We start from the raw sequence: 280,000 nt of genomic DNA on the forward strand, positions 1-280,000 counted from the left end.
TCAGGGGTCAGTCTCCCCCAGCGAGTCAGGTCTGTCAGGCTGCTGCCTTGTGTTACACTGTTTCAGGGGTCAGTCTCCCCCAGCGAGTCAGGTCTGTCAGGCTGCTGCCTTGTGTTACAGTGTTTCAGGGGTCAGTCTCCCCCAGCGAGTCAGGTCTGTCAGGCTGCTGCCTTGTGTTACACTGTTTCAGGGGTCAGTCTCCCCCAGCGAGTCAGGTCTGTCGGGCTGCTGCCTTGTGTTACAGTGTTTCAGGGGTCAGTCTCCCCCAGCGAGTCAGGTCTGTCAGGCTGCTGCCTTGTGTTACACTGTTTCAGGGGTCAGTCTCCCCCAGCGAGTCAGGTCTGTCAGGCTGCTGCCTTGTGTTACAGTGTTTCAGGGGTCAGTCTCCCCCAGCGAGTCAGGTCTGTCAGGCTGCTGCCTTGTGTTACACTGTTTCAGGGGTCAGTCTCCCCCAGCGAGTCAGGTCTGTCAGGCTGCTGCCTTGTGTTACAGTGTTTCAGGGGTCAGTCTCCCCCAGCGAGTCAGGTCTGTCAGGCTGCTGCCTTGTGTTACAGTGTTTCAGGGGTCAGTCTCCCCCAGCGAGTCAGGTCTGTCAGGCTGCTGCCTTGTGTTACACTGTTTCAGGGGTCAGTCTCCCCCAGCGAGTCAGGTCTGTCAGGCTGCTGCCTTGTGTTACAGTGTTTCAGGGGTCAGTCTCCCCCAGCGAGTCAGGTCTGTCAGGCTGCTGCCTTGTGTTACACTGTTTCAGGGGTCAGTCTCCCCCAGCGAGTCAGGTCTGTCAGGCTGCTGCCTTGTGTTACAGTGTTTCAGGGGTCAGTCTCCCCCAGCGAGTCAGGTCTGTCAGGCTGCTGCCTTGTGTTACAGTGTTTCAGGGGTCGGTCTCCCCCAGCGAGTCAGGTCTGTCAGGCTGCTGCCTTGTGTTACAGTGTTTCAGGGGTCGGTCTCCCCCAGCGAGTCAGGTCTGTCAGGCTGCTGCCTTGTGTTACACTGTTTAAGGGGTCGGTCTCCCCCAGCGAGTCAGGTCTGTCAGGCTGCTGCCTTGTGTTACACTGTTTCAGGGGTCGGTCTCCCCCAGCGAGTCAGGTCTGTCAGGCTGCTGCCTTGTGTTACAGTGTTTCAGGGGTCAGTCTCCCCCAGCGAGTCAGGTCTGTCAGGCTGTTGCCTTGTGTTACAGTGTTTCAGGGGTCAGTCTCCCCCAGAGAGTCAGGTCTGTCAGGCTGCTGCCTTGTGTTACACTGTTTCAGGGGTCAGTCTCCCCCAGCGAGTCAGGTCTGTCAGGCTGTTGCCTTGTGTTACAGTGTTTCAGGGGTCAGTCTCCCCCAGCGAGTCAGGTCTGTCAGGCTGCTGCCTTGTGTTACACTGTTTAAGGGGTCAGTCTCCCCCAGCGAGTCAGGTCTGTCAGGCTGCTGCCTTGTGTTACACTGTTTCAGGGGTCAGTCTCCCCCAGCGAGTCAGGTCTGTCAGGCTGCCGCCTTGTGTTACACTGTTTCAGGGGTCGGTCTCCCCCAGCGAGTAAGGTCTGTCAGGCTGCTGCCTTGTGTTACAGTGTTTCAGGGGTCGGTCTCCCCCAGCGAGTCAGGTCTGTCAGGCTGCTGCCTTGTGTTACACTGTTTCAGGGGTCGGTCTCCCCCAGCGAGTAAGGTCTGTCAGGCTGCTGCCTTGTGTTACAGTGTTTCAGGGGTCAGTCTCCCCCAGCGAGTCAGGTCTGTCAGGCTGCTGCCTTGTGTTACACTGTTTCAGGGGTCAGTCTCCCCCAGCGAGTCAGGTCTGTCAGGCTGCTGCCTTGTGTTACACTGTTTCAGGGGTCAGTCTCCCCCAGCGAGTCAGGTCTGTCAGGCTGCTGCCTTGTGTTACACTGTTTCAGGGGTCGGTCTCCCCCAGCGAGTCAGGTCTGTCAGGCTGCTGCCTTGTGTTACACTGTTTCAGGGGTCAGTCTCCCCCAGCGAGTCAGGTCTGTCAGGCTGCTGCCTTGTGTTACACTGTTTCAGGGGTCAGTCTCCCCCAGCGAGTAAGGTCTGTCAGGCTGTTGCCTTGTGTTACAGTGTTTCAGGGGTCAGTCTCCCCCAGCGAGTAAGGTCTGTCAGGCTGTTGCCTTGTGTTACACTGTTTCAGGGGTCAGTCACCCCCAGTGAGTCAGGTCTGTCAGGCTGTTGCCTTGTGTTACAGTGTTTCAGGGGTCAGTCTCCCCCAGCGAGTAAGGTCTGTCAGGCTGTTGCCTTGTGTTACAGTGTTTCAGGGGTCAGTCTCCCCCAGCGAGTAAGGTCTGTCAGGCTGCTGCCTTGTGTTACACTGTTTCAGGGGTCAGTCACCCCCAGTGAGTCAGGTCTGTCAGGCTGTTGCCTTGTGTTACAGTGTTTCAGGGGTCAGTCTCCCCCAGCGAGTCAGGTCTGTCAGGCTGCTGCCTTGTGTTACACTGTTTCAGGGGTCAGTCTCCCCCAGCGAGTCAGGTCTGTCAGGCTGCTGCCTTGTGTTACAGTGTTTCAGGGGTCAGTCTCCCCCAGCGAGTCAGGTCTGTCGGGCTGTTGCCTTGTGTTACAGTGTTTCAGGGGTCAGTCTCCCCCAGCGAGTCAGGCCTGTCAGGCTGCTGCCTTGTGTTACACTGTTTCAGGGGTCAGTCTCCCCCAGCGAGTCAGGTCTGTCAGGCTGCTGCCTTGTGTTACACTGTTTCAGGGGTCAGTCTCCCCCAGCGAGTCAGGTCTGTCAGGCTGTTGCCTTGTGTTACAGTGTTTCAGGGGTCAGTCTCCCCCAGCGAGTCAGGTCTGTCAGGCTGTTGCCTTGTGTTACAGTGTTTCAGGGGTCAGTCTCCCCCAGTGAGTCAGGTCTGTCAGGCTGCTGCCTTGTGTTACATTGTTTCAGGGGTCAGTCTCCCCCAGCGAGTCAGGTCTGTCGGGCTGCTGCCTTGTGTTACACTGTTTCAGGGGTCGGTCTCCCCCAGCGAGTCAGGTCTGTCAGGCTGCTGCCTTGTGTTACAGTGTTTCAGGGGTCGGTCTCCCCCAGCAAGTCAGGTCTGTCAGGCTGCTGCCTTGTGTTACAGTGTTTCAGGGGTCGGTCTCCCCCAGCAAGTCAGGTCTGTCAGGCTGCTGCCTTGTGTTACAGTGTTTCAGGGGTCAGTCTCCCCCAGCGAGTCAGGTCTGTCAGGCTGCTCCTTGTGTTACACTGTTTCAGGGGTCGGTCTCCCCCAGCGAGTCAGGTCTGTCAGGCTGCTGCCTTGTGTTACAGTGTTTCAGGGGTCAGTCTCCCCCAGCGAGTCAGGTCTGTCAGGCTGTTGCCTTGTGTTACAGTGTTTCAGGGGTCGGTCTCCCCCAGCAAGTCAGGTCTGTCAGGCTGCTGCCTTGTGTTACAGTGTTTCAGGGGTCGGTCTCCCCCAGCAAGTCAGGTCTGTCAGGCTGCTCCTTGTGTTACACTGTTTCAGGGGTCGGTCTCCCCCAGCAAGTCAGGTCTGTCAGGCTGCTGCCTTGTGTTACACTGTTTCAGGGGTCAGTCTCCCCCAGCGAGTCAGGTCTGTCAGGCTGCTGCCTTGTGTTACACTGTTTCAGGGGTCGGTCTCCCCCAGCGAGTCAGGTCTGTCAGGCTGCTGCCTTGTGTTACACTGTTTCAGGGGTCGGTCTCCCCCAGCGAGTCAGGTCTGTCAGGCTGCTGCCTTGTGTTACACTGTTTCAGGGGTCGGTCTCCCCCAGCGAGTCAGGTCTGTCAGGCTGCTGCCTTGTGTTACACTGTTTCAGGGGTCAGTCTCCCCCAGCGAGTCAGGTCTGTCAGGCTGCTGCCTTGTGTTACACTGTTTCAGGGGTCAGTCTCCCCCAGCGAGTCAGGTCTGTCAGGCTGCTGCCTTGTGTTACACTGTTTCAGGGGTCAGTCTCCCCCAGCGAGTCAGGTCTGTCAGGCTGCTGCCTTGTGTTACACTGTTTCAGGGGTCGGTCTCCCCCAGCGAGTCAGGTCTGTCAGGCTGCTGCCTTGTGTTACACTGTTTCAGGGGTCGGTCTCCCCCAGCGAGTCAGGTCTGTCAGGCTGCTGCCTTGTGTTACACTGTTTCAGGGGTCGGTCTCCCCCAGCGAGTCAGGTCTGTCAGGCTGCTGCCTTGTGTTACACTGTTTCAGGGGTCGGTCTCCCCCAGCGAGTCAGGTCTGTCAGGCTGCTGCCTTGTGTTACACTGTTTCAGGGGTCGGTCTCCCCCAGCGAGTCAGGTCTGTCAGGCTGCTGCCTTGTGTTACACTGTTTCAGGGGTCAGTCTCCCCCAGCGAGTCAGGTCTGTCAGGCTGCTGCCTTGTGTTACAGTGTTTCAGGGGTCAGTCTCCCCCAGCGAGTCAGGTCTGTCAGGCTGTTGCCTTGTGTTACAGTGTTTCAGGGGTCAGTCTCCCCCAGCGAGTCAGGTCTGTCAGGCTGCTGCCTTGTGTTACAGTGTTTCAGGGGTCAGTCTCCCCCAGCGAGTCAGGTCTGTCAGGCTGCTGCCTTGTGTTACAGTGTTTCAGGGGTCAGTCTCCCCCAGCGAGTCAGGTCTGTCAGGCTGCTGCCTTGTGTTACAGTGTTTCAGGGGTCAGTCTCCCCCAGCGAGTCAGGTCTGTCAGGCTGCTGCCTTGTGTTACAGTGTTTCAGGGGTCAGTCTCCCCCAGCGAGTCAGGTCTGTCAGGCTGTTGCCTTGTGTTACAGTGTTTCAGGGGTCAGTCTCCCCCAGCGAGTCAGGTCTGTCAGGCTGTTGCCTTGTGTTACAGTGTTTCAGGGGTCAGTCTCCCCCAGCGAGTCAGGTCTGTCAGGCTGCTGCCTTGTGTTACACTGTTTCAGGGGTCAGTCTCCCCCAGCGAGTCAGGTCTGTCAGGCTGTTGCCTTGTGTTACACTGTTTCAGGGGTCGGTCTCCCCCAGCGAGTAAGGTCTGTCAGGCTGCTGCCTTGTGTTACAGTGTTTCAGGGGTCAGTCACCCCCAGCGAGTCAGGTCTGTCAGGCTGTTGCCTTGTGTTACACTGTTTCAGGGGTCGGTCTCCCCCAGCGAGTAAGGTCTGTCAGGCTGCTGCCTTGTGTTACAGTGTTTCAGGGGTCAGTCACCCCCAGCGAGTCAGGTCTGTCAGGCTGCTGCCTTGTGTTACACTGTTTCAGGGGTCGGTCTCCCCCAGCGAGTCAGGTCTGTCAGGCTGCTGCCTTGTGTTACACTGTTTCAGGGGTCAGTCACCCCCAGTGAGTCAGGTCTGTCAGGCTGCTGCCTTGTGTTACACTGTTTCAGGGGTCAGTCTCCCCCAGCGAGTAAGGTCTGTCAGGCTGTTGCCTTGTGTTACAGTGTTTCAGGGGTCAGTCTCCCCCAGCGAGTCAGGTCTGTCAGGCTGTTGCCTTGTGTTACAGTGTTTCAGGGGTCAGTCTCCCCCAGCGAGTAAGGTCTGTCAGGCTGTTGCCTTGTGTTACAGTGTTTCAGGGGTCAGTCTCCCCCAGCGAGTCAGGTCTGTCAGGCTGCTGCCTTGTGTTACAGTGTTTCAGGGGTCAGTCTCCCCCAGCGAGTCAGGTCTGTCGGGCTGCTGCCCTGTGTTACACTGTTTCAGGGGTCAGTCTCCCCCAGCGAGTCAGGTCTGTCAGGCTGCTGCCTTGTGTTACAGTGTTTCAGGGGTCAGTCTCCCCCAGCGAGTCAGGCCTGTCAGGCTGCTGCCTTGTGTTACACTGTTTCAGGGGTCAGTCTCCCCCAGCGAGTCAGGTCTGTCAGGCTGCTGCCTTGTGTTACACTGTTTCAGGGGTCAGTCTCCCCCAGCGAGTCAGGTCTGTCAGGCTGTTGCCTTGTGTTACAGTGTTTCAGGGGTCAGTCCCCCTCAGCGAGTCATGTCTGTCGGGCTGCTGCCTTGTGTTACAGTGTTTCAGGGGTCAGTCTCCCCCAGCGAGTCAGGTCTGTCAGGCTGCTGCCTTGTGTTACAGTGTTTCAGGGGTCAGTCTCCCCCAGCGAGTCAGGTCTGTCAGGCTGCTGCCTTGTGTTACATTGTTTCAGGGGTCAGTCTCCCCCAGCGAGTCAGGTCTGTCGGGCTGCTGCCTTGTGTTACACTGTTTCAGGGGTCGGTCTCCCCCAGCAAGTCAGGTCTGTCAGGCTGCTGCCTTGTGTTACAGTGTTTCAGGGGTCAGTCTCCTCCAGCAAGTCAGGCCTGTCAGGCTGCTGCCTTGTGTTACACTGTTTCAGGGGTCAGTCTCCCCCAGCGAGTCAGGTCTGTCAGGCTGCTGCCTTGTGTTACACTGTTTCAGGGGTCAGTCTCCCCCAGCGAGTCAGGTCTGTCAGGCTGTTGCCTTGTGTTACAGTGTTTCAGGGGTCAGTCCCCCTCAGCGAGTCATGTCTGTCGGGCTGCTGCCTTGTGTTACAGTGTTTCAGGGGTCAGTCTCCCCCAGCGAGTCAGGTCTGTCAGGCTGCTGCCTTGTGTTACAGTGTTTCAGGGGTCAGTCTCCCCCAGCGAGTCAGGTCTGTCAGGCTGCTGCCTTGTGTTACATTGTTTCAGGGGTCAGTCTCCCCCAGCGAGTCAGGTCTGTCGGGCTGCTGCCTTGTGTTACACTGTTTCAGGGGTCGGTCTCCCCCAGCAAGTCAGGTCTGTCAGGCTGCTCCTTGTGTTACACTGTTTCAGGGGTCGGTCTCCCCCAGCGAGTCAGGTCTGTCAGGCTGCTGCCTTGTGTTACAGTGTTTCAGGGGTCTGTCAGGCTGCTGCCTTGTGTTACAGTGTTTCAGGGGTCAGTCTCCCCCAGCGAGTCAGGTCTGTCAGGCTGTTGCCTTGTGTTACAGTGTTTCAGGGGTCAGTCTCCCCCAGCGAGTCAGGTCTGTCAGGCTGTTGCCTTGTGTTACACTGTTTCAGGGGTCAGTCTCCCCCAGCGAGTCAGGTCTGTCAGGCTGCTGCCTTGTGTTACACTGTTTCAGGGGTCAGTCTCCCCCAGCGAGTCAGGTCTGTCAGGCTGCTGCCTTGTGTTACACTGTTTCAGGGGTCAGTCTCCCCCAGCGAGTCAGGTCTGTCAGGCTGCTCCTTGTGTTACAGTATTTCAGGGGTCAGTCTCCCCCAGCGAGTCAGGTCTGTCAGGCTGCTGCCTTGTGTTACACTGTTTCAGGGGTCAGTCTCCCCCAGCGAGTCAGGTCTGTCAGGCTGCTGCCTTGTGTTACAGTGTTTCAGGGGTCAGTCTCCCCCAGCGAGTCAGGTCTGTCAGGCTGCTGCCTTGTGTTACAGTGTTTCAGGGGTCTGTCAGGCTGCTGGGGTAATGTTTAGCAACATGCTGTGTGTGTGGAGGGGTAAATAACTTTACAGCTGGGAGCCAATGAGGGCCACTGGAAGGCTGAAATTAGTGTCACTCATCATAAGTCCCAATTGTGCTTTTAAGCCCAAGTGGGTGACAGTAGATCATAGGGAGGTCCAGGAACATTGCTCCGTGTTGTCTCCAACCCCCAAAACCTTCAGTCATTGCCCTTTGTGGATATATTTCAATTGGCCAAACTCAAGCTGATTGGTTCATACAACTCTACACAACTCTATGCTTATTGAATCCCCTGTGGGAGAATTATGAAACAGTCGTCCAAAGCTGATGAACCCAACTGGAGGATCTGCAGCTCCTCTTCCTCCTCTGCGGAGCACTGGCCTTCAGTACGAGCCGGCAGAAGACTATCGGACCTGCCCAATGACGAGCCAATCCGTATCCATGGAATGTGGAGATCAGGATCATCCAGGCAGGATAAATGTACATGGGGGTAAGACCCCCCTATCTTGTCTCTCCCCTGAGTAAAGAGCCCCCGGGGGATGAACTGAAAGGCAGAGGAGCCTCGGAGACACCCCGGCTGATACACAGCTCTGAAGCTCAGTTGGGGGCGGGGTTATCGCCCTCGTTTACCTTGTTAATTAAGTGACAACTGATCAGACGATGGGGGAAGCGAGAGAGAGAGAGACAACATGGATTCCCCTTCAACAGCCAACCGAGGCGTCGACGTCTCCTTGAACCCAACTCATTAACCAATTATTGATGTTTGTGAGCGAGACGGAGGCTACTGGAGAGAGCGCGTCCCGGAGACGGACACGTTGGGGCGGCGGAACAGACAGGCCGACTGAACCTCCCAAACACTCATGAAAGATTCAAAGGCGCCACTTGTTAAATTTAATTGGGAGAAACCTGATTCACTGTCTCGCCGCGCGGCTTCTTGGCTTTTAGTTAAGGAGTCGAGTGACAAGACTGTGTGTGTTTATTCGGTTCCTATTAGCCTCCGCTCTCCCCCTGCCCCCCCCCCCCGGCCCCCATTCAATTTTCAATGGCCTCTTCCTGAATAATTCAGCGCATTATCTGGTGCAGTCACCTGGCCGCCATGTCGTTACTTATCCCTGTGTGTCGGCTCCTCTGGTTCCTCTGCTTTCAGCTTCACTCAAAATGGCGGCTCTACAGCTGCCCAACCGATAAAATAGTGCGACATCATCCCGATCATTTCCCTACCATGGCGATTGGTCGTTTAGTCGATCGGACAGGTTAGAAAATTCCGGTCGGAGATATCCCTGGGGGGTCTGTAATGAGGTCTCTATAAAAATATATCGCATATATGTGCCATTGGGTAATCCTAAATAGGAAACTGCCATTTTAGGTACTAAGCCCCGCCCCCTGGGATCATAGGAGTCACAGTGCACACAAACACGCCAAGGCACACATACATGCTAGGCCCCATCAGCCAATGAATGGGCAGAGTTCTGCCTTTTGCTCCCACACTACTTCCTGTTACAGTTAGAGCTGCATCACTTCCTGTCAGCTGATCTCTGAGGGAGCACACAGCCCATCACTAAATGGCGGCTCAAGGGAAAGGATGTAAAAGGGCAATATTTACTGATATATATATTCCAGTTTGGGGAGATTCTTTAATAGGTCCCTTTATATGATATAAACTGTCTGTTACTCCCACACTACTTCCTGTTCCTGTATTACTTCCTGTCAGCTGATCTCTGAGGGAGCACACAGCCCATCACAAAATGGCGGCTCAAGGGAAAGGATGGAAAAGGGCAATATTTACTGATATATATATTCCAGTTTGGGGAGATTCTTTAATAGGCCCCTTAACATAATATAAACTGTCTGTTACTCCCACACTACTTCCTGTTACGGTTGGAGCTGCATCACTTCCTGTCAGCTGATCGGTGGAACCTGCCGAGGAACGTGAGGGAAGGAGTTCGGGGGGTTAATGCTCGGCTTGCCCACGTTGCGCTGAAGGAGGAATATAACTGCAGAAAAGGACAAGTAAATATTTTTACAGATTCAGTACATAATTATGTTTTTATCATTCACTGCATTTAACACAGACGTAAAACTGTGAAAATGAATTTATTTTGCTTTTACTGAACTGAATCCTGACCCAGATCCGGATAGAGGGGCTGTAGTCTGTATATTGAACCTCCTGTATCAGCCCTATAACAGTAATGAGCCAGGCCTGTATAGCAGCCCCCTATCCTGGGTCTCAGGCCGTCATTTGTGGGTCAGGGACACTGCACATGCTCAGTGGGCTCTGGGCTGCTGCTGAGAAGCACACTGGCACAGACCCTATCTGATCCCCCCATTGTAAGCAGCAGTCCTGCCCTGCTTTATGGCTGAGATTCTAGCTATCTGTATAACAGAGCATTCTGTCACAGTGGCACAGATCCTATCTGATCCCCCCATTGTAAGCAGCAGTCCTGCCCTGCTTTATGGCTGAGATTCTAGCTATCTGTATAACAGAGCATTCTGTCACAGTGGCACAGATCCTATCTGATCCCCCCCATTGTAAGCAGCAGTCCTGCCCTGCTTTATGGCTGAGATTCTAGCTATCTGTATAACAGAGCATTCTGTCACAGTGGCACAGATCCTATCTGATCCCCCCCATTGTAAGCAGCAGTCCTGCCCTGCTTTATGGCTGAGATTCTAGCTATCTGTATAACAGAGCATTCTGTCACAGTGGCACAGATCCTATCTGATCCCCCCATTGTAAGCAGCAGTCCTGCCCTGCTTTATGGCTGAGATTCTAGCTATCTGTATAACAGAGCATTCTGTCACAGTGGCACAGATCCTATCTGATCCCCCCCATTGTAAGCAGCAGTCCTGCCCTGCTTTATGGCTGAGATTCTAGCTATCTGTATAACAGAGCATTCTGTCACAGTGGCACAGATCCTATCTGATCCCCCCCCATTGTAAGCAGCAGTCCTGCCCTGCTTTATGGCTGAGATTCTAGCTATCTGTATAACAGAGCATTCTGTCACAGTGGCACAGATCCTATCTGATCCCCCCCATTGTAAGCAGCAGTCCTGCCCTGCTTTATGGCTGAGATTCTAGCTATCTGTATAACAGAGCATTCTGTCACAGTGGCACAGATCCTATCTGATCCCCCCATTGTAAGCAGCAGTCCTGCCCTGCTTTATGGCTGAGATTCTAGCTGTCTGTATAACAGAGCATTCTGTCACAGTGGCACAGATCCTATCTGATCCCCCCCCCCCCCCATTGTAAGCAGCAGTCCTGCCCTGCTTTATGGCTGAGATTCTAGCTATCTGTATAACAGAGCATTCTGTCACAGTGGCACAGATCCTATCTGATCCCCCCATTGTAAGCAGCAGTCCTGCCCTGCTTTATGGCTGAGATTCTAGCTATCTGTATAACAGAGCATTCTGTCACAGTGGCACAGATCCTATCTGATCCCCCCCATTGTAAGCAGCAGTCCTGCCCTGCTTTATGGCTGAGATTCTAGCTATCTGTATAACAGAGCATTCTGTCACAGTGGCACAGATCCTATCTGATCCCCCCCATTGTAAGCAGCAGTCCTGCCCTGCTTTATGGCTGAGATTCTAGCTATCTGTATAACAGAGCATTCTGTCACAGTGGCACAGATCCTATCTGATCCCCCCCCCCCCCATTGTAAGCAGCAGTCCTGCCCTGCTTTATGGCTGAGATTCTAGCTATCTGTATAACAGAGCATTCTGTCACAGTGGCACAGATCCTATCTGATCCCCCCATTGTAAGCAGCAGTCCTGCCCTGCTTTATGGCTGAGATTCTAGCTATCTGTATAACAGAGCATTCTGTCACAGTGGCACAGATCCTATCTGATCCCCCCCATTGTAAGCAGCAGTCCTGCCCTGCTTTATGGCTGAGATTCTAGCTATCTGTATAACAGAGCATTCTGTCACAGTGGCACAGATCCTATCTGATCCCCCCCATTGTAAGCAGCAGTCCTGCCCTGCTTTATGGCTGAGATTCTAGCTATCTGTATAACAGAGCATTCTGTCACAGTGGCACAGATCCTATCTGATCCCCCCATTGTAAGCAGCAGTCCTGCCCTGCTTTATGGCTGAGATTCTAGCTGTCTGTATAACAGAGCATTCTGTCACAGTGGCACAGATCCTATCTGATCCCCCCCCCCCCCCATTGTAAGCAGCAGTCCTGCCCTGCTTTATGGCTGAGATTCTAGCTATCTGTATAACAGAGCATTCTGTCACAGTGGCACAGATCCTATCTGATCCCCCCATTGTAAGCAGCAGTCCTGCCCTGCTTTATGGCTGAGATTCTAGCTATCTGTATAACAGAGCATTCTGTCACAGTGGCACAGATCCTATCTGATCCCCCCATTGTAAGCAGCAGTCCTGCCCTGCTTTATGGCTGAGATTCTAGCTATCTGTATAACAGAGCATTCTGTCACAGTGGCACAGATCCTATCTGATCCCCCCATTGTAAGCAGCAGTCCTGCCCTGCTTTATGGCTGAGATTCTAGCTATCTGTATAACAGAGCATTCTGTCACAGTGGCACAGATCCTATCTGATCCCCCCATTGTAAGCAGCAGTCCTGCCCTGCTTTATGGCTGAGATTCTAGCTATCTGTATAACAGAGCATTCTGTCACAGTGGCACAGATCCTATCTGATCCCCATAGGAAGAGGGTGTGTCTGATAGAGCTCGTCCATGTCTGGAGCAAGCCCAGGCCCTGCTAGGGCTGGTAGAGCTCCTCGCAAATCTGAGGCCCAGGCTTTGGGGCCTAGCCCATGTGCTGAAATTTCAAGGCCAAAACTAAGGTCATCTTCGCTGGGAACCCCTAGATCTACTAGGAGGAGGAACAGCAGCGACAGTGATATGGAGGTAGAGAAAACTGTGCAAGAGGCCAGAAAACTAAAGCAAAAGAATGTACAGGTTGCAAGAGATCAGGAAGTTGGGCTTCGGCGTGGAGCAGCTTGTGAAGGATTTTCTTCCTCTGAAGGTCCCCCCTCCACCCCTTCAACAACCCCCAAACCAAAAGGAAAGCAAAATGAGAAGGCAAAGCAAACACCAAAGAAACCTGTGAGTACTAAACCCCAGAAACAGCAGGGGCAGCCAGCAATGCCTGCAGGTACAGCTAAGGCTGTGGAGGCTGGAGTGAGTGCAGCCGAAGATGCGGCTGAACTGCACAGAGCACCGTCAGATGGTACCAGAACGCGAGCAGCAAAGACGCCCGGCAGTCCTTCCGTTCCAGACTTGGTGCCAAACCCAATATCTGCAGAGTCTGAGGAGGGAGCCTGTCAGGTTTTGGGCCACAAGGGTGAACAAACTGCTGGTAAGAACTTACCTTCTTCTGCAGAGGAACCGCTAGTGTCCAACATGGTGCCCGCTGGCAAAGCTGAAGCTGAGAGTCCCATCAGTGCTGGCAGGGGCACTGGCACCGCAGAGGTAAATACAGCAGGGAATAGCCATGAAAGCAAGCAGTCAGCAGCACTCCACAAGCAGCTAAAGCAGGCAGGTGCTGAAGGGGTTAACAACACAGGTGCAAGTCGTCTAGGTGAGCAGGCAGCTCAGGTGCAAAAGCCTCATACTGTGAAGCAGCACATTCACATGGCAGCAAGTGAAGGGGAATCGTCTGCTATGGATACAGAGGGGGAGAGCCGGTTTGAAGGGGAAGTAAAGAGCACAAGCAGGAAAAAAAATAAAAATCAGCCCATAACAGCAGAAAGAGTTGCGGAAGCTCTAAATGAATTAGCAGCTCTTCAGAATGAGAAAAAGAAGTTGCAACTGTCTATTAAATGTCTTGTTAACTTATTTGCCGTGTCTGATGAGAAACACAAAGTGGCTACAAAGCAAAAGAAAGATGCATTGTGTAGAGAACTGTCTGATGTGGAATCCAGGATACAGACATTATTTCAGGAAGTCGGGCCATGGAAGGAAGTGTATCAGAACAAACAGAGATTCGACGCAATGCAGCCTTCCTACCAAGCCACACGCAGGAGGTACAATGTACAGACTGTCAGGCACTCAAGCACCTCAAACAGTGCCGCCAGCTCAGAGAGTGACACGGAATTCACCAAACCTTTGCCTCCCCGGAGACAGAGGGGAAAGGAGAAAGTGAACTGGCAAAATATGGCTTTCAGTGAGAAGGAGCTGGAAGAGCAGGAGAGAAAAAAGCAGGAGCAAAAAAGTTTCAAAGTGAATGTCCCGCAAGTCACCGCAGACGTCGAAGCAACCTATGCGATTGGGTCTGACCAAGACTTCCCAGCATTGCCCACAGCAGAGGGAAAGAGCCCAGCGAGCCCACCAGCACCGCCCAAGCCCAGTCCCTGGGAGAATCCTTGTGAGCCAGAAGGGGAACCATCTACTCGCAGCAACATGGAAGTACCTTCTGTTCCTCAGGGGGTGGTGCAAGTACCTGTGGTGGTGCAAGTACCTGTGGTGGGGCAAGTACCTGTGGGGGTGCAAGTACCTGTGGTGGGGCAAGTACCTGTGGGGGTGCAAGTACCTGTGGGGGTGACTGAGGAACATGGAGAGAGTGAGGTGCAGAGTGAGTCTGTGGGGGAAGTGAATGCTGAGTGTGATGGACAAGTGGCAGTCACACAAAGGGTTAATGTTGGAAGGCCAATCAGGGAGGCAGAGCAAGGGACACAGAATGGAGGCAGATCAGAGGCTGGTCAGCGCCCAGACAGGAGTGGAGCTCAGCAGGGACAGGGAGCCCAGGTAGAGGTGGAGACAATACAGGCAGGGGGTGAGACTATAGCGGTAAATCCCTCACAGTTTTGGGAAAGGAGGAGACTCTTTGCCACCCCAGATTTTTCAGATAATGAGCCCTTCAGAAGGAAGAACTGGGTGAAAATCAAATGGGATGGTAACAAGGATGAGGCCCCCCCCAGGAAATTTATTGTAAAGAACCTCCTGTTAGATGGTATGGGCTTTACTCCCGGAGACCTCTCCGCTGTCATGGCTCAATCAAGCATCGAATTTGATGTTACCTTTAATCTCCCTGATGCTCTGGATCATTTCTGGCGCATTTACAATATACAGAGTAGGGCGGGTCACCAGAACTGGGATAAGTTAGTAGTTATTCCTATGACAAGGCCCCAGACGAAGAACATTACGGTAATAATGAAAAACGATGCTGTCCCACAGGAAGACATCCTCATGTGGTTAAGGCGCCAGTGCACGGTCTTAACACCCTTAGTAAAAGCTTTCGATGAGGATGGAGTTTGGGCAGGGGTCTGGAAAACGCAGGTAAAACTAAACATGTCGGGCAATGTGCCGCAACACCTGCCCAACTCATTCTTCCTAGGGAGGGAGCGAGGTGTGTGCTTCTATGTGGGACAGCCTCGGAAATGTTTCAAATGTGGGGCAGGTGACCATCTGGCCAAGTCATGTGAGGTCCTTAGGTGCGCCCTTTGTAATGCGGTAGGTCACGAGGCGGAGAGCTGTAACCGCATACGGTGCAACCTATGCAATCGAATGGGCCATATGCATAGGAAGTGTCCCGAGGCCTATCACAACGTAGTGAAACTATTTCCGGAGATAGACAGGGAAATGAGGAGGGAAATGGTGCAACCGCAGGAAGGAGACACGGGACAGGAAGGAGCAGAGGTTCAGGGGCCGCAAGAGGAGGTGGTGTCTAAAAGATCTATGACTAAGGGTCCCAAACATGACAGAAGGAAGGAGAAAAGGCCAGACAGAGAGGTGAAAAGGAACCCTAACAATACAGGGAGGAAAGATAATGAAGGTTGGGAGTTTCAGAAAAGTAAAACAAAAAATAAAAACAAAAGAAATGCTGACCTGTTAGACCCAGGGGAGAGTAGCTCAGGGGTCTGTTCTTTCTCACTCAGCACTAAGAACAAGTTTTCGGTGCTGGAGGAGGAGCCGGACAGCTGGGGCGACAGGGCAGAAAGAGAGGAGGAGTTAGAGAGGATGCGCAGGGAGGAAGAAAGAGAACAGGAGCAGATGGAAATCCAACTTGCATCACAAAAGAGAGGTAGGGAAACCGAGGATCAGCCAGTAAGGAAGAAAGGTGTGGGGGGGGCAGTAACTGGAGATCCGGGTGGTGGTACAGTTGGCCTTGAGGATGATGTGCAGGTCCAATCAGGTCCTCAGGTGAAACGATTTGGAGAGGCTACAGGTCAGCAGGCAAAGAAGGCAAATTTGTCAATCAGGGTTCATGATGGCGCAAACTCAAATTAGAATCCTGTCATCCAATGTCTGTAGCATTAAATCTGAGCGGGCGAGGTTCTTGGCTTATGAGAATCTCTCCCGCTCAGATGCGGAGGTGTTTTTCCTTCAGGAGACCCGACTCGCTACTAGGGCGGATCTGAGAAAGGCAAAGGCTGACTGGCGACATGGGCCTTCCTTCTGGTCCATTGCGGAGGAGCCATGTGGCGGAGTAGGGATACTGTTTCGAGGTGGCCTCGATATTAAAGTGCATCGTCTCCTTGAGATCCAGGTGGGGCGTTGTTTACTACTAGATGTTACATTAAATGGCAGGCGATTTCGCCTTATAAACGTCTATGGGCCGCAGTCTATGGCAGGCAGGAGGGCTTTGCTGAGTGAGATCAGGCCCTTTCTGCACACGTCGCTCCCGGTCGTCTTTGCTGGTGACTTTAACCAGGTCCTCAGGCCAGAGGATCGTTCCGGAAGGATAGGGAAATCTGAGAGCTATTTTTTAAATATGCTTATTCAGCAGGCAGGACTGGTCGATGTCGCTACCTGGGGCGGCCGGAGAGCGGCGCATACTTACAGGTGTGCAAATAGGAGCAGCCGTCTGGACATGGCTTTTGTCAGGGCAGGTGAGGAGTTCACTAATGTTAGGGAGGTGGCGACCGAGTACTCTGACCATCTGACTCTTTCCTTTACAGTGGGGGTCTCCTCTATTCCAGCGAGTGGTAGGGGTCTCTGGCGCCTTAGTGCAGATTCCTTGGAGGGCGAGTCAGTAGGGAAGTCTTTTGGGGCTCTCCTTCAGCACCAGCTTGGGAGAATAGACTTTTACAACTCTGTGTCATCATGGTGGGAAGATGCCAAATGCTCATTCCGGACTTTCTTCCGTAAGCTATCTGTACGCAGGGAGGGTAACAAGTATAAGAAGTACCTGACTCTTTTAACGAAGTTGGAGTCCTCTATTTCGGATGGGGTGGAGGGGTCAAAAATTACCCGGCTGAAAGCCCAGATCAGAGAATGTCAGTATAGCCGCTACAAATCTCTTGTGCAGGAAAGGGATTATGGGAGTTTTCACTCTCCGGACCCCTTTTTAAACTGCCGGGAGAATGTTGGGCGGAAGCTTATCACCGGTCTGATCGACCCCGAGGGTGAGTTACAGACATCCAGGGAGGGCATCCTTGGGGTTGTGAAAGACTTTTACGGTTCTCTGTTCCGGGCCAAGGCTTTGGATAAGGGGAGGACTTCATCCTTCCTGGAGGCAACCCCAGGGCCTGATGTGACCAATTTGGACTTTGAGCCTTTGACAGCTGAGATCACGGAGGATGAGGTCAAAGCTGCCATCGACTGCCTTGCTAAAAAGAAGGCTCCAGGACCCGACGGCCTTACAGCCGAATTTTATAAGAAATTTAAAGACCAGCTGGCTCCGGTTCTCGTAGAGGTCTTTAGAGACTGCCTGGAAGGGGGTATCTTGCCCCCCTCTATGAGAGAATCCTCCTTGATCTTGCTGTCAAAAGGTAAGGATCCGCAGCGGGTTGAGAACTGGAGGCCGATTGCCCTTCTCAACACTGATAGGAAGCTTCTCGCACGGATACTTTTTACTAGACTGATTTTGTTTTCAGGCACTTTATTATCTCCTGTCCAGTCCTGCACGGTGAAAGGGCGGAGCATATTCGAGGCGATCCTTACTATAAGGGAAGCCTTGGAACTATGCAAAGTCCAAAACATTGGGTGCTACTTCCTGTCTCTGGACCAGGCTAAGGCCTTTGATCGAGTGGATCATGAGTATCTGTGGGCCGTTTTGGCAAAGTACGGCATCCCGGGAACATTCATTAGGTGGCTATCAGCTTTGTACAAAGGGGCTGTAAGCTTTCCACTTATCAATGGGTGGCGAGGTGAGAACTTTGAGGTCGGGGCCGGGGTGAGACAGGGGTGCCCTTTAAGCCCTTTGCTGTATGTTTTTGCGATCGATCCTTTTTTAAGGCGTTTGCAGGCGGGTGGAATAAAGGGTCTCTCTGTTCCCTGTAGCCAGCCCCTCAGGTCAGTAGCCTACGCGGATGATGTCACGGTGGCAGTCTCTTGTCCGGAGGATGTGGGAGTGCTGTCCGAGACCATCAGAAGTTATTCAGAGGCCTCCGGGTCTCTGGTCAACATGGATAAGTCTCAAGCTTTTTGGTCATTAGACGAGGAGCCGGCTTTTCCGCTCCGGGAATTCTCAGTTGCCCCAACTCAGATTAGAATCCTGGGGATCAAGTTTGGGAAGGGAGATGACTGTAGGCAAAACTGGGAAGAGAAGTTGGATGCCGGGAATGCTAAAGTACAGCGATGGAAGCAGTGGAGGCTGTCCTACAGTGAAAGGGTGAAGCTTGTGAAGACTTACCTGGTCCCTATCTTTTTGTTTGTTTCCTATGTGTATCCGCTGCCTGAAGCTCTCTATGCTCGGATCCACAGTCTGTTCTTCCAGTTAATCTGGGGGAGCAGGCTGAATCCAGTAAAAAGGGGTGTCACTTACCTGCAGAGGAAAGAGGGAGGGTTGGGCATGTTATGTCCAGTGGCTTTCTTTGGCTCCATCTTCCTAAAGTCTAACTTTGGGTGCCTGGGCCAAAGAACTGATTCCCTGTGGGAATGTTGCGTCAGGCGTTGGGTATTGCCTCTGGTAGGAGATTGGGTGCTTGGCGGTAGCGTGAAGAAAGTCCGGGTGCGTGGTTGTCGTCTCCCAACGCATTTACAGTTGGGGTTGAAGCTCCTGAGGAAGTGGGATGTTGGAATTGGGGAACTGGGTTCTGTCCCGAGGAAACAGATCTATCAGAGGATCCTAGCGACCTATTTCATTGTCCCTTTGGCCTTGAAGGACTGCGTGGGGGACATTCTTTCCCAGAGCCTCCGGTGGCTCAATGACAGAAGGGTGCCTTCTAGGTACTTTGATCTAAACTGGCTCGCCCTTCAGGGAAAGCTTTTTGTGCGGGGCAATCTGCGCTACTTGAATATTGCGGACAGGAATTGCCCGTGGGGCTGTCCTGGTGATGAGACCCAGGAACATTTTTTGGTGGATTGTCCCGTAGCAAAAATTGTACAGTGTCAGCTGGCAGAGGCCCTCAAAGTGCCATATATCAAGAGACTTTCCTATGCAGATGCGGCTTATGGCGTTTTGTCCGTCCAACACCCCCTGGATAGAGGAACGGTGTACATGATTATATCAGTGATGAGGTACCACCTATGGCAATCCCGCTGTAGGAGATCTTTTAGCCAGGAGGATGTTGTTATTGACCTTATAGTGAAGTCTGTGGTGGTCGACTTGGGTTTCCTGAGGGAAAGGGAGCTAAAACAGAGCTGCTCAAACGCATCAAAATGGAGGTGCATAACCCTGTAGCCTGGTTACTGTATTGCCTGACGATAGTGAGTGTAACAGCTGATCCTGTCTTCCTTTTGCCTCTTAAGATCAGTCATGGGAACCATGTTCAATGGGGAAGTGACCAACACTGTACCACCACCAGTAGGAGCTTATCAGCTAGCCGAACTTTAGACTTTGTGGCCGGGTGTGTGATGGTGGAGGGTGGGGAGGGAATGATCTTTTCATGGACAAAGGGAGGACTTTGCCGGTATCTGATTCTTGGGAGGGAATTATGGACAGAGGAAGGACTCTGGGAGGGTTTGGTGTGTGGTGATGGGAAATTTCATTTAAGAGCTGTGGCATGGCAAGCCTAACTCACTGGTGGTGATGCTGGTCTGAAATGATCGGAATATTTAGGTTTGTTTTGATTTGAATGTATTTATTATAAATTGTTAAGTTTTCACTAAATAAAAAATTCCTATCTGATCCCCCCCCCCCCCATTGTAAGCAGCAGTCCTGCCCTGCTTTATGGCTGAGATTCTAGCTATCTGTATAACAGAGCATTCTGTCACAGTGGCACAGATCCTATCTGATCCCCCCATTGTAAGCAGCAGTCCTGCCCTGCTTTATGGCTGAGATTCTAGCTATCTGTATAACAGAGCATTCTGTCACAGTGGCACAGATCCTATCTGATCCCCCCCATTGTAAGCAGCAGTCCTGCCCTGCTTTATGGCTGAGATTCTAGCTATCTGTATAACAGAGCATTCTGTCACAGTGGCACAGATCCTATCTGATCCCCCCCATTGTAAGCAGCAGTCCTGCCCTGCTTTATGGCTGAGATTCTAGCTATCTGTATAACAGAGCATTCTGTCACAGTGGCACAGATCCTATCTGATCCCCCCCCCCCCCATTGTAAGCAGCAGTCCTGCCCTGCTTTATGGCTGAGATTCTAGCTATCTGTATAACAGAGCATTCTGTCACAGTGGCACAGATCCTATCTGATCCCCCCATTGTAAGCAGCAGTCCTGCCCTGCTTTATGGCTGAGATTCTAGCTATCTGTATAACAGAGCATTCTGTCACAGTGGCACAGATCCTATCTGATCCCCCCCATTGTAAGCAGCAGTCCTGCCCTGCTTTATGGCTGAGATTCTAGCTATCTGTATAACAGAGCATTCTGTCACAGTGGCACAGATCCTATCTGATCCCCCCCATTGTAAGCAGCAGTCCTGCCCTGCTTTATGGCTGAGATTCTAGCTATCTGTATAACAGAGCATTCTGTCACAGTGGCACAGATCCTATCTGATCCCCCCATTGTAAGCAGCAGTCCTGCCCTGCTTTATGGCTGAGATTCTAGCTGTCTGTATAACAGAGCATTCTGTCACAGTGGCACAGATCCTATCTGATCCCCCCCCCCCCCCATTGTAAGCAGCAGTCCTGCCCTGCTTTATGGCTGAGATTCTAGCTATCTGTATAACAGAGCATTCTGTCACAGTGGCACAGATCCTATCTGATCCCCCCATTGTAAGCAGCAGTCCTGCCCTGCTTTATGGCTGAGATTCTAGCTATCTGTATAACAGAGCATTCTGTCACAGTGGCACAGATCCTATCTGATCCCCCCATTGTAAGCAGCAGTCCTGCCCTGCTTTATGGCTGAGATTCTAGCTATCTGTATAACAGAGCATTCTGTCACAGTGGCACAGATCCTATCTGATCCCCCCATTGTAAGCAGCAGTCCTGCCCTGCTTTATGGCTGAGATTCTAGCTATCTGTATAACAGAGCATTCTGTCACAGTGGCACAGATCCTATCTGATCCCCCCATTGTAAGCAGCAGTCCTGCCCTGCTTTATGGCTGAGATTCTAGCTATCTGTATAACAGAGCATTCTGTCACAGTGGCACAGATCCTATCTGATCCCCCCCATTGTAAGCAGCAGTCCTGCCCTGCTTTATGGCTGAGATTCTAGCTATCTGTATAACAGAGCATTCTGTCACAGTGGCACAGATCCTATCTGATCCCCCCCATTGTAAGCAGCAGTCCTGCCCTGCTTTATGGCTGAGATTCTAGCTATCTGTATAACAGAGCATTCTGTCACAGTGGCACAGATCCTATCTGATCCCCCCCCCCCCATTGTAAGCAGCAGTCCTGCCCTGCTTTATGGCTGAGATTCTAGCTATCTGTATAACAGAGCATTCTGTCACAGTGGCACAGATCCTATCTGATCCCCCCATTGTAAGCAGCAGTCCTGCCCTGCTTTATGGCTGAGATTCTAGCTATCTGTATAACAGAGCATTCTGTCACAGTGGCACAGATCCTATCTGATCCCCCCCATTGTAAGCAGCAGTCCTGCCCTGCTTTATGGCTGAGATTCTAGCTATCTGTATAACAGAGCATTCTGTCACAGTGGCACAGATCCTGATCCCCAAGTAAAAGAAGATCTAAACTCAGTTGTTATAACATATATATTTTTATTTAAATGGAACAGAAAACCACACAAAGTAATTATGTACATAAAAGCGGGTATATCAGGATGACAGGTACTTGCTATATATGACGAGGAGTCATGTTATTACCATACATGTCTGTGTAGCATGTCCCTGAGGTATAGGCCGTACATACATTAAATATAAATATCTTTATTGGATACTGAGCTGTTAGATTACAGGGGACTCTCCATGGAATTGTTCCAGACCCAGTAGTGGAACCAATCTCCTTCCCACAATGCAGCGGGGCAGCCCTATCAGCCAGGGAAACAGAGTTTTTAGAATTTAAATTCAGTTCGGTATTTGATTTTTTTCGGGGTTCGGCCGGATGTGCCAAGTGCTTTTATACAGGTCATGTGACAGGAATGACATCACTAAGCTCCGATTATAACAATATCATTTACTGTTTGGCCCCATAGGGAAATGACCCAACAGATGTAAGATAATTTGTATATATCACTGGTCGGGCTCTGTGAGGTACAGGATGGAGCCGACCAATAGGAACAGGAATGGGATTCATTATGGGGATGGATGATCTGAGATAAAACAGCTTATAAAGTAAAGTCACTGTAACTGGGGCATTTTATATGGAATATCAGTGTAATGCACATATATATATATATATATACACTCAGCTACACAGCACTGTGTGTAATTAACTTATTTTTCTTAATACAGTGACAAGGGAACATCAGTCATACTGAAGGAAAGGGAGTTTCACCATCAGCATAGGAAGGGGTTCCTTACTGTAAGGGCAGTCAGGTTATGGATTCCCTACCAAGAGAGGGGGAATGAGTGATACATTGGGGGTGGGGAGGAAAGGGGATCTCACCATCAGCATAGGAAGGGGTTCCTTACTGTAAGGGCAGTCAGGTTATGGGGTTCCCTACCAAGAGAGGGGGGTGAGTGATTCATTGGGGGTGGGGAGGAAAGGGGATCTCACCATCAGCATAGGAAGGGGTTCCTTACTGTAAGGGCAGTCAGGTTATGGGGTTCCCTACCCAGAGAGGGGGAATGAGTGATACATTGGGGGTGGGGAGGTAAGGGGATCTCACCATCAGCATGGGAAGGGGTTCCTTACTGTTAGGGCAGTCAGGTTATGGGATTCCCTACCAAGAGAGGGGGGTGAGTGATTCATTGGGGGTGGGGAGGAAAGGGGATCTCACCATCAGCATAGGAAGGGGTTCCTTACTGTAAGGGCAGTCAGGTTATGGGATTCCCTACCAAGAGAGGGGGAATGAGTGATACATTGGGGGTGGGGAGGAAAGGGGATCTCACCATCAGCATAGGAAGGGGTTCCTTACTGTAAGGGCAGTCAGGTTATGGGGTTCCCTACCCAGAGAGGGGGAATGAGTGATACATTGGGGGTGGGGAGGTAAGGGGATCTCACCATCAGCATGGGAAGGGGTTCCTTACTGTAAGGGCAGTCAGGTTATGGGATTCCCTACCAAGAGAGGGAGAATGAGTGATACATTGGGGGTGGGGAGGAAAGGGGATCTCACCATCAGCATAGGAAGGGGTTCCTTACTGTAAGGGCAGTCAGGTTATGGGGTTCCCTACCAAGAGAGGGGGGTGAGTGATTCATTGGGGGTGGGGAGGAAAGGGGATCTCACCATCAGCATAGGAAGGGGTTCCTTACTGTAAGGGCAGTCAGGTTATGGGGTTCCCTACCAAGAGAGGGGGAATGAGTGATTCATTGGGGGTGGGGAGGAAAGGAGATCTCACCATCAGCATAGGAAGGGGTTCCTTACTGTAAGGGCAGTCAGGTTATGGGATTAAAGGCACAATAAAGAGACTGCGCGTGCCGGGCCGGTATCTCTCGGTTGTGCCACAGATCCGTAGCCCCCCTGCCCCCCCCCTCGCTGACGCACAGGTTTCGCCCCTCTCTCACTTTAGCGCCACGTTGGATGAGTTTTCGCGCCCGTAATCACTCGGCACGGTGGGCTCGTGGCTAATTGACAGTCGGCAGCTGCGCGGTGTCTCGGGGAATTACAGGGGGTGACAGACTGCCGACAGCAAATGACTTTGTCTCAGACGAGTCGGAAATGTGCGGTTTTTATATTTTTCTGCTGTTTTCTTTCCTCTTCTTTTCAGTTTTTTTTCTTTCCGTATTGTTTTTCCGCCATCCGAGAGCCAAACCCCCTGATTATCTGAGTTACACACTGGGCTGGATCGTTATTCCGGAACCTTCTCTGCGGCACAGCCCAGCGCTCTCTCATGTTCAGTACAAACCGTCGGGAGTCGGAACTGACGGCACTGAGGCTCCGTATTGTGTCTCCGCTGCAAAATGGGAATTTATCTTTGTCTCTTATTCCTGGGAATTAGCTGAGCTGCCTCTCTGCCCTCCAGGGGGGCAATTAGACTGCAGCTGGGTATTTAGAGTGTCTCCCCGTAGTGACAATCTGGCGGTTCCTGCCCCCCCAGACTGGCAGCTCTAAACAAGAAACAGTCGGTTAAGTTACTCTGTAAGCCCCCAAAATCCTAAATAATGAAAGCAAAAAGTCACCATGGCGGCCATAGCTCCCACTCAGGGACCAAAGAGGAGGAGCTGCTTGGAAAGTGGGCAGGGTTTTGGATGGATGTGGGTGTGGCTTGAACAGCTTGGGGGCAAGGCTAAAAATGTCCTGGTCCCTGTCCTTTATGGGATTTAAATTAACTTTATGTAGAGAACAATAATCTGAGATGTTTTGCTCTTTGTCTTCATCGTTTGTCATTTTGCTTTTTGTGCAGCAGCTCTCCTGTTTGGTATTTCAGCAGCAGTCTGGTTGCTAGGGTTCAACTTTACCTAGCAACCAGGCAGCAGTTTGAAAGCGAGACAGGAATATGAATAGGGGAGGGGCTGAATAGAAAGATAAGGAATAAAAAGTAACAATAACAATAAAACTGGAGCCTCACAGAGCAATAGGGTTTGGCTGCCGGGGTCAGTGACCCCCATTTGGAAGCTGCACCCCCCAGTCAGTTGTGTGTTGAGGCTGGGGGGGTGCCCGGTGATGCCCCCTGTGCCTGAGGTACCAAGCGGCAGGGAGAGCAGCAGAACAGCAACAAACATCTCCGGATTTATTTCCCAAACTCAGCTCTTTTGTGTTCCCCCCCCGGGACCCCCAGGCCTGACAACTGCTGATCCTGAGTAACTGCCGCCTGCTTGATGGGCTCCGATTAATGGAAGGAGACAATTCCTTTGCCAGAAGTACTGGGAGGCGGGGAACAGAGCAACTACTCCTGGCCCAGTTGGCTTGCAAGGTGGGGGGGGCTCTGCTATGAGACGGGAATGGGGGAAAGTGTTGGAAGGGTTACTGCCTGCCCTGCTCTCATTTCCCTACAGAAATAGGGGTTGGTAGCACTAGGTAGGTACCTAATATATAGGGACAGAGACAGGGGAAAGTGTTGGAAGGGTTACTGCCTGCCCTGCTCTCATTTCCCTACAGAAATAGGGGTTGGTAGCACTAGGTAGGTACCTAATATATAGGGGCAGAGACAGGGGAAAGTGTTGGAAGGGTTACTGCCTGCCCTGCTCTCATTTCCCTACAGAAATAGGGGTTGGTAGCACTAGGTAGGTACCTAATATATAGGGGCAGAGACAGGGGAAAGTGTTGGAAGGGTTACTGCCTGCCCTGCTCTCATTTCCCTACAGAAATAGGGGTTGGTAGCACTAGGTAGGTACCTAATATATAGGGGCAGAGACAGGGGAAAGTGTTGGAAGGGTTACTGCCTGCCCTGCTCTCATTTCCCTACAGAAATAGGGGTTGGTAGCACTAGGTAGGTACCTAATATATAGGGGCAGAGACAGGGGAAAGTGTTGGAAGGGTTACTGCCTGCCCTGCTCTCATTTCCCTACAGAAATAGGGGTTGGTAGCACTAGGTAGGTACCTAATATATAGGGGCAGAGACAGGGGAAAGTGTTGGAAGGGTTACTGCCTGCCCTGCTCTCAGTTCCCTACAGAAATAGGGGTTGGTAGCACTAGGTAGGTACCTAATATACTAATTACTGTATATAGAACTGTATATAAGGGAGAGGTCCAGGCAGAACCATATTTGGATCTATCAGTCCGGTGCCTGTGAGGATCTGTTGTTGCCTGTATCCCAGCTGTTCCGAATGAGCTCCCCACAGCGCCCTCTACAGCTCAAACAGCGCAGTGCGGAGTGAATCCAAAGCTCGGTATCAGTGAGAGGAAAATGATTGATTTTAGTTCCAACATCTGAGACCCCCCAAACAGCAGGGTTCAAATGTTACTTTGACTGAACTACAACTCCCAACATTCTTTGGGAGTTCTTTTGGGAAAGTTTACAATAAAGTATTTATTTAGTAATTAGCTAATTACTTGGTTATTCAGCCCCTGCCGTATGGAAGCCCTGAGAGGTACAAAACAATTGGTCTTGTTGGCTAGGGCTACATTATGGCTCCCCCAACAGATCTTTCTAGCCCCCCATCATTGGCCCAGGGGCCAGATCATTGCTAGCAGCATAGATAGCAGCTCCCAGTAGGTATCAGAATAGCACTCAATAGTAAGAAATCCAAGTCCGGCTTGGGACTCCTCCAGTTACATGGGAGTAGGAGAAACAATAGGTTAGCTGAAAGCAGTTCTGATGTGTAGCACTGGCTGAAAGCTCAGACTCAGGCACAAGGCACTGAGATGGCGCCTACACACCAATATTACAGCTACAAATACAGTTGTTGGTACAAGAATAAAAGGTTAAATGGCAGAGGGAATTATTTGCTGTGTAACAGGGTCACTTAGGGATAAACAGCCCCATAAATATCATGGCAGGGTCCCTTTAAGGTTTCATGTGTAACATGAAGTGACGTCACAATGAGCGTCGGGGTTTGGTACAAATATATTCCCGACAACATAAGGGCAGGGTTTGTTATTCTGAACTGGAACTGAATACACACACACAGGTATATATATATATATATACACACACAGAATAAAGGGGCGGAGCTGTTAGTGTGAGTGCCACCCAGCTTTCTCTGCATTCTCACTGCCGACTGTAGTGCATTCCTAGGGAGAAAAAGGGGTTAAAATAAGCTGGAATTGGGGGTATTTCTGGTTAACAGTGGTTCCTCTGTGATTGGCTCCCACAGAGGGGCGTCCCGTTTAGCCATACCCTTCACTCATATACTATTTTAACCCCTACGAGCCCAAAGCAAGAAGAGGATTTAATGGCTGCAGGTGTCACTATATTTATATATAAGGGATTTATTTGGTTCTGCCAAAATCTATCATTCAGGAGAGGAGGGAGGGGATAGGGTTAACCAGTTATCGGCGGCCTCCCAGCTTTCCGGGAGTCGTGGCTAGTGGGCAGGGGAGAATGGGTTAAATACTGGTACTTAGATAATATAATAAGTACATCAAATATTTCTGTTTTGTCTCATTATCCCACAGGCACAAAGTGGCCCCCTCACTGGGTAACATAACAGCAGGTTTGCAGCTTAGGGGCCAATATTGGGCAACGGAACCAACTCCAGAGATTACCCAGTAACAGAGTGGCAAACATATTGGGCAGGGAATATATTGTGGGGCAGGGGGTACAGGGGCAGGGGGTACAGAGGCAGGGGGTACAGGGGCAGGGGGTACAGGAGGTACAGGGGCAGGGGGTACAGGGGGTACAGGGGCAGGGGGTACAGTTGGTACAGGGGCAGGGGGTACAGGAGGTACAGGGGCAGGGGGTACAGGAGGTACAGGGGCAGGGGGTACAGGAGGTACAGGGGCAGGGGGTACAGGAGGTACAGGGGCAGGGGGTACAGGGGGTACAGGGGCAGGGGGTACAGTTGGTACAGGGGCAGGGGGTACAGGGGCAGGGGGTACAGGAGGTACAGGGGCAGGGGGTACAGGGGGTACAGGGGCAGGGGGTACAGGGGCAGGGGGTACAGTTGGTACAGGGGCAGGGGGTACAGTTGGTACAGGGGCAGGGGGTAGGGGGGGTACAGGGGCAGGGGGTACAGTTGGTACAGTTGGTACAGGGGCAGGGGGTACAGTTGGTACAGGAGCAGGGGGTACAGTTGGTACAGGGGCAGGGGGTACAGTTGGTACAGGGGCAGGGGGTACGGGGTACAGGGGCAGGGGGTACAGTTGGTACAGGGTCAGGGGGTACAGGGGCAGGGGGTACAGTTGGTACAGGGGCAGGGGTATCAGTACCAGAGGTGCCACATTCCCCAGGGGGAGGGGTTACTGTGAGTGACAGTTGGAAGCTGAGGAATGTTCTGCCCCCGGCTGCACTTTATTGGCAGGCAGGGAATTCTACCCATGTTGCCCCATCCACTCGTCCGTTCCCTGGCATTGATAGGGTTAAACCAGCACCAACCAATGTCTCACAATGTAACGCATGCTGCACCTCAGGGCCCACCGTAACGTATGGGTGCCAGCTAGTAGGGTGCCAGCTAGTAGGGTGCCAGGATTAACCCCTTCTAACCTAGAAACCACTGTGTGACTGAACCAACTCCTACACCTTTAGAAAGGATGGAATACAATGTATACCCGTCTGTACGGGCCGTACACTCAGCATACGGCTATTAACCCCTTACAGTCAGAATGCACTTCATTCACCTCTGTATATTCCATTTATTCTGTGTTTGAGGATTAACCCCTTCTAACCTAGAAACCACTGTGTGACTGAACCAACTCCTACACCTTTAGAAAGGATGGAATTCAATATATACCCGTCTGTAGGGGCCATACACTCAGCATACGGCTATTAACCCCTTACAGTCAGAATGCACTTCATTCACCTCTGTATATTCCATTTATTCTGTGTTTGAGGATTAACCCCTTCTGAGCTAGAAAGAACAGAATTTACTGTATAAATGTCTGTATAGAAAATATATATTCTGTGCTGGAGAATTAACCCCTTCTGAGCTAGAAAGCAGTGTAACCCCCCTGAGTGACTGAATTAACTCTTTCAAATTTATAAAGGGTGGAATTCAACACATCTGTACGGGCCACGGATTTGGCTTAAAGCAATTAACCCCTTCAGATCTAGAAAGGATCAAAATTCACATCATCTCTGTATAAACCATTTATTCGTTTGTGTTTGAGATTTAACCCCTTCTGAGCTAGAAAGAACGGAATTTACTGTATAAATGTCTGTATAGAGAATACATATTCTGTGTTTGAGAATTAACCCCTTCTGATCTAGAAAGAATGGGATTTACTGTATAAATGTCTGTATAGAGAATACATATTCTGTGTTTGAGAATTAACCCCTTCTGATCTAGAAAGAACGGGATTTACTGTATAAATGTCTGTATAGAGAATACATATTCTGTGTTTGAGAATTAACCCCTTCTGATCTAGAAAGCAGTGTAATTCCTACAGATTTATAAAGGGTGGAATTCAGTACTAAACGTCTGTACGGGCCGCAGATTCAGCTTTTAAGGAAATTAACCCCAAATCTAGAAAGGATCAAAATTCACTTCATTCATCTCTGTATAAACCATATATTCTGTGTTTGAGAATTAACCCCTTCTGAGCTAGAAAGAACACATTTTACTGTATAAACGTCTGTATAGAGAATATATATTCTGTGTTTGAGAATTAACCCCTTCTGATCTAGAAAGAATGGATGTTACTGAATCAATGTCTGCATAGAGAATATATATTCTGTGTGTAAGGTTTAACCCCTTCTGATCTATAAAGAATGGAATTTACTGTATCAATGTCTGCATAGAGAATATATGTTCTGTGTTTGAGAATTAACCCCTTCTGAGCTAGAAAGAACATATTTTACTGTATAAATGTCTGTATAGAGAATGCATATTCTGTGGTTGAGAATTAACCCCTTCTGATCTAGAAAGAACATATTTTACTGTATAAATGTCTGTATAGAGAATGCATATTCTGTGGTTGAGAATTAACCCCTTCTGTGCTAGAAAGAACATATTTTACTGTATAAATGTCTGTATAGAGAATGCATATTCTGTGGTTGAGAATTAACCCCTTCTGAGCTAGAAAGAACATATTTTACTGTATAAATGTCTGTATAGAGAATGCATATTCTGTGGTTGAGAATTAACCCCTTCTGTGCTAAAAAGAATGGAATTTACTGTATAAATACCTGTTTAGAGAATTTTATGTGTTTGAGAATTAACCCCTTCTGAGCTAAAAAGAATGGAATTTACTGTATAAATACCTGTTTAGAGAATTTTATGTGTTTGAGAATTAACCCCTTCTGATCTAGAATGCAGCGGAATATATATATATATATATGTTTGTATAGACAATTTCCCCTGGAATTCCCTCTAGCCTACGTGTGTAAAAACTCTTTGTATGTACGGATTTTAAACTTTTCTTCATTCTTAAAAACTGGTCAGAATAAATGCAAGAAATGACGAATTTTGGCGCAAAATTCTGCGTAGCCCGTGTTTTCCGAACCAAAACATTAACCCCTTCTTACCTAAAGCCTTTTCATGACTATGTCTCGGTGCAGAGAATACACGTTGTGGTGAGAATTTTACCCGTTCCGCCTGTAGAATAGAAACGGAGTTTGGCCCATATCTCTCTCCATGGGGCACATGTTTGGGGGTAGAAGAGTTAACCCCTTTATATCTATAGCAGGGGGCATTCTTTCTGTTTTATTGCCCACACCCCAACTGCACCAATAAGGTGATTTTGTTTCCTGTATATATAAAATAAAATAAAGGCTCATTTACTGGGCAGATGCCAATGGGCCCCCCGCGAGCCGCTGCCCAATGGGCCCCACTGCCCAACACGCAGACACAAGTCGGGCAACATTTACAGCTTGTGGGTTATTAGAACCCGCGGCTGAGGGGCAAATCTTTCCCTTTCCAGGTTAATAAAGGGCTCAGAAGGCGGAATTGGCTGGCGGCGGCGGGACGCGGAGAGTATGAGCTGACTGTGCTGGAACATTCCGCGTATCCCCATTGCGCACGGAGATAATTATTCACAAAGGGAGAATTCTGCCACCGGAGCGCAGGGCGGAATCTACAACTTTGCCTTTAATCAGCACATTTCCACTTCCACAACTAAAGGCAAATGACAAAAATAATAATAAAAAAAAAACAAACTCATTGGAAGAAGAAGGAATCAATTAACCCCTTAATCTCCCTCCAGGGCCCTGGGCATGTTTCTCGCTGACAATATTCTGCTCTGCCAGCGGGGGGCACGTTGGCAGCCGCGGGTACTGCCGGGGCAATGGGGGAACATGCCAGGCTCAATTGTGGCGTCGGGCAAATAGTAGTGTTTATGTGTAATAACATTATTATTGGCATTAACCCTTTCCAGTACTACCGGCAGCACCTCAGATTGAGCAGAAATGTTCTTAAAAACAAATATTTCAAAAAAAAAATATTGGGGAATAAAACATTTCCCAGTAGTTGGACTTACAGGCGTCGGGTTTGGGGGTGCAGAAATCAGCCCCACTGAGCGGCCCCCCAACACTCACAGGCCCCAACATTATAAATGTAAGAAACCATCACATTTGTGTGGATCCCGATAGAACGTTATATAGTAGAGTGTAAGCTCTTTTGGGTAGGGCCCATTCCCACACCCTGTGTCTCAACCCTTTCTCCTTGTAGATTGTAAGCTCTTTTGGGCAGGGCTCCCTTCCCCTCCTGTATCGGTTACTGATTGCTTTATATGTTACTCCTTGTAGAGTGTAAGCTCTTTTGGGCAGGGCTCCCTTCCCCTCCTGTATCGGTTACTGATTGCTTTATATGTTACTCCTTGTAGAGTGTAAGCTCTTTTGGGCAGGGCTCCCTTCCCCTCCTGTATCGGTTACTGATTGCTTTATATGTTACTCCTTGTAGAGTGTAAGCTCTTTGGGCAGGGCTCTCTTCACCTCTTGTATCGGGTACTGATTGCTTTATATGTTACTCCTTGTAGAGTGTAAGCTCTTTTGGGCAGGGCTCTCTTCACCTCCTGTATCGGTTATTGGTTGCTTTATATGTTACTCCTTGTAGAGTGTAAGCTCTTTTGGGCAGGGCTCTCTTCACCTCTTGTATCGGGTACTGATTGCTTTATATGTTACTCCTTGTAGAGTGTAAGCTCTTTTGGGCAGGGCTCCCTTCCCCTCTTGTATCGGTTACTGATTGCTTTATATGTTACTCTGTATGCCCAATGTATGTAACCCACTTATTGTACAGCGCTGCGGGATATGTTGGCGCTTTATAAATAAATGTTAATAATAATAATAATAACCCAGCCCATTATCTCTATATAAACCTACACATCCCCCCGTAGCGCCGTAGGGACCCCCTGTCAGACTGTAATGGGGAAAACAGTAGAAAAAATATTTGCAAAGTACAGACTATTGGAAGATTCTGCCCAAAAGACGCACGGTCAATATCCTGCAGCAAGGAATTATGGGAACTGTTATGCTAATGTGTCCCAATGGTTCCCTATGGCAGCGGCAGTATGGCAGCTACGCAGCGCCTTAAGGTTTAGTACGTTATAGAATGGCCAATTCTAAGCAACTTTTCCATTGGTCTTCATTATTTATTTTGCATAGATTTTGAATTATTTCCCTTCTGCCTCTTTGCAGCTTTCAAATGGGGGTCACTGACCCCGGCAGCCAAACCCTATTGCTCTGTGAGGCTCCAGTTTTATTCTTATTGTTACTTTTTATTCCTTATCTTTCTAGTCAGTCCCCTCCCCTATTCATATTCCTGTCTCTCATTCAAACCACTGCCTGGTTGCTAAGGTATTTGGAGCCCTAGCAACAGGATAACTGACCCCGGCAGCCAAACCCTATTGCTCTGTGAGGCTCCAGTTTTATTGTTACTTTTTATTCCTTATCTTTCTATTCAGCTCCCCCCCCCCATTCATATACCTGTCTCTCATTCAAACCACTCCCTGGTCACTAAGGTAACTTGGACCCTAGCAACCAGATAGCTGCTGCAACACCAAACTGCAGAGCTGCTGAACACAAACGTAAATAACTAAAAAAACTACAAATAATAAAAAATGAAGACCAATTGCAAATTGTCTCAGAATAGCGCTCTCTACATTGATAGAAACAATCGGGAAACTTGACTCAATCCCAAAGCAAAGGGGGGACAACAAGGGGTGCATAGTGCTGCCTATGGGCTACATTATAGGGGGGTCTGTTCCCAAATCTGGGAATAAAATTGAATGAAAATAACATTTCAGCCCTTCCCCCAAGCTGAGGGCAGCTGAATACCCCTCTGGGGGCAACACGGGGGCAATATCCGAAGCTGGAGCCAAAAGTTGCCCTTTGGGGGCCCCGGCCCAGTGGGACCCCGTAGAACAACTGCTGGATTCTTTACAAAGAGAATAAGATGTAGAAACGTAATGGGGTGCTGATCCACTGAGAAGCTTCCGTGACCCCCAAAGTCCCTTTGTTTAGAGAAAGAACAAATCCCCGGCTCTTGATATTGGGTTATTGGCCCAAAGCGCTGGTTCTGTCTGTCACAGAGAGATGTCGGTACCGGAACGGCTCTGGGCTCTGTTACTCCTACAACTAAATGTCAGTTTGTGTTTATGGATCTGGGGAACCTTCTACAGAAAGATCTTTTGGGCCCCTGATCCATAACCTTCATTTCCCTGATAAATCTGTATTAATACATTGGGCCGGCGCCGCTTCCAACTAAAGGAAGAAACTTGGCAACTGAAGCGCAACCTGCGAATGAAATGTCCCCTCTGCGCCCACAAAGCTGCCGGCCTCTGGGGAACCTCTGCGCCATATACAGGTATGGGATCCGTTATCCAGAAAGCTTCAAATTACAGAAAGCCTTTCTCCCATAGACTCCATTATAATTGAATAATTCTGATTTTTTAAAATTATTTTCCTTTTTCTCTGTAATAATAAAACAGTACCTGTACTTGATCCCAACTAAGATATAATTACCCCTTATTGGGGGCAGAACAGCCCTATTGGGTTTATTTAATGGTTAAATGATTCCCTTTTCTCTGTAATAATAAAACAGTACCTGTACTTGATCCCAACTAAGATATAATTACCCCTTATTGGGGCAGAACAGCCCTATTGGGTTTATTTCATGGTTAAATGATTCCCTTTTCTCTGTAATAATAAAACAGTACCTGTACTTGATCCCAACTAAGATATAATTACCCCTTATTGGGGCAGAACAGCCCTATTGGGTTTATTTCATGGTTAAATGATTCCCTTTTCTCTGTAATAATAAAACAGTACCTGTACTTGATCCCAACTAAGATATAATTACCCCTTATTGGGGGCAGAACAGCCCTATTGGGTTTATTTCATGGTTAAATGATTCCCTTTTCTCTGTAATAATAAAACAGTACCTGTACTTGATCCCAACTAAGATATAATTACCCCTTATTGGGGGCAGAACAGCCCTATTGGGTTTATTTAATGGTTAAATGATTCCCTTTTCTCTGTAATAATAAAACAGTACCTGTACTTGATCCCAACTAAGATATAATTACCCCTTATTGGGGGCAGAACAGCCCTATTGGGTTTATTTCATGGTTAAATGATTCCCTTTTCTCTGTAATAATAAAACAGTACCTGTACTTGATCCCAACTAAGATATAATTAATCCTTATTGGATGTAAAATAATCCAATTGAGTTTAATTCATGTTTTATTGTTTTTTAGCAGACTTAAGATATGGAGATCCAAATTACGGAAAGACCCCTTATCCGTAATATGGTCACGACCATTCTGGATAACGGGTGCTATACCAGTACACATTTTAATAGATATTATATATAAAATAAAGACAATTTACGCTGCCCCACGGTATTAGAATAACTGGGATTTTAAATAAATAATTGCCCCCTGGTACCCGTGGGGCATCTGTGCTTTTACTTTCAGTGCATTGGGGTCACATGGGCGTCTCCCCGGGTCACATGGGTCACAGGAGGGCAGAGATTGGCCCCCATGGACGAGGAATAAGCACAAATACAATCAGCATAGAACTTTCCCTACATTTTTCTGGATTTTACACCATTCCAATAAAACATAACCCCCCCCAGGCCGTTCCCATTGGGCGACGGAGGATCCGACGGGGGCAATTGGCGATTTCTAGAGCTGCGACTCCTGATGCCGTTCGGCATTTCCCTACCAACGGGATGAAATATAAAATATACAGAATTAGAATTAAATAAATTTTTATTCTTTAACTGAACTTTAAAACTTATATATAAGAAAAGGAACAATGGGGTTATTTCTATGGAATGTTAATCCTTGGGAATGAGCGTTGGGGGTTATTACAGGGCGGATAAACGCGTCGGATCCCGGATTTCGCTGGATTCTCTATATAAATATTTCCGTATGTAAATAAATAACAGACTGACCCGGCGTTGGTTCCGCCCCCCCCCCCACGGAACTGCGGCCGCTTTGCCCCCGGGCACCATATTGTCAGTAAAAGGCCAATAATGTTCCCATATCCCCCTGGGGGGGGGGGCTCAATAAAAGCAGTGGGGGCTCCTTAGCAGCCGGAGGTACTTACCCCTGTCAGCACTTACAGACCCCCCCACGCCGCCACTTATGGCCGGTTTGTGCCGCACAATCGCTGTTTGTTCTTTAACTGAATTCCCTCAAATTATTTCCCCTAAATCTGTCAGGGAAAAGCTTCCTCGGGGGCGACATTAGGCTGCGATAGAGCGAGTCCCGCAACTGCCACTTTAACCCTTTCCTCTCACTCCCTCCCCAGCCGTTATTCCCCATACAGATCCCTGGGGGGGGGGGGCAGAATATTCCAGAAATTATTTTCATGCTAAAGGGAACCGAGTTTTTGTTTTAATAAAATGAGTTTGAATTTTTATTCCTAGATATTTAATTTTAATAGTGCCGCAAATGTTCCAGTTGCACTACATCCCCAGTAATATCCCGTCATCTAGAACTTCCCATTTGGAACCAAAACCTTGGTAGCAATTGTGTACCTAGAACGCCACGGGCAATTTCTGATACAGATATGGGACCTGTTACCCAGAATGCTCAGGACCTGAGGTTTTCCGGATAAGAGGTCTTTCTGTAATTTAGATCTCAATATCTTAAGTCTGCTAAAAATCATTTAACCATGAAATAAACCCAATAGGGCTGTTCTGCCCCAATAAGGGGTAATTATATCTTAGTTGGGATCAAGTACAGGTACTGTTTTATTATTACAGAGAAAAGGGAATCATTTAACCATTAAATAAACCCAATAGGGCTGTTCTGCCCCAATAAGGGGTAATTATATCTTAGTTGGGATCAAGTACAGGTACTGTTTTATTATTACAGAGAAAAGGGAATCAATTAACCATGAAATAAACCCAATAGGGCTGTTCTGCCCCCAATAAGGGGTAATTATATCTTAGTTGGGATCAAGTACAGGTACTGTTTTATTATTACAGAGAAAAAGGAATCATTTAACCATGAAATAAACCCAATAGGGCTGTTCTGCCCCAATAAGGGGTAATTATATCTTAGTTGGGATCAAGTACAGGTACTGTTTTATTATTACAGAGAAAAGGGAATCATTTAACCATGAAATAAACCCAATAGGGCTGTTCTGCCCCCAATAAGGGGTAATTATATCTTAGTTGGGATCAAGTACAAGTTTTATTATTACAGAGAAAAGGGAATCATGTTAAAAATTAGAATTATTGGATTATAATGGAGTCTATGGAAGATGCTCTTTCAGTAATTCAGAACTTTCTGGATAATGTATAAAACTCGCCTTAAATGGTTAAAAAGAGCAAATTCGTGAGAAACCCAGAGCAAAATAAAAGTACTTTTCATACTTATCCCAATAAAGCACTGAAACTACACAGTAAAACCCCCATTAGAACAGATCAATTCATAGACTGAACCTTCAATAAAATATACAAATAATTCAACAATAATCACAATAATATAGAAATAACAGATGCCCCGAGCTTTTCCCTTCAGAACTGCATCCCACGTACAGTTCCAATGGCTTTTATATAAAAGGGAGCAGAAAGGCATTTGGCATCTGAACGGTTAATGGAACTGTATTCAATTACAAGCAAAAAACAAAATATCTATCTGTTTGTAACGAAAGGATTAAATGAATCGGCCGAGACTTGTTGCTCTGCAGCCTGGAAGCTAAGGGGTTAAAGCGGTTGAACCGAGGGCAGAAGGGGAGATCGCTTTACTGTAAATGACAAACGCCGGGCGAGCGGGGTAACTACTGTGCAAATCTTTCAGCTTTTTCCCTGATTTGGTTCGTTAACCCCCGAAACTGACCCTGTCCCCATTGAGATAGAAATTAACCCCCCGTTTCCCTGCGGGGAATTAGGAAACAATTAGTTCCCCGGAGCAGAAACGAATGGACTGAAGCGGCTGAATCCCCAGTCCCCACGCTGCTTCGTTAGCCATCGCTGCTTCGTTAGCAAAACCCCCGACAACTGGACACAAAACCCGACACAAAATAAAGGGCAAGTTGGCCAAATGAATTTTTTTACGGGGAGAGAATTTGATGCGTTTCTCCCCAAACAGAAATCTCTGGGACCCCGGTGTCTCTCACCCGCACAGACGCTCTAATGGCTCGTTAGCCCTCTCGCAGCTCCGTCTGTAAAACACTCGTTATATGTAACAATTCCACTGACACAGAGTCCCTGGGAACGTTCCTACACAATATTATTATTATTATTATAACCTACACCCGGGCGGGGGCCACACACCTAACGAACATTTCAGTGCCGATAACGAGACCCCGATCCGCTCAATAAAACAATTAATAATTACATTTTCTCATATCTTTATACCCCAGTATTGTTATTATTAAACCAACTCCCCCCCCCCCCCCCGTAATCCTGTGACCCAAACAATTAATTACAACCCTAAATATAAAGTGTAATTAAACCCCTAACGAACGCAGCGGCGCCGAGGGAAAAGCAAAGAGAGAGACTTTGTTAAAATGTACAAATCCCAATATATTGTTTCATGTTTCATTTCAATCTCAAATTAAAACGGATTTAATAGAAATAAAAGAACTTTGTGCCCGACGGAGTCTCGTTGCTAAAGGGCAAGTAACACGGAAACGCAGACTCCGACATTTCCTAGAAATTCCGTGGAACCCAAACGAGCTCCAAATTCTCCTTTTCCCTTTTTTGATGGATTTTTTTCATTTCTGAGAAATCCGATTTCACTTTTGAAACTGAGAGAAATTGAGAGAATTAGAGAAAGTGCTAATTTCCAGCCTCCCGATTGGCTCCCTCGCCCCAGCGATCGTTAGCTCCCTCGCCCCATCGATTCTCCTATTATTTCTGGGGGTTTTTCCGGGACATAAAAGCGGCCGTTTTGCAAATTGATTTTTATTGGCTTTTTTTGCAGAAATATTTGTACATCAGCATTAGAATTTAAATAACATTTGTTTCCCGCGGGTAAAGTCATAAATAAGTGGTGCATAGAGTAAAAGGCAGCCCAATAATTTCATTAATATATTACTATGTGACCCCCCCCTGATCCATTCCGGGGGGGGGGGGCCCTGTTAGAATGTACGATTCTTACCCAACAACGTAACAGCATAGATCTCTTTAAATCTCTATAAAACAAGGAGGGTGGATCCGGCTGATTCCTTTATATAGTGCATTAAGTTTTTCTGCTCATCAACATTAATTTAAATAGGATTTGCATGCGATTTACATACAAACTTCGTTAAGACTTCTCGTTAATTTTTTTTTTTTTTATGTCTTTAAATCACCAAGCAAAATAGAGGCTCAGAAATAAGAAATGAACTAAACGCTACAGTTCTATGTACAAGTGGACACCTTAAATAATAATAATAATAATAATTATATCTGTTTCTCTGGCTCAGGTTCTGTTTAAATAATAATAAGAGACAAGGGGGGGGGGGGGGGGGGGGGGGGCAGAGGAGAAAGTAAAAGTGACAGTCGTCCCTTGGTGACATTGGAAGTCCTTGGATATCAGTGAGAAAGTCCTAATCTCCGGCCGCACAAAGTGGCAGCTCATATGCCCAGTCCGGGGGGGGGGGGGGGGGGTAATTAAGACTCTGCAGTGTTCAAGTCACTTTACAAGATGCACAATCAACTTTTGTTATTTTACAGCAGAAACCAAAAAAAAAAAAAAATTAAATAAAGAAAAAATTGGGGAGCAAAAAAAAACAAAAACAAAAAAAAGGGGGGGGGGGGGGTAAATGCCGACCATGCGTTGTAGTTAAGGTAGAAAAAGTACTTTGGATTTCCGTACATGACCCGCATGCAGGGTTCTCTCTAAAAACGTCTCAAAGTGAGTGCCGAGAGCGGCGCCGGACTGGGGGGGGGGGCCACAAAACCTCACACCGGAGGGGGGGGCCCCCAGTCTCCATCCTTCTGGCATTATTTATACTCCCCCGTATTATGTTCTCATATAGAAATGAGGAATGACCGTGGTTATAACAAGGAAAATGGCGCCCCCCACTGACACCTGGGCCCACCGGGAGTTTTCCTGGGATCCCGGGGGGGGGGTCCGACACCGGTGCCGTTGGTCGGGGGGTTTGACCCAGTCCCGGAGACACGCTCTTCTTGAATGTAAGGGTATCGGGGGGGTCTCGCTAGCGTCTCCTTGTATTGCTATGCTGTCTCTCGGGGGGGCTCCTTCCATTGCTCCCATGGAGATCTCGCCAATAATTAAGACTTTATTTTCCTTATTAATATATGGCTCAATAAGCAGTCCATCTAACTGGGGGTACAGGGGGGGGGCGCTGACCCACCCCCAAAAGCCTATGTACAAGTCTGTGTAAGGGCTGAAGGGCGTCTTTATTAAGAGCTTAAGAAAGTTCTGGAAATTCTTTTAAATTAAATAAAGAAAAAGTCACATTTTGTTTCCCCCCCCCAGTCCCAATAAGATGGTGAATGGGTTAAATGCAATGGGGGAGGGGGGGGTAACGGTTTGGGGGAGAATGCGGACGTTATGGTAACAATGGCGGAAGTTTTACCTCTATGTACAGGAGATTGCCAGTTCTGTTACTGGGGTTGGGCGGGTGGGGGGGAAAGAGGTCTGAGAGCAAAGCGCCAGATTTCACATGAAGAAGTCGGCATTGGCTTTGCCAGGATTGGCCTGGGGGGGCGACTCCCTGGTGGTAAAACTCCTGCTGGCCAGTTTCTCATACTTGTCTTTGTACAGATCCCGCTCCTTGGCCAGACGGGACACCTCTTGCTTCAGCTGCTCCACTTGGCTCTGGAGCTGACACTTCTCCGTCTCCAGGATGTGCCGCTGCTGGACCCGTTTGTACCGGCACGACTGGGCATAGCCCCTGTTCTTCAAGGTCCGTCTCTTCTGCTTCAGGCGTATTACCTCCTCTTTGCTGAAGCCCCTCAGCTGGCGGTTGAGCTCCCGCACAGACATGCTGACCAGCTGCTCGTCGGAGAAGCGATCTTCCAACCTGAGGTGATGGTTGTGATGGTGGTGGTGATGGTGGACCTGGTGGTGGTGCCCCGACGGCGCCATCTCATCCCCCGGGTACTGCTGCCCCCTGAAGCCGTCATAGCCCTGGTGGTGGTGATGGTGGTGGTGGGGGTTCCCAATCAAAGCCTCCACGGCATCTTCCGGGGTGAGGTTGAGGGCTTCGGGGTTGATGTGGTGCTGGTAGTTAGACATCCAGTACAGATCCTCCAGTTGGGGCTTGTTGGCGGCGTTGGGGTTGCTGGGGTTGACGCCGGATTGCGCCCCAGGGCTGGGGGCACAGAAGCTGGGGGAGGAAGGCACGGAAGAGCAAGGGGTGCTGATAGGCGTGGAAGACAAGGAACCGGGGGGCAGGCGGTGGCAGAATCTCTCGGCTTCTGGGGGCTCCTTCTTCACCTCGAATTTCATCAAATCGAAGTCGTTGACATACTCGATGGCGAGCGGGCTGTTGGGCAACTCTGCGCTCATAGCCAGATCAGAGGCCATCTCCGTCCATATAAGAGCTGTCACTGTCACTGGTGCAATTTAGTAGCTCCACGCCCCCCTCTGCACTCGGCAACAGCAGCAACCAGATTCTGCCCCACTCGCTCCTCTGGGCTCAGGGGCCGGGGGGGGGGGACTGGGGGCTCCAATGAAGTCCTGCCGGGAGTAGTCTGAGCAGGGACCGGCGCAGCGGCAGAGATGGGACACAAGCTCAGTCTGTATTGGTGGAGCAAGAAGGGGAGGGATGGTCCCAGCTGAGTCCGGCACAAGTCTGGCCAAGAGGGGCTGCAGCAGCTGCGGTTCCACCGGCTTCTCTTTGCAAAGTCAAGATCAAGTAGGCAAGAGGTTCTGCAGCAGCTGAGTCCTGCAGGGGGGCCAAAGCACAGGGGGGCTGCAGGGGGGCCGGCTCAGGAGGTGCTGCAGCAGCTGATCCCCGCAGGAGTAGTGAGTGCAGGGAGAGGGTCGGGCAGGGCTGGGCGCATCACTTCCCCGCACCTAGAGGCTCCGGGCTGCGACTCTCCAGCCGCTACTGACGGGCTCAATGGAGCTCTCTGCCCTTTAACGAGGCAACGTGCCTGGCCACGCCCAGCTAGGTGTGGGGACCCCGGGCCGGGCCAATCACAAGCCCCGATTGCGGGCTCCTATTTACATATCGCAAGAGAGGGGCTGCCAATCTCCCGCAGGAGCAGCTGGAAGGAAGGAGAACGGCGCGGCGCCCTCTAGCGGCCCAGTGTGGGTACTGCAGCCTGACAGGTGAGCGGCGCAATGTTACAGGTGTCATACGGGGTAGCGATTGGCTGTCACCCCGATATATATAGCCCCGCCCCTTTATATACCCTCCGCCCCAATATATACCCCCACCCCAATATATATACCCCCACCCCAATATATATACACACACCCCCTGCCCCAATATATATATACACCCCCCGCCCCAATATATATATACACACCCCCCGCCCCAATATATATATACACACCCCCCGCCCCAATATATATATATATACCCCCGCCCCAATATATATATATATACACCCCACCCCAATATATATATATACACCCCCCGCCCCAATATATATATATATACCCCCCGCCCCAATATATATATATATATACACCCCACCCCAATATATATATATACACCCCCCGCCCCAATATATATATATATATACACCCCCGGCCCCAATATATATATATATACCCCCCCTGCCCCAATATATATATACACCCCCTGCCCCAATATATATATATATATATACCCCCCGCCCCAATATATATATATATACCCCCCCGGCCCCAATATATATATATACACCCCCGCCCCAATATATATATACACCCCCCACCCCAATATATATATACACCCCCCGCCCCAATATATATATATATACACCCCCGCCCCAATATATATATATATACCCCCCCGGCCCCAATATATATATATACACCCCCGCCCCAATATATATATACACCCCCCACCCCAATATATATATACACCCCCCGCCCCAATATATATATATATACCCCCTGCCCCAATATATATATATATACACCCCCACCCCAATATATATATATATATATACACCCCCCGCCCCAATATATATATATATATATACCCCCCTGCCCCAATATATATATATATATATACCCCCCCTGTCCCAATATATATATATATACCCCCCCTGCCCCAATATCTATATATATACACCCCCCGCCCCAATATATATATATATATATATATATACCCCCCCGCCCCAATATATATATATATATATATATATACACCCCCTGCCCCAATATATATATATATATACCCCCCCTGCCCCAATATATATATACACACCCTGCCCCAATATATATATATATATATATATATATATATATATATATATATATATATATATATATATATATATATATATATATATATATATATATATATATATATATATATACCCCCCCTGCCCCAATATATATATATACACCCCCGCCCCAATATATATATATATATATATATATACCCCCCCGCCCCAATATATATATATATACACCCCCCGCCCCAATATATATATATATATATATACACCCCCGCCCCAATATATATATACACCCCGCGCCCCAATATATATATATACCCCCCCGGCCCCAATATATATATACACCCCGCGCCCCGATATATATATACACCCCCCGCCCCAATATATATATACCCCCCCTGCCCCAATATATATATACACCCCCGCCCCAATATATATATACCCCCCTTCCCCAATATATATATATATATATATATATATACCCCCCCTGCCCCAATATATATATACACCCCCCGCCCCAATATATATATACACCCCCTGCCCCAATATATATATATATATACACCCCCTGCCCCAATATATATATATATATATATACCCCCCCTGCCCCAATATATATATATATATATATATATATATATATATATATACACCCCCCGCCCCAATATATAAATTATATATACCCCCCGCCCCAATATATATATATACACCCCCCGCCCCAATATATATATATATACCCCCGGCCCCAATATATATATATACACCCCCGCCCCAATATATATATATACCCCCCCCTGCCCCAATATATATATATACACCCCCGCCCCAATATATATATATATACCCCCCCGGCCCCAATATATATATATATACACCCCCCCCGCCCAATATATATATATATACACCCCCGCCCCAATATATATATATATATACACCCCCCGCCCCAAGTAATGCTACAGGTGTGTAAATGACAATGTATAATTGAACCCACTTCTAATGTTACATGTGCCCGGGGTCACAAGGTATCCAACCCAATGTACCCCCCCCCCCGCCTTATATCCTATAACCCCAATGTACCCCCCCGCCTTATATCCCTATAACCCCAATGTACCCCCCCGCCTTATATCCCTATAACCCCAATGTACCCCCCCGCCTTATATCCCTATAACCCCAATGTACCCCCCCGCCTTATATCCCTATAACCCCAATGTACCCCCCCGCCTTATATCCCTATAACCCCAATGTACCCCCCCGCCTTATATCCCTATAACCCCAATGTACCCCCCCCGCCTTATATCCCTATAACCCCAATGTACCCCCCCGCCTTATATCCTATAACCCCAATGTACCCCCCCGCCTTATATCCCTATAACCCCAATGTACCCCCCCGCCTTATATCCCTATAACCCCAATGTACCCCCCCGCCTTATATCCCTATAACCCCAATGTACCCCCCCCGCCTTATATCCCTATAACCCCAATGTACCCCCCCCGCCTTATATCCCTATAACCCCAATGTACCCCCCCGCCTTATATCCCTATAACCCCAATGTACCCCCCCGCCTTATATCCCTATAACCCCAATGTACCCCCCCGCCTTATATCCCTATAACCCCAATGTACCCCCCCGCCTTATATCCCTTTAACCCCAATGTACCCCCCCGCCTTATATCCCTATAACCCCAATGTACCCCCCCCGCCTTATATCTCTATAACCCCAATGTACCCCCCCGCCTTATATCCCTATAACCCCAATGTACCCCCCCGCCTTATATCCCTTTAACCCCAATGTACCCCCCCGCCTTATATCCCTATAACCCCAATGAACCCCCCCCGCCTTATATCTCTATAACCCCAATGTACCCCCCGCCTTATATCCCTATAACCCCAATGTACCCCCCCGCCTTATATCCCTATAACCCCAATGTACCCCCCCGCCTTATATCCCTATAAACCCCAATGTACCCCCCCGCCTTATATCCCTATAACCCCAATGTACCCCCCCGCCTTATATCCCTTTAACCCCAATGTACCCCCCCCGCCTTATATCCCTATAACCCCAATGTACCCCCCCGCCTATATCTCTATAACCCCAATGTACCCCCCCGCCTTATATCCCTATAACCCCAATGTACCCCCCCGCCTTATATCCCTTTAACCCCAATGTACCCCCCCGCCTTATATCCTATAACCCCAATGAACCCCCCCGCCTTATATCTCTATAACCCCAATGTACCCCCCCGCCTTATATCCCTATAACCCCAATGTTACCCCCCGCCTTATATCCCTATAACCCCAATGTACCCCCCCGCCTTATATCCCTATAACCCCAATGTACCCCCCCGCCTATATCCCTATAACCCCAATGTACCCCCCCGCCTTATATCCCTATAACCCCAATGTACCCCCCCGCCTTATATCCCTATAACCCCAATGTACCCCCCCGCCTTATATCCCTATAACCCCAATGTACCCCCCCGCCTTATATCCCTATAACCCCAATGTACCCCCCCCGCCTTATATCCCTATAACCCCAATGTACCCCCCCGCCTTATATCCCTATAACCCCAATGTACCCCCCCCGCCTTATATCCCTATAACCCCAATGTACCCCCCCCGCCTTATATCCCTATAACCCCAATGTACCCCCCCGCCTTATATCCCTATAACCCCAATGTACCCCCCCGCCTTATATCCCTATAACCCCAATGTACCCCCCGCCTTATATCCCTATAACCCCAATGTACCCCCCCTGCCTTATATCCCTATAACCCCAATGTACCCCCCCGCCTTATATCCCTATAACCCCAATGTACCCCCTCACATTACAGGGGCTTAGAAAAGTGGAAGGGAGAAGGGGCAGTAACACCATTGGTTCTGGCCCAACGATTATGAACCAATCACTAAGGGTCAAAATCACCTCGGCTGTAAATATGATAATGACCCAGTATATCCCCAACCCTGTTATACAGCTTATTGTGTGCCCAGAACATTCCTTCTCTGTATATTTGTATTTATACATATGGGTAGGGGGTGCCATAGTGTTTCCCTTAGACAGTACAGTATGGGGGTACAGCTTATTGTGTGCCCAGAACATTCCCTCTCTGTATATTTGTATTTATACATATGGGTAGGGGGTGCCATAGTGTTTCCCTTAGACAGTACAGTATGGGGGTACAGCTTATTGTGTGCCCAGAACATTCCTTCTCTGTATATTTGTATTTATACATATGGGTAGGGGGTGCCATAGTGTTTCCCTTAGACAGTACAGTATGGGGGTACAGCTTATTGTGTGCCCAGAACATTCCTTCTCTGTATATTTGTATTTATACATATGGGTAGGGGGTGCCATAGTGTTTCCCTTAGACAGTACAGTATGGGGGTACAGCTTATTGTGTGCCCAGAACATTCCTTCTCTGTATATTTGTATTTATACATATGGGTAGGGGGTGCCATAGTGTTTCCCTTAGACAGTACAGTATGGGGGTACAGCTTATTGTGTGCCCAGAACATTCCTTCTCTGTATATTTGTATTTATACATATGGGTAGGGGGTGCCATAGTGTTTCCCTTAGACAGTACAGTATGGGGGTACAGCTTATTGTGTGCCCAGAACATTCCTTCTCTGTATATTTGTATTTATACATATGGGTAGGGGGTGCCATAGTGTTTCCCTTAGACAGTACAGTATGGGGGTACAGCTTATTGTGTGCCCAGAACATTCCTTCTCTGTATATTTGTATTTATACATATGGGTAGGGGGTGCCATAGTGTTTCCCTTAGACAGTACAGTATGGGGTACAGCTTATTGTGTGCCCAGAACATTCCTTCTCTGTATATTTGTATTTATACATATGGGTAGGAGGTGCCATAGTGTTTCCCTTAGACAGTACAGTATGGGGGTACAGCTTATTGTGTGCCCAGAACATTCCATCTACTCCCTGCAACCCACTCAGGCTCCTCCTACTCTCTTCTCCCCATGTTCCCTCCATCTCACTCTTCTCTCTCACAGCCCCCCCATCTAATGCGTTTTTCCATCTCACCAGGTCTAGACTGGGTTCAAGACAAGCCCTGAATTTTAAAGGGAAAGTAAAGTCATTTATAATGAGAGGAGACTGTTCCCTGTACACGTGGGTGGGGGGGGTATCAGCAGATAAAGGGGCCCCACAGCCCGGGGAGCCCCAGGGTTTCCGCAGAGAATCACTTACTGCAACGTTGCTTCATTCTCCCCAGGAATGTACCTAAATGTAAAAAATTATGTGTTTATTTGGGCTGAAATTGCTTAATTTGGTTTAGTCGTCTTTGCTGGGTTATTCAATACCCGGGACTTCTACCTCTTTGCCCTTCTCAGGTGGAACAAGTAGGGATGAATTGGTGCTGCCATACTGATAAATGGCAGAATATCTCCCTAGCAACAGTGCAATATTCTCATAACTCCGCCTTCTTACTGAGTCCCATGTATTTTAGGCTCTCTCTGTAATATTAATGTCCCCAAGGCAAATTGTCACCAGTCCCAAAGCGATTTTGTTATTGATGAACCTGATTGGCCGGTCAGTTTCCAGCCCAAATAGCCCAATCCTGGGTGATTTCAGTGTTGTTCACCCCCATCCGTTGGCTATTGATATGTCCGTACATGCTGGGAGCCCCCCCCCAGTGCCATATTGGGTAACAAAGAGTTAAGCAACACTTTTAGGGATTTTATCACCTTTAAATTTATATTGGAGTTATTTCTATCCCCTCTCATTATAAATGGCTTTACTTTCCCTTTAAATTAAGAAAACATTTAAATCGGGGAGAATAGAAACAAGCAAACTTGGTTTTGGGGGTCACACACAGAAATGTAAGTGCCCCAATGAGTGTCATTAATTGCCCCCCCCACCCCCCCTGGGGGACCCCGAGAGTCAGTAAATAGACAAATGGGCCTATTTATAGCGCTGGGCGTTACGGGGCTTGTGTGTCGCTGTTATGCAATTGGCCCCGGGGGGTAATGGAGCCGCAGGGGGTTAAAGCAAGAGGGACCTATTTTAGTTGTGTGTGAGGGTGGGGTCATGTGATTTGGGTGCTGTTAGGGTTGGGTTACCCATGAGTACTTCTCTCCCACATATACATACAAACCTGCAGCACCAAAGCCTCTATTATAGCCAATTCCAATAGTAGGGAGAGATGGTGCCTATAGTAGCAGTGGGGGGATAATAGCCTCTGGGAAGGGACTGGGGCTGTGGGATAGCAGGTATAGTAGGGAGAGATGGTGCCTATAGTAGCAGTGGGGGGATAATAGCCTCTGGGAAGGGACTGGGGCTGTGGGATAGCAGGTATAGTAGGGAGAGATGGTGCCTATAGTAGCAAGTGGGGGATAATAGCCTCTGGGAAGGGACTGGGGCTGTGGGATAGCAGGTATAGTAGGAGAGATGGTGCCTATAGTAGCAGTGGGGGGATAATAGCCTCTGGGAAGGGACTGGGGCTGTGGCGATAGCAGGTATAGTAGGGAGAGATGGTGCCTATAGTAGCAGTGGGGGATAATAGCCTCTGGGAAGGGACTGGGCTGTGGGATAGCAGGTATAGTAGGGAGAGATGGTGCCTATAGTAGCAGTGAGGGGGATAATAGCCTCTGGGAAGGGACTGGGGCTGTGGGATAGCAGGTATAGTAGGGAGAGATGGTGCCTATAGTAGCAGTGGGGGGATAATAGCCTCTGGGAAGGGACTGGGGCTGTGGGGATAGCAGGTATAGTAGGGAGAGATGGTGCCTATAGTAGCAGTGGGGGGATAATAGCCTCTGGGAAGGGACTGGGGCTGTGGGATAGCAGGTAGTAGGGGGAGATTGGGCCTTAGTAGCAGTGGGGGGATAATAGCCTCTGGGAAGGGACTGGGCTGTGGATAGCAGGTATAGTAGGAGAGATGGTGCCTATAGTAGCAGTGGGGGGATAATAGCCTCTGGGAAGGGACTGGGGCTGTGTGATAGCAGGTATAGTAGGGAGAGATGGTGCCTATAGTAGCAGTGGGGGGATAATAGCCTCTGGGGAGGGACTGGGGCTGTGGGATAGCAGGTATAGTAGGGAGAGATTGGGGCCTATAGTAGCAGTGGGGGGATAATAGCCTCTGGGAAGGGACTGGGGCTGTGGGATAGCAGTATAGTAGGGAGAGATGGTGCCTATAGTAACAGTGGGGGATAATAGCCTCTGGGAAGGGACTGGGCTTGGGGGATAGCAGGTATAGTAGGGAGAGATGGGGCCTATAGTAGCAGTGGGGGGATAATTAGGCCTCTGGAAGGGACTGGGGCTGTGGGATAGCAGGTTATAGTAGGGGAGAGATGGTGCCTATAGTAGCAGTGGGGGGATAATAGCCTCTGGGAAGGACTGGGGCTGTGGGATAGCAGGTATAGTAGGAGAGATGGTGCCTATAGTAGCAGTGGGGGGGATAATAGCCTCTGGGAAGGACTGGGCTGTGGGATAGCAGGTATAGTAGGAGAGATGGTGCCTATAGTAACAGTGGGGGATAATAGCCTCTGGGAAGGACTGGGGGCAGTGGGGATAGCAGGTATAGTAGGGAGAGATGGGGCCTATAGTAGCAGGGGGGGATAATAGCCTCTGGGAAGGGACTGGGGCTGTGGGATAGCAGTATAGTAGGGAGAGATGGTGCCTATAGTAACAGTGGGGGGATAATAGCCTCTGGGAAGGGACTGGGGCTGTGGGATAGCAGGTATAGTAGGGAGAGATGGGGCCTATAGTAGCAGTGGGGGGGATAATAGCCTCTGGAAGGGACTGGGGCTGTGGGATAGCAGTATAGTAGGGAGAGATGGTGCCTATAGTAGCAGTGGGGGATAATAGCCTCTGGGAAGGGACTGGGGCTGTGGGATAGCAGGTATAGTAGGGAGAGATGGTTGCCTATAGTAGCAGTGGGGGATAATAGGCCTCTGGGAAGGGGACTGGGGCTGTGGGATAGCAGGTATAGTAGGGAGAGATGGTGCCTATAGTAGCAGTGGGGGGGATAATAGCCTCTGGGAAGGGACTGGGGCTGTGGGATAGCAGGTATAGTAGGGAGAGATGGTGCCTATAGTAGCAGTGGGGGGATAATAGCCTCTGGGAAGGGACTGGGGCTGTGGGATAGCAGGTATAGTAGGGAGAGATGGTGCCTATAGTAGCAGTGGGGGATAATAGCCTCTGGGAAGGGACTGGGGCTGTGGGATAGCAGGTATAGTAGGGAGAGATGGTGCCTATAGTAGCAGTGGGGGGATAATAGCCTCTGGGAAGGGACTGGGGCTGTGGGATAGCAGGTATAGTAGGGAGAGATGGTGCCTATAGTAGCAGTGGGGGGATAATAGCCTCTGGGAAGGGACTGGGGCTGTTATTATCCATCCAATCAGAGGCTAAGACAGATACCTATCAAGGTCTGTTATGTCAGCAACTTCTGGTCAGGTTTCCATGGGTGGAGCACATCACGTAGAAGATGTTGTCTTGTCTCTATCTCATAAACATTTTTTGGGAGAAGGGGCCTCTTCTTTAATAAGAGCACCTACTGCACATGTAAGTGTTCCCGGGGGGGGGGTCCCATTGTTTGGTAACACTGTACCTCATCCAAATAAGGTGAGAGAAGAGCCCCCAGAATCCCCTCATTCATTAAAACTTTAACTACTGCTAATAAGGTAAAGGAGAAGTTCTTGATGAATCTTAAAGAGGCTTCACACCGTGTATATAGGGTAGAGGTGGAAACCCAAGGTGCTCCCTTGTTCAGTCAGACTCAATTCCCACCCCTGCATGTAGGGTGAGAAGAGGGCTTTGGAGGAGGCTTTTGTTCTATTATGCTCCATTCCATGCACATACGTAGGGTGCCAGAAGAATCTCCAAGGAGAACCCTAATATGACTTCACTTACTGAACATCATCCATGGAGGGTGAGAAAGGTGCCTCTGAGGACGTTCCCTCATTCAGTAACTGCTCCTCAACACATGGCGTGGGAGGCTTCACTATCTGAGCAGAACTTGAGTCCCGATAAGCCCTTTTCCTCACTTGGGCTCCACAGGGTGACGGTATCTTGGGGTGAGATAGGGGTTCTGCAGGAAGCCATGTTGATTAACCATTAGCAGCAAAGGGTGAGGCTGTAAAAATATTGTTTTTAGGGTGAAAGGGCCAAACAAACCTAGTGTTGCACTTAAGATGCCATCAGAGTCCCATCAGACTTGGCAGTTGGGAAACAACAGGCAGGAGACATCATTAGAGATAGTCCTATTTATTAGGCTCATGTTGATGGGGAATACTTCCCCTTTAAATCCCTATCTGGCTCATATTAAAACAGGTATAGTCTGTCCCATGATGGTTCCTCCAATCCTCTTTGGTTCCCCCATTCCAGAACTTCTCCTCATCTCATGGTGGGACCCATTAAACCATCTCTAATGCCTTCCTCTCTCTCTCATCCTCTCAATAACGCCCAGGCCGGAGAGGAGCCGGGGGGGGGGGGCGGGGGGATAAAGTGATTGACATTGCGTATAATGGGACATGACAGGTCTGGGAAGAAGTGGCCACCGGAACAAGTACTAGAAGGACTTCTCCTCTTCCCGTCAGGTAGAGCGTAGGGAACCCGAGCCGGCAGTTGGGTTTTATTTGCATGTAAAGCGGCTCATTAGCGGCCCTTCCAGAATTAGACCAAACACTCCATACAGACGAGGGGAGGGGGGGCACCATACAGACGAGGGGAGGGGGGGCGCCATACAGACGAGGGGAGGGGGGCGCAGAAACAAAGTTGTGAGGCTGGTATTTCAGGAGGTTGGAGATCGGCCAAACATGTAAATGAGTGAAGAGACAGTTCATGAAGAGTTCACCATCTGTAGGAACTCTGACACCCGGCAAAGTGCCCCCTCGTCACCCAAAGGTAATTCATTCCTGTCCGTAGGGCCCCGGCCGGAATATTGCGAGAGGAACAGAGGTGCCTTAGTGGGGGCGCCCGGCCCCGGTCTTCATTTGGCTCCCAATCTTCCCTTGATCCAAATCTCAGCCCTCCCACAATGGAGAATGTCCCTAGAGAGGGAGGGATGGATTGCAAGCTTATGGGCAAGAAGTTGTTGGGCCCCACATCCAGAACCTTAAGGGGAGCCTCCAACTACAAAACCGTTAGGGTCCGTTTGCACCAATGTATTGTTATAGCACATGTGTAAGGCCCCTCCCAGGGGTTGGGTTCAACTACTGTACAGATGGGGCCTCCAGTCAGGATTATTGCGTGTTGTCTTCTACTGGATTCCTTACGGATTTTGGCTTTGCCTCTTATTTACCAGAAACACCATTTATTTATACATCAGCCTATTACTGTAGCGCTGCCCAATCCTTCAGGAATTCTCATTGTAGCATCAGGCTCCAAGCGGAACTGCTTCATGGAGTTCTAAAACCTACAAACGGAAAATGTCTCCAGACTGTCAGAGAAAAATGGAGACAGTAGGACAAGATGGAGACAGTAGGGCAATATGGAAACAGCAGGGCAAGATGGAGACAGTAGGGCAAGATGAAGACAGTATGACAAGATGGAAACAGTAGGACAAGGTGGAGACAGTAGGGCAAGATGGAGACAGTTGGGCAAGATGGGTACAGTAGGACAAGGTGGAGACAGTAGGGCAAGATGGAGACAGTAGGACAAGATGGAGACAATAGGACAGTATGGAGATAGTAGGACAAGATGGAGACAGTAGGGCAAGAAAGAGACAGTAGGACAAGATGGAGACAGTAGGACAAGATGGAGACAATAGGACAGTATGGAGATAGTAGGACAAGATGGAGACAGTAGGACAAGATGGAGACAATAGGACAATATGGAGATAGTAGGACAAGATGGAGACAATAGGACAGTATGGAGATAGTAGGACAAGATGGAGACAATAGGACAAGATGGAGACAGTAGGACAAGATGGAGACAATAGGACAATATGGAGATAGTAGGACAAGATGGAGACAGTAGGACAAGATGGAGACAGTAGGACAATATGGAGACAATAGGACAATATGGGGATAGTAGGACAAGATGGAGACAATAGGACAAGATGGAGACAGTAGGGCAAGATGGAGACAGTAGGACAAGATGGAGACAATAGGACAGTATGGAGATAGTAGGACAAGATGGAGACAGTAGGACAAGATGGAGACAGTAGGGCAAGAAGGAGACAGTAGGACAAGATGGAGACAGTAGGACAAGATGGAGACAATAGGACAGTATGGAGATAGTAGGACAAGATGGAGACAGTAGGGCAAGAAGGAGACAGTAGGACAAGATGGAGACAGTAGGGCAAGATGGAGACAGTAGGGCAAGATGGAGACAATAGGACAGTATTACATTACATTACATTAACATTTATTTATAAAGCGCCAACATACCCCGCAGCGCTGTACAATAAGTGGGTTTCATACATTGGACATACAGAGTAACATATAAAGCAATCAGTAACCGATACAGGAGGGGAAGGGAGCCCTGCCCAAAAGAGCTTACAATCTACAAGGAGAAAGGGTTGAGACACAAAGTGTGGGTATGGAGATAGTAGGACAATATGGAGACAATAGGACAATATGGAGATAGTAGGACAAGATGGAGACAGTAGGACAAGATGGAGAGAGTAGGACAAGATGGAGACAGTAGGACAAGATGGAGAGAGTAGGACAATATGGAGACAATAGGACAATATGGAGACAATAGGACAATATGGAGATAGTAGGACAAGATGGAGACAGTAGGACAATATGGAGACAATAGGACAATATGGAGATAGTAGGACAAGATGGAGACAGTAGGACAAGATGGAGAGAGTAGGACAATATGGAGACAGTAGGACAAGATGGAGACAGTAGGGCAAGATGGAGACAATAGGACAGTATTACATTACATTACATTAACATTTATTTATAAAGCGCCAACATACCCCGCAGCGCTGTACAATAAGTGGGTTTCATACATTGGACATACAGAGTAACATATAAAGCAATCAGTAACCGATACAGGAGGGGAAGGGAGCCCTGCCCAAAAGAGCTTACAATCTACAAGGAGAAAGGGTTGAGACACAAAGTGTGGGTATGGAGATAGTAGGACAATATGGAGACAATAGGACAATATGGAGATAGTAGGACAAGATGGAGACAGTAGGACAAGATGGAGAGAGTAGGACAAGATGGAGACAGTAGGACAAGATGGAGAGAGTAGGACAATATGGAGACAATAGGACAATATGGAGACAATAGGACAATATGGAGATAGTAGGACAAGATGGAGACAGTAGGACAATATGGAGACAATAGGACAATATGGAGATAGTAGGACAAGATGGAGACAGTAGGACAAGATGGAGAGAGTAGGACAATATGGAGACAATAGGACAATATGGAGATAGTAGGACAATATGGAGACAATAGGACAAGATGGAGACAGTAGGACAAGATGGAGACAGTAGGGCAAGAAGGAGACAGTAGGACAAGACGGAGACAGTAGGACAAGATGGAGACAATAGGACAGTATGGAGATAGGACAAGATGGAGACAGTAGGACAAGATGGAGACAGTAGGACAATATGGAGACAATAGGACAATATGGAGATAGTAGGACAAGATGGAGACAATAGGACAAGATGGAGAGAGTAGGACAAGATGGAGACAATAGGACAAGATGGAGACAGTAGGACAAGATGGAGACAATAGGACAATATGGAGATAGTAGGACAAGATGGAGACAGTAGGACAAGATGGAGAGAGTAGGACAATATGGAGACAATAGGACAATATGGAGATAGTAGGACAAGATGGAGACAATAGGACAAGATGGAGACAGTAGGGCAAGATGGAGACAATAGGACAATATGGAGACAGTAGGGCAAGATGGAGACAATAGGACAAGATGGAAAAAGTAGGACAAGATGGAGACAGTAGGACAATATGAAGACAACAGGACAAGATGGACACAGTAGGACAAGATGAAGACAGTAGGGCAATATGGAAATAGTAGGACAAGATGGAGACAGTAGGACAAGATGGAGACAGTAGGGCAAGATGGAGACAGTAGCACAAGACGGAGACAGTAGGACAAGATGGAGACAATAGGACAGTATGGAGATAGTAGGACAAGATGGAGACAGTAGGACAAGATGGAGACAGTAGGACAATATGGAGACAATAGGACAATATGGAGATAGTAGAACAGGATGGAGACAATAGGACAGTATGGAGACAATAGGACAAGATGGAGACAATAGGACAAGATGGAGACAGTAGGGCCAGAAGGAGACAGTAGGACAATATGGAGATAGTAGGACAAGATGGAGACAGTAGGACAAGATGGAGACAATAGGACAATATGGAGACAATAGGACAATATGGAGACAGTAGGACAAGATGGAGACAATAGGACAAGATGGAGACAGTAGGGCAAGATGGAGACAATAGGACAATATGGAGACAGTAGGGCAAGATGGAGACAATAGGACAAGATGGAAAAAGTAGGACAAGATGGAGACAGTAGGACAATATGAAGACAACAGGACAAGATGGACACAGTAGGACAAGATGAAGACAGTAGGGCAATATGGAAATAGTAGGACAAGATGGAGACAGTAGGACAAGATGGAGACAGTAGGGCAAGATGGAGACAACAGGACAAGATGGACACAGTAGGACAAGATGGAGACAGTAGGGCAATATGGAAACAGTAGGGCAATATGGAAACAGTAGGACAATATGGAGACAGTAGGACAAGATGGATACAGTAGAACAATATGGAGACAGTAGAACAAGATGGAGACAGTAGAACAATATGGAGACAGTAGGACAAGATGGAGACAGTAGAACAATATGGAGACAGTAGAACAATATGGAGACAGTAGGACAAGACGGAGACAGTAGGGCAAGATGGAGACAGTAGAACAATATGGAGACAGTAGGGCAAGATGGAAACAGTAGGACAATATGGAGACAGTAGGACAAGTTGGAGACAGTAGAACAATATGGAGACAGTAGGGCAAGATGGAAACAGTAGGACAATATGGAGACAGTAGGACAAGGTGGAGACAGTAGGACAAGATGGAGACAAAAGGGAAAGATGGAGACAGTAGGACAAGAGGGAGACAGTAGGGAAAGATGGAGACAGTAGGGAAAGATGGAGACAGTAGGACAAGATGGAGACAGTAGGACAAGATGGAGACAGTAGAACAATATGGAGACAGTAGGGCAAGATGGAAACAGTAGGACAATATGGAGACAGTAGGACAAGATGGAGACAGTAGGGAAAGATGGAGACAGTAGGACAAGATGGAGACAGTAGGGAAAGATGGAGACAGTAGGTAAAGATGGAGACAGTAGGACAAGATGGGGACAGTAGGGCAAGATGGAGACAGTAGGACAAGTTGGAGACAGTAGAACAAGTTGGAGACAGTAGGGCAAGTTGTAGACAGTAGGACAAGATGGACAAGATGGGGACAGTAGGGCAAGATGGAGACAGTAGGACAAGTTGGAGACAGTAGAACAAGATGGAGACAGTAGGGAAAGATGGACACAGTAGGACAAGATGGGGACAGTAGGGCAACATGGAGACAGTAGGGCAACATGGAGACAGTAGGGCAAGAGGGAGATAGTAGGGCAAGATGGAGATGTGGTGCCCAACCAGTCTGTTGTTTTTCATCTGTTGTTAAAGTTCCAGAAAGGCCACAGGCTGGGCAGATAAAGTGTAATGTCCTGCAATATTTGGGTTGAGGCCCCTGTTTAAAGTGCATAGTTAGACCAACCTGTGGTTCTTGATGGGCCTCCACCTCCAGTCATGAGCCTCCAAAACCAGACTTAATATCAGTATCTACATCACACTAATGGGTCATTTCAAGTTTGAATTTGCCTTTCTCCCCGCGGCTGGCAGGGAACTGATTTGGGGCCACAACAAGACCCAAGGCAGCCGGCAGACTGGATAGGAGCACGGACTCACCTAGGGGCAAATGTGCCTGTAAGTGTCCCACCGGCAAAGCCCCGAGAAGCTCTTACAAGGGGAAGTAAAGTAAGTGTGAGTTACGGCTGATTTGTTCTGGAGTGTAAGGGGATCCGGCCGGAGGGGGGCTACTGAGGGGCTTTTAATAACACACGTTCCAAGCTCACAGCTGCCGGGAGGGTAATTAATTATCTTCGGCCTCGAAATAGGGGCCAGAAGGGAACGAGCCATGGAGCCCGGGGCTGAACTGATCTACTGGCCACCTGGACTCACTTCTCCTCTCATAGGGAATGTTCCTGGGGGTGATGTACAAACCAACCACCACCTGGGGGTGATGTACAAACCAACCTCCGCCTGGGGGTGATGTACAAACCAACCTCCGCCTGGGGGTGATGTACAAACCAACCACTACCTGGGGGTGATGTACAAACCAACCTCCGCCTGGGGGTGATGTACAAACCAACCTCCGCCTGGGGGTGATGTACAAACCAACCTCCGCCTGGGGGTGATGTACAAACCAACCTCCGCCTGGGGGTGATGTACAAACCAACCTCCGCCTGGGGGTGATGTACAAACCAACCTCCGCCTGGGGGTGATGTACAAACCAACCTCCGCCTGGGGGTGATGTACAAACCAACCTCCGCCTGGGGGTGATGTACAAACCAACCTCCGCCTGGGGGTGATGTACAAACCAACCTCCGCCTGGGGGTGATGTACAAACCAACCTCCGCCTGGGGGTGATGTACAAACCAACCACCGCCTGGGGGTGATGTACAAACCAACCTCCGCCTGGGGGTGATGTACAAACCAACCTCCGCCTGGGGGTGATGAACAAACCAACCACCGCCTGGGGGTGATGTACAAACCAACCTCCGCCTGGGGGTGATGAACAAACCAACCTCCGCCTGGGGGTGATGTACAAACCAACCACCACCTGGGGGTGATGAACAAACCAACCTCCGCCTGGGGGTGATGTACAAACCAACCTCCGCCTGGGGGTGATGTACAAACCAACCTCCGCCTGGGGGTGATGTACAAACCAACCTCCGCCTGGGGGTGATGTACAAACCAACCTCCGCCTGGGGGTGATGTACAAACCAACCACAACATTTTTGTGGCTACAAATGGGTTTTTATTGTTGCCTCTCTGCCCTGTGACCCAATGTGCAGTTGCCCCCCTTGGACCCCCCCATAGGGGTTGGAACAGGCTTGGGGGGGCACTGACCAATCGCAGGAGCCGCAGTGCGGGGGCTCAGGACAAGCTGGATGTTCATCTCCAAGTTCTCAGTGTTATTTGCCCCCCCCCCTCGGTTGCTGCCCCCCCTGCCCCTATGTGTCTATATGTGAGTGAATGATGTGAGTGCTGTGCCCTCTCGCAGCCTCCAACTGGTTATGTCACTCCAGCCCCCCCCCCACAGAGAGTGAAACTGAAGGCGGGGGGGGGGCACGCTGTTATGGACCCTCCTTCCTTCTACATTTCACTTCAGCCTCCAGCGGGTCCCAGCCAGGGGCAATGGCAGCCGGGGAATGCAGCCTAAATTTAACTGCCAGCCGGGCCCCTCTCCCTGCCGACTATCACACTCCCTCCTGCGCTCTAATCCTTTAATGTCTCATTTCCATGCCCGGGGGCAGCTGTTTGGGGCACTCAGGGAATGCTGTTGGCACTGGGGCCTGGGAGAGAGGTAGCCCTGTGGCCACCCATAGCCGCCCTGTTGCCTCCCCATAGCTGCCCCGTGGCCTCCCCGTAGCCGCCATGTTGCCTCCCATAGGATGGGCACAACCTCATTGGCTGGGGATGGGCACAACCTCATTGACTGGGGATTGGCACAATCTCATTGGCTGGGGATGGGCACAACCTCATTGACTGGGGATAGGCACCTCATCACCAAGGGATGGGCACAACCTCCTCAGTAAGGGATGGGCGCAACCTCCTCAGTAAGGGGACGGGCGCAACCTCCTCAGTAAGGGGCGGGCGCAACCTCCTCAGTAAGGGGCGGGCGCAACCTCCTCAGTAAGGGGCGGGCGCAACCTCCTCAGTAAGGGGCGGGCGCAACCTCCTCAGTAAGGGGCGGGCGCAACCTCCTCAGTAAGGGGCGGGCGCAACCTCCTCAGTAAGGGACGGGCGCAACCTCCTCAGTAAGGGACGGCGCAACCTCCTCAGTAAGGGACGGGCGCAACCTCCTCAGTAAGGGACGGGCGCAACCTCCTCAGTAAGGACGGGCGCAACCTCCTCAGTAAGGGACGGGCGCAACCTCCTCAGTAAGGGACGGGCGCAACCTCCTCAGTAAGGGACGGGCGCAACCTCCTCAGTAAGGGACGGGCGCAAACTCCTCAGTAAGGGACGGGCGCAACCTCCTCAGTAAGGGGGCGGGCGCAACCTCCTCAGTAAGGGCGGGCGCAAACCTCCTCAGTAAGGGACGGGCGCAACCTCCTCAGTAAGGGACGGGCGCAACCTCCTCAGTAAGGGCGGGCGCAACCTCCTCAGTAAGGGCGGGCGCAACCTCCTCAGTAAGGGACGGGCGCAACCTCCTCAGTAAGGGACGGGCGCACCTCCTCAGTAAGGGACGGGCGCAACCTCCTCAGTAAGGGACGGGCGCAAACCTCCTCAGTAAGGGACGGGCGCAACCTCCTCAGTAAGGGACGGGCGGCAACCTCCTGCAGTAAGGGACGGGCGCAACCTCCTCAGTAAGGGACGGGCGCAACCTCCTCAGTAAGGGACGGGCGGCAACCTCCTCAGTAAGGGACGGGCGCAACCTCCTCAGTAAGGGACGGGCGCAACCTCCTCAGTAAGGGACGGGCGCAACCTCCTCAGTAAGGGGTGGGCGCAACCTCCTCAGTAAGGGGGTGGGCGCAACCTCCTCAGTAAGGGGTGGGCGCAACCTCCTCAGTAAGGGACGGGCGCAACCTCCTCAGTAAGGGGCGGGCGCAACCTCCTCAGTAAGGGGTGGGGCGCAACCTCCTCAGTAAGGGGTGGCGCAACCTGCCTCAGTAAGGGATGGGCGCAACCTCCTCAGTAAGGGGTGGGCGCAACCTCCTCAGTAAGGGACGGGCGCAACCTCCTCAGTAAGGGACGGGCGCAACCTCTCAGTAAGGGGCGGGCGCAACCTCCTCAGTAAGGGACGGGCGGCAACCCTCCTCAGTAAGGGACGGGCGCAAACCTCCTCAGTAAGGGGTGGGCGCAACCTCCTCAGTAAGGGGTGGGCGCAACCTCCTCAGTAAGGGGTGGGCGCAACCTCCTCAGTAAGGGGTGGGCGCAACTCCTCAGTAAGGGATGGGCGCAACCTCCTCAGTAAGGGATGGGCGCAACCTCCTCAGTAAGGGGTGGGCGCAACCTCCTCAGTAAGGGACGGGCGCAACCTCCTCAGTAAGGGACGGGCGCAACCTCCTCAGTAAGGGACGGGCGCAACCTCCTCAGTAAGGGACGGGCGGCAACGCTCCTCAGTAAGGGACGGGCGCAACCTCCTCAGTAAGGGACGGGCGCAACCTCCTCAGTAAGGGACGGGCGCAACCTCCTCAGTAAGGGACGGGCGCAACCTCCTCAGTAAGGGACGGGCGCAACTCCTCAGTAAGGGGCGGCGCGCAACCTCCTCAGTAAGGGGCGGGCGCAACCTCCTCAGTAAGGGGCGGGCGCAACCTCCTCAGTAAGGGGCGGGCGCAACCTCCCTCGTAAGGCGGGCGCAACCTCCTCAGTAAGGGGTGGGCGCAACTCCCTCAGTAAGGGGTGGGCGCCCAACCCTCCTCAGTAAGGACGTGGGCGCAACCTCCTCAGTAAGCGACGGGCGCAACCTTCCTCAGTAAGGGACGGGCGCAACCTCCTCAGTAAGGGACGGGCGCAACCTCCTCAGTAAGGGACGGGCGCAACTCCTCAGTAAGGGACGGGCGCAACCTCCTCAGTAAGGGACGGGCGCAACCTCCTCAGTAAGGGACGGGCGCAACCTCCTCAGTAAGGGACGGGGCCGCAACCTCTCAGTAAGGGACGGGCGCAACCTCCTCAGTAAGGGAACGGGCGCAACCTCCTCAGTAAGGGACGGGCGCAACCTCCTCAGTAAGGGATGGGCGCAACCTCCTCAGTAAGGGGTGGGCGCAACCTCCTCAGTAAGGGGGGGCGCAACCTCCTCAGAAGGGGGGCGCAACCTCCTCAGTAAGGGGTGGGCGCAACCTCCTCAGTAAGGGGTGGGCGCAACCTCCTCAGTAAGGGACGGGCGCAACCTCCTCAGTAAGGGACGGGCGCAACCTCCTCAGTAAGGGGTGGGCGCAACCTCCTCAGTAAGGGACGGGCGCAACCTCCTCAGTAAGGGACGGGCGCAACCTCCTCAGTAAGGGACGGGCGCAACCTCCTCAGTAAGGGACGGGCGCAACCTCCTCAGTAAGGGACGGGCGCAACCTCCTCAGTAAGGGACGGGCGCAACCTCCTCAGTAAGGGGCGGGCGCAACCTCCTCAGTAAGGGACGGGCGCAACCTCCTCAGTAAGGGACGGGCGCAACCTCCTCAGTAAGGGACGGGCGCAACCTCCTCAGTAAGGGGTGGGCGCAACCTCCTCAGTAAGGGGTGGGCGCAACCTCCTCAGTAAGGGGTGGGCGCAACCTCCTCAGTAAGGGACGGGCGCAACCTCCTCAGTAAGGGACGGGCGCAACCTCCTCAGTAAGGGACGGGCGCAACCTCCTCAGTAAGGGACGGGCGCAACCTCCTCAGTAAGGGACGGGCGCAACCTCCTCAGTAAGGGACGGGCGCAACCTCCTCAGTAAGGGGCGGGCGCAACCTCCTCAGTAAGGGGCGGGCGCAACCTCCTCAGTAAGGGGTGGGCACAACCTCCTCAGTACGGGATGGGCACAACCTTGTGACTGTGTATTTCTGCCCCTACCTGCACACACAGTACTTGCCCCAGGACAGACACAAAGGGCAAGTAGAAGGGATTAGTGGGCCGGCCATTGATTGGGTGATTTTGCCGAGAAGCGGATATCATAACGAAGCGGTTGCAGCGAGAGCCAATCAATAGGGAGATGAACTCGTTTCCTCCTACAGATCAATTAAACGGGCTCCAAAGCGTAAAACCAATTTGGCTTTATTGGGGGGGGGGGGGGGGGAGCCGATTGGTTCTTATTTATACCCCTTTCAGCAACCCTTTAACCCTTTCCTTGACAGTCACTGGGTCCTGGGGCATCACGTTGCTAGGCAACACGTAACCCTGCAACAGGAAATCTATATTGCTGCCCCCCTATAACTGCCCTGCCAGCAACGCAGCCTTGGTAAGGAAAGGGTTAAACTGCTGGGTATCATTTCTTGGCTCCTGTCATTCTGCCCTTGTGACCCAGTGACTCCCAGTGCAACCAGCAGCCCCCCCCCCCACTTGGTACTGAAGCCCCCCCTGTGAAAAGGGATATTAGGGGCTCACAAGGTATAACCCCCCCATCCCCATGTGACTCATTCAGTCCAATACTATTCTAGGGGGATCACACAGTCCATCGGGCAGCCCGGCAGTCAGTGGGTTAAAGCTCACCTCCACATTGGTTTTCAGTATAAAGTACACAATGCAGGGCTGGCAGTGCGCATATATCTTTAAAAAATTAACCCTTTGTTTTCAAGTTTGTAATTTAGATGATTATCTGGGTGTTAGGGTCCCACTTACCTTTTCTGGTATATGTGGGGTTAATGCAACACTCTAAATCCATTTTCTGTAGTGATCTTACCAACATGTCTGGGGTTATTGATTCACCCTGAAACCATTTCTGTAGTGATCTTACAGACATGTCTGGGGTAAAGCTCGGGATCCATTGTCTGAAATGATCTTAGTGGCATGTCTGGGGTTATTGTTATGCCCCGATTACATTTCTGTAGTAACCTTGCTGTCATATTTGGGGTTAATGCAATGCTCTGAATCCATCTCCTGCAATAACCTTGTTGACATGTCTGGGGTTATTATATTCTGAATACATTTCTCTAGTAACCGGCCATATTTGGGGTCAATGCAATGTTCCAAATCCATTTTCTGCAGTGATCTTTGTGGCCTGGCTGGGGTTTTCCTTCACCCTAAACCCATTTTTGTAGTGATCTTACTGACATGTCTGAGGTTAATGCTCTGAATCTATTTTCTGCTGTGATTTTATTGGCCCCTGGGATAAATGCTGTGATTCCATTCTCCATAGTGACCTGACTGGCAGCTCCGGGTTGGGCAGTGCCCATTGCAGCTACTGTAGCCAAAGAGAAGGGTGGCAAGGGCAACATGACCCGGGCACGGCCCCCTTCGTTAGGCCCCAGGATTCACATTCACTTTAGCCCCCACCCCCCGTATTAATGGGAGGGCCCTGGCCCCAATCTCTTCCCCTCCGGGAGTGAATAGTGAGATCCGGCTAAACTAATGCCCCCCGTATCATGGGATAAAGGAATGATGCCCGGGGGTAAAGCGTCACCACAAAGGGGGCAACTTGGCGTTGTGCTTTCCCCTATTGATCCTCCTGGGGTCAGTGTGGGATACCCCCCCACTCACACTCCCTGCCCCCCCATAGGCAATTCCTGGGGTCAGTGTGGGATACCCCCCCAGTCACACTCCCTGCCCCCCCCATAGGCAATTCCTGGGGTCAGTGTGGGATACCCCCCCAGTCACACTCCATGCCCCCCCCATAGGCAATTCCTGGGGTCAGTGTGGGATACCCCCCCGAGTCACACTCCCTGCCCCCCCATAGGCAATTCCTGGGGTCAGTGTGGGATTCCCCCCCGAGTCACACTCCCTGCCCCCCCATAGGCAATTCCTGGGGTCAGTGTGGGATTCCCCCCCGAGTCACACTCCCTGCCCCCCCATAGGCAGATTGTTTAATACTAATGCCCCTTTACCCCCGGTGCAAGTGAATGCCTGACCCTGACAGACGCGTGCGTCACGGCTTGGCCCCCCGCCAGAGCAGGAACAGGACAGGCTATTTGTGCAGCTGATTTATTAGCCCCCCCAGTTTGGCACCTCGGGGCTATTTATGACAGTTCCCTTTAAGCCCATTTGTAAGGAGATTAAACTTCCCATCGATCCGGCAACTCCCTGTCCCCCCGGCTCCTCCATAGCAACAGATCTGTTGGCAGAGTAAAAAAGCACAAAAGTAACATTTCTATTGTCTGTGGGTCTGGCACTGAGGGCTCTGCCGGCCGCTAATCATGTGATACCATAAAACTATGGCACATAGGGATCCCCCTGTACTAAGCACAATTCAGCAGGAACAGCCCCCTAAGTTTGCTCATAGCCTGTACAGAGAGATACCATAAAACTATGGCACATAGCTGTTCCCCTGTACTAAGCACAATTCAGCAGGAACAGCCCCCTAAGTTTGCTCATAGCCTGTACAGAGAGATACCATAAAACTATGGCACATAGGGATTCCCCTGTACTAAGCACAATTCAGCAGGAACAGCCCCCTAAGTTTGCTCATAGCCTGTACAGAGAGATACCATAAAACTATGGCACATAGGGATTCCCCTGTACTAAGCACAATTCAGCAGGAACAGCCCCCTAAGTTTGCCCATAGCCTGTACCTGTACCTGCTAAATACCTGTACAGTGATGGGCATTCGGCTCAGGGTGGGATGCTGGGAGTTGTAGTTTCACACCATGGGATATACCAGGGCAGCTGTGGGTAAGAGCAATTACAGGCTCAGTAGCGGTCGGATTGGCACCCTGCTGCTTTATGGGCACATAAAGGCTACTGACGGCCTGACAATTGGCCCCGGGAGAACAATTTGGCCCCATCCCCCCATTAAAGAGCCCCGCCGGCCCCCGCTCACTCGGCACTAAGGCAGCCAATGGGGACGCAGCTGAGAGCGAGGGGATTAATACATTGGGTATTGGACGCATTTCCCTCTTTAATTTGCAGCAATTGGCAGTTTTTCTGCTTCTCTTTCATTCCTTTCCCTAATCCCCCAGCCTGGCGCTGCCCGTAACTCCCAGCAACCCTGCCAACGGGCCTCCGTAACCCCTTACATGCCGCAGGGTTCCCTAATCCCCCAGCCTGGCGCTGCCCGTAACTCCCAGCAACCCTGCCAACTCCCTGCCAATGGGCCTCCGTAACCCCTTACATGCCGCAGGGTTCCCTAATCCCCCAGCCTGGCGCTGCCCGTAACTCCCAGCAACCCTGCCAACTCCCTGCCAATGGGCCTCCGTAACCCCTTACATGCCGCAGGGTTCCCTAATCCCCCAGCCTGGCGCTGCCCGTAACTCCCAGTAACCCTGCCAACTCCCTGCCAATGGGCCTCCGTAACCCCTTACATGCCGCAGGGTTCCCTAATCCCCCAGCCTGGCGCTGCCCGTAACTCCCAGCAACCCTGCCAACTCCCTGCCAACGGGCCTCCGTAACCCCTTACATGCCGCAGGGTTCCCTAATCCCCCAGCCTGGCGCTGCCAGTAACTCCCAGCAACCCTGCCAACTCCCTGCCAACGGGCCTCCGTAACCCCTTACATGCCGCAGGGTTCCCTAATCCTGAGACTCCCAACACCTGCATGGATCCAACAATATGGCAACTCCCACCTGAGAGAAAGGGCAGAAAGGGAAGGGGGGATTATGGGGGGGGGGGGGCAGGAAAGAAGTGGGGGGGGGAGTAACACAAAATACACATGAGAACAGTTCATATTTGTTAAAATCACTTTGGGAACATTGTATTTTATTGGGGATTAAAAGAATCACAAACTGGGGCAAATAAAAACTCCTTATATACTTTTCTACGATGGGGCCCTTGGCTCTTACCCCAATGGGGCCCGGTACCAACCTGAAGGTGTAAATGCAAATGATGAGATGGGCATTGCTAGGGGCACCCAATATGTTTCACCCATAAAGTGCCATGTCCTTTGCCCCCTGTTCAACTTACCTCCTGGGTGTGTCTGATGTGGCCCCTCCCTTTGCCTTGGATACCAGTGACCCCCCGGCACCACAATGGCTAAATGAAGGCAGAATTGGGGGGTGGGGGTATAATTAATGAGCATTAAGCGGGGCCTTTACTTGCTCTTTAAAGGGGGGGGGGCATCAGTTGCATAGATCTGAGTATGGGCCCTGCTCTTTCTATAGGGCCAAACTCTAGGGGGCACTAATGTAATGGGGTCTTTAAGAGTCACAGCTGGGGGGTAAGTGGCCAGTCATAAGGTAGAATCTGTGCCCATTGTCCCCCCGGTGTGTCCCTGCCAGACTAGCACCCTATCCCTTGCCCAAACTTTAACACCCCCCAAACAAAAGGGTTCAAGCAAATAAAATGCACCCTGGGGGGCAAACCCCTAACTATTGGGCACAAAACTCATAAACAGCAAAAGCTCATTATACACAGAAACCATAAATTAAATTAATATGAATTATTAAATAGGCATCTGCCAGGCAAACTGCCCTGCTTGGCGGAGACCATGTGATGAACTGCTTTATCTGGCAGAGACCATGTGATGAACTGCTTTATCTGGCGGAGACCATGTGATGAACTGCTTTATCTGGCAGAGACCATGTGATGAACTGCTTTATCTGGCAGAGACCATGTGATGAACTGCTTTATCTGGCAGAGACCATGTGATGAACTGCTTTATCTGGCAGAGACCATGTGATGAACTGCTTTATCTGGCGGAGACCATACTAAACCCAACATGGACAAAGCATGTTCCGTGCCCACAGCACATCCATGACGTGTGCCTTCTGTGGTGACTCCTGATTTCCTGAGAGTTTGGCACACAGGTAGATCTCACCCTCTGATTGGAGGAGGCCAGGGTGCCACGGGCAGACAGTCCGGTTCACAGTCGAGGTTTGATCTGCAGCCGTTTGCCTGTGTGAGAGACAGACAGACAGAGAGAGAGAGAGGGGGGGGGGGGGCATTAGACTGGCATCGCTGAGACAGTATCTGACTTACACAAAATGAGCCCCTTTGGGCACCAATGGGCACGGGGATCAGGAGTGGGCCGGACCAGTCCATACTCCTCCGTGGTTATTGCCCTGTGTTGCTATGGTATCTGGGCTCTGCGGGTACACAGGCGGGGCAATGCGGGGCAGTTAGAGGATGCTGGGATTGGTAGTTCCAGGGCTGGAGTGGCACAGTTAGGTACAGACTGCCCATACTGGTGCCCGGCAGGGTTAATACACTCAGTACTGGAAGGTGGCAGATAGGGTTACAGGGGGTGAGCCCGCTGGGCACTAACTGCGCAACTTGCCCCGGGATCACATACTGAGAAGCGCCTGATTTACACCCGTGTAACTGTGCCGTCACATCGCGGATTGTCACCTTAAATATAGTCCCTCTACTCACCTTACTTATCCCTTACTCATTCCCCGTACCCCCGGCCCCCCCGTAACAGCCACACTGCCACATAGGGAACCTACTGAACTACATTTCCCAGCAGTCCTTGGCTGTCTGTGGCTCCTGGGAAATGTAGGCAACATGGACTTGCTTGGGCTTATGTTTAACTCTGCACAAAGCAGCACATAGTGGTCTCTCTGGCTCTGACCAGTTAACAGAGGGGGGTTCTGTGTATAGCCCCGGGGGGGGGGTTCTGTGTATAGCCCCCGGGGGGGGGGTTCTGTGTATAGCCCCGGGGGGGGGGGGGGTTTCAGTCTATAGCCCCAGGGGGGGGGTTCTGTGTATAGCCCCCGGGGGGGGGGTTCTGTGTATAGCCCCCGGGGGGGGGGGTTCTGTGTATAGCCCCAGGGGGGGGTTCTGTGTATAGCCCCAGGGGGGGGGTTCTGTGTATAGCCCCGGGGGGGGGGGTTCTGTGTATAGCCCCAGGGGGGGGGGGTTCTGTGTATAGCCCCCGGGGGGGGGTTCTGTGTATAGCCCCGGGGGCGGGTTCTGTGTATAGCCCTGGGGGGGGGGAGGGTTCTGTCTATAGCCCCCGGGGGGGGTTCTTTGTATAGCCCCAGGGGGGGGGGTTCTGTGTATAGCCCCAGGGGGGTGGGTTCTGTGTATAGCCCTGGGGGGGGGGGAGGGTTCTGTCTATAGCCCCCGGGGGGGGTTCTTTGTATAGCCCCGGGGGGGGGGGGTTCTGTGTATAGCCCCAGAGGGGGGGGTTCTGCACGTATCCCCAGAGGGGGTTGGTCCATTAGGATATTGATAGAGGGGCTACGGTATAACCCACCCAAAGCAGCAGAAAACCCAATAAGAATGGGGTGCAACTTGGATCTGTCAAGTTCTATCATCCAATGAGCAGCTGGGACCCCAGGGGCAGAAGCTCCAATCAGCTGAAGGGATACAAATCCCTGTAACAGGGCCAGCCTATAGGAATACGGGGCACCCATACGGGTGGCTCAGGGACACACAGCAGCTACTGACCAATGCCCCTGCCCAACTAATGCCCATTAATGGCCCAGCCTGAGGCATTATGGGGGGCTCTCAGACATCACTTGGCTACACAGGGGCCCACAGGAACAGTACCGGGGCCGGTTATGGAAGCTCTAAGCCAAGAACCAGCAGCACCGACCCATATCCCATAATGCACGTGTGAGTGGGACGAGGGTTGGCACTTGTGCCGCGCTCCCTGGCCCCCCGCCAGCCTCTATTTACTTTGCATTATGCATGGGGGATCAGCCTGAAAGCCCCCAGCCCACCGCTCTGCCAGGGGAGGGAGCGATCACTGCGATAGTGAAAAGCCCCTTAATGACTTAATGGGGGGGGGTATCGGGGGGGTATTGGGTAAGGGGAATGCCCTGCTCACCCCCCAGCCTTAGTTTTACTGCAGTTGGGCAACTGATTAAATACCAAAGGGGCCCCTAACGTGAATGGGAGAAAGGAAAGGGGGTGGATACAGGGGAGAGCCTCCCAGCAGGGGTGGTGGGATTAATACAGGGAAGGGAATGAGTTTATAATCCCTGCTTTACAAATAAATAGTAAATAAACTGTATTAATGCCAGGCTGATGCCCAGCAGAAGGGTTAAAGCGAGGCCTATTGTGTGGCACAGTGTGGCTCTGGCACGGCGCCCGCCCCGGTTCCGCCGTATGGAACTGCCTCCAGTCACACACAGTGGGGGCCCCTATCAGCGCGTCGGTATCGCAGTGGGGGGCCGCGGGCTGTAACTCACGGAGCCAATTACAGGAACCGATTAAAGCTACAGACGTTCCTCAGTGTGAGCGAGCTTGGGCCCCCCACACCCAGCGCCCCATGGGGCAACATGGCCGACACTGGCACATCCATGGGCACCGGGGCACTTTCCGGTATGAGAGGGAACAGGCAGACGGGGGCATTGTAGGAGCCGCTATTTTCTGCTGAGCGAATAATTGCCCCTTTCCCATAGGCCTTAAGGCTGCGACTCCTGGGGGCTGGGAATCCAATACAGAGATTACAGGGGTATTAGGGGCCCCCACAGTCTATGGAGCAAAAAGAAGCAAGGGCAACAATTCCCAGCATTTTATTTACCCCTTTATATAATAATGCCCCATAATAATGCACCCATGCCAACAGAAGCACTGGAGGGGGGGGGGGGGGCAGGGAGAAGCATAAATGGGGGAGATGGGGGAGAAGCAGAGGAGAGGGGGCAGAAGCAGGGGGGAGAGGGGGAGAAGCAGGAATGGCGCAGAAGCAGGGGAGAGAGGGGGAGAAGCAGGAATGGGGCAGAAGCAGGGGAGAGAGGGGGAGAAGCAGGAATGGGGCAGAAGCAGGGGAGAGAGGGGTAGAAGCAGGAATGGGGCAGAAGCAGGGGAGAGAGGGGAGAAGCAGGAATGGGGCAGAAAGCAGGGGAGAGAGGGGGAGAAGCAGGAATGGGGCAGAAGCAGGGGAGAGAGGGGGAGAAGCAGGAATGGGGCAGAAGCAGGGGAGAGAGGGGGGAGAAGCAGGAATGGGGCAGAAGCAGGGGAGAGAGGGGGAGAAGCAGGAATGGGGCAGAAGCAGGGGAGAGAGGGGGGAGAAGCAGGAATGGGGCAGAAGCAGGGGAGAGAGGGGGAGAAGCAGGAATGGGGCAGAAGCAGGGGAGAGAGGGGGAGAAGCAGGAATGGGGCAGAAGCAGGGGAGAGAGGGGGAGAAGCAGGGGAGAGAAGGCAGGGCAGAAGGGGAGCAGCAGAGGGAAGTGAGTGCTGATATTGGGCAGAGACACAGAGGTTGGAGAGTCTCTCTCGCTGCTGAGGTCTCGCAGTCTGACCTATTTCTCATAAGAACAAATGCCCGACACAGCCGACACAGCTGGCACCCCTCTCACCCCTCTCACCTCCCCTCGGCACCCTGTCAGGCCACCCTCTGACTTCTCGCAGCCCTTTCACACGCTCTCTGCACCCTGGCGCTGTCTCAGCAACACGAGCGCTGAGTGGCGAGGGGCTGCGCGTAGGTGCCACAGAGCTCACACTTCCTTTGCCCCTCCGTCCCGCCATACTAAGCACAACCCATGGGGCCACATCTGCTCTTTAGCAACGATAAAAATTTAAAGGGCAACTCCACCCATTTATTATTTTTTTTTTACAATAAAAGGAAATACAATTCTCCGCAACTTTTGAATTTTTCATGGTTTTGGGGGAAAAAGCTCATTATAGAAAGGGCCCCATGCTTCCCTATGGCAGCGCTGTTACTATTCATCTTCAATCTGACTTTTGCTAAGGAAATAAATCCCTAGCAACCACACAGCTCAACCCCTAAGCCTCTCAAAAAAAAAACAAGTCATTCATTCAAAATCCACAAAATATAAAAAAGACCAATTGCAAATAGTCTAAATCACACTGAATATAACGTTTAAGGTGAACTACCCCCTCGCTGCTGAGGGTCGGAATGACCAGGCCCAGACTGAGATACACAATTGGGGCTAGTGTATTAAAATGCCAGGCCCAGACAGCCCCCCCAATAAATAGTGACTATGGCACCTTACAGCCCCCCCTGGCATTCCCAGTACCCAGAGGCACAAACAGCCCCCCCCCAGCCCAATAAATAGTGACTGTCTGTGGCACCTTACAGCCCCCCTGGCATTCCCAGTACCCATAGGCACAAACAGCCCCCCCAGCCCAATAAATAGTGACCGTCTGTGGCACCTTACAGCCCCCCTGGCATTCCCAGTACCCATAGGCACAAACAGCCCCCCCCCCAGCCCAATAAATAGTGACTGTCTGTGGCACCTTACAGCCCCCCTGGCATTCCCAGTACCCAGAGGCACAAACAGCCCCCCCAGCCCAATAAATAGTGACTGTCTGTGGCACCTTACAGCCCCCCCCGGCATTCCCAGTACCCAGAGGCACAAACAGCCCCCCCAGCCCAATAAATAGTGACTGTCTGTGGCACCTTACAGCCCCCCTGGCATTCCCAGTACCCATAGGCACAAACAGCCCCCCCAGCCCAATAAATAGTGACCGTCTGTGGCACCTTACAGCCCCCCTGGCATTCCCAGTACCCATAGGCACAAACAGCCCCCCAGCCCAATAAATAGTGACTGTCTGTGGCACCTTACAGCCCCCCCTGGCATTCCCAGTACCCAGAGGCACAAACAGCCCCCCCCCCCAGCCCAATAAATAGTGACTGTCTGTGGCACCTTACAGCCCCCCCGGCATTCCCAGTACACAGAGGCACAAACAGCCCCCCCAGCCCAATAAATAGTGACTGACTGTGGCACCTTACAGCCCCCCCGGCATTCCCAGTACCCAGAGGCACAAACAGCCCCCCCCCCCCAGCCCAATAAATAGTGAGTGTCTGTGGCACCTTACAGCCCCCCTGGCATTCCCAGTACCCAGAGGCACAAACAGCGCCCCCCCAGCCCAATAAATAGTGACTGTCTGTGGCACCTTACAGCCCCCCCTGGCATTCCCAGTACCCAGAGGCACAAACAGCCCCCCCAGCCCAATAAATAGTGACTGTCTGTGGCACCTTACAGCCCCCTGGCATTCCCAGTACCCAGAGGCACAAACAGCCCCCCCAGCCCAATAAATAGTGACTGTCTGTGGCACCTTACAGCCCCCTGGCATTCCCAGTACCCAGAGGCACAAACAGCCCCCCCAGCCCAATAAATAGTGACTGTCTGTGGCACCTTACAGCCCCCCTGGCATTCCCAGTACCCAGAGGCACAAACAGCCCCCCCAGCCCAATAAATAGTGACTGTCTGTGGCACCTTACAGCCCCCCTGGCATTCCCAGTACCCAGAGGCACAAACAGCCCCCCCAGCCCAATAAATAGTGACTGTCTGTGGCACCTTACAGACCCCCTGGCATTCCCAGTACCCAGAGGCACAAACAGCCCCCCCAGCCCAATAAATAGTGACTGTCTGTGGCACCTTACAGCCCCCTGGCATTCCCAGTACCCAGAGGCACAAACAGCCCCCCCAGCCCAATAAATAGTGACTGTCTGTGGCACCTTACAGCCCCCCTGGCATTCCCAGTACCCAGAGGCACAAACAGCCCCCCCAGCCCAATAAATAGTGACTGTCTGTGGCACCTTACAGCCCCCCTGGCATTCCCAGTACCCAGAGGCACAAACAGCCCCCCCCCCAGCCCAATAAATAGTGACTGTCTGTGGCACCTTACAGCCCCCCTGGCATTCCCAGTACCCAGAGACACAAACAGCCCCCCCAGCCCAATAAATAGTGACTGTCTGTGGCACCTTACAGCCCCCCTGGCATTCCCAGTACCCAGAGGCACAAACAGCCCCCCCAATAAATAGTGACTATGGCACCTTACAGCAGCCCCGTTGGCCTTTGCCAGAAGCCACAGATTGCCAGTCCATGCCTGGGCATTGCACCTGTAGGAGCAGAATCTCAGTGCAACCCCCGGCCCAGCTCCCAAGGAGTTAAACAAGTTACTCCCACTGTTCCCTCTAAGCTGTGCGCGTGTGCGCGCGCACACGACTTTCCGAACCCGCGCACACAAATTAAAATAGCGCGCACAAAAATAAAATTTTTGCCTAAAATGATTTTTGCCTTTGGAAATAACTCTCCTAGGTCTCCCGCCCTCGTTACCCCGGCAACAGGTACTTCTGGCTCCTGTCCGGTGCAATGTGTAGAGTGTCCGTGCGTACCTGCGCGCGTACTTGCCCACGGACGGACGTCTGGGGGGGGGTGCGCGCAAGGAGCACGTTCAGCACCGGACAGGAGCCAGAAGTACCTGTTGCCGGGGTAACGAGGGCGGTAGACCGAGGAGACGTCTGAGTTATTTCCAAAGGCATTGCGCTGTGGGAAATGCTGGATGGCACGTCATGAGGACCAGGTAGGTGTATACAAGTATGTACAGCACAGTTACACTGCCATCCCAGCTAACATGGAGATTCTGCTTTGGTAGTGCTGGCTCAGCAGCAAACAAATCAATGGGGGATTAATAACTTTGGCATCAGGCTTCATTTTTACCAGCCAGGGGGCAACCGTAGTTGGAGATGTGGCATAGGCACACAATGTATAGTGAAGGTCCTTCACTGAAGGAATGCTAGGTGAGGGTAAGGTTGGGGGAAAGACAAAGTCCTGTCCTGATTTCTAAATGTGTAAATCCTTATAGGCAGTTTTCGCCCCAGCGAATTTTCATTTCAGAATGATCAATTTGCAGAATTAGCAAAATTGATGGACATTGGTGCCACATTCTTAGCTTCGAGTGCAGATTGTGAGCGTGGTTTTAGTTTAATGAACAATCTGAAAACGAAGCAAAGGAACCGTTTACAGTTAGAACATTTGGAAATGCTGATGCGTATTAAGAGTAACCTTCAAAATGGAGGCACGATAGATCTTGACAGAATTTATTCAGACTGGATAAATATGAAAGATCGCAGAGAAAAACTAAATTACTCTTAGTTTCGAAATGCTACCTATAAAATATAATTACACGTTATTAATAGGTATAGCATTTAACAATGAAACTTGTTTGAATAAACAGTGTTATTGATAACTGAAATAACATCGTGTTTTTGTAACTTGATTTAGACAAACTGAAAGACCTGCGCAAAAATGCCCATAACTGAACTCCAACAAACATTCTGTAGCGCACAAAAATTTAATCTTGCTTTAAAATGCGCACGGATGATATTTTTTGCGCACACAGCCTATAAAAAATTAGAGGGAACGTTGGTTACTCCCCCGCTCAAGTACAGACTGGAGAAGACAAAAACAAGAAGTGCTGCCCCACCAAAAGGCAATCATTTGAGCGTGCTCAGTGGAGCCGTTAAAGACGCGTGTTCCATTAACGTTACGGCTGTGAAATATGGCGATAAAATGACGGCCGTATGGTGGCAGATTTGCAGCCGGCCGCGTTGCTAGGGCTTAATACACACTCCGGCGCGCGCAGAGCTGTAAAGTGTTTACTGAGAGGATCGTTTGCGGCAATAAAATCCTCTTCTTCCTCCCAAACAAGGCTGAGCGGAGCCATTTGCGAGGCCCAGAACGCTCATCGGACGAGAGAGGAACAGCTGTTGGCGCCGCGAGTCTGCAGCCATCTTCCCGAGCAAATTAACTGAAATGGGTGCTTCCTAATTAAATTAGCACTCGAATGAAATGCTCCGCATTGGTGCGCTTGGCTGGCACTGCAGCGGGGGGTACGGCGAGCCCACCCGGCCCATTTAACTGGGAGCTAAAATATGGAACAGGACCTGTAACGGGGGGTGGGGGGGACTGGGGGGCTATTAATGTCTCCTTCCACTTTATAACAATATGTTCCGTGCTATTCAGAGACTGTCTGGCAGGGAAAGGGTTACGCTGCTTCCCCCCTCACTGGCCTTCAGGCTGGGCCCCCTTAGCCCATAACAAGGTTACAGATATATAGAAACATTGGGGTAACAGTCACCCCACTATAGTTCCAGGGGTACCCAGGGCACAAATACCCACTCACCCCAAATCCCCCCCTAACTGGCCTTCAGGCTGGGCCCCCTTAGCCCATAACAAGGTTACAGATATATAGAAACATTGGGGTAACAGTCACCCCGCTATAGTTCCAGGGGTACCCAGGGCATAAATAAGCACTCACCCCAAATCCCTCCCTAACTGGCCTTCAGGCTGGGCCCCCTTAGCCCATAACAAGGTTACAGATATATAGAAACATTGGGGTAACAGTCACCCCGCTATAGTTCCAGGGGGACCCAGTGTACAAATAAGCACACACCCCAAATCACCCCCTAACTGGCCTTCAGGCTGGGCCCCCTTAGCCCATAACAAGGTTACAGATATATAGAAACATTGGGGTAACAGTCACCCCGCTATAGTTCCAGGGGTACCCAGGGCACAAATAAGCACTCACCCCAAATCCCCCCCTAACTGGCCTTCAGGCTGGGCCCCCTTAGCCCATAACAAGGTTACAGATATATAGAAACATTGGGGTAACAGTCACCCTGCTATAGTTCCAGGGGTACCCAGGGCACAAATAAGCACTCACCCCAAATCCCCCCCTAACTGGCCTTCAGGCTGGGCCCCCTTAGCCCATAACAAGGTTACAGATATATAGAAACATTGGGGTAACAGTCACCCTGCTATAGTTCCAGGGGTACCCAGGGCACAAATAAGCACTCACCCCAAATCCCCCCCTAACTGGCCTTCAGGCTGGGCCCCCTTAGCCCATAACAAGGTTACAGATATATAGAAACATTGGGGTAACAGTCACCCTGCTATAGTTCCAGGGGTACCCAGGGCACAAATAAGCACTCACCCCAAATCCCCCCCTAACTGGCCTTCAGGCTGGGCCCCCTTAGCCCATAACAAGGTTACAGATATATAGAAACATTGGGGTAACAGTCACCCCGCTATAGTTCCAGGGGTACCCAGGGCACAAATAAGCACTCACCCCAAATCCCCCCCTAACTGGCCTTCAGGCTGGGCCCCCTTAGCCCATAACAAGGTTACAGATATATAGAAACATTGGGGTAACAGTCACCCCGCTATAGTTCCAGGGGTACCCAGGGCACAAATAAGCACTCACCCCAAATCCCCCCCTAACTGGCCTTCAGGCTGGGCCCCCTTAGCCCATAACAAGGTTACAGATATATAGAAACATTGGGGTAACAGTCACCCTGCTATAGTTCCAGGGGTACCCAGGGCACAAATAAGCACTCACCCCAAATCCCCCCCTAACTGGCCTTCAGGCTGGGCCCCCTTAGCCCATAACAAGGTTACAGATATATAGAAACATTGGGGTAACAGTCACCCTGCTATAGTTCCAGGGGTACCCAGGGCACAAATAAGCACTCACCCCAAATCCCCCCCTAACTGGCCTTCAGGCTGGGCCCCCTTAGCCCATAACAAGGTTACAGATATATAGAAACATTGGGGTAACAGTCACCCTGCTATAGTTCCAGGGGTACCCAGGGTACAAATAAGCACTCACCCCAAATCCCCCCCTAACTGGCCTTCAGGCTGGGCCCCCTTAGCCCATAACAAGGTTACAGATATATAGAAACATTGGGGTAACAGTCACCCCGCTATAGTTCCAGGGGTACCCAGGGCACAAATAAGCACTCACCCCAAATCCCCCCCTAACTGGCCTTCAGGCTGGGCCCCCTTAGCCCATAACAAGGTTACAGATATATAGAAACATTGGGGTAACAGTCACCCCGCTATAGTTCCAGGGGTACCCAGGGCACAAATAAGCACTCACCCCAAATCCCCCCCTAACTGGCCTTCAGGCTGGGCCCCCTTAGCCCATAACAAGGATACCCAACCGGGATGGTTAGATTTCCGCTAATGAGGAATTAGACTAATTAGACTCCCTGCAGTGCCGCCCTCGTTCTGCTGAACAATCACAGGAGAGGGGAATAAGCTGTGCCAATACAGGATGGGGGCTCTAAATCTAAATATCCTATTTTTAAAAACTGAAATGTGGGGATATTTGCTAATAATTGAAACCAAATGTGGAAATTGATTAATGTGCCCATATACAGGCAGATCTGGTTGCCCAGAACAAGTTTTAAGCCTAGAGATAATATTGGCAGTACCTGCATGGAGATGTCATTAATCACTGAAATTCCACCCTGATACTGACCTGCAGCCTTGTGCCTTTATATGGGGGGCACAGAACCCCTCAGTGACTGCTAATATCCTTATCATTTACAGTAGGGGGTACATTATCCCTTATAATACATGAGTGATACTCAGAGTTCCCTGTATAACTCAGCCTGCAGCCTTGTGCCTTTATATGGGGGGCACAGAACCCCTCAGTGACTGCTAATATCCTTATCATTTACAGTAGGGGGTACATTATCCCTTATAATACATGAGTGATACTCAGAGTTCCCTGTATAACTCAGCCTGCAGCCTTGTGCCTTTATATGGGGGGCACAGAACCCCTCAGTGACTGCTAATATCCTTATCATTTACAGTAGGGGGTACATTATCCCTTATAATACATGAGTGATACTCAGAGTTCCCTGTATAACTCAGCCTGCAGCCTTGTGCCTTTATATGGGGGGCACAGAACCCCTCAGTGACTGCTAATATCCTTATCATTTACAGTAGGGGGTACAGTATCCCTTATAATACATGAGTGATACTCAGAGTTCCCTGTATAACTCAGCCTGCAGCCTTGTGCCTTTATATGGGGGGCACAGAACCCCTCAGTGACTGCTAATATCCTTATCATTTACAGTAGGGGGTACAGTATCCCTTATAATACATGAGTGATACTCAGAGTTCCCTGTATAACTCAGCCTGCAGCCTGGTGCCTTTATATGGGGGGCACAGAACCCCTCAGTGACTGCTAATATCCTTATCATTTACAGTAGGGGGTACATTATCCCTTATAATACATGAGTGATACTCAGAGTTCCCTGTATAACTCAGCCTGCAGCCTTGTGCCTTTATATGGGGGGCACAGAACCCCTCAGTGACTGCTAATATCCTTATCATTTACAGTAGGGGGTACATTATCCCTTATAATACATGAGTGATACTCAGAGTTCCCTGTATAACTCAGCCTGCAGCCTTGTGCCTTTATATGGGGGGCACAGAACCCCTCAGTGACTGCTAATATCCTTATCATTTACAGTAGGGGGTACATTATCCCTTATAATACAGTAGCTGCAGATAGAGTAGGGAAGCAGAGGGGGTCGGACGCTGTTGGTGCAACCGTTCTGCAGTCCCCGCTGGATCGGGACAGGCTGGGGGCCTATTATTATACACACATTATTGCAAATACAGGGAAATGCCAACGTTCCAATCAAGTGCTCGATAGCAAATGAATAAGAGATGCAGAAGTCCCTGCGATCGCATTACAAATGCCCCTCAGTTATTGCAATTGCAGCTGACCCCTCACCCCGCTAATAGGATTCCCTCGGCTGGGATGCTAATACAGGCCATTACCCGGGGGGGCCTCCGCGTGGGTATTTGTGGCTAAGGGACTCTTACCTGGATTAACATGGCTAATTGTGCATTAGGGAGCCTGGCATTTACATTGCAAAGTGGCAGTAATGCAGCCGGGGGATAAGCGCAATGGGGAGAAAGTGATGCGGAAGCAGCTCCTATGGATCCTGCGTGCATGGTAATGCGGGGGCGCAGGGGGGGGGCCTGGCGCACACCCAATCCATAGGGGGCTCTCTCTGGAGCTGCCCAGGGACACAGGCCCAGACCCACATACCCGGGCACAGAGTGGCATGTGCCCACGGGGAGCTTTGTTCCCTGCTGCTATGCACCAATCAGATGCTTCCAACACCCAGACTCACGCCTAATCATTTACTCGCCCCCCCTTTTGTCTCTCTGCCCCCCATGTTGGCCCCACAGGGGGGTATAAGGCTGCAGTACAATAAGAGGCTCACAGCTGGGTATTGCTGCCATACTGCCCCCCCATCACGGGGGAATGGAACGTGCGTAGGGCTGGCTCAGTGTGGAGCTATTATGGGGTGCCAGGCTGGGATTGGGGTGCCAGGGGTCCTATTGCAAATAAAGGTGTGGTTTACTTTCAGTATGTTATAGAATGGCCTATTCTTAGCAGCTCTTCAATTGGTCTTCATTATTTATTTGTTATAGTTTTTGAATTATTTGCCTTCTTCTTCTGACTCTTTCCAGCTTGAAATGGGGGTCACTGACCCCGGCAGCCAAACCCTATTGCTCTGTGAGGCTCCAGTTTTATTGTTATTGTCACTTTTTATTCCTTATCTTTCTATTCAGCCCCTCCCCTATTCATATACCAGTCTCTCATTCAAACCATTCCTTAGTCACTAAGGTAACTGGGACCCTAGCAACCATATAGCTGCTGAAACTCCAAACTGCAGAGCTGCTGAAATGAAAATGAAATAACTAAAATCTACCAATAATAAAAAATGAAGACCAATTGCAAATTGTCTCAGAATACCTCTCTCTACATCCTACTAAACGCTAACTGAGAAGAGAACATGCCCTTAAATGTGGGTTTTTGGGGCCCCCCGGGGATGGGGCCCATCTGGCCGCTTACCACAAACAAGTCGGCGCAGAAGGAAAACACCCCGATGCCCCCCCTGTAACTGAGGGGCTTTGTGTTCCCTCCCATAGAATTTAGGAGTCCCCTCACACCGAGGGCAACGCCGCCATTACTCGGAGATACTCGCCGCGCTGCGCGTCCCACAGCAACGAACCGTCAATAATTTATCAGTCAGACATATGGTTGGCAACTAAACCGCGAGTGTGAGCCCCCATGTGGGAGCCGCGCGCGCCCCCCCCCCTCCCGGGGTAACGTCAGGGCAAAGAAGTTAAAGTTAGAGGTGAACTCCAAAGTCTTCTGTCTGATTCCCGTCAGCACAAAGCACTCAGGCCTGTAACGGCAGCTGTTACCCACCGGCGCGTGGTATACGCTCAGGATATACCCCAAACCCCTCTATGTCTGGCTTAACAGCACCTTCTTATAAAGGAGTTTGCCCTTCATCCCTTTATATGGTCATGGAACCCCTCGTTGACTTCTAATATCCTTATCATTTTCACTAGGGGGTACATTATCCCTTATAATACATGAGTGATACCCAGAGTTCCCTGTATAACTCAGCCTGCAGCCTTGTGCCTTTATATGGGGGGCACAGAACCCCTCAGTGACTGCTAATATCCTTATCATTTACAGTAGGGGGTACATTATCCCTTATAATACATGAGTGATACCCAGAGTTCCCTGTATAACTCAGCCTGCAGCCTTGTGCCTTTATATGGGGGGCACAGAACCCCTCAGTGACTGCTAATATCCTTATCATTTACAGTAGGGGGTACATTATCCCTTATAATACATGAGTGATACCCAGAGTTCCCTGTATAACTCAGCCTGCAGCCTTGTGCCTTTATATGGGGGGCACAGAACCCCTCAGTGACTGCTAATATCCTTATCATTTACAGTAGGGGGTACATTATCCCTTATAATACATGAGTGATACCCAGAGTTCCCTGTATAACTCAGCCTGCAGCCTTGTGCCTTTATATGGGGGGCACAGAACCCCTCAGTGACTGCTAATATCCTTATCATTTACAGTAGGGGGTACATTATCCCTTATAATACATGAGTGATACTCAGAGTTCCCTGTATAACTCAGCCTGCAGCCTTGTGCCTTTATATGGGCACAGAACCCCTCAGTGACTGCTAATATCCTTATCATTTACAGTAGGGGGTACATTATCCCTTATAATACATGAGTGATACTCAGAGTTCCCTGTATAACTCAGCCTGCAGCCTTGTGCCTTTATATGGGGGGCACAGAACCCCTCAGTGACTGCTAATATCCTTATCATTTACAGTAGGGGGTACATTATCCCTTATAATACATGAGTGATACTCAGAGTTCCCTGTATAACTCAGCCTGCAGCCTTGTGCCTTTATATGGGGGGCACAGAACCCCTCAGTGACTGCTAATATCCTTATCATTTACAGTAGGGGGTACATTATCCCTTATAATACATGAGTGATACTCAGAGTTCCCTGTATAACTCAGCCTGCAGCCTTGTGCCTTTATATGGGCACAGAACCCCTCAGTGACTGCTAATATCCTTATCATTTACAGTAGGGGGTACATTATCCCTTATAATACATGAGTGATACTCAGAGTTCCCTGTATAACTCAGCCTGCAGCCTTGTGCCTTTATATGGGGGGCACAGAACCCCTCAGTGACTGCTAATATCCTTATCATTTACAGTAGGGGGTACATTACCCCTTATAATGTATGATACTTCCTGTATAAACACAGTAACATTACTTTGCTGGTGTAGATTGTATTGATGGAGCTTTAGTTTCCCTATGTGGGGGCAATACTGTAAGAAGCCCTAAGGGAATTACCCGAGTCGTCAGTTGTTGCCCCCTTGGCAGGTCCCTGTGAGGTGTCGCCGGTGGGAGTCAGGGAGCAGTTCAGGGAGATGAAGGCGGGGAGGGTCTGCATTCTGCTTCTGCCCAAGTCTTCATCAGACGCAGTGTCGGTGGAACCAATAGCACTTGCCCTGTAAGTGAGGGGGTAATTGTTACCTGGCACAATAACTGTTATCCAGGATTCAGTGTCTCCCTATTATACATTAAGGAATAAACACAATATGAGCTTTGGGCGGCACAAGGATTGCCGGGGCCCCGGTACTTACCCTGCAGACTGCCCCTGCCTGCCGCCGGGCCGGGGCCACTCGCTCTGGGCCACATTCTCTGGCCGTTTCTTCCTTTGGCGATGCTGCAGTTTGCACTTGGCACCGTTTGGGCACTTCCCATCCCTGGCGTAATCCGGGCACTGCAGGGTGTGCTTCTTCTTGCACTGCGGGTTAGAAATAAAACCTACGTGAGTGGTTCTGTACTGGCCCATAAACTGAATGGGCACTGCCCAAACAAAGGCTTCTAGGCTGCCTGTAATATGCCCCACGCACATTAACGGGGCGGTTCACCTTCAAGCTGTTAGTATGTCATAGATTGGCCAGTTCTAAGCAACCTTTCAATTGGTCTTTATTATCTATTTTTTTTTTTTTAAGTTTGTGAGTTATGTGCCTTCTTTCTTCAACTTTCAAATGGGGGTCACTGACCCCGGCAGCCAAACCCTATTGCTCTGTGAGGCTCCAGTTTTATTGTTATTGTTATTTTTATTCCTTATTTTTCTATTTGGTCCGGTCTTATTAATATATCAGTCTCTTATTCAAAACCAATCCCTGGTTGCCAAGGCAATTTGGACCCTAGCAACCTGATAGCTGCTGAAATTTCAAACTGGAGAGCTGTTGAACAAAAAGAGAAATCATTATAGAACTACACATAATAAAAAAGGAAGACCAATTGCAAATTGTCTCAGAATATCACTCGCTACATTGAACTAAAAGTGAACTCAATGTAGAACCTGGGCTGACCCTCTTTCTTTAAAGTGTTCTAGGTGCCAACAGGTGGGACAGGTACCAATTACTGAGTGGGGGTCTGGCAGTGATTGCCCCTCGCTCCCAGGGTACCAACGCTGACTGCCACCCTGTATGTGCGTGCCTTGGCGCTGCTGCCAGCGAGGGTGTAACAGGAGAGCAAACAGCCGGCTGCAATGAAGGACAATCCCGCGCGCTTGTGTCGGGTTCCTAATGGTTTCTGCACACACACGCCGGCCCCTCGCTGCCCCCTGCAGGCCATGACATCACCCCAAAGGATGTTGTCACATACTAAGGATGTCACAAGAGTATCCCTTGGCCCAGCACCCCGGCCCGGGCAGCAGAACATATTTCATCCGTGGCGCTAGTCCTTATTTAAGATTCACCTACAACTGCTCCGAATCATTTGTTTTTACTGCCTGGGATGAGGCCCATTTACCTCTGCGCCACACCTGTGCGCTCATTACTATTTCTACCCAATGACATCTTCCCATACATCCCCAATATCCATTTCCCCTGCTCACTCACTCCATTCACTGCTCCTTACATCTACTCAAAGCTCTCTTAGCAAATAAGTCATTAAGGGGTTAACAAGCGCCATCATTTTTTACCGAGAGTCACGGGTTGGTCGGTACTGAGTAATATGGAGCTATGGATAGGGCGGCACTGAGTAAAATAGAGGCACAGGTTGGGTGGCACTGAGTAACACAGAGCTACAGGTTGGGGGGCACTGAGTAACACAGAGCTACAGGTTGGGCGGCACTGAGTAACACAGAGCCACAGGTTGGGCGGCACTGAGTAACACAGAGCTACAGGTTGGGCGGCACTGAGTAATACGGAGCCACAGGTTGGGTGGCACTGAGTAACACAGAGCTACAGGTTGGGCGGCACTGAGTAATACGGAGCCACAGGTTGGGTGGCACTGAGTAACACAGAGCCACAGGTTGGGCGGCACTGAGTAACACAGAGCCACAGGTTGGGCGGCACTGAGTAACACAGAGCTACAGGTTGGGCGGCACTGAGTAACACGGAGCCACAGGTTGGGTGGCACTGAGTAACACAGAGCCACAGGTTGGGCGGCACTGAGTAACACAGAGCCACAGGTTGGGCGGCACTGAGTAATACGGAGCCACAGGTTGGGCGGCACTGAGTAACACAGAGCCACAGGTTGGGCGGCACTGAGTAATACGGAGCCACAGGTTGGGTGGCACTGAGTAACACAGAGCTACAGGTTGGGCGGCACTGAGTAATACGGAGCCACAGGTTGGGTGGCACTGAGTAACACAGAGCCACAGGTTGGGCGGCACTGAGTAACACAGAGCCACAGGTTGGGCGGCACTGAGTAACACAGAGCTACAGGTTGGGCGGCACTGAGTAACACGGAGCCACAGGTTGGGTGGCACTGAGTAACACAGAGCCACAGGTTGGGCGGCACTGAGTAACACAGAGCCACAGGTTGGGCGGCACTGAGTAATACGGAGCCACAGGTTGGGCGGCACTGAGTAACACAGAGCCACAGGTTGGGCGGCACTGAGTAACACGGAGGCACAGGTTGGGCGGCACTGAGTAACAGAGTCACAGGTTGGGCGGCACTGAGTAACAAAGAGCCACAGGTTGGGTGGCACTGAGTAACATAGAGGCACAGGTTGGGCAGCACTGAGTAACACAGAGCCACAGGTTGGGCGGCACTGAGTAACACAGAGCCACAGGTTGGGCGGCACTGAGTAACACAGAGCCACAGGTTGGGCGGCACTGAGTAACACGGAGGCACAGGTTGGGCGGCACTTAGTAACATAGAGGCACAGGTTGGGCAGCACTGAGTAACATAGAGCCACAGGTTGGGCGGCACTGAGTAACACGGAGGCACAGGTTGGGCGGCACTGAGTAACATGGAGGCACAGGTTGGGCGGCACTGAGTAACACGGAGGCACAGGTTGGGCGGCACTGAGTAACACAGAGCCACAGGTTGGGCGGCACTGAGTAACACGGAGGCACAGGTTGGGCGGCACTGAGGAATACGGAGCCACAGCTTAGGCAGCACTGAGTAATATGGAGCCACAGGTTGGGCGGCTCTGAGTAACACAGAGCCACAGGTTGGGCGGCACTGAGTAACACAGAGCCACAGGTTGGGCGGCACTGAGTGACACGGAGCCACAGGTTGGGCGGCACTGAGTAACACAGAGTCACAGGTTGGGCAGCACTGAGTAACACAGAGCCACAGGTTGGGCGGCACTGAGTAACACAGAGCCACAGGTTGGGCGGCACTGAGTAACACGGAGGCACAGGTTGGGCGGCACTGAGTAACACGGAGGCACAGGTTGGGCGGCACTGAGTAACACGGAGGCACAGGTTGGGCGGCACTGAGTGACATAGAGCCACAGGTTGGGAGGCACTGAGTGACATAGAGCCACAGGTTGGGCGGCACTGAGTGACATAGAGCCACAGGTTGGGCGGCACTGAGTGACATAGAGCCACAGGTTGGGTGGCACTGAGTAACATAGAGCCACAGGTTGGGCGGCACTGAGTGACACAGAGCCACAGGTTGGGCGGCACTGAGTAACATAGAGCCACAGGTTGGGTGGCACTGAGTGACATAGAGCCACAGGTTGGGCGGCACTGAGTGACATAGAGCCACAGGTTGGGTGGCACTGAGTAACATAGAGCCACAGGTTGGGCGGCACTGAGTGACACAGAGCCACAGGTTGGGCGGCACTGAGTGACATAGAGCCACAGGTTGGGTGGCACTGAGTAACATAGAGCCACAGGTTGGGCGGCACTGAGTGACACAGAGCCACAGGTTGGGCGGCATTGAGTAACATAGAGCCACAGGTTGGGTGGCACTGAGTGACATAGAGCCACAGGTTGGGCGGCACTGAGTGACATAGAGCCACAGGTTGGGTGGCACTGAGTAACATAGAGCCACAGGTTGGGCGGCACTGAGTGACACAGAGCCACAGGTTGGGCGGCACTGAGTAACATAGAGCCACAGGTTGGGCGGCACTGAGTAACATAGAGCCACAGGTTGGGCGGCACTGAGTGACACAGAGCCACAGGTTGGGCGGCATTGAGTAACATAGAGCCACAGGTTGGGTGGCACTGAGTGACATAGAGCCACAGGTTGGGCGGCACTGAGTGACATAGAGCCACAGGTTGGGTGGCACTGAGTAACATAGAGCCACAGGTTGGGCGGCACTGAGTGACACAGAGCCACAGGTTGGGCGGCACTGAGTAACATAGAGCCACAGGTTGGGCGGCACTGAGTAACACAGAGCCACAGGTTGGGCGGCACTGAGTGACACAGAGCCACAGGTTGGGCGGCATTGAGTAACATAGAGCCACAGGTTGGGTGGCACTGAGTGACATAGAGCCACAGGTTGGGCGGCACTGAGTGACATAGAGCCACAGGTTGGGTGGCACTGAGTAACATAGAGCCACAGGTTGGGCGGCACTGAGTGACACAGAGCCACAGGTTGGGCGGCACTGAGTAACATAGAGCCACAGGTTGGGCGGCACTGAGTAACATAGAGCCACAGGTTGGGTGGCACTGAGTGACATAGAGCCACAGGTTGGGCGGCACTGAGTAACACGGAGGCACAGGTTGGGCGGCACTGAGTAACATAGAGCCACAGGTTGGGTGGCACTGAGTGACATAGAGCCACAGGTTGGGCGGCACTGAGTGACACTCCGGGTGCAGTGTAGTTGGGTTTTTGGAGGCCAAACCATAGGGAACAGGGAAAGGCATTGAACAATAAGGAGGTTTCCCCTCTGACTGATCGTTTCTAATTAGAGCGAAATCTTTCTGCTTAGTCAGTGGCACCGGCGCCAAAGGTGCTGGGGAGCTGCCAGCCCCCCCCCTTATTCCTTCCCGGCCAACAACACGGCCACAGAAAGCAAGAAATCGGCCAAAAGGGTCAATTCCAAACAGCTCGGCAAGAACCAGTCCCGCCGGTCTAACAAACCTGCCCAGCAGAGCATCCCTGTAACAACAGTCCCCGCCCACATGTTCTGCTGGGCCGGCTCTGGGCGGAGTCACTTCTGCAGTGAGGCAACATGGCCCCCGATTAACCATTCAGATCAGGTACAATTTTACTGCAATTTGTCAGTTTTTACGAAGTACAAGGAGTGGCATCTGGGAGCTGGGAGTTGTAGTTCTGCACCAACCGGATCCAAAACAGTTGCAAGTTCCTGTGTTAAACTTGAAAGTGTGACCTTTGGCTCCGGCCTTGCTCCCTGGGACACCCTGCCCCCCCCATGGCTCCAGAGACCACCCAAGGTGCCCGTTTTACTACAAGAAAGGGCGCCGGGTTCATCTGTCTTACTCCACTCAAGTGGGGGTTAAAATAACAGAGGGAAATATCCAGTTCCTGTTGGTGATGGATGTGCCGACGCCTTGGGAGCAGCACCTTGGCCTTAGCCTTGCCCACTCACGGTGTGGGCACACATTGGCCGGCCAACTTCAGCTCCTTATGGCAGGCACCTTTACTCTAGGTCAGAATCTCATAGCAACCAATCAGCAGGTAGTATTGAAGGGATCTACAGGGGCCAGCAACCTGGTGGGAGGAGACTGCTACAATGCGCCATTATCTGATTTTCAAACCTGCCCCATAGATATATCTGCCTGATATTTGGGCCAATATGGTACTGAAGTAATCCGGTCGGCAGTTTTTATTGGGCCACCAATGGCCAGCTTTAGGCATCTAATGCAGAAGGAATTATTACAGCAAACGTCCAATTGGTTAACTGCACACAGTATAATGAAAACACACAACTGATTGGTTCCTATGGGTTAATGGACAAGTCCAGCTGGAGAACTGGTTCCCCCAATTAGTACACTGGAAACAGACATCTGTTTGGTTGCTACGGGTTACAAGACTTTGTATTCTCATTTTGCAGATGTTAGAAGAGCAGTTGGGGGGGGTTATTTTTATTAGTGGAGTGAAATGTGTTTGTGGCTCAGCACTTATTAACCCCCAAGTGGTGGGGGCAGGATTGGCGACACTGAGCACCCAGTTGATAACCCTGCGGCTGTAGGTACGGGAGCCCCCCCATCCCCTTTCACATGTCGGTCACAAACACATAAATGATTTCATGAAAATGACAGATTTCTGTAAGACCAATCAGCGTGGGTCAGACTGGGGCAGTCGTGCAGGAGCGGCCCATTACTCATATTCCGTGCCACCTCCCAAGGAAATGGATTATTATTAACCTGTCTCTATAGCCCCCCGAGGCACTCGAGAGGTTAATAGGAGTCGCGGGGTGCCGGGTCCCATGGGGCCCCATGCTGGGGAAGGGGCAGGTATAGGTTATTCCAACCTGTGTTTGTGTTGATAGCAGAGGGGATGTAGGGCAGCCCCGGCCTGGCACAACAGGGTAACTGGCAGCAACCTGCCCCCCCCCCCTGCCCTGCACATGTCAGTTAAGGTGAAAGCAGGAGGGGCCCAAGCGCACTAGTTGGGGGGCTGTGTAAGTGAGGAGGGTGTCATTCCCTAGGGTCACCCGATGCCTCCCACCTGTCAGGGGCAACTAATTATAAGCACGGTGGGAGCCCGGCCAATCAGCAGGTTAAATTGTAAGAAAAGGAGAAGGGTTTGGCCAAGAGACAAGAGCAGGATGGAATCTTCCCAGGGCCCCCGAGAGGGGAGGATGGAGGAAACCATTAACCCTCGCAGCAGAGAAAGCTGCCTTGTATACATATATATAGCTTGGCACATACACTGAAATCCAACCTACTGCCCTACAGGGGGCGCTGCGCAGCAGAACCCATCAACTGGCTCTCAGGGAATGCTGGGAGTGCAACAACCACTGCAGCCACTTGGCTACCCCAATGCACACAGTGGCACCAGGAGACAGTCTGAAACCATTTTTTTTCGTCTGGTTTCTGAAATTGTGGTTGCCAAGGTAAGGTAGCCTAGCAACCAAATATTTGTTTGAATTTTAGATTAGATTACTAATCTAAACTTAACTCCCCCTTTACATTTCTCACTGGTATCTTCCGCCGCAATAAATCTGGGGCACAAATGAGATGGGGGCGCTGTTCTGCTGCAGCCCTATGGAAAGTGCCTGTTGGCTCAAAGTGGTGGTAAGTGGTACTACAGCTAATAGCACAAAGTTCTATGGGGCGGGACTACAAAATGGCAGCCGTGCTGTACTTATAACACACACAGGCAGGCTGATAGGGGGCAGATATTTAGTACCCCCGTGGGTGGGCCCCTCCTGCGGATGCCAGAGGTATAATGAACACAATTAACATGACATTCTCCTGTGGCACAACATGGATTCCGTGCAGCTGCCAGGCCCCCCGGCCGAGCTCTCCCATCAGTCACTACAGGCAGCTGAATATTCAGGCTCAGGTTACCAAGTTCCTATTAGGGGTGCACTGGGGGGGCCCGTGGCACTGGGGGGGTCCGTGGCACTGTACAGAAAATAACCATTATCTGACAAACCGTTTGTATTTCATGCAGTGACTGTAAGGGGGCCGGGCTGAGCTCTCACTGAGAATTCTGGGAAATATGTGCCCCTCTGGTGCCTATGAGCATTCTGGGTAGAGGAAGCCAGGCTATAGGCAAACACTAAAGCATTCTGGGTAGTGGAAGTCAGGCTATAGGCAAACACTAAAGCATTCTGGGTAGTGGAAGTCAGGCTATAGGCAAACACTAAAGCATTCTGGGTAGAGGAAGTCAGGCTATAGGCAAACACTAAAGCATTCTGGGTAGTGGAAGTCACGCTATAGGCAAACACTAAAGCATTCTGGGTAGAGGAAGTCAGGCTATAGGCAAACACTAAAGCATTCTGGGTAGTGGAAGTCAGGCTATAGGCAAACACTAAAGCATTCTGGGTAGAGGAAGTCAGGCTATAGGCAAACACTAAAGGATTCTGGGTAGTGGAAGTCAGGCTATAGGCAAACACTAAAGCATTCTGGGTAGAGGAAGTCAGGCTACAGGCAAACACTAAAGCATTCTGGGTAGTGGAAGTCACGCTATAGGCAAACACTAAAGCATTCTGGGTAGTGGAAGTCAGGCTATAGGCAAACACTAAAGCATTCTGGGTAGAGGAAGTCAGGCTATAGGCAAACACTAAAGCATTCTGGGTAGTGGAAGTCAGGCTATAGGCAAACACTAAAGCATTCTGGGTAGTGGAAGTCACGCTATAGGCAAACACTAAAGCATTCTGGGTAGAGGAAGTCAGGCTATAGGCAAACACTAAAGCATTCTGGGTAGTGGAAGTCACGCTATAGGCAAACACTAAAGCATTCTGGGTAGAGGAAGTCAGGCTATAGGCAAACACTAAAGCATTCTGGGTAGTGGAAGCCACGCTATAGGCAAACACTAAAGCATTCTGGGTAGTGGAAGCCAGGCTATAGGCAAACACTAAAGCATTCTGGGTAGTGGAAGCCACGCTATAGGCAAACACTAAAGCATTCTGGGTAGAGGAAGTCAGGCTATAGGCAAACACTAAAGCATTCTGGGTAGAGGAAGTCAGGCTATAGGCAAACACTAAAGCATTCTGGGTAGTGGAAGTCAGGCTATAGGCAAACACTAAAGCATTCTGGGTAGTGGAAGTCACGCTATAGGCAAACACTAAAGCATTCTGGGTAGAGGAAGTCAGGCTATAGGCAAACACTAAAGCATTCTGGGTAGTGGAAGTCAGGCTATAGGCAAACACTAAAGCATTCTGGGTAGTGGAAGTCACGCTATAGGCAAACACTAAAGCATTCTGGGTAGAGGAAGTCAGGCTATAGGCAAACACTAAAGCATTCTGGGTAGTGGAAGTCACGCTATAGGCAAACACTAAAGCATTCTGGGTAGAGGAAGTCAGGCTATAGGCAAACACTAAAGCATTCTGGGTAGTGGAAGCCAGGCTATAGGCAAACACTAAAGCATTCTGGGTAGAGGAAGTCAGGCTATAGGCAAACACTAAAGCATTCTGGGTAGTGGAAGCCAGGCTATAGGCAAACACTAAAGCATTCTGGGTAGAGGAAGTCAGGCTATAGGCAAACACTAAAGCATTCTGGGTAGTGGAAGCCACGCTATAGGCAAACACTAAAGCATTCTGGGTAGTGGAAGCCACGCGGGGCAGACCAGAGGGAAATCCTTTATATTCTGGGTGAGACCAAACCAGCACCGGATTATTTATATTTAAGTGCTGGTTCCTGGGGGTAAATTCACAAATAATACTTTTCTGTGAGACTGACAGATATATTAATAATTTGTACTAAAAACCTGAGAGAAATGTTCATGAACTCTTTCCTCTTGAGTTAGAATTAGAAACGCTTTCTCCCTTACGAGTGCAGGAGAGCGCCCCCGTATCCCTTACAAGTGCAGGAGAGCGCCCCCGTATCCCTTACAAGTGCAGGAGAGCGCCCCTGTATCCCTTACAAGTGGAGGAGAGCGCCCCCGTATCCCTTACAGGTGCAGGAGAGCGCCCCCGTATCCCTTACAGGTGCAGGAGAGCGCCCCCGTATCCCTTACAGGTGCAGGAGAGCGTCCCCGTATCCCTTACAAGTGCAGGAGAGCGCCCCCGTATCCCTTACAAGTGCAGGAGAGCGCCCCCGTATCCCTTACAAGTGCAGGAGAGCGCCCCCGTATCCCTTACAAGTGCAGGAGAGCGCCCCTGTATCCCTTACAAGTGCAGGAGAGCGCCCCTGTATCCCTTACAAGTGCAGGAGAGCGCCCCCGTATCCCTTACAAGTGCAGGAGAGCGCCCCCGTATCCCTTACAGGTGCAGGAGAGCGCCCCTGTATCCCTTACAAGTGCAGGAGAGCGCCCCCGTATCCCTTACAAGTGCAGGAGAGCACCCCTGTATCCCTTACAAGTGCAGGAGAGCGCCCCTGTATCCCTTACAAGTGCAGGAGAGCGCCCCTGTATCCCTTACAAGTGCAGGAGAGCGCCCCCGTATCCCTTACAAGTGCAGGAGAGCGCCCCCGTATCCCTTACAAGTGCAGGAGAGCGCCCCCGTATCCCTTACAAGTGCAGGAGAGCGCCCCCGTATCCCTTACAGGTGCAGGAGAGCGCCCCCGTATCCCTTACAGGTGCAGGAGAGCGCCCCCGTATCCCTTACAAGTGCAGGAGAGCGCCCCCGTATCCCTTACAAGTGCAGGAGAGCGCCCCCGTATCCCTTACAAGTGCAGGAGAGCGCCCCCGTATCCCTTACAAGTGCAGGAGAGCACCCCCGTATCCCTTACAAGTGCAGGAGAGCGCCCCCGTCTCCCTTACAAGTGCAGGAGAGCGTCCCCCGTCTCCCTTACAAGTGCAGGAGAGCGCCCCCGTCTCCCTTACAAGTGCAGGAGAGCGCCCCCGTCTCCCTTACAAGTGCAGGAGAGCGCCCCCGTCTCCCTTACAAGTGCAGGAGAGCGCCCCCGTATCCCTTACAAGTGCAGGAGAGCGCCCCCGTATCCCTTACAAGTGCAGGAGAGCGCCCCCGTATCCCTTACAAGTGCAGGAGAGCGCCCCTGTCTCCCTTACAAGTGCAGGAGAGCGCCCCTGTATCCCTTACAAGTGCAGGAGAGCGCCCCCGTCTCCCTTACAAGTGCAGGAGAGCGCCCCCGTCTCCCTTACAAGTGCAGGAGAGCGCCCCCGTCTCCCTTACAAGTGCAGGAGAGCGCCCCCGTCTCCCTTACAAGTGCAGGAGAGCGCCCCCGTCTCCCTTACAAGTGCAGGAGAGCGCCCCCGTCTCCCTTACAAGTGCAGGAGAGCGCCCCCGTCTCCCTTACAAGTGCAGGAGAGCGCCCCTGTCTCCCTTTATCATTAATACGTCCCCCTGCATTTCAGCCCCACTTCCTCAACAGAGCTGCCATTTTGGATAACCCCTAGTGTGCCTCACTACTGCCCTCTTGTGGTGCACTCATATTGTAAGGAGGACCTTGGCCTTTTATATGCAGAAGGGGCAGCACCTTGTAAAAGCTTAGGACACGCCCATCATGAAATAAAAAATCCAGTGGGTGTGGGAGAAGTACTGCTCTGAGGAGCACAGGGGGCGGGGCTAGTTACACAGAGGCAAAATGACAGGATCATAACATCGTGTGGTCATGGGCTGTGCTTGCCACTGCCTTCCATTTTTTTTCATTTAATTTTTAATTAAATTTATTTATTTTTTTAATTTAAAAATCATTATTTAGTAGCCATAATGTACAACTACAGGAAGATCCCTTATCCAGAAGATCCCAGGTCCCCAGCCTTGTGGATACCTGTATAAACAACCCACCCACAGCCCTTACACAGGGAACCCTGGCGCAAACTTAGAAGCAGGTATTTAATTATATGCAAAATGATTACAATTATTAAGGAAGCCCCTAACGAGGCAATAAGGCCCGCCTCCCTAACAAGCGCTGCTTTATGAGGCTCGCTACTCGGCGAGATGCTGCCGCCAACTCTCCGGGGCCCATTTCACCGCTGCCTTGGAAATAAATAAGAAAAAAAAAAAACCCACCCAGGAAAGGCCTGACCTCAGCGCTTTTGCCAATTATTTGGGAGAACAGGGTTAACCCTTTGTGGGGCCGGCGCGCTTCCATTGCTGGGAATCTGTCTCTGTCAGCAGTCTGGCCGCACACACAATTACATGCTGCAATCCATCACGCCAACAAGAAAGCTTCGGTGACACGCCGCAAAAGCCACTCGCTAAGCACTTTCCCTAATAGAATAAATATTCTAAATATCTCTTTTATATTTTCATGTAAATTGAAATATTCTCCTGTAATTGCGTGTGATGCTCGGGACGCTCGGCACTATCCCGCAACCGCCGCGCAGTCTGGGAGCTCGGCGCGGAACCCCCAAGGCAGAGGTGCCAGGGAGTAACCATGTTGGCCCCATTTCCACGCAGGCTTCCATTGGTGGTGCTCAGGGCACAGTCGGGCACTGACCGATTAATCACTCGGCCATAGGGATAGCATTTTACTAAAGGCTACTGATATGTAGCATGGCAGCTCCCGTGTCTATATGTGTATATATATATATATATATATAATTTCCATATTATATATAATCTCCCTACTGTAAATTATATCCTTATAAACAATTAGTGATGTCAACAGTTATAATGGGAGCTTAGTGATGTAATTTCTGTCACATGACTCATGAAACTTGTCTATTATAATAAATAAAGTGCCCCCTGTCGTAAAATATGAGGATATTAGAAGTTACCTTGGAGTTCAATGACCTGTATAAAAACATACGGCCTTTGGCCTCGTACCTTTATATGGTCATGGAACTCCTTGGGGACTTATAATATCCCTATATGTTACAATAGGGGGTACTTTATTCACTATATATTATAAGGAACTCCTCGGGGACTTATAATATCCCTATATGTTACAATAGGGGGTACTTTATTCACTATATATTATAAGGAACTCCTCGGGGGCTTATAATATCCCTATATGTTACAATAGGGGGCACTTTATTCACTATATATTATAAGGAACTCCTCGGTGGCTTATAATATCCCTATATGTTACAATAGGGGGCACTTTATTCACTATATATTATAAGGAACCCCTCGGTGGCTTATAATATCCCTATATGTTACAATAGGGGGCACTTTATTCACTATATATTATAAGGAACTCCTCGGGGACTTATAATATCCCTATATGTTACAATAGGGGGCACTTTATTCACTATATATTATAAGGAACCCCTCGGGGACTTATAATATCCCTATGTTACAATAGGGGGCACTTTATTCACTATATATTATAAGGAACTCCTCGGGGGCTTATAATATCCCTATATGTTACAATAGGGGGTACTTTATTCACTATATATTTTAAGGAACCCCTCTGGGACTTATAATATCCCTATATGTTACAATAGGGGGTACTTTATTCACTATATATTATAAGGAACCCCTCGGTGGCTTATAATATCCCTATATCTTACAATAGGGGGCACTTTATTCACTATATATTATAAGGAACTCCTCGGGGACTTATAATATCCCTATATGTTACAATAGGGGGCACTTTATTCACTATATATTATAAGGAACTCCTCGGGGGCTTATAATATCCCTATATGTTACAATAGGGGGCACTTTATTTAGTGCTGGGCGGTATGACCAAAAATTTATATCACGGTATTTTTTTTATTATATCGGTATCACGGTATTTGACGGTATTTTTTTTTCCCCATGCATGATTAGGTGACCACCCCAAACACCCCCCCCAACCCCAAACACCCCCCCCCCAACCCCAAACACCCCCCCATCCAACCCCAAACACCCCCCCATCCAACCCCAAACACCCCCCCATCCCCTTCACATAAATAAACCTTACGAGCCAGGCAGCCGCAAGCACCCCCGACAGCTCACAGAGCCTCCTGGTAATTTTTCTTACTATTTCCGGGTTGCACGCATGACATCAGCGCGCACAACCCGGAAATAGTAAGAAAAATTGCCAGGTGGCGCCCACACCGGTATGCCGGTAAGTTAAAATTTTTTATCATTTTTTAAAAAAAAAAAACGGTGTTCGGTATATACCGGTATACCGCCCAGCACTAACTTTATTCACTATATATTATAAGGAACTCCTCGGGGGCTTATAATATCCCTATATGTTACAATAGGGGGCACTTTATTCACTATATATTATAAGGAACTCCTCGGTGGCTTATAATATCCCTATATGTTACAATAGGGGGCACTTTATTCACTATATATTATAAGGAACCCCTTGGGGGCTTATAATATCCCTATATGTTACAATAGGGGGCACTTTATTCACTATATATTATAAGGAACTCCTTGGGGACTCATAATATCCCTATATGTTACAATAGGGGGCACTTTATTCACTATATATTATAAGGAACCCCTTGGGGGCTTATAATATCCCTATATGTTACAATAGGGGGTACTTTATTCACTATATATTATAAGGAACCCCTCGGGGGCTTATAATATCCCTATATGTTACAATAGGGGGCACTTTATTCACTATATATTATAAGGAACTCCTCGGGGGCTTATAATATCCCTATATGTTACAATAGGGGGTACTTTATTCACTATATATTATAAGGAACTCCTCGGGGGCTTATAATATCCCTATATGTTACAATAGGGGTACTTTATTCACTATATATTATAAGGAACCCCTCGGGGACTTATAATATCCCTATATGTTACAATAGGGGGCACTTTATTCACTATATAATTATCTACACACATTACATATAGCACATCCTGCCTACTTTCCCCATATCTAATAAATAACAAATCCTATGGGTGCCAATATCAGACAGTTTAATGCCAAGTCTTTGGGCTACTCCTAAATGAAAATGTTCCCGATTTCCCATGATCCTAATCGGAAGGGCTGGCAATATGAAAGGGCACTCAGATGAAGTTCCAGATGATATTAAGGAACAGATCAGGAAGAGAGCACAACACAATATCTAAGGGTATGTGTGTGCCAATGGGCACAGTTGGCTCAATTATCAGGAAGTGGAAAATACAACATCAGCCCAAGTAGACGCTGCCCGGCGTGGCACAGAAGCAGCTTCACACACGGGCACTGTGCCAAGGCATGTCCAAAGTTTGCCAAAATACATGATGACACACATTCAAGAGGAAACACAAATAAGATTTTTATTCCCCGGGCAACGACTTGCCCATAGCGTCCGCCTCCTGGCACAGACCACTCAGTTGGTGCCCCCTCCTCAGCTGAAAGTAACCTTAGGCGCAGGAATAAAGTGTAAGCCTTTCTACTGGCACTCAGTACACAGGGAAACCTTAATATGCCCCCTTAGTGGGCAGTGAGACCCTGCCTGCCTTTCTGTTGCCCATTACAGTGGGCACTACAGCTTTATTATGGAGTATATATGCCACCTTAGTGGGCAGTGAGACCCTACCTGCCCTTCTGTTGGCAGTTACAGTGGGCACTACAGCTTTATTATGGAGTATATATGCCACCTTAGTGGGCAGTGAGACCCTGCCTGCCCTTCTGTTGGCCGTTACAGTGGGCACTACAGCTTTATTATGGAGTATATATGCCCCCTTAGTGGGCAGTGAGACCCTGCCTGCCTTTCTGTTGGCAGTTACAGTGGGCACTACAGCTTTATTATGGAGTATATATGCCACCTTAGTGGGCAGTGAGACCCTGCCTGCCTTTCTGTTGGCAGTTACAGTGGGCACTACAGCTTTATTATGGAGTATATATGCCACCTTAGTGGGCAGTGAGACCCTGCCTGCCTTTCTGTTGGCAGTTACAGTGGGCACTACAGCTTTATTATGGAGTATATATGCCACCTTAGTGGGCAGTGAGACCCTGCCTGCCCTTCTGTTGGCCGTTACAGTGGGCACTACAGCTTTATTATGGAGTATATATGCCACCTTAGTGGGCAGTGAGACCCTGCCTGCCTTTCTGTTGGCAGTTACAGTGGGCACTACAGCTTTATTATGGAGTATATATGCCACCTTAGTGGGCAGTGAGACCCTGCCTGCCTTTCTGTTGCCCATTACAGTGGGCACTACAGCTTTATTATGGAGTATATATGCCCCCTTAGTGGGCAGTGAGACCCTGCCTGCCCTTCTGTTGGCAGTTACAGTGGGCACTACAGCTTTATTATGGAGTATATATGCCACCTTAGTGGGCAGTGAGACCCTACCTGCCCTTCTGTTGGCAGTTACAGTGGGCACTACAGCTTTATTATGGAGTATATATGCCACCTTAGTGGGCAGTGAGACCCTACCTGCCTTTATGTTGGCAGTTACAGTGGGCACTACAGCTTTATTATGGAGTATATATGCCACCTTAGTGGGCAGTGAGACCCTGCCTGCCTTTCTGTTGGCAGTTACAGTGGGCACTACAGCTTTATTATGGAGTATATATGCCACCTTAGTGGGCAGTGAGACCCTGCCTGCCTTACTCACTCACCTTGGCCCCCAGGGGGCAGTAGCCCTTGAGGAAGTCCTTGCAGATTTCGGCCTTTCGGGAGACATAGACGTGGCTGTAAGGGCAGTCGTTATTGTGGCAGATTCCTTTCAGGAAGTAGGAGCACACTGGCATCTGCGGGGAGAAGGGCACAGCGGGTGAGAAAATAATATCCGATCAGTCAGAATAGAAATGGATCTGTGCTTATAGCTGGGGGGAAATAACTGCCCCTGTGGCACCCAATGGATCAGCCGGGGGCAATTGGGTTGCACCATGTAGAGCCTAAATCTGCTCTAGAACCTCTAGCACTGACAGACACAGACAGGGCCATACATCTCCCAACTGTTTGTTGGTCCCCCCCCCCAGTCTCCGGGGCCCTTTCCCATGATGCACAGCGCAGGTAGGGAGTAAGTAGAATGGCAGTTCGTTAGTGAATATGATAATGGGCTTTCTCACAGCATAATGAGCCACAGACTGTAATTGTGCGGGTAACGAGGGGACCTGTCGCCGTGTGATACTGAATCAGCGTCTCCGAGGGGGGGTAGCAACCCACCTGTCACCTCTCTCACCACTAAGTGCGGCACATATGGCAACACCGTAAGAAAAAGTCACACTTTGGGCTCATACGTTCACTGAGCCCCTCAATGTCCCAGCACCCCCAGAGCTCTCTCATACAGCCCCCCACACTCTCTTCATCATCAGAGACCAATCAGTCATTAACATCAAGCACCTAATTGGAATCATCGGAGGCAAGTGATGGGGTTAATTAAAATTGAATAGTAAGCTGCCCCATTTGTGCCCCACGTACGTGTGTATGTGTATCTTACAGTCTCCATTGGGCCAATCAAGGCAACATTAGAGGCAATCGGCCCCACCAGCCTCGGTTTATAGCCCCCCGCACTCTCCTCATTGCCACAGTAAATGAGAGTGCAGTAAAGGTGTCTCTCGGAGAGGAAGGAATTGATGAGAGCGCAATCATCTCTCCAACAGCCTCTCTCTGTGTAACAATCAGTCGCTAATAAACTCATAAAGCAGCAGAGGGATTTCTGGCCGACACATCTGTCTCTGGAGCCATAAAGCTGCCAGCCCCGCGGCTTTCACCTTGTAGGGGAGATAATCACCCACCCAGGGAGCTGTCCTACCCCTGTATAGGGCAAATCTACCAGCCAAGCCCACCCCTGTATAGGGCAAATCTACCAGCCAAGCCAACCCCTGTATAGGGCCAAGCTACCAGCCAAGCCCACCCCTGTATAGGGCAAATCTACCAGTCAGGCCCACCCCTGTATAGGGCCAAGCTACCAGTCAAGCCCACCCCTGTATAGGGCCAAGCTACCAGTCAAGCCCACCCCTGTATAGGGCCAAGTTACCAGTCAAGCCCACCCCTGTATAGGGCCAAGTTACCAGTCAAGCCCACCCCTGTATAGGGCCAAGTTACCAGTCAAGCCCACCCCTGTATAGGGCCAAGTTACCAGTCAAGCCCACCCCTGTATAGGGCCAAGTTACCAGTCAAGCCCACCCCTGTATAGGGCCAAGTTACCAGTCAAGCCCACCCCTGTATAGGGCAAATCTACCAGTCAGGCCCACCCCTGTATAGGGCCAAGTTACCAGTCAAGCCCACCCCTGTATAGGGCAAATCTACCAGCCAAGCCCACCCCTGTATAGGGCAAATCTACCAGTCAAGCCCACCCCTGTATAGGGCAAATCTACCAGTCAGGCCCACCCCTGTATAGGGCCAAGCTACCAGTCAGGCCCACCCCTGTATAGGGCCAAGCTACCAGTCAAGCCCACCCCTGTATAGGGCCAAGCTACCAGTCAGGCCCACCCCTGTATAGGGCCAAGTTACCAGTCAAGCCCACCCCTGTATAGGGCCAAGCTACCAGTCAAGTCCACCCCTGTATAGGGCCAAATTACCAGTCAGGCCCACCCCTGTATAGGGCCAAGCTACCAGTCAAGTCCACCCCTGTATAGGGCCAAGTTACCAGTCAGGCCCACCCCTGTATAGGGCCAAGCTACCAGTCAAGCGCACCCCTGTATAGGGCCAAGTTACCAGTCAAGCCCACCCCTGCATAGGGCAAAGCTACCAGTCAAGCCCACCCCTGTATAGGGCAAATCTACCAGTCAAGCCCACCCCTGTATAGGGCCAAGCTACCAGCCAAGCCCACCCCTGTATAGGGCAAATCTACCAGTCAAGCCCACCCCTGTATAGGGCCAAGCTACCAGCCAAGCCCACCCCTGTATAGGGCAAATCTACCAGTCAAGCCCACCCCTGTATAGGGCAAATCTACCAGTCAAGCCCACCCCTGTATAGGGCCAAGCTACCAGCCAAGCCCACCCCTGTATAGGGCAAATCTACCAGCCAAGCCCACCCCTGTATAGGGCAAATCTACCAGTCAGGCCCACCCCTGTATAGGGCCAAGCTACCAGTCAGGCCCACCCCTGTATAGGGCCAAGCTACCAGTCAAGCCCACCCCTGTATAGGGCCAAGTTACCAGTCAAGCCCACCCCTGCATAGGGCAAAGCTACCAGTCAAGCCCACCCCTGTATAGGGCAAATCTACCAGTCAAGCCCACCCCTGTATAGGGCCAAGCTACCAGTCAAGCGCACCCCTGTATAAGGCCAAGCTACCAGTCAAGCGCACCCCTGTATAAGGCCAAGCTACCAGTCAAGCGCACCCCTGTATAAGGCCAAGCTACCAGTCAAGCCCACCCCTGTATAAGGCCAAGCTACCAGTCAAGCGCACCCCTGTATAAGGCCAAGCTACCAGTCAAGCCCACCCCTGTATAGGGCCAAGCTACCAGTCAAGCCCACCCCTGTATAGGGCCAAGCTACCAGTCAAGCCCACCCCTGTATAGGGCCAAGCTACCAGTCAAGCCCACCCCTGTATAGGGCAAATCTACCAGTCAAGCCCACCCCTGTATAAGGCCAAGCTACCAGTCAAGCGCACCCCTGTATAAGGCCAAGCTACCAATCAAGCCCACCCCTGTATAAGGCCAAGCTACCAATCAAGCCCACCCCTGTAAAGGGCCAAGCTACCAGTCAAGCCCACCCCTGTATAGGGCAAATCTACCAGTCAAGCCCACCCCTGTAAAGGGCCAAGCTAGCCTATGGGGAGCCCCCCAGCAGTAAGGGGCAGAGTAGTGCTGGTGTATAATGCAGAGTAGTACAAACACCAGATCGCCCAGGGGGGAGCGTTTAGGCGGCGCGGGCGCCCAACTAATGAACCCAAAAGCCGCCGAACGTTTCCAAATTGCTCAGCGCAGACTCCTCTCTTTCCTTATTTTTATTAGGGGGAAAAATGCTGATTCTTTAGAAGTCCCTGAAGGGGAAAAGCTGTTGTAGCAGCAGCGGGAGAGGCAGCCCGAGAGCCGGAGCCCCGTCCCACGTCCCATTTACAGTGCTCAGTAAATTCTCCCGTACAGCAAGTTCAGCCCCGGCCTCAGACTAAACTCGGCCGCATTAAAATTAATAGCAGCCGGAGAAGTCGCCCGCAGCACAAATGAGCCTTATCTCTTTCCCAGCTGTAACCGATGTCTCTATTATATCAAATTATCTCCTGGGGGGAAAGAGCCGCTCAGTAATAATCCTTTATTCCTGCGAAGGGAAAGCGCCGCTGATTGTGGCAGTTTTACTCACACGCAGAAGGGGCCCCAAGAGCTGACAATCTAGGGCACGGAGAAAGCAGCTCTGCCCATTTTAAATCCGGTCTGTGTGCCATCTGTCCGGCCCATTTACTTCCCTGCCCCGGGGTACGGGGGCGCCAATAGTACCTTGGTGTTTTGTGTCGCCCAATCAATGAATAGCTCCGGGGGCTGCTGTCAAAATACTTAAAATCGCTCCCTGATGGGAATGGCAGTCTCCTGGTACTGGGGGTGCGGTCACGTGTCGGCGACTGTCGTTGGATGCGCAGCAGTCAGTGTTTCACGTGAGATGCACCCAAGATTGGCTTTATACCAATGGGGAGTAATTATATGGGTTAGTCCCCCCACCCATGGGGTGGGGGGACTGAGCAGGGCAATGAGCAGGCTGCCAATCTGTGGGTACTGGGAATGCCGGGGGGGCTGTAAGGTACCACAGTCACTATTTATTGGGCTGGGGGGGGCTGTTTGGGCACCTTACAGCCCCCCTGGCATTCCCAGGTCTGTGGCACCTTACAGCCCCCCCTGGTATTCCCAGTACCCAGAGGCACAAACAGCCCCCCCAGCCCAATAAATAGTGACTGTCTGTGGCACCTTACAGCCCCCCTGGTATTCCCAGTACCCAGAGGCACAAACAGCCCCCCCAGCCCAATAAATAGTGACTGTCTGTGGCACCTTACAGCCCCCCTGGCATTCCCAGTACCCAGAGGCACAAACAGCCCCCCCCAGCCCAATAAATAGTGACTGTCTGTGGCACCTTACAGCCCCCCTGGCATTCCCAGTACCCAGAGGCACAAACAGCCCCCCCCAGCCCAATAAATAGTGACTGTCTGTGGCACCTTACAGCCCCCCTGGCAATCCCAGTACCCAGAGGCACAAACAGCCCCCCCCCCCAGCCCAATAAATAGTGACTGTCTGTGGCACCTTACAGCCCCCCTGGCAATCCCAGTACCCAGAGGCACAAACAGCCCCCCCCCCCAGCCCAATAAATAGTGACTGTCTGTGGCACCTTACAGCCCCCCTGGCATTCCCAGTACCCAGAGGCACAAACAGCCCCCCAGCCCAATAAATAGTGACTGTCTGTGGCACCTTACAGCCCCCCTGGCATTCCCAGTACCCAGAGGCACAAACAGCCCCCCCAGCCCAATAAATAGTGACTGTCTGTGGCACCTTACAGCCCCCCTGGCATTCCCAGTACCCAGAGGCACAAACAGCCCCCCCCAGCCCAATAAATAGTGACTGTCTGTGGCACCTTACAGCCCCCCTGGCATTCCCAATACCCAGAGGCACAAACAGCCCCCCCCAGCCCAATAAATAGTGACTGTCTGTGGCACCTTACAGCCCCCCTGGCATTCCCAGTACCCAGAGGCACAAACAGCCCCCCCAGCCCAATAAATAGTGACTGTCTGTGGCACCTTACAGCCCCCCTGGCATTCCCAGTACCCAGAGGCACAAACAGCCCCCCCCCCCAGCCCAATAAATAGTGACTGTCTGTGGCACCTTACAGACCCCCGTAGGTGACCTCGTACCCCGTGGGCGAGTGCACCTGTTTGCTTTGTACCAAAAATGTTGGGGGTTGTAGTTGAACAACATGGGGGGGGGGCAGCCAGCAGCCATCTGTGAATATGACATTTGCCCCCCCTAATGTTAGAATCAGTTTATTTGCCCCCAGTGGGTCTCGGTGGCCGGCACTTTGGGCGCCCGGTGTAACTTGTAGTCGCTCGATACGATGAAATGAAATAAATACCTTACATGCCGTTCCGACCCATTTCTACATTGGGGGGGGCTCGACATTGGGATAAATACAGAACTATAGTAAGGATATTGTCTTCCAGCTGGGAGTAGGGGCCACAACAAGAGGATCTGATTCCCCCCCCCGGCCCTGCTCCGCTGGCTCCTCTCCTGTCTCCTTCCCTTGTCATCGCCGTGATAAATGGGATTTTGATGACTTCAACTGGAAATCAAGCGGGTTAAGTTGTAGCCGCCAGTGCGGGACACCCCCGCCGCCTCTGCTCGCAACTCCCCGCAGCAATAAATCATGACAGGCGGCGATTTCGAGAGCGTAGCCCCTTCCAGGGACAAGGGGAAGTTACGAGAGTCATTTATTCAACCGGTGAATTGCCCGTGACATCTGGTTAAATAAGGATTAGGCAGGCACCTAGCCGTGTACCAGCACATGCTTACTGTATGTGGAAGGGAGACTGGGGGGGCCTAATGGCAACAATGGCCCCCTTAAGACCCAAAAGGCATCTTGTCACAATAAATATCAGTCTGAAGGGCTCAATGGCTATTTTCAATGCTTTTTCTACAGTGATTATAGTGGCATGTCTGTGTTTAATGTGCTGGTTATCCATTTCCTATAGTAATTATACTCTCATAGCAGGGGTTAAAATGCCCGCTATCTGCCTTATTTAGCGATTATACTGGTTGGTCTTGGGTTAAATTGTCCGTTAGCTATTTTATTTAGTGATTATACTTGTTTATCTGGGGGTAGTATGCAGATTATCTATTATCTGTAGTAATTATACTGGCACACCTCGGGTTAATATGCTGATTGTTCATTTGCTATAGTAATTATATTGGCACGTCTGGGGTTAAAATGCCTCTTATCTATTTTATTTAGTGATTATACTTGTTTATCGGGGGGTAGTATGCAGATTATCTATTATCTGTAGTAATTATACTGGCACGTCTGGGGTTAATATTCTCATTGTCCATTTGCTGTAGTAATTATACTGGCAAGTCTGGGGTTAAAATGCCCGTTATCGATTTTATTTAGTGATTATACTTATACATTTATTTAGTGATGATCATCATTATCTATTTTATTTTTGGGGTTAATATTCTCCAAATCCGTTTGCTGTAGTTATTATACTGGCATGTCTGGGGTATGTTTTGGTAAAATGGGGGTGGTATTTAGGGATGCATGTAGCCAAAAATTTTTCAAAGAACAGCACATGGCAGATTTTTATGATTCATAATCTCTACTTAGACAGCCCCCCTAATTATACAATTATATAAATTGTAAGTGACTTTATGGACTTTGCCAATAAACTGATTTCCTACAAACTTGGCCCCTAGTAACTGTATCCAGTCTAGAAAAACAGGTTGATTTTGCTTGATGACTTTGCCCCCACTTGGCTGCCCGTGCCCTTGGGTTCTGCTCTGCCATTAGGAAAACCCTGTCACTGGGGTCCAGCCAATCAAGGGAATGCCAACAGCCTGTCACCATTAGCCCCAGTGAGCTTACAATCTAAGGTCCCTATCCCATTCCCATCAGCCCCTGCCCCAGTGAGCTTACAATCTAAGGTCCCTATCCCATTCCCATCAGTCCCTGCCCCAGTGAGCTTACAATCTAAGGTCCCTATCACATTCCCATCAGTCCCTGCCCCAGTGAGCTTACAATCTAAGGTCCCTATCCCATTCCCATCAGTCCCTGCCCCAGTGAGCTTACAATCTAAGGTCCCTATCTCATTCCCATCAGTCCCTGCCCCAGTGAGCTTACAATCTAAGGTCCCTATCACATTCCCATCAGTCCCTGCCCCAGTGAGCTTACAATCTAAGGTCCCTATCCCATTCCCATCAGTCCCTGCCCCAGTGAGCTTACAATCTAAGGTCCCTATCCCATTCCCATCAGTCCCTGCCCCAGTGAGCTTACAATCTAAGGTCCCTATCACATTCCCATCAGTCCCTGCCCCAGTGAGCTTACAATCTAAGGTCCCTATCACATTCCCATCAGTCCCTGCCCCAGTGAGCTTACAATCTAAGGTCCCTATCACATTCCCATCAGCCCCTGCCCCAGTGAGCTTACAACCTAAGGTCCCTATCACATTCCCATCAGCCCCTGTCCCAGTGAGCTTACAATCTAAGGTCCCTATCACATTCCCATCAGTCCCTGCCCCAGTGAGCTTACAATCTAAGGTCCCTATCCCATTCCCATCAGCCCCTGCCCCAGTGGAGCTTACAATCTAAGGTCCCTATCACATTCCCATCAGCCCCTGCCCCAGCGAGCTTACAATCTAAGGTCCCTATCACATTCCCATCAGCCCCTGCCCCAGCGAGCTTACAATCTAATGTCCCTATCACATTCCCATCAGCCCCTGCCCCAGTGAGCTTACAATCTAAGGTCCCTATCACATTCCCATCAGCCCCTGCCCCAGTGGAGCTTACAATCTAAGGTCCCTATCACATTCCCATCAGCCCCTGCCCCAGCGAGCTTACAATCTAAGGTCCCTATCACATTCCCATCAGCCCCTGCCCCAGCGAGCTTACAATCTAATGTCCCTATCACATTCCCATCAGCCCCTGCCCCAGTGAGCTTACAATCTAAGGTCCCTATCACATTCCCATCAGCCCCCTGCCCCAGTGAGCTTACAATCTAAGGTCCCTATCACATTCCCATCAGCCCCTGCCCCAGCGAGCTTACAATCTAAGGTCCCTATCACATTCCCATCAGCCCCTGCCCCAGCGAGCTTACAATCTAATGTCCCTATCACATTCCCATCAGCCCCTGCCCCAGTGAGCTTACAATCTAAGGTCCCTATCACATTCCCATCAGCCCCTGCCCCAGCGAGCTTACAATCTAAGGTCCCTACCTCATTCACACACGCTATGGGCAACTTAGTCAGAAGATTACCAGTACAAGAGTGCAACACAATCACAATGAAAAAAGGCACAGGTATGGGACCCGTTATCCGGAAACCCATTATCCAGAAAGTTCCGAATTACGGAAAAGCCGTCTTTACTGATAGAATTTACTAGCACCATGGAGGCTCACCTTATCTTTGGAAACTTTATGAGAAAAAGGGCAAGTCCCGTCCGTCTTCTTACAGGTCCCGCGGAGAAACCTATTGGGCGAAACAGGAATTTCAGGGATCGGGTCTCTTTTGGTTGCAGAGGGAGAACTTTAGAAGATCTCGTGGGCCCACCGGCTACAATGCTACTTCTAAAACAAACAGTAGCTGTGGAAAAAGTAGCTGCTACTAGTAGCCCAGTGTGTCTTCACCCTTAGAGAAAAGACACACGGGGCTACTTAGTAGCAACTACTTGTCACGGCTACTAAACCCCAGAAAACCCCCTGCCATAGACAGTACTGAGAATTTCCTCTGCTAAAACACACATAGAGACAATTATCAGTAAATGATCAGCATTGTCTGTTTCTGTAGCCGCAACATGTAGCTGCTACTAGTAGCCCAGTGTGTACTCACAATTAGAGTGAAGACGCATGGAGCTACTTAGTAGCAGCTACTTGTCATGGCTACTAAACGCCAGAATATGCCTGCAGTGAAGCATTACCGTTGATCTTGCCCAGGGCAACCAATCAGCAATTAGATTTCAAAAGTTAGAAAATCCAAGCGAAGCATCTGATTGGCTGCTACGAGCAACATCACCTTTTTCTTTCTTTTACATTTAAACTGCTCAGTGTTTTGATATAATGAACATTACCTGGTGCATACGGCGACCTTCTCGGGGTCGTGGATGAACGGGCAGTTCTGGCCGCGGTTGCACTTGCCGAAGCGGTTATAGTACATGCAGTATTCCTTCTTCTCCTTCTTGTGCTTGGCCTGGCGGATGATGGCCAGACTGCGCTGGACGGCACGGCTGCAGAGTACGGAGAACGGGAAAGGGTTAATTCCTTGTAGGGTTTCATCTCTACGTTTAAGCTCAGAAAAGGCGGCCTTACACGGGCAGATTTAAGCTGACAATTTGAGTCCTTCAGACCCATTGGGCAGCTTACTTGCGGCCCGGCCTCTATCTGGCTAGACATTGGGCAAGTTTGATTTTCCCGTTGGGGTCGCATTGGCTCATTGATGTGATCCCCAGTCCCATGGCTCCTACGGCCATCATTGTAATTTGATAGTTTGGCCCTAGGGCCGAATCCTAAAATCACATGACTTTTTGTTTATCATGTGGTTGTCTTTAACCCTTCTTTAGCCTAATGTACATATTCAAACTAGGATTCGTATTCAGTTCGGTATTCGGTCGAATCTCTTGCGAAGGATTTGGGGTCAGGCCCGATCCTACAATAGTGGATTCAGTGCATCTTATTGTACAGCGCTGTGGAATATGTTGGCGCTTTATAAATAAATGTTAATAATAATCTCTAGCTCAGTCTAGAATATTTAATTGATGCATTTGGCCAATCACATTCACATATTCAGATGGCCGAGTGTGTAAGATACAATGATGCTTTGGTTTGGCTACAGACCTTGCGATGTACCGACTGGGAGTTGTTGTCCGGCTGGGGTATAAGGATCCGGGGCTCGTGCTGCTCAAATCCAGGCTTCCTGCACAAAGAGACAGACAGGGTGAAGTTCAGCACAGAGACAAGCCCGAGGCAGACACTTTGCCCATCAATGCCTGAGATCACCAGGCCCTGCTATAGGCAGCCGATTATCGGGGGCAATACATTTGGCGTAGTCGGCAGGACGGGAGGCTCTTCAAGTAGAACCCCAAAAGCTTTACTACCTGTGAGCGCCGCCCTGGTGAGCATACCCACGTTCAATAGAGTAAAAGCGCCAGCAGTGCACCGGGCAAAAGGCTGCGGGGGGGCATTCGATTGCAGTGGCCAGTCGAGAAACTGAGCGGTAGCAAGTTGATCACTGTGATTGGACGCAGTTGTGTTTCCATTGGGTTGACATCTGCTTGTAACCAATAGGTATTGGCTGAGTATATTATTTCACTGTGTATATATATATATATATATAATATAGAGTTTGGTCATTTCCCTAAGGGACCAAACTGTAAATTATATCCTTATGAAAAGTCACATGGTATATGGTTTGTCCCTGAGGAAGAGAACTCTTTCTATTATATTTTTGTTTTTTGACCTGCACCAAGGGCATTTGGACTTGTATAGGGTGTGCTCCTCCCTGTATACTATATATATATATATATATCTTGTAGATTGTAAGCTCTTTTGGGCAGGGCCCTCTTCACCTCTTGTATCGGTAACTGATTGCTTTATATGTTACTCTGTATGTCCAATGTATGTAACCCACTTATTGTACAGCGCCGCGGAATATGTTGGCGCTTTATAAATAAATGTTAATGTAATGTAATATATATATATATATATCCAAATGGTGTCCGCACTCCAAGGCTCAATATTCTGCGGGGTGCATAGCCAAAATGATGTATATACAGAAAATAATAATCATCCGTGGCCAGCACACCCTTCAATGCTTTATCAAAAATTTATTGAAAATATATTGTTAACAATTTATTTTCAATACATTTTTGATAAAGTATTGAAGGGTGTGCTGGCCACGGATGATTATTATTTTCTGTATATACATCATTTGGCTATGCACCCCGCAGAATATATATATATATATATATATATATATATATATAAACATGTTGTCAAATATAAGGATATTAGAAGTCACCTCGAGTTCCATGACCTGTATAAAAGCACAAGGCCTTTGTGGTAATATCCTTATATTCTACAACAGGGGGCACTTTATTCACTATACATATATACAGTGTGTGTGTTCTGGATAAAAGACGGAAAGGAAAAGGTTATGGAATGACTGATCAGAGCCGGGTATGTATAGGGAAACCACAGAGAGGAAAATAAGCGATAAATCAAACGGCGCTTCTGGCAGAGGTGACAGCACAACGTGAGCTCCAGGTGGTGCCAATGTGTCGGTGCCACTCACCTGCCAGTCTCGCCGTGTCACGGGCTGAGTGAGTTATATTTGATAGTGTGTCTCTGGCCTCTCCCCTCGCTGGAGCTGTCACTCGCCCGGTTGGTGACGAGGCTGGCCCATCTGCTGTGTGTTTGGGTAAGGCGATGGCGCGCAGGCAGAGCAGGAAGGAGCTCGGCAATGGCCGTCACCTGTCTGCCTGTCAAATGTCATCGGCGCCGGGAGAGCAGCGAGCCATGGCAACATCTGTGCGCTGACAGGCAGCTCGGTGTGGGCACCGCACATCGCACATTACAGCGCGGCAACGGCAGGCCGAGGGGCACCCCTAACTGAAATTAGCAGCACTTAGTGTTGTCTCAGCATCGGCCTCCCTGGGGGTGTCTGGCACAAACCACTATGTGTATGCTAGCCGGGCTGGGGTGCCTCAACCAGCACTCACCCTGGCACACGGGCAGCACCCTGGCACACAGGCAGCACCCTGGCACACCGGCAGCACCCTGGCACACAGGCAGCACCCTGGCACACCGGCAGCACCCTGGCACACCGACAGCACCCTGGCACACAGACAGCACCCTGGCACACAGACAGCACCCTGGCACACAGACAGCACCCTGGCACACCAGCAGCACCCTGGAACGCAGAGAGCACCCTGGCACGCAGACAGCACCCTGGCACGCAGACAGCACCCTGGCACGCAGACAGCACCCTGGCACACCAGCAGCACCCTGGCACACAGACAGCACCCTGGCACACAGACAGCACCCTGGCACACAGACAGCACCCTGGCACACAGACAGCACCCTGGCACACCAGCAGCACCCTGGCACACAGACAGCACCCTGGCACACAGACAGCACCCTGGCACACAGACAGCACCCTGGCACACAGACAGCACCCTGGCACACAGACAGCACCCTGGCACACAGACAGCACCCTGGCACACCAGCAGCACCCTGGAACGCAGAGAGCACCCTGGCACGCAGACAGCACCCTGGCACGCAGACAGCACCCTGGCACGCAGACAGCACCCTGGCACGCAGACAGCACCCTGGCACACCAGCAGCACCCTGGCACGCAGACAGCACCCTGGCACGCAGACAGCACCCTGGCACACCAGCAGCACCCTGGCACACAGACAGCACCCTGGCACACAGACAGCACCCTGGCACACAGACAGCACCCTGGAACACCAGCAGCACCCTGGCACACAGACAGCACCCTGGCACACAGACAGCACCCTGGCACACAGACAGCACCCTGGCACACAGACAATACTTAGGCCTGCCTGGGGCACTTTTTGGTTGAAAGCAAAGCAACGTGTTTGATCCCTGGGTGCAAAACCGGGAGGAGGGGGCAGGGTGCCAAGGGAACCGGGAGGAGAGGGCAGGGTGCCAAGGGAACCGGGAGGAGAGGGCAGGGTGCCAAGGGAACCGGGAGGAGAGGGCAGTTTGCCAATGAAATTGGGAGGAAAGGGCAGTGGGCCAAGGGAACTGGGAGGAGAGGGCAGTGGGCCAAGGGAACCGGGAGGAGAGGGCAGTGGGCCAAGGGAACCGGGAGGAGAGGGCAGTGGGCCAATGGAATTGGGAGGAGAGGGCAGTGGGCCAATGGAATTGGGAGGAGAGGGCAGTGGGCCAATGGAATTGGGAGGAGAGGGCAGTGGGCCAATGGAATTGGGAGGAGAGGGCATTGTGCCAATGGAATTGGGAGGAGAGGGCAGTGTGCCAATGGAATTGGGAGGAGAGGGCAGTGGGCCAAGGGAACCGGGAGGAGAGGGCAGTGGGCCAAGGGAACCGGGAGGAGAGGGCAGTGGGCCAATGGAATTGGGAGGAGAGGGCAGTGGGCCAATGGAATTGGGAGGTGAGGGCAGTGGGCCAATGGAATTGGGAGGAGAGGGCAGTGGGCCAATGGAATTGGGAGGAGAGGGCAGTGGGCCAATGGAATTGGGAGGAGAGGGCAGTGGGCCAATGGAATTGGGAGGAGAGGGCAGTGTGCCAATGGAATTGGGAGGAGAGGGCAGTGTGCCAAGGGAACTGGGAGGAGAGGGCAGTGGGCCAAGGGAACTGGGAGGAGAGGGCAGGGTGCCAAGGGAACTGGGAGGAGAGGGCAGGGTGCCAAGGGAACTGGGAGGAGAGGGCAGTGGGCCAAGGGAACTGGGAGGAGAGGGCAGGGTGCCAAGGGAACTGGGAGGAGAGGGCAGGGTGCCAAGGGAATTGGGAGGAGAGGGCAGGGTGCCAAGGGAACTGGGAGGAGAGGGCAGTGGGCCAAGGGAACTGGGAGGAGAGGGCAGGGTGCCAAGGGAACTGGGAGGAGAGGGCAGGGTGCCAAGGGAACTGGGAGGAGAGGGCAGTGGGCCAAGGGAACTGGGAGGAGAGGGCAGGGTGCCAATGGAACTGGAATGATTGGTCTCCATCTGATCCTGTTGCTATGAGTACATGGAGCAGAATCTGATGGGAATATGGGAATAGCACCGCTGTGTTCATGGGAATCCCTATAGAGAGAGCAGGGCCAGTGAGTGTCGGTTTGATATCTCTCATCACCCACTGAGAGCCATTACTGTAACCGCACCATAATCCCCCCAGACAGGCTCCCTGAGTGTGGAACCAAGTGCTCTAATTAATGGGGGATCCGAAAACCGATCCCATGTGATGTTCTCCAATCATTCAGCAACAGCCGCCTGTTCCTCGCTCTGTACCGGGAGCCTCTCCCTATCTGCCGTCTCATTAACTGACACCGTGTATAACACAGAGGGATGTCAATGAGCCCGAGTGAGAGATTATCTGGCACCAGTCTGGGTCCCCGGCACCTACACCGGCACGGGGACAGCGAAGCGCCACAATTAGGCCTTAAAAATAAAACTGACATTCTAACGGCGGATCAAATGCTCAGTGAGAAACTGGGAGCCCTGCAATATGGATTCCCATAATATCTACATAGGGCACAGTTGGGGTACATGTACATAGAGGGGAGAGAAGAGGGGGTGAGTTTAGTAATGAGCAGAGTATGGGGGATCAGTAGATACACAGGGCACAGTTGGGGTACATGTACATAGTGGGGAGAGAAGAGGGGGTGAGTTTAGTAATGAGCAGAGTATGGGGGATCAGTAGATACACAGGGCACAGTTGGGGTACATGTACATAGTGGGGAGAGAAGAGGGGGTGAGTTTAGTAATGAGCAGAGTATGGGGCAGGGGCAGAGTATGGGGGATCAGTAGATACACAGGGCACAGTTGGGGTACATGTACATAGAGGGGAGAGAAGAGGGGGTGAGTTTAGTAATGAGCAGAGTATGGGGGATCAGTAGATACACAGGGCACAGTTGGGGGTACATGTACATAGTGGGGAGAGAAGAGGGGGTGAGTTTAGTACTGGATTTCTCCAGTTTGGATCCAGTGACCAACAACAAGTTGAACTTCCCAAAAAATAAAGTTTTTACATCACCAACTGACAGGGATGGCACCAGTAGTGACTAAAGAATACAACTGAATCAACCTCCAGTGACTATATTGCCCCTACTGGCTCCTTCCCAGGGAATTATAACACAACAGGAGACCTACAATAGGCAATAGGGAAGGGTACGACCGGCCAGCCTGATGCGATGAAGCTTGCGCAAGGCTAAAAGTGAAAGCTCCAGTTTCCATACAATTAATATTTCCACTGGTTAAATAGAAAGGGAAAGGAATATAAAGGCCCAACGGCCCGGTACCGGCCCATTACACACAATGCCCAATGCCATAATCCCGGCACGGCCAGTAGAAGGGAACCCTGGGCTGGAATGTCACCCACCTGCTCTGGGGCTCAGTTTGGAGACAGGACCGGGGCTTGAGGTTTTGGAAAGCTTGTTGGCCGACACCCGGTACATGACCCCCCCGATACAGCGAATCCCCCGGCTCTTCCATCGCTGCTGGGGGTGGGGGAAGCGTGAGCTCTGGGACAGCTGGCGGATCTGGTGAACCAACAGGACCCTAATGGAGAGAATAGGCAAAAGTTTAGCAATGAGAAGGGAATCTTCTAGACCAGGGCTGTCTAACTGGTGGCCCGTGGGCCGGATTTTTGTGGCCCCCATTCTGTACAGAGGCTCCATAGACTTATAGGACACTGTTATTTTAATTATTTCAAAGGGACCCTGCTATGATATTTATGGGGCTGTTTATCTCTAAATGACCCTGTTACACAGCAAATAATTCCCTCTGCCATTTAACCTTTTATTCTTGTACCAACAAATGTATTTGTAGCTGTAATATTGGTGTGTAGGCGCCATCTCAGTGCCTTGTGCCTGAGTCTGAGCTTTCAGCCAGCGCTACACATTAGAACTGCTTTCAGCTAACCTATTGTTTCTCCTACTCCCATGTAACTGGAGGAGTCCCAAGCCGGACTTGGATTTCTTACTATTGAGTGCTATTCTGATACCTACTGGGAGCTGCTATCTTGCTCCCTTCCCATTGTTCTGCTGATCGGCTGCTGGGGGGGAGGGGGGATATCACTCCAACTTGCAGCGCAGCAGTAAAGTGTGAGTGAAGTTTATCAGAGCACAGGTTACATGGCTGTGGCACCCTGGGAAATGAAGAATATGGCTAGCCCCATGGGAAAAACAGATTACAATGCAGGATTCTGCAGGAGAAGCTCTATTAACTGATGGGTTTATAACAAACAGGTTTTTCAGTGACAATATAACTGCCAGAACTGGCCCTGTGATCCGTCTGTATCTCACCCTGTAACTACAGCCGGCTGGATAGTAGGGCAACTGTCATTTGAAATGAATAATAATCCCTGCAGGACTGGACAGGGAGTCAAAATAGGCCCTTCCAGTACCAGCCCCCCCCCCCCCGCCCAATAAATAGTGACTAATTCTAACAACTCAACGTGACAACTCCCAGCATATAATATAATGGAGTATATAATATAATGGAGTATATAGTGGCCAATATAATAACGCATAGAATATAATGCAGTATATATTGGAGAATATATTACAATGGACTATATAATATAATGGAGTATATATTGGAGAATATAACATAATAGTGTATATAATATAATTGAGTATATAATATAGTGGAGTATATAATATAATAGTGTATATAATATAATGAAGTATATAATATAACTGAGTATATTACAGGGGAGCAGTGCATATTCAGGGGATTCTCCTAGGGAAGGAGCAGTGCAGCGCAGCCATGTAAGGGTTAATCCTGTCACACAGCAGTTGCCACTGAGCCAGTGACTGGGAGAGGGGGCAATTGGGCTAACGAGGCTGAGAGTGACAAGGGCAGACTGTAGCGGGGCCACATTCCTGCAATAGGTCAGCCTGTGGAACGGATACAATTAATGAGCTGAGAGCGGGGCCACAGGGGCAGGGGCCGGGGTTACACGGGCACATTCTCATTCCTTTCTCTAGAACACAAACCTGCCCCCCCCCCCCCAACAGCCCCAGTGTGCCCCCCGCAGCCGCTCTGCCAGGAGAATGTCATTAACATGAGGGGAATGGGAAAGCGCGGCCTGTGTCCCCTCGGGCCCCGGTAATAGGAGGCATGAACTATCCGCTCACACTCATTTCTATTACATGTGGGGGAGTGCGGCAAATTATCCCCCTCGCTGCCCCAATTTAACCCTAACGGCGAGGAATTTACCCCCATAACCTTGGCTGGGGGGCCTCCCTTCTCCCTCTGCGCCCCTAATCATATAATAATAGTGGGGGGCAGGTATAAAAGGAAAAAAATCTAAAGAAAACCCTGTCTTTGCTGGAGCGGACAGCCAGGAAAAGACTTCTTCAGAATAGAGTGCAAGCTTATTGGATCAAAATAAAGACGTGTACCAGAATGGGATCTATTATCCAGAAAGCTCTGAAGTACAGGTTCCCAGAGAGTCCCTATTTAGGTAAAGGACGGAGGGGGTATAGCTAGAATCCCTGCATAAAGCAACTCGGGGGTGAATAAGCCACAATTCTATTGGATTATTTCTCAGCTTTCTGGATAATGGGTTTCCAGATAACACATCCCATACTATATATAAATATGTACAGTATCAGGTATAAAGTCTGGGGTCTGGGGCTGATATTTTACCAGTTTGCCCAGTAAAAATGTCCCTATTAATAGGGAAAAAATATGAATTTATAGAACAGCTATATGGGTTTACTCAGGCAGAACCTGACTAAGCATCTTGCAGAATTGCAATTGGTCTTCATTTATTCCTGGCGTTTTAACTGCTTTATTGTTGCTAGGACTTCACCTTTGTGTTAACTTTTAGTATGATGTAGCGAGTAATATTCTAAGACAACTTGCAATTGGTCTTTTTTTATTGTTTGTGTTTTTTTTAATTACTTTACTTTTTGTTCAGCAGCTCTCCAGCTTGGAGTTTCAGCAGTTATCTGGTTGCTAGGGTCCAAATTACCTTAGCAACCAGGCAGTGGTTTGAATGAGAGACTGGTATATCAATAGGGGAGGGGCTGAATAGAAAGATAAGGAATAAAAAGTAACAATAACAATAAAACTGGACCCTCACAGAGCAATAGGGTTTGGCTGCCGGGGTCAGTGACCCCCATTTGAAAACTGCAAATAGTCAGAAGAAGGCAAATAATTTAAAAAACTATGAAACTAAATAATGAAGACCAATTGAAAAGCTGCTAAGAATCTTGGTCAAGCGTGTAGCATATTCAGCACCGGGGATCGTCGGATCCTTATGTCCCATTTTCCGCCGCTCTGACTGCGCTTTTATAGTCACGTTAATCGTTGCGACTCCGTATCATCTTGTAGCGGATATTGCACAAATATGAAGCTGCTGTGTAAATACGTGTCAGGCTGCGGCGAGCGATAAAAGGCAGCGACTCTGAAATGCTGAGATAATATTTTCCTTCTGTTGTGAAGCGAGTCGATTGTTGTGCGTTGTGAGTCGCAATTCTCTCGTCTCAATTATTACAGCATTGTAGGTGGGAAGGAAGGTAAGTGCCACCGAGCTGTCACCAACAAATACGCAAACTCACCGCGGGAGGCGGGTACAGGGGGAGAAAAGACAGTGTAGGAAATAGGATAAATGAGGAATTTAATTATGAAAACAGCTATTGGGTGTTGTTCCCCTTTAAATTAACCCACAGCTACTGAGAGAGACCCATTACAGGGTACAGGTATGGGATCCCTTATCCGGAAACCCATTATCCAGAAAGTTCCGAATTACGGAAAGGCCATCTCCCATAGACTCCATTATAAGCAAATAATTCTAATTTTAAAAATGATTCCCTTTTTCTCTGTAATAATAATAATAAAACAGTACCTGTACTTGATCCCAACTAAGATATAATTACCCCTTATTGGGGGCAGAACAGCCCTATTGGGTTTATTTAATGGTTAAATGATTCCCTTTTCTCTGTAATAATAAAACAGTACCTGTACTTGATCCCAACTAAGATATAATTACCCCTTATTGGGGCAGAACAGCCCTATTGGGTTTATTTCATGGTTAAATGATTCCCTTTTCTCTGTAATAATAAAACAGTACCTGTACTTGATCCCAACTAAGATATAATTACCCCTTATTGGGGGCAGAACAGCCCTATTGGGTTTATTTCATGGTTAAATGATTCCCTTTTCTCTGTAATAATAAAACAGTACCTGTACTTGATCCCAACTAAGATATAATTACCCCTTATTGGGGCAGAACAGCCCTATTGGGTTTATTCAATATTTAAATGATTTTTAGCCGACAAGATCCCTTATCCGGAAAACCCCAGGTCCCAAGCATTCTGGATAACAGGTCCCATACCTGTATTTATAAGATCTTACAGGACAAAAGGAAATCATTCTAAGCTTTCTGGATTCCAGGTTTCTGGATAAGGGATCCCATACCTGTGTATATAATGAATACAGCGAGCAGAACCAGGCCCAGGTCTATTCGGACTTTGTCTGCTATAATCACAGAAGCAATTTATCTCCTGGAATGAAATTTCTAATCCTAAAATGTTCCGCATGTGAAGAGAGAACGTTCCCCCGCGCAGCGGAACCTCCCAGAACTGGCAGAACCACAGCCCGTAAGTTCTAGGAACCCTGTACCAGCCGTCGGGTTTCCCACTGGATCAGCCAGCAGAACAGGCAGTACTGCCAAGGCACGTTCCACTTGCCCGTGGGCACTAATTGGGCACTGGGAGCTCAGATGCATTACAGACATTTCAGAAGAAAACCCAATTAGTTTCACAGGAACACGGTGTCACCGGCCCAAATGCCACCAACTGGGTCACAACATCCCTGCCTGTACCTTTGCTTTTTTTTTTTTTAGCAGCAGGTTCTGTTCGAATGAAGCAGAGAAGGAAGTGGCAGTAACGTTGGACTGGTAGCCCCAGTGGCCAGCCTTTCCACTTCTGGGCATGGAAGCTGCCATAATGCTTCTGGGCTATCCGGCAGCTTCCACCAAAGTGCCCCAAACTACAGCTGTTCAACTGGTGGCCCACTGGCTAGATGTGGGGCATAAAGGAGTAGTGCGGGAAGCTTGGGTCAGCCCAGGACCAGGAAGCAGAGCAGGTACAAGGGGACAGACTTGCTGCAGGCTGCTTGGGTCAGCCCAGGACCAGGAAGTAGAGCAGGTAGAAGGGGACGGACATGCTGCAGGCTGCTTGGGTCAGCCCAGGACCAGGAAGTAGAGCAGGTAGAAAGGGACGGACATGCTGCAGGCTGCTTGGGTCAGCCCAGGACCAGGAAGTAGAGCAGGTAGAAAGGGAAGGACATGCTGCAGGCTGCTTGGGTCAGCCCAGGACCAGGAAGCAGAGCAGGTAGAAGGGGAAAGACATGCTGCAGGCTGCTTGGGTCAGCCCAGGACCAGGAAGCAGAGCAGGTAGAAGGGGACAGACATGCTCAGGCTGCTTGGGTCAGCCCAGGACCAGGAAGAAGAGCAGGTAGAAAGGGAAGGACATGCTGCAGGCTGCTTGGGTCAGCCCAGGACCAGGAAGTAGAGCAGGTAGAAGGGGACAGACATGCTCAGGCCGCTTGGGTCAGCCCAGGACCAGGAAGTAGAGCAGGTAGAAGGGGACAGACATGCTCAGGCCGCTTGGGTCAGCCCAGGACCAGGAAGTAGAGCAGGTAGAAGGGGATGGACATGCTGCAGGCTGCTTGGGTCAGCCCAGGACCAGGAAGCAGAGCAGGTAGAAGGGGAAAGACATGCTGCAGGCTGCTTGGGTCAGCCCAGGACCAGGAAGTAGAGCAGGTAGAAGGGGATGGACATGCTGCAGGCTGCTTGGGTCAGCCCGGGACCAGGAAGCAGAGCAGGTAGAAGGGGATGGACATGCTGCAGGCTGCTTGGGTCAGCCCAGGACCAGGAAGCAGAGCAGGTACAAGGGGACAGACATGCTGCTTGGGTCAGCCCAGGACCAGGAAGTAGAGCAGGTAGAAAGGGAAGGACATGCTGCAGGCTGCTTGGGTCAGCCCAGGACCAGGAAGTAGAGCAGGTAGAAGGGGACAGACATGCTCAGGCCGCTTGGGTCAGCCCAGGACCAGGAAGCAGAGCAGGTAGAAGGGGACAGACATGCTGCAGGCTGCTTGGGTCAGCCCAGGACCAGGAAGCAGAGCAGGTAGAAGGGGAAAGACATGCTGCAGGCTGCTTGGGTCAGCCCAGGACCAGGAAGTAGAGCAGGTAGAAGGGGATGGACATGCTGCAGGCTGCTTGGGTCAGCCCAGGACCAGGAAGCAGAGCAGGTAGAAGGGGATGGACATGCTGCAGGCTGCTTGGGTCAGCCCAGGACCAGGAAGCAGAGCAGGTAGAAGGGGATGGACATGCTGCAGGCTGCTTGGGTCAGCCCAGGACCAGGAAGCAGAGCAGGTAGAAGGGGAAAGACATGCTGCAGGCTGCTTGGGTCAGCCCAGGACCAGGAAGTAGAGCAGGTAGAAGGGGACGGACATGCTGCAGGCTGCTTGGGTTAGCCCAGGACCAGGAAGTAGAGCAGGTAGAAGGGGATGGACATGCTGCAGGCTGCTTGGGTCAGCCCAGGACCAGGCAGTTAGGTTGGGTACTAGGTTCAATTCCAGCCAGGGCACTATCTAGATGAAGTGTGTATTTTCTCCCCATGTCTGGATGGTTTTCCTCCTGTTACCCCGATTTCATGGTTCCCTCCCCCCTTACCTTCAGAGCGTCTGGTGGGGATTGAGTGGGTGTTTTCCCACTGCGAGTACGTTAATTGGCTCCTGATAAAACTGCCCCGACTGTGTGTGTGAATGGCATAGGGACTTTAGATTGTAAGCTCCAATGGACAAGGACAAGAAAATCATTTCCCCTGATGTGAAGGAGATGGCTTCCCCCTCTCTGGCTCAGCAGCTGAGGTCTACCTGGTTGTTAGGGTAAATAGAGCCCTAGCAACCACATCAGTGGGACGGCACTGAGGGGGTTAAAAGGAACGCCGGGTGTCTGATCTATAAACAATCATTTCTATTTAACATCATTTTATTTGTGACACCAGCAGCATGTGACGTATCTCTGCCATACTTCATTAATTTCAAATTATACTAATAACGGCGAGTGTACTGGCAGCGCCAACGCGGGCTCCAGAACTGCTGACTGGGCAGGTCCGACATACAGGGGGGAGGCATTATCCTTATACCCCACAGCCCCAGTCCCTTCCCAGAGGCTATTATCCCCCCACTGCTACTATAGGCACCATCTCTCCCTACTATACCTGCTATCCCACAGCCCCAGTCCCTTCCCAGAGGCTATTATCCCCCCACTGCTACTATAGGCACCATCTCTCCCTACTATACCTGCTATCCCACAGCCCCAGTCCCTTCCCAGAGGCTATTATCCCCCCACTGCTACTATAGGCACCATCTCTCCCTACTATACCTGCTATCCCACAGCCCCAGTCCCTTCCCAGAGGCTATTATCCCCCACTGCTACTATAGGCACCATCTCTCCCTACTATACCTGCTATCCCACAGCCCCAGTCCCTTCCCAGAGGCTATTATCCCCCCACTGCTACTATAGGCACCATCTCTCCCTACTATACCTGCTATCCCACAGCCCCAGTCCCTTCCCAGAGGCTATTATCCCCCACTGCTACTATAGGCACCATCTCTCCCTACTATACCTGCTATCCCACAGCCCCAGTCCCTTCCCAGAGGCTATTATCCCCACTGCTACTATAGGCACCATCTCTCCCTACTATACCTGCTATCCCACAGCCCCAGTCCCTTCCCAGAGGCTATTATCCCCCCACTGCTACTATAGGCACCATCTCTCCCTACTATACCTGCTATCCCACAGCCCCAGTCCATTCCCAGAGGCTATTATCCCCCCACTGCTACTATAGGCACCATCTCTCCCTACTATACCTGCTATCCCACAGCCCCAGTCCCTTCCCAGAGGCTATTATCCCCCCACTGCTACTATAGGCACCATCTCTCCCTACTATACCTGCTATCCCACAGCCCCAGTCCCTTCCCAGAGGCTATTATCCCCCCCACTGCTACTATAGGCACCATCTCTCCCTACTATACCTGCTATCCCACAGCCCCAGTCCCTTCCCAGAGGCTATTATCCCCCACTGCTACTATAGGCAACCATCTCCTCCCTACTATACCTGCTATCCCACAGCCCCAGTCCCTTCCCAGAGGCTATTATCCCCCCCACTGCTATATAGGCACCATCTCTCCCTACTATACCTGCTATCCCACAGCCCCAGTCCCTTCCCAGAGGCTATTATCCCCCCACTGCTACTATAGGCACCATCTCTCCCTACTATACCTGCTATCCACAGCCCATCCTTCCAGGCTATTATCCCCCACTGCTACTATAGCACATCTCTCCTACTATACTGCTATCCCACAGCCCATCCCTTCCCAGAGGCTATTATCCCCCCACTGCTACTATAGGCACCATCTCTCCCTACTATACCTGCTATCCCACAGCCCCAGTCCCTTCCCAGGGCTATTATCCCCCACTGCTACTATAGGCACCATCTCTCCCTACTATACCTGCTATCCCACAGCCCCAGTCCCTTCCCAGAGGCTATTATCCCCCACTGCTACTATAGGCACCATCTCTCCCTACTATACCTGCTATCCCACAGCCCCAGCCCCTTCCCAGAGGCTATTATCCCCCCACTGCTACTATAGGCACCATCTCTCCCTACTATACCTGCTATCCCACAGCCCCAGTCCCTTCCCAGAGGCTATTATCCCCCACTGCTACTATAGGCACCATCTCTCCCTACTATACCTGCTATCCCACAGCCCCAGTCCCTTCCCAGAGGCTATTATCCCCCACTGCTACTATAGGCACCATCTCTCCCTACTATACCTGCTATCCCACAGCCCCAGTCCCTTCCCAGAGGCTATTATCCCCCACTGCTACTATAGGCACCATCTCTCCCTACTATACCTGCTATCCCACAGCCCAGTCCCTTCCCAGAGGCTATTATCCCCCACTGCTACTATAGGCACCATCTCTCCCTACTATACCTGCTATCCCACAGCCCCAGTCCCTTCCAGAGGCTATTATCCCCCCACTGCTACTATAGCACCATCTCTCCCTACAATACCTGCTATCCCACAGCCCCAGTCCCTTCCCAGAGGCTATTATCCCCCCACTGCTACTATAGGCACCATCTCTCCCTACTATACCTGCTATCCCACAGCCCCAGTCCCTTCCCAGAGGCTATTATCCCCCCACTGCTACTATAGGCACCATCTCTCCCTACTATACCTGCTATCCCACAGCCCCAGTCCCTTCCCAGAGGCTATTATCCCCCCACTGCTACTATAGGCACCATCTCTTATTCAACCAAAACCTGCCCCCAAGCCAGGAATTCAAAACTAAGCCCCAGCTTTGAGGCCACTGGGAGCAACATGTTGTCTGGGAGCAACATGTTGTCTGGGAGCAACATGTTGGGGATCACTGATCAAATGTAATGCTGTGCTGTTACTCCCCGCACAACTGCCACGCCCCCGCTTACTCCCCACACAACTGCCACGCCCCCGCTTACTCCCCACACAACTGCCACGCCCCCGCTTACTCCCCACACAACTGCCACGCCCCCGCTTACTCCCCACACAACTGCCACGCCCCCGCTTACTCCCCACACAACTGCCACGCCCCCGCTTACTCCCACACAACTGCCACGCCCCCGCTTACTCCCCACACAACTGCCACGCCCCCGCTTACTCCCCACACAACTGCCACGCCCCCGCTTACTCCCCACACAACTGCCACGCCCCCGCTTACTCCCCACACAACTGCCACGCCCCCGCTTACTCCCCACACAACTGCCACGCCCCCGCTTACTCCCCACACAACTGCCACGCCCCCGCTTACTCCCCACACAACTGCCACGCCCCCGCTTACTCCCCACACAACTGCCACGCCCCCGGTTACTCCCCACACAACTGCCATGCCCCCGCTTACTCCCCACACAACTGCCACGCCCCCGCTTACGCCCGGCACAACTGCCACGCCCCCGCTTACACCCCGCACAACTGCCACGCCCCCGCTTACTCCCCACACAACTGCCACGCCCCCGCTTACTCCACATAACTGCCACGCCCCCGCTTAATCCCTGCACAACTGCCACTAATTAAAGAGGATATCAACCCAAATATAATATTTTGCCTAACTGGAAAAAAAATTATTTCAAGCAACTTTCCCAAATACATGTATTCTCTGAATTGCTGATTCTGACTCTCGAAATAATCTAGCAAAATCCTGCTGCCTAACAGGCCTGTAAAGAAATAAGAAAGTCAATGTAGGAAATGGATATTTGGTTGGAGCTGCACTGGCAGTATAGATGGGGACAGACATTGTCATGGGGAGAAATAGAGAGAAGGAGTGTTTGTGCCTACATCTCCCAGCATGCACAGCTAAGCCATGTGTATCTGTACCCTGTGGCCATAACAAGCACGTCCCTGAGGAGCGAGTGGCTGAAGGGGTTAAGTGTGAGTGTAAGCGAGAGGGCTGGAGGGGCTGGGGGGAGATTACCATAATTTATACTTCTCTGCCTTTGCTTTATGGCTTTCCTAATTCGGCTCCTGCTACTATTAATGTACTTAATGTTGAGATTATATCTATTTTCTGGCGTCAGACAGAGATTTATGGCGGCCATTTTTCTGCGGCAGGCTCCCCCGCTGCTAAATCAAGGGACTTGCCAATTAAGTGCTGAGCGGGGATGCAATCTTCACAGATATCTAAGGGCAAATTAAACCTGAGAAGGGGGGGGGGTTTGATCACCCTGAGGCCATACACAGGGGGTGGCGGCCCCAGGGCCGAGCCGGGGGGGTCAGGATAACTGAAAGCCTTGTGTACAATTACACATGTACAGCAGCAGCGGCGGGTAAATCACAAGAGCGCGGCCCATTTGTACAAGTGGATTTGGTCACTTTCCCGGATTACTGGCCCTGGGCTAGTGGAATGAGCCCCTTTCTGCTTTTGAATGCCACAAGTTCCCAACCTTGCTCTTCTGGGACAATTTCTAATTGGTCTTCATTTTTTTTTATTTGTGGGGGTTTTTTTTATTTTAATTATTTATATTTTTGTTCAGCTGCTCCCTAGGTTCAATTTTCAGCAGCTATCTGGTTGCTAGGGCCCAGTTTAACCAAGCAACCAGCCCTGGGTTTGAAAGAGAGGTGGCAATATGAATAGGGGAAGGGCCTACATAGAAAACAAAGGAATAAAAAGTAACAATAGGAATAAAACTGGAGCCTCACAGAGCAATAGGGTTTGGCTGCCGGGGTCAGTGACCCCCATTTGAGAGCTGGAAAAACGGAAAATAATTCAAAAACTACAAAAAATAACAAATGAAGACCAACGGAAAAGTTGCTAGGAATAGGCCATACTATAACCTTGAAAAGGTAACCATAGGAAACAACTATTACCCTTGCTACACGCATACAAACCAGCAGATATCCCAAGGCATTCCTGTTTGCCCCAGACACACACAATTCTTCCCCCGTGGCTTTTTTCAACCTCACCTACTATGTAACTTAAAGGAGTTGTTCACCTGCAATTGGTCTTCATTTGGTTTTTATTATTAGTTTTTTTTTTTAAACTATTTTACTATTTGTTCAGCAACTCAACAATTTGGAATTGTAGCCGTGATCTGGTTGCTAGGGTCCAAATTACCTTAGCAACTATGGACTTGCTAAGGCAAAGTTGCAATAAGAGACTGGGATATGAATAGGAGAGGGGCTGCCGGGGTCAGTGACCCCTATTCGATTCAAAAGCTATTTTTTTCAGGTAGCTGGCCAAGAAAAACACTTTATATAATCAAACATATACTGTATATATATATATACAGATAAACAATGTATCGTCCATACAGGACTGAACTATACACGACTGATACAACAACAAGTATTTTGCAAAACAAATAATAATAACAGAATTTGACATTTTTCCTCTCCTGTGTATATAACTAATATCTTGGGGTGCAACACTTTTTGCCCAAAATTGCTCTACTTTGGGGGGGGGGGGGTCTACAGAAGCCTGAAAGCCCCAATTCACTAACTTGGCTGCTGCTCACCCCTGGGGGCAATAAAATAGAGGGAGCCACCCCTCCCCCAGAGTTTCCTAGTGACCGGGGGTAAGATATTTGGGGAGTTTTTAGTATATTCTATAGTTAGAAATGAATAGGGGCGCAGGGGTTATACTTGCCAAGGGCAGTCAATGAGTAATAGTGACCCCCCCAATGCCCTGTATGTACATGTAGCAGGCAGGCTCGGTACATACAATGGGCTGGGTTCCTACACGGCCGGCAGTAGATTATATGCACGACTCGCAGCTCAGTGACTTATTACTATTCATTCTGTCTGGATGCAGTAAATATTGATTGGCTGGTAGTTTTCAATTTGAAGCACTCGGGATTTCATAAAATACGGCTGCGCTGAGTGCGGCGCTCGCTTGGCCCCTCGGATGCTCATTAAGGGGGGACAGCGATTCCCGGCTGCCGGCCCATTTATCATTTGTGCAACTGGGATGCAAAGGTGGGCACAGGCCCCCACGGGGAGCAGCTTGGGGGGCTTATAGCTAGTATCTCCTGTACAAGGGGGCGACACCTTAAACACCCCCCTAAATAAAATCCTGCCGTGCTGGGCTTTAGGCAATAGGCAATAAGGCCCATTCCATATGTGAATTCTCCTGATATTCTGTATATGAACCTCGGCCCACCATAGAGCCCAAGCTGGGGGCACCCATGGGTGTGGGGAATAATAACTAATGTAGACTAGAGGCAAAGGGTGCGAGAGGGTAGGTAGGAAATACCTGCTGTACAGGAAGGAACTATCTACAGCACAGGAAGAGGAAATATCAGCAGCACAGGAAGAGGAAATATCTACAGCACAGGAAGGAACTATCTACAGCACAGGAAGAGGAAATATCAGCAGCACAGGAAGAGGAAATATCTACAGCACAGGAAGGAACTATCTACAGCACGGTAAGGAAATATCTGCAGCACAGGAAGGAAATATCAGCAGCACAGGAAGAGGAAATATCAGCAGCACGGGAAGGAAATATCTACAGCACAGGAAGGAAATATCTGCAGCACGGGAAGAGGAAATATCTGCAGCATGGGAAGGAAATACCTGCTGTACAGGAAGGAAATACCTGTGGCACAGGAAGGAAATATCTACAGCACAGGAAGAGGAAATATCTGCAGCATGGGAAGGAAATACCTGCTGTAAAGGAAGGAAATACCTGTGGCACAGGAAGGAAATATCTACAGCACAGGAAGAGGAAATATCTGCAGCATGGGAAGGAAATACCTGCTGTAAAGGAAGGAAATACCTGTGGCACAGGAAGGAAATATCTACAGCACAGGAAGAAGAAATATCTGCAGCATGGGAAGGAAATACCTGCTGTACAGGAAGGAAATACCTGTGGCACAGGAAGGAAATATCTACAGCACAGGAAGAAGAAATATCTGCAGCATGGGAAGGAAATACCTGCTGTACAGGAAGGAAATATCTACAGCACAGAAAGGAAATATCTGCTGTACAGGAAGAGGAAATATCTGCTGTACAGGAAGAGGAAATATCTGCTGTACAGGAAGAGGAAATACCTGTGGCACAGGAAGGAAATATTTACAGCACAGGAAGAAAATACCTGCTGTACAGGGGAAAGAAATACCTGCTGTAGAGGGGAAGGAAATAAATGCTGTACAGGGGAAGGAAATACCTGCTGTACAGGGAAAGGAAATAAATGCTGTACAGGGGAAGGAAATACCTGCTGTACAGGGAAAGGAAAAAAATGCTGTACGGTACAGGGGAAGGAAATACCTGCTGTACAGGGGAAGGAAATACCTGCTGTACAGGGGAAGGAAATACCTGCTGTACAGGAAGTAACACATTTACAAAGCGCTCTGATTATAACGACCCTATGGGGCACTACTGGCCTGAAGATGAAGAACAATTCTACCCCTGATTGCTGCCCATTCCCTCGGTACAGCAGCTCCCTGGGAGGGAGGGACAGTGTGTAATTAGAGGCTTGCGCTTCAGTGGGCACCGCGGGCACCCAGGCTTCACATGGGGCTCAGCCTTCCCCTGGGAGCAGCCTGGGCACGCGCTACTGAGCCCACAAACATCCCAGGAGATCCGAATATCAGGAAGGGCTGGGTCCCATCTGCAACGGGGGTGCCCCCTCATCTGAACGTAATGGGTGACTCCTACACACACTCACTGACAGGGATGGTAACAAAATCCCATAATTACTGAGGGGTGATCTATATGTGATTATATTCAGGGGATATTCCTTATAGTGGGGGGGCTGTGTGTCTGCGCTTTTATCTGCTGTGGAACCACAAAGAAGCATGTTCCAAACCCCCGACAAAACAAATGTCTGGACATCTAGGCAATGAGGGAATAAAACAGATTTTACTGACTAATAAATCTTTATCCTTATCATTTACAGTAGGGGGTACATTATCCCTTATAATACATGCGTGATACTCAGAGTTCCCTGTATAACTCAGCCTGCAGCCTTGTGCCTTTATATGGGCACAGAACCCCTCAGTGACTGCTAATATCCTTATCATTTACAGTAGGGGGTACATTATCCCTTATAATACATGCGTGATACTCAGAGTTCCCTGTATAACTCAGCCTGCAGCCTTGTGCCTTTATATGGGGGGCACAGAACCCCTCAGTGACTGCTAATATCCTTATTATTTACAGTAGGGGGTACATTATCCCTTATAATACATGAGTGATACTCAGAGTTCCCTGTATAACTCAGCCTGCAGCCTTGTGCCTTTATATGGGGGGCACAGAACCCCTCAGTGACTGCTAATATCCTTATCATTTACAGTAGGGGGTACATTATCCCTTATAATACATGAGTGATACTCAGAGTTCCCTGTATAACTCAGCCTGCAGCCTTGTGCCTTTATATGGGGGGCACAGAACCCCTCAGTGACTGCTAATATCCTTATCATTTACAGTAGGGGGTACAGTATCCCTTATAATACATGAGTGATACTCAAGAGTTCCCTGTATAACTCAGCCTGCAGCCTTGTGCCTTTATATGGGGGGCGCAGAACCCCTCAGTGACTGCTAATATCCTTATCATTTACAGTAGGGGGTACATTATCCCTTATAATACATGAGTGATACTCAGAGTTCCCTGTATAACTCAGCCTGCAGCCTTGTGCCTTTATATGGGGGGCACAGAACCCCTCAGTGACTGCTAATATCCTTATCATTTACAGTAGGGGGTACATTATCCCTTATAATACATGAGTGATACTCAGAGTTCTAAGGCCGGCGGAACATTCCCGAGCCCCCGGCGGTTGATGTCAGTGGGACGCACAAACTGTGAGTTAATGACAGGGCAGTGGGGGCCCAGCCAAGCGCAGCTAATAACAGCCCCCCTATCCAGTGACAGGGGCAGATTGGGAGCCATTAGGGAGCTATGTATAAACAAGGCGGCGGTGGGATCGGATGGCGGCAGGTGTCGTACGTGTAAACAGAAATCCTGCGTCTTCGCCTCCGTTTATCAACATACTGACACAGAGCCCATTTATTAACCCCGGAGCCGCTCCAGCGCCGGGGCAAGTTGGGCTACGGGCGAGACGCGATACCAAGGTGGCACCTAATGCCCTTAGCAAGTGGCACGTACGGCTCCTACGGGGCGATGACATCTTCTTTCCTCTCCGAAGGACAATGAGGACTCGGAGTATTTTTATCTCCAATAAACTGATACTCGGGAGAGGCTGGGCGCGGATACGCAAGCGGTTGGCGCTGCCCGCGTGGGGCTGATGACAGGTGCCACCCCAGCCCAAGGTTAAGCCTCTCCTGTGTTTCTCTGCACACACAGTAACGTCGCAGCTTCTTTCATTTTGGGACACAATTGCTGATTGATCAGTCTGAGCCCAACATAGTGGCAATGGGAGTAATCATCGGCTGTCCAGTTGCTATGATTAATGATCCTAGCAACCAGGCCGTGGCTTGAGTAGTGCAGTAGAAGGAGAACAGGAAAGGCAAATATAAATAACTGAAGAGATAACTAGAAATATATTCCCTTTCAGTGACTGATTTCCGCTTGATGGGGTCACTGACCCCAGACACCAAGCAGCATTCTAAAGATATATACGGGCAGGATATAAAGGTACCCCACTCGGGGAAAGATTGGGGAGAAATAATGGCAATCTGGGGCCAAGCAGCTGCACAGTCACAAACTATATAATAATATGCAGTTGGCAGTCAGATTCATGGCACTTTGGGCAAAGAGAGACCAGGGCAATGGGCACAGAAGCTAAAGGGATGGCAATGGGCACACAGGGTGAGGCAGGGCAATGGACACACAAGGTAAGGCCGGGCAATGGGCACACAGGGTAAGGCAGGGCCAATGGGCACACAGGGTAAGGCAGGGCAATGGGCACACAGGGTAAGGCAGGGCAATGGGCACACAGGGTAAGGCCGGGCAATGGGCACACAGGGTAAGGCCGGGCAATGGGCACACAGGGTAAGGCCGGGCAATGGGCACACAGGGTAAGGCAGGGCAATGCGCACACAGGGTAAGGCAGGGCAATGCGCACACAGGGTAAGGCCGGGCAATGGGCACACAGGGTAAGGCAGGGAAATGGGCACACAGGGTAAGGCAGGGCAATGGGCACACAGGGTAAGGCAGGGCAATGGGCACACAGGGTAAGGCCGGGCAATGGGCACACAGGGTAAGGCAGGGAAATGGGCACACAGGGTAAGGCCGGGCAATGGGCACACAGGGTGAGGCAGGACAATGGGCACACAGGGTGAGGCAGGACAATGGGCACACAGGGTAAGGCAGGGCAATGGGCACAGAAGAGATGTTCCCTGTACAGCACAGACACCAAGTAGCACAAGTATCTCTGACCCCGAGTAGATTTCACTACAAATTTAACTACAGTTTATTTTGGGCCTATAAAGAAACCAGTGGTGTCAGTGAGGAGTAACTGGCCAAGCCGGCCAACAATACGTGCCCAGGAGCTGCCGGCCAACAATACGCGCCCAGGAGCTGCCGGCCAACAATACTGCCCAGGAGCTGCCGGCCAACAATACGCGCCCAGGAGCTGCCGGCCAACAATACGCGCCCAGGAGCTGCCGGCCAACAATACTGCCCAGGAGCTGCCGGCCAACAATACACGCCCAGGAGCTGCCGGCCAACAATACTGCCCAGGAGCTGCCGGCCAACAATACGTGCCCAGGAGCAGCCGGCCAACAATACTGCCCAGGAGCAGCTGGCCAACAATACTGCCCAGGAGCTGCCGGCCAACAATACTGCCCAGGAGCTGCCGGCCAACAATACTGCCCAGGAGCTGCCGGCCAACAATACTGCCCAGGAGCTGCCGGCCAACAATACTGCCCAGGAGCTACCGGCCAACAATACGCGCCCAGGAGCTGCCGGCCAACAATACGCGCCCAGGAGCTGCCGGCCAACAATACTGCCCAGGAGCTGCCGGCCAACAATACACGCCCAGGAGCTGCCGGCCAACAATACTGCCCAGGAGCAGCTGGCCAACAATACGCGCCCAGGAGCTGCCGGCCAACAATACTGCCCAGGAGCTGCCGGCCAACAATACTGCCCAGGAGCTGCCGGCCAACAATACTGCCCAGGAGCTGCCGGCCAACAATACTGCCCAGGAGCTACCGGCCAACAATACGCGCCCAGGAGCTGCCGGCCAACAATACGCGCCCAGGAGCTGCCGGCCAACAATACGGCGCCCAGGAACTGCCGGCCAACAATACGCACCCAGGAGCTGCCGGCCAACAATATGCACCCAGGAGCTGCCGGCCAACAATACGGCGCCCAGGAGCTGCCGGCCAACAATACGGCGCCCAGGAGCTGCCGGCCAACAATACGGCGCCCAGGAGCTGCCGGCCAACAATACGGCGCCCAGGAGCTGCCGGCCAACAATACGGCGCCCAGGAGCTGCCGGCCAACAATACGCACCCAGGAGCTGCCGGCACGATGCCATACATATTGCAGAACAGCAGCCACTAACAGCGCAGGGATGAATGCAGCGTTGGCAGCGGGGATGGGAATGAAGAGCAAAGAGGAGCCCCAGGCAAACATGGCAGCTGGTTGTACGGTTGGCACCGCCGTGGCACAATCACTGGAGGTATTTCCCATAAACACCTGCACATTAGGGTGTCGATTGCGTGGAAACAAAGAGGGCGAGTGAGTGTAAAGTAGGGAAGCGGTACCGCCGGGCCGGGCCCAAGCTTAGTACATAAGGCACATTGGGCCAGGGAAGTGCCTATAGGGGGGCAATGGCTCCCAGAGGAGCGGTACCGCCGGGCCGGGCCCAAGCTTAGTACATAAGGCACATTGGGCCAGGGAAGTGCCTATAGGGGGGCAATGGCTCCCAGAGGAGCGGTACCGCCGGGCTGGGCCCAAGCTTAGTACATAAGGCACATTGGGCCAGGGAAGTGCCTATAGGGGGGGCTCCCAGAGGAGCGGTACCGCCGGGCTGGGCCCAAGCTTAGTACATAAGGCACGTTGGGCCAGGGAAGTGCCTATAGGGGGGGCTCCCAGAGGAGCGGTACTGCCGGGCTGGGCCCAAGCTTAGTACATAAGGCACGTTGGGCCAGGGAAGTGCCTATGGGGGGGGCAATAGCTCCCAGAGGAGCGGTACCGCCGGGCTGGGCCCAAGCTTAGTACATAAGGCACATTGGGCCAGGGAAGTGCCTATAGGGGGGCTCCCAGCTGTCTCAACATCAGACTCACTTGACCTCACTTGGCTCCTCATGTTCAGGTGCCTCCCAGAGAGACTGCTGCGCGCATCTGGCTCTCCCTCTCCGAGATGCCAACGTGTAAGGGCCAAAGAGGGGGGGAAGCCAGGGCCCCCCGGTCACACAGCTCTCTGGTTTCCCGGGGCAGGAAGGTCACTGAGCTTGGCACACGTGCCACCCCCGCACTCACACCCAACACTGACTGCCCCATTGTTGCGCGCAGGGAAACCTGTCCCCATCTGGATAAGTCTCATGTTTAAAAAAACAAAATGGGGACCCCATTATTTAACCCTAAAATATAAAGCCAATTCCACTTCTAATATAGGGCGGCCCTCCCACTGGGTCTTGTGATGCAGAGCCCAACAGTGTGCGCTTAGTGCTAAAGTGTTAACTCTTAGTAGGATGTAGAGAGGGATATTCTGAGACAATTTGCAATTGGTCTTCATTTTTTATTTGTAGTTTTTTAATTATTTCAGTTTTTGTTCAGCAGCTCTCCAGCTTGGAGTTTTAGCAGCTGTTTGGTTGCTAGGATCCAAATTACCTTAGCAACCAGGGTGTGGTTTGAATGAGAAACTGATATATGAAAAGGAGAGGGGCTGAATAGAAAGATAAGGAATAAAAAGTAACAATAACAATAAAACTGGAGCCTCACAGAGCAATAGGGTTTGGCTGCCGGGGTCACTGACCCCCATTTTAAATCTGCAAAGAGGCAGAACAAGAAGGGAAATAATTATGACAAACAAATAACAAAGACCAAATGAAAAGTTGCTTCCAACTGGCCATTCTATAACCTACTGACAGTTAACTTAAACTTTAAAGGGGAACTAAAGGTTGCTAATAAACAGAGCCCAATAAATGTAACCCCTGAGTTGTTTGGCTTCTCATTCTGCCCCCCTGATACCCAGGCGTTACACATTATGGGGGGGCACGAGCCGCTGGGCACAATGTATAAAGCATTGGCTTTATGGCTGAGAAATAAAACTAATTATATCTCCAAATAGGCACTGGGGCCCAATTCCTGGCTGTTGGGGCCCCGGGGTCAGAGCTCTCAGGGGCCACAATGAAACTGTGTATATAAGATGCCCAATATTGGCTACCGGGGCATTCCCCAAACTGCAGAGACCTAACTGCCCCCGGGGGCACCGTGCCATTGTGCAGGTTACAGCTAATTCCCCCCCGCGGGTGACAAGTCGAGGGGCAAATGATAATTACACGGCTCCTTTGCGCTGATAACATTTCCCCGACACCTCTGGGTGCGATGATTATTATTATATAACATCTTCTGCTCGTTATCACTTCCCTTACCTTTTAGCCTCTTCCACAGTAATTAAATTAGTCAAGTCAAATTAAGGTCACGTTAAGTGCAAACGAGCAGAACAAACACAGGGGGGGGTTAATGGGATGATCCTTTCATTTATTATTTGTAATTATTGTACTTACTGCCTTACTTTTAGTGCTGACTTGTTGCTATGGACTGGTATGTTAGCAACCTGTAGATAATAATAGCCTGACAATTCCTTCATGTTTATCCCCACACACCCCCCCCAGCTGCCCAGGGTGGGCACAAATAAGAGGTGGGGGTAACTGGATAGAGGGGAATTGGCTGTGAATGAGGGCAAATTGGCGTGACGCGATCATGTGCTCCGATGAGCGGCGTGTGACATGTGCGCAGCTGGGGACGTGCAACACACAATGCCCCCTTCTTCCCCAACAGATGTTCCCTCTCCACCAATACACCCAGTGTTACAGTGGGAACCCCAAACTGGGGCCGGCAGGGGGGGGGGGAAACACGGCTCAACATTCCCCATATTCCATCAACACAATTGAACTTCCCAAACATACACACGGACACCCAACCGTCCGACAGGCCTTCCTCCCACCCCAGGCATATACCCCGCCCACCTCCTCTTAACCCATACCACCTCAACTCCCTACCCACCCCAACACATATACCCCACCCACCTCCTCCTAACCCATAGCACCCCAACTCCCTACCCACCCCAACACATATACCCCACCCACCTCCTCTTAACCCATAGCACCCCAACTCCCTACCCACCCCAACACATATACCCCACCCACCTCCTCCTAACCCATAGCACCCCAACTCTCTACCCACCCCAACACATATACCCCACCCACCTCCTCTTAACCCATAGCACCCCAACTCCCTACCCACCCCAACACATATACCCCATCCACTTCCCCTTAAACCATAGCACCCCAACTCCCTACCCACCCCAACACATATACCCCATCCACTTCCTCTTAAACCATAGCACCCCAACTCCCTACCCACCCCAACACATATACCCCACCCACCTCCTCTTAACCGATAGCACCCCAACTCCCTACCCACCCCAACACATATACCCCACCCACCTCCTCCTAACCCATAGCACCCCAACTCTCTACCCACCCCAACACATATACCCCACCCACCTCCTCTTAACCCATAGCACCCCAACTTCCTACCCACCCCAACGCATATACCCCACCCACCTCCTCCTAACCCATAGCACCCCAACTCTCTACCCACCCCAACACATATACCCCACCCACCTCCTCCTAACCCATAGCACCCCAACTCTCTACCCACCCCAACACATATACCCCACCCACCTCCTCTTAACCCATAGCACCCCAACTTCCTACCCACCCCAACGCATATACCCCACCCACCTCCTCTTAACCCATAGCACCCCAACTTCCTACCCACCCCAACGCATATACCCCACCCACCTCCTCTTAACCCATAGCACCCCAACTCCCTACCCACCCCAACACATATACCCCATCCACCTCCTCCTAACCCATAGCACCCCAACTCTCTACCCACCCCAACACATATACCCCACCCACCTCCTCTTAACCCATAGCACCCCAACTTCCTACCCACCCCAACACATATACCCCACCCACCTCCTCTTAACCCATAGCACCCCAACTTCCTACCCACCCCAACGCATATACCCCACCCACCTCCTCTTAACCCATAGCACCCCAACTCCCTACCCACCCCAACACATATACCCCACCCACCTCCTCTTAACCCATAGCACCCCAACTTCCTACCCACCCCAACGCATATACCCCACCCACCTCCTCTTAACCCATAGCACCCCAACTCCCTACCCACCCCAACGCATATACCCCACCCACCTCCTCTTAAACCATAGCACCCCAACTCCCTACCCACCCCAACACATATACCCCATCCACTTCCTCTTAAACCATAGCACCCCAACTCCCTACCCACCCCAACACATATACCCCACCCACCTCCTCCTAACCCATAGCACCCCAACACATATTCCCCACCCACCTCCTCTTAACCCATAGCACCCTTACTCCCCTCCCACCCCAACGCATAAACCCCACCTACCTCCTCTTAACACATAGCACCCCAACTCCCTACCCACCCCATGTACCTGCCCCCAGCTCAGGGCAACAGAGGAAACCCTCTTGATAGTGAAAAAATTCCTTCTTGTTGACCTCACCCAATCCCAACTCCCCTCTTCACCCAATCCCAGCATGCACTTACACCCATTCACTCGCCTGCATTTCATTATTCCTCACCTCCCAAGCAGCAACAAACTGATATGGTGGCACCAATACACCTGAGGGGGCATCAAACTAATTGATGATGACAGATCTGAGGGAAAGTCAACTGACAAATGATACAACTTAGGGGGCAGCAAACTGACACATGGCACATCTGAGGGGCAGAAAATGGATACACGATAGACGTAAGGGGCAGAAAATGGATACACGATGGACCTGAGGGGCAGAAAATGGATACACAATGGACCTGAGGGGCAGCAAATGGATACACGGTGGACCTGAGGGGCAGCAAATGGATACACTATAGACCTGAGGGGCAGAAAATGGATACACTATAGACCTGAGGGGCAGAAAATGGATACACTATAGACCTGAGGGGCAGAAAATGGATACACTATAGACCTGAGGGGCAGAAAACGGATACACGATAGACCTGAGGGGCAGAAAATGGATACACTATAGACCTGAGGGGCAGAAAACGGATACACAATAGACCTGAGTAACCTGAGGAAGAGCCAACTAATGGCACTGGCTGTGATGCTGCTGAGGAGACGCCAAGGGATCTGAGACACAGCCGAGTGATCCCCCCTAACCCCGGGGGGCACCTAATATGCGACTCGGGGAGCAAACTGAGGTATAATACCCCCGAGTCCCATCAAACCTACACCTGGAACCCTAAGACATGGCGCAGCCAATGAACAGCAGGGGTTAAATGCACAATTAGGCGTTTAGCAGGGAAGGCGCTAAGAAAAGTACATTTTGCACTTTGGCGGCTGACAGCACGAGAATGCGCCTGCCATTCGGCGAGAGATTAATCTGCGGGTTTATTCCAAACAAGAGACAGCGCATTGTATCAAACTCCCCAAGCCGAGAGCCAAGAGAAAACGGATTAAGTGAGCCAGATGTCAGTGGCTTCCGTGAAACAATGACGACTTGTGTATCTCACATATCCTCATTAAAAAGATTAGTATGTGCCTCTCATAGAGCGCCGGCGAGAGTGCGGCTGGATTTGCTCGCTGCCAATGTTCCCCATTCAGCCTAATGAGATGTCAGCGCGTGAAGGCGGCTTAAACATTTCCATCCAGTCAAACGGCGGAGCAGAGATTATTAGAGAGCAAATTACCCCACCAGCGCGCGAAAATAAAGAGAAAACCCGGTGACAACTTGGTCTAAACAGGGAGGCGGAGAGAGAAAAGGAACGCGGATTTGTCTCGTGAAGTGAGCGACTTTCATGTCAGAAACGGATTTAGCAAAATAAAAAGACGTAAGAAATAGAGAAGAGACCGTAACTGAGAATATGAGGATATTAGAGAGATGGGAAAGTTTAAGCGTCGACCGAGAGAGACACTCGGGGGAAGAGACGTCATCTCTCAATTGGCACGGTGACACTCAGAGGGCAACGAGGAAGGAATTTATGCACTTTCCACTGTTGCCCTGAGCTGGGGCAGATACATGGGCACCACCCAAACTCAGCGGGGGCATGGGGAAACATGATCTCCATACATCAGATTATCTATATATTGACGAGGTGCACGAGATGAACCCCGTTCCACTGCCAACTGGTACACAAGGGCAATATGTCCGCCCCATTAGCAAGTGTTCAGGTCTGGTGTAGGAATCCTTGGAAAAGGAACCATATCCTCCTTGGTTATAGAATGGCACCTAATACTATGAAGGTGCTCACATCAACCTGTAGGACAATCTTTTGGAAAGATATTCAGGGTGAGATTTGGGCTGAACTCCAGGTAGAAGGCCATTTAGGGTGAGATTTGGGTAGAACTCCAGGTAGAAGGCCATTTAGTATGAGATTTGGGTAGAACTCCAGGTAGAAGGCCATTTAAGGTGAGATTTGATTAGAACTCCAGGTAGAAGGCCATTTAGTGTGAGATTTGGGTAGAACTCCACATAGAAGGCCATTTAAGGTGAGATTTGATTAGAACTCCAGGTAGAAGGCCATTTAGTATGAGATTTGGGTAGAACTCCAGGTAGAAGGCCATTTAGTATGAGATTTGGGCTGAACCCCCAGGTAGAAGGCCATTTAGTATGACATTTGGGTAGAACTCCAGGTAGAAGGCCATTTAGTATGAGATTTGGGTAGAACTCCAGGTAGAAGGCCATTTAAGGTGAGATTTGGGTAGAACTCCACATAGAAGGCCATTTAAGGTGAGATTTGGGTAGAACTCCAGGTAGAAGGCCATTTAAGGTGAGATTTGGGTAGAACTCCAGGTAGAAGGCCATTTAAGGTGAGATTTGATTAGAACTCCACATAGAAGGCCATTTAGGGTGAGATTCGGGTTGAATTCCAGGTAGGCCATTTAGTGTAAGACTTGGGTTGAACACTCCAGGTACAAGGTAATTTATGGTGAGATTTGAGTAGAAGTCCAGGTAGAAGGCCATTTAGTTTTATATTTGGGTAGAACTCCAGTAAGAAAGCCTGGGCTTACGAGCGGGAGCTTCTATGAGCAGCACCCTCACCCTATATAACCCTTCCTGGGCCTACAAGCAGAAGCTCCTGTGAGCAGCACCCTCACGTTACATAACCATTCCCGGGCCTATGAGCAGAAGCTCCTATGAGCAGCACCCTCACCCTTCGAGCAGAAGCTCCTATGAGCAGCACCCTCACCCTACATAACCTTTCCTGGGCCTACGAGCAGAAGCTCCTATGAGCAGCACCCTCACCCTACATAACCCTTTCCGGGCCTACGAGCAGAAGCTTCTATGAGCAGCACCCTCACCCTTCGAGCAGAAGCTCCTATGAGCAGCACCCCCACCCTACATAACCCATCCCGGGCCAACGAGCAGAAGCTTCTATGAGCAGCACCCTCACCCTACATAACCCTTCCCGGGCCTACGAGCAGAAGCTCCTATGAGCAGCACCCTCACCCTACATAACCCTTCCCGGGCCTACGAGCAGAAGCTCCTATGAGCAGCACCCTCACCCTACATAACGCTTCCCGGGCCTACGAGCAGAAGCTCCTATGAGCAGCACCCTCACCCTACATAACCCTTCCCGGGCCTACGAGCAGTACCCTCACCCTACATAACCCTTCCCGGGCCTACGAGCAGAAGCTCCTATGAGCAGCACCCTCACCCTACATAACCCTTCCCGGGCCTACGAGCAGAAGCTTCTATGAGCAGCACCCTCATCCTTCGAGCAGAAGCTCCTATGAGCAGCACCCCCACCCTACATAACCCTTCCGGGGCCTACGAGCAGCACCCTCCAGTACCTACAGCACCCACCCATATCTCTATACAGCTAAGCCCAGACTAGCAGGGCAGAGAGGCATCAATAAATCTCCGGCTCGTTCACAATGATCTGCAACTCTTATTAAGTAAATTAATTTAAGTTAATTTAACTTGATCGTGACTCCTGATCGCGGTGATTTACGGAGGGGGAAATTGCATTAGGAAAGGCCGAGCTCGCTAGATAGGGGAACGGAAGAAAATGAGATCCACTTAGGCTGCGGAATTAATATGGAAATAGCAGGTGTAAATCCAACCTTATCCACTGAGTGAAAATTATCTTCATAAATCTGCACAAATGGCTCCCGGGCTGCTTATAAATCTATTTAAAACAAAAATATTACAAAAAAGCCTCGTAAAATTAATTTAAAATATTCTTTTATCTATTTCCTGCGAGGGGAAGAGCGAAACCCCTGGGCTCGTTTGGGTGAGAAACGGGGGGAATATATCTGGGAGCTCTGGCAGCTCTGATGGCAAAGGACACGGGGGCATTGAATGGGAGGCACAATGGGGGGTGCAATAGGGGCAACACGGGGGGCTGGGAAGGATATTCAGCAACATACACACTGGCTATGCCCACAGCAACCAATAGCTCTCATTCTTATTCTAGCTGCACTAGGCCAGGAAACCTAAATGCTGATTGGTTTCTTTCCCCAATATCCTGACTAATAGCAATGGGCGGGGTAAAGGGTTAGTTCCCCTTTAAATTAACCTTTAGTATGATGAAGACATTGATATTGAGTCTGGTATTTTTAAAACTGGTTCCTATAGTGCAATGTGTCTTAGCAACCAGGCTGTGGTTTGACCAAGAGTTGGGAATATGAATAGGGGAGGGGCCTAAACAGAAAGAGAAGGAATAAAAAGTAACAATAACAATAAAACTGGAGCCTTACAGAGCAATAGGGTTTGGCTGCCGGGGTCACTGACCCCCATTTGAAAGCTGCAAAGAGTCAGAAGAAGGCAAATAATTAAAAAATAATAAAAAATAAATAATGAAGACCAATTGCAAAGTTGATAGGAATGGGACACTATAACATACTAAAAGTTTACTTAAACCTCTAACCATGAAATAAACCCAATAGGGCTGTTCTGCCCCCAATAAGGGGTAATTATATCTTAGTTGGGATCAAGTACAGGTACTGTTTTATTATTACAGAGAAAAGGGAATCATTTAACCATGAAATAAACCCAATAGGGCTGTTCTGCCCCAATAAGGGGTAATTATATCTTAGTTGGGATCAAGTACAGGTACTGTTTTATTATTACAGAGAAAAGGGAATCATTTAACCATTAAATAAACCCAATAGGGCTGTTCTGCCCCAATAAGGGGTAATTATATCTTAGTTGGGATCAAGTACAGGTACTGTTTTATTATTACAGAGAAAAGGGAATCATTTAACCATGAAATAAACCCAATAGGGCTGTTCTGCCCCCAATAAGGGGTAATTATATCTTAGTTGGGATCAAGTACAGGTACTGTTTTATTATTACAGAGAAAAGGGAATCATTTAACCATGAAATAAACCCAATAGGGCTGTTCTGCCCCCAATAAGGGGTAATTATATCTTAGTTGGGATCAAGTACAGGTACTGTTTTATTATTACAGAGAAAAGGGAATCATTTAACCATTAAATAAACCCAATAGGGCTGTTCTGCCCCCAATAAGGGGTAATTATATCTTAGTTGGGATCAAGTACAGGTACTGTTTTATTATTACAGAGAAAAGGGAATCATTTAACCATGAAATAAACCCAATAGGGCTGTTCTGCCCCAATAAGGGGTAATTATATCTTAGTTGGGATCAAGTACAGGTACTGTTTTATTATTACAGAGAAAAGGGAAACATTTAAATATGGCCACATACTGTTGGGCTGTGGGTAAAAAAAACAACTTACCGACTCCTCCAGGACAGAGAAGGGCTGAATGGGGAGAATGGAGACGCCGGATGCAGAGCAGAAACATTTTTCTTCACAATCCTGTATCGAGTCTTTATTACACGGCTTGAAGGTGGGCTCCTCATGGCAGTGGTGGGGGGCCCTGTGCAGGAAAGGTGCCACAATGAGATACCCAGCAGGGACGCACAATGAACAACAATATGTATAAATACAAATATACAGAGAAAGAATGTTCTGGGCACACAATAAGCTGTACCCCCATACTGTACTGTCTAAGGGAAACACTATGGCACCTCCTACCCATATGTATAAATACAAATATACAGAGAAGGAATGTTCTGGGCACACAATAAGCTGTACCCCCACACTGTACTGTCTAAGGGAAACACTATGGCACCCCCTACCCATATGTATAAATACAAATATACAGAGAAGGAATGTTCTGGGCACACAATAAGCTGTACCCCCATACTGTACTGTCTAAGGGAAACACTATGGCACCTCCCACCCATATGTATAAATACAAATATACAGAGAAGGAATGTTCTGGGCACACAATAAGCTGTACCCCCATACTGTACTGTCTAAGGGAAAAACTATGGCACCCCCTACCCATATGTATAAATACAAATATACAGAGAAGGAATGTTCTGGGCACACAATAAGCTGTACCCCCATACTGTACTGTCTAAGGGAAACACTATGGCACCCCCTACCCATATGTATAAATACAAATATACAGAGAAGGAATGTTCTGGGCACACAATAAGCTGTACCCCCATACTGTACTGTCTAAGGGAAACACTATGGCACCTCCTACCCATATGTATAAATACAAATATACAGAGAAGGAATGTTCTGGGCACACAATAAGCTGTACCCCCATACTGTACTGTCTAAGGGAAACACTATGGCACCCCCTACCCATATGTATAAATACAAATATACAGAGAAGGAATGTTCTGGGCACACAATAAGCTGTACCCCCATACTGTACTGTCTAAGGGAAACACTATGGCACCCCCTACCCATATGTATAAATACAAATATACAGAGAAGGAATGTTCTGGGCACACAATAAGCTGTACCCCATACTGTACTGTCTAAGGGAAACACTATGGCAGCTCCCTGACTGAATAGGGGTGCTGCTAACAGAACAGCTGATATCCCAGCATGCAGCAGTAAGGATATCTGCTATTAAGACAGGGAGCTTTCCTTGCAGGCCTGTGGCTGGAGTGCTCTGGGCAGATAATCACGTTATTTAGCCGGGATGCTGCATAAATCCCTTTCATTATCCCTTCTGGGAGTGGGATATTTCCCCGTACGTAGGCAGAGTTACGCCAAACGGCGCACCGGCGGTTATCAGCGCGGCACACGCGGGTTATTCGCACTGCCGGAGTACAAGGCCAGGGGTCAGCACTAATGACTAATCGATCTCATTAGCTTTCCTAATTAAAAACTTTACTGCCGCCGTGGAAGGGGGACGGAGGGATGGGGCAGAGAGAAAACTGCTGGCGTTCTATGTGGGGCGGGGGGATATGAGCGGAATGTATCAGCGCCCGATGGTCCCTGCAGTGCTGAGTGGGCACTTTACTCTGCATGAGGGGCACAGCCAATCAGGGAAGCAGAGCGTTCAGCCTCGTACTCTGCAACTGCCGGCTCAGGCTGCCAGCTCGACCAACATCGACCGATCTGAAGATTCCATGGGCTCCAACAAAGGGCTCCTAGCAACTTTGCAATTGGTCTTCATTATTTATAGTTTTTTTTTTTTTTTTTTGCTTTTTTCTTCTGACTCTTTTTCCTTTTCCAAATGGGGGTCACTGACCCCGGCAGCCAAACCCTATTGCTCTGTGAGGCTCCGGTTTTATTATTATTGTTACTTTTTATTCCTTATCTTCCTATTCAGCCCCCTCTCCTATTCATATTCCCATCTCTCGTTTAATCCACTGCCTGGTTGCTAGGGTAAATAAGACCCTAGCAACCAGAGCGCTGCTAAAATAACAAATGGAGAGCTGCTGGACAAAAAGCTTAATAACTGAAAAAAACAATTAAAAAATAAAGACCAACTGCAAATTGTCTCAGAATATCAATGTCTACATCATTTTAAAATCGAATTTAAAGGTGAACTACGCCTATAAAGGCTTGAACTGAATAGACAATAAAGGGGAGACTGAAAGGGAACTGAAGGAAATGCTACTTTATATCATGTAGTAAATACAGGGGGCAGCCTCACAGCAGGGGTGGATGAGAGGAGGGAGGCTGAAAAGGAACATAAGCAATGGCGGCTCTCCAGCTGCCGATAAACTCCCAGAATGCTTAGCTTTAGCTGAGCCCCCCAAGTTGAATACATCCAATGCCTTCTACATTGTACTAAAGGGTTAATTCTAATGTCCAGGGACACCGCCTTTAAAGGTGTAACAGGCCCCACCCACTTCCCAATTTATATACAGGTATGGGACCTGTTATCCAGAATGCTTGGGACCTTGGGTTTCCGTAATTTGGATCTCCATTTTATTATAAGAGAGAAAAAGTAAAATCATTTTTAAAATTTAGAATTATTTGCTTATAATGGAGTCTATGGGAGACGGGCTTTTCCGTATTTCAGAGTTTATGGATAATGGATCCCCATAGCTGTATATGGGTCTCACAGTAGAAGGGTAGAAGTTGCTTGCTGCTCCTGGGGTACAAGGGCACCACACACACACAGATCAGTACCCCAGGCCTTACCTCACCCTGGGGCAATTAATTCCAGGGCAATCCCAGTCAGACAGCTGGGATATGTGGGCAGGGAGGAGTATATTCACCTTTGCAGCCATGGACCAGAGAGACCTGCTGCAGGTGTATGGGAAGGTAGGGGTTAACATTTATTCTGTATATAAACATTATGGCAAAAGGCATAATTCCCGGTTCAATTCCCCCCTTCACTGCACTAAATGGTAGTTTCCTGGCCCATGAGTGCAGTGGGGACCAGACCATTACACCTGGCGCAATAGGGGGGTAAATGATTGCTTTTTGTTACCTGCCCCCTGGCAGTTACCCCCTGTGCCATTCTATCTTTTTATCCTACGGATCAAATCAGGGTTGCTCTTTGCTTCCCCCCCGGGTGCATTTAGCACAGCTTAGTAGGCCTAGGCCTGACCCCCCCCCACACACACACAGAGCCCCCCGGGGGCCCCGTAACACTCGTCTTCGGGGGCGGATTCCATTTTTCACTCCTTTCTTGCGTGCAGCCGGAGTCCTTTAATCCAAATGGGCTTTTCATTTGGCGTCGCGGCCGCTGAATCGCAGAGCGAATTCATCTTTGACAAACATTTACCGATTATCAAATCACAATGGCGAGCCTCAGACAGGGGCAATAAGTCACTTTAAGCAGCCGTCCGGATGGCGGGGTGACACGTCTGGGTAGGCCGCCGGTGACAAATAACCGCTGTCAAAAACTCGGTGCTGCCGGGGCTGTGAGGAACCCTGCTCGCCGGCGCTCCCCGCTACCTGGTGTTTAATGACAATGCTGTCAGGCGCAGGGGGGGCCCCGAGCTGCTGCCGCCGACTGTCAGGGGCCTATTAGGGGGAAGATTGAGATCCCAGTCGCTCTAAACTCACTCAAGCAACACCAGGCACGGCTTGTATAATTATTGTACAGGGGCCATCTATCCCCGCCTGGCGCTTAACCTGCCCGACGGCAGCGCTGACAGCACAAACGCATTGTGCCTGGGGGGCTATCAGTCTCTGCCGGGGGGAACGGGTGCTGCCCACCGAGCTCAGGGAGATTCGCCTCTTCCGGCTCCAACCTTGCACTGTGCTCTTTATACAGGACTTGCCCTTAAACCAATGAAAGTGGCTCATCAGGAGTGGCAGAGATTCCCGGTCTGTACGTAGAACCGTCTGGAATGGCAGAGATTCCGGGCCTGTGCACAGAACCAGAGCTAGAACCATCAGGAGTGGCAGAGTTTCCCAGCCTGTGCACAGAACCAGTGCTGGAACCATCAGGAGTGGCAGAAATTCCCGGGCTGTGCATAGAACCTTCTGGAGTGGCGAGATTTCTGGTCTGTGCATAGAACCATCAGGAGTGGCAGAGCCGGAACCATCAGGAGTGGCAGAGCCGGAACCATCAGGAGTGGCAGAGCCGGAACCATCAGGAGTGGCAGAGCCGGAACCATCAGGAGTGGCAGAGCCGGAACCATCAGGAGTGGCAGAGCCGGAACCATCAGAAGTGGCAGAGCCGGAAACCATCAGGAGTGGCAGAGCCGGAACCATCAGGAGTGGCAGAGCCGGAACCATCAGGAGTGGCAGAGCCGGAACCATCAGGAGTGGCAGAGCCGGAACCATCAGAAGTGGCAGAGCCGGAAACCATCAGGAGTGGCAGAGCCGGAACCATCAGGAGTGAAGGAGAATCCCAGTCTGTGTATAGACCCATTAGGAGTGGCAGAGATTCCCAGTCTGTACGTAGAACCATCAGGAGTGGCAGAGATTCCCAGCCTGTGCTCGGAACTATCCAGACTGGCAGAGATTCCTGTCTTGAAGCAGAGGCCAAAGCAAGAGTAGTTGATGCCACGACTGCCTTACCAGCACTGTGCCCAGCAGGATAAGGGGCAATGGATTTAACCCCAACTGGACTGTATGGCATTGCTGGGCCCCTACTAGGCCTGCAGGATAAGATGCACTGGGGTATCAGCCGATGGCATAAAGGGCATAATGCTTGCCGGTGTGGCATGTAAACATCCTGAATGCACCAAATCCACAATTGTAGGGGCCGAACCCTGAAGAATAACAATGGATTAAGGAGAACTTTTCAACTTCCATGTTTATTTGACAAAAAGTAAATTTTTTTAATCCTGGTGAAAAAGGCTGAATCTTGAACCAAATCCTGGATTCGGCACGTCCCTAGTAACTAGTTTGTCCCATTTGGGGGTCGGTACCCACCGGCGCTTCTACACTCGCCGCTATGGGCTTAGCCGGCCGACGCCAAGCGAGGGGACCCGACCTCCCATGAATATGAATGAAGAGTCAGTATCTGCTTGCGACAAGTGGCTCGTTAGCTAATCGCTGATTGACAGCACGGCGTAAGGCGCGGCGCTTCCATCCAGCAATTACCGACGGCGTCAGGCCGCGGGGCGACAGAGGGGGAACTTGTGAGCGAGACCCCCCCCGGAGTTTGACAAGTAATTGAAAGTCTGGCTGGCACGGTGTTTCTCATTCCCCACGCGCCGGGTAATAAATCTCTGTATTGACAGCACGGCGGGGCGCCGGCGCCGGAACCCACAACCCCTGCAGCACAAACACTGGAGTCTCAGTGCGGCACGGGGAATGGGGACAAGTTTGGGGGGAAAAAGGGGCCCGTGGGACAAGGTCATGGAACCTCAGGCTCTGGGCCATAGTTGCAACTGGTTTTTATATTGTTGATTTGGGGTTCAGCCGAATCCTAAAATAGTGGATTTGGTGCATTCCTAACGGAACCGCTGCAGGTAAATCCCAGTCTCCCACTGACCCCCAAACACCATTCCCAGTACAAATGATGCCCAGAAAGGTCAGCAAGCAAGGTTGTTCTGTCACACTGTTATACCGATAGCTAGAATCTCAGCCATAAAGCAGGGCAGGACTGCTGCTTACAATGGGGGGGGGATCAGATAGGATCTGTGCCACTGTGACAGAATGCTCTGTTATACAGATAGCTAGAATCTCAGCCATAAAGCAGGGCAGGACTGCTGCTTACAATGGGGGGATCAGATAGGATCTGTGCCACTGTGACAGAATGCTCTGTTATACAGATAGCTAGAATCTCAGCCATAAAGCAGGGCAGGACTGCTGCTTACAATGGGGGGGGGGATCAGATAGGATCTGTGCCACTGTGACAGAATGCTCTGTTATACAGATAGCTAGAATCTCAGCCATAAAGCAGGGCGGGACTGCTGCTTACAATGGGGGGGGATCAGATAGGATCTGTGCCACTGTGACAGAATGCTCTGTTATACAGATAGCTAGAATCTCAGCCATAAAGCAGGGCAGGACTGCTGCTTACAATGGGGGGATCAGATAGGATCTGTGCCACTGTGACAGAATGCTCTGTTATACAGATAGCTAGAATCTCAGCCATAAAGCAGGGCAGGACTGCTGCTTACAATGGGGGGGATCAGATAGGATCTGTGCCACTGTGACAGAATGCTCTGTTATACAGATAGCTAGAATCTCAGCCATAAAGCAGGGCAGGACTGCTGCTTACAATGGGGGGATCAGATAGGATCTGTGCCACTGTGACAGAATGCTCTGTTATACAGATAGCTAGAATCTCAGCCATAAAGCAGGGCAGGACTGCTGCTTACAATGGGGGGCAGGGCTGGGTTCTAGAGTTGGTGCTACAGACAAGAGATGACAAGAGATTCTGGAGGTTCCCACAATGCCCTGCAGGAAAGAGAATGGGCTCGGCCTGAGGAAAGACACGGCCAGGCAGTTGGTCGCTTACGTAACCCTAGGAACACTCTTTCAGCAAAGACCTTGTTTTAGCAACTCGAGGGAACTGTGCCGAGTGCAACCCAAGCCGGAGGCACGAGGGGCAAGATCTGCCCGGCGGGGATTATATTACCAGGCAGAGAAGTGCAGCTTGGGGCCCATATTTGCATCTGTGTCAGTACTGTATCTCACTGTGGCCCCTGGGAAATGAACAACTGGATAATAATGTCAACAGTGCAGCAATCAGGAGCCCCACCCAGCTCTCTGATCTGATTGGCCCGCACTGGGGGTATAAGTGCAGTAGCTATAAGGAGGGTACCCCCACTGTCTGTTTATTGTGCCCCCCGTTTTGCTGTAACTATATCATTTGTTTCCCAGGTTGGCTTATTCAGCCTACAGAATACGCAGTCATGGGGATTTCCAAAAAGGAACGCACAGAAGTCTATGAAGCTGTGCACACGAGGGGCCGGAACAGACTGATGGATTTGCCAACACTCGTCACACACTGTAAATCTCATGAACATCAGCAGCGACGCCGGCAACCCGGCAAGGTGGGCACAGTGGGCATGTATTCACCAGCGGCAAACAGGACCCAACCCAAAAATCCGGTTACCATTGGGCAAGCTCTATTCTACTACAGCCACCGACACCCACAGTCTGAGCCACCCTGGCCTAACTCCGGAACATTGGGTGCTCCCCCGGGCAGTGAATAGAGTGCCACCCCCAGGGCAGCGAATAGAGTGCCACCCTCAGGGCAGTGAATAGAGTGCCACCCCCAGGGCAGTGAATAGAGTGCCACCCCCAGGGCAGGGAATAGAGTGCCACCCCCAGGGCAGCGAATAGTGTGCCACCCCCAGGGCAGCGAATAGTGTGCCACCCCCAGGGCAGCGAATAGTGTGCCACCCCTAGGGCAGCGAATAGAGTGCCACCCCCAGGGCAGCGAATAGAGTGCCACCCCCAGGGCAGCGAATAGAGTGCCACCCCTAGGGCAGCGAATAGAGTGCCACCCCCAGGGCAGCGAATAGAGTGCCACCCCCAGGGCAGTGAATAGGGTAATGGTGGGTGTAACTGTGCCCCTGTAACCCAAGTGGGTAAATAGGTTTTTATAGGAAGTGTAAATGTTCCAGTGTAAGTGTAAATGTTGGTACCACCGTGCCAGTCACTTGCCCCGCAGTTATTCCTCCCATGGGGCAGGACTGAGGGTCATAGGTCATAGGGCAACTACACTCAAACTCCCAAATAAGCAGCCTCGATATTCAGAAAGAGCCTCGAATGACTCCAGCTCCTCATACTCCCCCGGCTTATAGACGAGCGAGCAGCTCCCCCTGCTGGTCACTGCTCCCAGCACGGCCCCTTCCCTGAGCCGCAGCACTTGCACTCCAATTCTTCAGGGGGAAACAGAACCATCTGCAGAATCTCTTTCTGGCAAAAAAATGATGGATTTGCTGGGGGGCTGCCGGCAGGTAGAGCCAGTGCCAGTAGGATACATTGCAAGAGCCTGAGGGCCCCCTCCTGGCAGAGCAACATTACAGATATACAGCGCTACTGTGTATGTGTCCATCATATATATCCCCCTTACCTAATGCGCTGAGAGATGGCCGGGCATTAGCGCCTGTCCCTACAGACAACTGCCCCCCCTGTTTATTGTACTGGCATTTCCTAAATTAACCCTCCCGGGGGGGGGGGGGGGGCTGCCTGACCTTCGCACCCCACAGGGCAGAACAGGAGAGGAATAGGATTACCATTGGGGCCCTGGGGTCCCAGCTGCCCCTCCCTGACTTGGCCGCTTAATTGGTCATTGTCATCACTCAGCCTTCATAGCGCCCATTGACATGAATGGGAGAAGGAATGAGGGGGTGTTGGGGGGGCAGGGGCCGATTAACCCAACACGTGCCGACTATATACACTAGGGATGCGCAGAATCGGCCGAATCTGAAAATCGAGGCTTCGGTGCATCCCTACATCTTTCTCTATTCAGCCCCGTCTCCTATCCGTATACCTCCCATTCAAGCCACTCCCTGGTTGCTAAGGTAATTTGGACCCTAGCAACCAGATAGCGGTTATAACTCCAAACTGCAGAGCTGCTGAACAATTATCGAAATAATTGAAAAAACTACAAATAATAAAAAACGAAGACCAATTGCAAATTGCCTCGGAATATTACCCTACTATAATATATTATCATAGTAACGGTTAACCGAGTTGAACAGCCCCGTTGCGACCCGTACCCGCATGGAATAGAGATAGAGCCATACTCGCTCGCTAAGGCCAGAACCCCCTAGCAACCTGATCACTTTCTAAACCCCCCCCTCCTGGTAGTTACACTGGGCCCCTCTGTGCTTATACTGAGCCCGGTAACCCAAGCTGCACACTGCGTCCCACATAGGATGTCCCACATACCCCTAGCAGCATGGGGGGGGCGGGAGATACCAAGCCATGACCCCCCCTTCTCACTTGCTGATTTATAGCTCTCAGCCTTTATAGCATTTAAATACTCTCTGCTATGTGAGCCCCCAGCCAGTTTAACTGACTGACTGAGCCTAAACAAGCCATAGCCTCTACCCTAATCCCCCGGCCTATCGGCTTCCTCCCATCTGTAGGTCACACTCCTCCTGCAGCATTCTAATCCCCTGGGCAAAAATATTAAGGCTTTCCCCTCCAACAGAGCTTCTTAGGTACCCCCTTAGCGCAGAAAGAAAATATTTACCCCCTACTGTAAATGATAAGGATATTAGCAGTCACTGAGGGGTTCTGTGCCCATATAAAGGCACAAGGCTGCAGGCTGAGTTATACAGGGAACTCTGAGTATCACTCATGTATTATAAGGGATAATGTACCCCCTACTGTAAATGATAAGGATATTAGCAGTCACTGAGGGGTTCTGTGCCCATATAAAGGCACAAGGCTGCAGGCTGAGTTATACAGGGAACTCTGAGTATCACTCATGTATTATAAGGGATAATGTACCCCCTACTGTAAATGATAAGGATATTAGCAGTCACTGAGGGGTTCTGTGCCCCCCATATAAAGGCACAAGGCTGCAGGCTGAGTTATACAGGGAACTCTGAGTATCACTCATGTATTATAACGGATAATGTACCCCCTACTGTAAATGATAAGGATATTAGCAGTCACTGAGGGGTTCTGTGCCCCCCATATAAAGGCACAAGGCTGCAGGCTGAGTTATACAGGGAACTCTGAGTATCACTCATGTATTATAAGGGATAATGTACCCCCTACTGTAAATGATAAGGATATTAGCAGTCACTGAGGGGTTCTGTGCCCCCCATATAAAGGCACAAGGCTGCAGGCTGAGTTATACAGGGAACTCTGAGTATCACTCATGTATTATAAGGGATAATGTACCCCCTACTGTAAATGATAAGGATATTAGCAGTCACTGAGGGGTTCTGTGCCCCCCATATAAAGGCACAAGGCTGCAGGCTGAGTTATACAGGGAACTCTGAGTATCACTCATGTATTATAAGGGATACTGTACCCCCACCTGTAAATGATAAGGATATTAGATTGAGACTAGGAGTTAGTGGAAGGGTCTGTGTGTTTAAGGAAACATTTACAAGCAACCAAATTCGACGTAGGAAAGCACAATAACAAGAATATTATAGTTATATATCAGGGGGGGACAGGTGAGTACGTGAGTGAGTGAGGGAGAGCGCTCACACTCACACAGCCTTCAGCACGTGCCGTTGCGCTGCTCACACCTGCCAGGGAACACGTTACTCGGAGGTGTAAGTATGAGAATTACTCTGTCAGGCCCCGTTACAGTCACAGCACCGGCAGCTGCACCCACTGAACCAGACACGGCGGTACCAGCAGAACGGCCCCCCAACAGCAGCACAAGGGGGGGGGGTTAAAGGAACAGTAACGCCTTTATTGCCTTGTCGGGGGCACTGAGAGTCCCCCAACAGTAACGCAAGCACTCAGGTCCAGAAAGAGACCTCTGAGCAGAAACTGGGGCCCCGTACTGGTTATTTATATGGGGCCCCCCCATGAACACAAACGCACTACCCACATTTAGGCCCCGCCCCTTGTGCGCGCAATATAAACAGCTATAATAAGCATATACAGAGTTCCATTGATTAATGTGCTAATAATTCATTCACTTTATTGGGGGTCAGTGGGGTTTACGTTAAGTTTAACCCCTTCCCGACTGCCTGCCCCTGCTCTTACGTTGTTTTCTAAGCAGTTTCTGCAACAGTTACGTAAATTGCTTAACTTTGTGTGTAACTTACACGATTTGCGTAACTTTGGCGACGCAGACCGGGCCCCCTTACGAAAGAAGATTTTTTTTAACAGGGCCCGACACATCTGTACCCCCTTTCCACCCCCTGATAGAGGCCCTGGGGTTCAGTCCGAGAGCCAGCTCCATAGGATTCTACTGAGAAGCAAGAGTCGGCCACTAGGGGCAGCTGCTCATAGGGGTAGTTAACTTTTTGTACAATATAGATTGGCCAATTCTAAGCAACTTTTCAATTGGTCTTCATTATTTATATCTTCTTCTGTCCCTTCTGACTCTTTGCAGCTTTCAAATGGGAGTCACTGACCCCGGCAGCCAAACCCTATTGCTCTGTGAGGCTCCAGTTTTATTGTTATTGTTACTTTTTATTCCTTATCTTTCTATTCAGCCCCTCCCCTATTCATATACCTGTCTCTCATTCAAACCACTCCCTGGTTGCTAAGGTAATTTGGATTCTAGCAACCAGATAAAACTTTAATAATAAAAAAAACAACAAATAATAAAAAATGAAGACCAATTGCAAATGGTTTCAGAATATGACTCTCTAATTAATAATAAAAGTCAAAGGTGGCCCACCCCGTTAATGTGGCCAAATCACCGAGCACTGCAGGCTGCGGCAGGAAGGCAATGACAGGTCCCATCCACAAGTCGAGGCCAATAAAGCTGTTTGAGGGGAAATATTGGCTGTTGCTATGGACAGGCGCTGAATGATTTAGGATCCAAGCGCAGGGCCCCACCTGTCTCGCTCTTGGGCATGAGAATACAATGAGGAATGAGCAGAATCTGCCCCCCCGACCAACTGCACTAAGGAGAATCTGCTAATGATCCGCGCAGGGCGGCCCCCGCTTCTATGAGTCTGGCTCAGGAATGAACAGAGGGCATTCCCGCCTGGTGACAAAGGGTTAAACCCCATCCCAGCGACGCGGCCGGAACGATCCCGCGGCTATTACATACGGCCAGTGACACGCGGCAGCCCTGGGAATGAGAAGCATCCGCCGCGCTTATCAGCCGCGTGTCCATTATACGCCAAATAGTTACTGTAACCGACCATAATCCTTCCTACTGTGTGGCTTTATATTATTAACCCCCCCCCCATTGTAAGCAGCAGTCCTGCCCTGCTTTATGGCTGAGATTCTAGCTATCTGTATAACAGAGCATTCTGTCACAGTGGCACAGATCCTATCTGATCCCCCCATTGTAAGCAGCAGCCCTGCCCTGCTTTATGGCTGAGATTCTAGCTATCTGTATAACAGAGCATTCTGTCACAGTGGCACAGATCCTATCTGATCCCCCCCCCCATTGTAAGCAGCAGTCCTGCCCTGCTTTATGGCTGAGATTCTAGCTATCTGTATAACAGAGCATTCTGTCACAGTGGCACAGATCCTATCTGATCCCCCCATTGTAAGCAGCAGTCCTGCCCTGCTTTATGGCTGAGATTCTAGCTATCTGTATAACAGAGCATTCTGTCACAGTGGCACAGATCCTATCTGATCCCCCCCCCCCCCCCCCCCCCCCCATTGTAAGCAGCAGTCCTGCCCTGCTTTATGGCTGAGATTCTAGCTATCTGTATAACAGAGCATTCTGTCACAGTGGCACAGATCCTATCTGATCCCCCCATTGTAAGCAGCAGTCCTGCCCTGCTTTATGGCTGAGATTCTAGCTATCTGTATAACAGAGCATTCTGTCACAGTGGCACAGATCCTATCTGATCCCCCCATTGTAAGCAGCAGTCCTGCCCTGCTTTATGGCTGAGATTCTAGCTATCTGTATAACAGAGCATTCTGTCCCTATGACCCTAAATATTGTGAGCAGATAACAGAGGGGCTTGGTATATAGGGGGGCTCTTTTGTCCATTACCCTGGTAGTGCTCAGGGAACATTTATGTTATTAGCTGCTTTCTCCATATTCATAGTAGGTTAGTGCCCCCTGCTGGCAATACCGGGGCTCCATCCCACGTCAGACTGTAACTCGCTGCTGCGATTTCCTCATCCACCTGTCAGAGAGCCCAGTGAGTGAAGCCATCAAGTGTAAGAGGAGCACGGAATGCCTCGCTCGGGCTTTAATTACCCCGGAGATAAATATACCCTGGCATCCCGAGAAGAAAAACAGCCCTGCTGCAGACAGGTAATTTATACCCTGGCACAAGTGGGGAGTGTGCGCCGGGCGAGAGCTGAGAACAAGGCAAACGTGCAATTAAAGGGGAAATAAAAACCGGCGTTTCTATCACTTTAATAAAGTGAGTACAAAGGCAGAGATCATGGGGTGCAAATAAGCTACTTGGGCTTCAGCCAGATCCTAAAATTGTGGATTTGATTCATCTCTAATAAATATCCATATGGTCTGTTATCCAGAATGCTAAGGACCTGGAGTTTCTGGATAAGGGGTCTTTCCATTATTAGGATCTCCATACTTTAAGTCTACTAAAAAACACTTTCAACATTAAATAAACCCAACAGGGCTGTTCTGCCCCAATAAGGGGTAATTATATCTTAGTTGGGATCAAGTACAGGTACTGTTTTATTATTACAGAGAAAAGGGAATCATTTAACCATTAAATAAACCCAATAGGGCTGTTCTGCCCCAATAAGGGGTAATTATATCTTAGTTGGGATCAAGTACAGGTACTGTTTTATTATTACAGAGAAAAGGGAATCATTTAACCATTAAATAAACCCAATAGGGCTGTTCTGCCCCAATAAGGGGTAATTATATCTTAGTTGGGATCAAGTACAGGTACTGTTTTATTATTACAGAGAAAAGGGAATCATTTAACCATTAAATAAACCCAATAGGGCTGTTCTGCCCCCAATAAGGGGTAATTATATCTTAGTTGGGATCAAGTACAGGTACTGTTTTATTATTACAGAGAAAAGGGAATCATTTAACCATGAAATAAACCCAATAGGGCTGTTCTGCCCCCAATAAGGGGTAATTATATCTTAGTTGGGATCAAGTACAGGTACTGTTTTATTATTACAGAGAAAAGGGAATCATTTAACCATTAAATAAACCCAATAGGGCTGTTCTGCCCCAATAAGGGGTAATTATATCTTAGTTGGGATCAAGTACAGGTACTGTTTTATTATTACAGAGAAAAAGGGAATCATTTTTACAAATTAGAATTATTTGTTTATAATGGGAGATGGCCTTCCCGTAATTCAGAACTTTCTGGCAAACGGTATTTCTGGATAACAGATCCCATAGCTGTATTAAGAGATAATAACAAAGATCACTGGTACTGAACTATATTATTTATTGGGAATGGAAAGCAGTAGAACATCTATAGGTTAGAGATCAGCTGATCAGGGGAATAGGGTAGAGCTCAGGGTGGGCATGGGTGCTAATAAGCCAAGTGCGCTGGCAGCACAAGCTATACCTGATTATGTGAGGTCCCCCCCCCCCCCCCCCGGGAAGGGGGTAGGAGTTAGCAAACAAGCAGATCAAGTTTAGAAAAAAAATAGATCCAGTGTCGGTGGCAGAGGTGAGAGGTGCCCGTCCCTGCCCGACTCGTAAAGGCAAGTGGTGACAGTCGCTCGCCCCATCGCTGCTGCTGCACGGAGGGTAGAAGCGTCATAAAAACGGCTTATTTATACTTCACACGTCGCAGATCACTTTCCTGTATTGTATGTGCCTGTCACTCCGTAATCACAGCCGGGTCACTGAGAAGCGTTAGTGCGGGGCCCCCGCGTCACTGGAACCGGGGCAAATTCACCCCGAGCACCCCTGGGTGGCGCTATAGTAACTATCTGCCCGGCATGAGTAGAAATAGCTCTGACCCCCACTGGGTGGCGCTATAGTAACTATCTGCCCGGCATGAGTAGAAACAGCTCTGCTCCCTGACCCCCACTGGGTGGCGCTATAGTAACTATCTGCCCGGCATGAGTAGAAACAGCTCTGCTCCCTGACCCCCACTGGGTGGCGCTATAGTAACTATCTGCCCGGCATGAGTAGAAACAGCTCTGCTCCCTGACCCCCACTGGGTGGCGCTATAGTAACTATCTGCCCGGCATGAGTAGAAACAGCTCTGCTCCCTGACCCCCACTGGGTAGCGCTATAGTAACTATCTGCCCGGCATGAGTAGAAATAGCCCTGCTCCCTGACCCCCACTGGGTGGCGCTATAGTAACTATCTGCCCGGCATGAGTAGAAATAGCTCTGCTCCCTGACCCCCACTGGGTAGCGCTATAGTAACTATTTGCCCGGCATGAGTAGAAATAGCCCTGCTCCCTGACCCCCACTGGGTGGCGCTATAGTAACTATCTGCCCGGCATGAGTAGAAATAGCCCAGCTCCCTGACCCCCACTGGGTGGCGCTATAGTAACTATCTGCCCGGCATGAGTAGCAATAGCTCTTCCCATTGGCCACTGATAAGTAACAGCACTAACCAACTGCCCATTAGGCTCCAGCCATTACTTACTGCAGAAATTAAAGGCTGCTCCTGGCCTCCTATTGTCAGACTAATAAAAATGGAAGATTCGGCTCCAAAGGCAAAAGCCCACCCTAGCCTGCGGAAATGGCGGGGGTTTCTCTGCGCAGTGGGGGGGTACCAATGTATGTGTTTGTGAGTATACGGATCTATATATAACCCCACCCCTCCGGGCTGGGGGGGGCTTGACAGGAGCAATTACTCATGATACAATAGAAGGGGGGAAGCCAGGAAAGTGATACCCCCACTGGTAAGGGGAGAAGCAAGGAAATAAATCTGGGCAGGGGGTCACACAGAGGAATCCTGGGCCACGGCTACTGAATGATCCCCTGACCTGGGGGGGAATGATCTGGGCCGGAGGCATTGGCCTTGCGTTCACTAGAGCACTGCATGCTGGGAAATATCCGGGGGGGGGGGGGAAGCGCCTGTCACGGGGGATACAATGTCCAACATGCAGAACATTTGGCCAAATGGCACGTACACGGGTACATACACATACACACACACATATACAGGGTATAAAGCCCAGTGTTTACAGGTATGGGATCCATTATCCAGAAAGTTCTGAATTAAAGAAAGTCTTCCCTTTTCTCTGTAATAATAAAACAGTACCTGTACTTGATCCCAACTAAGATATAATTACCCCTTATTGGGGCAGAACAGCCCTATTGGGTTTATTTAATGGTTAAATGATTCCTTTTTCTCTGTAATAATAAAACAGTACCTGTACTTGATCCCAACTAAGATATAATTACCCCTTATTGGGGGCAGAACAGCCCTATTGGGTTTAATTAGTTTAAATGATTACATTCGGAGATCCAAAATCCAGAAACCCCCGGCCCCGAGCATTGTGGGTAACAGGCCCGTACCTGTGTATGAATGCTAATGTATCAGTATAGAGCACTGTGCCCAATTCACGCTCTCTGGCTACAAACAGGGCTGTTCCTGCTCGACTGTACTTAGTATATGGGAACAAGGGAATCATTTATATAGTACTGTTCTTACGTTCATACCCTGAGAAAATCCGAGCGCCCATTGGTGCCCGAGGAATCCTTATTAGGAGGAGCTGAACAGGTGTCGGGGGGCCGCTGGGGGGCCACAAGCCTCGGGCTATCGAGTTAGCACACTGACAGCTCTGCCAGGGGATCACATTCCCTGGGGCACTAAATCTCCCGCACCTTATAGAGTGTGTATGGAAGCTCAGCAGGGGGGGCCCTCCAGCTCTATTAACCCCTTCCAGGCTGATGAGACCCCTGATATCTGCATTTGCCCCAAAGGCCCCTTTAGCCTTTACAGTGGGATTCCTTGGCACTGGGGCAAAACATTTGGAAGTGCCCCTCTCCCCCGGGGCACAGCAGATCCACAGAGCGCCAGGGGGGGCACATATATGAACTTTCACCCATCTCTGCGCAGAAGGGGGCACAGCGTGTCACTGAGAGGCTCCTTCTGAGATGTGAGAACTAAATGATTTATATGGGGGGGGGGGGGGCATGGCTGTGGCCTGTAGGCAACCTGACCAGTAATGGCATTAACCCCCCCCACCCCCAGGGTAGCAACTGGAGGTCCCCAGCAAGCACATTAGCCTTCCCAGCAGCAGGGTCTCACTTTACTATAGCAGTGCCCCTAGCAACCAGAGCACAGTTGGGCAAGTGGGAACTGTAGGCAAGAGAGAAACGGCGTAGGGCAAGACAGTAGGGCAAGATGGAGACAGTAGGGCAAGATGGAGACAGTAGGGCAAGATGGGGACAGTAGGGCAAGATGGGGACAGTAGGACAAGATGGAGACAGTAGGGCAAGATGGAGACAGTAGGGCAAGATGGGGACAGTAGGGCAAGATGGGGACAGCAGGGCAAGATGGAGACAGCAGGGCAAGATGGAGACAGCAGGGCAAGATGGAGACAGCAGGGCAAGATGGAGACAGCAGGGCAAGATGGAGACAGCAGGGCAAGATGGAGACAGCAGGGCAAGATGGAGACAGCAGGGCAAGATGGAGACAGCAGGGCAAGATGGAGACAGCAGGGCAAGATGGAGACAGCAGGGCAAGATGGAGACAGCAGGGCAAGATGGAGACAGTAGGACAAGATGGAGACAGTAGGGCAAGATGGAGACAGTAGGGCAAGATGGAGACAGTAGGGCAAGATGGAGACAGTAGGGCAAGATGGAGACAGTAGGGCAAGATGGAGACAGTAGGGCAAGATGGAGACAGAAGGGCAAGATGGAGACAGTAGGGCAAGATGGAGACAGTAGGGCAAGATGGAGACAGTAGGGCAAGATGGAGACAGTAGGGCAAGATGGAGACAGTAGGGCAAGATGGAGACAGTAGGGCAAGATGGAAGACAGGACAGTAGACAAAGACAGGGATGATAACACTTTATATCTGTTGCCCAGAAGGAATAATGAGGGGGTGTAAGTTACAGCAGAGCAAAAGTCAATGAGTAAAGCAAAAGAGGGGGGGCAGTAGGGCAAAGATAGGGGCAGTAATGCTCAATATTTGTGTGCCCCAACGTGTAGCCCCTTATTTGTAACTAAACACCCAGCAGCAATAATCCCATATATAAACCCAATAAGCGCTGTGTCCTCAGGTGAACTGACTCCTACAGGTTCTGTATACAGGGGAGTAATTGTGGCATCACCCCGAGCAGCGGGAACAGCCGGACCGGAGCTACGACAGCGCCTCACAGACCGACGGAAATGTCTGTCCCCAACAAACAGCAGAGGCCCCGCCCCCTATTGATTTACTTCATTGCAGGAAGTGCAATTGTGACATCGTCATTTCATGTCAGTTTAACCACCAGAGGGCGCTGTTAGGTTGCACCTCTATAGGGATAAAGGGTGATTTATCTCTAATAAGATTCTGGCGCATAAACAAAGCTGCTGTTAGTGTCACATTCGCCATAACGGAGATCACGGCTATTATTATGCCGCCGCCCCGACATTAAAAAAAAATCTCCGCCAGCGCAAAATAAAACATTATGAATTATCCCCCCCCTGTACCCTTCCCTCGGCTCCAAGGCCACGGGGCAATCGGGCAGGTTTGTAGCGAGCCCGCCGTCGTTAGTAATTCAATTTACTCTTTTTATTAGTCCTCTCACCGTATCGGCCGCGCTCGGCGACGGGTAAATGTTGGAAATGGTCTCCCTGATTAATTCTGCCAGTTAAACTGGAACTCGGCGAGGGTGGGGGGGGGGGGGGGCCTTTTAGCCATCACAATGAATAAAGTTTAATGTTGATTGTGATGGAATTTCTAATGCCGGGGAAACTGATTGAGCGCGGCAATTACGCCGCAATAGTAACTCGGGGGAAATGGAAATGCTTCTTCCCCTGCTCGAGCGTTTTGGTTATTTAAAACAATCCAATTTGCAAGGATAATTATATATTAGCGCTTTATCTGCGGCGGGGAATGGACCCGGGGTGGGTGTGCGGCTTATGGCTGCCCTTTCCCGCCCATACGGGGGCCCTGCATTAGCGCGTTATTGCTGCAAATTACTCCATATCTGCTTTCCCTCACATAAAGGGGAAATTAGCTAATCAATTACTTGGGAGAGCCGGTCAGTGAGCTGCTGATTGGGAGGCAAAAGGCTGCCCTCTGCTGGCCACGTAGCGCCGCGCAGGGAAGGAACCCTAACGAGCTGCATCATTAGCCGAGTGTTTGGCCAATTAAAATTCCAAAAATAGGAAAATCACCCAAACCAGAAACATGGAAATAATGAAACTCATTGGAGCCGACTCGGCCGCTCCGACCCCCTGCGAGCATCAGGGAACGGCAGCCTCTGGCGAGACCCAGCATGGGGGCCTAATAGGGGAGGCAACAATTCACTTAACATAGAAGGAGCTGCCTTTCAGGGGGGGTAATTAGCTAAGGGCACCCCCCAGGAACCAATCAGCAGTGGCTAAGAATAAAGCCGATTATTATTTATCCAATTTGTACAATTTCTATGGAGCCAACATATTCTGCAGCGCTGTACAGAGAGTATATATCAGTCCCATCAGCCCCTGCCCCAGTGAGCTTACAATCTAAGGTCCCTATCCCATTCCCATCAGTCCCTGCCCCAGTGAGCTTACAATCTAAGGTCCCTATCACATTCCCATCAGCCCCTGCCCCAGTGAGCTTACAATCTAAGGTCCCTATCACATTCCCATCAGTCCCTGCCCCAGTGAGCTTACAATCTAAGGTCCCTATCCCATTCCCATCAGTCCCTGCCCCAGTGAGCTTACAATCTAAGGTCCCTATCCCATTCCCATCAGTCCCTGCCCCAGTGAGCTTACAATCTAAGGTCCCTATCACATTCCCATCAGTCCCTGCCCCAGTGAGCTTACAATCTAAGGTCCCTATCACATTCCCATCAGTCCCTGCCCCAGTGAGCTTACAATCTAAGGTCCCTATCCCATTCCCATCAGCCCCTGCCCCAGTGAGCTTACAATCTAAGGTCCCTATCCCATTCCCATCAGCCCCTGCCCCAGTGAGCTTACAATCTAAGGTCCCTATCACATTCCCATCAGCCCCTGCCCCAGTGAGCTTACAATCTAAGGTCCCTATCCCATTCCCATCAGCCCCTGCCCCAGTGAGCTTACAATCTAAGGTCCCTATCCCATTCCCATCAGTCCCTGCCCCAGTGAGCTTACAATCTAAGGTCCCTATCACATTCCCACCAGTCCCTGCCCCAGTGAGCTTACAATCTAAGGTCCCTATCACATTCCCATCAGTCCCTACGCCAGTGAGCTTACAATCTAAGGTCCCTATCACATTCCCATCAGCCCCTGCCCCAGTGAGCTTACAATCTAAGGTCCCTATCACATTCCCATCAGTCCCTACGCCAGTGAGCTTACAATCTAAGGTCCCTATCACATTCCCATCAGCCCCTGCCCCAGTGAGCTTACAATCTAAGGTCCCTATCCCATTCCCATCAGTCCCTGCCCCAGTGAGTTTACAATCTAAGGTTCCTATCCCATTCCCATCAGTCCCTGCCCCAGTGAGCTTACAATCTAAGGTCCCTATCCCATTCCCATCAGCCCCTGCCCCAGTGAGCTTACAATCTAAGGTTCCTATCCCATTCCCATCAGTCCCTGCCCCAGTGAGCTTACAATCTAAGGTCCCTATCCCATTCCCATCAGCCCCTGCCCCAGTGAGCTTACAATCTAAGGTCCCTATCCCATTCCCATCAGCCCCTGCCCCAGTGAGCTTACAGTCTAAGGCCCCTATCCCATTCCCATCAGTCCCTGCCCCAGTGAGCTTACAATCTAAGGTCCCTATCACATTCCCATCAGTCCCTGCCCCAGTGAGCTTACAATCTAAGGTCCCTATCCCATTCCCATCAGCCCCTGCCCCAGTGAGCTTACAATCTAAGGTCCCTATCCCATTCCCATCAGCCCCTGCCCCAGTGAGCTTACAATCTAAGGTCCCTATCACATTCCCATCAGCCCCTGCCCCAGTGAGCTTACAATCTAAGGTCCCTATCCCATTCCCATCAGCCCCTGCCCCAGTGAGCTTACAATCTAAGGTCCCTATCCCATTCCCATCAGTCCCTGCCCCAGTGAGCTTACAATCTAAGGTCCCTATCACATTCCCACCAGTCCCTGCCCCAGTGAGCTTACAATCTAAGGTCCCTATCACATTCCCATCAGTCCCTACGCCAGTGAGCTTACAATCTAAGGTCCCTATCACATTCCCATCAGCCCCTGCCCCAGTGAGCTTACAATCTAAGGTCCCTATCACATTCCCATCAGTCCCTACGCCAGTGAGCTTACAATCTAAGGTCCCTATCACATTCCCATCAGCCCCTGCCCCAGTGAGCTTACAATCTAAGGTCCCTATCCCATTCCCATCAGTCCCTGCCCCAGTGAGTTTACAATCTAAGGTTCCTATCCCATTCCCATCAGTCCCTGCCCCAGTGAGCTTACAATCTAAGGTCCCTATCCCATTCCCATCAGCCCCTGCCCCAGTGAGCTTACAATCTAAGGTTCCTATCCCATTCCCATCAGTCCCTGCCCCAGTGAGCTTACAATCTAAGGTCCCTATCCCATTCCCATCAGCCCCTGCCCCAGTGAGCTTACAATCTAAGGTCCCTATCCCATTCCCATCAGCCCCTGCCCCAGTGAGCTTACAGTCTAAGGCCCCTATCCCATTCCCATCAGTCCCTGCCCCAGTGAGCTTACAATCTAAGGTCCCTATCACATTCCCATCAGCCCCTGCCCCAGTGAGCTTACAATCTAAGGTCCCTATCACATTCCCATCAGCCCCTGCCCCAGTGAGCTTACAATCTAAGGTCCCTATCCCATTCCCATCAGCCCCTGCCCCAGTGAGCTTACAATCTAAGGTCCCTATCACATTCCCATCAATCCCTGCCCCAGTGAGCTTACAATCTAAGGTCCCTATCACATTCCCATCAGTCCCTGCCCCAGTGAGTTTACAATCTAAGGTCCCTATCACATTCCCATCAGCCCCTGCCCCAGTGAGCTTACAATCTAAGGTCCCTATCCCATTCCCATCAGTCCCTGCCCCAGTGAGCTTACAATCTAGGTCCCTATCACACACTCACTAGGGGCAGTTAGAGGAGATGAGCTGGTATCTGCCCGTATGGGAGGAGTGGCAAGACTGGGGTAAGTCCCGTGGGCACAGATTCCTTAGTACATGGGCAGTGACATGAAAGCGCTGGTTCCCATTCGCTGGGCCCAACTGTGAGGCCCAATAAAGAGGCGCTGGGCAGGGCAGGGGTAGGTGGCTGCACTTTCCTACCTGCTCCTGGCTGATTGGCTGCACTTTCCTACCTGCTCCTGGTTGATTGGCTGCACTTTCCTACCTGCTCTTGGCTGATTGGCTGCACTTTCCTACCTGCTCCTGGCTGATTGGCTGCACTTTCCTACCTGCTTCTGGTTGATTGGCTGCACTTTCCTACCTGCTCTTGGCTGATTGGCTGCACTTTCCTACCTGCTCCTGGCTGATTGGCTGCACTTTCCTACCTGCTCCTGGTTGATTGGCTGCACTTTCCTACCTGCTCCTGGTTGATTGGCTGCACTTTCCTACCTGCTCTTGGCTGATTGGCTGCACTTTCCTACCTGCTCCTGGCTGATTGGCTGCACTTTCCTACCTGCTCCTGGCTGATTGGCTGCACTTTCCTACCTGCTCCTGGCTGATTGGCTGCACTTTCCTACCTGCTTCTGGCTGATTGGCTGCACTTTCCTACCTGCCCGTGGCTGATTGGCTACATACCCTTCTTGGTTACGACTCACACTGGAAGCACAGACACTGCATTAGATGTTTAGCGGATATTTAGCTGCCACTAATGCCCAGCAGAATACTGGCAGTTGCACAGATCCAGGTGACAGTTACTGCTGCATGTTATTGTCAGTTTGCAGTTGCACATGAAGCGGCTGTGACGTCCCTACCTGCTTTGGTCGGATCGTGTTGCTTGGAGGGTGGGAGTCGGCGCAGTTTGTGTTTGGTGATGTGTATCAGCCCCCGGGGGGAGCTCCTCCTCTGCACCACGGGGGACTTTACCCGCGGGGAACTCCTCCTGCGCAGGCAGTAACGGCTCCTCACAGACACCGGGGCCAACGGCGAAGCCTTTTTATCAGTTGGGGAACTGAACAGAGAGAAATGATATCAACACAAAATACTCACAATATCCAAGTTCCTATAATGTCCTGGTTATATAACTACCCCTGGGGCAGGGGGCAACTCAAGCAGTGGGTGGGACTAGAACACGCTAATGGAGGCTTACAGGGGAGGGGCTGGGAGCTTCTCAAGCAGTGGGTGGGACTAGAACACTCTAATGGAAGCTTACAGGGGAGGGGCTAGGAGCAACTCAAGCAGTGGGTGGGACTAGAACACGCTAATGAAGGCTTACAGGGGAGGGGCTTGGAGCTTCTCAAGCAGTGGGTGGGACTAGAACACTCTAATGGAAGCTTACAGGGGAGGGGCTAGGAGCAACTCAAGCAGTGGGTGGGACTAGAACACGCTAATGGAGGCTTACAGGGGAGGGGCTGGGAGCTTCTCAAGCAGTGGGTGGGACTAGAACACTCTAATGGAAGCTTACAGGGGAGGGGCTAGGAGCAACTCAAGCAGTGGGTGGGACTAGAACACTCTAATGGAAGCTTACAGGGGAGGGGCTAGGAGTTTCTCAAGCAGTGGGTGGGACTAGAACACTCTAATGGAAGCTTACAGGGGAGGGGCTAGGAGCTTATCAAACACTCTGCACAGATGTGTGCAAGGCATTGTGGGTAGTCACCGCTCTTATTACAGTCACTAGGCCTCATTGAAAGTGACCAACAATTAGTCGGCAGTCTAAGTTTTTAGGTTTCCAAGTGATGAATGGCAACTCCCATAGTCCCTAGCACAGTGGGGCACATTGCTGGGAGGGGCACATTGCTGGGAGGGGCTTAGTAAAAAGTAGTTTGAATATTTTGGTCACATTGGAAGTGAACAATGATAGGTCACTGGTCCCTCAGTCGGGGGATTATTTCAAAACAGCACAGAATTTTTAATAGATCTTATTTAAAAATGTCCTTATAGCTATAAGGTAAACCTGATATTACATTTTGTTGTAGTTCCCCTTTAAATAGGGGCAAATATACCCAATATATTATATAGAGATACCATAAAGCTATGGCACATAGGGATTCCCCTGTACTAAGCACAATTCAGCAGGAACAGCCCCCTAAGTTTGCTCATAGCCTGTACAGAGAGATACCATAAAACGATGGCACATAGGGATTCCCCTGTACTAAGCACAATTCAGCAGGAACAGCCCCCTAAGTTTGCCCATAGCCTGTACAGAGAGATACCATAAACCTATGACACACAGGGATTCCCCTGTACTAAGCACAATTCAGCAGGAACAGCCCCCTAAGTTTGCCCATAGCCTGTACAGAGAGATACCATAAAACTATGGCACATAGGGATTCCCCTGTACTAAGCCCAATTCAGCAGGAACAGCCCCCTAAGTTTGCTCATAGTCTGTACAGAGAGATACCATAAAACTAAGGCACATAGGGATTCCCCTGTACTAAGCACAATTCAGCAGGAACAGCCCCCTAAGTTTGCTCATAGCCTGTCCAGAGAGATACCATAAAACTATGGCACATAGGGATTCCCCTGTACTAAGCACAAATCAGCAGGAACAGCCCCCTAAGTTTGCCCATAGCCTGTCCAGAGAGATACCATAAAACTATGGCACATAGGGATTCCCCTGTACTAAGCACAATTCAGCAGGAACAGCCCCCTAAGTTTGCTCATAGCCTGTACAGAGAGATACCATAAAACTATGGCACATAGGGATTCCCCTGTACTAAGCACAATTCAGCAGGAACAGCCCCCTAAGTTTGCTCATAGCCTGTACAGAGAGATACCATAAAACTATGGCACATAGGGATTCCCCTGTACTAAGCACAATTCAGCAGGAACAGCCCCCTAAGTTTGCCCATAGCCTGTACAGAGAGATACCATAAAACTATGGCACATAGGGATTCCCCTGTACTAAGCACAATTCAGCAGGAACAGCCCCCTAAGTTTGCCCATAGCCTGTACAGAGAGATACCATAAAACTATGGCACATAGGGATTCCCCTGTACTAAGCACAATTCAGCAGGAACAGCCCCCTAAGTTTGCCCATAGCCTGTACAGAGAGATACCATAAAACTATGGCACATAGGGATTCCCCTGTACTAAGCACAATTCAGCAGGAACAGCCCCCTAAGTTTGCCCATAGCCTGTACAGAGAGATACCATAAAACTATGGCACATAGGGATTCCCCTGTACTAAGCACAATTCAGCAGGAACAGCCCCCTAAGTTTGCCCATAGCCTGTACAGAGAGATACCATAAAACTATGGCACATAGGGATTCCCCTGTACTAAGCACAATTCAGCAGGAACAGCCCCCTAAGTTTGCCCATAGCCTGTACAGAGAGATACCATAAAACTATGGCACATAGGGATAAGGACAAAGTACATCAATATGTTGGGTAAATTGTCCAACAGAAAGTACCTTGAAGAGCTTCTTCGCCTGATAATTTTGGTCCGACTTTTAACTTTGTAGTGAGAATGGGCGGAGTCTCGGAGAGGCAGTTTGGGGGCAGTCGGGGGTCCTTGGCCCTTGAATAATAAATGGGGGGAGGCTTTAGGAGTTGTTTGCACTGGGGGTTCCTGAGTCTTTTTCGCTGAGTGGACCTTGGCGGTCGGACCTGGGCTCTCTGCTTTCCACTTATACCTGTTTCTCACAGTGCCAGACTTTGGGGCCACACCCACCTTCTTTTTGGGGGCCGCCATTGATGCGGCCGGAGATTGGCCCTTGTCGTTCTCTTCGTTCAGCTTTTTGCCTCCGGGGGACAGTTTTTTGCCCGCGAGACTGGTTTTGGCAGAGTTTGCCACCCAGGTGTATTTAGTCTTCCGAACCTTGGGGATTTTAGCAGGTGCCGGAGGCGATGCCGCAGGTTTGGGGGGGCTGTAAATGTAATTAGAAGGGGTGGCACCTCGAGAGTCGGAACTGGCAGTGCGAGGTACAGGATTGGCTGGTTTAGGGACAGCGGCCTGGGAGTGTAACCGCACAGATTCCTGAGATGAAATGCAGATTGTCTGTGAAGGCGGCCGTTTCTGATGTTTCCCGGCTACAGAGGACCCCCCGGCAGTGGGTGCCCCCACCCGTTGTGCAGATTGTGCCGGGGTGGCAGTCGGGGCTAGGTGCTTGGCACTTGTCTGTTTGCTCGGTGCAGTCTGAGCTTTGGGTTTAGGGAGAGAGTTTGTACTTCCTTTGCTGGTAAGTTTGGATTGTTCCGTCGCTGGGACACTAAGAGCTGCCTGAGACTTCTGTGCAACAGTTGCAGTAAGACAAACGGGTGAAAGTGCGGTGGTTGCAGCGCGGCCCCCTTTATTCCCAGCGTCTGCGGTGCCGGTACTCGCCAGTACAGTCCGATTCACCAGAGAGTATTTGTTCTTCCAGCCTTGATTAGGCTGCTCCTGTGCTGGTCCAATGAACCCCCCTGCCCTCTGAGTGTGCCCCCCGCGGAAAGCCCCTTGTGCTCTGTATGGCGGCTGTGCTGGGTTCCTCCATCTTGTACTCGCCGGGGCGGGGGGCGCCGGGACATTGCCGTGGATGTTCTTGTGACTGCTTATAAGGTCTGGGGAACAAAGAAAGCAATTAAAACCCACGATCCATTTCAGAACTTTGATGTTATGTCGGACTATACAGTACCAGCCAATCTCACAGCAGGAGAGGAGCGAGGGGCAGAGGGGAGCGAGGGGCGGAGGGGCAGAGGGGAGCGAGGGGCAGAGGGGAGCGAGGGGCAGAGGGGAGCGAGGGGCAGAGGGGAGAAGGGAGAGCGAGAGGCAGAGGGGAGCGAGGGGCAGAGGGGAGCGAGGGGCAGAGGGGAGCGAGGGGCAGAGGGGAGAAGGGAGAGCGAGAGGCAGAGGGGAGCGAGGGGCAGAGGGGAGCGAGGGGCAGAGGGGAGCGAGGGGCAGAGGGGAGCGAGGGGCAGAGGGAGAAGGGAGAGCGAGGGGCAGAGGGGAGAAGGGAGAGCGAGAGGCAGAGGGGAGCGAGGGGCAGAGGGGAGCGAGGGGCAGAGGGGAGCGAGGGGCAGAGGGGAGCGAGGGGCAGAGGGGAGCGAGGGGCAGAGGGGAGCGAGGGGCAGAGGGGAGAAGGGAGAGCGAGAGGCAGAGGGGAGCGAGGGGCAGAGGGGAGCGAGGGGCAGAGGGGAGCGAGGGGCAGAGGGGAGCGAGGGGCAGAGGGGAGGGAGGGGCAGAGGGGAGCGAGGGGAGCGAGGAGCAGAGGGGAGCGAGGGGCAGAGGGGAGCGAGGGGCAGAGGGGAGCGAAGGGGCAGAGGGGAGCGAGGGGCAGAGGGGAGCGAGGGGCAGAGGGGAGCGAGGGGCAGAGGGGAGTGAGGGGAGCTGGGGGCAGTTATGACAGGGCAGCTGGGGGCAGTTATCACGGGGCAGTTATGACAGGGCAGCTGGGGGCAGTTATCACGGGGCAGTTATCACAGGGCAGCTGGGGGCAGTTATCACGGGGCAGTTATCACAGGGCAGCTGGGGGCAGTTATCACAGGGCAGCTGGGGCAGTTATGACAGGGCAGCTGGGGGCAGTTATCACGGGGCAGTTATGACAGGGCAGCTGGGGGCAGTTATCACAGGGCAGCTGGGGGCAGTTATCACAGGGCAGCTGGGGGCAGTTATCACAGGGCAGCTGGGGGCAGTTATCACAGGGCAGCTGGGGGCAGTTATCACAGGGCAGCTGGGGGCAGTTATCACAGGGCAGCTGGGGGCAGTTATCACAGGGCAGCTGGGGGCAGTTATCACAGGGCAGCTGGGGGCAGTTATCACAGGGCAGCTGGGGGCAGTTATCACAGGGCAGCTGGGGGCAGTTATGACAGGGCAGCTGGGGGCAGTTATGACAGGGCAGCTGGGGGCAGTTATGACAGGGCAGCTGGGGGCAGTTATGACAGGGCAGCTGGGGGCAGTTATCACAGGGCAGCTGGGGGCAGTTATCACAGGGCAGCTGGGGGCAGTTATGACAGGGCAGCTGGGGGCAGTTATCACAGGGCAGCTGGGGGCAGTTATGACAGGGCAGCTGGGGGCAGTTATGACAGGGCAGCTGGGGGCAGTTATGACAGGGCAGCTGGGGGCAGTTATGACAGGGCAGCTGGGGGCAGTTATGACAGGGCAGCTGGGGGCAGTTATCACAGGGCAGCTGGGGGCAGTTATCACAGGGCAGCTGGGGGCAGTTATCACAGGGCAGCTGGGGGCAGTTATCACAGGGCAGCTGGGGGCAGTTATCACAGGGCAGCTGGGGGCAGTTATCACAGGGCAGCTGGGGGCAGTTATCACAGGGCAGCTGGGGGCAGTTATCACAGGGCAGCTGGGGGCAGTTATCACAGGGCAGCTGGGGGCAGTTATCACAGGGCAGCTGGGGGCAGTTATCACAGGGCAGCTGGGGGCAGTTATGACAGGGCAGCTAGGGGCAGTTATCACAGGGCAGCTGGGGGCAGTTATCACAGGGCAGCTGGGGGCAGTTATGACAGGGCAGCTGGGGACAGTTATCACAGGGCAGCTGGGGGCAGTTATGACAGGGCAGCTGGGGGCAGTTATCACAGGGCAGCTGGGGGCAGTTATGACAGGGCAGCTGGGGACAGTTGAGTAATTGAGAAGCCCCTGTAACTTTACTGTATAAAATCAAAGCTGACCAACTGCACAGAGGCAAGTGTCCGTAACAGCAGAACTAACACCCCAGGAGCCGGAGAGGGAGCCGCACAGACCGGACTGGCCCCGGGCTAATGCCCCCCCCCCAGCCGGTGCCTCTCACCCTGTAACAGGCGGATTTGCCGCTGCAGCGCCTCTCTCTCCTCCATGTCCGCAAACTGCCTGACGCTTCGGCCCTTACGCACTACGTCACACGGCAGGACTCCGGCCGCCATATTGCAGGAGGGCAGACTGTGCGCAGACACGGGGGAGAAACGAACACTTATAGCATAATCCGGGCTACACCCTCCTGGCAGCGTTAGGAATAGGGAATGTGCAGCGAAGGGAGTGGGTTTAGCAGTCTGGTTCCCCCCTCAGTTCCACTTACTGTGGCATTGCCAGAACCAAATATGGCCGCCTTACCGCTTCCATCACGTGTCGCATAACCCTCATAGTGAGCCGCTTGCTTGGTTTCCATAGCAACACTGTATTTGGTGTGGGGTAAACGCTGTGGGAATTTAGTGAGAGTTTCCAGCCCACTGGGTGCGGCCCTCCTGCACTTGCATGTGTTACCTCACGTTGTGGCTGTAGCGGTACCTCTCATTCAGGGGTGCCCGGTTGGCGATTTTTCAGCCAAACTACTAATTTAAAGCCCAGATGGGTTTCCAAAGTACAAACCCCCCAACGAACAGATTTGGGCTAGTTTTTGGAGCCTTGGTGGGTTTGTAGTTTCGAAACTAGCCATAGTTTTTTTCCCTTCGTAAACCTGACATGCCTGTCCCATTGCATGCTGGGTAATGTAGTTTGTATCTAACATTTAGCCTATAGCTAGGATTAATATAAAACTACAATACCCAGCATGCAATTGGACAGTATAGACAGAGGCTCCCATTTCTATTCTATTCAGGCTCAACCTGTCTGCCCTACATGCTCTATAGGGGGATATTGTACCATTACTTCTACTGGGATGTGGGGCAGCATACCCCCCAACTGTCCCGCTTTCTATAGCTCGTCCCACTGTCCCGGATAGTTCCCTGAATGTCCCGCATTTTCGTAATAGATTAGGGAAATGCGGGACATTCATAGAAGGATCCGTGACAGCGGGATGAGCGCTCCGACTCCTTGCGCTGCTTCTCTCCTGTGGCTCCTTCTCCGGCGGTCCCTGGCCCTTTTATAAGGTTGCGCCCATGCGTAATGACGTCACCCATACCCACAGGCGCAACCTTATAAAAGGGCCAGGGACCGCCGGAGAAGGAGCCACATGAGAGAAGCAGCGCAAGGAGTCGGAGCGCGTATGGGGGCTCTGTGTATGGGGGGGCTCTGTGTTTGTGGGGGGCTCTGTGTATGAGGGGCTCTGTGTTTGTGGGGGGCTCTGTGTATGGGGGGCTCTGTGTTTGGGGGGGCCTCTGTGTATGGGGGGGCTCTGTGTTTGGGGGGGCCTCTCAGTATGGGGGGAACTGTGTTTGGGGGGGCACTGTGTATGGGGGGCTCTGTGTATGGGGGCTCTGTGTATGGGGGGGCACTGTGTTGGGGGGGCACTGTGTATGGGGGGCTCTGTGTAAGGGGGCTCTGTGTTTGGGGGGCTCTGTGTATGGGGGGGCACTGTGTATGGGGGGCTCTGTGTAAGGGGGCTCTGTGTTTGGGGGGCTCTGTGTAAGGGGGCTCTGTGTTTGCGGGGCTCTGTGTATGGGGGCCTCTGTGTTTGGGGGGGCACTGTGTTTGGGGGGCACTGTGTATGGGGGGCTCTGTGTATGGGGGGCTCTGTGTATGGGGGGCCTCTGTGTTTGGGGGCCTCTGTGTTTGGGGGGCCTCTGTGTTTGGGGGGGCACTGTGTATAAAGGGTACTGTGTATGGGGGGGGCTCTGTCTATGAAGGGCACTGTGTATGGGGGGCTCTGTGTATGGGGGGTACTGTATATGGGGGGGCTCAGTGTATGAAGGGCACTGTGTATGGGGGGGCTCTGTGTATGGGGGGTACTGTATATGGGGGGGCTCAGTGTATGAAGGGCACTGTGTATGGGGGGGCTCTGTGGGCTTCCTTAGGTAGTACAGTATGAGGGTATAACACATTTGCATCTGATCCCGCCATTTCATCTATATAAAAGGAGTATTTTTAGAAAAAAATGGAGTGTGTTAATTGGGGCGTGGTCACAAAAGTGGGCGTGGCCAAAACATTTGCCGTGCATCCCAGTAACTGGGCACAGAGGGAATTATCAGCCATCCCAGTAACTGGGCACAGAGGGAATTATCAGCCATCCCAGTAACTGGGCACAGAGGGAATTATCAGCCATCCCAGTAACTGGGCACAGAGGGAATTATCAGCCATCCCAGTAACTGGGCCCAGAGGGAATTATCAGCCATCCCAGTAACTGGGCACAGAGGGAATTATCAGCCATCCCAGTAACTGGGCACAGAGGGAATTATCAGCCATCCCAGTAACTGGGCACAGAGGGAATTATCAGCCATCCCAGTAACTGGGCACAGGGGGAATTATCAGCCACCCCAGTAACTGGGCACAGAGGGAGTTATGAGCCATCCCAGTAACTGGGCACAGAGGGAATTATCAGCCATCCCAGTAACTGGGCACAGAGGGAATTACCAGCCATCCCAGTAACTGGGCACAGAGGGAATTATCAGCCATCCCAGTAACTGGGCACAGAGGGAATTATCAGCCATCCCAGTAACTGGGCACAGAGGGAATTATCAGCCATCCCAGTAACTGGGCACAGAGGGAATTATCAGCCATCCCAGTAACTGGGCACAGGGGGAATTATCAGCCATCCCAGTAACTGGGCACAGAGGGAATTATCAGCCATCCCAGTAACTGGGCACAGAGGGAATTATCAGCCATCCCAGTAACTGGGCCCAGAGGGAATTATCAGCCATCCCAGTAACTGGGGAGGGGGCACAGGGCTTGGGGAGTGATTATAAGCTTTAAAAAGGCAGGTTTTCCCGTATATACTTTTATATATTTTTGGGCTACTTTCAAAGCGGCTTTTGGCTAGTTTTGGGCTGGTTTTAGAACTGACTTTGGCTGGATTCAATGTTAATAAGGGCAAGGTTAGAATTAATATAAATACAAGTTACACACTAAATGGGAGTGCGAAGGGGGGGGATCCTTAATTAGGAAGGCTCTGGGGATTTTTGTGGATAACAAGTTGTGTAACTCTAGTAGTCCCTCAGTAACTACTAAAGGCAAAGACACACGGAGCTACTAGTAGCAGCTACTTTGTCACGGCTACAAAAACAGACAATGCTGATCATTTACTGATAAATGTCCCTACGTGTGTTTAGTAGAGGGAATTCTCAGTAGTGTCTATGGCAGGTTTAGTAGCCGTGACAAGTAGCTGCTACTAAGTAGCTCAGTGAGTCTTTGCCCTAAACTGAGGCGAGAGGAAAAAAAAAACAAGAGGAAAACAGTGATAAATTCATATTTTATTTAATTTACAAGTCAGACCCACACAATGACTACACTGAAAAATGATTTAATTCTTTTTAAAAAGACTGTAAGTGCCCAATGAGAAGGAGGCTACTGTACCTGCGTGCTCATTGGCCACTTTGTAATGTTAAATCTAACAGGCAAGATAGAAGGAAAATCACTGATTGGTTCCATGTTCTTCTGACACAAATTCTGCCCAAAATGTAGTTTATTATCAGCAGGAGAGAGACGGCAGTGGGTCCCTTATGTGGGCGACTTTTCTATTTCTATACAATCAGTAGGATAGTGTGGCCCCTGTGTGGCCCCTCACCTATAAATACATTCACTTTCATTGATCTCATTGTATCATTAAGGCAGCAGCGCAGTCAGAGCCATGGGCCCCGGGTGCGGCCCCAGCACGTCACAGCCATCCATTCCTTTGGCAGAGAGAAGTAAAAGCCAAGCACAGAGAGACCAGTGCGGAACTACACGTCACCCCAGGGGCCCCGCTGCCTCTGTTACACAGGTCTGTCCTGCAGCAGGAAATAGACAGCGATCTGAGGGAAGAGATAAAAACCTGTCCCTCTCTGTAGGTAGCGGCGCAGGATTTATAGACCGACTCGTGACCTGTAAAGTGCAACATCTGTTTTATTATTATTATTATTATTATTAATAAAGGGTAAGTAAACCGTTAAAAAAGTTCATGTAAAATTACTCAGGGTGTATTTCTAAACACTTTTGCAACTTACATTAATTTTTTATGTTTTTCAGTTTCAGAGCTATTGAAAGCAATACTGACATGGGAAAACTCAATAGTAAGAAATCCAAGTCCGGCTTGGGACATGGGAGTAGGAGAAACAATAGGTTAGCTGAAAGCAGTTCTAATGTGTAGCGCTGGCTGAAAGCTCAGACTCAGGCACACTTTACTGCTGCGCTGCAAGTTGGAGTGATATCCCCCCCCTCACCCCCAGCAGCCGATCAGCAGAACAATGGGAAGGGAGCAAGATAGCAGCTCCCAGTAGGTATCAGAATAGCACTCAATAGTAAGAAATCCAAGTCCAGCTTGGGACTCCTCCAGTTACATGGGAGTAGGAGAAACAATAGGTTAGCTGAAAGCAGTTCTAATGTGTAGCGCTGGCTGAAAGCTCAGACTCAGGCACACTTTACTGCTGCGCTGCAAGTTGGAGTGATATCCCCCCCCCTCCCCCCCAGCAGCCGATCAGCAGAACAATGGGAAGGGAGCAAGATAGCAGCTCCCAGTAGGTATCAGAATAGCACTCAATAGTAAGAAATCCAAGTCCGGCTTGGGACTCCTCCAGTTACATGGGAGTAGGAGAAACAATAGGTTAGCTGAAAGCAGTTATAATGGGTAGCGCTGGCTGAAAGCTCAGACTCAGGCACAAGGCACTGAGATGGCGCCTACACACCAATATTACAGCTACAAATACATTTGTTGGTTGAAGAATAAAAGGTTAAATGGCAGAGGGAATTATTTGCTGTGTAACAGGGTCATTTAGAGATAAACAGCCCCATAAATATCATGGCAGGGTCCCTTTAATATAATTGTGCAGTTACATGAAGTGACCAGCAGGTGCTGCTGTTGTTACAAAATCCATTATACTGACCATAAATAAAATCTTAAATAGCTCTAAAAAACATAAATAATTAATGCAAATTTCAAAAGTGCCCTAAGCAATTTTACATCATTTTTTATTTATCATTTCTGCTATTTAAGAGAGTTTTTCCCAGGCTGGAGACCTTACCGGTAGAATTAGTACTGGAAATAGTTTCACAGAAAGTTTCTGTTGCTTTGCAGGTGATTGTATTGTTGCAGTTGCCGTCGGTTCCCGGGGTCAGACATTGGTAGCAACGCAAGGAAAGGGCTGGAACATAAGCACAGGGGGAGACAGAGAGAGATGGATAATTACATACACACCAATTAAAGGGGAACTTCACCTAATCTGAAAACCCACGTATTAATTTCTCACCCTTATTGCTAATTATTTTGCATTATTACATGTAATCATCGCTTTCATACAGTTACAGTATAATACGGTATATTGCTGGAATCGGCCAATCAGAGCAGGGGAAATCAGTCAGCGACTCCCAGCAGGAGCGGATTGGTTGCAGCTGGAAGGGCTATAGGAATAATTACTGTGGGATAGAGGCTGTTTCTCTGCTTCCAAAGTTATAATTATTATTTCTAATATTATTATTATTATTATTAACATTTATTTATAAAGCACCAACATATCCCGCAGCGCTGTACAATAAGTGGGTTTCATACACTGGACATACAGAGTAACATATAAAGCAATCAGTAACCGATACAGGAGGGGAAGAGAGCCCTGCCCAAAAGAGCTTACACTCTACAAGGAGTAACATATAAAGCAATCAGTAACCGATACAAGAGGGGAAGAGAGCCCTGCCCAAAAGAGCTTACACTCTACAAGGAGTAACATATAAAGCAATCAATAACCGATACAGGAGGGGAAGGGAGCCCTGCCCAAAAGAGCTTACACTCTACAAGGAGTAACATATAAAGCAATCAGTAACCGATACAGGAGGGGAAGGGAGCCCTGCCCCAAAAGAGCTTACACTCTACAAGGAGTAACATATAAAGCAATCAGTAACCGATACAGGAGGGGAAGGGAGCCCTGCCCAAAAGAGCTTACACTCTACAAGGAGTAACATATAAAGCAATCAGTAACTGATACAAGAGGGGAAGGGAGCCCTGCCCAAAAGAGCTTACACTCTACAAGGAGTAACATATAAAGCAATCAGTAACCGATACAAGAGGGGAAGAGGGCCCTGCCCAAAAGAGCTTACACTCTACAAGGAGTAACATATAAAGCAATCAGTAACCGATACAAGAGGGGAAGAGGGCCCTGCCCAAAAGAGCTTACACTCTACAAGGAGTAACATATAAAGCAATCAGTAACCGATACAGGAGGGGAAGGGAGCCCTGCCCAAAAGAGCTTACACTCTACAAGGAGTAACATATAAAGCAATCAGTAACCGATACAGGAGGGGAAGAGAGCCCTGCCCAAAAGAGCTTGCACTCTACAAGGAGTAACATATAAAGCAATCAATAAACGATACAGGAGGGGAAGAGAGCCCTGCCCAAAAGAGCTTACACTCTACAAGGAGTAACATATAAAGCAATCAGTAACCGATACAGGAGGGGAAGGGAGCCCTGCCCAAAAGAGCTTACACTCTACAAGGAGTAACATATAAAGCAATCAGTAACCGATACAGGAGGGGAAGAGAGCCCTGCCCCAAAGAGCTTACACTCTACAAGGAGTAACATATAAAGCAATCAATAAACGATACAGGAGGGGAAGAGAGCCCTGCCCAAAAGAGCTTGCACTCTACAAGGAGTAACATATAAAGCAATCAGTAACCGATACAGGAGGTGAAGAGAGCCCTGCCCCAAAGAGCTTACACTCTACAAGGAGTAACATATAAAGCAATCAGTAACCGATACAGGAGGGGAAGAGAGCCCTGCCCAAAAGAGCTTACACTCTACAAGGACTAACATATAAAGCAATCAGTAACCGATACAGGAGGGGAAGGGAGCCCTGCCCAAAAGAGCTTACACTCTACAAGGACTAACATATAAAGCAATCAGTAACCGATACAGGAGGGGAAGAGAGCCCTGCCCAAAAGAGCTTACACTCTACAAGGACTAACATATAAAGCAATCAGTAACCGATACAGGAGGGGAAGACAGCCCTGCCCAAAAGAGCTTACACTCTACAAGGACTAACATATAAAGCAATCAGTAACTGATACAGGAGGGGAAGACAGCCCTGCCCCAAAGAGCTTGCAATCTATAAGGAGAAAGGGTTGGGAATGGTGGAATTACCCCTTCTTACCTGCCCCAATGCAGAGAGCTGCCCCCAGGAGCACAGTGTTCAGTGTTGCCATTGGCTGTGGATGGGGGTGCAGGTACCAGGGAGGGCTGTGCCTATTGGTCGGGATTCTGCTTGTTGAACGCGGAGATGAAAAAGTGAAATGTTGGGAGAGGAGCGAGCGTGACGGGCCCCGAGCTTGTTACATTCCTGCCGCATAATAAGCCGCCCCTTAGTAAATGTTAAACTGCCTATAAAGCTGCTGCTTACGTGTATGTAGGGTTAACCCTTTCTAGTTGGGCGGCCCAGTATGTCACATGGCTGCAGTAAGCGGGCCTCTGTTCTACTGGCTGGGAAGGGTCGGACTAGAGGGTGTAGGGCCCACCGGGAGCCCCCACATACTTTATTCTTACCATCTTGGATTCTGTTAGAAGTGTCAGCGGCACTGCACATGCTCAGTGGGCTCTAAACAGCTGAGAAGCTGAGCCTAGGGGTCATCGCAATTACTTACTAATCAGCCTTATATTGTGACATTTAGATTTATATAGTATATATACAGTATATAGCGAGGGTTATATAGTATATATACAGTATATAGTGAGGGCTATATAGTATATATACAGTATATAGCGAGGTTATAGAGTATATATACAGTATATAGCGAGGGCTATATAGTATATATACAGTATATAGTGAGGGTTATATAGTATATATACAGTATATAGTGAGGGCTATATAGTATATATACAGTATATAGCGAGGGCTATATAGTATATATACAGTATATAGCGAGGGTTATAGAGTATATATACAGTATATAGCGAGGGTTATAGAGTATATATACAGTATATAGCGAGGGTTATAGAGTATATACGGTATATAGCGAGGGTTATAGAGTATATATACAGTATATAGCGAGGGTTATATAGTATATACGGTATATAGCGAGGGTTATATAGTATATATACAGTATATAGCGAGGGTTATATAGTATATATACAGTATATAGCGAGGGTTATAGAGTATATATACGGTATATAGCGAGGGTTATATAGTATATATACAGTATATAGCGAGGGTTATATAGTATATACGGTATATAGCGAGGGTTATATAGTATATATACAGTATATAGCGAGGGTTATAGAGTATATATACAGTATATAGCGAGGGTTATAGAGTATATATACAGTATATAGCGAGGGTTATAGAGTATATATACAGTATACAGCGAGGGTTATATAGTATATATACAGTATATAGCGAGGGTTATATAGTATATATACAGTATATAGCGAGGGTTATAGAGTATATATACAGTATATAGCGAGGGTTATAGAGTATATATACAGTATATAGCGAGGGTTATAGAGTATTTATACAGTATATAGCGAGGGTTATAGTGTATATATACAGTATATAGCGAGGGTTATAGAGTATATATACAGTATATAGCGAGGGTTATATAGTATATATACAGTATATAGCGAGGGTTATATAGTATATATACAGTATATAGCGAGGGTTATATAGTATATATACAGTATATAGCGAGGGTTATAGAGTATATATACAGTATATAGCGAGGGTTATAGAGTATATATACAGTATATAGCGAGGGTTATAGAGTATTTATACAGTATATAGCGAGGGTTATAGTGTATATATACAGTATATAGCGAGGGTTATAGAGTATATATACAGTATATAGCGAGGGTTATAGAGTATATATACAGTATATAGCGAGGGTTATAGAGTATATATACAGTATATAGCGAGGGTTATAGAGTATTTATACAGTATATAGCGAGGGTTATAGTGTATATATACAGTATATAGCGAGGGTTATAGAGTATATATACAGTATATAGCGAGGGTTATAGAGTATATATACAGTATATAGCGAGGGTTATAGAGTATTTATACAGTATATAGCGAGGGTTATAGTGTATATATACAGTATATAGCGAGGGTTATAGAGTATATATACAGTATATAGCGAGGGTTATAGAGTATTTATACAGTATATAGCGAGGGTTATAGTGTATATATACAGTATATAGCGAGGGTTATAGTGTATATATACAGTATATAGCGAGGGTTATAGAGTATATATACAGTATATAGCGAGGGTTATAGAGTATATATACAGTATATAGCGAGGGTTATAGAGTATATATACAGTATATAGCGAGGGTTATAGAGTATATATACAGTATATAGCGAGGGTTATAGAGTATATATACAGTATATAGCGAGGGTTATAGAGTATATATACAGTATATAGCGAGGGTTATAGAGTATATATACAGTATATAGCGAGGGTTATAGAGTAGGGATGTAGCGAACCCGCGCAAAAATGTTCGCGAACCCGTTCGCGGACTTTCGCCAAAACTCGCGAATATTCGCGAACTTTGCGAACCCCATAGACTTCAATGGGAAGGCGAACTTTAAAACCTAGAAAAGCCATTTCTGGCCAGAAAAATGATTTTAAAGTTGTTTAAAGGGTGCCACGACCTGGACAGTGGTATGCCGGAGGGGGATCAAGGGCAAAAACTTCTCAGAAAAATACTTGTAAAAAAAACGCCAAAAAAAAGTGCCAAAAAAAAACGCAAAAAAATAACGCAAAAAAATTTGCGAACGCGAACACCCGATGTTCGCGCGAATTAGTTCGCCGGCGAACAGTTCGCTACATCTCTATTATAGAGTATATATACAGTATATAGCGAGGGTTATAGAGTATATATACAGTATATAGCGAGGGTTATAGAGTATTTATACAGTATATAGCGAGGGTTATAGTGTATATATACAGTATATAGCGAGGGTTATAGAGTATATATACAGTATATAGCGAGGGTTATAGAGTATATATACAGTATATAGCGAGGGTTATAGAGTATATATACAGTATATAGCGAGGGTTATAGAGTATATATACAGTATATAGCGAGGGTTATAGAGTATATATACAGTATATAGCGAGGGTTATAGAGTATATACACAGTATATAGCGAGGGTTATAGAGTATATACACAGTATATAGCGAGGGTTATAGAGTATATACACAGTATATAGCGAGGGTTATAGAGTATATATACAGTATATAGCGAGGGTTATAGAGTATATATACAGTATATAGCGAGGGTTATATAGTATATATACAGTATATAGCGAGGGTTATAGAGTATATATACAGTATATAGCGAGGGTTATAGAGTATATATACAGTATATAGCGAGGGTTATAGAGTATATATACAGTATATAGCGAGGGTTATAGAGTATATATACAGTGTATAGCGAGGGTTATATAGTATATATACAGTATATAGCGAGGGTTATAGAGTATATATACAGTATATAGCGAGGGTTATATAGTATATATACAGTATATAGCGAGGGTTATAGAGTATATATACAGTATATAGCGAGGGTTATATAGTATATATACAGTATATAGCGAGGGTTATAGAGTATATATACAGTATATAGCGAGGGTTATAGAGTATATATACAGTATATAGCGAGGGTTATAGAGTATATATACAGTATATAGCGAGGGTTATAGAGTATATATACAGTATATAGCGAGGGTTATAGAGTATATATACAGTATATGTTGGGGGGATCCTTAATGGGGAAGGATCTAGGGGTTTTTGTGGATAACAAGTTGCCCAATCCCAGGCAGAGTCAGTCTGTGGCTACTAAAGCTAATAAAGTGCTGGTATAAAGGGCATTGACTCAAGGGGATTTCAACTCAAACTCCCCAATGTCCATTTATCCCTCATTCTCACTGATATAAAGTTTCTAGAGCAATAAGTGTCTGTTCCCATTCCCTGCCGGCTCTGACTCCTGATATTTTATTGTGTAATTGGTACCAACGTTCCTCCCAGTGGGTCTCGGGCACAGAACTCGCACTCTAGGGCTACATCTTCCCTCCTTCACTGAGGGATTCCAAGATACACATGGTGACCGGTACCCTCCATTTTTACCCATCGTTATCATTTTATCCATCATTCAGGGTCGGACTGGGGGGTGCAGGGCCCTGCCGTGGCCCACACACCCACCCCCCGGCCACCGGGGAACAGCTCTGGGCTACCGGGTTTTTCCCCATGCCCCGCTGGCCCAGCCCGACCCTGCCCACACTGGGTGTGGGGCACAACTGACTGTAACTCACGCCCTGAGCCGGGGCAATAATATAAGGAGAGAGGTTAAAGGGAACAGGGAGTGCAGGGCCGGTATCATTATCTGGTTTGTGAGTAAATGTTATGGTTTCTGTCGGCATTTACGGCTCAGATCTGGCACGGCAGGGCTTTATGGGGTTAATCCAAAGCCTCCGATCTTCATTTTATTTGCTCGTTATTTTCTGCCCTTGAGATCATCACAATAAGCAAATATACAGCTCCCAGCAACCTCTATTGCTTCTATATTATATATACACACACACACAGTCAGGTTTATATATACAGGTATGAGATCCCTTATCCGGAAACTCATTATCCAGAAAGTTCCAAATTACGGAAAGGCCATCTCCCATAGACTCCATTATAAGCAAATAATTCAAATGTTTTAAAATGATTCCTTTTTCCCTGTAATAATAAAACAGTACCTGTACTTGATCCCAACTAAGATATAATTACCCCTTATTGGGGCAGAACAGCCCTATTGGGTTTATTTCATGGTTAAATGATTCCCTTTTCTCTGTAATAATAAAACAGTACCTGTACTTGATCCCAACTAAGATATAATTACCCCTTATTGGGGCAGAACAGCCCTATTGGGTTTATTCAATATTTAAATGGTTTTTAGCAGACTTCAGTTATGGAGATCCAAATAACAAAAAGATCCCTTATACAGAAAACCCCAGGTCCCGAGCATAACTGGTATGGGACCTGTGTATACCTGTCTATATATATATATACACACACATACAGGTTCATACTAATGCTAATTAATAAAGAATAAAGTGAGTGATGTTATTGCTTTGCCACCAATGGGGATGTTCACCTCTGAGTTAACTTTCAGTAGGATGTAGAGAAGGATATTCTAAGACAATTTGCAATTGGTCTTCATTTTTTATTATTGGTAGTTTTTGAATTATCTTACTTTTTGTTCAGCAGCTCTCCAGATTGGAGTTTCAGCAGCTATCTGGTTGCTAGGGTCCAATTTCCCTTAGTTACCAGGCAGGGGTTTGAATGAGAGACAGGTATATGAATAGGGGAGGGGCTGAATAGAAAGATAAGGAATAAAAAGTAACAATAACAATAAAACTGGAGCCTCACAGAGCAATAGGGTTTGGCTGCTGTGGGCAGTTGACCTGTTGCTAGGGCTCAAATCACCTTAGCAACCATGGAGTGGTTTGATTAAGAGGCTGGTATATGAATAGGAGAGGGGCTGAATAGAAAGATAAGGAATAAAAAGTAACAATAACAATAAAACTGGAGCCTCACAGAGCAATAGGGTTTGGCTGCCGGGGTCACTGACCCCCAACTGAAAGCTGTAAGGAGTTATAATCAAATCATTCAGACACTCAGGGAGATACAAGCAATGACTTGGGCACAAAAAGGAAACACGAAGCCAATTTCTTAATCATTCCGTGTTTATTAAGGCGAAGTAGGCGGGGAATCACAAGTCACCGATGGGCGGAGTTCACTGAAGGGAGTTTTTAACCAGGACCAATGCGAATCCCAGAGAGAGAGCCAAGAGGGCGGAGCTGTATGAGACCCCCGTAGCGCCACTCAGGTTGCACAGGTCAGTGGAGCAACAGGCCACTGTGTTGGTCTCAACGCTGCTTGGGGCACAGGAGGTGGCGCAGGATTTGGTGATGGAGATCCCTGAAACGGAGGGTCAGAGGTCACTTTCCAATACCCAATAGTGAATAAAGTACCCCCTATTGTATAATATAAGGAGATTATAAGCCCCCGAGGAGTTCCTTATAATATATAGTGAATAAAGTGCCCCCTATTGTATAATATAAGGAGATTATAAGCCCCCGAGGAGTTCCTTATAATATATAGTGAATAAAGTGCCCCCTATTGTAACATATAGGGATATTATTAGTGATGGGCGAAAAGTTTCGCCAGGCATGGATTCGCGGCGAATTTCCGCGTTTCGCCATTGGCGGATTGTTTCGCGAAACGGATGAAAAATTTCGCCGCGGAAAAATTCGCCGCACGTCCAAAAATTGTCGCGGCGTCAAAAAAGAATAGTCGCGGGCGACGAAACAAGAGCCGCGCGACGAAACAAGAGCCGCGGGCGATGAAACAAGAGCTGCGCGACGAAACAAGAGCCGTGCGACAAAATAATAGCTGCGGGCGACGAAACAAGAGACGCGCGACGAAACAAGAGCCGCGGGCGACGAAACAAGAGCCGCGCGACGAAACAAGAGCCGCGGGCGACGAAACAAGAGCCGCGCGACGAAACAAGAGCCGCGGGCGACGAAACAAGAGCCGCGGGCGACGAAACAAGAGCCGCGCGACGAAACAAGAGCCGCGGGCGACGAAACAAGAGCCACGGGCGACGAAACAAGAGCCGCGCGACGAAACAAGAGCCGCGGGCGGCGAAACAAGAGCCGCGCGACGAAACAAGAGCCGTGCGACAAAACAAGAGCCGTGCGCGACAAAATAATAGCCGCGGGCGACAATTTTTTTTGTCGCACGACATTTTCGCCGCTTCGCGAATTTTTCGCCGTTTCGCGGATCTTTTCAAAGATTCGCGAATTTTTCGGCGAAGCGAAACGGAACAGATTCGCTCATCACTAGATATTATAAGTCCCCGAGGAGTTCCTTATAATATATATAGTGAATAAAGTGCCCCCTATTGTAACATATAGGGATATTATAAGCCCCCGAGGGGTTCCTTATAATATATAGTGAATAAAGTACCCCCTATTGTAACATATAGGGATATTATAAGCCCCCGAGGGGTTCCTTATAATATATAGTGAATAAAGTGCCCCCTATTGTAACATATAGGGATATTATAAGCCCCCGAGGTGTTCCTTATAATATATAGTGAATAAAGTGCCCCCTATTGTAACATATAGGGATATTATAAGCCCCCGAGGGGTTCCTTATAATATATAGTGAATAAAGTGCCCCCTATTGTAACATATAGGGATATTATAAGTCCCCGAGGAGTTCCTTATAATATATAGAGAATAAAGTACCCCCTATTGTAACATATAGGGATATTATAAGTCCCCGAGGGGTTCCTTATAATATATAGTGAATAAAGTGCCCCCTATTGTAACATATAGGGATATTATAAGCCCCCGAGGGGTTCCTTATAATATATAGTGAATAAAGTGCCCCCTATTGTAACATATAGGGATATTATAAGCCCCCGAGGAGTTCCTTATAATATATAGTGAATAAAGTGCCCCCTATTGTATAATATAAGGAGATTATAAGCCCCCGAGGAGTTCCTTATAATATATAGTGAATAAAGTGCCCCCTATTGTAACATATAGGGATATTATAAGCCCCCGAGGAGTTCCTTATAATATATAGTGAATAAAGTGCCCCCTATTGTAACATATAGGGATATTATAAGTCCCCGAGGAGTTCCTTAAAATATATAGTGAATAAAGTGCCCCCTATTGTAACATATAGGGATATTATAAGCCCCCGAGGAGTTCCTTATAATATATAGTGAATAAAGTACCCCCTATTGTAACATATAGGGATATTATAAGCCCCCGAGGGGTTCCTTATAATATATAGTGAATAAAGTGCCCCCTATTGTAACATATAGGGATATTATAAGCCCCCGAGGAGTTCCTTATAATATATAGTGAATAAAGTACCCCCTATTGTAACATATAGGGATATTATAAGTCACCTCTGAGTTCCATCATGGAACTCCAAAGTCACCTCTGAGTTCCATGACCTGTATAAAAGCACGATGCCTTCGGCCTCGTGCTTTTATACAGGTCATGGAACTCAGAGGTGACTTCTAATATCCTTATATTTTACAACAGGGGGTACTTTATTTATTTCAGTTTCAGTGATCCATGTGACAGAAATGACATCTCTGTCCCATTATAACTGATGACCATTTATAAGGATATAATTTACAGTTTAGACCCATAGGGACCCACCTGTATATTATACAGGTTATACAGTCAGTAGCAGGTCCTTGTTGGGGGTCTGATGGGAAAGCCCTGCCGGCTGCTGGTTTATGGCCAGTAGGATTTTGGGGAACCATCTCATGTTACTGTTGGGGTTCTACTTTCCGAACCCTAAAACTTTTTATTTATAACCCGTAATATAAATCACATTAACAGTAATATTGGCCAATATCGTATGGTGAGGGACAGATGGGCCGCTATGTACGTGGCTAATAGGGGGGCTTCCCTCATGCCTGAAGGTATCCTTGATCCATGGATCCCCCTTTCTCCAACCCTTGTGAGATGGAAGGTTCTATAACCAGGGGGTCTGCTCAGTGCCCCGGATCTATAAAGAATAATTATGGGGTTCCCTCTGATGGATCCCCCATAGTCTTCCACCAATGACTATGGAACCAGCAACCTGAAGAGCGTCCATCTTTATTGCCCCACCTCAATTCAGGCAGAAGCCCACCCACTCTCTCATGCAATTGCCCCCTCCCTCTAGCTTGAGAGTCCCATTGGGTTGAGGTCTCACCGGTGGTGGAGGAGACCACGTTGGTCCGGCAGAAGACCTCATAGATGTTGCAGCTGCCCTCGGTCTTGCAGTTGGCGTTGGTGGATTGGGACGTGCACGTGTAGCACTTGAGGGATAAGGCTGGGAAGCAAAGGAGCTGGGTTTAGAAGATAAGAAATATAGAAGGATAGATATGCTGCGCTCACATTAGATTGTAAGCTCTGCTGGTGCAGGGAGCAATGTGAATGGTAATGGAGACGGAAATAAATCATTAACAATAGATGGTATATCTAGTATAAATAAATCTAAAGCAACTGGACTTGTTTAGTAATCAGTGAAGACGTTTCACTACTCATCCGAGCAGCTTCTTCAGTTCAACTGACTGGTATGGGAAGCCCTCAGCATATGTACTCTTCCACTACTCATCCGAGCAGCTTCTTCAGTTCAACTGACTGGTATGGGAAGCCCTCAGCATATGTACTCTTCCACTACTCATCCGAGCAGCTTCTTCAGTTCTACTGACTGGTATGGGAAGTCCTCAGCATATGTACTCTTCCACTACTCATCCGAGCAGCTTCTTCAGTTCTACTGACTGGTATGGGAAGTCCTCAGCATATATACTCTTCCACTACTCATCCGAGCAGCTTCTTCAGTTCTACTGACTGGTATGGGAAGTCCTCAGCATATGTACTCTTCCACTAATCCAATACAACTGACTGGTATGGGAAGCCCTCAGCATATGTACTCTTCCACTACTCATCCGAGCAGCTTCTTCAGTTCAACTGACTGGTATGGGAAGCCCTCAGCATATGTACTCTTCCACTACTCATCCGAGCAGCTTCTTCAGTTCAACTGACTGGTATGGGAAGCCCTCAGCATATGTACTCTTCCACTACTCATCCGAGCAGCTTCTTCAGTTCTACTGACTGGTATGGGAAGTCCTCAGCATATGTACTCTTCCACTACTCATCCGAGCAGCTTCTTCAGTTCTACTGACTGGTATGGGAAGTCCTCAGCATATATACTCTTCCACTACTCATCCGAGCAGCTTCTTCAGTTCTACTGACTGGTATGGGAAGCCCTCAGCGTATGTACTCTTCCACTAATCCAATCACAATGGCACTATGTAACTCTTCAGTCCAGTTGCTTCATAGACAATAGATGGTTAACTTGCCCTTGTCTTTTAGTTTTTGGGCGAAAACAACTCGCTGCCAGGGATCTTCTCAGCTGCAACTTTTCAAATTATCTGTCTGTCTGTCTAATCTATATAATCGATCTATCTAATCCATAACATCTATCTATCTATATCTATCTATCTATCTATCATCTATCTATCTATCTATCTATCCATCTATATCTATCTATCATCTGTCTTTCTATCTAATCTAATCTGTCTATCTATCCATCTATCTATCCATCTATCTATCCATCTATCTATCCATCTATCTATCTATCATCTACCTATCTATCCATCTATCTATCTATCTAGCTATCTATCAATCATCTATCTGTTTGTCTATCTAATCTATATCATCTATCTATCTATCATCTATCTTTCTATCTATCCATATCTATCTATCTATCTATCTATCTATCCATCTATATCTATCTATCTATCTATCATCTATCTATCTATCTATCTATCCATCTATCTATCTATCTATCTATCCATCTATATCTATCTATCTATCTATCTATCATCTATCTATCTATCTATCAATCATCTATCTGTCTGTCTGTTTGTTTGTCTATCTATCTAATCTATCTATCATCTATCTATCTATCTATCATCTATCTATCCATCTATATCTATCTATCTATCATCTATCTATCCATCTATCTATCATCTATCTATCTATCAATCATCTATCTGTTTGTCTATCTAATCTATATCATCTATCTATCTATCATCTATCTTTCTATCTATCCATATCTATCTATCTATCTATCTATCCATCTATATCTATCTATCTATCTATCTATCTATCATCTATCTATCTATCTATCCATCTATCTATCTATCTATCCATCTATATCTATCTATCTATCTATCATCTATCTATCTATCTATCTATCTATCAATCATCTATCTGTCTGTCTGTTTGTCTATCTATCTAATCTATCATCTATCTATCTATCTATCATCTATCTATCCATCTATATCTATCTATCTATCATCTATCTATCCATCTATCTATCTATCTATCTATCAATCATCTATCTGTCTGTCTGTTTGTTTGTCTATCTAATCTAATCTATATAATCTATCTATCTATCTATCTATCTATCTATCTATCTATCTATCTATCTATCTATCTATAATAAGGGATAGGGTACTTGAATACATTGCAGGTCACAATACTATTAGTTTGTGCCACATGGGTTTATGGGTAACAGATCTTGCCAGACTAATTTAGTCGCCTTTTATGAGGAGGTGAGTAGGAACCTTGATGCTGGAATGGCAGTGGATGGGATCTACTTGGACTTTGCTAAAGCGTTTGATACAGTACCTCACAGAAGGTTAATGATCAAATTAAGGAATATTGGCCTAGAACATAATATTTGTAATTGGATAGAGAACTGGCTGAAGGATAGAGTACAAAGAGTGGGGGGAAATGGAACATTTTCTAATTGGGCCAGTGTGGTTAGTGGGTACCGCAGGGGTCAGTCCTTGGGCCTTTGCTTTTTAACTTGTTTATTAATGCCCTGGAGGGGGGCATAGAGAGTACTGTTTCTATTTTTGCTGATGACACTAAATTGTGCAAAACTATAAGTTCCATGCAGGATGTGCCGCTTTGCAGAGCGATTTGACAAAATTAGATAACTGGGCAGCAAACTGGGAAATGAGGTTCAATGTTGATAAGTGCAAAGTTCTGCCCTTTGGTAGAAATAATATAAACGCAAACTATCTACTGAATGGGAGTGAGTTGGGGGGATCCTTAATGGAGAAGGATCTAGGGGTTTTGTAGATAACAAGTTGTCTAATTCCAGGCAGTGTCATTCTGTGGCTACTAAAGCAAATAAAGTGCTGTCTTGTATAAACAGGGCATTGACTCAAGGGATGAGAACATAATTTTGCCCCTTTATAGGTCCCTGGTAAGGCCTCACCTTGAGTATGGGGGCAGTAACAGTGAGTATGGGGGCAGTAACAGTGAGTATGGGGGGCAGTAACAGTGAGTATGGGGGGCAGTAACAGTGAGTATGGGGGGCAGTAACAGTGAGTATGGGGGGCAGTGACAGCGAGTATGGGGGGCAGTGACAGTGAGTATGGGGGCAGTAACAGTGAGTATGGGGGCAGTGACTGTGAGTATGGGGGCAGTAACAGTGAGTATGGGGGCAGTAACAGTGAGTATGGGGGGCAGTGACAGTGAGTATGGGGGCAGTGACAGTGAGTATGGGGGGCAGTGACAGTGAGTATGGGGGCAGTTACAGTGAGTATAGGGGGCAGTGACAGTGAGTATGGGGGGCAGTGACAGTGAGTATGGGGGGCAGTGACAGCGAGTATGGGGGGCAGTGACAGTGAGTATGGGGGGCAGTGACAGTGAGTATGGGGGGCAGTGACAGTGAGTATGGGGGGCAGTGACAGTGAGTATGGGGGGCAGTGACAGTGAGTATGGGGGGCAGTGACAGTGAGTATGGGGGGCAGTAACAGTGAGTATGGGGGGCAGTAACAGTGAGTATGGGGGGCAGTAACAGTGAGTATGGGGGGCAGTGACAGCGAGTATGGGGGGCAGTGACAGTGAGTATGGGGGGCAGTAACAGTGAGTATGGGGGGCAGTAACAGTGAGTATGGGGGGCAGTAACAGTGAGTATGGGGGCAGTGACAGTGAGTATGGGGGCAGTTACAGTGAGTATAGGGGGCAGTAACAGTGAGTATGGGGGGGCAGTAACAGTGAGTATGGGGGGCAGTTACAGTGAGTATGGGGGGCAGTAACAGTGAGTATGGGGGGCAGTAACAGTGAGTATGGGGGGCAGTTACAGTGAGTATGGGGGGCAGTAACAGTGAGTATGGGGGGCAGTAACAGTGAGTATGGGGGGCAGTAACAGTGAGTATGGGGGGCAGTAACAGTGAGTATGGGGGCAGTAACAGTGAGTATAGGGGGCAGTTACAGTGAGTATGGGGGGCAGTTACAGTGAGTATAGGGGGCAGTTTTGGGCTCCAGTCCTTAAGAAGGATATTAATGAGCTGGAGAGAGTGCAGAGACTGCAACTAAACTGGTTAAGGGGATGGAAGGGTTAAACTATGAGGTGAGACTGTCAGGGTTGGGGTTGTTTTCTCTGGAAAAGAGGCGCTTGCGAGGGGACATGATTACTCTGTACAAGTACATTAGAGGGGATTATAGGCAGTTGGGGGGGTTCTTTTTTCCCATAAAAACAATCAGCGCACCAGAGGTCCCCCCTTTAGATTAGAGGAAAGGAGCTTCCATTTGAAGCAGCGTAGGGGGTTCCTCACGGTGAGGGCAGTGAGGGGGTTGGGGAATGCCCTGCCGGGGGATGTTGGGTAGGGGGTTCCTCACGGTGAGGGCAGTGAGGGGGTTGGGGAATGCCCTGCCGGGGGATGTTGGGTAGGGGGTTCCTCACGGTGAGGGCAGTGAGGGGGTTGGGGAATGCCCTGCCGGGGGATGTTGGGTAGGGGGTTCCTCACGGTGAGGGCAGTGAGGGGGTTGGGGAATGCCCTGCCGGGGGATGTTGGGTAGGGGGTTCCTCACGGTGAGGGCAGTGAGGGGGTTGGGGAATGCCCTGCCGGGGGATGTTGGGTAGGGGGTTCCTCACGGTGAGGGCAGTGAGGGGGTTGGGGAATGCCCTGCCGGGGGATGTTGGGTAGGGGGTTCCTCACGGTGAGGGCAGTGAGGGGGTTGGGGAATGCCCTGCCGGGGGATGTTGGGTAGGGGGTTCCTCACGGTGAGGGCAGTGAGGGGGTTGGGGAATGCCCTGCCGGGGGATGTTGGGTAGGGGGTTCCTCACGGTGAGGGCAGTGAGGTTGGGGAATGCCCCTAGAGATGTGGTAATGGCAGATTCTGTTAATGCCTATAAGAGGGGCCTGGATGAGTTCTTGATCAATCAGAATACCCAAGGCTATTGTGATACTAATATCTACAGTTAGTATTAGTGGTTGTATATATAGTGTATGTATGTGAGTGTATAGATTGGTAGGTGTGGGTTAGGTGTGCTGGGTTTACTTGGATGGGTTGAACTTGATGGACACAGGTCTTTTTTCAACCCTATGTAACTATGTAACTATCTATCTATCCATCTATATCTATCTATCATCTGTCTTTCTATCTAATCTAATCTGTCTATCTATCTATCTATCTATCAATCATCTATATGTCTGTTTGTCTATCTAATCTATATCATCTATCTATCTATCATCTATCTTTCTATCTATCCATATCTATCTATCTATCTATCTATCTATCTATCTATCTATCTATCTATCTATCTATCTATCTATCTATATCATCTATCTATCTATCTATCTATCATCTATATCATCTATCTATCTATCTATCTATCATCTATCTGTCTGTCTGTTTGTTTGTCTATCTAATCTATATAATCTATCTATCTATCTATCTATCTATCTATCTATCTTTCTATCTATCCATATCTATCTATCAATCTATCTATCTATCATCTATCTATCTATCTATCTATCATCTATCTATCATCTATCTATCTATCTATCTATCATCTATCTATCTATCTATCTATCTATATCTATCTATCTATCATCTATCTATCCATCTATCTATCATCTATCTATCTATCTATCTATCTATCTATCTATCAATCATCTATCTGTCTGTCTGTTTGTTTGTCTATCTAATCTATATAATCTATCTATCTATCTATCCATCTATATCTATCTATCATCTGTCTTTCTATCTAATCTAATCTAATCTGTCTATCTATCTATCTATCTATCAATCATCTATATGTCTGTTTGTCTATCTAATCTATATCATCTATCTATCATCTATCTTTCTATCTATCCATATCTATCTATCTATCCATCTATATCTATCTATCTATCATCTATCTATCTATCTATCTATCATCTATCTGTCTGTCTGTTTGTTTGTCTATCTAATCTATATAATCTATCTATCTATCCATCTATATCTATCTATCATCTGTCTTTCTATCTAATCTCATCTAATCTGTCTATCTATCCATCTATCTATCTATCTATCTTTCATCTATCTATCATCTATCTATCTATCTATCTATCAATCATCTATATGTCTGTTTGTCTATCTAATCTATATCATCTATCTATCTATCTTTCTATCTTTCTATCTATATCTATCTATCTATCCATCTATATCCATCTATATCTATCTATCTATCTATCCATATCTATCTATCTATCCATATCTATCTATCTATCTATCTATCTATCAATCATCTATATGTCTGTTTGTCTATCTAATCTATATCATCTATCTATCTATCATCTATTTTTCTATCTATCCATCTATATCTATCTATCTATCCATCTATATCTATCTATCTATCTATCTATCCATCTATATCTATCTATCTATCCATATCTATCTATCTATCCATCTATATCTATCTATCTATCTATCTATCTATCTATCTATCTATCTATGGTGCATATGTGAGCTGAGGGTACATATATAGAAGGAGGGAAGCCATAGTGTAGGTGACAGACATTGGCCCCAGTAAAGGCCGTTCCTACCTGACCCGGCGCAGAGGGCGGTTACTATCAGTGCGATGCTCAGAGTTGCCATAGCGACAGTAGGAGCCCAGTAAGAGTGAGTCTGGGAGTCTGGGAGCCGCTCAGTCTCTTTATATTTCTGTATGTAGGGGGCGGGGTCAGTATTATTTGAATGCCCCTCCCCTCTCTTTTCATATGGAATAATTACTGGGTGTGGCACCAACTTTCTAACGGGAGCATGTGACTCAGGCAGCAGTCTCTTACCCAGGGGTCAGTCTGTCTCTTACCCGGGGGTCAGTCTGTCTCTTACCCGGGGGTCAGTCTGTCTCTTACCCGGGGGTCAGTCTGTCTCTTACCCGGGGGTCAGTCTGTCTCTTACCCGGGGGTCAGTCTGTCTCTTACCCGGGGGTCAGTCTGTCTCTTACCCGGGGGTCAGTCTGTCTCTTACCCGGGGGTCAGTCTGTCTCATACACGGGGGTCAGTCTGTCTCTTACCCGGGGGTCAATCTGTCTCTTACCCGGGGGTCAGTCTGTCTCTTACCCGGGGGGCAGTCTGTCTCTTACACGGGGGGCTCCCAATAATGGGGCAGTTATGAGCTCACAATGCCTGTGTGTATAATATGTGTGTATGTGTAACAATAACAATGTACTGCCCCAACCCAACAACCAGAACCAGAACCACTTCCCCAGCTCAGTGATCTCAGGGAAATCCCATCTGGAAAGTCCCAGAGCCGCAGTATGTCCTGCCCCGTCTCTGCCCCGACTCTGCCCCGTCTCTGCCCCAACTCTGCCCCGTCTCTGCCCAGTCTCTGCCCCGTCTCTGCCCCGTCTCTGCCCCGTCTCTGCCCAGTCTCTGCCCAGTCTCTGCCCCGTCTCTGCCCCGTCTCTGCCCCGTCTCTGCCCAGTCTCTGCCCAGTCTCTGCCCCGTCTCTGCCCCGTCTCTGCCCCGTCTGTGCCCCGTCTCTGCCCCGTCTCTGCCCAGACTCTGCCCCGACTCTGCCCCGACTCTGCCCCGTCTCTGCCCCGTCTCTGCCCCGTCTCTGCCCCAACTCTGCCCCGTCTCTGCCCCGTCTCTGCCCCGTCTCTGCCCAGTCTCTGCCCCGTCTCTGCCCCGTCTCTGCCCCGTCTCTGCCCCGTCTCTGCCCCTACACAAACACCAGCCGGGTCCTGTTGGTTCCTACACAAATTCTGGTTCCCACCTGGATCAATTCACTCGGTTCTGTTGTACAAGTTGGGGGGGGGGGGCTGTACTTTTGTTCCAATTTCATTGGGTCCCAGGGAAGCCCCCTACCAACCTGGGCAGGGGAAGGACATTTCTGGTAATTGCCCCTACCTCTTTTTAACATGGGCTCAGTCAGTTGGGGGGGGGGTATGTAGAAAAGGGGCAGAAACACTGACTGACCTGCCAGATATAAATGTATTATTGTTACACACAGAGCCGACGCTTCGTACCCACAGAATTAGCCATAACTAGGAGGGGTCTTGGCAGGGCAGATCTGGGGGGGTAGCTGGGCAGATATGGGGTATTGGCAGGGCAGATCTGGGGGGGTAGCTGGGCAGATATGGGGGTAGCTGGGCAGATATGGGGTATTGGCAGGGCAGATCTGGGGGGGTAGCTGGGCAGATCTGGGGGTAGCTGGGCAGATATGGGGGTAGCTGGGCAGATATGGGGTATTGGCAGGGCAGATCTGGGGGGGGTAGCTGGGCAGATCTGGGGGTAGCTGGGCAGATATGGGGAATTGGCAGGGCAGATCTGGGGGGGTAGCTGAGCAGATCTGGGGGGGTATCTGGGCAGATCTGGGGGCTTTGCTGGCAGTGCCCCTTTAAGACATTTGGGCGCTTCCCAAGCCAACTAATCCTTATTTACAGGCGCCGGTGCCGCTCGGATGTTGCTGATTTACTTTACATGACATTTGCCTGTTGGGGCAGTGCCCGTATTTACTGTGCCCAGTGCCACTCACACATAGTGTCTGTATGTTACACACCATTGGTCGGCGCCCCTGCTCATCCCAGCAATCTAATTGGCTGCTCTGGGTCACTACTTGTGACTCCTCCTCTCCTGATTGTTACATTATAGGGGGAAACACATTATTTTTACATTAATTTGCCCCTTTACAGATCAGTCTCCTTATTGTGCCAACGGGGGGGCAAACTGATCATTCCAAGGGGAAGTTAAACAGGCAAATCAGATCCATTGTCCCTTTTCATGTTTGTGCTCTGACGGATACTGATTGTGTGATTTGCAAATGTGTCTCCGCGGGTTGTGTACATAGCAACGCTCACTGTTAGTATCATAGGGAATGATCGGCACTTAATCTGCCCCCCTGGTTTCTACTAGAATTGCCCTACAAATGCTCCAACCAGGGGGTTATGGGAAAAAACCCTCCCAGTACTGTTAGAAAATATATACAGGGATAACAGAGTGTCTGCGAGCAGGATTTATATAATATATATTAAGCTTAAACCTTAAAAGGGTATCTGCCCCTTTAACAGTTCTCTGTTATCTCCCGATTTCTTTCTTTCCCTTTCAGAAGCTGCAATGTAACCACTGACCAGAAGGGGGAGCTCTCATCCCAACTTAATTAACACAGGATACTCCCATAGATCTGATGCTTGTTACTATGGGCCTGTCCTGAACCCAATATAAACTGCCCAACAGCATCGTGTCCCTGTGTCCTGGCCCAATGGGAGTAATTACAGGTTTGCACAACAGCTGGGTGTGAGGCTAAATAGCAGCTCTGCCCTCATTTCCCTACAGAAATAGGGGTTGGTAGCACTAGGTAGGTACCTAATATATAGGGGCAGAGACAGGGGAAAGTGTTGGAAGGGTTACTGCCTGCCCTGCTCTCATTTCCCTACAGAAATAGGGGTTGGTAGCACTAGGTAGGTACCTAATATATAGGGGCAGAGACAGGGGAAAGTGTTGGAAGGGTTACTGCCTGCCCTGCTCTCATTTCCCTACAGAAATAGGGGTTGGTAGCACTAGGTAGGTACCTAATATATAGGGGCAGAGACAGGGGAAAGTGTTGGAGGGGTTACTGCCTGCCCTGCTCTCATTCCCCTACAGAAATAGGGGTTGGTAGCACTAGGTAGGTACCTAATATATAGGGGCAGAGACAGGGGAAAGTGTTGGAAGGGTTACTGCCTGCCCTGCCCTCATTTCCCTACAGAAATAGGGGTTGGTAGCACTAGGTAGGTACCTAATATATAGGGGCAGAGACAGGGGAAAGTGTTGGAAGGGTTACTGCCTGCCCTGCTCTCATTTCCCTACAGAAATAGGGGTTGGTAGCACTAGGTAGGTACCTAATATATAGGGGCAGAGACAGGGGAAAGTGTTGGAAGGGTTACTGCCTGCCCTGCTCTCATTTCCCTACAGAAATAGGGGTTGGTAGCACTAGGTAGGTACCTAATATATAGGGGCAGAGACAGGGGAAAGTGTTGGAAGGGTTACTGCCTGCCCTGCCCTCATTTCCCTACAGAAATAGGGGTTGGTAGCACTAGGTAGGTACCTAATATATAGGATTTTTTATTAAAAATAAAAATGCTTACAATAAGAAACAAAACAATACAATTCTTATACTAACAATACAAAAGTAAGGGTTTTGTTGAATTAATCATAACCAGTTCACTTGTTACTCCCTCCCCATTCCACCCACATGAGGACGGCCAACTATCAAAGTCCACCCCTTTGTCCATATTGACCGCCTCCCCTCCCCACACCCTCACCAATCCCACAACACCCAATGGATAGCCAGTTCCAAAGTCTTGTCTCTGTCCTTTTTGGCTTCCATTCCCCTCCACCAAAGCAAAATGTCCAAAGCCCACACCCACCGTAACCCCTTCCCCCACCCAAAAGAAAAAGAAGACCCCCAAACCCAATTCAAGGCTTCCGCCATAATAATGAAGGCAAAGGCTTGGGATCTGTCGAAAATGCCTAAAAATAAACAAAAAGGCAGTATCACGTTCTTGAAATAAATATAAACACACAAAAACCAACTCAGTAGCAGAAGGAAACTGCCTTGGGGTGAAGCCTACAGGGTAAAGCCCCTCCATAATGCCGGGGTACAAGAGGATCGAGCCAACTCTAACGATCGAATGTATCTTAGCTCCACCATGATGGATTTAGCAATGTTCTCAGGAGTCACATCCGAACCAAAGGAATAGCGGCATCGCCCGTGCCATAGATGGTACCTATATACCGTAATAACCAGGTACAGCGTCTCGTGGTCGTGGCTGTGCTGTCGGGCCGACACACCATAGGCCAGTTCCGCATAGCCCAGGGTGTCCAGGAGCGGAGCACAGAGAGCTCGGGAGACCTGAGAGCGCACACTCTTTGCCAAGGGACAATGCTGCAGAAAATGCTCCTGGGACTCCTCCACACCACATCCCCAGGGGCAATTTCGGTCGACCTCTTGCTATTGAGGAAACGCAAGCTCCTGACCAGAGTGTTCCCAACGCAGTCCCTCAAGGCGAGCGGAATAGCAAAGTAGACATCTAGCACCCTCATATAAAGAGCGCGCCTGGAGGCTGTACCGAGATCATCTACTCTGATATCCCATCTCCTCAAAAGCTTCAGCCCAAGGACAAAGTATGATGGGAGATGACTATGTCGCACCCGCACCTGCTTCACCCTATCGCCCTGTAACCAGTCACCTACAAAAGGGGATACCCAGGCCCTGACACTGCTTTGCCACAGAACTTCAGTTCTTTGACCCAGGTGCCCAAAGTTAAACTTCAGGAAAATGGTGCCAAAGAAGGCCACAGGACACAACATGTCCAACCCACCCTCTTTTGTCCGCAGGTAGGTTATCCCTCTTTTTACAGGGTTCAGCCTGCTCCCCCAGAGCATCTGGAAGAACAGACTGTGGATCCTCGCATAGAAAGCTTCTGGCAAAGGATAAACAAAAGACACATACAGGAGGAGAGGGACCAGGTAAGTTTTGATGAGCTTCACCCTTTCCCTATAGGACAGCCTCCACTTTTTCCACCGCTGTACCCTTGCATTCACAGCATCCAACTTTGATTCCCAATTGAGTTTGGAATTGTCTTCCCTCCCAAATTTGACCCCAAGGATACTAATTTCTTTGGAGGCAAGCTGAAAATCAGGAAGAGGGAAATCTGGCTCCCCTTCCACAGTCCAGAAAGCCTCCGACTTGTCAGTGTTGACCAGCGACCCGGAGGCCTCTGAGTAACTTTCAATGGCATCAGTCAACAAGTTCACCTCCTCAGGATGTGAGACAACGACTGTGACATCGTCCGCGTAGGCTACCAGCTTCAGGGGCAGGCAACGAGGGGCCCGAAAGCCCTCCAAATCCAAGGCCTGCACCGCTCGCAGGAAAGGGTCTATGGCAAAGACATAGAGCAATGGACTCAGAGGACAACCCTGACGCACCCCGGCCTCAACCCTGAAGTTTTCACCTCGCCAACCGTTAACAAGTGGGAAGCTCTCTCCCTCCCTGTACAAAACAGTGAGCCACTCGACAAATTGATCCGGGATGCCATACTTACGCAAGGTGGCCCATAGGTACTGATGATCCACTCTATCAAAAGCTTTGGCCTGGTCAAGACCTACCACATATCTCCTACTACTCTGAGCTTTGCATGTTTCAAGCACTTCACGAATTGACAAGAGTGCCCCAAAGATGCTCCGCCCTTTCACCGTGCAGAACTGCTCATGGGACAATAAAGTGCCTGAAAACAAAATCAGTCTAGAAAAAAGCACCTTTGCGAGAAGCTTCCTGTCTGTGTTCAAGAGGGCAATAGGCCTCCAATTCTTGACATCCGAGGGCTCCTTGCCTTTTGATAACAACACTAAGGAGGACAATCTCATGGAGGGAGGTAAGACACCTCCTCCCAGGCAGTCTCTAAAGACCTCCACGAGAATTGGGGCCAAAAGGTCTTTAAAGGTCTTATAAAATTCGGCTGTGAGGCCGTCTGGGCCTGGGGCTTTCTTTAAATGAAGCTGGTCAATCGCCATTTTGACCTCATCCTCCGTAATGTCAGCCACCAAAGAGGAAAAGTCCAAATTCTGCAGATCAGGACCCGGGGTTCCCTCCAAGAAGGCCTTTATCTTCTCCCCCTCCAAAGCTTTGCTCTTAAACAGGTCAGCATAGTAGGCCTGAACAACTCGCAAGATCCCACCCTTGGATGTCTGGACTATACCCTGGGAGTCCTTCAGGCCAGTTATTACCTTTTTCTCCACAGACTCTCTGCAATTCCGAAAAGGATCAGGGAAATGGAAACCACCATAATCCCTCTCTAGAACCAGAGACCTGTAGCGACTGTACTGATGCTCCCTGATCAAGAGCTTCAGCTGGGAAACTTTATCCCCTGCCACCCCATCCGAAATATAAGACTCAAGCTTCTTTCGTAGGGACAGGTACTTTTTATACTTATTTCCCTCCCTAACAACAGATAGTTTATGGAAGAAGTTGCGGAATGACTCCTTAGCCTCCTCCCACCACTGCGACATAGAGTCGAAAAGCATAGTCCTTGTCAACTCGAGCTGAAGGAGTGCCTCAAAGGAGTGCCTAACTGCCTCCCCCTCCAGGGATTCAGCACTCAACCTCCACAACCCCCGACCCTTAGCTGGAACTGAGGAAGCCCCCAACAGAAAGGATAACGCAAGATGATCTGAGTAGTCAACAAGGACTTCCTCAACTTCTGTGAAGACCTCCCCTGACTGGACAAAAGCCATATCGAGTCGACTACTTTTCCCAGCACAGTGATAAGTATGTTTCCCTACCCGACCATCATGGGTGAAGACATCAACCATATCCGCCTGCTGCAGCATGTTCTTCAAGAAGTGACTTTCATGCTTATCAAAGAAGCGACCTGATCTATCAGCAGCATTAAGGACTTGGCTAAAGTCTCCAGCCCAGATGACCGGGATGGAGGTGTGGAGGTACTGTTGTAATTCCCTAAGTAGAGTTCTCCTCCCGAGCCCTGACTGAGGCCTATAGGTGTTAATAAGTCGCAATCTGCGCCCCGCAACTGACACATCCAACAGGAGACATCTCCCTACCTCAACTTCCACGAGACGATGAGAACGTGTCCGCCCAGGCCCTACTGGACCCGAGCTAACACTCTCCATTCTGTAGGTCACTCACAGCTCAGACAGGCACGTCTGCTCTGCTCTCAGTTCCCTACAGAAATAGGGGTTGGTAGCACTAGGTAGGTACCTAATATATAGGGGCAGAGACAGGGGAAAGTGTTGGAAGGGTTACTGCCTGCCCTGCTCTCATTTCCCTACAGAAATAGGGGTTGGTAGCACTAGGTAGGTACCTAATATATAGGGGCAGAGACAGGGGAAAGTGTTGGAAGGGTTACTGCCTGCCCTGCTCTCATTTCCCTACAGATATAGGGGTTGGTAGCACTAGGTAGGTACCTAATATACACATATACATGCTGAGTAGGAATGTGGGGGTTCTGCCCGTACCCAGTAAGTGGTGCCGGTTGGTTGCAGGACAGTAGAGGTTATATCAGGACTCTGGTTAAGAGGAACAGTAAGAAGGTTATATCTGGGTGTAATGTAATTACACATGCATGTGGGGAGGGTTAATTATACCCTTTGGGGGTGTGTCTCGTTACTGTGCCACACCCTATATCACTGGGTGCCACTGACACCTGACAAAGGGCCAATGAGGCGCATAACAGGTTAATAAGGCACAAGCTGCAGGGAGTCCTGCGTCCCTATTGTGGGATTGCGCAGGGGGCGGAGTCAGTATCTGTCCCAAAGCCGTAGGGTGTATCTGGGGGGGGGGGGTCACCCAAGGAGCCCAGTGGGGGCAAAAGAGATTGTTCACCTTTTGGGGTAACTTGTAGTATAATGTAGAGAGGGATATTCTGAGACAATTTGTTTTATTATCTATGGGGTTTTATTTTCAGTTTCAGTTCAGGAGCCAGTGTGGAGCTTCAGCAGCAATCTGGTTGCTAGGGTCCAAGTTACCTTAGCAACCAGGGAGGGGTTTGGATGAGAGACTGCAATTTTCCTCAGTGAAACCGAAGATATAGCAATACATAGAGGCAGTCGGATCAGCGCCGGTGTCAGTAAGAGGTTCTGCAGCTGCCGGTTACTGACCCGCTGGGTGTCTCTGTGTGTGACTGCGCCATGGGCTGACGGTCTCGCCCGGCCTCAACGTGTCTCAAGTGTCAGCTCTGTGGGTCTTGCAACATCACTAAGGGCTCAGTGACAGATGTGCATGTTGTGTAACTGTCACCCAGGGCTGTCTCTTGTGCAACTGACAGACTCACTGAGAGACGCACAGGGACTCACTGAGAGACATACTGAGACACACCCTGAAATACTCTGTAAATAGCAGGTGCGCTGAGAGACACACTGAGAGACTCACTGAGAGACTCACTGAGAGACTCATTCAGAGACATACAGAGACTCATTGAGACACACTGAGAGACACACTGAGAGACTCACTGAGAGACACACTGAGAGACTCACTGAGAGACACACTGAGAGACACACTGAGAGACACACTGAGAGACACACTGAGAGACACACTGAGAGACTCACTGAGAGACACACTGAGAGACTCACTGAGAGACACACTGAGAGACTCACTGAGAGACTCACTGAGAGACACACTGAGAGACACACTGAGAGACACACTGAGAGACTCACTGAGAGACACACTGAGAGACTCACTGAGAGACACACTGAGAGACACACTGAGAGACACACTGAGAGACACACTGAGAGACACACTGAGAGACTCACTGAGAGACACACTGAGAGACTCACTGAGAGACACACTGAGAGACTCACTGAGAGACTCACTGAGAGACACACTGAGAGACACACTGAGAGACACACTGAGAGACACACTGAGAGACACACTGAGAGACTCACTGAGAGACACACTGAGAGACTCACTGAGAGACACACTGAGTAGAGGGTACACCGAGAGACACCCTGAGAGAGTAAGTGAGAGACATACAGAGACCCATTGAAACACACTGAGAGACACCCTGAGAGACTCATTGAGAGACACACTGAGTAGAGGGTACATTGAGAGACACCCTGAGAGACTCATTGAGAGACACACTGAGTAGAAGGTACATTGAGAGACACCCTGAGAGACTCATTGAGAGACACACTGAGTAGAGGGTACATCGAGAGACACCCTGAGAGACTCATTGAGAGACACACTGAGTAGAGGGTACATCGAGAGACACCCTGAGAGACTCATTGAGAGACACACTGAGTAGAGGGTACATCGAGAGATACCCTGAGAGACTCATTGAGAGACACACTGAGTAGAGGGTACATTGAGAGACACCCTGAGAGACTCATTGAGAGACACACTGAGTAGAGGGTACATTGAGAGACACCCTGAGAGACTCATTGAGAGACACACTGAGTAGAGGGTACATCGAGAGACACCCTGAGAGACTCATTGAGAGACACACTGAGTAGAGGGTACATCGAGAGACACCCTGAGAGACTCATTGAGAGACACACTGAGTAGAGGGTACATCGAGAGACACCCTGAGAGACTCATTGAGAGACACCCTGAGAGACTCATTGAGAGACACACTGGGTAGAGGGTACATCGAGAGACACCCTGAGAGACTCATTGAGAGACACACTGAGTAGAGGGTACATCGAGAGACACCCTGAGAGACTCATTGAGACACACACTGAGTAGAGGGTACATCGAGAGACACCCTGAGAGACTCATTGAGACACACACTGAGTAGAGGGTACATCGAGAGACACCCTGAGAGACTCATTGAGACACACACTGAGTAGAGGGTACATCGAGAGACACCCTGAGAGACTCATTGAGAGACACACTGAGTAGAGGGTACATCGAGAGACACCCTGAGAGACTCATTGAGAGACACACTGAGTAGAGGGTACATCGAGAGACACCCCGAGAGACTCATTGAGACACACACTGAGTAGAGGGTACATCGAGAGACACCCTGAGAGACACATTGAGAGACACACTGAGTAGAGGGTACATCGAGAGACACCCTGAGAGACTCATTGAGACACACACTGAGTAGAGGGTACATCGAGAGACACCCTGAGAGACTCATTGAGACACACACTGAGTAGAGGGTACATCGAGAGACACCCTGAGAGACTCATTGAGACACACACTGAGTAGAGGGTACATCGAGAGACACCCTGAGAGACTCATTGAGAGACACACTGAGTAGAGGGTACATCGAGAGACACCCTGAGAGACTCATTGAGAGACACACTGAGTAGAGGGTACATCGAGAGACACCCTGAGAGACTCATTGAGAGACACACTGAGTAGAGGGTACATCGAGAGACACCCCGAGAGACTCATTGAGACACACACTGAGTAGAGGGTACATCGAGAGACACCCTGAGAGACTCATTGAGAGACACACTGAGTAGAGGGTACATCGAGAGACACCCTGAGAGACTCATTGAGACACACACTGAGTAGAGGGTACATCGAGAGACACCCTGAGAGACTCATTGAGAGACACACTGAGTAGAGGGTACATCGAGAGACACCCTGAGAGACTCATTGAGACACACACTGAGTAGAGGGTACATCGAGAGACACCCTGAGAGACTCATTGAGACACACACTGAGTAGAGGGTACATCGAGAGACACCCTGAGAGACTCATTGAGAGACACACTGAGTAGAGGGTACATCGAGAGACACCCTGAGAGACTCATTGAGAGACACACTGAGTAGAGGGTACATCGAGAGACACCCCGAGAGACTCATTGAGACACACACTGAGTAGAGGGTACATCGAGAGACACCCTGAGAGACTCATTGAGACACACACTGAGTAGAGGGTACATCGAGAGACACCCTGAGAGACTCATTGAGACACACACAGAGTAGAGGGTACATCGAGAGACACCCTGAGAGACACACTGAGTAGAGGGTACATCGAGAGACACCCTGAGAGACTCATTGAGACACACACTGAGTAGAGGGTACATCGAGAGATACCGTGGGAGACTCATTGAGACACACACTGAGTAGAGGGTACATCGAGAGATACCGTGGGAGACTCATTGAGAGACATACAGAGACTCATTGAGAGACAAACAGAGAGACACACTGAGTAGAGGGTACACTGAGAGACACACTGAAAGACACCCTGAGAGACACACTGAGACTCATTGAGAGACATGCAGAGACTCACTAAGAGACATACAGAGGCACACTAAGTAGAGGGTACACTAAAAGACACACTGAAAGACACACCGAGAGACTTATTGAGTAGAGGGTACACTGAGAGACTCACTGAGAGACTCATTGAGAGACACACTGAGTAGAGGGTATGCTGAGAGACATCCTGAGAGACTCATTGAGAGATATACAGAGACTCATTGAGAGACAAATGGAGAGACACACTGAGTAGAGGGTACACTGAGAGACACACTGAGTAGAGGGTACACTGAGAGACTCACTGAGAGACTCATTGAGAGACACACTGAGTAGAGGGTATGCTGAGAGACATCCTGAGAGACTCATTGAGAGACATACAGAGACTCATTGAGAGACAAACGGAGAGACACACTGAGTAGAGGGTACACTGAGAGACACACTGAGTAGAGGGTACACTGAGAGACACACTGAGAGACTCATTGAGAGACACACTGAGTAGAGGGTACATCGAGAGACACCCTGAGAGACACACTGAGTAGAGGGTACATCGAGAGACACCCTGAGAGACTCATTGAGACACACACTGAGTAGAGGGTACATCGAGAGACACCCTGAGAGACTCATTGAGACACACACTGAGTAGAGGGTACATCGAGAGATACCGTGGGAGACTCATTGAGAGACATACAGAGACTCATTGAGAGACAAACAGAGAGACACACTGAGTAGAGGGTACACTGAGAGACACACTGAAAGACACCCTGAGAGACACACTGAAACTCATTGAGAGACATGCAGAGACTCACTAAGAGACATACAGAGGCACACTAAGTAGAGGGTACACTAAAAGACACACTGAAAGACACACCGAGAGACTTATTGAGTAGAGGGTACACTGAGAGACTCACTGAGAGACTCATTGAGAGACACACTGAGTAGAGGGTATGCTGAGAGACTCACTGAGAGACTCATTGAGAGACACACTGAGTAGAGGGTATGCTGAGAGACATCCTGAGAGACTAATTGAGAGATATACAGAGACTCATTGAGAGACAAATGGAGAGACACACTGAGTAGAGGGTACACTGAGAGACACACTGAGTAGAGGGTACACTGAGAGACACACTGAGTAGAGGGTACACTGAGAGACTCACTGAGTAGAGGGTACACTGAGAGACACACTGAGTAGAGGGTACACTGAGAGACTCACTGAGTAGAGGGTACACTGAGAGACTCACTGAGTAGAGGGTACACTGAGAGACACACTGAGTAGAGGGTACACTGAGAGACTCACTGAGAGACTCATTGAGAGACAAACGGAGAGACACACTGAGTAGAGGGTACACTGAGAGACACACTGAGTAGAGGGTACACTACGAGACACACTGAAAGACACACCGAGAGACACACTGAGTAGAGGGTACACTGAGAGACACACTGAGTAGAGGGTACACTACGAGACACACTGAAAGACACACTGAAAGACACACTGAGTAGAGGGTACACTGAGAGACACACTGAGTAGAGGGTACACTGAGAGACACACTGAGTAGAGGGTACACTGAGAGACACACTGAGTAGAGGGTACACTGAGAGACACACTGAGTAGAGGGTACACTGCGAGACACACTGAAAGACACACTGAGAGACACACTGAGTAGAGGGTACACTGCGAGACACACTGAAAGACACACTGAGAGACACACTGAGTAGAGGGTATGCTGAGAGACATCCTGAGAGACTCATTGAGAGACATACAGAGACTCATTGAGAGACAAACGGAGAGACACACTGAGTAGAGGGTACACTGAGAGACTCACTGAGAGACTCATTGAGAGACACACTGAGTAGAGGGTATGCTGAGAGACATCCTGAGAGACTCATTGAGAGACATACAGAGACTCATTGAGAGACAAACGGAGAGACACACTGAGTAGAGGGTACACTGAGAGACACACTGAGTAGAGGGTACACTGAGAGACACACTGAAAGACACACTGAGAGACACACTGAGTAGAGGGTATGCTGAGAGACACACTGAAAGACACACTGAGAGACACACTGAGTAGAGGGTATGCTGAGAGACACACTGAAAGACACACTGAGAGACACACTGAGTAGAGGGTATGCTGAGAGACATCCTGAGAGACTCATTGAGAGACATACAGAGACTCATTGAGAGACAAACGGAGAGACACACTGAGTAGAGGGTACACTGAGAGACTCACTGAGAGACTCATTGAGAGACACACTGAGTAGAGGGTATGCTGAGAGACATCCTGAGAGACTCATTGAGAGATATACAGAGACTCATTGAGAGACAAATGGAGAGACACACTGAGTAGAGGGTACACTGAGAGACACACTGAGTAGAGGGTACACTGAGAGACTCACTGAGAGACTCATTGAGAGACACACTGAGTAGAGGGTATGCTGAGAGACACACTGAGTAGAGGGTACACTGAGAGACACACTGAGTAGAGGGTACACTGAGAGACTCACTGAGAGACTCATTGAGAGACACACTGAGTAGAGGGTATGCTGAGAGACATCCTGAGAGACTCATTGAGAGACATACAGAGACTCATTGAGAGACAAACGGAGAGACACACTGAGTAGAGGGTACACTGAGAGACACACTGAAAGACACACTGAGAGACACACTGAGTAGAGGGTATGCTGAGAGACACACTGAAAGACACACTGAGAGACACACTGAGTAGAGGGTATGCTGAGAGACACACTGAAAGACACACTGAGTAGAGGGTATGCTGAGAGACACACTGAAAGACACACTGAGTAGAGGGTATGCTGAGAGACATCCTGAGAGACTCATTGAGAGACATACAGAGACTCATTGAGAGACAAACGGAGAGACACACTGAGTAGAGGGTACACTGAGAGACACACTGAGTAGAGGGTACACTGAGAGACACACTGAGTAGAGGGTACACTGAGAGACTCACTGAGAGACTCATTGAGAGACACACTGAGTAGAGGGTATGCTGAGAGACATCCTGAGAGACTCATTGAGAGATATACAGAGACTCATTGAGAGACAAATGGAGAGACACACTGAGTAGAGGGTACACTGAGAGACACACTGAGTAGAGGGTACACTGAGAGACACACTGAGTAGAGGGTACACTGAGAGACTCACTGAGTAGAGGGTACACTGAGAGACACACTGAGTAGAGGGTACACTGAGAGACTCACTGAGTAGAGGGTACACTGAGAGACTCACTGAGTAGAGGGTACACTGAGAGACACACTGAGTAGAGGGGTACACTGAGAGACTCACTGAGAGACTCATTGAGAGACAAACGGAGAGACACACTGAGTAGAGGTACACTGAGAGACACACTGAGTAGAGGGTACACTACGAGACACACTGAAAGACACACCGAGAGACACACTGAGTAGAGGGTACACTGAGAGACACACTGAGTAGAGGGTACACTACGAGACACACTGAAAGACACACTGAAAGACACACTGAGTAGAGGGTACACTGAGAGACACACTGAGTAGAGGGTACACTGAGAGACACACTGAGTAGAGGGTACACTGAGAGACACACTGAGTAGAGGGTACACTGAGAGACACACTGAGTAGAGGGTACACTGCGAGACACACTGAAAGACACACTGAGAGACACACTGAGTAGAGGGTACACTGCGAGACACACTGAAAGACACACTGAGAGACACACTGAGTAGAGGGTATGCTGAGAGACATCCTGAGAGACTCATTGAGAGACATACAGAGACTCATTGAGAGACAAACGGAGAGACACACTGAGTAGAGGGTACACTGAGAGACTCACTGAGAGACTCATTGAGAGACACACTGAGTAGAGGGTATGCTGAGAGACATCCTGAGAGACTCATTGAGAGACATACAGAGACTCATTGAGAGACAAACGGAGAGACACACTGAGTAGAGGGTACACTGAGAGACACACTGAGTAGAGGGTACACTGAGAGACACACTGAAAGACACACTGAGAGACACACTGAGTAGAGGGTATGCTGAGAGACACACTGAAAGACACACTGAGAGACACACTGAGTAGAGGGTATGCTGAGAGACACACTGAAAGACACACTGAGAGACACACTGAGTAGAGGGTATGCTGAGAGACATCCTGAGAGACTCATTGAGAGACATACAGAGACTCATTGAGAGACAAACGGAGAGACACACTGAGTAGAGGGTACACTGAGAGACTCACTGAGAGACTCATTGAGAGACACACTGAGTAGAGGGTATGCTGAGAGACATCCTGAGAGACTCATTGAGAGATATACAGAGACTCATTGAGAGACAAATGGAGAGACACACTGAGTAGAGGGTACACTGAGAGACACACTGAGTAGAGGGTACACTGAGAGACTCACTGAGAGACTCATGAGAGACACACTGAGTAGAGGGTATGCTGAGAGACACACTGAGTAGAGGGTACACTGAGAGACACACTGAGTAGAGGGTACACTGAGAGACTCACTGAGAGACTCATTGAGAGACACACTGAGTAGAGGGTATGCTGAGAGACATCCTGAGAGACTCATTGAGAGACATACAGAGACTCATTGAGAGACAAACGGAGAGACACACTGAGTAGAGGGTACACTGAGAGACACACTGAAAGACACACTGAGAGACACACTGAGTAGAGGGTATGCTGAGAGACACACTGAAAGACACACTGAGAGACACACTGAGTAGAGGGTATGCTGAGAGACACACTGAAAGACACACTGAGTAGAGGGTATGCTGAGAGACACACTGAAAGACACACTGAGTAGAGGGTATGCTGAGAGACATCCTGAGAGACTCATTGAGAGACATACAGAGACTCATTGAGAGACAAACGGAGAGACACACTGAGTAGAGGGTACACTGAGAGACACACTGAGTAGAGGGTACACTGAGAGACACACTGAGTAGAGGGTACACTGAGAGACTCACTGAGAGACTCATTGAGAGACACACTGAGTAGAGGGTATGCTGAGAGACATCCTGAGAGACTCATTGAGAGATATACAGAGACTCATTGAGAGACAAATGGAGAGACACACTGAGTAGAGGGTACACTGAGAGACACACTGAGTAGAGGGTACACTGAGAGACACACTGAGTAGAGGGTACACTGAGAGACTCACTGAGAGACTCATTGAGAGACACACTGAGTAGAGGGTATGCTGAGAGACATCCTGAGAGACTCATTGAGAGACATACAGAGACTCATTGAGAGACAAACGGAGAGACACACTGAGTAGAGGGTACACTGAGAGACACACTGAGTAGAGGGTATGCTGAGAGACACACTGAAAGACACACTGAGAGACACACTGAGTAGAGGGTATGCTGAGAGACATCCTGAGAGACTCATTGAGAGACATACAGAGACTCATTGAGAGACAAACGGAGAGACACACTGAGTAGAGGGTACACTGAGAGACTCACTGAGAGACTCATTGAGAGACACACTGAGTAGAGGGTATGCTGAGAGACACACTGAAAGACACACTGAGTAGAGGGTATGCTGAGAGACATCCTGAGAGACTCATTGAGAGACATACAGAGACTCATTGAGAGACAAACGGAGAGACACACTGAGTAGAGGGTACACTGAGAGACACACTGAGTAGAGGGTACACTGAGAGACACACTGAGTAGAGGGTACACTGAGAGACTCACTGAGAGACTCATTGAGAGACACACTGAGTAGAGGGTATGCTGAGAGACATCCTGAGAGACTCATTGAGAGATATACAGAGACTCATTGAGAGACAAATGGAGAGACACACTGAGTAGAGGGTACACTGAGAGACACACTGAGTAGAGGGTACACTGAGAGACTCACTGAGAGACTCATTGAGAGACACACTGAGTAGAGGGTATGCTGAGAGACATCCTGAGAGACTCATTGAGAGACATACAGAGACTCATTGAGAGACAAACGGAGAGACACACTGAGTAGAGGGTACACTGAGAGACACACTGAGTAGAGGGTATGCTGAGAGACACACTGAAAGACACACTGAGAGACACACTGAGTAGAGGGTATGCTGAGAGACATCCTGAGAGACTCATTGAGAGACATACAGAGACTCATTGAGAGACAAACGGAGAGACACACTGAGTAGAGGGTACACTGAGAGACACACTGAGAGACTCATTGAGAGACACACTGAGTAGAGGGTACACTGAGAGACTCACTGAGAGACTCATTGAGAGACACACTGAGTAGAGGGTACACTGAGAGACTCACTGGGAGACTCATTGAGAGACACACTGAGTAGAGGGTATGCTGAGAGACATCCTGAGAGACTCATTGAGAGACATACAGAGACTCATTGAGAGACAAACGGAGAGACACACTGAGTAGAGGGTACACTGAGAGACACACTGAAAGACACACTGAGAGACACACTGAGTAGAGGGTATGCTGAGAGACACACTGAAAGACACACTGAGAGACACACTGAGTAGAGGGTATGCTGAGAGACACACTGAGTAGAGGGTATGCTGAGAGACACACCGAAAGACACTGAGAGACTCACTGAGAGACTCATTGAGAGACACACTGAGTAGAGGGTATGCTGAGAGACATCCTGAGAGACTCATTGAGAGATATACAGAGACTCATTGAGAGACAAATGGAGAGACACACTGAGTAGAGGGTACACTGAGAGACACACTGAGTAGAGGGTACACTGAGAGACTCACTGAGAGACTCATTGAGAGACACACTGAGTAGAGGGTATGCTGAGAGACATCCTGAGAGACTCATTGAGAGACATACAGAGACTCATTGAGAGACAAACGGAGAGACACACTGAGTAGAGGGTACACTGAGAGACACACTGAGTAGAGGGTACACTGAGAGACACACTGAAAGACACACTGAGAGACACACTGAGTAGAGGGTATGCTGAGAGACACACTGAAAGACACACTGAGAGACACACTGAGTAGAGGGTATGCTGAGAGACACACTGAAAGACACACTGAGAGACACACTGAGTAGAGGGTATGCTGAGAGACATCCTGAGAGACTCATTGAGAGACATACAGAGACTCATTGAGAGACAAACGGAGAGACACACTGAGTAGAGGGTACACTGAGAGACTCACTGAGAGACTCATTGAGAGACACACTGAGTAGAGGGTATGCTGAGAGACATCCTGAGAGACTCATTGAGAGACAAACGGAGAGACACACTGAGTAGAGGGTATGCTGAGAGACATCCTGAGAGACTCATTGAGAGACAAACGGAGAGACACACTGAGTAGAGGGTATGCTGAGAGACATCCTGAGAGACTCATTGAGAGACAAACGGAGAGACACACTGAGTAGAGGGTACACTGAGAGACACACTGAGTAGAGGGTACACTGAGAGACACACTGAGTAGAGGGTATGCTGAGAGACATCCTGAGAGACTCATTGAGAGACATACAGAGACTCATTGAGAGACAAACGGAGAGACACACTGAGTAGAGGGTACAGAGAGACTCACTGAAAGATACACTGAGAGACTTATTGAGAAACTCATTGAGACACACTGAGATACTCAGTGAGTAGAGAGTACACCAAGAGACACACTGAGAGACACACTAAGTAGAGGGTACACTGAGAGACACCTTGAGAGACACACAGAGGGGAGCTGAATGCCCCGTATATCCGGGCTGGCCAACAGGAGGCCAATGGGCTGATCTCCCAGTATGGCCCCAGTCTGCCCCAGGACTCTATAGACCCCCATTAATATTCTGGCCAGTCTGTAATTGTTCCTACTAATCTGCCCAATTAATGGCCTGAAGCTGATTAATGCCGTTTCCAGGGTCCGTTGATGACACGGCAACAAGAACCCACATTTATTCTGTGGCTAAAATGTATTTCTATTTAGCCAGTTATTCCTTCCCCAGCCTGTCAGTCACACCACTGCCTGGTTGCTAGGGTAAGTGAACCCCTAACAACAGTTTACGTGACACAACAGTGAAACAGAAACCCCCAAACGGAGGAGACATGAGACAAATCCTCTTATAGCCAATAAACAAACAGTCTGAGAGTGAATCTGGTCACATGATCCCCTGTAACTGCCCCCCCCCCTCACTAATAGGATTAGGGTAATTAGGCAATTTCTCTCTTACTACCCGGCGCCTCTAATTACATGAAATACAAGTCTTACATCATTCCCCGCCCCTCAATGCATTCTGGGTGCTATTAAAGGGGAAGTATACACACATTAACAATAAGGGACAGAATATTCCAGAAAGGTTACGTGAGTGTATTGCTGAGTATGGGAGTGTGAGGGGTGGCACGGTGCCCGGGCACAGAGCGTTATTCACACCTTCCATGTAATAACTGCCCTGAAACAATGTGGGATTATTGGCCTATAAAACACCTCTCCCCGGCAGGTCCAACCCCCATTGTTCTGAGCTAATGGGATCCTACGGGCCATGTTATATATACACCCTGCTGCCCTGATCCTGCCAGTCCTACCTGGGCACCAACATGAACGGGTGGATCGTGTACCTGGCGACTGCGGCCGCAACCTTGGCACTGGGTAAGAACCTTTAGAACCTTCCCATTATCCCTGGCAGATCCAATCTCACAAGATTCAATGAGGGGCCACTACGTTGGGTGAAAAAGAGGGTCCTTGTACCCCCGACAATGAGCAGTAACTGCAGGTTACTGGTCACCTGTTCAAAAAGCAAAGATCTTATTGGTTGCTATGAGTTAAGGGGGCAGATATCGGCTGCCGATTGTGGACCTTTAGACTGTATGGTCTACTTTGGGTGAAAAAGAGGGTCCTTGTACCCCCGACAATGAGCAGTAATTGCAGGTTACTGGTCACCTGTTCCAAAAGCAAAGATCTTATTGGTTGCTAGGAGTTAAGGGGGCAGATTTCGGCTGCCGATTGTGGACCTTTAGACCGTATGGGCACCACTGATGGTCTAAAATTGGGCAGAACCTGATTGGGCAGGTTTGATCTTCCATTGCATCGGGGGCCGCAACAGCTTATTGGTGCAGTCTTTGGTCCAATGGCGCCATGCCACCTTAGGTGGCCACATCGGGAGAAGATCCGCTTGTTTGGTGACCTCGCCATGTATTGGTTCCTCTAGTGCTTCTCTTATTACCCAGGTGGTGGTTAGAAACCCCAGATATTCCCCTTTACTGGGGGTCACAAGGTACAGGATCCAATAGAAACTGTTTTTCCATTAATTTCTGTTTAATGAGATGATCTAGGAAACCAACCAACTGGGTCAGAATTTGTGACGCTGGGTAAGAACCTCACAACCTTCTCGTTATCCCTGGCAGATCCAATCTCATTAATGAAACACAAGATTCAATGAGGGGCAACTACATTGGGTGAAAAAGGGGGTCCTTGCCCTCCGAAATCAGCAGTAACTGCAGGTTACTTGGCACCTGTTCAGAAAGCAAAGATCTTATTGGTTGCTATGAGTTAAGGGGGCAGATTTCGGCTGTCGATTGTGGACCTCTAGACCGATGGTCCAAAATTGGGCAGAACTTGATTGGGCAGGTTTGATCTTTCATTGGATCGGGGGCCACAACAGCTCATTGATGTGGTCCTCGGTCCACCGGGAGAAGATCCCCTCGTTTGGTGACCTCAGCAAACGAGCAGATCTTCTCCGATGTGCCCACCTAAGGTTCCTTTAGTGCTCCTTTTAGGATCTAGGAAACCAACCAAGTGGGTCAGAATATTTGACACTGGGCTACAAATGGGGACAGACCATGAGTGATGGTATTATGGTGGCTAATAGTGGCCCCCCAAGTTGTGTTTGTGGTGGGGAGCATTAGAAGTAGGTGGTGGGCTCCTCAACTACGAATTGACTACATCCAAGCTGAAGGCTACAGAGAGGTGCTGGGAGATGTAGTTGAGCACCAGCTTAGGGGTAACTGGGACACCCATAAGTTAGTAAGGGAGGTTTCTCTTACATTATAGAGAGCAGAAACGTCATTTGAGGATCAAAATGGAGGAGAGCATCTGTCATTTGTGTAACTGAAGGTTTTTGTCCATTGAGGCCACCATACACAGTCTAGTAGTGGTCCCACTGGTCTAGTAGCAACTGGGCATGCTGGAAATGTTTTTACCCAGTTGGCTTCTTCCACCTCCCCGGAACCATCTCCATTAGGGCCACTGGACACGGCCCCCAACGTTGCTTTGGGACTGGGAAATGGCAGAACTGGGTCGATGGATCCAAGGAGATCAAGAGCAACGATCCACTGGTGTGATCCAATTACCCCTAGGGAGTTACCTGATGTTGAACGAACATGTCCACATATTCCATTTGCAGCTCCTACAAAGCAGAGGATTGGGGGGGGGGATAAAGGAATCAGTCACATGACTGTGGGGTTTCGGTGTAACCCAGTTGGACTGGCGGATCCCCAGCTTCTCTGGGCCGGGGCCAAACATTAAAGGGAACAGGAGGATTAGGAGGGTGCGGTGATTTATATAATGAGAGGAACAACGAGTTCTAATGGTAATTCCTCATTTCCTATCCCAGATGTACTGCGACATCAGCAGCCAAGTGTTAATTGCGCCGGGGTGTGTAATGCACTGTCCCATACAGTCATGCGCTGCTGCATAGCAACTACTATTATATCATTCATTATCATACAGCAACGCTCTCATCAAAGCATTTCATTTACCCTGACTCAGCAAAACAACCCTCCTTACATTCAACCAGATAGACGTAGGGCAAGATGGAGGCTGTAGGGCAAGATGGAGGCAGTAGGGCAAGATGGAGGCAGTAGGGCAAGATGGAGGCAGTAGGGCAAGATGGAGACAGTAGGGCAAGATGGAGGCAGTAGGGCAAGATGGAGGCAGTAGGGCAAGATGGAGGCAGTAGGGCAAGATGGAGGCTGTAGGGCAAGATGGAGGCAGTAGGGCAAGATGGAGGCAGTAGGGCAAGATGGAGACAGTAGGGCAAGATGGAGACAGTAGGGCAAGATGGAGACAGTAGGGCAAGATGGAGACAGTAGGGCAAGATGGAGACAGTAGGGCAAGATGGAGGCTGTAGGGCAAGATGGAGGCTGTAGGGCAAGATGGGGACAGTAGGACAAGATGGAGACAGTAGGACAAGATGGAGACAGTAGGACAAGATGGAGACAGTAGGGCAAGATGGGGACAGTAGGACAAGATGGGGACAGTAGGACAAGATGGAGACAGTAGGGCAAGATGGAGGCTGTAGGGCAAGATGGGGACAGTAGGACAAGATGGAGACAGTAGGACAAGATGGAGACAGTAGGGCAAGATGGGGACAGTAGGACAAAATGGGGACAGTAGGACAAGATGGAGACAGTAGGGCAAGATGGAGGCTGTAGGGCAAGATGGGCACAGTAGGACAAGATAGAGACAGTAGGACAAGATGGGGACAGTAGGACAAGATGGAGACAGTAGGGCAAGATGGGGACAGTAGGACAAGATAGAGACAGTAGGACAAGATGGAGACAGTAGGGCAAGATGGAGGCTGTAGGGCAAGATGGAGACAGTAGGGCAAGATGGGGACAGTAGGACAAGATAGAGACAGTAGGACAAGATGGAGACAGTAGGGCAAGATGGAGACTGTAGGGCAAGATGGTCACAGTAGGGCAAGATGGAGACAGTAGGGCAAGATGGAGGCTGTAGGGCAAGATGGTCACAGTAGGGCAAGATGGAGACAGTAAGGCAAGATGGAGACAGTAGGGCAAGATGGAGACAGTAGGGCAAGATGGAGACAGTAGGAAAAGATGGAGACAGTAGGACAAGATGGAGGCTGTAGGACAAGATGGAGACAGTAGGACAAGATGGAGACAGTAGGGCAAGATGGAGACAGTAGGGCAAGATGGGGACAGTAGGGCAAGATGGAGACAGTAGGGCAAGATGGGGACAGTAGGGCAAGATGGAGACAGTAGGGCAAGATGGAGACAGTAGGGCAAGATGGAGACAGTAGGGCAAGATGGAGACAGTAGGGCAAGATGGAGACAGTAGGGCAAGATGGAGACAGTAGGGCAAGATGGAGACAGTAGGGCAAGATGGAGACAGTAGGGCATTATTATATCCAAAGTGCCAGTTAGTAGAAACCAAGGCCTACATGTTGTCCCTCTATTTCAGCACTCACTGTGCCGAGCGGTAGACAAAAAAACCACTGAAAATCTGATCCCAACTTGCAAGGAAAACCTCTGCGCCGTTAAATGCCCCTCTCTCTTTCTTTTCCAGTCCATTCGCTACGGTGTTACACGTGCGATGATTATACAGCGAGTAAAGATTGTTCTTCTGTCAAAAACTGCTCAGTCACTACGAGATACTGCAAAACTGCAGTCAAAAGCCCCGGCGTAGGTAAGTTCCCAAGATAGAGGCTATTATCCCCCCTACTGCTACTATAGGCACCATCTCTCCCTACTATACCTGCTATCCCACAGCCCCAGTCCCTTCCCAGAGGCTATTATCCCCCCTACTGCTACTATAGGCACCATCTCTCCCTACTATACCTGCTATCCCACAGCCCCAGTCCCTTCCCAGAGGCTATTATCCCCCACTGCTACTATGGGCACCATCTCTCCCTACTATACCTGCTATCCCACAGCCCCAGTCCCTTCCCAGAGGCTATTATCCCCCACTGCTACTATAGGCACCATCTCTCCCTACTATACCTGCTATCCCACAGCCCCAGTCCCTTCCAGAGGCTATTATCCCCCCACTGCTACTATAGGCACCATCTCTCCCTACTATACCTGCTATCCCACAGCCCCAGTCCCTTCCCAGAGGCTATTATCCCCCCACTGCTACTATAGGCACCATCTCTCCCTACTATACCTGCTATCCCACAGCCCCAGTCCCTTCCCAGAGGTTATTATCCCCCCACTGCTACTATAGGCACCATCTCTCCCTACTATACCTGCTATCCCACAGCCCCAGTCCCTTCCCAGAGGCTATTATCCCCCCACTGCTACTATAGGCACCATCTCTCCCTACTATACCTGCTATCCCACAGCCCAGTCCCTTCCCAGAGGCTATTATCCCCCCACTGCTACTATAGGCACCATCTCTCCCTACTATACCTGCTATCCCACAGCCCCAGTCCCTTCCCAGAGGCTATTATCCCCCCCCACTGCTACTATAGGCACCATCTCTCCCTACTATACCTGCTATCCCACAGCCCCAGTCCCTTCCCAGAGGCTATTATCCCCCCCACTGCTACTATAGGCACCATCTCTCCCTACTATACCTGCTATCCCACAGCCCCAGTCCCTTCCCAGAGGCTATTATCCCCCCACTGCTACTATAGGCACCATCTCTCCCTACTATACCTGCTATCCCACAGCCCCAGTCCCTTCCCAGAGGCTATTATCCCCCCACTGCTACTATAGGCACCATCTCTCCCTACTATACCTGCTATCCCACAGCCCCAGTCCCTTCCCAGAGGCTATTATCCCCCACTGCTACTATAGGCACCATCTCTCCCTACTATACCTGCTATCCCACAGCCCCAGTCCCTTCCCAGAGGCTATTATCCCCCCACTGCTACTATAGGCACCATCTCTCCCTACTATACCTGCTATCCCACAGCCCCAGTCCCTTCCCAGAGGCTATTATCCCCCCACTGCTACTATAGGCACCATCTCTCCCTACTATACCTGCTATCCCACAGCCCCAGTCCCTTCCCAGAGGCTATTATCCCACTGCTACTATAGGCACCATCTCTCCCTACTATACCTACTATCCCACAGCCCCAGTCCCTTCCCAGAGGCCATTATCCCCCCACTGCTACTATAGGCACCATCTCTCCCTACTATACCTGCTATCCCACAGGCCCCAGTCCCTTCCCAGAGGCTATTATCCCCCCACTGCTACTATAGGCACCATCTCTCCCTACTATACCTGCTATCCCACAGCCCCAGTCCCTTCCCAGAGGCTATTATCCCCCCACTGCTACTATAGGCACCATCTCTCCCTACTATACCTGCTATCCCACAGCCCCAGTCCCTTCCCAGAGACTATTATCCCCCCACTGCTAACTATAGGCACCATCTCTCCCTACTATACCTGCTATCCCACAGCCCCAGTCCCTTCCGAGAGGCTATTATCCCCCCCACTGCTACTATAGGCACCATCTCTCCCTACTATACCTGCTATCCCACAGCCCCAGTCCCTTCCCAGAGACTATTATCCCCCCACTGCTACTATAGGCACCATCTCTCCCTACTATACCTGCTATCCCACAGCCCCAGTCCCTTCCCAGAGGCTATTATCCCCCCACTGCTACTATAGGCACCATCTCTCCCTACTATACCTGCTATCCCACAGCCCCAGTCCCTTCCCAGAGACTATTATCCCCCCCACTGCTACTATAGGCACCATCTCTCCCTACTATACCTGCTATCCCACAGCCCCAGTCCCTTCCAGAGGCTATTATCCCCCCACTGCTACTATAGGCACCATCTCTCCCTACTATCCCACAGCCCCAGTCCCTTCCCAGAGGCTATTATCCCCCCACTGCTACTATAGGCACCATCTCTCCCTACTATCCCACAGCCCCAGTCCCTTCCCAGAGGCTATTATCCCCCCACTGCTACTATAGGCACCATCTCTCCCTACTATCCCACAGCCCCAGTCCCTTCCCAGAGGCTATTATCCCCCCACTGCTACTATAGGCACCATCACTCCCTACTATACCTGCTATCCAACAGCCCCAGTCCCTTCCCAGAGGCTATTATCCCACTGCTACTATAGGCACCATCTCTCCCTACTATACCTGCTATCCCCACAGCCCCAGTCCCTTCCCAGAGGCTATTATCCCACTGCTACTATAGGCACCATCTCTCCCTACTATACCTGCTATCCCACAGCCCCAGTCCCTTCCCAGAGGCTATTATCCCCCCACTGCTACTATAGGCACCATCTCTCCCTACTATACCTGCTATCCCACAGCCCCAGTCCCTTCCCAGAGGCTATTATCCCCCCACTGCTACTATAGGCACCATCTCTCCCTACTATACCTGCTATCCCACAGCCCCAGACCCTTCCCAGAGGCTATTATCCCCCCACTGCTACTATAGGCACCATCTCTCCCTACTATACCTGCTATCCCACAGCCCCAGTCTCTTCCCAGAGGCTATTATCCCCCCACTGCTACTATAGGCACCATCTCTCCCTACTATACCTGCTATCCCACAGCCCCAGTCCCTTCCCAGAGGCTATTATCCCACTGCTACTATAGGCACCATCTCTCCCTACTATACCTGCTATCCCACAGCCCCAGTCCCTTCCCAGAGGCTATTATCCCATTGCTACTATAGGCACCATCTCCCCCTACTATACCTGCTATCCCACAGCCCCAGTCCCTTCCCAGAGGCTATTATCCCCCCACTGCTACTATAGGCACCATCTCTCCCTACTATACCTGCTATCCCACAGCCCCAGTCCCTTCCCAGAGGCTATTATCCCCCCACTGCTACTATAGGCACCATCTCTCCCTACTATACCTGCTATCCCACAGCCCCAGTCCCTTCCCAGAGGCTATTATCTCACTGCTACTATAGGCACCATCTCTCCCTACTATACCTGCTATCCCACAGCCCCAGTCCCTTCCCAGAGGCTATTATCCCCCCACTGCTACTATAGGCACCATCTCTCCCTACTATACCTGCTATCCCACAGCCCCAGTCCCTTCCCAGAGGCTATTATCCCATTGCTACTATAGGCACCATCTCTCCCTACTATACCTGCTATCCCACAGCCCCAGTCCCTTCCCAGAGGCTATTATCCCATTGCTACTATAGGCACCATCTCTCCCTACTATACCTGCTATCCCTCAGCCCCAGTCCCTTCCCAGAGGCTATTATCCCCCCACTGCTACTATAGGCACCATCTCTCCCTACTATACCTGCTATCCCTCAGCCCCAGTCCCTTCCCAGAGGCTATTATCCCCCCACTGCTACTATAGGCACCATCTCTCCCTACTATACCTGCTATCCCACAGCCCCAGTCCCTTCCCAGAGGCTATTATCCCCCCACTGCTACTATAGGCACAATCTCTCCCTACTATACCTGCTATCCCACAGCCCCAGTCCCTTCCCAGAGGCTATTATCCCCCCACTGCTACTATAGGCACCATCTCTCCCTACTATATCTGCTATCCCACAGCCCCAGTCCCTTCCCAGAGGCTATTATCCCACTGCTACTATAGGCACCATCTCTCCCTACTATACCTGCTATCCCACAGCCCCAGTCCCTTCCCAGAGGCTATTATCCCACTGCTACTATAGGCACCATCTCTCCCTACTATACCTGCTATCCCACAGCCCCAGTCCCTTCCCAGAGGCTATTATCCCCCCACTGCTACTATAGGCACCATCTCTCCCTACTATACCTGCTATCCCACAGCCCCAGTCCCTTCCCAGAGGCTATTATCCCCCCACTGCTACTATAGGCACCATCTCTCCCTACTATATCTGCTATCCCACAGCCCCAGTCCCTTCCCAGAGGCTATTATCCCCCCACTGCTACTATAGGCACCATCTCTCCCTACTATACCTGCTATCCCACAGCCCCAGTCCCTTCCCAGAGGCTATTATCCCCCCACTGCTACTATAGGCACCATCTCTCCCTACTATACCTGCTATCCCACAGCCCCAGTCCCTTCCCAGAGGCTATTATCCCCCCACTGCTACTATAGGCACCATCTCTCCCTACTATATCTGCTATCCCACAGCCCCAGTCCCTTCCCAGAGGCTATTATCCCCCCACTGCTACTATAGGCACCATCTCTCCCTACTATACCTGCTATCCCACAGCCCCAGTCCCTTCCCAGAGGCTATTATCCCCCCACTGCTACTATAGGCACCATCTCTCCCTACTATACCTGCTATCCCACAGCCCCAGTCCCTTCCCAGAGGCTACTATCCCATTGCTACTATAGGCACATACTATATTTCAGGTTACCCTTTCAATGGGAATGAGGAGGTGCGGCGAGTGTGCGCAGAGAGCTGTGAGCAGACAGATGAGGACACCCTGGGGAACGACGGACCTACTTTTTGCTGTAACTCCGACCTGTGCAATAACCGAGGCCTTTACTCCCATTCCAACTCTCTGGCTGCCGCCGTGCAGAGCCTTGTAGTTCCGATACTGACCGTAACTGTAATGAGAATATGTTTATAACCGGGGCCTCATTCAAGTACTTGGTCGGGGCCCCTCTTTTCTTCCTGCCATTCTTCAGTCTTTAAGCAACTAAATATTTCAGTGTAATATATTTTATTTAAAAATTGCAATAAAAGAGCAAATTAAATAAAAACAGATTATTTTGTTTCACAGCTCTGAGGGACTGGGTTCCCTTTCTCTACGTCGCACTAAGGGTTAATAGCGGCTGCGCCCCACGGTGTTGCTGGGATTCCAGATTTAGGATGAGAATCGGAGCAGTGGCCCGGGGGGAATTACCCCCAAGCAACATTACGGTCGTATTTACAGCACTGGGGTCAGGAAACACCTTAATGGATTTCAATAGGGAACATTGTATAACAGGGCAGTGCTAGAAAAAACAGACTACTTCTATTGCCCCCTGCTGGCACACAGGTAACATTACATCTTGACTGATGTACAATATCAATATACGTGTGAGATACAGATCATTATCCCCAAGGTTTGGGGGTGCAGGAGTATAGGGGGGCCAGTGGGGTCCCTGACTGATGTACAATATCAATATATGTGTGAGATACAGATCATTATCCCCAAGGTTTGGGGGTGCAGGAGTATAGGGGGGCCAGTGGGGTCCCTGACTGATGTACAATATATGTGTGAGATACAGATCATTATCCCCAAGGTTTGGGGGTGCAGGAGTATAGGGGGGCCAGTGGGGTCCCTGACTGATGTACAATATCAATATATGTGTGAGATACAGATCATTATCCCCAAGGTTTGGGGGTGCAGGAGTATAGGGGGGCCAGTGGGGTCCCTGACTGATGTACAATATATGTGTGAGATACAGATCATTATTCCCAAGGTTTGGGGGTGCAGGAGTATAGGGGGGCCAGTGGGGCCCCTGACTGATGTACAATATCAATATACGTGTGAGATACAGATCATTATCCCCAAGGTTTGCGGGGTGCAGGAGTATAGGGGGGCCAGTGGGGTCCCTGACTGATGTACAATATATGTGTGAGATACAGATCATTATTCCCAAGGTTTGGGGGTGCAGGAGTATAGGGGGGCCAGTGGGGTCCCTGACTGATGTACAATATCAATATATGTGTGAGATACAGATCATTATCCCCAAGGTTTGGGGGTGCAGGAGTATAGGGGGGCCAGTGGGGTCCCTGACTAATGTACAATATCAATATATGTGTGAGATACAGATCATTATCCCCAAGGTTTGGGGGTGCAGGAGTATAGGGGGGCCAGTGGGGTCCCTGACTGATGTACAATATCAATATATGTGTGAGATACAGATCATTATCCCCAAGGTTTGGGGGTGCAGGAGTATAGGGGGGCCAGTGGGGTCCCTGACTGATGTACAATATCAATATATGTGTGAGATACAGATCATTATCCCCAAGGTTTGGGGGTGCAGGAGTATAGGGGGGCCAGTGGGGTCCCTGACTGATGTACAATATCAATATATGTGTGAGATACAGATCATTATCCCCAAGGTTTGGGGGTGCAGGAGTATAGGGGGGCCAGTGGGGTCCCTGACTGATGTACAATATCAATATATGTGTGAGATACAGATCATTATCCCCAAGGTTTGGGGGTGCAGGGGTATAGGGGGGCCAGTGGGGTCCCTGACTGATGTACAATATCAATATATGTGTGAGATACAGATCATTATCCCCAAGGTTTGGGGGTGCAGGAGTATAGGGGGGCCAGTGGGGTCCCTGACTGATGTACAATATATGTGTGAGATACAGATCATTATCCCCAAGGTTTGGGGGTGCAGGGGTATAGGGGGGCCAGTGGGGTCCCTGACTGATGTACAATATATGTGTGAGATACAGATCATTATCCCCAGGGTTTGGGGGTGCAGGAGTATAGGGGGGCCAGTGGGGTCCCTGACTGATGTACAATATATGTGTGAGATACAGATCATTATCCCCAAGGTTTGGGGGTGCAGGAGTATAGGGGGGCCAGTGGGGTCCCTGACTCATGTACAATATCAATATATGTGTGAGATACAGATCATTATCCCCAAGGTTTGGGGGTGCAGGAGTATAGGGGGGCCAGTGGGGTCCCTGACTGATGTACAATATATGTGTGAGATACAGATCATTATCCCCAAGGTTTGGGGGTGCAGGAGTATAGGGGGGCCAGTGGGGTCTCTGACTGATGTACAATATATGTGTGAGATACAGATCATTATCCCCAAGGTTTGGGGGTGCAGGGGTATAGGGGGGCAGTGGGGTCCCTGACTGACAAATGAAGTAGAAATATAAGGAAGAGAAGAGGAAACATTCAGACTGGAGAAGAGAAAGTCCGTTTAATAAATAACACAAGAATGACACGGAACAACACAGGAACAGTGAAATATTTACCTGACACGGAACCAACAGAACCTTCCGACCCACCGGGCACCAAACAAGAGATTCCCAGCTCTGACCCAATGGCAATAAACAAACGAGAAGCGGAACCAGGAAATAACAAGATCAGACCAATTATCAGACCCAGGGGGGCCGCCCCCCCAAGTTGGGGCTCATTAGTTTCAATCAACTGACACGTAAGCCAATCAGTTTCTGGGAAGAACTGCCCAGCCAATAGCGGTACAATTACGACTGGGACAGATTCTGAATGGGCCTCAATAAGCTCCTCCCAAATCATGTGACTTGCTCACAATGTAAGCGCAACCCTCACATTCAGTAATAAATAGAGCGCAACACTCTCTCACAGCACTCTCGTTTGCTCTCTCGTTGGGTTGAGCTGCAGTTGATTGTATCAGTGCCTGCAGAATAAATAACATACAATACACACGCTAAGCATCACAAACAAACAGGAAGTGGTCCCTGGCCTGCAGAGCTTGCTCTCTAATCACTATGAAATATCCATTTTACCCTCTAGAAAAGAAGGTTCTTCTCCTTTTTGTTCGATGCTACAACAGCTAACATACCCGGAGGGGGGGTCTCTTCCCTTTAATGAGCGGTTACGCCCTCGTTACAACTCGTTTACCTACCCCATGACCCCCCCCACTTAGTGCAAGTCTAATTAGCTGGGTAGCAAAACATAGCATCTCCTCTAATATAAATATATATATAGAATACATACGAAATGTCTGTTGTACATAAATATTGTGCAGTTGCCATAGAAATATCCATTCTCGGATTTCAAGTGTTCGTAAATCGTTAGAAATAATTAAGGGGGTACTTATATATTTATATATATAAACACGGCCAATCAAGTTGGTGCATTGATACTGTGCAACATGGGGGGCGGGGTTAAGACAGGCAGCCGTACAGGAGGGCGGTGCTGAATGCAACTCAGGCCACTCCCCCCCAAAGGGCAAATCTATGGGGCAGAGATTAGACAAACTCCAAATCCATTATTTTTGTGTTCGCTCTGAACCCTCAATCCTAATTAGCATTAGGCTACCGAAGGGTTAAATAAAAAATTTACATCCGTGATTTTAAAGAATTGGTCCGGCCAGTCAAGGGGTTTGCTCCAGGTCTAGTAACCCCCAACAACCAATCAGATGCTTGTGTTCTGACACATGACCTGCTGGTTACTATGGGTGACAAGAAGAGGAGCAAACACCAATCACCCCTTCCTTCTGTATAATCCAGCAAGATGATTGGCTGCTGAGCCATCCTGAAATCCCCAACATTGCAAATGAAAACAAGACAGAACAAAGCAGCAGATTCCGCCTATAGGATAGCGCCTAACAGCCTTACTGTGCAGCACTGGGGGTCACATTCTAACGTTTCTAGCTCCAGCCGCAATCCTATAATGGGCCTGGGTTGGTACACAGAGGGCACAGTGTTGCCATGGATACCGGGGAAAGGAATGATCATTCATCTTTGGCGCTGTTGGTCACGGCGCTTTCTGCCCTCAGCTGTTGGCTGCTGGCGTCGTTGTACTTGATCCAGTGCGCGACCTCCTCCGGGTACTCGGGGGACTCCACCTGCAGAAACACATGGGGGGCAAGTGATGTAGCTTTTATATTTGTGATTTCCCACATCCTTTCCCTGCAGCACCCCCTGCCTGTCAGCAGTAAGGAGGCATTGAAGACCAGAGTATGCCAAGCCTACCGTAGCAATAACTCCAGGCAGGGTCGGACTGGGGGGTGCAAGACCCATCGGGGCTCCTGCCCTAGGGGCCCTGCAGGTGCCCCCACCGGCCACGTCCCCTAACCACCCCCTCCCCCTGCAGGGGCTCCCCTAACCCCCCGCAGGGTCCCCCCCCCGACGTCCTCCCCGGGGGGCCCCGGCACGGGGGGCGCCATCAAGAGTTGGGTCTGGGCCGCCAGGGCCCACCGGGATTTTTCCTGGTGACTCAGTCCGGCCCTGACTCCAGGCTCCCTTTCTACCAGTCAGCAACATCACTGGGGGTTAACTGCACTGATATATGCACTCCGTGTCACCCTGAGCAATACTAAAGAGCAGCTGAGCATCAGGAGACGCTTCCTGTATCAGCAAATAAAGCTGACAGATCAGCAGAGGGCGCTCCTGTTGCACATTCATGATATCAGTAGTGTAAAACTGCTACTATCATGAAGTAATGAATTTAAAAAGCATTCTAGATGGTCGGTCAATAATAATATCCCTCCATGCAACCCCCCCCAACTCACCTTCCTCTTGCACATGGACTGTACCACCTTGTCGGGGGAGTTTCCAATGACATGCTGGCGGCTCAGCAGCACGGCGCACACAAAGTCATCCTTAGGGGCCACGAAGCGCTGTTCCACGTAGAAGGCCTTGTCGTCCCAGCAAAGGAGACGCGTGCGGATCTCGAAGGTCTCCAGGAGACGGAGGGAGCGTCGGTAGCGGATGGTGCTCCCCGCCATGACCATGCCGGCCCCCAAGCACCGTACGGCTTGGAAGAGGCCACTGCGGGTGAAGTGGGCAAAGCGGGCAAAGTCGGCCTCGCGGAGGTAGCGGGAGTTATTCATGTGGAACAAGAAGTCCAGGTCGTGGGGTAGGACTATGCCCCCATAGCAGTGCTCCTTCAGCAGGTCCTTCACTACAGGCTGGATACGGGCCTTCAGTACCACCAAGGCGCCACGAACGAAGTACCACACGTCCAACAGGGAGAAAATGGCGGCGATCAGCCCCGAGAGGAGCACTAAGAACAGCATTGTGCCCTAAGGGTGGTCCGACAGCAGGAACTCTGGGGTCTGTGTGAGAAACAGAACAATCAGTCATGTTAGCGATCCGGGCAAAACGCGTTGGCATAAACCTACTGTGCCCCAATAGCCCTGGCACGTACGGGCGGTTCCACCCACGGGAGAGGCACCCACTTCTGCCAGAGACTTGTCTTTAGGGTTACTGGTCTGTCACCCGTATGTCACCTTGGCCATGTCTGGGCCCTTCTCCCTGGCTCAATAGCGCCGGCAGAGAATGAGCCCCATGTGCCGGGATAAATATGGCTAAATGGAATGTAATATCAGATTTACTGCCCATAATGCCCATCCCGCCCCCGAGCAAGGGTCACTTGTGACTGACCCCCCCCCCCAGCGTAACACATGGAATGTCCCACTTGTATATTCTGTGCCAAATTCCCACACTCCCGGCCCCTTCACCTACTGACCCTTATACCCCCGAACTTTGTACTCTATTGCCCAATGTGCTCGTTATCTCACTAATCTCTCTAACGATAATGAGTATACTTACAGTGACTGTCACCCCGCTATAGTTCCAGGGGTACCCAGGGCACAAATAAGCACTCACCCCAAATCCCCCCCTAACTGGCCTTCAGGCTGGGCCCCCTTAGCCCATAACAAGGTTACAGATATATAGAAACATTGGGGTAACAGTCACCCCGCTATAGTTCCAGGGGTACCCAGGGCACAAATAAGCACTCACCCCAAATCCCCCCCTAACTGGCCTTCAGGCTGGGCCCCCTTAGCCCATAACAAGGTTACAGATATATAGAAACATTGGGGTAACAGTCACCCTGCTATAGTTCCAGGGGTACCCAGGGCACAAATAAGCACTCACCCCAAATCCCCCCCTAACTGGCCTTCAGGCTGGGCCCCCTTAGCCCATAACAAGGTTACAGATATATAGAAACATTGGGGTAACAGTCACCCTGCTATAGTTCCAGGGGTACCCAGAGCACAAATAAGCACTCACCCCAAATCCCCCCCTAACTGGCCTTCAGGCTGGGCCCCCTTAGCCCATAACAAGGTTACAGATATATAGAAACATTGGGGTAACAGTCACCCCGCTATAGTTCCAGGGGTACCCAGGGCACAAATAAGCACTCACCCCAAATCCCCCCCTAACTGGCCTTCAGGCTGGGCCCCCTTAGCCCATAACAAGGTTACAGATATATAGAAACATTGGGGTAACAGTCACCCCGCTATAGTTCCAGGGGTACCCAGGGCACAAATAAGCACTCACCCCAAATCCCCCCCTAACTGGCCTTCAGGCTGGGCCCCCTTAGCCCATAACAAGGTTACAGATATATAGAAACATTGGGGTAACAGTCACCCCGCTATAGTTCCAGGGGTACCCATGGCACAAATAAGCACTCACCCCAAATCCCCCCCTAACTGGCCTTCAGGCTGGGCCCCCTTAGCCCATAACAAGGTTACAGATATATAGAAACATTGGGGTAACAGTCACCCCGCTATAGTTCCAGGGGTACCCAGGGTACAAATAAGCACTCACCCCAAATCCCCCCTAACTGGCCTTCAGGCTGGGCCCCCTTAGCCCATAACAAGGTTACAGATATATAGAAACATTGGGGTAACAGTCACCCCGCTATAGTTCCAGGGGTACCCAGGGTACAAATAAGCACTCACCCCAAATCCCCCCCTAACTGGCCTTCAGGCTGGGCCCCCTTAGCCCATAACAAGGTTACAGATATATAGAAACATTGGGGTAACAGTCACCCTGCTATAGTTCCAGGGGTACCCAGGGCACAAATAAGCACTCACCCCAAATCCCCCCCTAACTGGCCTTCAGGCTGGGCCCCCTTAGCCCATAACAAGGTTACAGATATATAGAAACATTGGGGTAACAGTCACCCTGCTATAGTTCCAGGGGTACCCAGAGCACAAATAAGCACTCACCCCAAATCCCCCCCTAACTGGCCTTCAGGCTGGGCCCCCTTAGCCCATAACAAGGTTACAGATATATAGAAACATTGGGGTAACAGTCACCCCGCTATAGTTCCAGGGGTACCCAGGGCACAAATAAGCACTCACCCCAAATCCCCCCCTAACTGGCCTTCAGGCTGGGCCCCCTTAGCCCATAACAAGGTTACAGATATATAGAAACATTGGGGTAACAGTCACCCCGCTATAGTTCCAGGGGTACCCAGGGCACAAATAAGCACTCACCCCAAATCCCCCCCTAACTGGCCTTCAGGCTGGGCCCCCTTAGCCCATAACAAGGTTACAGATATATAGAAACATTGGGGTAACAGTCACCCCGCTATAGTTCCAGGGGTACCCATGGCACAAATAAGCACTCACCCCAAATCCCCCCTAACTGGCCTTCAGGCTGGGCCCCCTTAGCCCATAACAAGGTTACAGATATATAGAAACATTGGGGTAACAGTCACCCCGCTATAGTTCCAGGGGTACCCAGGGTACAAATAAGCACTCACCCCAAATCCCCCCTAACTGGCCTTCAGGCTGGGCCCCCTTAGCCCATAACAAGGTTACAGATATATAGAAACATTGGGGTAACAGTCACCCCGCTATAGTTATAGGGGTACCCGGGGCACATTGGGGGCCCATATGAACCCACATAGTCGGTGCCAGTGTAATTGCAATGAAGCCAGTGACACAGTTGAGTTAATGAGAGGAGAGTGTAAGGGGGGGAGGGGGGCGGGTTATTAATTAGTATAATTGCTGTTACAGACAGAACAGCCAATGAGGAGAGGAGGGGAGAGGAGGGGAGAGGAGGGGAGAGGAGGGGAGGGGAGAGGAGAGGAGGGGAGAGGAGAGGAGAGGAGAGGAGGGGAGAGGAGAGGAGAGGAGGGGAGGGGAGGGGAGAGGAGGGGAGAGGAGAGGAGAGGAGGGGAGGGGAGGGGAGGGGAGGGGAGAGGAGGGGAGGGGAGGGGAGGGAGGGGAGAGGAGGGGAGAGGAGAGGAGGGGAGGGGAGGGGAGGGGAGGGGAGAGGAGGGGAGAGGAGGGGAGAGGAGAGGAGAGGAGAGGAGGGGAGAGGAGGGGAGGGAGAGGAGAGGAGAGGAGGGGAGGGGAGGGGAGGGGAGGGGAGGGGAGGGGAGGGAGGGGAGGGGAGGGGAGGGGAGGGGAGGGGAGGGGAGGGGAGGGGAGAGGAGGGGAGGGGAGGGGAGGGGAGAGGAGAGGAGGGGAGAGGAGGGGAGGGGAGGGGAGGGGAGGGGAGGGGAGGGGAGGGGAGAGGAGGGGAGGGGAGGGGAGGGGAGGGGAGGGGAGAGGAGAGGAGAGGAGGGGAGAGGAGGGGAGGGAGGGGAGGGGAGGGAGGGGAGGGGAGAGGAGGGTAAAGGAGGGGAGGAGGAGGAGGGGAGGGAGTGGCAGCAGTGTGGCAGTGAGGGGGTTAAGCCGCAGGAAGGGTGTGAGGGCAGAATAAGTGGGAATCATGGGCCCCCGGGGGCCACTCATTACGCCTGATTGCAGCACAGTCAGTACAGGCCGCCAATAAGGGGAGCCCTGTGCCCAGTACTGACCCCCAATATATTCTATAAGGAAAACTTAGGTACTGCAACTCCCAGAAGCCCCTGTGCGCCAGAGACACCATGAAGAGGCGGAGACTAGCTTTCCCCGCAGCGCTGCTTTTCTCCCAGTCGGGGCCTATATTCCTCCCAGTCCCCGCACTACACAAGCCGGGGAAGGAAGGAAGGGAAGCCGGGGGGAGCCACTAACCTGTCCGGCCGCCTCACTCCGCAGCCTGACACTGACAGGGACGGTACCACCCCCAGGCCGGCAGGAGGGGAGTCAGGCGGAACTGCCGCTCTCAGTAATTCGCTCCAAGGGCGTCACCCTATAGGCTTCTGCGCACTTACCCGATATTATTCGTTTAGTCGCTAATACTTTATCTGTGTGTCCTAATATGAAGACAATTCCGACAGTTTATTGAGACCTGCTTCCCCCTACGGAGTACAATGGACCGATCCACTCTTACGCGGGAGGAGAGAGGCGGGATTAACTCCTCCCCGCCGAAGAGAACGCTCCTCCCCTTGGTTATTACTAAATATCTGAGTGAGAAGCTATGAGGCAGGATGGCGGGTGTTTCTGCTGAATTGGGCTACTAATGTAAATCCTACTAATGTATTTCCAAAGTACAAACCCGCCAAGGTACAAATCTGGGCTAGTTTTTTTGTAGTTTGGAAACTAGCCAAAGTTTTTTTTTCCCTCTGACATGCCTAGCCAAGTGCATGCTGGGTAATGTAGTTTGTAGCTTACAATTAGCCTACAGCTAAGATTAAAATAAAACTACAATACCCAGCATGCAATTATATACAGAAGCTCCCTTTTCTAGTCCTCTTTGCTGAACCTGAAGCAGTAAAACTATAATAACCCGCAGGGACTGGGTGTAGAGTGCAGGGAAACTCCTCTGTCCCTGCCGGAGAAACCTCTGCCCAGGGAGCTTGTGGTTCTGCACTGGGTCCAACCTAACTTTTAGTTTGATATAGACAGTGATATTCTGAGACAATTTGCAAATAGTTTTCATTTTTTATTGTGTGATGTTTTTTCTTTTGTTTTACTATTTGTTCAGCAAACTCTCCAGTTTGGAATTGTAGCTGTTATCTAGTTGCTAGGGTCCAAATTACCTTAGCAACCAGGGACTTGCTTAGGTAGAAATGGGTTTACATAAGCCTCTGTGGGACAAATATGGATTTTAGGGGTGAAAGTGTCACAAGATGCTGCGCAGTGTGAGGCTCATTAACACACACGTTATCCCACCTTTTTATAAGCACATTTTTTATTTTAATTTTTATATCGAAAATTGGGACTGAAGATACAAAACCAGCATTGCATGATACAGCGGAACCAGCATGGCATGATACAGCGGAACCAGCATGGCATGATACAGCGGAACCAGCATGGCATGATACAGCGGAACCAGCATTGCATGATACAGCGGAACCAGCATTGCATGATACAGCGGAACCAGCATTGCATGATACAGCGGAACCAGCATTGCATGATACAGCGGAACCAGCATTGCATGATACAGCGGAACCAGCATTGCATGATACAGCGGAACCAGCATTGCATGATACAGCGGAACCAGCATTGCATGATACAGCGGAACCAGCATTGCATGATACAGCGGAACCAGCATTGCATGATACAGCGGAACCAGCATTAAATGATACAGCGGAACCAGCATTGGTTGACATTGTGTGGCTCTAGAATGAAACCACTGATGTTGGATGTTGACAATATTTTTGACTTGTTTGTAGAATTTCACCGTAACACATTGTAGTTCTAGAATCCTATCCCACAGTGGCCCCAGCTTTTAATACACATTAATACAGTGGAACCAGCATTGGTTTACGTGTGGCTCTAGAACATTTGACATTGACCATTGACGTTTGACATTGACAATATTTTTGACTTGTTTGTAGAATTTCATCGTAACACATTGTTGTTCTAGAATCCTATCACACAGTGGCCCCAGCTTTTTATACACAATGATACAGCAGAACCAGCATTGCATGATACAGCGGAACCAGCATTGGTTGACGTTGTGTGGCTCTAGAACATTTGACATTGACCATTGACATTTGACATTGACAATATTTTTGACTTGTTTGTAGAATTTCATTGTAACACATTGTTGTTCTAGAATCCTATCATACAGTGGCCCCAGCTTTTTATACACAATGATACAGCGGAACCAGCATTGCATGATACAGCGGAACCAGCATTCGTTGACGTTGTGTGGCTCTAGAACATTTGACATTGACCATTGACATTTGACATTGACAATATTTTTGACTTGTTTGTAGAATTTCATTGTAACACATTGTTGTTCTAGAATCCTATCACACAGTGGCCCCAGCTTTTTATACACAATGATACAGCGGAACCAGCATTGCATGATACAGCGGAACCAGCATTCGTTGACGTTGTGTGGCTCTAGAACATTTGACATTGACCATTGACATTTGACATTGACAATATTTTTGACTTGTTTGTAGAATTTCATTGTAACACATTGTTGTTCTAGAATCCTATCACACAGTGGCCCCAGCTTTTTAATACACAGTGACCCAGCATTTAAAGACACAGAGGCCCCAGCATTATACATTTGCACCTCATGCCCGGCACATGGTTTTAGCGCCCCGGAGCTGTTCATTTGAAATCCTGGAGATTTTCCTCTGAGAGTGCTTTCCGTCATTGGACAGAACAGAGCACATGATCAAACAATGAATTGCTTCTTGGATCACATGCTCTACGCTGTCCAGTGACAGAGAAGGGCGTACAGAGGAAAGTTCCAGAATTCAAATCTCACAGTTGCGAGAGGCTAAAACCCTACACCCCAATGCTGCTGAAATGTCATTTAACAGAAGAAAGATGGCGGTGGGACGGCTTTTCCGCTGCATTGCGCCCCCACTTCCAGCGCTGATTCCAAGGGGGTCTGCGGTGATTAACGTCTATTGGGTTCAGTTTCTCCGGAGGACCAATAGGAGCCCGAGGGACAGAACCAGCGCAGAGTAACTGTATTTTATGCCGCTGGCACCGCTCACGTTGCACAGGCTGGTGCTGCAGCAGGAAACGGAACCAGAACCCAGGGAAGTCCCAAAGCTGCTCGCCTTACAGGCAATGGAACAGGTCTTAGTGATGGACGTGTATTTCAGGGAACCTGTGGCAAGAGAAATGGAATATCCGTAACCTGCCGAGGGGCACAGGGCAAATAGGGAGGGGGGAACACAATCCTGCAATCAGGGTGTCCAACCAGCTAAAAATATGTAATAATTGTCACTTGTACTTTTTGTTACATTTGCCCCCTGGAGCCCAATCTGCCATGTTCGGAGCAATTGCCCCCTACACGTCAGAGATATGGCGTCTGATATCACTCGGGGCAGTTACCTTTATAAATAACACCTGTAGGTTAGCGTTAGAGCAACTGCTGGTTACGACTATATGTACCAACCAATGACCCCCTGTTACCTAGGGATGGATTTTGTTACTGCCCGGTACCCTGGGCACAAGGTGGGTAGGGTGGCACTGAGAAAGCCTCTGCCTCAGTACAATTAAAAACAGGGTCTGCTTGGGACATGGGGTCAGTAGCGTAGCGAACCCCCCTGCAGGAAAAACTTTTGAAAGTGCCCGGTGCGACTAGTCCCTCCTCCCCTGCCCCTCTTGTATTAAAGGTAGGAGAGGGGAAGGGGTACTAAGGTACAGCAGACCACGCAGTCCGGGGCCCCCCTGCTGCCCAGGCCCCCCCATAACCACAGAGTCTGCTGTATATATAATTATGCCACTGCATGGGGTTTTCCAGATTAGGGGGTCTTTCCAATATTTGGATCTTTAGACTTTAACCCCCATATGTAATAAAAGTCACTAAGTTTGCCCAGTAGCAGTAACCCTTAGCAACCAATAATATGTTTGCTTTTAAACAGGTGACCAGTAAATGCTGCCTGCTGATTAGTTGGTATGGGTTACTGCTACTGGGCAAACATCATGCCTTTTATTAAATATTACATATCTTATTTGGGATCAAGTACAGGTACTGTTTTATTATTACAGAGAAAAGGGAATCATTTAACCATTAAATAAACCCAATAGGGCTGTTCTGCCCCAATAAGGGGTAATTATATCTTAGTTGGGATCAAGTACAGGTACTGTTTTATTATTACAGAGAAAAGGGAATCATTTAACCATGAAATAAACCCAATAGGGCTGTTCTGCCCCCAATAAGGGGTAATTATATCTTAGTTGGGATCAAGTACAGGTACTGTTTTATTATTACAGAGAAAAGGGAATGATTTAACCCTTAAATAAACCCAATAGGGCTGTTCTGCCCCAATAAGGGGTAATTATATCTTAGTTGGGATCAAGTACAGGTACTGTTTTATTATTACAGAGAAAAGGGAATCATTTTTCTAAAATGGAATTATTTAATTATAATGGAGTCTATGGGAGACGCCCTTTCTGTAATTCAGAGCTTTCTGGATAATGGGTTTCCGATTAACATATCCCTTCCCTGTACTTGCTGTGAGTTTTTACCCGTTAAAGGAAAAGGAAACCCTGATTTTCTGAGGGTCCCAGTATAATAGGCACAACCTAGTGAATTCCAGCCTAGGTGCTTTATTTAGGGGAAAGGGGCACTTATTTAGGATTTCTCCTTGTCCTTCCGTGCCAGCCCCAGATAATAGTAATGGGAGGCTTTGGGATAGCACCAGTTCTAACAGCAGTTCCTTACCTATTCCGGCGGAAGCGACAGTAGTCATGCAGTAGGGTTCAGACGCGGAGCAAGTGGTTGTGCTCATACAGTCTTCATTTCTGCTCTGAGCAATGCAGGTGTAACAACTGAAGGAGTAGGCTGCAAAATGGCAGGGTCACTGTCAGCAAAGGGTAATGCCTGCATTTGGCTATCTGTATAACAGCGCATTCTGTCACAGTGGCACAGATCCAATCTGATCCCCCCATTGTAAGCAGCAGTCCTGCCCCGCTTTATGGCTGAGATTCTAGCTATCTGTATAACAGAGCATTCTGTCACAGTGGCACAGATCCTATCTGATCCCCCCATTGTAAGCAGCAGTCCTGCCCTGCTTTATGGCTGAGATTCTAGCTATCTGTATAACAGAGCATTCTGTCACAGTGGCACAGATCCTATCTGATCCCCCATTGTAAGCAGCAGTCCTGCCCTGCTTTATGGCTGAGATTCTAGCTATCTGTATAACAGAGCATTCTGTCACAGTGGCACAGATCCTATCTGATCCCCCCATTGTAAGCAGCAGTCCTGCCCTGCTTTATGGCTGAGATTCTAGCTATCTGTATAACAGAGCATTCTGTCACAGTGGCACAGATCCTATCTGATCCCCCCATTGTAAGCAGCAGTCCTGCCCTGCTTTATGGCTGAGATTCTAGCTATCTGTATAACAGAGCATTCTGTCACAGTGGCACAGATCCTATCTGATCCCCCCATTGTAAGCAGCAGTCCTGCCCTGCTTTATGGCTGAGATTCTAGCTATCTGTATAACAGAGCATTCTGTCACAGTGGCACAGATCCTATCTGATCCCCCCCATTGTAAGCAGCAGTCCTGCCCTGCTTTATGGCTGAGATTCTAGCTATCTGTATAACAGCATTCTGTCACAGTGGCACAGATCCTATCTGATCCCCCCATTGTAAGCAGCAGTCCTGTCCTGCTTTATGGCTGAGATTCTAGCTATCTGTATAACAGAGCATTCTGTCACAGTGGCACAGAACCTATCTGACCCCCCATTGTAAGCAGCAGTCCTGCCCTGCTTTATGGCTGAGATTCTAGCTATCTGTATAACAGAGCATTCTGTCACAGTGGCACAGATCCTATCTGATCCCCCCATTGTAAGCAGCAGTCCTGCCCTGCTTTATGGCTGAGATTCTAGCTATCTGTATAACAGAGCATTCTGTCACAGTGGCACAGATCCTATCTGATCCCCCCATTGTAAGCAGCAGTCCTGCCCTGCTTTATGGCTGAGATTCTAGCTATCTGTATAACAGAGCATTCTGTCACAGTGGCACAGATCCTATCTGATCCCCCCATTGTAAGCAGCAGTCCTGCCCTGCTTTATGGCTGAGATTCTAGCTATCTGTATAACAGAGCATTCTGTCACAGTGGCACAGATCCTATCTGATCCCCCCATTGTAAGCAGCAGCCCTGCCCTGCTTTATGGCTGAGATTCTAGCTATCTGTATAACAGAGCATTCTGTCACAGTGGCACAGATCCTATCTGATCCCCCCCCCCATTGTAAGCAGCAGTCCTGCCCTGCTTTATGGCGGAGATTCTAGCTATCTGTATAACAGAGCATTCTGTCACAGTGGCACAGATCCTATCCCCCCCATTGTAAGCAGCAGTCCTGCCCTGCTTTATGGCTGAGATTCTAGCTATCTGTATAACAGAGCATTCTGTCACAGTGGCACAGATCCTATCTGATCCCCCCATTGTAAGCAGCAGTCCTGCCCTGCTTTATGGCTGAGATTCTAGCTATCTGTATAACAGAGCATTCTGTCACAGTGGCACAGATCCTATCTGATCCCCCCATTGTAAGCAGCAGTCCTGCCCTGCTTTATGGCTGAGATTCTAGCTATCTGTATAACAGAGCATTCTGTCACAGTGGCACAGATCCTATCTGATCCCCCCCCCCCCCCCATTGTAAGCAGCAGTCCTGCCCTGCTTTATGGCTGAGATTCTCCTTACCTGTGCCAATCAGGAGGGCTGTAACCAGGAGGATAAGGATTGAGGCTGCCATGGTCAGGGAGTGCCGGGATGTGGTTCCTCTCGCTTTCACTCTTCCTTTATATACAGTTGTGTTTGTGTGTTGCTCAAGGTTTGTTTCTATGAAGGCAAGAGAGATTGGGTGGCTCAGTGGGAAACAGTTGCACTATGGTCTCCAGGTGTGGCACATTGGCACTGCCCCTTAATAGCCTCTTATTGTGCTTGAATGTAAGGAAAGTGCTTTAGATGCCCATTTCCTTCTTGGCAGGAGCAGGGGGTGCCCATAGAGAGGCAATGAAGCAAATGAAATTGTCTAATCCAAGGGTAAATCTTCCAAGCAAGAATAATAATACGCTAGAGATTCTGTAATTATAGGAATGAGGAAAGAGTTGGCACCATAATGGAACGGCATTCGTATCCCTTGGCACGGAGAGGGCCAGTAACAACATCGCATTCTTATACAGGTAATGAATAATCATCTTACATAGTAACTGAATAACACTAGGGTGTAGGGGAGATACACAGCCATTCAGCCCAGCAACCTGCCCAAACTGGATTCTGGGAACGTGAACAAATATAGTGGATAATGTTTCTTCTACTGTAATTTATAGATATTAGCAGTGAAGTGACTTCTAATATCCTTGTCATTTACAGTAGGGGGTACATTATCCCTTATAATACATGAGTGATACTCAGAGTTCCCTGTATAACTCAGCCTGCAGCCTTGTGCCTTTATATGGGGGCACAGAGCCCCTCAGTGACTGCTAATATCCTTATCATTTACAGTAGGGGGTACAGTATCCCTTATAATACATGAGTGATACTCAGAGTTCCCTGTATAACTCAGCCTGCAGCCTTGTGCCTTTATATGGGCACAGAACCCCTCAGTGACTGCTAATATCCTTATCATTTACAGTAGGGGGTACATTACCCCTTATAATACATGAGTGATACTCAGAGTTCCCTGTATAACTCAGCCTGCAGCCTTGTGCCTTTATATGGGCACAGAACCCCTCAGTGACTGCTAATATCCTTATCATTTACAGTAGGGGGTACATTATCCCTTATAATACATGAGTGATACTCAGAGTTCCCTGTATAACTCAGCCTGCAGCCTTGTGCCTTTATATGGGGGGCACAGAACCCCTCAGTGACTGCTAATATCCTTATCATTTACAGTAGGGGGTACATTATCCCTTATAATACATGAGTGATACTCAGAGTTCCCTGTATAACTCAGCCTGCAGCCTTGTGCCTTTATATGGGGGGCACAGAGCCCCTCAGTGACTGCTAATATCCTTATCATTTACAGTAGGGGGTACATTATCCCTTATAATACATGAGTGATACTCAGAGTTCCCTGTATAACTCAGCCTGCAGCCTTGTGCCTTTATATGGGGGGCACAGAACCCCTCAGTGACTGCTAATATCCTTATCATTTACAGTAGGGGGTACAGTATCCCTTATAATACATGAGTGATACTCAGAGTTCCCTGTATAACTCAGCCTGCAGCCTTGTGCCTTTATATGGGGGGCACAGAACCCCTCAGTGACTGCTAATATCCTTATCATTTACAGTAGGGGGTACATTATCCCTTATAATACATGAGTGATACTCAGAGTTCCCTGTATAACTCAGCCTGCAGCCTTGTGCCTTTATATGGGGGGCACAGAACCCCTCAGTTACTGCTAATATCCTTATCATTTACAGTAGGGGGTACATTATCCCTTATAATACATGAGTGATACTCAGAGTTCCCTGTATAACTCAGCCTGCAGCCTTGTGCCTTTATATGGGGGGCACAGAACCCCTCAGTTACTGCTAATATCCTTATCATTTACAGTAGGGGGTACATTATCCCTTATAATACATGAGTGATACTCAGAGTTCCCTGTATAACTCAGCCTGCAGCCTTGTGACTGGGTTACAAATCTCCCCTCAATGATTTTCTACCAGTGAATCAAAGTGAATTTTTCGAAAATTTCCTGTTCAGGAAACTTTGTCCAACTTGGGAAAATGTAGCACCGCGTATGTTTTGTCACTAGAAATTCACTTTATTGCCGGTAGGAAGGCATTTTGGGGACATTATTTATCCACGGAAGGCGAGATTTCACTGCCCATTACCCTTAAAGGGGTTGTTTACCTTTGAGTTAACGTTTAGTAGGATGCAGAGAAGGATATTCTGAGACAATTTGTAATTGGTCTTCATTTTTTATTATTTGTAGTTTTTCAATTATTCCAATAATTGTTCAGCAACTCTCCCGTTTGGAGTTATAACAGTTATCTGGTTGCTAGAGTCCAAATTCCCTTAGCAACCAGGGAGTTTTAATGAGAGACTGGAATATGAATAGGGGAGGGGCTGAATAGAAAGATAAGGAATAAAAAGTAACAATAAAACTGGAGCCTCACAGAGCAATAGGGTTTGGCTGCCGGGGTCACTGACCCCCATTTAAAAGTTAGAAAAAGTTAAAAGAAGGCAAATAATGCTAATATAATAATAAAACTAAAAGAAATAAATAATGAAGCCCAACTGAAAAGTTGCTTAGATTTGTTCATTCTGTAAAATACTAGAAGTTAAATAAAGGTGAACTGCCCCTTTAAGAGAGAGGGGGGGAGGCAAGGGAAGGAGGGAGACCCAAACCAAGACAGGAGAGTGAAGGTGGGAGGGGGAGTGAGACGTAAGAGGGAGGTTGAGCAAAACTTGAGACGGAGGGTGGAAGAAAGGGAGAGAGACTGAGACTGTGAGGGGGGAAAGGAAATCAGAACGGTATAATGCCAGGGGGGAGACAGAGTGGACACAGAGGGGCAAGAAGAGCGAGACCTGAGAAGAAAGTAAAGCTGAGAGTGAGTGAGACAGCAGGAGGGCACCGAGCTACGTAAGTGACAGCTGAGCTGGGAAATTAGAAGAATAGTCTCCATATGTAAGATAACAACAAGATGACTGACATAGCAGGTTGTCCATTGGTCGATTCCCTCGCATCTGTAATTGTTTTCTCGGGGGCACATTTGAGGCAGCATGACGGAGTTTAGATGCCCGTTAATATCCAGATGAAATAAAAGTGGGACCCCACAAACAACCTTAGAGAATGTACCAGTGACGTCCACTGTCTCCCCCCGACCCTGTAACCAGTTTCCTCACCGTGTACAAACAGCATTACTGATACCAACAGCCCTTCATTTATAAAGCCGCCGTTGGTGCCGCACTGTATCAAACGCTTTGGCAAAATCCAAATAGATCTACTGCGCATTCACTGTCTGACCTCCTTTCTACTGATAATCACTTCCCCAGTTCAGATGTCAGACTTACAGGTCCGTAATTGCCTGGCTGAGAACGTAATACCGGAATTACATTGGCTTTTCCCTGGTAAACTGGCATCTAATCAGGCGAGAGGAGTCGGAGAAAATGAAAAATAATGGTCTGTTTAACACTGTACTGAGCTCTGTGTGCGGCTCTATCCGCTCTATTAGTTCCCATCAGGCAAAACTCGGTGCAGTGGCAAATCTACAGGGGCAGGTCTGGGGGTTCAGGGGTGACCCAGAGTTTAAGGGCTGCTTTTCAATATGTTTTATATAGTGGCGGTTTCTTTTGCTTAGCTTTCAGTTTGTATTGGTCTCCCATTTACAGAGCGTGGCGCAATCACTGCAGTGCCAGAAAGGGAGCACTGAGACGCACAACAAAAGGGAAACATATTCTGGACTTTTATTACAGTAAATAGTCTTTGTCTCCCATCTCTTTAGGCTGAAGGAACAAATCCTTACGGAAAAATCACCCTTTAGCTAAAAAATTGAGATTTTTGCCCAAATTGCATTACATCTCATTACCACTAGATGTCGCCGTTTGCCCGTGTTTTGGAGGCCGTTAAAGGGACAGTAACACCCAAACACACCTTTGCGAAAAATGAACACAATAAATAGGAGTTGTTTTGAAATTACATTCTGCCTATTGTTTTAAATAAAAAAATATATTTTTTCCCAATTTTTTTTTACCATTATAAAGCACTCATTCGAAAGTCGGGCTATTATCACTGACTTTACCCCCCTCTTCCTTTATAAAAAGGGCAGTTCTTCAGAGCTCCCTATCTACTTTCAACAAACAAACCCCCCTGATAAAACAAATTACCAGTCGACTGAGAAGCCCCCGATAATGAGCTGCTCAAAGGCTGCTGCTTCTAAGCAGCAGCCTTTGAGCGGCTCATTATCGGGGGCTTCTCAGTCGACTGGTAATTTGTTTTATCACCTCCTTTGACATTCTGCTGGACAGGAAGTACTAAAGTGCTTCTAAGCAGCAGCCTTTGAGCAGCTCATTATCGGGGGGCTTCTCAATCGACTGGTAATTTGTTTTATCAGCTCCTTTGACATTCTGCAGGACAGGAAGGACAGTGAAACTGGCTTCATATTCTTGCCCCAAATGAGCAATCGGGAGACTTTTCGATGCCTCAATGGAAAAATCATCAGGTTTTAGCTGCCTCGTTTTTTTCACACAGATTTTTTGAGATTTTGTTCAATGAAATTTGAGTTCAGAAAATTCAGGTTTTGGATATTTGAGTTCGGAAAACTCAAATACGGAAATATATTCAATTTGACTATTATTATTTACGTGATTCTACCAAATCGCAGCCAAAAATCTTCACGCAAAAATTTTTGAATTCTTGAGTTTTTATAAATTTTTGAGATATATCCATTGAAATCGTCAAATGTATCAATCAAATTGGCAAATTCAGATAGAATTTGATTCTGAAAAAAATGTAATATTGATACATCTGCTCCCTAAATTTGCAGATTTTAAAGAGAATAACAATCAATGTTTTATAATAAAAAAAAAATTCTTGTATTTGAAAGTCAAATTTCAGCCAAACTCAAAGATTAAATTTGATAAAAATCAACGTATTTTTCCTGACAAATTTAGAAGAAACATGAAGTGACAATAGAGACTTTACACAAAACCAACTTTATTTAATTAACTTGGGCAACACATTTGTTAGGGCCACTAAGTGCTGAAATAGTGAATAAAAAATGATGTCATCAGAAGGCGCCCAATCAGATGGGGCCAAGGCAGCCGCTTTAGGCGGCCAGTGCAAGGAGGGCCCACAGGAGGCCGGCAATGGCTACCATCAGGCTGCTGCTCGTTGCCCCGGCGCTGTTGAAGTCGAAGTAATTGACGTTGCCGATCTTTTGGTTGTTGCACAAGTCGGAGGCGCAGCAGCTCTCTGTGCTGGAAAAGAATGCGACGCTTTGGTTCCCGGTCACACAGGCAGCCGCGCAGTATTTGTCGAGGATCGTGACGAAGTTGAAACTAACTGGGAAAGACACAAAAAATATCACTACAACTTGCAGCGCAGCAGTAAAGTGTGCCTGAGTCTGAGCTTTCAGCCAGCGCTACACATTAGAACTGCTTTCAGCTAACCTATTGTTTCTCCTACTCCCATGTAACTGGAGGAGTCCCAAGCTGGACTTGGATTTCTTACTATTGAGTGCTATTCTGATACCTACTGGGAGCTGCTATCTTGCTCCCTTCCCATTGTTCTGCTGATCGGCTGCTGGGGGTGAGGGGGGGGATATCACTCCAACTTGCAGCGCAGCAGTAAAGTGTGCCTGAGTCTGAGCTTTCAGCCAGCGCTACACATTAGAACTGCTTTCAGCTAACCTATTGTTTCTCCTACTCCCATGTAACTGGAGGAGTCCCAAGCCGGACTTGGGTTTCTTACTATTGAGTGCTATTCTGATACCTACTGGGAGCTGCTATCTCGCTCCCTTCCCATTGTTCTGCTGATCGGCTGCTGGGGGTGAGGGGGGGTATCACTCCAACTTGCAGCGCAGCAGTAAAGTGTTACTGAGTCTGAGCTTTCAGCCAGCGCTACACATTAGAACTGCTTTCAGCTAACCTATTGTTTCTCCTACTCCCATGTAACTGGAGGAGTCCCAAGCCGGACTTGGATTTCTTACTATTGAGTGCTATTCTGATACCTACTGGGAGCTGCTATCTTGCTCCCTTCCCATTGTTCTGCTGATCGGCTGCTGGGGGGGGGGGGGGATATCACTCCTACTTGCAGCGCAGCAGTAAAGTGTGCCTGAGTCTGAACTAATATGTTATTTTTAATTGGTTGGACGGTTTTTTTCTTCCTCATTTTTTTCAATCCCACCCGGAGACACTTACCAATGGAGGTCCCACAGTAGGGGGTAGACCCTGTGCAGTTGGCCACTTGCAGACAGTAGGCATCACTAGAAGCCCCTTTACAGGTGTAACACTGGAAGGAACGGCCTGAAATGAAAGATCGTTATAGGCTGATTATGGATAGGATAATAACAGGAGATACAGTCAAGTTAATCTGGGGCCTGGGGGGTTTGGGGAAAGCGGCACAGCAACCAATGGGGCTCAATCCTGTTTCTGGTGGGTTACCATGATATCTGTATTTACAGAAAGGGAATATGTCACATCTGCTGTGTATATTTTCTATGTCTGTAATAGTAAAATAGTCCTAAACTCATAAGATGTGGAAATCTCCTGTTGAATTCTGCCTTGTGATCTCATAGCCGGCAAGTCTGACAGAGAGGCTTCTGTGTTTAACTGACATATAACTGCATAAAACAAGGTATCAAACTGGCATTAATCTCTAAATAATGAATAAAATGTCGGATTATCTGTAACTTTCTATTATGTCGGTGGTGAAACCAAGGAAAGCACATGACCAAGGTGGCCGCCATTGTAGGGCGGAGCTATAAAAAGAAAAAGAAATTCAATCATTTATATAGTGTGTCAAGTTTACTTTGCTCAACTAACCTGATAGAAGAGGATTTGGAATTATTTCTTAGGGTGACAGGTCCCCTTTAATTTATGGAGATCCAAATTAAAGAAAGATCCCTAATCTGGAAAATACCCAAGCATTCTGGATAACAGGACCCACGCATTTATTTTATTGCATTTTCTGTATAGGGAAATGGTCCTGCACCCAGTAGGCTCCCTGTACGAATGCCAGGGGCGCTCCACTTCCACTAGCTGGCATTGCCATGGCTACAACATTGCCATGGCAACGCCATTGTGCTCTGGTGTACAAATTCAAATAAACAAACACCAAAGACCCGGGTTCAATGCCCCAATGTAGGTCTTTCTCTGTTAAGTTCCTGGGTGCATCCAGGGGCCGATTAACCACTAGGCACCCCTTTTTTTTTTTAATTTGTGCTGACAGTAGGGAACAACAGGAATAGACAAAGTGGCTGCCTGGCTTGGCGCTGGCGTTTTATGTCCATCCACGCAGGTTGTTGTTGTCAAAAATGTCAGAAGAAAATGCATTAGTGGAGCACAAAAATGTAAAGCTCAAAGGTGGAGCTGCTTAGGGACTCCCATGCCAGGCCCCGAGCCTTCTGTCAGGGAAGTATGAAGGAAAACATTCTACTGGTAAGAACCACTAAATACCCTAAATGCCACTCCCATGTTACACAATCTGGCAGGTTATGGAAAGTTTGAACACATTTCTGGGGCTTTGGGTTCTTGTTTTTGCTAATGAAGGTGAAGTTGCCCTTTAACCTGCGAGTCTCAGTTCCCCCAAGAGACCCGTTAAGTCTATTAGTTACACTTGCATCTCAGTGCAGGGGCTGAGTATTCTGGGCTCTCTGCCAAAAAGCCCCCTTATTTAATTACGTTTGGGAAACTTTGTATCTTTTTTGGGGCTCAGTGCAGGAGATCAAAGGGAAATGAGGGACAGTTGGGGGGGGTATGTTTTGATGGACATTTTAGAAGTTATTTTACCGTTACTAATAGTTAATAATTTGAAAGTTAATTGTTGTATATGTCTAAACTTTCAGTAATGGGAGAAGCCTAGAGGGGGCCTGTTGGAAAGTGCAGCCTAGGGCCACTGGGGGGGGCGTGAATTCCTATTTTGCCTTGATTTACCGGTTCCTGACTCCCTGCCGTGCTAAATATGCCTCCACCTTTTGCCTGAACGTGACTTTGAGCTTCCTAATCCCTTGGGTTCAACTCCGCTCGTTGGCCTTTGTGAACTCCGCTTCCCCCTTGGTCCTGGGTTCAACCCCCGGTGAGGGCCATTGGTCCTTGACAATGAATTGGAAATAGGAATGCAATCTGGCAACTCCTTTCCATAACTCTTAGTTTGCTAACTACCCCCCAACCCTAACCCCACCCCCGTGGCAAATATAAAGTGGAACTGCCCTTATGCGCTTTGCTATATGCATTGAACTATCATGTGATTATATCTAGGAAAGTTCCATTGTTAAGCAATAGGGGTGAGGTTTTCTAAAAAGGACTCACTCCTTATACTTAGAAAACATACCCCCCCCCACTCCCGCCCTTTGCTGTGACTGTTTGGTATCCCATTTAGACAAACTGGCCCAAAAAGGCTCAACTTTAGTCTATGGGTCCAAAAGCCATGCAGATATATTTCCTCATCTTCCCCCCCAGTTATCCCAGGAGTCTAACGGGCCGGGCATTTATCAGGGACCAGGAGTTATGGTGGAACCTTATATTTAGTAAATATGCTATTAAAGTAGAAAAACGTGTTCCTCCGGGTTGTCAGTGACAACAAACTGAATTCTCTACTGGGGGTTAATAGGGCAGAGAGGTGACAATATGGTTCCAACACCCTGAATTGGGTTAGAAAATACTCACTACAACTCACTTATCTATAGAATTTACACTTCTACTAAACGTGTCTCTGGATAATAGAATTATCTTTCCAACACACCCAGTGTGACTCTGGCCCAACCCCATTGTTAATTCCTATATACAAAGACTCAAGTTCATCAAGTTCATGTTTTTTTAAACAACTGGAAGAACATTCCAAAGTAAATTCATTTGTCTAAAATGTACTGTAATAATGTAATTGTTATTTCAAGCAGTGTCTCGCTGTGCCTTTCTGCTCTCCACTGGAAATAATTCCCTCTACCATTGTGCCTGAGTCTGAGCTTTCAGCCAGCGCTACACATTAGAACTGCTTTCAGCTAACCTATTGTTTCTCCTACTCCCATGTAACTGGAGGAGTCCCAAGCCGGACTTGGATTTCTTACTATTGAGTGCTATTCTGATACCTACTGGGAGCTGCTATCTTTCTAAAAGATTCACTTTTCTCTGTAATAATAAAACAGTATCTGTACTTGATCCCAACTAAGATATAATTACCCCTTATTGGGGCAGAACAGCCCTATTGGGTTTATTTAATGGTTAAATGATTCCCTTTTCTCTATAATAATAAAACAGTACCTGTACTTGATCCCAACTAAGATATAATTACCCCTTATTGGGGCAGAACAGCCCTATTGGGTTTATTTCATGGTTAAATGATTCCCTTTTCTCTGTAATAATAAAACAGTACCTGTACTTGATCCCAACTAAGATATAATTACCCCTTATTGGGGCAGAACAGCCCTATTGGGTTTATTTCATGGTTAAATGATTCCCTTTTCTCTGTAATAATAAAACAGTACCTGTACTTGATCCCAACTAAGATATAATTACCCCTTATTGGGGCAGAACAGCCCTATTGGGTTTATTTAATGGTTAAATGATTCCCTTTTCTCTGTAATAATAAAACAGTACCTGTACTTGATCCCAACTAAGATATAATTACCCCTTATTGGGGGCAGAACAGCCCTATTGGATTTATTTAATGGTTAAATGATTCCCTTTTCTCTGTAATAATAAAACAGTACCTGTACTTGATCCCAACTAAGATATAATTACCCCTTATTGGGGGCAGAACAGCCCTATTGGGTTTATTTAATGGTTAAATGATTCCCTTTTCTCTGTAATAATAAAACAGTACCTGTACTTGATCCCAACTAAGATATAATTACCCCTTATTGGGGCAGAACAGCCCTATTGGGTTTATTTAATGGTTAAATGATTCCCTTTTCTCTGTAATAATAAAACAGTACCTGTACTTGATCCCAACTAAGATATAATTACCCCTTATTGGGGGCAGAACAGCCCTATTGGGTTTATTTAATGGTTAAATGATTCCCTTTTCTCTGTAATAATAAAACAGTACCTGTACTTGATCCCAACTAAGATATAATTACCCCTTATTGGGGCAGAACAGCCCTATTGGGTTTATTTAATGGTTAAATGATTCCCTTTTCTCTGTAATAATAAAACAGTACCTGTACTTGATCCCAACTAAGATATAATTACCCCTTATTGGGGGCAGAACAGCCCTATTGGGTTTATTTAATGGTTAAATGATTCCCATTTCTCTGTAATAATAAAACAGTACCTGTACTTGATCCCAACTAAGATATAATTACCCCTTATTGGGGCAGAACAGCCCTATTGGGTTTATTTAATGGTTAAATGATTCCCATTTCTCTGTAATAATAAAACAGTACCTGTACTTGATCCCAACTAAGATATAATTACCCCTTATTGGGGCAGAACAGCCCTATTGGGTTTATTTAATGGTTAAATGATTCCCTTTTCTCTGTAATAATAAAACAGTACCTGTACTTGATCCCAACTAAGATATAATTACCCCTTATTGGGGCAGAACAGCCCTATTGGGTTTATTTAAGGTTTAAATGATAGATTTAAGGTATGGAGATCCAAATTACAGAAAGATGCCCCCAGCATTCTGGATAACAGGTCCCATACCTATATTTATAAACAGTACAGAACTTTTACAAGATTATACTACTACTTAGTTTCTTATTTCCGTGAGATGAAGCTTATATTAAATTTTGCCGACAGTTCCCCTTTAAACTCGTCAGTATTACAATCTCAGCACCATATAAAGCCCAGTGAATTGCTCCTTCACGATGGTAAGAGATAAACCTTCAATGTTCTGTGCATTGAAATGATCAACGCTGGAAATGTTGCCCTTTACCAGGCTGCAAATGTTGATTCAACAGAAATTCACCGACAATTTATTTTCCGAGAAATCCACCTTTTCCGCATTTGGTCGCCGTACCCTTCATGCCCCCCAATCCCGACCTTACCTGAATGCAGAAAGCAGCCCAGAAGGGTGACTGAGAAGAAGAGGCTCTTCATCTTGACTTGAGTTTGTCTGGTTCTGGAGCACAAGGTTCCCCTTGGCTTTATACTCCCCACAGACCGACACCTCCGCCAAACAGAAGAATGAGAAACACGCAAAGTCCCGTGTAACTGGCCCGACCTGTTCCTGCCGTGTTAGAGCCGCTCCATCATGAGAAGCCCATGTGTCTGTCTGGGGATGGACCTCTCCCTCTTGCTTTACTCCATGGGTAGAACGTCTCAGTATAAACACCAGAATGGAACTGGGGAGGGGGCGGCTTTGGCATTGATATATGAAATTTTACCAAACGATGTTCATTTAAAAAATTGAATTAGGGGTGCACCGAACCCACTTTTTTGGGTTCGGCCGAACCCCCAAACCCACCATTCTGTCGAATGTCGAACCAAATCCGAATTAAACTGTGAAAAATGAAATGAATCAAATTCGTACTCTACTTATCATTTTCAATGGATCTACAAACCGCATAAATCTCGCCCCGGGAAGATTTCGGATTTCTTGTGCTTAAGGAATAGTGAACATTCTGAGGTTTGGAACCATAATTTGTCATTTGAGTTTGGAAGTTTTTGTACAAAAAGTTTGAATTTTTTTAATTTCACATGGGCACAATGTGCACCTATAGGTTGGGCCACACACGAACAGATTTAGGCTGCCAATTTGGCTCCTTTAGACCAATATAGCAGCTTATCTGCCCAATAATCTGGTAGGTTTGATTTCCCATTGGATGGAGGGCTGAATCGGCTCACTAATGTCCTCCGATTGTTTGTATTCCCGTCATTGTAATCCGATCATTTGGCCCCGGGCCCCGATATCCCCCACCTTTAGTGATGAGTAAAATGTTTCGCCAGGTATCAATTCGCTGCGTAATTCCAAATTTCGCCATTGGCAAATTTTTTCACAAAACCGCAGCAAAATTTTGCTACAACAAAAATTTACCACAACAAAAAGAGTAAGAAAAAAGTCACGGTCTCATCAAAAAAGGTCACAGTCGCATAATAAAAAGTCACAGTTGCATTAAAAAAGTCACAGTCGCATAAAAAGTCACAGTTGCATCAAAAAAAGTCACAGTTGCATTAAAAAAGTCACAGTCGCATAAAAAAAAAGTCACAGTCGCATCAAAAAAAAGTCATAGTTGCATCAAAAAAAGTCACAGTTGTATCAAAAAAAGTCACAGTCGCATAAAAAAAAAGTCACAGTCGCATCAAAAAAAGTCACAGTCGCATCAAAAAAAAGTCATAGTTGTATCAAAAAAAGTCACAGTTGCATCAAAAAAAGTCACAGTCGCATAAAAAAAAAGTCACAGTCGCATCAAAAAAAAGTCATAGTTGTATCAAAAAAAGTCACAGTTGTATCAAAAAAAGTCACAGTCGCATCAAAAAAAAGTCACAGTCGCATCAAAAAAAGTCACAGTCGCATCAAAAAAAAGTCATAGTTGCATCAAAAAAAGTCACAGTTGTATAAAAAAAAGTCACAGTCGCATCAAAAAAAAGTCATAGTTGTATCAAAAAAAGTCACAGTTGTATCAAAAAAAGTCACAGTCGCATCAAAAAAAGTCACAGTTGTATAAAAAAAAGTCACAGTCGCATCAAAAAAAAGTCATAGTTGTATCAAAAAAAGTCACAGTTGTATCAAAAAAAGTCAGTCGCATAAAAAAAAAGTCACAGTCGCATCAAAAAAAGTCACAGTCGCATCAAAAAAAAGTCATAGTTGTATCAAAAAAAGTCACAGTTGTATCAAAAAAAGTCACAGTCGCATAAGAAAAAAAACACAGTCGCATCAAAAAAAAGTCATAGTTGTATCAAAAAAAGTCACAGTCGCATAAAAAAAAAGTCACAGTCGCATCAAAAAAAGTCACAGTCGCATCAAAAAAAAGTCATAGTTGCATCAACCGGTCGCATCAAAAAAAGTCACAGTTGTATAAAAAAAAGTCACAGTCACATCAAAAAAAAGTCACGGCCGCATCAAAAAAGTCACAGTCACATCAAAAAAGTCACAGTCACATCAAAATAAGTCACAGTTGCATAAAAAAAGTCACAGTTGTATCAAAAAAAGTCACAGTCACATCAAAAAAAGTCACAGTCACATCAAAAAAAGTCACGGCCGCATCAAAAAAGTCACAGTCACATCAAAAAAGTCACAGTCACATCAAAAAAAGTCACGGCCGCATCAAAAAAGTCACAGTCACATCAAAAAAGTCACAGTCACATCAAAAAAAGTCACAGTTGCATCAAATAAAGTCAGAGTTGCATAAAAAAAAGTCACATCAAAAAAAGTCACAGTTGCATCAAAAAAAGTCACAGTTGTATCAAATAAAGTCACAGTCACATCAAAAAAAGTCACGGCCGCATCAAAAAAAGTCACAGTCACATCAATAAAAGTCAGAGTTGCATAAAAAAAAAGTCACGGCTGCATAAAAAAAAAGTCACATCAAAAAAAGTCACAGTTGCATCAAAAAAGTCACAGTTGCATCAAAAAAAGTCACAGTCACTTTAGAAAAAGTCATAGTTGCATAAAAAAAGTCACAGTCACATCAAAAAAAGTCACGGCCGCAGCAAAAAAAGTCACAGTTGCATCAAAAAGTCACAGTTGCATCAAAAAAAGTCACAGTCGCATCAAAAAAAGTCACAGTCGCATCAAAAAAAGTCAGAGTTGCATAAAAAAAAAGTCACGGCTGCATAAAAAAAAAGTCACATCAAAAAAAGTCACAGTTGCATCAAAAAAAGTCACAGTCGCATCAAAAAAAGTCACAGTCGCAGCAAAAAAAGAGTCAAAGTCGCAGCAAAAAAAGTCACAGTCACATCAAAAAAAGTCAGAGTTGCATAAAAAAAAAGTCAGAGTTGCATCAAAAAAAGTCACGGCCGCAGCAAAAAAAGTCACAGTTGCATTAAAAAGTCACAGTTGCATCAAAAAAAGTCACAGTTGCATCAAAAAGTCACAGTTGCAACACAAAAAATCACAGTCACATAAAAAAAGTCACAGTTGCATAAAAAAAAGTTGCGGGCGTGTCAAGAAAATCATGGTCACATTAAAAATGTCAACAAAACAATTACAGGTGCATCTTATAAGGCCCGGTTGAGTCGAAAAAGTTGCAGTTGCGTCTAAAAAAGTCGCAGTCATGTCAAAAAAAGTTCCAGTCATGTCAAAAAAAGTCACATCGCATAAGAAAAGATGTGGTTGCGACAAAAAGTTGCATCAAATAAGTCACGGTTGCATCAAAAAAGTTGTGGTTGCGACAAAAAAGGTGCATGCAGTAGCCATATTTTCAGCAGTTTTGCTAAATTTTCGGCAAAGCGGAACAGGACAGAGTCGCTCATTACTGCCCCTAGGGGGGCGGAGCAGACTAGCAGATGTAATGGTGTATGGGCAGCTTTAGCCAGAGAATTCCCGGCAGGCACATCGTGAGGAACCAATCAGATTGAGACTTAGGGACAGATTTAGTAAATTGTCAAAATTCAGGTTTTAGCCATTTTGTTGCAAAGTAAATCTTGAAAAAGTTGTGACTTTTTTTTTCCGCCACGTTTAATGCTAAAAAATCTGAATCAGAAAAAAAAAAATCCGCCCGTTATTAAATGGCCGACGAACAATGAGAGATGAAGCAACGAGTAGAATTCTACTGGAACAAGTCACATGTCTGAGCAGCTGACTGAGCCACAGTGCATTATGGGAGTGTTAGAGTAAGTACAAAAGCCAGTCACATGATCCGTCTCTCTGTGTTTGTCTTTTCTGAATGGTCCGTAACTTGGGCCTTTGTTTCCTTTAGTTTGGGTGCTGGCACCCATTTGGTATTTGTCTCTGTATATAAATAACCGTCCGTCTGTTTCAGGGTCACGCCGTGTCATGTGATATAAACATACAGCGCATACACGGAATGTTCCCTGCGTGTAGGAACGTTACATCATATCTCAAAACATCACAAATGCAGTTTTATATGAGGCTAGAAAAATCCTTATACTCAGCCGGGCCCCTTCCCCTAACCTATTGTTTCTCCCACTCCCATGTAACTGGAGGAGTCCCAAGCCGGACTTGGATTTCTTACTATTGAGTGCTATTCTGATACCTACTGGGAGCTGCTATCTTGCTCCCTTCCCATTGTTCTGCTGATTGGCTGCTGGGGGGGAGGGGGGGATATCACTCCAACTTGCAGCGCAGCAGTAAAGTGTGCCTGAGTCTGAGCTTTCAGCCAGCGCTACACATTAGAACTGCTTTCAGCTAACCTATTGTTTCTCCTACTCCCATGTAACTGGAGGAGTCCCAAGCCGGACTTGGATTTCTTACTATTGAGTGCTATTCTGATACCTACTGGGAGCCGCTATCTTGCTCCCTTCCCATTGTTCTGCTGATTGGCTGCTGGGGGGGAGGGGGAGGGGGATATCACTCCAACTTGCAGCGCAGCAGTAAAGTGTGCCTGAGTCTGAGCTTTCAGCCAGCGCTACACATTAGAACTGCTTTCAGCTAACCTATTGTTTCTCCTACTCCCATGTAACTGGAGGAGTCCCAAGCCGGACTTGGATTTCTTACTATTGAGTGCTATTCTGATACCTACTGGGAGCTGCTATCTTGCTCCCTTCCCATTGTTCTGCTGATTGGCTGCTGGGGGTGAGGGGGGGGGATATCACTCCAACTTGCAGCGCAGCAGTATAGGGCCCCTGGGATGGGAGCCCCAGTGGCCCCTGCACCCCTCAGTCTGACCCTGCTTGTACTGTACATACCAATGACAGTGGCCAAGTGGGTTCCCCGTCACTATTGGTGCCAAATGCAAGTGTCTGTGGGATCAGTGTCAGTCGTTAGGCGTGTTGCTATGGGCCCGGAGCACATGACAGAAAAAGGTGTGTTGCTATGAGCCCTGAGGGTATCATGTCAGCAGGTAGTTGTGATGTTAACCGGCCCTGGGGCCCCACCATTTGGGGATCACTGTTGGTTTAGTTGCTCACACAATGGCTGGTGTCACGGCTCAGAGATGAGGGGATTAGTTCCACATTCTCTGCCCAAATGTCACATTTTTCCAAATGAAAACAAAGCAGGGAGCGACTAAATCCTTTGTGAAATACTGAACTGTGTCCCAGAGGGAGTGGCTTAAAATTAGAGCCCGCCTACTAGCCCCACCCCCCTGTCCCTCAATCCAAACAGTCCCAATAGGCAGGTGATCAGGCTCCCCCAATAAACCCCCCCAAAATTGGGTACTATAACTCTCACAGAACTATAACTCTCACAGAACTATAACTCTCACAGAACTACAACTCTCACAGAACTACAACTCTCACAGAACTACAACTCTCACAGAACTACAACTCTCACAGAACTACAACTCTCACAGAACTACAACTCTCACAGAACTATAACTCTCATAGAACTACAACTCTCACACAGAACTACAACTCTCACAGAACTATAACTCTCACAGAACTACAACTCTCACACAGAACTACAACTCTTACAGAACTACAACTCTCACAGAACTACAACTTACACAGAACTACAACTCACACACAGAACTACAACTCACACAGAACTACAACTCACACAGAACTACAACTCACACACAGAACGACAACTCACACAGAACTACAACTCACACACAGAACTACAACTCACACAGAACTACAACTCTCACACAGAACTACAACTCACACACAGAACTACAACTCACACAGAACTACAACTCTCACACAGAACTACAACTCACACAGAACTACAACTCTCACACAGAACTACAACTCACACACAGAACTACAACTCACACAGAACTACAACTCTCACAGAACTACAACTCACACAGAACTACAACTCTCACAGAACTACAACTCACACAGAACTACAACTCACACAGAACTACAACTCTCACAGAACTACAACTCACACAGAACTACAACTCTCACAGAACTACAACTCTCACAGAACTACAACTCTCACAGAACTACAACTCTCACACAGAACTACAACTCACACAGAACTACAACTCTCACAAACTACAACTCTCACAGAACTATAACTCTCACAGAACTACAACTCTCACAGAACTATAACTCTCACAGATTGATGTCTTCTACAAAAACGGTCACGTGATCAAATAAACCTGTCAGTGGGCAGAGACTTGTAGTTGAACAACAGTTGCGCAAATGTATTTATTCTTTGTATTCTATCATTATCATTGTTATCCCAACCTAAGCAAATACGTGCCCTATATAGAAATAGCTGTAATCATTACACTATGCAGTATGGCCCATAAGAATACGCAAAGATTTGCAGTTCAACTACCTCGGTACAGAGATGTAGAGCAGACAGACAGGAGATACGGCTACTGAGACAGCTGAGGATTTCTGGGTTACTGAACTACAACTTCCATGGTGCCCGGATCCTTTAAGTTAACTTTTAGTATGTTATAGAATGCTCTATTCCTGGCAACTTTTCTATTGGTCTTCATTATTTATTTTGTATAGTTTTTTAATTATTTCCCTTCTTCTTCTGACTCTTTGCAGCTTTCAAATGGGGGTCACTGACCCCGGCAGCCAAACCCTATTGCTCTGTGAGGCTCCAGTTTTATTCTTATTGTTACTTTATGTACCTTATTCAGCCCCTATTCATATACCAGCCTCTCATTCAAATTACTCCCTGGTTGCTAAGATAATTTGGACCCTAGCAACCAGCTGCTGAGGAGCAGAGCTGCTGCAGGAGGAACAACTAGAACACAAAGCAACAACATTCTTACATCCTTCTGTTTATTACCCCTAGTCACCAGGCTTTGCCCCAGGGCCAGAATAGGGCGCTATTAAGCAGGGCGCTGATAGGGCCGGTGGGAAGGCGCCAGGATGGGATCTCTGTGACTTTGGAAGGATCCGTTATGAATCCCCGGTCGGAAATAAAAAGGGGGTTTGGGGAATCTCAAAGGATTCAAAAGTTTGGAATCCAGGGATTTTCATCTTAAATGTAAAAGAAATTCTGAGACAATTTCTCGTTCTGGAGGTTGGGCGGCGGGGTATTTAGAGAAGGGCCACAAAGCCCCGGGAGACACATGATTGGCTCACTGATTGGCCTGGGTCTACTCTGCAGTTCCAGGAGCAATAAAGGGTTAAGTTGGGTTGCAGCAGTGCCGGGGCCCTTGGGGCCACAGTAGATCTCTCATTAGAATGCGGTATCTTAGCTGAGCAGAAAGCCATAGTCTTAATGATAAAGAACTGCCCCTGCCCCTGGTTCAGTCTACCCCAGGGCACAGAGTATAGAGAGAGTGGGGCTTCTATGGGGCAAGCAGTTACATACATACATACATGTGACTACAAGCTGGATCATTTGGTTGCACTGCAGGGCTGGACAGGCACCCAATGGAAACAAGAATACAAGAAGCCTGCTGGCCAGGGAGAGGTACTACAGCCACACAGCTGGACAAACAGGGTTTGTATTTGCTTGTGCGCCCCCTAGTGTTCAGGGGAGAAGGAACCACCAACAGGCTGGTTGTATCAGGAGAGGAATTCCCTACTTTAGCTGTGTTAATTCACTTCTATGCTCTGCGCCTCTCTATATTGGAAGCTAAACTATTACCCGGTTGCTAGGGACTCACTGTCCATAGCAACCAGGCAGTATCTTTAATCACAGTAACAGATAGGACCCTGACAAGTAGAGAGGCAGAATAGTAAAGCAAATAAAAAAAATAGAGACAAAGTCAGAAATATATACCAATGAATTAACCTCCAAAATATAAATATTTATTAAAACTGAATTCATAGCTTCTTTTTAACATTTAACATTATGTGATTAGTGAATCCTACAACTGTCAGTGATTATGGATGAGTTTCAGTATCTATATTATTGAATATTGAATATCCCAGGCTGTATATTGAATATCCCAGGCTGTATATTGAATATCCCAGGCTGTATATTGAATATCCCAGGCTGTATATTGAATATCCCAGGCTGTATATTGAATATCCCAGGCTGTATATTGAATAACCCAGGCTGTATATTGAATATCCCAGGCTGTATATTGAATATCCCAGGCTATACATTGAATATCCCAGGCTAAACATTGAATATCCCAGGCTGTATATTGAATATCCCAGGCTGTATATTGAATATCCCAGGCTATACATTGAATATCCCAGGCTGTATATTGAATATCCCAGGCTGTATATTGAATATCCCAGGCTATAAATTGAATATCCAAGGCTGTATATTGAATATCCCAGGCTGTATATTGAATATCCCAGGTTGTATATTGAATATCCCAGGCTATAAATTGAATATCCCAGGCTGTATATTGAATATCCCAGGCTATACATTGAATATCCCAGGCTGTATATTGAATATCCCAGGCTGTATATTGAATATCCCAGGCTGTAAATTGAATATCCCAGGCTATAAATTGAATATCCCAGGCTGTATATTGAATATCCCAGGCTGTATATTGAATATCCCAGGCTGTATATTGAATATCCCAGGCTATAAATTGAATATCCCAGGCTGTATATTGAATATCCCAGGCTATACATTGAATATCCCAGGCTGTATATTGAATATCCCAGGCTATACATTGAATATCCCAGGCTGTATATTGAATATCCCAGGCTGTATATTGAATATCCCAGGCTGTAAATTGAATATCCCAGGCTGTAAATTGAATATCCCAGGCTATAAAACTGGATATCCCAGGCTATATATTTAATATCCCAGGCTATAAATTGAATATCCCAGGCTGTATGTTGAATATCCCAGGCTATAAATTGAATATCCCAGGCTGTATATAGAATATCCCAGGCTGTATATTGAATATCCCAGGCTATAAATTGAATATCCCAGGCTAAACATTGAATATCCCAGGCTGTATATTGAATATCCCAGGCTGTATATTGAATATCCCAGGCTGTATATTGCATATCCCAGGCTGTATATTGAATATCCCAGGCTGTATACTGAATATCCCAGGCTGTATATTGAATATCCCAGGCTGTATATTGCATATCCCAGGCTGTATATTGAATATCCCAGGCTGTATATTGCATATCCCAGGCTGTATATTGAATATCCCAGGCTGTATATTGCATATCCCAGGCTGTATATTGAATATCCCAGGCTGTATATTGAATATCCCAGGCTGTATATTGAATATCCCAGGCTGTATATTGAATATCCCAGGCTGTATATTGCATATCCCAGGCTGTATATTGAATATCCCAGGCTGTATACTGAATATCCCAGGCTGTATATTGAATATCCCAGGCTGTATATTGCATATCCCAGGCTGTATATTGAATATCCCAGGCTGTATATTGAATATCCCAGGCTGTATATTGCATATCCCAGGCTGTATATTGAATATCCCAGGCTGTATATTGCATATCCCAGGCTGTATATTGAATATCCCAGGCTGTATATTGAATATCCCAGGCTGTATATTGAATATCCCAGGCTGTATATTGAATATCCCAGGCTGTATATTGAATATCCCAGGCTGTATATTGATTATCCCAGGCTGTATATTGATTATCCCAGGCTGTATGTTGAATATCCCAGGCTGTATATTGAATATCCCAGGCTGTATATTGAATATCCCAGGCTGTATATTGAATATCCCAGGCTGTATGTTGAATATCCCAGGCTGTATATTGATTATCCCAGGCTGTATATTGAATATCCCAGGCTGTATATTGAATATCCCAGGCTGTATATTGAATATCCCAGGCTGTATATTGATTATCCCAGGCTGTATGTTGAATATCCCAGGCTGTATATTGAATATCCCAGGCTGTATGTTGAATATCCCAGGCTGTATATTGAATATCCCAGGCTGTATATTGAATATCCCAGGCTGTATATTGAATATCCCAGGCTGTATATTGCATATCCCAGGCTCTACATTGAATATCCCAGGCTGTATATTGAATATCCCAGGCTGTATGTTGAATATCCCAGGCTGTATATTGCATATCCCAGGCTGTATATTGAATATCCCAGGCTGTATATTAATTATCCCAGGCTGTATATTGATTATCCCAGGCTGTATGTTGAATATCCCAGGCTGTATATTGAATATCCCAGGCTGTATATTGAATAACCCAGGCTGTATATTGAATATCCCAGGCTGTATATTGAATATCCCAGGCTATACATTGAATATCCCAGGCTAAACATTGAATATCCCAGGCTGTATATTGAATATCCCAGGCTGTATATTGAATATCCCAGGCTATACATTGAATATCCCAGGCTGTATATTGAATATCCCAGGCTGTATATTGAATATCCCAGGCTATAAATTGAATATCCCAGGCTGTAAATTGAATATCCCAGGCTGTATATTGAATATCCCAGGCTATAAATTGAATATCCCAGGCTGTATATTGAATATCCCAGGCTATACATTGAATATCCCAGGCTGTATATTGAATATCCCAGGCTGTATATTGAATATCCCAGGCTGTAAATTGAATATCCCAGGCTATAAATTGAATATCCCAGGCTGTATATTGAATATCCCAGGCTGTATATTGAATATCCCAGGCTGTATATTGAATATCCCAGGCTATAAATTGAATATCCCAGGCTGTATATTGAATATCCCAGGCTATACATTGAATATCCCAGGCTGTATATTGAATATCCCAGGCTATACATTGAATATCCCAGGCTGTATATTGAATATCCCAGGCTGTATATTGAATATCCCAGGCTGTAAATTGAATATCCCAGGCTGTAAATTGAATATCCCAGGCTATAAAACTGGATATCCCAGGCTATATATTTAATATCCCAGGCTATAAATTGAATATCCCAGGCTGTATGTTGAATATCCCAGGCTATAAATTGAATATCCCAGGCTGTATATTTGAATATCCCAGGCTGTATATTGAATATCCCAGGCTATAAATTGAATATCCCAGGCTAAACATTGAATATCCCAGGCTGTATATTGGAATATCCCAGGCTGTATATTGAATATCCCAGGCTGTATATTGCATATCCCAGGCTGTATATTGAATATCCCAGGCTGTATACTGAATATCCCAGGCTGTATATTGAATATCCCAGGCTGTATATTGCATCCAGCTGTATAATATCCCAGGCTGTATATTGAATATCCCAGGCTGTATATTGCATATCCCAGGCTGTATATTGAATATCCCAGGCTGTATATTGCATATCCCAGGCTGTTATATTGAATATCCCAGGCTGTATATTGAATATCCCAGGCTGTATATTGAATATCCCAGGCTGTATATTGAATATCCCAGGCTGTATATTGAATATCCCAGGCTGTATATTGCATATCCCAGGCTGTATATTGAATATCCCAGGCTGTATATTGCATATCCCAGGCTGTATATTGAATATCCCAGGCTGTATATTGGAATATCCCAGGCTGTATATTGAATATCCCAGGCTGTATATTGAATATCCCAGGCTGTATATTGCATATCCCAGGCTGTATATTGAATATCCCAGGCTGTATACTGAATATCCCAGGCTGTATATTGAACATCCCAGGCTGTATATTGCATATCCAGGCTGTATATTGAATATCCCAGGCTGTATATTGAATATCCCAGGCTGTATATTGCATATCCCAGGCTGTATATTGAATATCCCAGGCTGTATATTGCATATCCCAGGCTGTATATTGAATATCCCAGGCTGTATATTGAATATCCCAGGCTGTATATTGAATATCCCAGGCTGTATATTGAATATCCCAGGCTGTATATTGAATATCCCAGGCTGTATATTGATTATCCCAGGCTGTATATTGATTATCCCAGGCTGTATGTTGAATATCCCAGGCTGTATATTGAATATCCCAGGCTGTATATTGAATATCCCAGGCTGTATATTGAATATCCCAGGCTGTATGTTGAATATCCCAGGCTGTATATTGATTATCCCAGGCTGTATATTGAATATCCCAGGCTGTATATTGAATATCCCAGGCTGTATATTGAATATCCCAGGCTGTATATTGATTATCCCAGGCTGTATGTTGAATATCCCAGGCTGTATATTGAATATCCCAGGCTGTATGTTGAATATCCCAGGCTGTATATTGAATATCCCAGGCTGTATATTGAATATCCCAGGCTGTATATTGAATATCCCAGGCTGTATATTGCATATCCCAGGCTCTACATTGAATATCCCAGGCTGTATATTGAATATCCCAGGCTGTATGTTGAATATCCCAGGCTGTATATTGCATATCCCAGGCTGTATATTGAATATCCCAGGCTGTATATTAATTATCCCAGGCTGTATATTGATTATCCCAGGCTGTATGTTGAATATCCCAGGCTGTATATTGAATATCCCAGGCTGTATATTGAATAACCCAGGCTGTATATTGAATATCCCAGGCTGTATATTGAATATCCCAGGCTATACATTGAATATCCCAGGCTAAACATTGAATATCCCAGGCTGTATATTGAATATCCCAGGCTGTATATTGAATATCCCAGGCTATACATTGAATATCCCAGGCTGTATATTGAATATCCCAGGCTGTATATTGAATATCCCAGGCTATAAATTGAATATCCCAGGCTGTAAATTGAATATCCCAGGCTGTATATTGAATATCCCAGGCTATAAATTGAATATCCCAGGCTGTATATTGAATATCCCAGGCTATACATTGAATATCCCAGGCTGTATATTGAATATCCCAGGCTGTATATTGAATATCCCAGGCTGTAAATTGAATATCCCAGGCTATAAATTGAATATCCCAGGCTGTATATTGAATATCCCAGGCTGTATATTGAATATCCCAGGCTGTATATTGAATATCCCAGGCTATAAATTGAATATCCCAGGCTGTATATTGAATATCCCAGGCTATACATTGAATATCCCAGGCTGTATATTGAATATCCCAGGCTATACATTGAATATCCCAGGCTGTATATTGAATATCCCAGGCTGTATATTGAATATCCCAGGCTGTAAATTGAATATCCCAGGCTGTAAATTGAATATCCCAGGCTATAAAACTGGATATCCCAGGCTATATATTTAATATCCCAGGCTATAAATTGAATATCCCAGGCTGTATGTTGAATATCCCAGGCTATAAATTGAATATCCCAGGCTGTATATTGAATATCCCAGGCTGTATATTGAATATCCCAGGCTATAAATTGAATATCCCAGGCTAAACATTGAATATCCCAGGCTGTATATTGAATATCCCAGGCTGTATATTGAATATCCCAGGCTGTATATTGCATATCCCAGGCTGTATATTAATTATCCCAGGCTGTATATTGATTATCCCAGGCTGTATGTTGAATATCCCAGGCTGTATATTGAATATCCCAGGCTGTATATTGATTATCCCAGGCTGTATATTGAATATCCCAGGCTGTATATTGAATATCCCAGGCTGTATATTGAATATCCCAGGCTGTATATTGAATATCCCAGGCTGTATATTGAATATCCCAGGCTGTATATTGAATATCCCAGGCTGTATATTGATTATCCCAGGCTGTATATTGAATATCCCAGGCTGTATATTGATTATCCCAGGCTGTATATTGAATATCCCAGGCTGTATATTAATTATCCCAGGCTGTATATTGATTATCCCAGGCTGTATGTTGAATATCCCAGGCTGTATATTGAATATCCCAGGCTGTATATTGATTATCCCAGGCTGTATATTGAATATCCCAGGCTGTATATTTAATATCCCAGGCTGTATATTGAATATCCCAGGCTGTATATTGAATATCCCAGGCTGTATGTTGAATATCCCAGGCTGTATATTGGATATCCCAGGCTGTATATTGATTATCCCAGGCTGTATATTGAATATCCCAGGCTGTATGTTGAATATCCCAGGCTGTATATTGAATATCCCAGGCTGTATATTGATTATCCCAGGCTGTATATTGAATATCCCAGGCTGTATGTTGAATATCCCAGGCTGTATATTGAATATCCCAGGCTGTATATTGATTATCCCAGGCTGTATATTGAATATCCCAGGCTGTATATTGAATATCTCAGGCTATAAATTGAATATCCCAGGCTGTATATTGAATATCCCAGGCTATAAATTGAATATCCCAGGCTGTATATTGAATATCCCAGGCTTTATATTGAATATCCCAGGCTGTATATTGAATATCCCTGGCTGTATATTGAATATCCCTGGCTGTATATTGAATATCCCAGGCTGTATATTGAATATCCCAGGCTGTATATTGATTATCCCAGGCTGTATATTGATTATCCCAGGCTGTATGTTGAATATCCCAGGCTGTATATTGAATATCCCAGGCTGTATGTTGAATATCCCAGGCTGTATATTGAATATCCCAGGCTGTATATTGAATATCCCAGGCTGTATGTTGAATATCACAGGCTGTATATTGAATATCCCAGGCTGTATGTTGAATATCCCAGGCTGTATATTGAATATCCCAGGCTGTATATTGATTATCCCAGGCTGTATATTGAATATCCCAGGCTGTATATTGAATATCCCAGGCTGTATATTGAATATCTCAGGCTATAAATTGAATATCCCAGGCTGTATATTGAATATCCCAGGCTATAAATTGAATATCCCAGGCTGTATATTGAATATCCCAGGCTGTATATTGAATATCCCAGGCTGTATATTGAATATCCCAGGCTGTATATTGAATATCCCAGGCTGTATATTGAATATCCCAGGCTGTATATTGAATATCCCAGGCTGTATATTGAATATCCCAGGCTGTATATTGAATATCCCAGGCTGTATATTGAATATCTCAGGCTATAAATTGAATATCCCAGGCTGTATATTGAATATCCCAGGCTATAAATTGAATATCCCAGGCTGTATATTGAATATCCCAGGCTGTATATTGAATATCCCAGGCTGTATATTGCATATCCCAGGCTGTATATTGAATATCCCAGGCTGTATATCGAATATCCCAGGCTGTATATTGAATATCCCAGGCTGTATATTGAATATCCCAGGCTGTATATTGAATATCCCAGGCTGTATATTGAATATCCCAGGCTGTATATTGAATCTCCCAGGCTGTATATTGAATATCCCAGGCTGTATATTGAATATCCCAGGCTGTATATTGAATATCCCAGGCTGTATATTGAATATCCCAGGCTGTATATTGAATATCCCAGGCTGTTTATTGAATATCCCAGGCTGTATATTGAATATCCCAGGCTATATATTGCATATCCCAGGCTGTATATTGAATATCCCAGGCTGTATATTGAATATCCCAGGCTGTATCATTCAGTTGTACTGCAGGGCAGGACAGGCACCTAATGGAAACAAGAAACCCAGGCACCGCCTGCTGGCCATGGAGAGGTACTGTGCTTACAGAAAATAGTCTCTAACAGCAGCTCTCCACTAGAGGGCAGCACCCATCTGAGAGAATTAAACTTTGTAAAACCCCCACAAGATGGCGCTAGTTCATATAAAGGGAGTAGGTCACAGGAATATTCTGATTCTACACAAAGTGCATTAAAGTGAAAGTATTCACTCACCCCTGTAAGTGGGGGTTATTCAAGGGACACCCACTTCAGTGCCAAATGATACTTCTCCTGTGAGAATCCATCTCTTTGGGCTCCATGCTGCCGGGGTAAGTGTAGGGCCATATTTACCATAAATGCACCAAAAAGCTCATGCCTAGAGCAGAATCTTGGGGGGGGGAAGCTAAAGAGCTCAGAGGGGTCCCTGGTTGTGCAATGTACCCTGCCTAATTTTCTCTTCTCTCCCCATCTTGTCCTACTGTCCCCATCTTGCCCTACTGTCTCCATCTTGCCCTACTGTCCCCATCTTGCCCTACTGTCTCCATCTTGTCCTACTGTCCCCATCTTGCCCTACTGTCTCCATCTTGCCCTACTGTCTCCATCTTGCCCTACTGTCTCCATCTTGCCCTACTGTCCCCATCTTGCCCTACTGTCTCCATCTTGCCATACTGTCCCCATCTTGCCCTGCTGTCTCCTGAGGCCATAGATGGTTGTTTATTGGGCTGTATATGTAACTCATGAGAGGGAGGTTTATGAGGCAACGTGTAGGAGGGAACTCTCAGTAAGTTGAAGGTGCAACTCAGAAGCCGTAATATGAAACGAAGGAGGAAGCGATACCGGTGCCAAATTCGCTGCTGAAAGCTGAAATTCAGGTTTATTGTTTCTAATCAGGGCTAAAGCCAATTGCTGAGCAAGTAAATCACAAAATCATTTCACCACAATAACAAGGTCACATTCCTTCTCTTTATTTGCCCCAAACAAAGTCCCAACGCAGGTTCTTTTTGCAGATTAAAGGGGAAGTTCAACTTCACACTCAGCCTTTATGCTTGGTATGTAGAGGCATCTAAGCAACTGTTGCTTCTCATAAACAGAAACCCCCGGGTCATGTTAACCTTCGACCTAAGGCCAAACTAGCCAATCATAATCTGGACATGTTACAAGATCTATAGCAGTGAATAGGAAGCCAATATGGCTACCCTTGGGCTACAAGACATGCAAGAAGCAGAAACTAATTACCCTCTACAAAACTAAACAGTCCCACTGGCCCTGGTTCTCCATAGAAGTTGACCAATGACCTAATTACAGATGCAATGGGATTCACCAATGAGGATGCAGTTTTCTAGCACTACGTCAGACTTCTTACATAGGGAGATTTTCATGCCATTTTTACCCAGATCTGCTGGGATTTCCATTGGGGAATTCACCTGCATTTCAATTGGCTCACAGGGGAATTCTATGTTATTCTAGGTTTCTATAGGCACGTTCTGCAAGATTCTTGAAGTCTAATTAGGCACCATAATGTCTCTAATTATATTTCCGCTCATTATTTAATAGAGTCACCCTTCCGCCCTGGGATTTTCCCATTTACTGTACCAATAAGTGTGCGTGACTCACACTGGGAGCCTAATGGGGAGTATTGTGCAACGTTCCGACTCCCAGGCCTGGGTTTGTGGCAAGACAACAAAGGCCACCGAGCTGCGTCTAATTGGGTCCAGAGAAAAGCACAAGAAGGAAAGGGGGGCGGGCATTACCATTTATTTCAATTCATTGTTAAAAAAAATATTTAATAAAGAAAATTAGTTTTGACAATGTGGCTGATACATTCTATATACGTACCTACTGTATATACTGTCTTCCTCAGATACAAACAATCGGCATTTAATATAGATGGTCTTTTGTGATACAATAAAAAAAGTCTTGTACTTCCATCTCCTTATTTCCATGTTGTTACCATCTTGCCCTACTGTCGCCATCTTGCCCAGTTGTTTCCCTTTTGCCCTACTGTCTCCATCTTGTCCTACTGTCTCCATCTTGCCCTACTGTCTCCATCTTGTCCTACTGTCTCCATCTTGCCCTACTGTCTCCATCTTGTCCTACTGTCTCCATCTTGTCCTACTGTCTCCATCTTGTCCTACTGTCACCATCTTGCCCTACTGACTCCATCTTGTCCTACTGTCTCCATCTTGTCCTACTGTCTCCATCTTGTCCTACTGTCCCAGCCTTGCCCTACTGTCTCCATCTTGCCCTACTGTCTCCATCTTGTCCTACTGTCCCCATCTTGCCCTACTGTCTCCATCTTGCCCTACTGTCTCCATCTTGCCCTGCTGTCTCCACTTTGCTCTACTGTCTCCATCTTGCCCTACTGTCTCCATCTTGTCCTGCTGTCTCCATCTTGCCCTGCTGTCTCCACTTTGCTCTACTGTCTCCATCTTGCCCTACTGTCTCCATCTTGCCCTGATGTCTCCACTTTGCTCTACTGTCTCCATCTTGCCCTGCTGTCTCCATCTTGCTCTACTGTCAGTATCTTACCCTATTATCTCCATCTTCCTCTACTGTCACCATCTTGTTCTACTATCTCTATTTTTCTCTTTTGTCTCTATTTTGTCCTACTGGCACCATGTGGCCCTACTGTCTCCATTTTGCTATTTTGTAATCATTTTGCCCCACTGGTACCATGTAGCTCTACTGTCTCCATCTTGTCCTACTGTCTCCATTTTGCTCTTCTGTCTCCATCTTGCCCTACTGTCTCCATTTTGCTCTTCTGTCTCCATCTTGCACTACTGTCTCCATCTTGCCCTACTGTCTCCATCTTGCCCTACTGTCTCCATCTTGTCCTACTGTCTCCATCTTGCCCTACTGTCTCCATCTTGCCCTACTGTCTCCATTTTGCTCTTCTGTCTCCATCTTGCCCTACTGTCTCCATCTTGCCCTACTGTCTCCATCTTGCCCTACTGTCTCCATCTTGCCCTACTGTCTCCATTTTTCTCTTCTGTCTCCATCTTGCCCTACTGTCTCCATCTTGCCCTACTGTCTCCACCTTGCCCTACTGTCTCCATTTTGCTCTTCTGTTTCCATCTTGCCCTACTGTCTCCATCTTGCCCTACTGTCTCCATTTTGCTCTTCTGTCTCCATCTTGCCCTACTGTCTCCATTTTGCTCTTCTGTCTTCATTTTGCCCTACTGTCTCCATCTTGTCCTACTGTCTCCATCTTGTCCTACTGTTTGAATTTTGCGTTATTGCCTACATTCTGCCCTACTATATTTGCTCCCCTTCACTCTCCCCAGTGAGGGCCCGAGGGCAGCCAGTCACACACAGCGCCTGAGGAGGAGCCGCCTGAGGTCCCAGTTCCCTGTTATTGTGAGATGAACGAGGAAGCAAAGCTGAAAGGGAAGAGTAAATAAAGATAAATAACAGAGTCACGCCACAAACTAATATAAAGGGTAAATCAAACATTTATTGTAAATACAAAGAGAATCAGCTTATCAGGTATCACAGTAACTGAAATACAGTAGCCAATCAGCACTCAGCGCTCAGTAAATAAGAAAGTACTTGGGGAATGTGGATTTTTTGAACATAAATTCTAGGGGATTAAGTGTCCCAAAACTTTCTATATAATCCCCGTATGAAGCCGCATCCCTTCCACCAACATTGGGCTAAATCTAATGTGCATGTCTGTGTTGCCAAGGGAACCCGTACTATTTAGAAGCAATACATCCTATTGGTATATTGATCTAATTCCATGCCATGGCAACCTGCTGTACAAACAAGGAAATAACTAAAATACAAAACAAAAGTCATGTGACTCTCTTTACAGTTTATACATACACATATACCTTTAGGGCAAGTCAAGTGGTTTCCTTGTCTCTTAGGTGGGCCACTCGGGCATGAACTAGATGGACCTTTAGATTGGTGGCTTATTTGTTGGCCATCACAGGAGTATTGGACACCCAGGGTCTCAATTTAGGGTCCAGCAGCAACAGATTCCAATGCTCCTCCCATTTCAGGTTGTAGACAATCTGTGCCAAACAATGGAGGTCTCTCCTCATCATCCAGTCTCCTTGGGTTAGTTTCACATCACACATGTAGGTATTTATTAATTGTTCCGCCCTATAAAGAATTTGCCTCTCTGGCAAGTTTTGAACCTTCCTCACTGACGGAATGGCCAGGTGGGCTGAGCGGAGTCTGAATGTGTAAAGAAATAACTGTACAGATGGAGTTAGAGAGATAATGAAGACCACCTCAAAATCTCCTACTGCCACTGTGACCACTAGCCTCATATTCCCTAGAGTTGACACTGAGGCAGCTAACTTCATATCCTCCACTCCTAAAGCTGAGACCACCTCTAAATCTACTTCTACCACTGAGACCACTAGTCTTGTATACCCTACTGCAGCAAGAGAGACCACTAACTTCATATCTTCTACTCCTAAAACTGAGACCACCTCTACATTTGTTTCCGCCAATAACTCTCCGCAACTGCAACTAAGACCACCGTCTCATTTTACCCCTGAAGTGAATAGTCTGATATCTCCTAGTACAGCAATGGAGACCTCAGCATGTCCTGATGCCACTGAGACCACCAGCCTCATATCTCCTACTACTGCAACCAAGACCCCTAAATTGATATTCTCTACTGCCAAAAATGGGACCATATGTACATCGTCTTCTACCATCAAAACCACTAACCTCATTCCCCCTACTTCTTAAACCTAGAACCCTAACTTTATATCATCTGCTGCCGAAACTGGTACCATGTCTACATCTTCTTCCTCCCCTGAGACAACCAGCCTCATATCCCTTAATTCTATAACCTAGAACCCTAACTTTATATCATCTGCTGCCGAAACTGGTACCATGTCTACATCTTCTTCCTCCCCTGAGACAACCAGCCTCATATCCCTTAATTCTATAACCTAGAACCCTAACTTTATATCATCTGCTGCCGAAACTGGTACCACCTCTACATCTTCTTCTTCCCCTGAGACAACCAGCCTCATATCCCTTACTTCTTAAACCTAGAACCCTAACTTTATATCCTCTATTGCCAAAACTGGATTCGCGTCTACATCTTCTTCTATCACTGAGACCGCTAACCTAATTTTCCTTACTACTGCAAATGAAACTACCTCAGCATCTCCTACTGAGATGACTAGCCTCATATCCCCTACTACTGCAGTGGGACAACCTCAGCATCATCTACTATCACTAAGACTACTAACCTCATATTCCCTAGTACTGCATCTGAAACCACCCCAGCATCTGCTACTACAATGGAGGCAACTACCCCCATAATCTAGGAGGGATACTACACAACAGCTACTTACTGGATATACCCAGTGCTCTCCGATACGCCATTCCAGTAAGTGGGTTACTGTGGGCACAGTCACTGCCAATTTCACTCTAATTCTACATTTAAACAGTTTCTGTCTCCAAGTCTTGCATTATTTTCTTCTGACTTGAGAACATTTTGGTGCAAGAGTTCCAAAAGGTGGTTCCCGGATATATGTCACTGCCACCGCCATTTTGTGCCTAGTTGTGAGAGGAGAAAACCCACCGACAACACCCACCATGGTGGATGCAGGATGGGATGGGTGGGAAGACTTGGACGTTCTGGCTGGAGCCAAGTCGTTTCCCCCGGTAGTGGATACCACTATATGCTATGAGGAGAAAGCTAACTCTGAGGGACAGAAAGTGGTGGCACCATATTGTGAGATTGAGTTGCCCACAGAAGCCTGAGATTTCAATTCCAGTTGTATGTGGTGCCACCATGATTGTTGGCTTGGGCTCTGCAAAGCATTAAGGGAACCCAAGAGTAAGCCATCTTCTGGGTCCCTCAGTACTGACATGGACAAGCTATCCCTTTCTTCAGGGGTAAGTATGGCTGAGGCCCCCCAGTGTCACACCCTCTCCATTTAAAAAGGGTCCATCCTCTGTGAAATTCCTACCATCTCCTGTGACCTCCACCATCCAGGAACCATTACAGCTCCATGGTGTGTCAGCTCCAGTAGGGATGAGCTTGAGGACAAGAAGGCCATCGCCAGAGGGAGGAGTAGAGATTCAACCAGACCTGCACGATGATCAGGACTTCTGGGTACCCTCAGGGAGGGCAGATCCCTTTAAGTTTAGAACCATCTCTTGGGTCCAAGCGTGTCATCAATGGGTGAGGGAGAAATGGAGGTTTTATATGCCGTATACTCTGGAATGGGTTTACGGTGAAGTCGTCAAACACCTACAGACGTGGTTATATGGAGAACTTCTGACCAAACAGATGTTGGGTCAAAGGGACTGTTCCACAGTGACCCTGCCAAGAGGCTGAAGGCTCCTTTTTAACATCTTTGAGGAGTGTTGGTTTGGGAGAACCATCCGTAAACATCACAGAAAGAGCTACGGAAAGTTCCAGGATAAACGTTTGTTTAGCCTCAGTCAGAGGTTGCCAAATGGGGGCAGAGTGGGCAAACCATTTCCCTTCTACTACTTGTCGTATGAGGACCCTGAGGAGGGTGTTGGTAAGTGATTTCCCACAGTGGCTCCGGCTGGACCCTGTTTGGCTTTTCTTATGGGACTGGATCCTTCAGATAAGATTTCCGCTGCCCGTTTTTTCTCTGTTATTAATTCGGTACCCACTTCTCCTGGGGGTGATACTTCAGCCAGACTGGGGTACGAATAGGAGAGGGGCTGATGGGAATAATATATAAGCTCTGTACAACAGAATATAGTACAGGTATAGGACCCATTATCCAGAATGCTAGGGAACAAGGGTATTCCCGATAATATTATTACAGAGAAAAGGGAATCATTTAACCATTAAATAAACCCAATAGGGCTGTTCTGCCCCAATAAGGGGTAATTATATCTTAGTTGGGATCAAGTACAGGTACTGTTTTATTATTACAGAGAAAAGGGAATCATTTAACCATTAAATAAACCCAATAGGGCTGTTCTGCCCCCAATAAGGGGTAATTATATCTTAGTTGGAATCACACTTTGCCCTGGTAAGTGCCACACTTGCACCCCCCCCCCCCCCCCCACCACCACCAATAACAGCTGTGTATGTGGTGTCGGTGCCAAAGTAAATGCCCCGGGAGTGATAAGGAAAGAGCAGCACAAGTGGAACAGAATGATATCTGTGTGTATGTAAATATCCGCCCCATGTACCTGCCGCCTATCAGTAAAGGAAACAATGGAATTCCCCCCCGGGGCAGGTAGGTGTGTGAGTCTCTCGGCTGAGCCAGGGAATGTGGGCTGGAATTTACCCCGCACTTGTCTCTCTGCACTCTCTCCTGCCCCAGAGCCAATGTCTCTCTGCCTCACTCGCCCCACGCTGACTGTCAGGGAAGGACTCTCTATCCAGCGCCCCTGGGCCATGGCCGGACTCAGGCTGGGGGGGGCTTTAGCCTTCCTGCTGCTTCTCAATGGTAAGTGGCCACAATCTTATATATTTAGGGATCAAATGCAATAAGACTTGGCTAATGCCCCATGTAGGGGCCACTGGCATATTCAGTCAGTAGCCCCAATAGCCCCCTGTACCTGCTGTTATCCTTACAAGTGACAGTTGGAGGCTTATTGGGCATTTATTTATCATGAATATAAGATAAGTGGGGCAGAAAGGGCAGAAAGGGGATTTGCCCAGGGAATCTAGTAGAAGATTAATAGTAAGAGTTAATAGTAAGAGTAATACAGCACATAGCCAGGCTGCTTTGGTTGCAGTGGGAGTTATGGTTCAGCAAGAGCCTGACAAACACATGTTGTATAAAAATAATACAAATGACATTATAGGAACAGAACGTGAGACAAAAAAGACATATTTTAGTCACAAGAGCTCACAATCCAACAGGAAGTAGTGCTACTGGGGCACACAAACAAGGAAACATATGGAATAAAGGGGCAGTAAAGCGAATACAAGGGGGTGTTGGGGGACCAACTGGATGGGTCGGCTGCTCACTGGCCCAACAGCACGTCCCATGTCACTGGGTTTTACTGCCCCAGCCCATATAATAAACTGCATTTATTGCCCCGCAAAGTGCCAGGAACAGAAGCAAATTCAGGTTCCGTAGCTGCGGTTACTGAGACAGTTACTCAGGGGATTTCTGCCTTCTGTTCCATTAAACAATAACCGGCTCTGGGGTTGTTTATACAGGTACAATAACATCATCGGCAAATCACTCGAAAGCCATTGCATCCAGCGGCTTAACCTGTATCTGAATTTGTATTGGCAACAAACAGGGGTAACATACAGGGGTACAGGGGTAACATACAGGGGTAACATACAGGGGCAACATACAGGGGCAACATACAGGGGCAACATACAGGGGTAACATACAGGGGTAACATACAGGGGTAACATACAGGGGTAACATACAGGGGTACAGGGGTAACATACAGGGGTAACATACAGGGGTAACATACAGGGGTAACATACAGGGGTACAGGGGTAACATACAGGGGCAACATACAGGGGCAACATACAGGGGCAACATACAGGGGTAACATACAGGGGTAACATACAGGGGCATACAGGGGCAACATACAGGGGTAACATACAGGGGTAACATACAGGGCAACATACAGGGGTAACATACAGGGGTACAGGGGTACATACAGGGGTAACATACAGGGGCAACATACAGGGGTAACATACAGGGGTAACATACAGGGGTAACATACAGGGGTAACATACAGGGGTAACATACAGGGGTAACATACAGGGGTAACATACAGGGGTAACATACAGGGGTAACATACAGGGGTAACATACAGGGGCAACATACAGGGGTAACATACAAACATACAGGGGCAACATACAGGGGTAACATACAGGGGTAACATACAGGGGCAACATACAGGGGTAACATACAGGGGGGGGCAACATACAGGGGTAACATACAGGGGTAACATACAGGGGCAACAGGGGTAACATACAGGGGTAACATACAGGGGCAACATACAGGGGTAACATACAGGGGTAACATACAGGGGTAACATACAGGGGTAACATACAGGGGTAACATACAGGGGTAACATACAGGGGCAACATACAGGGGTACAGGGGTAACATACAGGGGTAACATACAGGGTAACAGGGGTAACATACAGGGGTAACATACAGGGGTAACATACAGGGGCAACATACAGGGGTAACATACAGGGGTAACAGGGGTAACATACAGGGGTAACATACAGGGGCAACATACAGGGGCAACATACAGGGGTAACATACAGGGGTAACATATACAGGGGTAACATACAGGGGTAACATACAGGGGTACATACAGGGGCAACATACAGGGGCAACATACAGGGGTAACATACAGGGGTACATACAGGGGCAACATACAGGGGTAACATACAGGGGAACATACAGGGGTAACATACAGGGGTAACATACAGGGGTAACATACAGGGGTAACCATACAGGGGTAACATACAGGGGCAACATACAGGGGTAACATACAGGGGTAACATACAGGGGTAACATACAGGGGTAACAGGGGTAACATACAGGGTAACATACAGGGGCAACATACAAGGGTTAACATACAGGGGCAACATACAGGGGAAACATACAGGGGTAACACACAGGGGTAACATACAGGGGTAACATACAGGGGCAACATACAAGGGGTAACATACAGGGGCAACATACAGGGGAAACATACAGGGGTAACACACAGGGGTAACATACAGGGGTAACATACAGGGGCAACATACCAGGGGTAACATACAGGGGCAACATACAGGGGTAACATACAGGGGTAACATACAGGGGTAACATACAGGGGCAACATACAGGGGTAACATACAGGGGCAACATACAGGGGCAACATACAGGGGCAACATACAGGGGCAACATAGAGGGGTAACATACAGGGGTAACATACAGGGGCAACATACAGGGGTACAGGGGGTAACATACAGGGGTACAGGGGTAACATACAGGGGTAACATACAGGGGCAACATACAGGGGTAACATACAGGGGTACAGGGGGTACAGGGGTAACATACAGGGGTACAGGGGTAACATACAGGGGTAACATACAGGGGCTACATACAGGGGTAACATACAGGGGTACAGGGGTAACATACAGGGGTAACATACAGGGGTAACATACAGGGGCAACATACAGGGGTAACATACAGGGGCAACATACAGGGGTAACATACAGGGGTAACATACAGGGGTACAGGGGGTAACATACAGGGGTAACATACAGGGGTACAGGGGGTAACATACAGGGGTACAGGGGGTAACATACAATGGTACAGGGGGTAACATACAGGGGTACAGGGGGTAACATACAATGGTACAGGGGTACAGGGGGTAACATACAGGGGTACGGGGTTAACATACAGGGGTACAGGGGTAACATACAGGGGTACAGGGGGTAACATACAATGGTACAGGGGTACAGGGGTAACATACAGGGGTACAGGGGGTAACATACAATGGTACAGGGGTACAGGGGGTAACTTACAGGGGGTAACATACAGGGGTACAAGGGTAACATACAGGGCAATGTTTTACCCCGGGTCCTGTGGCTACATCGCTATTGATCTTATTAATATAGTGGCCAAACAATACACCTTTGAGTATAGTGAACATGATGGTTCTTTCATGTAATGTCCAGCCAATCAGAACAAAATATTCCTACACAGACGTGTAAAGCGAATATACAGCTCAGTTATATATAGAAAATAATTTAATTGTAATATCTTCTACAGTAACTGCTACTAGAACCGAGACCATCACAGCACCTCCTACCACCTCTGAGACCACCAGCCTTCCATCCCCTACTGTTATAACTGAGACCCCATCAGCATCTTCTACCACCTCTGAGACCACTAGCCTCACATCCCCTACTGTTATAACTGAGACCCCATCAGCATCTACTACCACCTCTGAGACCACTAGCCTCACATCCCCTACTGTTATAACTGAGACCCCATCAGCATCTTCTACCACCTCTGAGACCACTAGCCTCACATCCCCTACTGTTATAACTGAGACCCCATCAGCATCTTCTACCACCTCTGAGACCACTAGCCTCACATCCCCTACTGTTATAACTGAGACCCCATCAGCATCTTCTACCACCTCTGAGACCACTAGCCTTCCATCCCCTACTGTTATAACTGAGACCCCATCAACATCTACTACCACCTCTGAGACCACTAGCCTCACATCCCCTACTGTTATAACTGAGACCCCATCAGCATCTACTATGACCTCTGAGACCACCAGCCTCACATCCCCTACTGTTATAACTGAGACCCCATTAGCATCTACTACCACCTCTGAGACCACTAGCCTCACATCCCCTACTGTTATAACCGAGACCATCACAGCACCTCCAACCACCTCTGAGACCACCAGCCTTCCATCCCCTACTGTTATAACTGAGACCCCATCAGCATCTTCTACCACCTCTGAGACCACTAGCCTTCCATCCCCTACTGTTATAACTGAGACCCCATCAGCATCTACTACCACCTCTGAGACCACTAGCCTTCCATCCCCTACTGTTATAACTGAGACCCCATCAGCATCTACTACCACCTCTGAGACCACTAGCCTTCCATCCCCTACTGTTATAACTGAGACCCCATCAACATCTACTACCACCTCTGAGACCACTAGCCTCACATCCCCTACTGTTATAACTGAGACCCCATCAGCATCTTCTACCACCTCTGAGACCACTAGCCTTCCATCCCTTACTTTTATAATTGAGACCCCATCAGCATCTTCTACCACCTCTGAGACCACTAGCCTTCCATCCCCTACTGTTATAACTGAGACCCCATCAGCATCTACTACCACCTTTGAGACCACCAGCCTCACATCCTCTACTGTTATAACTGAGACCCCATCAGCATCTACTATCACCTCTGAGACCACCAGCCTCACATCCCCTACTGTTATAACTGAGACCCCATCAGCATCTACTACCACCTCTGAGACCACCAGCCTCACATCCCCTACTGTTATAACTGAGACCATCTCAGAATCTTCTACCACCTCTGAGACCACTAGCCACACATCCCCTAGTGCTATAACTGAGACCCCATCAGCATCTACTACCACCTCTGAGACCACTAGCCTCACATCCCCTACTGCTACAACTGAGACCCCATCAGCATCTACTACCAGCTCTGAGACCACCAGCCTCACATCCCCTACTGTTATAACTGAGACCCCATCAGCATCTACTACCACCTCTGAGACCACCAGCCTCACATCCCCTACTGTTATAACTGAGACCATCTCAGAATCTTCTACCACCTCTGAGACCACTAGCCACACATCCCCTAGTGCTATAACTGAGACCCCATCAGCATCTACTACCACCTCTGAGACCACTAGCCTCACATCCCCTACTGCTACAACTGAGACCCCATCAGCATCTACTACCAGCTCTGAGACCACCAGCCTTCCATCCCCTACTGCTACAACTGAGACCCCATCAGCATCTACTACCAGCTCTGAGACCACCAGCCTCACATCCCCTACTGTTATAACTGAGACCACCTCAGCATCTTCTACCACCTCTGAGACCACCAGCCTCACATCCTCTACTGTTATAACTGAGACCCTATCAGCATCTACTACCACCTTTGAGACCACCAGCCTCACATCCTCTACTGTTATAACTGAGACCCCATCAGCATCTTCTACCACCTCTGAGACCACTAGCCTCACATCCCCTACTGCTACAACTGAGACCCCATCAGCATCTACTACCAGCTCTGAGACCACCAGCCTCACATCCCCTACTGTTATAACTGAGACCACCTCAGCATCTTCTACCACCTCTGAGACCACCAGCCTCACATCCTCTACTGTTATAACTGAGACCACCTCAGCATCTACTACCACCTCTGAGACAACCATCATCACATCCCCTACTGCTACAACTGAGACCACCTCAGCATCTTCTACCACTTCTGAGACCACAAGCCTTCCATCCCCTACTGTTACAACTGTGACCCCATCAGCATCTACTACCACCTCTGAGACAACCATCATCACATCCCCTACTGCTACAATTGAGACCACATCAGCATCTTCTACCACCTCTGAGACCACTAGCCTCACATCCCCTACTGTTATAACTGCGACCATCTCAGCATCTTCTACCACCTCTGAGACCACTAGCCTCACATCCCCTACTGTTATAACTGAGACCATCTCAGCATCTTCTACCACCTCTGAGACCACCAGCCTCACATCCCGTACTGCTACATCTGAGACCACCTTAGCATCTACTACCACCTCTGAGACCACTAGCCTTACATCCCCTACTGCTACAACTGAGACCACATCAGCATCTACTACCACCTCTGAGACCACCAGCCTTCCATCCCCTACTGTTATAACTGAGACCATCTCAGCATCTTCTACCACCTCTGAGACCACCAGCCTCACATCCCGTACTGCTACATCTGAGACCACCTTAGCATCTACTACCACCTCTGAGACCACTAGCCTTACATCCCCTACTGCTACAACTGAGACCACATCAGCATCTACTACCACCTCTGAGACCACCAGCCTTCCATCCCCTACTGTTATAACTGAGACCATCTCAGCATCTACTACCACCTCTGAGACCACTAGCCTCACATCCCCTACTGTTATACCTGAGACCATCTCAGCATCTACTACCACCTCTGAGACCACTAGCCTCACATCCCCTACTGTTATACCTGAGACCATCTCAGCATCTACTACCACCTCTGAGACCACTAGCCTCACATCCACTACTGTTATAACTGAGACCCCATCAGCATCTACTACCACCTCTGAGACCACCAGCCTCACATCCCCTACTGTTATAACTGAGACCATCTCAGCATCTACTACCACCTCTGAGACCACTAGCCTTCCATCCCCTACTGTTATAACTGAGACCATGTCAGCATCTACTACCACCTTTGAGACCACTAGCCTCACATCCTCTACAGCGGCAACCGAGCCCACCACAGCATCTCCTACTTCTATTGAGACCACCAGCCTAACATCCCCTACAGCAGCAACTGAGACTACCCCAGCATCTTCTACTACCACTGAGGGGACTACACCCCCTCCTACTTCAGTTGAGACCACGTTCCCATCTGCTCTAGGGACCACTGCAGTAGGCGCTACTAACAAGAGCACAGCTGCCATAGTCCCTACAAGTGAAGCTGAAGCCACATCAGCATCTTCTGCTCTGCCCGATGCCACCAGCCTCTATACCGTACCGGCCACTACAAGGGAGACCTCTTTGGCAAATACAACATTTGAGAGCACTTTATATACAAGAACTGAGCAAACGTCCCAAGTGCCATTTACTACCCAACCTGAGACCACTTCAGCATCTATTGGAAATGAGACCGCTACCCCGGTACCCTCTGCTGGGACAAATGAGACCACTTCAGCATCTCCCAGAAATGAGACAACTATCCCAGTATCAACTACTTGGACAAATGAGACCACTTCAGCATCTATTGGAAATGAGAACACTACCCCTGTCCCCACTACCTGGCCGAATGAGACCACATCAGCATCTCCCAGAAATGAGACCACTACCCCGGTACCCTCTGCTGGGACAAATGAGACCACATCAGCATCTATCACAAATGAGACCACTACCCCTGTGCCCACTACCTGGCCGAATGAGACCACTCCAGCATCTCCCAGAAATGAGACCACTACCCCTGTGCCCACTACCTTGCCGAATGAGACCACTCCTGCATCTATTGGAAATGAGACCACTACCCCTGTGCCCACTACCTTGCCAAATGAGACCACTCCTGCATCTCCCAGAAATGAGACCACTACCCCTGTGCCCACTACCTTGCCGAATGAGACCACTCCTGCATCTCCCAGAAATGAGACCACTACCCCTGTGCCCACTACCTTGCCGAATGAGACCACTCCTGCATCTATTGGAAATGAGACCACTACCCCTGTGCCCACTACCTTGCCGAATGAGACCACTCCTGCATCTATTGGAAATGAGACCACTACCCCTGTGCCCACTACCTTGCTGAATGAAACCACTCCAGCATCTCCCAGAAATGAGACCACTACCCCTGTGCCCACTACCTTGCCGAATGAGACCACTCCTGCATCTATTGGAAATGAGACCACTACCCCTGTGCCCACTACCTTGCCAAATGAGACCACTCCTGCATCTCCCAGAAATGAGACCACTACTTACTACAATGCTACAGTACCTACTACACCAACAGCTACTACAAGTGAGAGACAGTCGACAGCTCCCAATACAACTGCACCAACAGTCACAACAACCACGACAAGTCCAACAACTACTACTTCTCCTTCTCCTGCCCCACACGGTGAGTAGAGGCTATTGTGGCCCAATACTTAGTATTTACCCTATGTAGGAAGCCTGGGCTTGATAGGGGCAATAGATCTCTGGCTCGGGGTATTACTGTGTAAAGTGTGGGTACTTGGGGGAGGGGCTGAGTGGGCGGCGGGGGCTCCCAGAGGGGTGTGGGGGCCATGGTGGGGTTCCCATGGGGGAGTGTGGGTGTATTTGGGGGAGGGGCTGAGTGGGCGGCGGGGGGGCCCCAGAGGGGTGTGGGGGCCATGGTGGGGATCCCATGGGGGAGTGTGGGTGTACTTGGGGGAGGGGGCTGAGTGGGTGGTGGGGGGCCCCCAGAGGGGTGTGAGTGCCAGGGTGGGGATCCCATGGGGGAGTGTTGATGTACTTCGGGGAGGGGGCTGAGTGGGTGGTGGGGGGCCCCAGAGGGGTGGGGGGGCCATGGTGGGGATCCCATGGGGGAGTGTGGGTGTATTTGGGGGAGGGGGCTGAGTGGGTGGTGGGGGGCCCCAGAGGGGTGGGGGGGCCATGGTGGGGATCCCATGGGGGAGTGTGGGTGTATTTGGGGGAGGGGCTGAGTGGGTGGTGGGGGGCCCCAGAGGGGTGTGAGTGCCAGGGTGGGGATCCCATGGGGGAGTGTGGATGTACTTCGGGGAGGGGGCTGAGTGGGTGGTGGGGGGCCCCAGAGGGGTGGAGGGGCCATGGTGGGGATCCCATGGGGGAGTGTGGGTGTACTTGGGGGAGGGGGTTGAGTGGCTGGTGGGGGGCCCCCAGAGGGGTGTGAGTGCCAGGGTGGGGATCCCATGGGGGAGTGTGGATGTACTTCGGGGAGGGGGCTGAGTGGGTGGTGGGGGGCCCCAGAGGGGTGGGGGGGCCATGGTGGGGATCCCATGGGGGAGTGTGGATGTACTTCGGGGAGGGGGCTGAGTGGGCGGCGGGGGGGCCCCAGAGGGGTGGGGGGGCCATGGTGGGGATCCCATGGGGGAGTGTGGATGTACTTCGGGGAGGGGGCTGAGTGGGTGGTGGGGGGCCCCCAGAGGGGTGTGAGTGCCAGGGTGTGGATCCCATGGGGGAGTGTGGGCCCTGCACCCCCCAGTCTGACCCTGTAATTAAGTGTGAGCAGCATCACTCGGAACAGGGATATCAGGGCAATTAAATCAGATTGGGGCAAGTGCAATCAGACAAAGCAGCTGGGCAGGTGATGCCACAGAGGGTAATTGTTGGGAGTTTTGCCCCCACCTACAAAAAATTCCCCCAGAAAAACTCCCCAGATCTCCCTGCGGCACTAACAGCCGTGAGTCAGGGCAATCCTACATCCCATAATATGTGTGAGCGCCGGCCCAACCCGTTTGGTTAGAGGCTCCCACGTTCCACTGTAATAACCAGCCGGGGCCCCTGCACTTCCCTAGTCATGTGACCCAACCAACCCGACCAGTTCGGTAAGTATTCACATCACAACCCAAATAGATTAAAGGGAAAGTTCACCTATTAAAGGTTTTTTTCCAGTTGAATTATTTTCAAGTAAAGTGCTGGGAATTATGACTCTTTTATAACAGCTTTTTATTTGTCTGTGTTTTTATAGAGATATAAATATAAAGTCTTCCAGGAGCAGCTCAGTAAGGGGGGGTCACCGACTCTTCCAGCCCCTACTGAGCATGTTCCCTGAGCGTTACTAACGTCTGTCCCATAGCAACTGTTACCGTTGGTACATTAGTTGGTCCATTTCCCAGCAGCACCTCCAGCCCCTACTGAGCATGTTCCCTGAGCGTTACTAACGTCTGTCCCATTGCAACTGTTACCGTTGGTACATTAGTTGGTCCATTTCCCAGCAGCCCCTTCAGCCCCTACTGAGCATGCTCCCTGAGCGTTGCTAATGTCTGTCCCATAGCAACTGTTACAGTTGGTACATTAGTTGGTCCATTTCCCAGCAGCCCCTTCAGCCCCTACTGAGCATGCTCCCTGAGTGTTACTAACATCTGTCCCATAGCAACTGTTACAGTTGGTACATTAGTTGGTCCATTTCCCAGCAGCCCCTACTGAGCATGCTCCCTGAGTGTTACTAACATCTGTCCCATAGCAACTGTTACAGTTGGTACATTAGTTGGTCCATTTCCCAGCAGCCCCTTCAGCCCCTACTGAGCATGCTCCCTGAGCGTTGCTAATGTCTGTCCCATAGCAACTCTTTTGGTTTGATGGTGCAACTGCTCCATCAAACCAAACCAGTCTCCCAAGGCTTTGTAGGCGCAATTCCCAGTTTTGTGTAGTTCCGACTTTTACACATTTCACACTCTCTCTCCTCGTTCCTCGCAGTGTCAGGCAAAGCCGTGCTGAAGGTCAAGGTCCAAACATCCTCCTCATCCTCAGCCAGTATCGGGCAGATGTTTGTGAAGAAGGTAAGGCTCCAGTAGGTGCCCAAGCGAGTGGCTCTGGGCCTGACTATGTGCTGGACTACATGGGGCTGCTCTGCTCTTTGGCCCTAGGGCTGACACTCATACAGTGGGGTAGGGTTGCCACCTCTCCTGCATGGGAACTTGGGGCAGGGAGGCGGGGCATGATTTCACAGGGGTGGGGCACTTACATAATGGGGGAGGGGCTATGATCTTGGAGAATCTATCTGGTTTATCCCAATGGCAAACCCTACAGTGGGGCCTACTGACATTGAGCCAATGGGCCCCTTGCAGGAGGAGCTGCCGACTCGGTCTGATTGGGCAAAATCGGCAGCATAAATCTGCCCCTGTATCTGCCATTATAGTCATTCAGCAATCAGCTTTGATCTCACAACTGCAGTTGGACTAATTTAAGCTTCTCTCTGATTGGCTGGTTCCTATGTGATTGCACTGGGTTCATTCCGGTCTCCTTGTTGCCCCCGCAGGTCTGTTCCAGTTTCCCCCCAGAACTACAGGGCGGGGGTATCAGATTCAGCTGGAACGGCACCAGCCTGGACTGCGCTTCTGTTCTGAGCACCGCGAGCCCCTTGGCAAAATGAGATCTGCGGGTATCGGCGCTGTCTCTTTCTACACTTTCTGAGCAGCCATTGGTTGGCCAGTCCATCCGACAGTCTAATTTCGGCCCCAACAAACAGCATGAACTCTACATTACAGACTAAAGGGATCCCTGTAGGAGACACAGTGGATTCTGCATGGCAGACAATACGGTTTCTACAGAGGAAATAGACCCTTTGAAATCCCTCTGTGGATCCTTCTGCTCAGACCCTGGGCTGGGGGGTCAGCGACCCCTATAGACACTACAGTTGCATTTTACTTCCTTATATGATGTCACACATAGTACAGGCAGCAGCCTTAACTCCTATTGGCTGTGTCTCCTGTCAGTCTGACACTGGGGCTTCCTGTGCCTGTAAGTTAGGGATAGGCTGAGCCTGTTTGCCTATGTCGTTGCAAGGGAGAAATTAGCCAATGAGCTTTCATTTTATGCAACTGGTTAGATCGCACCAGCAACGACCTGGTCCAATAGGAAACAAGTAAGGGCAAAGCCTGGCAGTGATGATGTCAGCATACAGGAAGTTCTCAGTGTGTCGGGTTCAGAATAGGCCCCTCCCATCCCTTCAGATAGCTGATCAGAGACACAGAAGGACTGATTATATAAGCAGAAGCTTTGCCAGTGGCCTTGGGCTTGTTATTATGGGAAATGGATGTTCTGACACGCTGCTGAGAGCCTTGTTGGTGGTTTAATGAGATTTGGACACTGAAGGTGAAAAATTCCTTTAAACTCAAAAGAAATACTCATCCGTGATATGGAGAAAGAACAGGCCCCACCCCTGCTTATCATTAACCCCTCCCATTAACTCCTTACCATGACTTTCCCTTCATCCCTCTGCTCCTCACTCCATCCCCTGTCCCCATACATTCCTGCTCAAAGCCCCCGGCTGGCCCCGGCACCCACTGCCACTGCTGTTCCCCACCTTAACCCTTTCTCTCTCTCAGGCTCCTTCCCTGTCAGATCCTACCCCTGAATTCCCCCGGAGAGAGAGAAGGTTCAGCAAAATTTTCTGGGCCCCCCTCCTCCCACGCCCTTCCCCCCAATGGCCCCTCCCCCAGTGACCCCTCCCATCAGTACAAAGGACACACAGACATTGGTAGCCAGGGCCCACCTAAAACATTGGTAGCCAGGGGTTATGTTTTGCATTGGTGCCAGCCCAGGGCCCACCTAAAATATTGCTGATCCTCCCCCAGTGTCCTTATACTATGGCCCACTCCTCACTGCTTCCTCCAGCACCCCCCAGCATCCTCTAGCTCCCCCCCAGCATCCTCTAGCTCCCCCCCAGCATCCTCTAGCTCCCCCCCAGCATCCTCCAGCTCCCCTCCTCAGCATCCTCCATCTCCCCTCCCCAGCATCCTCCAGCTCCCCCCAGAATCCTCCAGCTCCCCTCCCCAGCATCCTCCAACTCCCCCAGCATCCTCCAGCTCCCCCCCAGCATCCTCCAGCTCCCCTCCCCAGCATCGTCCAGCTCCCCCCAGCATCCTCCAACTCCCCCACCATCCTCCAGCTCCCCCCAGCATCCTCCATCTCCCCTCCCCAGCATCGTCCAGCTCCCCCCAGCATCCTCCATCTCCCCCCACCCAGCGACCTACAGCTTCTTGCGGCTTCCCCCAGCTCCATCCTCCAGCGACCTCCTGCTTCCGCCTGCTCCCTCCGTCCTTTGGCTGTGTCTGTCCCCGCTGCATTCGGACTTTTATATGGTTGCGCCCCGTTCGTACTGACGTCACGCGCACACACGGGGCGCAACCAATCAGGGCCCGTAACTCTTTAAAGGTTGCCCGAACTAAAAAACTGTATCATGGACAGGCCCCCTTTAAAGAGCGAGGATCGTCTGGGCCCAGGGCAACTGTCCCCCCCGTGCCCCCCTGATAATGCCCAATCCCTTCCCGGCACAGACACCGCTGCTTTACCCACTGTAACCTCCAGCGCCATTAGCTCCTATTTGTGTGTTACCCACTTAGATTGCAAGCTCTATGGGGCAGGGACCTCCTTCCTCTTAAATGTAAATGTATTTTTGTATTTATTTATATCCTATTATTGTTCCCTGTCTGTCCTATGAATGTATTGTCCTGCTGTACAACTCTGTATATATAAGTATAATAATAATATAATAAATACACAATAGAACCTAAAGGTACGGACCAACCCCACGAATAATACCGTACGGGATAATAACAAACGTTCCCAGTGATACTTCTGCATCTCTGTCGCCATCTAGAGGTTAATATGAAAGGTACAGAATGTTAAAGATGAACGAGGGAAACTACCCCCCCAGAATGAATACGTAACCAACTGACAGTTTATATTATATTAAGTGGCCTATTAAAGAATCTCCCCAAACTGGAATATATATATCAGTAAATATTGCCCTTTTACATCCTTTCCCTTGAGCCGCCATTTAGTGATGGGCTGTGTGCCCCCTCAGAGATCAGCTGACAGGAAGTGATGCAGCTCTAACTGTAACAGGAAGTAGTGTGGGAGCAAAAGGCAGAACTCTGCCCATTCATTGGCTGATGGGGCCTAGCATGTATGTGTGCCTTGGCTTGTTTGTGTGCACTGTGAATCCTATGATCCCAGGGGGCGGGGCTTAGTACCTAAAATGGCAGTTTCCTATTTAGGATTACCCAATGGCACATACTGCTAAACAAGTATATTTATATGAAAATGGTTTATTTAGATGAAGCAGGGTTTTACATATGAGCTGTTTATGTGATATTTCTTTATAGGGCCCTACATTGTTTGGGGGTATAGTTTCCCTTTAAGGGTCTCAAATGTAGTGGAGAAACCACTGTAGGGAGTGGCCTCTGCAGCCCTGGGGGAGGGGCTGTGGAAGGAGAGGGGGGTATATTTGTGCTAGGGGCACGTATGCTGCTTGTCAGTTGCTGGACACTTGCTATTGTTTCCCTGCTACAGCCCCCTGTGGGCCCCCCCCCTCCCCACCGGGCCAGTTCATGCTTACTTGGCGAGGAGGGGCCCCATGTGCTGATCACACATCTGTATCTGGAGCAGGTATATTCCCATAGGTACCGGGTCACAAGGGGTGATGGGAAATGGACCAACTAATGTACCAACTGTAACAGTCGCTATGGGACAGACGTTA

The 280,000-nt window shown here is 49.0% G+C and overlaps 9 protein-coding genes across 14 annotated transcripts; 2 read left to right on the plus strand and 7 right to left on the minus strand.

The window, feature by feature from the left end:
- Nucleotides 1-39,079: 39,079 nt before the first annotated feature.
- mafa (v-maf avian musculoaponeurotic fibrosarcoma oncogene homolog A) lies at nt 39,080-39,949 on the minus strand. Its single transcript, NM_001032304.1, is given in 1 exon segment — nt 39,080-39,949. A coding segment is annotated over 1 exon segment (870 nt).
- A 24,332-nt stretch (nt 39,950-64,281) lies between these two features.
- Nucleotides 64,282-166,882, minus strand: zc3h3 (zinc finger CCCH-type containing 3). Of its 2 annotated transcripts, none has more exons than NM_001044484.3 (12): nt 166,215-166,457; nt 162,909-164,037; nt 160,310-160,506; nt 137,801-137,942; nt 110,725-110,903; nt 105,499-105,577; nt 104,736-104,891; nt 104,068-104,137; nt 95,659-95,790; nt 80,049-80,212; nt 79,756-79,913; nt 64,282-65,450 (listed from the first exon to the last, which is right to left on the minus strand). In NM_001044484.3, exons 1-12 carry the CDS (start codon nt 166,258-166,260, stop codon nt 65,419-65,421), a joined length of 2,484 nt encoding a protein of 827 aa, NP_001037949.3. In that variant the 5' UTR covers nt 166,261-166,457; the 3' UTR covers nt 64,282-65,418. The 2 variants fall into 2 exon arrangements, with proteins under 2 accessions (NP_001037949.3, XP_017950172.1); XM_018094683.2 differs by lacking the exon at nt 166,215-166,457 and adding an exon at nt 166,514-166,882 and having other exon boundaries at nt 64,284-65,450.
- Nucleotides 166,883-169,551: 2,669 nt separating this feature from the next.
- On the minus strand, nt 169,552-173,533 carry LOC116411665 (lymphocyte antigen 6D-like). Its single transcript, XM_031904431.1, has 3 exons — nt 173,386-173,533; nt 171,271-171,390; nt 169,552-170,134 (listed from the first exon to the last, which is right to left on the minus strand). Exons 1-3 carry the CDS (start codon nt 173,435-173,437, stop codon nt 169,929-169,931), a joined length of 378 nt encoding a protein of 125 aa, XP_031760291.1. The 5' UTR covers nt 173,438-173,533; the 3' UTR covers nt 169,552-169,928.
- A 5,427-nt stretch (nt 173,534-178,960) lies between these two features.
- Nucleotides 178,961-189,136, minus strand: LOC101731278 (ly6/PLAUR domain-containing protein 2-like). The gene is made up of 3 exons (XM_004919227.3): nt 188,697-189,136; nt 182,009-182,128; nt 178,961-179,197 (listed from the first exon to the last, which is right to left on the minus strand). The coding sequence occupies exons 1-3, from the start codon at nt 188,746-188,748 to the stop codon at nt 179,013-179,015; spliced, it is 357 nt and encodes a 118-aa protein (XP_004919284.1). The 5' UTR covers nt 188,749-189,136; the 3' UTR covers nt 178,961-179,012.
- Nucleotides 189,137-208,255: 19,119 nt separating this feature from the next.
- On the plus strand, nt 208,256-217,114 carry LOC116411725 (secreted Ly-6/uPAR-related protein 1-like). Its single transcript, XM_031904554.1, has 3 exons — nt 208,256-208,379; nt 212,037-212,156; nt 216,757-217,114. Exons 1-3 carry the CDS (start codon nt 208,328-208,330, stop codon nt 216,975-216,977), a joined length of 393 nt encoding a protein of 130 aa, XP_031760414.1. The 5' UTR covers nt 208,256-208,327; the 3' UTR covers nt 216,978-217,114.
- Nucleotides 217,115-219,263: 2,149 nt separating this feature from the next.
- On the minus strand, nt 219,264-226,079 carry them6 (thioesterase superfamily member 6). 3 transcript variants are annotated; one of them, XM_012953615.3, is made up of 3 exons: nt 225,951-226,079; nt 221,584-222,129; nt 219,264-220,917 (listed from the first exon to the last, which is right to left on the minus strand). In XM_012953615.3, the coding sequence occupies exons 2-3, from the start codon at nt 222,088-222,090 to the stop codon at nt 220,804-220,806; spliced, it is 621 nt and encodes a 206-aa protein (XP_012809069.1). In that variant the 5' UTR covers nt 222,091-222,129; nt 225,951-226,079; the 3' UTR covers nt 219,264-220,803.
- Nucleotides 226,080-228,560: 2,481 nt separating this feature from the next.
- Nucleotides 228,561-232,666, minus strand: LOC116411766 (lymphocyte antigen 6E-like). The gene is made up of 3 exons (XM_031904626.1): nt 232,303-232,666; nt 230,324-230,443; nt 228,561-228,760 (listed from the first exon to the last, which is right to left on the minus strand). The coding sequence occupies exons 1-3, from the start codon at nt 232,352-232,354 to the stop codon at nt 228,561-228,563; spliced, it is 372 nt and encodes a 123-aa protein (XP_031760486.1). The 5' UTR covers nt 232,355-232,666.
- Nucleotides 232,667-237,250: 4,584 nt separating this feature from the next.
- Nucleotides 237,251-243,386, minus strand: LOC108647936 (prostate stem cell antigen-like). The gene is made up of 3 exons (XM_031904490.1): nt 243,263-243,386; nt 238,476-238,580; nt 237,251-237,618 (listed from the first exon to the last, which is right to left on the minus strand). The coding sequence occupies exons 1-3, from the start codon at nt 243,312-243,314 to the stop codon at nt 237,383-237,385; spliced, it is 393 nt and encodes a 130-aa protein (XP_031760350.1). The 5' UTR covers nt 243,315-243,386; the 3' UTR covers nt 237,251-237,382.
- Nucleotides 243,387-265,841: 22,455 nt separating this feature from the next.
- On the plus strand, nt 265,842-277,372 carry muc22 (mucin 22). 3 transcript variants are annotated; one of them, XM_031904156.1, is made up of 5 exons: nt 265,842-265,991; nt 269,297-273,382; nt 273,446-273,916; nt 276,214-276,296; nt 276,776-277,372. In XM_031904156.1, exons 1-5 carry the CDS (start codon nt 265,871-265,873, stop codon nt 276,887-276,889), a joined length of 4,875 nt encoding a protein of 1,624 aa, XP_031760016.1. In that variant the 5' UTR covers nt 265,842-265,870; the 3' UTR covers nt 276,890-277,372. The 3 variants fall into 3 exon arrangements, with proteins under 3 accessions (XP_031760016.1, XP_031760015.1, XP_031760014.1); XM_031904155.1 differs by having other exon boundaries at nt 265,843-265,991; nt 269,297-273,292; nt 273,356-273,916; XM_031904154.1 differs by having other exon boundaries at nt 265,843-265,991; nt 269,297-273,916.
- Nucleotides 277,373-280,000: the final 2,628 nt, after the last annotated feature.

Source organism: Xenopus tropicalis, chromosome 6 (genome assembly GCF_000004195.4).
Source record: "Xenopus tropicalis strain Nigerian chromosome 6, UCB_Xtro_10.0, whole genome shotgun sequence".
NCBI lineage: Eukaryota > Metazoa > Chordata > Amphibia > Anura > Pipidae > Xenopus > Xenopus tropicalis.

What these genes read in the sequence shown, in the direction of transcription:
- zc3h3 (XM_018094683.2), bottom strand. Translation starts at nt 166,568, where the DNA reads ATGGAAACCAAGCAAGCGGCTCACTATGAGGGTTATGCGACACGTGAT. An exon ending in TGCGACACGTGATGGAAGCG is followed by an intron (nt 164,038 to 166,513) that starts GTAAGGCGGCCA and finishes TTTGTTCCCCAG; the next exon opens with ACCTTATAAGCAGTCACAAG. An exon ending in AGGCAGGGGCAGTCTGCAGG is followed by an intron (nt 79,914 to 80,048) that starts GTAAGTACCGGG and finishes CCTCACTTACAG; the next exon opens with GGCAAGTGCTATTGGTTCCA.
- LOC116411665 (XM_031904431.1), bottom strand. Translation starts at nt 173,437, where the DNA reads ATGGCAACACTGAACACTGTGCTCCTGGGGGCAGCTCTCTGCATTGGG. An exon ending in AGCTCTCTGCATTGGGGCAG is followed by an intron (nt 171,391 to 173,385) that starts GTAAGAAGGGGT and finishes CTTATGTTCCAG; the next exon opens with CCCTTTCCTTGCGTTGCTAC. An exon ending in TTCCAGTACTAATTCTACCG is followed by an intron (nt 170,135 to 171,270) that starts GTAAGGTCTCCA and finishes TGCACTTTACAG; the next exon opens with GTCACGAGTCGGTCTATAAA.
- LOC101731278 (XM_004919227.3), bottom strand. Translation starts at nt 188,748, where the DNA reads ATGGCAACTCTGAGCATCGCACTGATAGTAACCGCCCTCTGCGCCGGG. An exon ending in CGCCCTCTGCGCCGGGTCAG is followed by an intron (nt 182,129 to 188,696) that starts GTAGGAACGGCC and finishes TTTGCTTCCCAG; the next exon opens with CCTTATCCCTCAAGTGCTAC. An exon ending in CGTGGTCTCCTCCACCACCG is followed by an intron (nt 179,198 to 182,008) that starts GTGAGACCTCAA and finishes CCTCCGTTTCAG; the next exon opens with GGATCTCCATCACCAAATCC.
- LOC116411725 (XM_031904554.1), top strand. Translation starts at nt 208,328, where the DNA reads ATGAACGGGTGGATCGTGTACCTGGCGACTGCGGCCGCAACCTTGGCA. An exon ending in GGCCGCAACCTTGGCACTGG is followed by an intron (nt 208,380 to 212,036) that starts GTAAGAACCTTT and finishes TTTCTTTTCCAG; the next exon opens with TCCATTCGCTACGGTGTTAC. An exon ending in AGTCAAAAGCCCCGGCGTAG is followed by an intron (nt 212,157 to 216,756) that starts GTAAGTTCCCAA and finishes ACTATATTTCAG; the next exon opens with GTTACCCTTTCAATGGGAAT.
- them6 (XM_012953615.3), bottom strand. Translation starts at nt 222,090, where the DNA reads ATGCTGTTCTTAGTGCTCCTCTCGGGGCTGATCGCCGCCATTTTCTCC. An exon ending in AGTCCATGTGCAAGAGGAAG is followed by an intron (nt 220,918 to 221,583) that starts GTGAGTTGGGGG and finishes GTGTTTCTGCAG; the next exon opens with GTGGAGTCCCCCGAGTACCC.
- LOC116411766 (XM_031904626.1), bottom strand. Translation starts at nt 232,354, where the DNA reads ATGGCAGCCTCAATCCTTATCCTCCTGGTTACAGCCCTCCTGATTGGC. An exon ending in AGCCCTCCTGATTGGCACAG is followed by an intron (nt 230,444 to 232,302) that starts GTAAGGAGAATC and finishes GCCATTTTGCAG; the next exon opens with CCTACTCCTTCAGTTGTTAC. An exon ending in TGTCGCTTCCGCCGGAATAG is followed by an intron (nt 228,761 to 230,323) that starts GTAAGGAACTGC and finishes CTCTTGCCACAG; the next exon opens with GTTCCCTGAAATACACGTCC.
- LOC108647936 (XM_031904490.1), bottom strand. Translation starts at nt 243,314, where the DNA reads ATGAAGAGCCTCTTCTTCTCAGTCACCCTTCTGGGCTGCTTTCTGCAT. An exon ending in GGGCTGCTTTCTGCATTCAG is followed by an intron (nt 238,581 to 243,262) that starts GTAAGGTCGGGA and finishes CTTTCATTTCAG; the next exon opens with GCCGTTCCTTCCAGTGTTAC. An exon ending in CTACTGTGGGACCTCCATTG is followed by an intron (nt 237,619 to 238,475) that starts GTAAGTGTCTCC and finishes TGTCTTTCCCAG; the next exon opens with TTAGTTTCAACTTCGTCACG.
- muc22 (XM_031904154.1), top strand. Translation starts at nt 265,871, where the DNA reads ATGTCTCTCTGCCTCACTCGCCCCACGCTGACTGTCAGGGAAGGACTC. An exon ending in CTTCCTGCTGCTTCTCAATG is followed by an intron (nt 265,992 to 269,296) that starts GTAAGTGGCCAC and finishes TATCTTCTACAG; the next exon opens with TAACTGCTACTAGAACCGAG. An exon ending in TCCTTCTCCTGCCCCACACG is followed by an intron (nt 273,917 to 276,213) that starts GTGAGTAGAGGC and finishes CGTTCCTCGCAG; the next exon opens with TGTCAGGCAAAGCCGTGCTG.